Below are 226,565 nucleotides of genomic sequence, written 5' to 3' on the forward strand. Positions count from 1 at the left end.
TCCTGGTCATCCTCGCTAGCCCGGCACCGGGAGAGGCAGGGTGGATCCGGTGTCTCCTTCGGCCCGGGCTCCGGGCCTCCTGGCTCCTCCAACCTGGACAATTTAGGGTCGACGCAAACTTAGAGCACCATAATTGCAGTAATGAGCAACCGCTCGCGCCCTGCAGACGCGCGCCGGCTCCAGCGAGGCGGTAGCTGCGGGCGAGGCGGGCGCACCCCTGCCCCCACCCAGCGCCTCGGCCGGTGGAGGGGCCTCCGCCCCGGGACGCCCCTCCTGCCCGGCCCTGCACCGGCCTCCGCCTCCCTTCGCCGCCCTGGGGCCCGCGTTTCTTCCCACTGCCGTGGCCCCTGGTTTTCCCATGTTCATGTTTGTTTCTTTTCATCCCGTCCTTTCGTTGCCCCCTTTTTGGTTTCTGACTCTCGCCCCCTTTCTGCGCGTGCACCCAGAAGGCGCCCGACGAGCGGGTGCTGGCTCGGAGCGGCGCGCGCGGTTGCGGGGTGAGACCCTGGGCCACCCGCCCTCGGCCGGGCGGCGGGAGTTCGCAGCCGGCTCCCGGCGCTGCTTCTCGGCCGCGCAGTCCTTCAGGCGGCTGCTCCGTTTATCAAGCGAGGGCAGAGGGAGCGCGGGCGTCCCCGGGCCTGGCCCTTTGCTCATCAGTTTCCACCGCGGGCTGGAAAGGCCGGATCCATGACCCGGGGTCACCACCTTCGGCGCCAGGAGGTTGCGCTGCAGGTGGGGCCCGCGCGAGCAGCCTACTGTGTGCTGCGGGGCCGCCCTCGCGCGCCTGCACGCCCCAGCCCGCAACCCCAGCCCTTCCTCCAAGGGCCAGCACTTCGGTCCAGGGAGGAGGCGCGGCTCCCCCGGCGCCGCACAGGCAGTGTGGGGCAGAGCGGGGATTCGAACCCCGACTGGGCTGGGCACCCGCGCGTGGCCCGCGCCGCCCGCTCCCCTCGCTGAGGGTCACGGGCTCCTGGAAAGACTGTTGAGGACTGGAAAGGCCGCGGAGGCGCCTGGGGTCGGAAAGCAGGTCCAGGGGACCGGCCCCAGCCTGCGCTGTGAGTTTAACTCCTTGGCGCCCTGACGCGAGCGCGCGTCCTCCCTGGTGGGACGAGGGGCCAGTCACCTGCCCTGCGGTCTCTGAAGACGTTTTCGTTTTGCTGGGGCGGGGACGGCCACCTCGAGCCTCTGGCCTGGAAGCGGCGCGCGGGGGGACCCGCAGGACCCGCTGACCCGACGGCAGGGCGCGGGGGCGCTCGGGGTCCGGCCGCAGGTCGGCGGGGCGGGGCGGGGCGCGCTGGCGCGGGGGGCTGGGCGGGGCTGGAGGCGCGCGGGAGAGCCCCAGTTTCAGGCTCTTCCCTACGTCCGCTGACCCGGGCTGCGGGGTCCCGGCCGTGCAGGGGCGCGGGAAGGGCGGGTACTCCCGGCCGGGGGCGCGGCGGGGCGGCGGGGGGCGGTGTGAGCGCGCATCCCCCGCTGCGAGCCCGGCCGCCTTCTCCTCCGCACGACCCCCCCCCCTTAGTGACCTGAGGCTCGGAGGTGACCCGGTGGGGCTCCCGGCCTGCACCCCGCGCGGAGCCCTCGGGGGCGCAATGGGAAGCGGAGAGGAGAGGCCGCGGCCGCCTTTCAACTTGGCGGCTGGCGCCGGCCTGGCCAGGCCCCCGGGGCCCTGCGGCCTCCCCGGCTCTGCCCCCGCCCTCCCAGCCGCTCGCGCCCGGCGGGGCCCGGACACTCCCCAGCCGGCTGCGCCGCCGCCCCTGGGAGCACCTCACCGGCCCCCTCCCGCAGGAGCCCCCGCGCCGGGCACCTCGGAGTCCGCGCTCCGAAAGTCGGGGTTTCCTCCGCCCCGCGCGACGCCTCCCGCCCCCTCCCGGGCCGCCTGGGACGACCCCCGGTCTCGGGGCGACTCCCCCGCAGCGCCCTCCGGCGGCGGCCCCCGGCCCTGGGCGCCCCGCTGGCCGCGGAGGCTCCTTGCGCGCCAGGGGACACGGCGCACGCTCGCCGCGCACACGCAGCCACCAACGTGCACAGCAGACACACAGCTCACACAACGCCACAGATGTGCAAGCAGCACATGCACAACCAGCGCACAGGCGACCCACACGCACCTCCCACGGAACAGCGCAACGCCCAGGGCGCAGTGCACACCCCGCGCTCGCACCCCCGGTGCACACGCCGAGCAATGCCTCCCAAACACGGACAGCCACGCGTGCACACACACCACACCAGTGCCCGGCCCCACACAACCAACACGTTGTGTGCTCTACACACAAAACCCACACACAGACCCAACCGAGCACAAACCAGCAGAGCCCAGCACCCACCATCAGCACACACACCCTGGCACACACACCCCAGCACACACACACCCCAGCACACACACACCACGGCACACACACCCCGGCACACACACCCCGGCACACCCCAGCCCACACACCCCAGCACACACACCCCAGCCCACACACCCTGGCACACACACCCCAGCACACACACTCCGTCTGTCAAGCAAGCACACCCAGGAGGCCACCCTCCACCATCCCCGCGGGGTCTGTCGCCTGGGAGTGGGCGACACTGATAGGCGCCGAGACCCTGCTGGGTGGAGAACCCGAGATGGTGTCCTGGAGACCCACAGCCTAGGACCGGCTTAGGGACGCCCAGGGAGCCCCGGGGAGCGCCTCCCCCTTAGGGACCGGTGTGGGTGTGGAGGGAGCTGCACAGAGGGGAGCACACAAAGGGGGAAGTGGTTTGTGCGAACCCCCACTGGTGTCCACGTGTGCAGCCTGGGGTCCATTCCTAGACGCGGATCTTTCAAGCGAGGCAGCGTGACTCTCCAGAGCGAACCAGGCAAAGTCCCTTCCAGAAGCCCACGGAGACTCCAGGTTCTTCTTTCCTGGGGTCCTCCTGTGGAAGCCCCCGCCCCCACTTCAGCCTCGAGGCTCGCCAAGCACAGATGGATGTCAGCCTCGGAAGAAACGCCTCCCCTGGAAGCAGACAGAGCTCCGTGCACGTGCTCCGCCCAGGTCAGGCCCAAGGTCTGGGGTGTCCGAGCAGCCACCGCGCCCTGGCACGGGGGATCAAAATGCCACCGCCGGCCCAGGGTGGCGTGGGGTGAGTGGGGTGAGTGGGGTGGGGCCATGTCAGGTCTGCTGCCTACCTGCAGTCAGACCATCAGTCCTTAGCAGTCCTGGTTTGAGCACTGATTACTTGAGCGACCTTGGGCACGTTATGAACCTCGGGAGGCTCGCGCCCCCCATATTCGAAGTGTGGAAATGTGGTAACACTCTTCAGACCGTTATGGCAGTGCTGGAGACCCTGGCACTGCCAGCGATAAGCATGGATCTGAGCACTTAACAGAGGAGTTTCGAAGGGCAGGGTGTGTGTGTGTGTGTGTGTGTGTGTGTGTGTGTGTGTGTGTTTCTGTACCTCCCTTGAGACAACGGAAGAGTCGGGCTGAGGACTCAGACACAGGGGCTGGGGTCCAGGGTCCCCCCTCTGGGTGATGATCTTATCAGGCTGCGCCCCCTCCCTTCAGCTTTGGAATCAGCCTGGCTTGAAGGGTCCAGCTTTGGGGGGAGTTAGAAGCGAATTCGATGGATTGCCCTGAATTCTGGGCATGCGGGGGCAGTAACTGCACCGGCCTTCGCTGCCCATTTTGCAGGCGAGGAGGCTCCATCACAGCGAGCCTGAGCCTGGGGACCCTGGAGCTGTCTCCTTCCCATTGGGGAGCAGTTTTGAGGGACTACAGGGGCTTTGCCTGCAGCACTAGCGGTGCATTGCGGGATGTGTTTCCAGTGACTGTGGGGAGCGTGGGGTAGGGGGTTTAGCACAACCTCAAAGCCTCCCAAGTGGGGCCAGTTCCCAGCCCCCGCCTGCCCGAAGAGCCTGTCCCTTTGTCTCCACATAGATGAGTTGACCCCGGAGGGGGTGGACTCTGACGCATTGTCAGACCCTATTTTCTGTCTGGTAACAGGACTCCAACCCTCAGTGACCGAGGGGGGCCCTCCATCAGAGGAGCAGCTGGCTTCAGAGGCGCAGCCACTGGAGGTGAATAATTGAGGCAGGCAGAACCATCACTTCTGGGGTCTCCGTGACTCAAACTCCATTTCTGCTAAATGGGCACAAGGACTTGGAGGGGGGTGCTCTCTGGATGGGACAACAGCTGACGCATATTGAGACCCTGCCGGTCAGGCACCCCAGGGCTCCCAGCGGCATCCCAGCTGGAGCAGGGGCAGCAGCCTTCCCCGTGCTGTCTCCTCATTCATCACGCTGGGCTGCTGCAGGACTTGACCGCGCCTGGAGAACGCAGGAGCAGCCAAGGAGCTGGATGACCCCAGCTCTTTTCTGGCCTTGCTGGAAGCCCAGGGGTGTGGCTGGGGGAGGGGGCGCTGAGGCTGCTCTTGTCCGAGGACAGGATGAAAGGAAGCTGGGGGTGGTGGTGGTGCTGTGAACCTACAATGAAAAGAGGACTCTCCCTTCACCTCTCCCGATGACACTCTGGCATCCACAGTAGCCCATGTGGCTGGTGGGAGACTGGCCGTGGTCCAGGCGGGCGTCTAAGGCCGGGTCCGTGTTCCCCACCAATGCCACCTGGGCATGAATGCAGAAACACCCCAAAATGCTGAACAGGAGGCCCAGAAACTTTGACTCCAAGGGGGGACATTTGGCAGAATGGCCCCACCCCTCCCCACTCCCGTTGGGACTGACCAGGTTGCCTCTTCCAGGTGCTGAGATGGCCCCTAAACCCGCCCACCTGGGGCATCTACACCTGGCACCTTCTCCAGGCACCAGTGGGGGCAGCGTCCTCACTTACAGGTGAGAACACTGAGGCTTCCCTGGGTCTTGGGATTTGGCCAAGGTCACACAGAAAGTCTGAGCAGAGCTGGGATCTGCGATTTTAACACCGTGTTCCTTCACTAATCCATTCACTGACATTGCACAAGGGACCTGGACAAATAAATACAGATTTCAGGTCAAGATGAAAGCTTTGCAGGAAAATAACAGGGCCCTGAGAGGAAGCACGGGGAGCAGTAAGGGTGGCTCTTATACCTGAGACCTACAGGGTGAGGAGGAGCCTGGAGCACTAAGAGACTCAGGGGAGGACTTTCCTGACAAGCACAGCAAGTGCAAATGCCCTGGGGCAGGAAGGAAGCCAGCAAGGCTGGACATGGCCCCATGGAGACTTAAAAGCAGGGGCCTACACCTTTGTATTTCCTGAAGTTGCTTAGAGACCTAGTGGGCGAAGGGCCAGTGGATCAACTGACCACCTGGCTATATGGGGTACAGTAGGAGGGGCTGAGTGTGTCCAGTGGAAAGGGGGGTGGTGGGGGCAAGAGCCTACTGGCCACCAGAGGGCTGCTTTTTTCCCCCGGAAACTCCCTCCCACCGCTGCCCCCCCTTCAAAGTCACCAGAGGGTGGGGGGGTGAAGCTGCCTCCTGACTCCCCCCCTCCAGAGCTTATCAGGATTTGAGAGACCCCAAACCCTTCGGGTTCCTGTCCTGGAGACCCTAGAATTTGACTGCACCAGCCCTGATACCAGCTGGGGCTCAGCTGTGGGCTGGAGACCGCCTGGGACGCCCCCACTGCAACCGCAGCTCCCTCTGACACCAGCTCCTCAGGTCCAGCTGTGCAGCAGCTGTGCGTCTCTGCCCAGCCTGAGCTGGGAAGCGCGGTCATCCTGCAGGTCTGCCCCGTGTCCTTCTCCAAGCTTAAGAAACTGAGGTCCTGACACTGGTGGAGAGGGCGGACTGGCCCTCACTGAGCAGGCCCAGGCCCAGACCCTCGGCGCCCAGCCCCGTTTATTCCTCACAGGAGCCTGTCGGCATCAGGAGAGCTATTATGACCTCGTTGCACACGAGCGCACACTGCTGCTCAGAGAAGTGGAGGAAACTGCCCAAGGTCACGCAGCTTCCAACTCTGGGCATCAAATGAGGCACCGGGGAATGTCAGGGGCTGCTCGTAGACACAGAGCTCACTCATTCTCCGGGTTCTGCAGGTACAAGGTGGGGGGGGCAGTTTTCAGGGGGTGTTGGGGGGAAGGGGTGGCATATCCATTATCTTCCCTTCCCGTTACCTGAATAATGATCTCAACCCTGCTCCCTTGGCTGTCACTTTGTGCCCCTTTAACAAAGGGGGGGCAGAGGCCCCCATCCCAAGGGCTTCGTTCTTGCCTCACTCTCGCACCAGGTACATCTGCAAACTCCCCCCAGCGTTCTCTGGAGCAGGCGATGATGTGACAGACTTTTAGTCTACGTGCGGCAGGGAAGCCAGGGACTTGTTCTCTAAAGAAGCACCTGCTGCCCGCCAGGCCCCAACACGCCTCTCGAGTCATGGCCGCAGCCTTTAAAGGAAATGGTTCTTTATTTCCTTCCACACGGCAGGTGTGGTCCAGAGATGCTGCGCCCCGTGCCGTGCCGGGGTCACCAAACAGCTTCTGGGTGAGCCTCATAGTCAGCCTTCCGGATCTCCCGGCTCCCTCCTCACTCCTGTGGGCTGGGGGGGTGCAGGGGGGGTCGTGAGGTTCACCAAGGCCAAGGCCAGGCGCCAGAGGTGGGGGCAGGGCTGGAAACATCTAGGCGCAGTGACTCAGTCCAGGACGCAAGGCGGCGCCTGGGGAACCTCCTGCGCTCCGGCTTCTCTGCATGAGATCCTGCTCCCCCAGGTTGTGGGGGGGGGGGGGGGACACCCGTCTGTGCAGCCATCAGTCAGCGCTGCCAGCCCAGTGTGACCTGTGGGTTTCTGGGGGTGCGGGCTTGGGGGCAAGTGCACCCCTGAGCCAAGGCAGCGCAGTTGCATCTGCCATTTCCTGGATTCTAGCAGGGGCTGCCCCAGGAGGTAGGTGCGGCATGGGGTGGGGGCTGGGCAGGCAGGGCCAGGGCTGGGGAACTTGGGGGTGCTTCTCCCTGCTTTTTTCTGCGCCCTCCCGCCCTCACTGCCCCCTCTTTGCCTCTGACATGATTCATGTCATTATGCTACAAGGTGCGAGGTGGTCAGGGGGTCAGTGTAGCCCCTGGGACTTCCTGTCATTTAGCAAGTGTCTGCTGTGCCGGCGGGGCCGGGAGTGCTGGGGGCAGCGCTGCTGCTCTGCTGGGTTCCTGTCCCCCTCAGCGTGGGGTGGGAGCAGGACAGAGGGAGAGGAAGACCAGCTCCCTGGCCGCAGGGCATCTAAAGTGGAGGGTGTGGTTGGGTGAGGCTCCCTGGGACGAGCCAGAGGGGAGGTCTGCAGGGAGCCAAGGAGCTGAGTGCAAAGACCCTCGGTCCTTGGGCCACGGAGAGCCGGGCGTGCTGGGTCTCCAGGGGCGTCTCTGCTCGCAGACACACACCCAGGGCGCGTCTACTCTCCATCACCCGGCGGGCGAATGGGCAGGGGCTCATGGTGCCCATTTTGTAAATGAGGGGACTGAGGTCCAGTGGCCTGCACGGTCACTGAGGGGGTCAGGGGGTTGTCTGGGGGCTTGGAGCTGCCTCCCTCTGCCTCTCTGGGATGGTCTCTGCTCCCTGGTGGCTTTGGCCTCCCCCACCCCAACCCCTGTCTAGTAGCTGCCCTTCCCCTGCAGGGGCGGGGTGCCCCAGGGTACACTATGGGGAGGGTTGGGACTGGGCACATGGCCTGTGACATCTGCGTGGGGCTTGGCTGGGGCCCATGTTCAGCGGGCAGCTTGGTGGGTGAGCCTCCTGCCACCCCCCCTCCAGGAGTCTAGGGCTGCCCAGCACCGAGATGGCAAGACCCATGGGTCTGAGGGCACAGGTGGTCCCTGACTCAACTCCACCCCTGGTTAGACGTGGTGGCTGGTGCAGGGGCGCCCAGCAGCTGGGGGGTGCGTGCTTGTTCACCACCTTACACGTTGGGGCCCCAGGAACGTGTGGGGGTTTGTGCTTCACTCAGTGCTGCTGACCTGTCGAGAGACTGAGTGTCCAGGAGTCCGGGTGCGGTGACGAGCACCCTCTCAGCTAATAAAACAAATCTCTGAAAAAGGATGCCCCTTTTCTGTGGACCTCAGCTTGACAAGGAGGTCCTGTTGGCAGCCGGCGGTGGGGATGGCTGCCCAGCTTAGGGGCTCTGGGAGCCCCAGGCTTGGAATCTGAGAGCCAGCTGGGCAGGCGGGCAGCCTGGGGGTCCCCTGCTGGGCCACGGGTGAGCATGGCGGCCTCCCCAGGACAGCGCAGGCGGGGGCCTTCCGTGGATCTGCCTTCTGCATGGTCCCTGCCTGTTTTGCTGTTTTTGGATGAGCTGGAGCCTAAAGACCCCGCAACAGGGGTTGACCCTGGTCTATCACCGCTCAGCCAGGGCACAGCCAGGAAATTCTGAGCCTCTTGTGGGCGCTTCCCAGGGCCCTGTCCATGTCTGGTGTCAGTGAGAATTGGTCCCCAGGATTTCCCAGAAGTTCTCAAATGTAGGTGAAGGTCAGGAATTCAAGGAGGCTGAAATGATATGCTAAGTGAAACAAGCCAGAAAGTGAAAGACAGTTTCGCCCATTTGCAGAATATTAATAGTCAAACAAAAGCAACTGGCCAAACACAACAAGCATAATTCGCAGACTCGGTGAAAAATATACTGGGTACCGGAGGGGGTGGGGGAGGGAAGGCGGCAGCACTGGAGCTTTGACGGAGAGTGCGTGCGGCAGGCACACACTTGTGTGGAGGTGTGCCCGTGTCCCCCCAGAAGCACATCCTTAGGTAAACAATTGGCAAATTAGTATAATTTGGGAGAAAAAAATGACGCATCACCAAGGTCGATGCATCTGGGGCCTCCTGTGACGGAGTGTGGGGGGACAGTGGTTTCTGGTTTTGAGCAGCTCCTGGGCTTCTCCCTCGCGTCCCTTCAGTGAATGTCCACTCCCACGGCCCTGGGGTGGACGTCTGGCCCTTGTTGTTCGGGGAATGTGGCGCCTGGGGGGTAGGTCCGTTGCTCAAGATGGCACAGTCCATGAGTCAGTGTGTGGAAATGGAATTAGTGCCCCTGAGCTGACTTCAGTCCACCCACACTCACCTCGGTGCCTGTGAGCACTGTAATAAGTGCTGAAAGCGCTCTGGACACGATTACAAACACACAGATCAAGTGAAAACACTTACAAGAAGAAGAAAGAATGGTTTAAAAAAAAAAAAAAAAGGAAGCTGCAAACAAACCCAAACCCCATCCTGGTGCTGATGGTTTTCATTGCAGATTATAAAGAAACAGAAACTCCCCAAATCCATCTCTGGACTTGTTAATAATGGGCTGGTAAGAAATGCTAATGAAATGTTATTAGTTTTTTTTCTTGTTAAAATCCCATTTCAAATAATTCCGTTCGTCATCCATTTTTTATGAGGAATGAAAACAAATGTTTTCCAAAGCTTCAAACCCAAATCTCTGTGTGGGTTTCTTGTTTTGAGCCAAAGGCTCTGAGTCTTTTCCCAGCTGGGAATTCCCTCCCCCTCATCAAGTCTCTGTTGCTCCATCTTCTGCGGGGCCTGCCTGCCCTTTGTTGTCCTCAACTGCTAGCCCCGTCCTGACAGGCGTCGGCGTCCTGGGTTCAAATCCAGATCCTTCTTGGCCAGCCATTAAGGAATTCATTAAAACTGAAGCACACTCCCAAGGTGAAATACATGGGGTGCACTGGTACAGCGTGTACTCCCACCCTCTCCCCAGAGATGATAGGTTTTCAGAAGTTGTTTTCAGAGTTAATTTTGGTTTTCTATTAAAAAAGTTAGTTTATATGATTTTAAAGGTCAAGTGGTTTTAAAAGACTTATAATGAAAAAGATCAGCCTCCGTCCTGCCCCTGCCCGCCTCAAGTCTTCTGCCCAGGCGTAACCATTTTCCACTTTTGGTTATGTCTTCTGGCATTTTCTTTCCTCCTTCTAAATAACATCTCCATGCTGATAATCCCCAGCTCTTCCGCAGCAAGCTTCATGATGGGCTTTCTGCTTCCAAGAGGAGGTCTTGCTTTCACGCTGGTTCCCTCTTACCCTCTCACCATCCTCACTTTACTTCCTTTTGTTATTGTTGAATCAATATTCAGTGTTTATTAGTAAGACCATGTAAATAGTGTCACAGTCATGCCACACGGCATGCTGACTTTAATTATATTTCCTGACTGCTATGACTTTTTAAACATTTTTTTAAAGATTTATTTTATTTATGCATCCAAGAACTGGGGTATCGGCCACAGGTGTGTCGGGGGGTGGGGGTGAGAGGATTCATCAGAGACAGAGTGGGGAGCAGAACAGGTGGAGTGACTGAAACACACTGCTCAGGGGAGCAGCGGGGACACAGGAGAGGTCTGCTGTGCCATGTGGGTGCTCCCTGGCCGGGGAATTGAACTCGTGCTGCAGTGGTTGCTGAGTGCCTCATTGTGCTGAGACTTAACCCCTTGCGCCACCGGGGAGGCCCTGTTCTGACTTCTTTTTCCAGGAGTTGATCGTTGCCTTTGTGTTTTATGTAGATTCCTATACGCCTGTCATTAATTCAGCTCTTGAGTTCAACTTATTTTGAATGGGAGCTTCCTGCTGGCGTGGAGGTGGATGCGCAGGCAGGATTCCTCCTGTGTGCACAGTGCTCGGCACGGCTGCTTCATCAATATAGGATATGTGACTGTTGGATGTCCTCGGAAACAGGAGATGGCATGATGTAGAGTTAAAAATGAATAGAGGGGGCCTCCCTGGTGGCGCGGCGGTTGAGCGCTGGGTTGCGAGGCTGCCTGCAGCCTCTGCAGCACTGGTTCAGTCCCCAGCTGCTCCCCGGCCACTGGAGGAGGGTCCCGCATGGCGCGTACACCTCTCCTGCTGCCCGCTGCTCCCCTCAGCAGTGTACTTCGGTCCTTCTGCCTGTTCTGCTCCCTGCTCTGGCTCTGGTGAATTTTCTCGCCGTCCCGCGCTTCTGACTGTACCCAATGCTTGTATAAATAAATGGATAGATCTTAAACAAACAAACAAACAAACAAAAAAAACTTAATAGCAACTTAAATAAAAAACATTTAAAAAAATAAAAAAAAAATGAATAGAGGGCCTCCCTGGTGGCGCAGGTGGTTGAGCGCAGCCCTGTGAAGCTGTCCGCAGCCTCTGCAGTGCAGGTTCAATCCCAGCCGGCCGTGGAGCTACCCACATGGCGCAGCAGACCTCTCCTGCCTCGCCCACTGCTCCCCTCAGCAGTGTATTTTGTGAGTCTGCCTGTTCTGCTCCCTGCTCTGTCTCTGGTGAATCCTTTCACCCTCTGCACATCTGGCCTGTACCCCAGTTCTTGTATAAATAAATAAACCTTTAAAACATGAATAGAGCATTATATAGGTTAATATATAGTCCAGTGCATACTGTCTATAGGACTAGAATGTTGTATGCTAGATTTTTGTCTTTATGACCTGGGGACCTTTAGCTGGCTCTCTCTCCTTGCCCACCCTCTCTGAATCTCTACCTCTGTCCACACCCCTTCATCCTTCCTGGCCTGAGCTCCCTGGCAGGCCCATGACCACCACCATGTCCAAGTTCAGGCACAGCCTTTCTGGCCATGGTTTGACCCGAGTGGGCAGGGAACCCTTCTGGCGGCCCCTGTTCTCTCCCATGGAGACTTCCAGAACATGGCCGGGGGCCCTTCGGATCCCCAAATCCAGGTTCTGGTGCGACCCGGTGCTGGTCTCAGTGACAGGCTGGGGCTGGTACAAACCTCTTGATTGACATGAAAAGATGTCAAGAATCTGACAAAATACGTGTTTTGGCTGGAGGCCCGCCTTCACCCTCATGCGCTGTCTCAGTTGAAGGCTTTCATTTCTTTCTCGTGTGTGTGTGTGTGTGTGTGTGTGTGCAGATTATCTGAGAACTGCTTGGCACTTGGGAATTTTCCATTGGCGTGAGCTGAGCCTACTGGTGCCAAGAAAGGGGAGAAGAAATACCAGGCGAAACGGGTCCCGCTTCCCTGCCAGTCTCAGTCTCGGAGACTTTCCATCCTTGGGGCCTTTTGTGAGAAATCACGCTCCGAGGCCTTCTAGGGAAAATCTTTTGACTTTTTCTTCTCCAGGATGGAAATTCTCCATATTTGAATGTTAAGTGGTGACATGAGAAGGGCGTGGGGCCCCCAAACCAAGAGTTGTGTGCGCTTCTTGTCCCCTTACGCCAGGGGGGCTGCGTGGTCCCGGCTGTCTGAGAAGATGCGTCACACTGTGGCTCCCGCTCACAGCTGGGGGCTGGCAGAGCACCTCGTCTTCCAAGCCTCAGTTTCCTGACCAGTGAAAAGAGCTAGCGATACTTCCTTGAATTTTTTGCTCTTCCTTTTTCTTGTTTGTGCATGTGTATGTGCGTGTGTGTGTGTGAATGTGAGCTGGATCCTGGGCTGAGAAGCTAGAGGGGGGCCTTGGGCAGACAAGGGCAAGGCTGCAGATTGGCAGGTGTGTCTGGTGGGTGTGTCTGGTGGGGCTTCTGAGCTGTGGTACTGAGGTGCAGGTGGGTCAGAAGCCAGGGTGGCACAGCCTGCTTAGATCACATACTTCCCCATTACTCTCCTATTTATTCCTGTTTTGAAATTCTTTTGCCTTCAAGGGGAAGAATCTTGATAGAAATTTCCAGCCAGGTCTCACCTGGGCTACAGGATATTAAAGGCAAGACTCTCTGGTGGTGGTAGGGGAGGTGTGAAAGTGTGTGGGCACCCCGAGCAGGCTTATACTTTGCCGGACACTCACTTTCCAAGATTCCAACTCCCTTTGAGTTGCCTGCTCTGCCTCCCCCTTGACCTTGACCTGCCACCTCTGCTTTGTCCCCTGGAATTCTTTCCAGTTTCATACAAGACCCTGGAGAGTTCTGCTGCATGTAATTCCTTCCGCCTTACAGTCCCAACATGACGGACCCTTCTTAGAGGTGTGCTTCAGCTGTCAGCCCTTAACCTAGCTCAGTGAGGGTGTCTATGGGGGACCCCATCCCGCCCAACATCTCCCAAGCCATAGAAGTGGCTCGTGGCAGCAGCCAGTAAGAGGAGGTGCATGAAGAAAGGAGATGGAACTCAAGGCCCCGGCCCAGCCCTTGTTATATGGCGTGGCCTCTCAAGCTCAGCCTTAAGGGTCTCCCTGCATTAACATAGACGTCGCCTGTGGCTGCTGTCACGTGCGCCCACTGCGGGGCGACTCAGAGCAACAAGGACTGTTCTGGAGACTAAAAATTCAGGGTTGGCTTCTGGAGGTTCTGAGAAATGAAATCACCTCTTACCTTCTGTTTTAGGTTTCCGGCAATGCGCGGTGGACCTGCCTGTCTGCACGGGGACCCGGGCTCCCTTCCCAGTCCTCACACCAAGCCTCAGGTGAGTGTGATCGTGTCCGTCTCCAGCGGGAGTCAAGAGGACTAAGTAACTCACCCAGTTTACCCGCCTAGTACGCCGCAAGCTTAAGTTCCAAACTCAGGGTGTTCCGATCCCAAAGCTGAGGCCTTTCCTCTGATTCCACTCAGATTCTGCGCCTCCAGGTGAACGGGCGGGATAGGAGCCAACGGGTTTTCCAATCTTCAAGATGGCGGCCACCTCCATGCAGGCGCTGGGGCCTGCTTTCTCCTCCATCGTCCCCAGGAACCCACAGAACAGCCTGTTCCTTTGGCTGGAAGGAAACCAGGATGAATTTCAATAACTGGGTCTCACCCTCCTCACTTCTTGCCTTTGTTTGCAGACTCCCACTTTTCCAAACCCCCGCCCGGCTGACTGCAGGCAGCTGCCAAGCACAGCTGGGGTGAGGAGGTCCAGAGTCACAGGCATCCAGGTGTGGGGAGACTCCGCCAGTGGCTCACCCATGCTCATGGGCTGCCTCCCGGTTGGCCCAGCCCTGGCCTCCCCCCCCCCATCTTCGGGCCTTCCTCCTGAAGACAGGCAGGGAGGGGGCGGCTTGGCGCGAGGACGCAGCCAAACATTTGGAAACGCTTGCCTTGCAGAGACTCAGCCAAAGAGGAGATTTAAACATTTTTTTCTGCCCGAACAATTCAGGAAAGCTTAGCTTGGAATTTCCTAATTTTTATGCCTAATTAAGATAAAGTGTCGTAGAGAGTAAGCAGGACTCCGCCTGCAGACCAGGGAATCACGGTGGATGCTGGGCTCGGGAGCGGAGGGAGCCGGGGGCTCTTACATAGGTGTGGAAACAGCCGGAGGCCGGAAGGGTCTCGCCCACGCTCATGCAGAGAGCAGGTGGCCAGGTTGGCTTTGCACCCCGGCTCCGGAACCCAACCATCTTCTCGCAACCTCCCAAGCTGGCCCATCTAGCCACTGACCGCCGCAGGGAGGGCACAGGAGTGGAGGCGAGGCCTTGCCCGGAAGTCCAGGCTGGCCTGAAGCTTGCTGGGCTCCGGCCCCCAGAAGACGCCATTGTGTGGATGCTCCGTGGTTTCCACTGCAGCCCAGCGCAGGCCGTTGGCCAAGAGGCCTTGCCAGGGTGCCCGGGTGCTCGTGACATTAGGTCGGGAGTCACCCCGTTGGCCCTCTAGGGCTGCCGGGAGGAAACTGAGGCACAGAAAGATCATGAGACACCGCAGCTGGGGAAGCGCTGGGGCTCATGTCCAGATTGTTCTCCTTCCTCCAAGCTCCTCAAGGACGTTTTAACAACTAACGAACAGACCAGGGTTTTGTGGGAAGAAAATTCCACTGGTAAGGGCCTGCTGAGGAGAGCTTGGAGGGAGGCACTGTTGAGAGGGCTGTGGACAAGGTTAAGGTAGGAGGAAGGGGATCCTGTGGCTCGGGCCAGTACCTCCGCGGGTGATGACACAGGGACAGGGGAGAGCGGGGTGGGCAGGGGGACCCAGAAAGAGCTGCAGCAGCACCCCAGGGCAGACTTGGTGTCCGCCACGGCCATACCTGCCTGGGCCAGGGAGGTGTCTGAGCTTGCAACCTGGTCATCTGTGCCACAGCCGGCCTTCCTGCCCAGCACCGTCCCTGCCACTGGGCAGGTACTTGAAATATTTGTTAAACAAATGAGGAAACAATCAGGTATTGCTTCCTTCTTGCTGGGCAGGGCCTCCCCTCTGCCACCCATCGGCAGTGGCCACTGTCAGAGGTCATCCAGGCAGCCCCGTAGTCCCTGCCACCCTCTCCAGTCCCTCTCTCACCACACTTTCCCCAATGTTCTAGGCTGCACAGCATGCAAAAATCCAGAATCGGAACATTCTAGTTTCTGGCATTCTAGACATTCTAGATTCCCGAGCAGACTGTATCTGGCCTTTATTTACTCTTGGTGATGTGTGAATGTGGTTAAGATGGGGTTGAACAAGGTGGCCTGGAGGGTCTCTGACCTGCAGACTCCAGCAAAGACAGGGAGCTGGAGGGGACAAGCTGTAAAACTGACCCCAGGCCTTGGCCACATGGTAGGACAGGACTCAGGCCTGGGGACGAGGGTACCCAGGGGCTGGGAGGCCTCCCTAGGTCTACCATGGAGAAAAACCCCCTCTCCTGGGCTGCTTTAAATGGGCTGGCGTGGCGGGATGGGCCCTCCTGGTGACCTCGGATGTGGGCAATAAGGAACAGGAGCACAGGAGGATGGAATAGTTCGTGACGTGCTGATAGGTCTCCCCCCAGAGAACACTCCACGCCCCTGTGAGGGAAGCACGGCAGTCCCCTTGTTTACGCAGGTAACCCAGGATCACCTGTCTGGGGGAGGCGAGCAGCTGTCCTCGCTTGCCCAGAGTGGCTCTGATTTCAGCCTGAGATTTCCACGTCCCTGGGAAGCTCCCATTGGGGGAGCCAGGACAGCTGGTCACTCAGCGGAGCGGAGCCAAGTTGAAGACCAAGGGGGCCCGGTCCCCAAGCTGGCAGCTGTCAGTGGGCTAACTGCAGGCTGCCAACCTCACCCCGGGGGCCACATACAGGGAGCTCTGGGATAGGATCAGAACTCAGGACGGCCTTTCCCGAGTCTCCGAGTCTGAGTTTCCCTCCTACGGCCTCCCCCCAGCAGCATCTTACTGTTTATGCACAAGAGCGAGGGCTGCCAGGTGCTTCTAGCCAGGCCTGCTGCCGTGAGTGAGGGGCAGTGGTTCCATCATCCCGGGGGCAGCTGTCCTGGGGGAGTAGCCCCAGCCTCTGCCAGGTGTGCACCCTCACCTGGGCTGGAGCCGTGACCTGGGGGGAACAGGTGGCAACTTGGGGCCAGCGGAGAGGATTCATCGTGCACATGTGTGGCCATATTACAGCCACGCAAATGTCCGACGCAACAGTTGGCAGACACAAATTCAGGCATGAAATAAGGGCCAGGCACGTAAGCACAGCGTGGTGACTGCTCATTAGCATCAGCCGTGTCTGGAGATGATGTCAGAGTCCGGCCCTGCTGTTCTTCCAGGCCTCGCTGAGCTCAGGTCTCCTCTCTCTCTCTCTCTTTCTCTCTCTCTGCATACTTTCTGCAAATATATTTATACTCACAGAAGTTTTTCCAAGCTGTTTCTCCTTCCTTGAAGCTGTTTTGAATTTGAGAATGACTGTGGTGGCGAGCTCGCTCCTCCACTGTGGCTGGCACTGAACATCATTTAGCTGCTTGTCCTAATTATCTGAAGATTTGTTTCTGTGTTTTGCTACTCCCCGGCATTGCTGTCTCCAGCCCCCTGGTTCCAGGGCCCCGCATCGCCCTCTCTGTACCAGCTCAGTGCCCACATGGCAGGGCCTGGACTGGGTTACTGGAGTGGCTTCCAAGCCTTGGCTGTGGCTCCTGCCGCCAGCCTCCTCTCCGTGGGAACAGAAGCCTGACGTCTGGCTGCATGCACGGCCACCCCCACGTGACGACGCTGCTCAGCATCCTTGCAATTTGGCCAGGTTTTGTCAGGAAGGTGCAGTGACTTGTATCAGCTCTGCCCTGTCCCCCTCTTTAGAGGGAGGTCATGTCTTCTTCTTCCTCCCTGCCCCCTGGATGAAATACAGACGGGGTGCTGGTGGGTTCTGTGGAAGCATTTGCTTGTTTGTTTAGCCGAACAAGCAAGAAAACACAATAACCTGCAGAAATAACATAATAGGAAAGGACAAGGAAAGACACTGAACCATGTGGGGAGGCTCTCTTTTCTTCTCCCAGATTGTGGGTTCCACGAAGGCGGGGAGCGCTTTTGATTTGTTGGCCATGAGACCCACGGTGGCCTGCATGTGCCTGGGCTGCCATTTATGGAGTGAGAAGGAAGTTGCTAAGCAGAAACAGATGAGGCATGTGTCGGTGGCAGTGCAAAAGCATGTGCAAAGGCCCTGAGGTGGGAAGAGCGAGCAGGAGTGTTTAGAGAGCGAGGCCGCAGGGATAGAGCAGGGGCTTACACTTCTGGCGACCCTGAGCCAGCACCGGGCACATGCAGGTGCTCAGCCAGTGTTTGGGGAGCAAATTCACACAGGCCAGACCGACAAGACACATTAGTTGGGGGCACAGGGAGCGGAGAGGGGAGGGCAGGGCCGGGGCCTGGGAAATGGACAGCTCTGTGTCCATGGACGTGAAGCAGAATGGGCTTGGATTCCGTGCATTGGATGATGAGTCAGGCAACCCCACATTTGCCAACCCCCAGATCCCACCACCTGAGGGGGCATCCGTGCACACAGGCTTCAACCCAGCTCTGAGCTCGGAGAGACTGTACAATCTGAACTCAGGCTCCACTTCAGGCCGGTGCCTCCAATGCCCTGGCCCGTGCTGGCATTTCATACTTGCTGTTTCTCCGTCAGTGAGCCGCCTGCAGGGGCACAGAGCAGGTCCCAGCCCGTGCCAGCCCTCGGGACATACCTGCAGTCAGAAAGGCTCGGTGAAGGTGGGGTGCTAGCCCTGGCAATCTAATCCCGGAGCTGAGTTCTTTGTCGAATCCAAGATTAGAAATTATGCCAAAGACACGTAGGATTCTTCCGGGTTTGATGTCACCACTGTGCTCCAAACTCTTTGTTTTCCAGATGAGAAAACTGAGTCCCCAAAATTGTGAGTGACTTTTTAGGGTCACTCATCTCGTTAGTGGTGGGGATTGGGTTTACTGGAAAGGGCTGTTTCTCTCTCCCTGTCTCTGTCTCCCTCTCACACACCCCCTCAGCCAGGCTGGGGCAGAGGATGGGGCTGTGTGGAGGGGGGCCCAGAGGGTGCCGCCGGCTCCTAACACTGGGTGACCAGGCCACAGAACATGCCCGTCACCCCTGCCTGCTCTTCTGAGAACTTGGGTGCAGGCACAAGCCCCAGGGCCTGGAGACTGGGCGGCTGCGAACTCTCAACCTATTAAATGTCAGGCCTGGAAATGCCCCTGTCAGCTTCCATGAGACACCCCACCCCACCCGGTCCTCATCAACACCCAGAGCTCAGGACAACAGGCCGGCAGAGGGACACCTGTTTGAGAGTGGTGACATGGCAGCCAAACAGGAAGGGGCGCCGCACAGTTGGTGAGGCGGCTGAGCGTGGCTGAGCGTGGCTGAGCGTGGCTGAGCGTGGCTGAGCGTGGCTGGCTGGCGGCGACAGCACTGAGCTTTCACCGAGCTGCCGCAGTGGCCGGGCCTTCCAACGGCCTAGACAGCAGCCACTTCTGCCTCCCGGGGTGACGGCTGGGGCAGGGGCAGCCCTGGGGAGAACTTGCTTCCCTGCTCACCCAGAGGGTCTTGGGCCAAACTGTCAGCCTCCCCGAGCCTCAGTTTTCTCCTCTTTAAATCGGGAACCACGCGCCCCTCGACAGACTGGACCAAGGAGACGAGGTCCACGCACACGCGCCATGCTGCCCTGCCCCAGCGCGGAAGGAGCTGGGGGGGGGGGGTGCAGCGCAGCGAGCCAGACGGCAGACATCAGATGTTTACATGGTGGGCGAGTTGACAAAGTAAATCCTTAGAACAGCCAGCTCACACTCGGAAATGAAGTGAGGCGTCTGAGGTTAAGAGGGAGGAGGAGGAGGAAGGCCTCAGGGGTGCAAGGGCGACTCCCCCAAACCTTAGTCACAGCTTCCCTTGGTGTCCGCGGAAGGGCTGGCATTGGGGCCCCGTGGATACGTAGTGCTCCCATCCCCAGCGCCCAGGCCCCCTCCATGCATTCACCCTGAGCCCCGAGCTGCTGCGGATGGGAGCCCCTCTCAGCCACGGAAAAAATGCCTGTCTCGGTGGCCCCGGGCGGCTCCAGCCTCTGCATTTCTCTGGGATCGGTTTCCAGGAGGGACTGCCTGCCGCTCGCAAAGCCGGTGTCCCCGCCTCCGTGCCGCTTCTGAGATCGCCCAGGACATTATAATTCCTCAAAACCCCAACATCTGGATCAAATTTATGTGCAAAACAAAGCAACAAAGCAACGCGTTTAATTCTTGCCCTGCGTGGCTTGGATGCAAGTTACACTCCTCATGCTTTTAATGACTTGCGCCAGTGAGCTGGGGGGTTCCGTGTCCCGATCCAACCAGCCGGTTCCGCTCCCCTGGCTGCAGGTGGGTGCGGGTGTTGGGATCTCACCTTGGAAGGCAGTGCCTGGCACCGATCTGGGGTTGGGGGGGGTCTTGCCTCCACCCAGCCCTCGTGAGTGAGGAAACTGGCCCAGATGCTGCTCCTCCTAGGGCCCCCCGCGCCCCCAGCTGCTCTGCGTGGCTGTCGTTTGTCCCTGGGATTAAATGCCCCACTTTCTAGCTGCTGGGCGAGTAGGTCACTCCCAGGGGCTGGGCACAAAGGAAAATTGGATCCACCAAGGACACCTGCAGGGGAGGGAGGGGAGAGCGGCAGCCCCCACTTGGAATCCCCCGAGCCCCCAGCAAGGGGCCAGCGTGTCTCCCGAGGCTGGGGTGGGGGTGGGGGACCTACACAAGCACTGGCCGCCCGCACGGCCACCTCGAAAGCCCCAGCCCGGTTAGTGACAGGAAAGGACAGGGCAGGCTGGGAGAGGTCAGCGCCTAGAGCGAGTCCTCGGCCCTGACTTTCCCCGGACCGTCCAGGTCCTGACACGCACAGCCCTCGCCCCGGGAAGGCCCTCGGCGGCGGCCACCATGGCGGCGAGCGTCACAGACTGTGGCTCATTCAGATAAGCTAAATGTGAGCCGGGCAGCACTTCCTGAGCAGCGGCTGCGGGGTGTCTTCCTGGGACCCTGAGGGTGCAACTCCCGGGTTGGGGGAGCCTCAGACTCAGCCGGACTTCAGAGCCAGCTGCCCCAGGAACCCTCCACGGATCCATCGTCCCGGAGACCTCAGGACCACCAGACACTCTCTCCCCCTCTACCACCCCTTGGGCACGGGGGCTGGGGGGAGGTGGGGGGGACAGTGCAGGGGGCTGGGGGGCCTACATGCACGTGGACAAGACAGGTTTGCATCTTCTGAGTCATCCTCTGTCCAGCTCCCTTTCCATCGGTCCCGAGGGGATCACCAGCACATACCTCATTTTGCTTAAAGCCGGTGTCCCCAGGCTGAGAGGAATGTCTACTGATCCCTCAAGCTTGTCTTTCTAATTTGGTGGAGTAGGTAGATTTTTTTAAAGCCTGTTTCTCTTGCTCTCTGATTTCAGCCAATCAGATAGATGATTTGCCAGCTCCCCGATTTTTTCTGGTGAGCTGTGCTTCTACCTCCCACTGATTCTGAGCGTGAGCGAAGATTTTCATCTCCTTGTAGGAAATGTTCTGGTCCTGGTTCTCGGACCTGGTCCAAGGCCACTGGCATCAGCATCCCCGGGGGCCTTGGGAGAAATGCAGTGAGTCAGAAACCCCAAGGCCCCACACCCCTTTGCTCCCACAAAACTCTGGGGCCCACTGGTTCTCACTCAAATTCTGGCCCTCGGGCATGAGGAAGCCGGAGCGCTTAGGCCCCAGCTCTGTCTCTCGCTGGCTCGGGGACTGCTCTCCAAGAGTGCTTGCTTCTGTGGTAGTTGGGGGGGCCAAGGGTTCTGGGGTCCCACCCCACTCTGCTTGGTGGCAGGTCCCTGCCCAGCAGCATGCTGGGGGGTCCCTGGGCACCATGCCACCCACTAAGTGGAGACCCCTGAAGCTCTCATCGGGGCCCCCCACTGCCTGCTCCCTGCCACCCAGCCCGCGGGTCCCCAGCCAAGAACAAAGTGACGCGTGCAGCCCGTTGGCCTTGCCAGGCAGGTGGCCCCGCGCCAGCGCTGCTAATTGCTAATTTGCACTGAAACAGCAGACAAAACTCCTCATGCCAACGCCCCGCTTATTTTGCAAGTTCGCCCCCACTCTTATGTCATCACTGCCCAGGGGGCCAGCCCCCAAACCTGGAGTCATCCACCCCAGGGTTCCAGGAGGCCAGAGGGGTTCACCCAGCCCCAGGAAAGCCAGCCCGGGCAGGGCAGCTAATTGGGGCAGGGGCGGGCTTTCTAGTATTCTGTTCTTTTTCTCCTCCCTGTTTGTGCTTCCCATGAAGAAGACAATGTAACGATCTCTCTGGTGGGCACACAGTTTTCCAGAGAAGGCAGGAAAGAGGTGGGAAGACCGAGTCTCAGCTCGAGTATGACCTGAGGCGTTGACAAGGTTTTCACGCCACTGAGCTTCCTCCCAAGCTGTCACTCCCCGCCCAGCGGCCCCTGCACTTGAGACCCAGGTGGGACGCCCTGGAACTGCTGCCAGGGTTGCACTTGAGCAAATGTAAAAGTATGCGGCACCCAGAGGCACACGCGGTGCCACGGGCCTAGCTGTAACCTGAGCTGTCACTCCTGGGCTCTTTCTGAGGGAAAACTTTGATGCTGCTCTCCAAGTGTCAGCCCCAGGCCATGCTTTATTGCCTCAGGGGAGCCTGACCCCAAACTTGCCAGGGAGCCTCTTCTGGGTGAGTCAGGAGCGCACATCGCAGCCCATGGCTTCTGGCCCCCAACCGAACTGACCCGGGGTGGGGTTTCCAGGAAAGCGTGTTTGGAGCGAGATTCGCAAGTCCCTCAAGCCGAGTGAGCAACGAGGGTTGACAGGAGCTGGGCCGGAGCTCCGGCAGGGCAGGCTGGGAGGCTTGCTGCCTCTGCTTTCCATCTTCCTCTGTGTGGCCTTTGGCGAGTCACTCTCTGAGCCTCAATTTAAAAATCTGCAGCGTGACAAGTATTAGTCACTGCTTATTCTCTCTAAGTCATGGCTTATTTTTAAGAAGTCCTGGAGTTTGACATGAAGCTTTAGAGAAAGGTTCTGAATAGAGAGACGTTGACTCCACTTGATTCTCTTTTCAGAGCTGGTGGATACCTGGAGTGAGCGCATCGTGCAAACAAGGAGGTGTTTACCGAGCGAGCGGCTGTGATGTGCCCGGACCTGCAGAGCTGGGGCCATTTCATCCTCGCTGTTAGTCCGTGGCACAAAGGCTTATGCTGACCCGCACTGCGCATGTGGAAAGCGAGGCATGCGGAGCAAAGAAAATGGCTGTTGCTGCTCAGCAGTGGACTCACGGCCCCATGTGCTTAGAGGCCAGTAGACCAAGCCACCGGCTTTTGCGAAAGAAAGCAGCTTTGTTGCAAATCTCTTGCTAAGGAGGCAGGAGCTAGATTCAAATCTGCCTCCCTGATTAAGAGAGGGAATCAGGTTTTATAGGTTTGGGGGACGAGGGTTGAGAATAATTTTATATTTTATTGGTTTAGGGTGAGGAATATGGGCTTGGCTAGCGCCAGGGGCTGGCTACGGGGAAACTCATGCATGGAGACACATGATGAGGCTTTTCTCTAGATAAGCCGAGGCTTGAGTTTCTGCCAGTGAGCCCCTCCACCGTGCCCGCACTTCGCAGAGAGATGCCTCTTATTCTTTTTTTTTTTTTTAAAGATTTATTTATGCATACAAGAACTGGAGTGCAGGCCAGCATTGCGGGAGTGAGAGGCTCCACCAGAGACAGAGTGGGGAGCAGAACAGGCGGATCCATTGAAATCCACTGCTGAGGGGAGCAGCGGGGAGACAGGAGAGGTCTGCTGCACCTTGTGGGTCAGCTCCCTGGCCAGGGGTCGAATTCGTGCTGCAGTGGCTGCAGATAGCTTCACAGTGTTGACACTTAACCCTTTGTACCACCAGGGAGACCCTGTTTGCTTTTCTTGTGGGTGACTTTGGGCTTCAGGTTGCATCTGCAGGTGACTGCAGCCCAGCCCTTCGATGGCCTGGTGGGCTCTGAAGAGTTCGGTATATTTTCTTGGTATAGATCCTTTGTCAGTTGTGTGCAGTACAACGATCGTCTCTAAATTGTGTGCATTTCAGTTTTGCTAACCTTTGCTAAATCGCTTTGCGTGGGTCCTGCAGTTACCCTCCTTCACGCGTGGTGGAAGTGCCCGCCTGCCCGCATCCGTCCTGCAGCAACGGCGGGGCTTGGCTGGCGATGGGCTGCTGGAACAGTGGTGTGGCCCCGTGACCGATGCCGAGACGGCTCCGGTGGGGAACGGGCAGTTTCTTAGGTGCCTCTCGACCGCTCGGATCTGGTCTAGGTATCGTCTCCCATGTAGCCTGCCCGTTTACCTCCCATGGCATGATTTGTCTTTCTCTGACTGGTTAAAACACTTAAATTTGCTGACTCAGATTTACACGCTCTCTTGAAGTGTGTCTGTTTGTCATTTCTTTAGCCGAATCCCTGACCACCCTGCGCAGTCTCTCAACCCCGAGACGGCCTCATCGTTCACTGCTGTGCTGGTCCGCGGCAGTCCATACCAAAGGCTCTTCATATCCTCCCTCGGGCTGGGTTTTGTCTTAACTTGTCATCATTTTGGTCTTGTAAACGTTACATTTTCATGTCACTTTTCCCCGTATGTTTGTGTGTTTTTATTAGGGTACATTTGGCCATTTTTAAGCATTTTTGAGTCCAGTCAGGGGCATGAGTCTGTTCACATGGCTGCGCAGCCTCCCACCACCCGCTCTAGAACATTCCACTTTCCCCAACCGAGACTCTGTCCCCATTCAACGGTAACCCCAGTTTTTGGCAACCACCACTCTACATCCTGTCTCTACGGAGATGACCGCTCTTGGGTCCCATCGGAAGTGGAATCACACAGTGCCTTAGATGATCTCGGAGCCCCTCCTCAGCTCTGCAGGCTGCAGCTCTGGGGCTCGAGGTGCTAACACCGTCCCACAAGCCCAGTGGGTTTGTTCTGCTGGGGTAGCTCAGCCTTCAGATTACCTTCACCTTGGCTGCCCCCATAAAGGCCAGAGCCAGAGCCTGGAAATCACAATCCAAGCAGAAAGATGGGGTGAAACTTGGAGGAGCTTGCCCGTGTCCTTGGTGAGGCAGCAGTACCGGGGGCCTCTAAAGGTTCCAGCTCCCACTTTGGGCGTCTGTGCTGCTTCTCTGCAGAGGGCAGACTCTCGATGTGCATAAATAAAATGCAGTTCAGCATTTACTGCCATGCAAAGGCTTGGGAACGTTGTTTTATATGTCTCTGTTTGCACGGCTTTCGCCTCCTATAGGTTAAAATTATTCCACAAGACGGCTGCCCACAGGCAGAGCCAAGAATTTCCTGGGAAGGCTCTGGTCTGACTTTGGCAGCTGCTGTGCGCCTCGATAAAGGCTTGTCAGACCGTCTCCCACAGCCTGGGGCATCCAAAGGTATTGTATTTTTTGGCCCCTGAGGGCTATTTCCCCCTCATTCCCGAAAGCTGGGTGTGGAGTGCTGCTAGGAGTCGGGCCAGCCCCAGACAGGAAACGGAGCCTGGCACCTCCTCCAGCTGACCCTCTGGTGGATGGGATGGGTGGCCTGGCGGGTCAGCGATGGCGGGCGCAGAGCACAGGCCCTTGGGCCGGCCCTGCCTGTTCCCCTGTGCAGACACCAGACTAGTTACTGCCAACGCTGTCATTTGATTCGCCAAGAACTTTCTCATGCGTCGTCGCGTCTGAGCCTCCCCGCGCCCCTGGAAGCAGGTTTATCGTGGCTCCTGTGCACAAACCAGGGTGATGGCGCGGCGTGGCCGAGCCGCTGCGGCTCCCGGGAGCGCTGCCAGGAACCCGCTTTGCGGGAGGCCTGGGAGAGCGAAGGAGGCTTTATGTCTCCGGGTAAAGTCTTCCCAGTTATGGGGTTTGGGAGTCTGGGCCCCGCCTGGTATGTGACCCCGCCCCTGCTGTCCGCCTCCCCATCACCCCGAGAGATGTGGCGGTACCAGGGCTGCCCCTCAGCACCTGGCCCGGCCCATCCCCTGCCCGGCTCCCAGGCTGTCACCACTGTTAACTCAGCAACAGCAGCGCACGATGCTACTTGCAGGCCGCACCGTACGTGTTCTGTAAACGTGCTGGGTCACGTGTCTCTTTTCACCTCCCGTGCTTTCTTCCTCTTCCCTTCCTCCTCATTTCTGCCCCCCACCCTGCCAGGTGTTTTAAGACCCGTCTCGTGAGCCTGTGGCGGTGGAACCTGCACTTCTAATTGCTGCTGATACCCACCCTTCCCCCTGCGCCCCGGTGCTGGACCCCAGGGCGTCCTCATCTGGGGTGGTGATGTGTCAGTGTCTGATGAGGGAGGGAGGGAGGAAGACCAGGAGGCCCATGGGTGGCGGGCGGGGAGGTCTGCCTCGGGATAAGGGAGGAGGAATAGCAGATGAGGAGCTTCTGGGTCTGCGTGACGGAGCATGAGTGGGTGGGTCTGCTCGGGCTGAAAGTGGCCAAGACCCATGGGGGAGAAGCGGGCAGGAGCTGGCGCCCCCCAGAGCACCCTCAGAGGGTCCTCAGCCAGGAGGGGCAGAGCGAAGAATGGCCAGTTGCTCACTCCAGGTGGGTGACCAGATGACATCCCTTCCACGGTCATGCTTTAAATATTTGCTGAACGATTATTTGATTATCTGGGAGGAAGGCAACGAGGAACTTATTTTCTATGAATAAAAATTGCATGCCTTTCTATGTGCAAAAATGAGAGATTCATTAAATGCATTTATTGCAGGTGATTTTCTAAGCCAGACAGTATCTTGGGAAGTATATGAAAAAATTTAAAATGGAGATAGTAAAATAAAGCCCTCCTTTGGGGTAAGAGCCCCACATCATACCTCATTCTGTTTGGGAATGTCAGCTGGCTGGGTTTGCAATTTCTCGCAGCCTCTCCCTGGCTGGAGTGAGTTGATGGGGCTGGCAGGGCTGATGGGGAAGCGCGTGGCGAGGTGGGCTTCCTCGCCTGAGCAGGACCAGGGGGTCAGCTCCCCTCTTGCCAGCTCTCAGGCTTGTGTGCAGAGACCTGCTTCATTACCTGGCTCTGGATCTCTGACTTCTGCCGGTGACACTTTTGTGTCTGTTTTGATTGGTGCCTGAGACAAACGCCTGTGGCTCTCACTCTGCCGCTGTAGGTAACTCGTGCAAGCATTATGCAGTGGGGGATGCTAAGTAATGGGCTAAAAATCACACCACTAGGGCAAGATGGAGCCGGGGCTTGAACTTGACTGAGTCCTATTTTGCACTGAGCCTCCTGGTGTGTTAACACTCTGCAGGTAAGTGAACTAATCAGGCTCTTTACGCCTGCAGCCTTGGTCCTGTTGATGCAAAGGCGCTTGGGGGCGTGCGTGCCTGATGGTGCACACCTGGAGTGTGGGTGTGGGCGTAGGTAAGTGTGCACACCTGAACCTGGAGGCCAGGGCTATAAGGGATGGCTATGGGAGGAGGAGCCCTGCAGAAGAGGCAAGACCACAAGACGAGGAGAGAAGCAGAACGTCAGAGAGAGCCCAGAGAAAGAAAGCAATAAGATTCATTGAGGGCTGGGGGCTTGGTTGCTGCCAGCCTCACTCCCGGGGTCCCCTGGGCCTGGTCGCCCACTACACACGCCTTTTATTCTCTTTAGTCTGAAGCTTTGACCTCTGGGGCCTCACTGACCTTGGAGGGAGCTTCTTCCAGGGTGGTTGATTCCTAGAGAGGTTGGACGGCTGCATCACCTGCACCAGCTGAGGCAGAGCCCGCGCGCAGCCTCTGCAGCTCTCACACAGGCCACGGCCCAACCTGACCCCAGGCCCTGGGCCTAGACAGCTGGGACAGCCCCTGGGCCCACGACTGCTGAGTTGCTCAAGCCCCTGGGACCTCCTGAGAGCCCCATCGCACCCCGGGATGTAGACGCCATCCTGCCCATTTCACAGACAAGGAAGCTGAGGCCCGGCACCACAAGCTGTCCATTGGGGTTTGTTTTGGGGATCTGTCAGCACCGAGGGGCAGGCCAGGTGTCCCCCCCACACCAAGCAGAGCCCAGTGGGGTGCATGGGGCTGGCCCTGGGGAGGCTTCTGATCCACGTGAAGTCAGAAGTGGAGCCAGAGGAGGGGAGTCTGCGCGGTGTTGGGAGGCAGAGGAGCCGGAGACCTCAGCCCCAGGGCCCCCGCCCAGGTCCAGCCAGGAGCCTCCGGAGGAGGCACTGTCTCCACGCCTACTTTTTTCCTCTCTAAACTGGGGGAGCAGTAGCCCCAGGCCCCACAGACTGCAGGGATAGGAGGAAAACTGCGTCCCAGGGGAGCCAACACGGGGTTCAGGGGGGACCGGCAGCTCGGCAGGGTGGGGGGCGCTCTGCACCGGGAGACAGGGACCCCGGTGGGGAGGCGGGAGCCCATGCCTCTGGGCAGGACTGTCTCCTGGGAGCCACGCCCCAGCCTTTCCAGTTCTGGGCTCCACGGGGGGAGGGAGGCCCTGGTCCCCCATCATCTTTCTTACCAGGACCCATGAAAATCCAGTCACATTTTTCCTTTGCTCTTGATGAACCAATAACCTTGAAAATTTGAAAATAAAATGTCTACGGCCACACAGCCAACTAAGGCTGCGTGGCCTCGCAGACATTATAAAACATCAAATTAGGTGGAAAATCGCCCGGGGTCTCTGTAAATGAAAATTACTCTTTTTATAGGGGAAAAAGTGACCCTTGTAACAGCAACCCCAATTCTCGGGCTCCCCCTCTGACCCACCGGCTCATACGCGAGCGGGTTGCTCATGCCCGCGCCCAGGCCCGGGCCAGGCTGTGCCCGCGCCTGCGGCTCCCGGCGGGAGAGGTTCCCTGGCCCTCGCAGGGCCGAGCCGTGCCCGCCGGCTGCTGCACCCCGGCTCGGCGCGGGCGGGCAGGACGCCAGGAAGGGAAGGGGCTTCCAGCTGCTGCCCCACCTCTCCGGCCACACGGCCTTCCTCCGAGGAGGGAGAGGCTTGCTCGGGCCTCCAGGCGATGCGGAGGTGTGGGGGCCGTCGGGAAGGCCTCCCTCGGGGTCACGCCAGGGCCTGCGCCCTGTGCAAGTTCCAACGTGACAGTAATGTCCTTTCTCTGCCCCGGGGTCTCGGGAGAATACTTGGGGAGCAGGGGCAGTGCTGTGCTAGCTCAGCGGCCCTCAGGGGAACGACCATCTCCTCCCCTCCCCAGGGGCATGTGGCAATGTCTGGAGATAGTTTGATTGTCCTGACTGGGTGGTCAGCTGGTGACGCATGCAGTGGGCGGAGGCCAGGGTTGCCGCTGAACATTCTAGAACGCCCGGGATGGCCACCCATCACCAAGGGTGAACCTGCCCAGACGGCCACATGCTGAGGCGGAGACGCCCAGCACAGTGAAGCCCAGGGGCCCACGCTGGACGGCCATGCCTGATTCCCGCCCTTGGCCTGACTCCCGGTGATGCAGAGTGGAGCCCGGGGGACCCACACACTGAGTGTCAGCCCCTTGAGTCACCACACCCAGCAGCCAGAATGCAGCCTCCACCCCGTGGCCGGCTTGTGGCCTGACCCTGGGGCAGGGCGAGGGAACTTCAGAGCCTGCTGCCAAGCCTGCCTGGGGTCCTGCAGGGCCTTGGAGCCATGGTTGGGACTTTGTCTCAGACTTGGGGTGGCATGAGAGGTCGTCGGGAGCAAAGGAAAGGGTGCTCAGACTTCCTTCTCAGCAGACCCTTTGGCTGGTGGGAGAAGGGACAGGTGTGGGGTGAGGTTGGGAGCGGGAAGCCAGGGGAGAGATGCCTGTGGCTTGGTCCAGGGTGGGAGCTGTGGGTACTGAGAAGGGTGGAGTTCAGGGTACAGGGGGTTGTGTGACCAACTGTGCCATCTGACTGACAAAAGAGTGGAGACCCCCAAATTTGCCAAGGTCACACAGCTGTCGGCTCTATGTGGTACCCAGTGAGCCCACATGCCCGTGCCCCTCAGGTCTCAGTTTCTTGGGGTGGGGCATGTCTGACCCAGTGGGGTGCCCCTCTCAGCGTGTTAGGGCCTGGCGCACAGTAGGGACGCAGTGCCATCAAAGGTGAATTTCCCGGCATTCTGGGTCACTCTGGCCAGTGGCCACTAGAGGGCAGTGCTGCCTTTTCTTCTGCACAAACTTTCCGGACAGGCGTCTGCAGTCAGCCCTGTGCTGTCAGGTCACCCCGGGCGGGGCAACTTAGGGAGCAGAGGGAGCCCCCCCATGACCAGCTCTCCCCCAGCCCCAGTGACCTTCCCAAGCCAGAGGAACACGCCTGGGGACCCTGGAGAGAGACTGGATCATGAAGACCCGTACTGCTCTTCTCTCACGCCCATCTTAAACCCAGAGTGGGGAGGGACTTGCCCGGGTCACACCAGGACTTGGCCACGGCGTGGCTATTCCTTCCAGAATCCTGTCCTGCTCCCCTCCCAGGCGACCCCCAGGCTCCCAGCCACTGAGGGGCCGTGGGCTGTGCACCGTCAGGTCGGGCCCCGTGGCTGCCCAGTGCCGAGCGTGGCTGGAGGGACCGGTCAGGGTGGGGACTGATGAGGCTGGCTGCCGGCCAGCCCCTCACCCGTTCGTTAATCTGCAGCCTGGAGAGTAAGGGTTTGGAAGGCGATGTTAAGTTTCTCCACTTCTGTCATGAGTCACATTAACTGAGCGTGGACGGATATTTAAGCATCCACACACCACTGCACCCTGACCTTTGAGAACCTCACTCACTTTGGAAATGCACATTGAAAGGTCACATTGAAGCTGCTTCCAGCGTCCCTACGTAAATATTTGCGTGTCTAGCTGCAGCCTCGTTTGCATGCGTGAATCTGTTTATAATTAATCACACTTGGCTGTGCTGCCCCCCCGGCCAGCCTCCAAGGCTCTCACTTTCCCCCTGGATGGTCAGCGTGTCCAGGCAAAGTGCTTGGTGACCCTGGGCAGCGCCCCACTGTCCCTGACTCACCCCATGCCTGCGGAGGCCAGGCTCTCTCTCCGCACTGGCCGCTGCCCTGCTCTGGCCGCCCTGGCCGGAGTGGTGGTGTTGAACCAGTTCACTCCCAGGATGTGAGCCTGGAGGGACTTTGTAAGACGATACTTCAAAGCACTCGGCCACTAGGGGGGATTATTCCCCAGCTGAGAGTGGGTGTGCACTGGCGGGAGGGGCGTTGTGGGGCGTTGTGGGGCTCAGGATGGAGGAGTCGGCCAGGGCTGTCCTGCCAGGACCCAGCCCTTCAGGCGAGGGGCCTCCCTTTCTCCAGGCTGTGGCATCGCCATGTTCAGAGTGCAAAGCAGGGTCGTGTCGAAGCATAAAGTGTGACCTGTCCAAGAGGAGAGTCCTGGAAACGCTGTGGGGTGAGGATGGGGTGACTGGAGGTCAGAGGCAGGGCCCGGTTGGGCTGCCCCTGACCTGACTGTGTCCTCGCTCTCACAGGGACCCTGCCTTCTGGGGCTGGTGTTTTGGAGGCACACAACCTGTGGCCAGAGATAAAGGCCATCAATCCATTTACTGAGTCACAGTCCCGGGGGCCCCTGATTTTATGGTGTCTGGGCTCCACCTCCCCAGCGTCAGGCTGCCGCCGTGAGGCCGGGCCAGGAGTGAGGGAGGCTTATCAGCCACTTCAGGAGGCCTGAGACAGCGATAAAGGGCTCGTTGGGGCTGATGACATCAGAGGGTACGTGGGTGGGCGCCAAGGAGGCCGGGGCTGGGGGTACCCAGCCAGGAGCTCAGAGCCCAGAGCCTCCTGCCGCCTTCTGCTCCCAGGAGAGTCTCCCCAGCATGTGGCTCAGCCACGGCCAGGTCCTCTGGTTCCTGATCCATTTTCCAGCCTCAAAACTGTGCATCCAAATTCATTTTCTTTGTAAATATGTGTTGTAACCATGTGGCTTCCAGAAAATGAGCCTCAGCATTTGACTAATTTTTGCAGTAAGGATTCCTTAATTGTCTCCTTATTTTTAACCAAAACATTTCTTTCTTTTTTTTTAAAGTAAATTATATCACTCCAGGGTGTGAACTTGATGAAACGGTCCAGAACTTTCCATTTGAAGCTGAAGAGAGGCAGAGGGCTGGCAGCGATGATGAATAATTGGGGACACCTTGGAGACCCCGGCATGGGGGGCGCGGCTGGAGAAGTCAGTGAATAGGGCCTAACACCCACGGCTCAGAGCCTATCACCCCAGGCAGGCCGACAAACTGTAAGTGGGGTGCACAGAGCCGAGAGCGCGTCCCTGCCGGGGAAGTCATTGTCTGCCATGTTTTGTTCCTCAGAGAGCAGGCGGGACACCAGGTGGGGGGCCTGCGGCGGTCGGAGGGTTCAGACCATGCTCTTCTACCGCCGGCTGGAGAGGGGGTTCCCTTGGAGCAGAGCAGCGTAGGGCTCCTGAGTGGGGGTGCGGGCAGGGGACACCCCTAGGCTGCCCTGGCCAGAGATGGGGAGGGGAGAACACGGTCTCTGGGGGGTCCGCAGCCAAGCCGCCCCGTGAACCCCCGCCTCGATCTCTCCAAGCCCCATGAGCAGCTCTTGAAGTTCCCGCAGCCTCCGCACAACCCACACCCTGACCAGGCCCCCAAAGGGGGTTCCTCCACAGACGAAGAGGAGGGGCCGCGGGGACTGGCCCTGGGTGAGTACCAGTGCCCCAGGGCTGGGTCCCCGCATGTTTGGAAGGGCGTTCCCTGGACGGGTCACCTGGCATGTGCGTTAGTTTGCTTTGAGGTGAACTGAGATCCTGCAGGCTCAGGAGATACTTACCACTCCCTTAACTGCCCAGTAGACGGAAAACTGGGGTTACCGTAAAGAATTAGGGTTTTTACCAGAAATAAGCTCTCTAGCAAAGAAAACTCTATACATAGACACGGCATGCGCGGTGCAGATTCTAATTACAGGGCATCTGCTCCTCGTCCCATGAGCCTCCCTCCCCCAGAGTCAGGTGAGCCCCCCTCCCTCCTTGAAGGCCCAGGCCCCTATCACGATCCTCAGCTCAGGGCCCCCACCTTCTCCTTTGGTAGAATCCACATCCACATAAATTTCCCATGTGCACATAATAACATTTGCTATTTCCTTCTTCTTCTTCTTCTTTTTTTTTTAAATAGAGGCATGTTTTATTTATTTATTTGTTTGTTTGTTTGTTTATACAAGCACTGGGTACAGTCAGAAGCGCGGGAGGGCGAGAGAATTCACCAGAGCCAGAGCGGGGAGCAGAGCAGGCAGAAGGACCTAGGTACACTGCTGAGGGGAGCAGCGGGCGGCAGGAAAGGTCTGGGCGCCATGGGGGACCCTCCTCCGGTGGCCGGGGAGCAGCCGGGGATCGAACCGGCGCTGCAGAGGCCGCGGGCAGCTTCACAACCCAGCGCTCAACCGCTGCGCCACCGGGGAGGCCCTATTTCCTTCTTCTAATCTGTCGGGCGTTGATGGGCTGGCTCCACCAGCTGGAGAAGAGCCACGGGGTAGAGGCGCTTCCCTTTGCTGCTGTAGTCACCTTCGGCAAGCTACTGGCCTTGGGGGTCCCCCTTTCTCCCAGAGCAATGCTGGCTTTTCGCAGAAAGACATGTGCGCAAAGTGGAGGAAGAGCAGTCATCATGCACCACGTGTGTCACTTATTGGAAGATGGTTTCAGTTATTTCATGAATAGAATGATTCACATTGAAAATCCTGGCGTTATTTAAACATGCTGAAAAAGGACAAGAGTGATAAATGAGTGCCACGCACCCAACACCCAGAGAGAAAATTGTTGACATTTTGTTGCACACATTTTAGTCTTTGAAATAAATCAGATGTTGCTGATGAAGCCGAAGCCCCGCCCGCTCCCCCATGCACCTCCGTGCCCCCCACCCACAGGCAGCCTCTAGCCGGGCCGATGCCGCAGCGCCAGGATCTAGGTGACGTGAGTGAAAAAGCAATAACTCTGGAGCACATTTCCTTGAGCTCGTGTGGCAGCTGGAAAATTCTTGAGTTGCATTTCAGGAACTTGACTGTAAACGTTTCTGAAATGTATATCCATGTCCAAATAATTCCTGGGTACTCGCTCCGTGAAGGAGCACCAGCCTGAGCTATGGTGCTGGCTTGGCGATTTTCCGCCTCATCGTGCTCCACTTTTCTATTTTCTCCTTCTTCTCCTGTGACCCTGAATGCATTTCAGCACCGTCCTTGACTCCACCCTGTGGGTTCTTGATCGAGTCATCTGCAGAATGTTCTGCCAATGTAGAAGCAGCTTTACATGATTAGCAACTTTGCAAATCAGCTAGGCTGGGATTTTTGCCTTATAAATCTCAGTTGGTATCAATCGCCCCTGGGTGTGAAGGCGCGATGCTGAGGTCAGCAGTCCAGAGCACGAAGATGCTCCAACTGATGCGTGAGCGCTTAGGCGGGAAGGGAAGGGAAGGGAAGGGAAGGGAAGGGAAGGGAAGGGAAGGGAAGGGAAGGGAAGGGAAGGGGGAAGGGGGAAGGGGGAAGGGGGAAGGGGGAAGGGGGAAGGGGGAAGGGGGAAGGGGGAAGGGGGAAGGGGGAAGGGGGAAGGGGGAAGGGGGAAGGGGGAAGGGGGAAGGGGGAAGGGGGAAGGGGAAGGGGGAAGGGGAAGGGGAAGGGGAAGGGTCTCGCTACACTCTCTGCCCCTGGCTATGTGCACAGTCACGCTTTGTGGAGAGGCTTGGTCAGCCACAGCATGAGTGCAGAATGTGGGTCTGCACGTGCTTGTGTGTGCACGCCTGTGTGTGCATGTGCTTGTGTGTGTGGGTCTGTGCATGCCGTGTGTGTGTGTGTGTGTGTGTGTGTGTATGTGTATGAGTTACTGAGGTGTGAAGCTGATGGAACTAGCAGCTTACCGGGACACAGGAGCCAGCCACTGTGGCCACGAGCATCCGGGTGTGTGCAAGCAGCATGTATTTTATTAAGAAAGAACAGGGCAGGCCACCCAGAGACGACAAAATCTTAACTGTTGGCTTTTCTTGGTCTTCCCAGTAAGAGGTACTCAGGACTCCTGAAAATATATTTATTGAGCATCTACTAAGTGTCCAGCAGGGTGCTAGGTGCAAGGGAAAAGTGGTGAAACAGAAAGACGTGGCCCCCTCTTCCTGAAGTTGGCGGTCTAGTGGGGGATACAAGCAGCCAGCGGGAGAGCAAGCAAGCGGTGGGAGACCGTGAGTCCTGGCGTGGCGGGGCCTGGAGGACAGCAGTCCTGGGAGGCCAAGGTGAGACGTTTAAATTCCACGTAGAGAGGGAAACCACACGAAGCTTTCAGCAGGCGAAGGGCCTGATCTAAGTGTTGTTTGAAGAGAGGCTGCTCTGGCTGTTGGTGGAAACTGGATGGGAAGGCACCAGAGTGAGAGCCGGGAGCTAAGAGTCGCAACTATGCCATGATCTGGGGAGTGGCTTGGTAGCGGTGATGGGGGTGCTGGCAATGGTGGGGAGACAGGGTGCAGGCTCACTGTGCTGGGCAGGGCTCCCTGCCACCGACAGGAGACAGAAATCCTACATAGATGACAGACAGATAGCTGCTAGCTGCTAGATAGGTAGCTAATAATAGACAGATAGATGATGATAGATAACAGGTAAGTAGATGTTAGGTAACACATGGTAGGTACATGGACAGATGGGTCTCTCTCTCTTTCTCTCTGAGTGATCTTTTTTTTTTTAAATTTATTCATTTATCTATGCACACAAGAGCTGGAGTACAGGCCAGAAAAGCGGGGAAGTGAGAAGATTCACCAGAGACAGAGCAGGGAACAGAACAGGCAGACTGACTGTAGTACACTGCTGAGAGGAGCAGCGGGTGAGACAGGAGAGGTCTGCCTCGCCATACTCCCTAGCCAGCTGGGGATCGAACTCGTGCTGCAGAGGCTGCGGATTGCTTCATAGTGCAGTGCTTAACCCCTGCGCCCCCAGGGAGGCTCCCTGAGTGATCTATCTTAAGAAATTGGCTCATGCAGTCATGGAGACTGAGTACCCCCACGGGTCACCCTCTGAGAGCTAGAGACCCAGGGAAGCCAGTGGCGTAGCTCCAATTGGGTCCATAGGCCTGAGAACTGGAGAGCTGTGGTATGAGTTCTGCCTGCCTGCAGGGCCAGCAGTGCTGACGATGCCAGTATATCTCTACCCCTAGACTCTCCCCACCCCAATATTTGAGGACGATGGTGATCTGGGTGAAGGTGAGAATAATAGCCACAAAGCTAGCACACTGTTTGCCACATGTCAGGGCGGTGTCGCTCATCTTACTGACTCCCCACCATGTACCGGGGGCAGGGACTGTTCATATTATTATTCTGTTGGGACCAGGGACGTGGTGAGGGAAGATGGAAGGACACCCAGTAATTTGCTCAGGATCACACAGGCAGAGGTGGAGGAGGTGAAAGCACTCTTTGAATAAATGCCCAGGAGTAAGGGTGTTGGGTCAAATGGTACCCCCACTTTTAGCTTTAAGGAATCTCTGTACCATTTTCCAGAATCTGCACCAACTTACTTAGCTGGGATTTCATCAGTGAGTTTGTGAATTAATTACACAAACGCATTTATGCAGAGAACCACCCTGGGGACAGGAGGAGCCTGGGCTTTTGAACCACATGGGCCTCAGTTCAGCCTCGGCTCCCCCGATTCCCAGCAAGTGACCTTGGACAGCGACCTTGTTACAGGGCAACCCTGGTATAAAATGGGTTTCCTGACTGTGGGCCCTTACCTGCGTGCTTAAAAGGGACTTACACTACAGGCACACACAAAAGGTTAACAAAAGGTTTATTTACAAGGAAAGGGGAAATGAGGAAATGTACAACTCAGGGAGAAAAGAGGGAGATAAATTCTTAGCGTGTCCTACCCGTTCCGCCGACCTGGAATCCCAAATGACCCGCCGAGAGCAAACCCGCCTGGCCAAGAGCACGCACCAAGAGAGCAAGAGACCCCACTAACATGGCTGGGTAGAGTCACAAAGAGAGAAAATGGCTGCTTAACTCCACCCTTAGGTCCTCGCAACCTCCCTTTTGGGGATCCTGGGATTTGTAGTTCCCAGTGTCTTGATGGCGTGGGGGTGGAGCCCACAAAACCTGTATGGAGTTAGCGCAGGACAGCCTATCCCCCTAACAGCCCGACCTGAGCCGCAGCCTGGTGTGTCATGAGGACTTGTGATGAGTGCCAGGCACTGCCCATGCGGAAGGTGAAAGCTATAACCTGAGCCCAAACGAGGATAGACTTTGAGGACAGACGCTCAGGTCCTGGACTGCGGCTGGCCCAGAAACCCCCACTCTTGATGCAACTAGGGAGAAAGCTGCGTCTTGCTAAAAGCGGCGAGAGCATGGAAGTAAGGCTCTGGAGCCCCCCACAGACAGACACAAGAAGGCGCACATTTCCCGCTGCAGATGGTCTTTATTCGATTTTTATCACCTTTCCGTGAAAGAGCGATTCCTGTTGGCTCTCTGAAGCGGTGAAGCTTACAAACGCATTATAGGTAAAAGTTCTTTAAAAATAAAGGTAACTAAGGAAGTGTGTGGTGGGAGGGGTGAATAATAGAAGCTCCGCAAAGTGCAGGAGGGTTCCTATTAAGAAAGAAAAAGCACTAAAGCGGCGCTACTAAACCACCGTTTGGCTGGTTCTCTAGCTAGTTGCAAAAACAAGGGAAGCAGACTTGCTGATTTCTTCCTGGTGAGTAAATAGTTGAGCTGGTATCTGCATCTCGGCAAGATAAAGCCCACTGGAGGGACGACAAAGTGAGGTTTCTGTCTCCCACGTTCCTAACATGGGTTCCAGGCGGGAGCTTGTGCTCTGCTTTCTAGAAGGTGGACATGTGACTGGTCCAGACACTGCGGAACCAACACCTGGAGCCAGGCCTGGAGCCCACAGGGGCTGCGCCACGGCCACAACCTCTGTCCCTTAGGGCTGGCCCGGGTACCGCTTAGCTCTGGTGACCTGGCAGGACGGTGGTCCCAGGGCTCGGGTATTCCAAGGCATCGCAGTCATCCGAGACGAACACCAGGTCCTGAAAAAGACGTGGGACAAGGAGGAGCATCACTGAAGCTGGCTGCGGAGCCCACGCTCAGCCCCTGACCTCAGAGACTGCCCATGCGTGTGCCCCTGTGTGACTCTCCCAGAGACCTCTCCCTTGCTCTCCCAGAGACCTGGCCACGTCTTTCTTCACGTTCCCATAGAATCTTCTGTATTCGATGAAATCATGCACAGGTGGGTCGACCAGATGGACAGATTCTGAGCACAGCTCAGGGAGAGGCAACAGACCTGTGCTTCGGCGCCAGTCACCCCACTTACCAGAATGTGTTATATATATATATATATATATATATTCCACCTTCTTCCTCCCGCCCACCCCGGGAGGAGGGGCTGAGGAGGGACCTGGGGCAGGAGGAAATGCAGGCCAGACCTGGGATGCGCCGACATATAGGCTCTAACTCAGCAGCTGATTATAACGTCTCCGGAGGCGCCCTCTGACCAGGCGGCCCCCGGGACTTCTGCTTTGGCTCTGCTGAGGGCTCAGGGGCGGCTGCGGGGCCAGCACACAGGTCAGGATGGAGCGCCCATCGCTGCCCAGCGGCCCCGGGAGAGGACACTGTCTCGTCCTTGCCCACGGAGAGGGGAAGCGTGGCTTGGGGTGGAGGGACTCCCACGCGGGGCGCAGGCAGACACCAGCGCGGGGCCGTCTGGTTCTGCGCCCTGCTTTCTGCACCGGCGCCAGCGTGGATTGTCCGCTTTTTCCTTCTCCTTCCCCGCGTCTCCCAGACACGGCAGGCGCTCCTCCAGACATCCTCTCCCTGGAGAGTCTCCTCTAGAGACCTGGGGTGTGGGCTTGGGGCTGGGTCCTCACCCTGTAGCAGGGCGACAGAGCTGGACAAGGACTGTGAACTGGATGTGCCCAGAGAACTTTCTCTTCCTCGGGCCCCGACCCCGGCCCTCCCACCCCCCCTCACAGCCCCGAGCCTCTTGGAGGCTGACACCGGGAGAGGCACCTCAGGGACTGCTCACCCTCCTGCAGAAGGACGTCATGATGGTGTACAGCTTCCGCACTTTGTCCTTCAAGGCGTCCACCGGGGCCACTCTCCAGCACTGGGGTGATGCCACGAAGTCCCGCAGCTTGGCCAGCACGCAGTAATTCTGGAGGCGCAACAGGGAGGGGGCTTATGGGAGGCCCCACAGCCAGAGGGAAGGAACGGGGGGGCCCTGCATGCTCTGCGGGCGGGGGGGCCTCCCCCACGCCTCCCCCTGCCCCTCTTACGTGGATATCCAGGTAGAGCCTCGGCAGGTACCTCACGCACGGCTCCTGCAGAAAGGGATTCGGGGCACCCCCTCAGCCTGGCACAGAGCGCCCCACCAGCAGAGCAACCCCTCCCGCTCCCTGCCCCGTTCCTCCAAAACCACAAAAATGCTCTTCCGCAATCTGATTGTTTGGTTTTTGCATTGTTTGTGTTATGTTTGTTGAGGTAGCATGGTTTGACAGCACTGTGCATGTCTTACACCCCCACCCTGCCAAAGTTCAGAACGCAAGCTTATGGGATTTGCTGAGTGGGGGCGCCGCTGCAGACGGACGCCGACATCCTGTGTGCACATTAAACAGCCGCCTGGCCAGACGGGGCGAGCTATGAGCGCCGGCCACGGGCTTGTCTGTGCAACGGCTGGATTGTTCTGTCTCCCAGGGAGTCGCCTCTGACCCCAGGCCCAGAATTCAGAGTCCTCTCCCTGCACTCTGGCCTGTTTGGCTCCTGGCCAAGAAGGCCTTCCCTGCTCCGCAGGTGGCCTGGGTGCGGCCCCACATCTGTGTGGTGTTTTTGGAGGCTGGATGTGGTCCTTAGGCCATGCCCGTTAGCGGGGTCACAGGACTGAAGACCTGGAGACTCGGATGCTGGTCCTGCCCTATGCGCGTGGCCGGGGGCTCCTGCTGCTGTGTGCCTCAGTTTCCCAATGGTGACATGAGAGTTAAAGCACAATCTGCTACTTCCTCCCAGCTCTGCAGTTCTGAGCTGACGGATTTTTTTTTTCATCTTTTGAAGTCAGATTTCTTTAAAAGCTTTGTTAGGAGGAGCCCGGGAGAAGGGCGCCTGGCCTTCCAGATCGCAGGCAGTAATGTGAGCCGACATTCCCTCCACTTAAAACAACAAAAGTTCTCGTACATACTCAGCAACAAAGAATTTGTGGCTAAGGGCGAGTGGACAACTGAGCGCTGAGATGTCCAGAGAGCACGTTAGCGTGTTTGGCGGCGCCACTGAGAAGTCCGAGCGGCTCCCTTTTTTGTGGCCCGCTTTGTCTGAGTCCACCCTCGCGGGCGTCCGCGCCTCCCTTGTATCCTGGCTAGTTAAAAGCAAGAATTGGGATGTCTTTGCTGGCTTTTCCTTGTTTTTTGTTTTTTTTTTTTTTTAGTGTACAAGCCACTTGGTATGTGAGAGAACGGGAATAAGACACAAATGCCCTTGAGATGGATTGTAACCCAGAAGGAGAAACGGCTTTCTGTCCCCCAGGCCAAAGGCAAGTTTTGGAGGTGCCGATCCGGGCTGGACGCCTGGCCCGCGGGGGGCGGGAGGGGACTCACCCCGGGGGCGGTGGCCTGCAGGCTCTCCGAGTGGCCGCTGATCTCCCGGCCCAGCGTCAGCACCCTGGAGTAGCAGGTCGGGGGCGCGGGCTGCATGGCGGGCGCCCCGGCCAGGAGCAGCAGCAGGGCCAGCAGCAGGGCCGCCATGGTGCCTTGGCCGCCTCCTGCAGCCCCGCGCCCCCTTTAAGCAGCGGCTCTGGGGTGGCCCCCCCACCCTCTGCTTCCTGTGGTCCCGGCCAGGACCGCGAGCACGCCCACCTGGCCCGGGAACACTGGCTGCATTCAGACCTGAGGCTCCTCGTGGAGAGGGGACTTCCTGGGGTGTGCAGGCACTTGGGGGAGGCAGCCCCTTCCCCACCCTTTCACAGGGGCCTGTGGCCAGGCAGGCAGCCGGGAGGACCAGCGGGGAGGGAGGGTGGGCGGGAGGTGCTTCAGAGGCGCCGGCGGCCGTCGGAATGAGGACAGCTTTGTACAACAGAACTGGGGGCAGGAAAGGGATCGGAAGTGACCAACCGGGGGCTGCACCATGATCGGGGCCTGAGGCCAGGCAGGCTGGGTGTGGTGCCCACTGACCGCTGACAAGCCAGGGCAGCAGCGGCCGTGGCCTTCCCTCTGGGCATCCGTGAGGTGGATGCGCCAGCTGGACGGGCCTCTTTCCAGCTCCCAGCACCGCCTGGTGCAGACAGACCCTCAGAGCACCGGTCTGTGAGCCATACCACTCCATCGGGGTGTCGCAGCTCCCAGGGGATGAGAACCAGCTCCCCTCAGACCTCTCGTAACATGGCTGTGCCATGGCCGTGCCCTCGAGCAGTTTCTTAACTCCTTCCTCTCCTTGCCTGTGACCAAGTGCAGGGGCTCCTCAAGGGGTAGGAGCCAGGGTCGTGGTCTCCATCCAACCCTGCCTGGGACCCCGTGAGGCAGGTGCTGCAGGAAACAACCCCACCTTTCCAGTGGGGACGTCGAGGCTCAGAGTTCAGCAACTGCCCAAGGTCACCAGGCCAGAGACAAATGGGCCCAACAGATTCCATGCCCTGCCCGCCCACCCTCCTCCCACTGCCCGGAGTGGGACTGAGGGGAGCAGGGAGTGCAGTCACAGCAAGCTCGGGTCCTTGGGCTCCCCAGACTGAGGGAGGAGGAAGCTGTGAAAAGAGGGAGGGCGTTTCCTCAAAGCTCTGCCCCTTCTTGGCCTTGTGGCAGTCGGGGAGGCGGAGAGATTCCGAGAGAAAAGGCTTCACCTAGACTGTGGTGTGAAGGGGACAGCTCTGGGGGCGGCCAGGGAGGCCACGGGAGCCAAGACTGGCGGCCCCAGCTGGGAGCCCAGGCCTGGGACTCAAGGCAGGGCATGAGCCGACCCACGCAGAGGGCAGGCCTCGAGCTGTGAGCTAGAGATGGGTGTCGGGCCTCCCCGTGGTGCTCATTTTGAACCTCCTTACTGTTTTGGGTTTGTTCTTTGAGATGGTAATGTTCCTGGCCTGCCTTATCAGTTTTTAAACGAGTGTCTTTATCACTATCTTTTAATCACTATCTTTAAAGCGGAGTCTTATTCAAAAAAGTCAGTGTCTATATCAGGATTTCCTGACTGGGGAGCTGGGTTGATTGCCTGTCGATCCCCCTGGCCCAGCACCCAGGGGCAGGAGGCCCCAAGAGATAAGGCTGACCTCTGAGGGATGGTGGAGCCGATGCAGCTTCCTCCGCAGCTGCCACGGCAGGGGCCGTCCCGGGAAGGAAGAAGAGCTAACGTGAGCTCCGCGCTTGCTGGGCCAGGCCCGTTCCTCGGTGTCGCACAGCTTAGCCACGGCAACCCCATAAAAACACTATGTGGGAGGTGCTGGTATTGTTACCACATACCAACTTCACAAGGTCAAGGCCCAGAGAGGCAAGACATTAAGAAGTTAAGTAACTCGCTCAGCGGAGCCCAGACTCAGGCCAGACTGGCTGGCTCACACCTGCGTGCTCACCACCGCCCCACCCGGCCCCCTGAGACCAGGGCAGAGCAGGTGAGGAGGAGGAAAAGCCTTTAATGCTAACAAGCTGCCTGCTATTGGGCAGGTCCTGACCGTATTTTCGAACCTTAATTTCCTCAGAAAATGGGGTGCCTTGATAAACGGTATTTGGGGTTTTTCTCATTCTACATGTGCCGACTCTGTGCTCTGGGGAGTCACGGGACACCGAGTCCTTGCTGCCCTAGACAGGCCGAGTCCGCGGCCGCAGCGGCCAGAGCAGGGGCCCCGGGCCAGGTCAGGTGCCGGTGTCCCACCGCAAGGCGCTTGGCGCTGGCCCTCGGGTCTTCAGGCCCCTTGCAGAGCTGTGGATGGACGTGAGGGGCCGTTGCAGCTGGACGGATGCTCACTCTGGGGCCTCTGCCCAGGCGGTCTGGGAGTGCCAGGCAGAGCCCCGAGACCACAGCATGTCCCTTGTGTTTGCTTGTGCTCAGGGGCCGCCGCTGCCCTCCTCTGTTTGCAGGACACTCACTAATTCACTTAAGAGTCCTGTCAACAAATAGCAGAATTGACTTAGTGGAACCAGTAGCGGTCGTGGCTTCTGGTCTACGGGAAATCCATACTCAGTTTCTGTCTCTGTGGATCCCTTTATAGTGGAAGCCACTGCATCTCGTGGCCCACGGCTGTGTCCCGAGCTGTGCTATCGTCACCTGTATCAATGCAAACCTTTTATTGTGGTAAATACATGTAAGATGGTTTTTTACATCATTTTAACCATTTTCAGCATCCAATTCCATGGCATGAAGCAGGTTCTCCTTGTGCGATCATCACCACCATCATCTCCAGGACTTTTGCCCCAAGTGAAGCTCCTGACAGGCCCCCCAGCGCTGGTGGGGGTTCAGTGCCCGCCCACCGCGAGTCAGGAATGTCACAATAAAGCAAGTCTCTGGACCAGCGGGCTCCGTGCGTGGGGAGTTGTGGCTACACTCTCCTGTCGTCTATTAGGTGTGCATTAGTGTTGTGTCTAGAAACCCCGGGACACCTTGCCGACATCCCACACAGAAGGCGCGGAGGGACGCGCTGGGTGGGGTCGCCACCAACCTCCTGCCTGCGGAACCGCTATCCACAAGGTGCAATAACGTGGGGCGCAATAAGACAACGCCCAGCTCCTGGCGACCCCCATTCTGCTGCTTCTAGAGACCAGGCTGCATCCCGAGGTTTGAAGTCACCCCGGGAGTCAAACGCCCTGGACGCACCCACCTGCACGGCCGCTCCCAGCTGCTCGCCGGCGTCTGTCTGCGTCCTCACCTGTGAAATGGACCCGTGCGGCCATCGCCCCTGGCCTGCGCTGAAAGAGGGTCAGCGGTCTACGCACTCACAGCCCCGAGGCAGCGCGAGCAAGGGTTTGCAACTAGTATTTCTGGTGAGATTGCCAGCCCAGCAGCCCCCATGCCAAGCCCCCAACGCACACTGCGCTCTGGCCTAGGAGGGCTCTGGCCTGGGGCTCCTGGGTGGCGCGGCCCCACCATTCCCTTCCCCCGCCCCGGGACGAGCCTCGCAGGACACAGCGTGGCGGTGGTGGACGGTGGCCGCTGGCCTGTGCTGTCCCCATGGGAGGGGTCCCTGGGAGCTGTGGCCAGCTCCCCAGCCGGGCCCCTAGCTCACCCTCCATCCCCAGGCGCCCAGCACTCAGCTCCTGCGGGCTGAGGCTTCCTCCCCGGGGAAGCATCCCCGGGGTTCTGGCCTGGGTCCTCTCAGGAAGCCGGGCAGATGCCCCCCCGCAGGAAGTGGGCCAGAGTAACCCCCGCCCAGGACAGAAAGTGTTTCAGGCTCTTCAGAAACCATTTCAGAAACTGGCTCAGCACCCGCGTTGCCGGCACGCCCGCGGTGCTCCCCGGGCCACCTGGGGTTTCTCTCTTGTGTGAATGGCTCCTTGTTTCCCTCATGAGGAGCTCTGAGTCCTGAGAGTGGGCTTGGGGGGGCCAGCCGGAGGGCGAGGAGGCGAGGGCTTTCCGGGCTTCTACTCAACGTGATTTCTCTCCTGACGGCCGCTGTGCGTGGGGGGCCGTGATTTCTCTCCTCAGGGCCGCCGCGCTGACGGGTCACGTGTCCCCAAGACGAGCCCCCAGTTATCACTGATCCACGGCTGTGAGAAAGGAAAGAAAACCTGGTGACAGGTTCCCCAACATCAGTGATAAACATGTTCTCCGAGGCTCGGCCTCTGTGCCAAGGGACATAAAGGTAAAAATAAAGAGTTGGGATGTCTGTAAATTAAAAGCTTTTATACTAAAAAGAAAATATAAGTAGAATAAAAAGACATCCATGGAGTGGGAGAAAGTAGTCACACAATATACAACCTACAACCAAGGAGCTGCTCTCCAAGCTGCATAAAATACTTACACAAGTCAGCAATTAAAAAACCAAACAATTAATAAATGGGCAGATCTGAGCTGGCAGTTCACCAAGGGGGAGATCCTGAAGGCTGAAAGATACATAGAAAAAAATGTTCATCGTTGCTTTTAATGAGGGAGACGCCGGGCAAAACCGCCTGCATTTGGACCAAGCCACAGTGGTAGCCGCCCCTTATCTTTTGAATGACCTTTTTATTCTGGGGGAGGAAATCTCCACTTACAAATCCCGCTTACCTCGCCAGTAGAGAATCAGAACTCAATTTCCCAGCTCCGCTTGCAGCAAGGCCAGATTCCCTCAGTGACCTGGATTCCCTGGATTCCCTCAGTCCTGTGCAACCGAGTGGGGTTCAGGAAAGAAATGGGTGGCAGTATCGTACCTCATACGCAGCATCTCCCAGGGGGGTGCCTAGAAGCAATGGGATTTGCCTGCAGCCTGCTCACGGGGGTGTTCTGATGATGGTTATGGCTGCATCATGCCTTGCCCAATTCTCCAGGGACTGTGAGTTACTGAATATCCTTTACTAGTTTTATATTCACTTTACATAGGGTTCATTCTGTTCTTTGCAACAAAGAACCCTGATTGTGCACTTGCCTGTAACTTTCACATCTGTAATAACACAATTCTTGCCTATCTCAAAGGTGTGTGTAAACAAATGTGCATACGCTGGAAAGGGGCTGGGTGCAATGAGCGCGGTGAGAGATGGTGTCATTTTATTCTCCACTGAATACCCAGCACTTGGCATAGCACCTGGAGTATAGTAGGTGCACAATAAACTATTGACAGTGGAGGAGAGGGCTGGGGAGGTGGGGAGAGACATGCTGCAATCACCGCAGCCTGCACTGGTAATCATCCTCCTCAACATTGCTTCTTTCTACCCAGCAGGCTCCTTATGGTTCTGATTATGCGAATTGGGTCCAGGTGTCTTTGAAGTCAGACATAAACTCCACAATTGCAGGCCAGACTAGAAGATGGTGATGTTTCCTGACGAGCAATCAAGTGGACCCGAGTGAGTGGGATCAGGTTCTGGCAGCAGCAACTCGCAGACATGGATGGAAGGAGCTAAAGAGCCTGTGCTGCTGACATTTTGAGGCAAAACCTCCCAAATTCCAGGTGACAGTCACAGAAATGCTGCTTTATAATGACCTATTTAATATCGAGGCGAGGAGGGCATCTCAAGCTGCACACAACAGCTCTCTGGCCGGAGTTTGAAGGTACTTGGTTAAAACTGGAGTTTTGATGGACCAAACACTGCTTCCCACCTCGGTCATTTTGGGGGGATATTACTTTGCTGTTGGGGGTTGTCCTGAGCATTGTAGGGTATTTAGCAGCCTTCCCGGCCTCTGCCCAATAAATGCCAGGGCACTACCTCCCAACACCCAGGCCACGATCCCAAGAATGTCTCTCACACTGCCAAAGGCCCCTTGGGCAGGGGCGCCACCCCGCCCGCCCCAACTGAACCACCAGGCGAGAGCAGTATTTCTTATTTGACCAGATCCAGCATCTATTTATATTTACTGAGCTGCTGGTGGGCAGCAGGCACTCTGTTGGGTACTTTGACTCAAAGTTCCAGTAATTAGGATGAGAAAATGCATCCGAATTACATTTCACTAGAAATAAGGACAGAAAGGAAGTGGCGCGCTCAGGCTGAATCATGAATGAATGGTCCAGCCACCAGGGGGCTGTTCAGAACCCAACCGGCCCTTCTCATGTCTAGGCTGGGACTCTCATCCCCGCAGAACCCCGGCTGGCTGCGCAGCGTCAGTGACTCTGAAGACAGACCCTGCCTGAGGACTCTGGGAACCAGCTCTGACAGATGAACTCCCCAAAGCAAACCAGATAAAGATGGTTCTCTTCCAGGGTGCAGCTCTCAGATTACAGTGTCACCAGGTTTCAGCTCCCACTCAGCCGCACGGCTTTTATTTCCACTGAAGCTGTTTTCTGCACTGGGTATGAGGATTGCATGGGGACTTGCTCATTTCTGTACTCAGCGGCGCCTGCTTCACGTAAACATGTGTGTGTTGAATGAGTGAATGAATGGAGGGGGAAGGAGAGAGGAGAGGGAAGTGAGCGTGCATGTTGATGTCTCCCCGCGCCCTCTTGGAGCCTGCCCTCTATGTCCTTTATTTGGAAGACACTTGGATAAGAGGATGCCCTCATCTCTGTGTTCCCAAATGACCTTCAGTTCTGAGAAACAGCACAAGGGGTTTCAGTACTGGAAGAATACTTAGACATGATCTCATCCATATCCTCGCGGGTTCGTGAATCATCCCTGCATATTCTTGATATGCCCATTAAGCCCACTCGTTGTTCAGTGGTTCTGGATGTCTGCTTTGCGCCTGTGCTGTTCTGGGAGGATGATAGTGAGGACACTGGCGTCCGTCCAGACTACATCAGTTAAGTAACAGGCTAAGCTGCTGAGCCAAAGGAACCCCGTGTTAACAACAAAGTAGTTTACGGGACTGTGTTTCAACAGGGCGAAGGCAGCAGGTGGTTCAAATCCAGTGTGACGTTCTCCTGCATGAAGTTACCCAGGAACCCAGGCTCCTTCCACCTGGCTGCTCCCTGAGCCGTGTTCCCCCCCAGCAGGGCTGAGGCTGGCTCACCCTACCATGTGGCCAGCACAGCCTCCAGGAAGCTGGAGACAGCATGCCTGGAGGTCGGCCCACCATTTCTCACAGCCTATTGGCTGGCGCTTAGTCACATGGCCACTCATACCTGCAAAGGAAGCTGGGAAATGTAGTCTCTAGCCTCGCACATGCTCAGCTGAAACAGACTGTTGTGTTTTCAGAAGGGTTTGTCTCCTACCTTCCAGGCGACCCTTTTTCCAACTCACTCATGGTGTCTTTTAGCAAATCATTGTTACATGTGGCTTCTGCTTCCTAAGAAAAATTTATTCTCCCCAACACAGACTACTCTATAGCTCAGAGGCCCCCAGCCCTTCTCTTTGGGATGGGTGGATTCATGGAGCCTTTTGAGATTCATGAAAGACTTTAACTGTTGCTCAGAAGTGCACATCTGACTAAGTTCAAGCACAGCCTCAGCGTGTGTTGGTGACTCCCTTGAGCCCTCGGAACCCCAACAACCGGGCACGCTGGTGTGACGTGGTGGCTGGCAGGAGTCCCTCTGACCCAGGCTGGTTCGCATTACAGCTAGAATTCTCCACACACACTTAATCCAAGGTCACCATGGAGCTACTATGCAAATTGCTTTAATGTAAGACCAAGGGGCCCAGAATTGCTGGGCTACCAGATTCCAAACTATGAAAATGCCTCGAGGGAAATTTTATAACGCCATGAAATGCAGACACACCACATTAGTAGCACTTTATGGACCTTTATGTTGAGAGCGTGTGTGAGCACGTGCATACGCACACAGTCTCTTAATAAAAAGGTCACTTTTGAAATGACGATTTTTTAATCATTAAGAATAGTTTGCTAGCAGAGCGAGATGATTCTCAACAACAGAGCTGGATGAGCAGAGCACCTCTTATCTTGGCGTGCACAGAACAGCCTTTTGGTATTTTTTCCTTTATAATGTACAATACTGCCAAACAGAACATATTGAAATTGAGTGCAAGCAGACGGTATTTACTCTCAGTGAACCAGAATCAAGTTTTAAATAAAATAGGCTTAACAGAAACGATAACAAAATCTGATCTAGTAGACTTGAAAAAATGGTTTGGCACGGAAGCCGCCTGCCCGGGGGAGTCACATTAGCCTCCGCAGCATGACCGTGTTACATGAAATTAAAGGTTATAGTCACGCGAGTTAGAGCTCCAGGACACTCGGGGTGATGTTCAGTGTCCTCAACCCTGGTCGCATCGGCCCGTGAATCTACATGAGGAAATTTAGTCAGATCAAGAATCCCACTTATTTCTGAGCCCGTACTTAGGGTTTGAGAAGTCCGGAAGAAGGGGTGCTCCATCCCTGGTCAGATTCACAGACGGGGCCATCACCCCATGGCACTTGCACCATCAACCTTCCGGAGAAGCCAGATAAGAAGTCAGTGACTTTATTTAATTGATTTCCCTTTTTGCAGTTAGAAGACCATACACAGCCTTATCAGTACGTGAGGCGGGTAAAAGAGCAAGACCTGGAGCTGACTTCATCCAGAGCACAGTGGAAATCAAGTTCAGTCCTTCTGTCTCGAGGGGACTGGACAGCGTTCAAGGCTGTGGCGGGGACAGGAGAGGAATGTACTTACTTCCGAGTAACCCAGCCAGATGTGCCAGTATTACACACCCAGCCAGATGTGCCAGTATTACACACCCAGCCAGATGTGCCAGTATTACACACCCAGCTCCTGTGAGGAGTGTGGCCGGGTTTCAGGCGCCGTCTGTTGGGGAGACCAGCACGGGAGAGTCGGGGTAGGGAGCCGTGTCCTCCAGTCCCTGCTTTCCATAACTGGAGATGACCGTGGGCAAGGGTGAGATGGCCAGATGACATGGGTGCCCCTGGGCCCCTGGGGGAAGGAGAAAGTCTCCCCCAGGCTCCTGAGAGTGGGGATCTCGCCTGCGGTCTAGGCTGCTGACTGGCGCCGTCCAGAGTTCCCCGTCTCAGTCCTTGGCACCGACAGCTGGGTGTTTATAAAACTATAGGTGAGACGAGGTGAGAACTAACCCTCCTACTTGGAATAAAAGCACAGACCTTTCCTCAGCTTTGAAGGACGTGCTTCCCGCCATTATTCCTGACCGCGCAGTGTCTCTCTCCTGCCTGGAGCCGCGCAGCTCACATCACCCTCGCAGGAAACGGTTTCTACATGAGATACAGAGAACCATCGTAGAGCTTCCCTGCGCTTCCCCGAGACCTCTCAGGGCCTGTGCCCTTGACCCGGCTCCCTGGCGCGCCTGGCCCGCGCCTGCCTGACCCTGCGAGCTGGGGGCCTGCGAGCGAGGACAGAGGGTGAGCTGGGGGCCTGCGAGCGAGGACAGAGGGTGAGCGGGAAGCTGCTGCCAGGGGTGGTTTACCCGGAGCGCCCCAGGTTCTCATCGGCTTCCCTTCTGGGCTGTCCTGGGCACGATGCACACGCAGAGCTGCTGACGACAGACGAGGCTGTTCCACGCGCGTGCTCCGCATGAACGTGCTGGGCCCACACACTCGCCCTCCCGCGCAGGAGTCGTGCTGCTGCCTGGATGACACCGCGTGTCAGTCCTTGCGCCGCCAGGCGCCCAGGACTTCTCAGACCTCAGGCTGCTCTTCTGTGCTGGCTGCTCCTTCTCCGCGTGCCTCACCCCTGCCGTGGCGGGCCCAGGGGCTTGATCCTAGCATCGCCTCCCTTCATCCAGACAATCGCCTCCAGTCGCGGCGTCTTCTTAAATGGCAACTAGAGGCTCAGAGTCTCAAATTTCCATTTCTAGTTTCCACTTTTCTCCTCAACCGCAGACACATCTGTCCAGGGTCAAGTAAACACCCACACTGTCCCCAAACAGAACTCTGGGACGTCTCCCTCGTCCTCTCAGGCCACGGCCAGTCCCTGCCCCCCACAGGAAGGGATCGTGCCCACCCGCAGTTTCCCCATCGTGGTGACCATCACTTTACCCCTGTGGGAGTTCAAACCCTTCGGCTCACCTTTATCCCTCCCTTCAGGGGCCGACCGACCCGGCCGCCAGGGAATCCCGGCCCCCCGCCTCACCAGTTCTCACCCCCACCTGCCCCTGAAGCGCCCACCCTCATCTCTCACCAGGATGATGACAACCGCCTCAAAACCAGGGGCCCTGCTCCTCCTCTGCCGCCTCTGACTGCTCTCAGCAGGGCGACAGGGACCCCGGCAAACTGTCAGTCACGTCGCTCCTTCATCCGGCCCCTCCAGTGTGTCCCTGTTTCGTCCTGATGAAAGCCCGGTCCTCGCAGGGGCTCCTGAGCAGGCTCTCCGCAGCCTGCCCGTCCCCGCCCTCTCTGCCCCGCGGCCCCGGGCTGTCGGCACCTGAGGGTGAGCTGATGCTGCGGGTCAGCAGGGTGGGCAACTGGTGCCACCCTTTAAAAGAAGGCACCACAGACATGCAAAGACGGGGTGCCCCTCACTCCATCTCCCTTCCTGGCTCCTTTTTCATCGTGAGGGCGAGAAAGGAGAAGTTGAGAAAGATTTAAACAATGGGGACCCAGCTTTGCACCTCCACGGGCACGCTTTGGGGGGCCAGGGGGGTGAGAGAACCCAGTATTGCCCCCCCAGTGCATGGGTGGTACCCACATTTCTTTAGGGCAAAGTAAGTTAGAACCAGAAGCTCCCCCCCATCAAGAATGATTATATATATTTTTTTTTTATAGAGGCATTTTATTTATTTATTTATTTGTTTGTTTGTTTGTTTGTTTGTTTGTTTTGTTTATACAAGCACTGGGTACAGTCAGAAGCGCGGGAGGGTGAGAGAATTCACCAGAGCCAGAGCGGGGAGCAGAGCAGGCAGAAGGACCGAAGGACACTGCTGAGGGGAGCAGCGGGCGGCAGGAGAGGTCTGCGTGCCATGCGGGACCTTCCTCCGGTGGCCGGGGAGCAGCCGGGGAACGAACTGGCACCACAGAGGCCGCGGGCGGCTTCGCAACCCAGCGCTCAGCCGTTGCGCCACCGGGGAGGCCCAAGAATGATTATGTTTTTATGTGACTGCATCAGCTTTCCTACTTATAGTCACTAAACTGAGACCTGAGATTGTTGGCACAGTTCTCACAGTGAAATCTGTCCTGTTGCGTCCTGGGCTCAAACCCTCACTTGGATGGTCCGATACACTGTCTATCGCCGAGACTTCATTCCAGTGAGCAGCAAAGATCACCGTCACCGTGTCGGTAAGCACGGCCGCTGGCATGTGCCAAGTGTGAGCATTTACATGCAAGGCCGGCATCTGACACCCGGGCAGTCAGCTCCTGCTGTGTCAATGCTGGGAAACAAACACCCCCGCCCCTCTTTCACCGGGTTCGGGATCTCGAGAGGCTACTTCCCAGGGTGGGAAGATTTCACTTTGGACTGAAACCAAATGCACAGACCCACAGATGGACCTACGAGAGGAATCCGTGTTACAAAGACACAGGCATACACTCAAACTGGCAGCAGGAAAGGGGGCAGATGATGGGTCTCTTGGCAAAGTTCAGGAGATGGGGGGGCTGCTCCAGAGAGCTCCTAGAATTGCCTCTGCAAGCAGGAGGGGGTGCCATGCCTCAGGGGGAGCCCCTGGCACCAGTTGCCAAATGCTGGCGCAGGATCAGGGCCACAGGCTTGGAGTCCGTGGCATCTCAAATCGCCTTGACTTTGTGCCTGTAATCACAGCGCTATTCGGGAGCGTCTTATCAGGACCACCTGCTAATTCCGATTTAGGTGGGGCTCTGTGGCTGCTTTTTACTGATAACTTACGTTGCTCTATGGAAACTGCCCCTTCTGCCATCAGTCAGGGTCACGGCGGTGTCCATGCAGACAGTACCGCAACCAGCCAGGAAATTACAGTATCAAGACAGGACACTGCCCTCCCTCCATCTCTGACGTGCAAGAACTCATCTGTTTCTTGCTCCTGAGCCTGCGGCTTTGCCATCAGGAGGCTTCAAAAACATCATCTGACACAGCCTCTCGCAGGGGCCCGGGCCCCCCGCCACCCTCCGCACCTCACAAGGCAGGATGCACAGGCCCAGCTCCGAGCGAGGCTGGCCTGCCTTCCAGGTCTAGCGGTTTGGCTCCATCCAGAGACTTTAGGGGTGTCGCTGGAGCGGGGCTGGCGCCATCCTGCCAGCCTTTTATGGTTGCCTCCGCAAGGCTGGGTTAGACCAGAGCCCCCCGCCCTCGCCCCTTCTTGCAGGAGAGACCCAGGGAGGGGTGGGGTCGCAGAGACAGCTTGGAGAGAGAGCCCCGCGCTCCACCAGGGCACAGGCCACGGCTGAAGCGCCCAGCAGATGGCAGGATGTGGCCGGAGATTCCCCGAGCCAGAGGCTGGGGCTCGGGATGAGCCTCGTGGGGACCTGCGCGTGCCCCAGGGCGCGCCACTCTCGCCCCACGCGCCGCACTCCCGGGTCCCTGGCGACCCCCCAAGCCCCTGCCCCGGGCCCTGAGCGTTTTCTTCGGGTCTGGGCGCCCCGGGGGCCACCGTCTGTGGCGAAGCTGTTTTCTTAGATCAGACTCCGAGGCCGAGGCGTGGAGCGAGCGCCGAGGCCGCGTGTCCCCGCGTACGTGGGCCGGGACCGGGTTCTCCTCGGGGGTCTGATTCCCGCCCCACCCGCGGGGCGCGGAGAGCAGCGCCCAGAGGAGCGCGCACGCGCCCGGCGCACCCCGGGGACAAGGGGGGCCCGAAGGGGCGTCCGGGGCACCCCTCACGCCGGCCCGCCCGCGGCCGCCCAAGGGCGCCTCTCCCTGGCAGCTCGGGCTCCGGCCCGGGAGTGGGCGGCGGGGCTCGCGCGCGCGGGGGGCCGCGGGGGGCCGGGGGAGCCGGGGGCGCCGGGGGGGCGTGCACCGGCGGGCGTCGGCGCGGAGTCGCGGCTCCAGCGGGGCTGCCGGGCGCGCGCGTCCCCGGCCGGCTCCGGCTCCCCGCGGCCCCGCCCGGGCCCCGCGCCTCCCGCCCGCGCCGGCCGCGCGCCCCCTCCTCCAGGCCGCCCGCCGGGCCGCCGCGGCCACCACGCCCCCCGCGCCCGGCGCCCCTCCCCGCCGCGCGCCCCGCCCCGCCCCGCCCGCGCCCCGCGAGGACCGGCGCTCGGAGCCCGCGCAGGGCGCTCGGCCGCGGCTCTCCCGGCGCGCAGCGGGCACGGCGGGCGCGGCCGGGGCGCAGCGGGGAGGGGGCGCCGCCGGGGGGGCGCCGCCGGGGGGCGCAGCCGGGGGGGGGGCGCGGCGCGGTCCCGCCTGCGCGGCGCGGCTGCAGCGGGCTGGGCGCTCCCGGATCCCGCCCGCGGCCGGGCCGGGCATGAGCAGCGGCGGCGGCGGAATATGGGCGGGAGCCACTCCCACGGGCCCCCCGCGTTTGACGAGAATGAGGAAGGTAAGAGGGGGCCGCCCGCGCGGTCGGGGCCCGCGGCGCCCCTCCTTCCCCGGCCTCGCCGCGCCCGGGTGGGGCCCCGGGGCGCGGGGCGCCGGCCACTCCCCCGGGGTCGCGGGCCCGGGGCGGGCTCTCCGCGGGAGAGTTGAGCCCGCAGCCTTCATGTGGGGACGGGGGGGGGGGGGCGCGGAGCCGCCTTCGGAGGGAGCCCCATTGTCGTGGGGCCGCGGGGTCGCCGGGCGCGGGCTGGGAGGCGGCCGGGGGGCCTCTCGCCCCGGGCGCGTGTGCGCGCGCGCGCCCCAGATCGCCGGGCTCCTGCGCCCCGGGCGCCCCGACAGGCTCGGGAAACTTTCTTGGTTGAACTCGGAGGCTCGAGGATGGCGCCCCGCGGCGGCAGCTCCCTGCTGGCGGCCCGGGGCGGGGGCCGCAGGAGCCCCCTGTGCGCTGTGCGTCTGGGCAGCTCCCGCCCCCCTGAAGCCGCGGTCCCCGCACCGCGGGTGGGAACAAGCCGGCCTGTCAGGCTCAGCGCTGCTGCTCCCGGTGCAGGGGGGCTTGCCAGTAACTCCCGCGAAGCCCCGCGGGGTGCGGGAGCGCCGGGAAGGACCCTGCCTCCCAGAGCTGGCTCCTGGCCGGCCTCTCCAGCCAGCAGCACGGGGGGGGGGGGGGGGGGGGACCTCAGACCCCTGGGGCCGCACGTAGGAGCTGAGACTACAGACCCGGTGCGGGCGCTGCTGTTCTGGGGCGCCGCTGGCTCCCCCGGCCCTCGCGCCACCCTGCGAGGAAAGCACTTCTTGTCCCCTCCGCAGGGGAGAGGGACTCGCCGGGGCCCCAGCCGCGGGGCAGAGCTGGCTCTGAGGCCGGACAGTCCTCCCCGGAGCCTGGCTGCTTTGCCCCAGCACAGGCCTGGGGCCCTCAGACGCGGGTGCCTCGGCCCCCTCAGGAGGAGCACAGCTGAGGTAAAGTGGGGTGGGCTGGGGCCCATTCCTTGCCCAGGGGCGCCAAGTAATCAGTGACCATCCCTGGTGACAGGCAGTGCGTGGGGCGGCCCCTCCTGCTCCTGTCGTCCGGGCTGGGGCAGGGGAGCAGGAGTGGGTGGAAGAGAGGACAGCAGCGGGCCGCGGGGACGTCAGGGCACCACGTAGCCGAGCCCTTGTCCAGACAAGTTCCGCTTGACTCTGGACGTCTCCATGGGAGCCCAAGTGGTCTGGACACCAAGGCAGCCCCGGAGGCGTGCTCCGGGGCAGCCCTGGGTGCGTGCTCGGCTTGTGTCTCCAAGGGCAGCACTTTGCTGCACGAACACTCAAAGCTGCACAGGCCCCCCGAGACCCCGAGACCTCGCGCTCTGGGCGACGGAGAGCCAGGAGCCTTCTACTCTCAGCAGGTCAAGGTCCCCCAGCTCTCCTGGGGCCGCATCTCTAGTGGTCCACTCGGGCTCCCTGACCAGACGCCACAGGTGCTTGAAGGCCAGGCTCCTTGTTGGCCACGGCTTGAACGACACACGAGTATTTTCTCACTGTGCTGGAGGCTGTCGTCCAGGGGCAGGGTGTGGCCAGGGCTGGCTTAGGGGAGGCCTGGCTGGCTGGCGGTGGCCGCCCTCCCCCGTGACCGCGCGGCCTTCCCCTGTGCACCGTGGCGGAGAGTGATTGCTGTCCCGGGTCTCTTCCTCTTCTGCAAGAACCCCATCCCGCTGGCGCCCACTCTTGGTGCCTGGCTCCCAAACGTCCTGACTCCGTGTAAGTCGCAGTGGGGGCTGGAGCTTGCGCCTGTGAAGTTTGGGGGGTGCACAGCTCAGCCCGTGACAGGATCCGATTGATGTATCACCCTTGGTGTTTGCTGTGAGGGGGTCATACTTCTAGTCTGGGTCAGAGGTCATGCTTTAGGTAATTTTCTGCACATCTTTCTCTGTCGTTTGCAGAGGGAATTTGCCTCCTACTCGATTGACAACTGTCTCTGTCTTCCGTCCCAGAAAATTCTTCTGTCCCAATAAATTCAAAGACTTATTGGCAAACTAGTCGTATCTGGTATAGCTGACCTTTTGGTTTTCCGGCTGCTGTTCCTTGTTCCAAAAGCGTGTGGGCCGGAGGGTAACTGCGGGTTTCGGGGTCACTGCGGGTTTCAGGCTTACTGAGATCACGGTCAGGGGCTCCGCGTTCCGCCGGCGTCCAGCCCAGTGAAACATTAACTTGCTTCGTTTTGCCAGCGTGGTTGTCAGTTACTTCCCTGTGCCAGTAAAACGCTGGTATTTGCCATCAGTTGGTTCATTTATTTCATTGGCATTTACTGATCATTTTTTCTGAATCGTGGAGAAGATGACCAAGTCCTGCTCCCCTGGGGAGCTCCCGGAGCAAATGAACAGTTAGGACGATGAGGCGAGCTCAGGGGCTGTGGTCCCCTTGAGGGGCGTCCCTGGAGCAGGGAGGATTGGTCAGAGAAGACTGGAGTCTTGCAGAGTTGGTAGGAGTTACCCTGGAAAATGGGGTGGGTAGAGGAGGAAAGGGTGCTTCAGGGGAAGGGACCAGAATGTGCAAAGGCGGATGGTGAAGAGTGGTGGCATTATGGCATTGAGTCCTGCACTGTGAGTGCTCCTGCACTGTGAGTGCTCCTGCACTGTGAGTGCTCCTGCACTGTGAGTGCTCCTGCACTGTGGATCCTCTTGCACTGTGGAGTCCTCCTGCATTGTGGAGTGCAAGGGGGAGCCACGGAGCTGAATCCGAGTGCCCGGCCGTCCTGCAAGGCCCAGTGGCCAGGGATCTGGAGTGCTCTCTCAGGCATTCTGGAGTCACTGGAGGCAGAGAGCAGGGGAGTGGTGCTGTCCAGAAAAGCACGTGCTCTCCAGCCCAGAGCCCTCAGGTGGCTGGAGACGCAGGCGCATGCTTGACGGGAACCCATCTGGCCCGTCAACAGTGTCATGCTAAGCCGTGGCTGAAGTGTCCCTTCCACGCCTGCGCCGTAAGTGGGAAGCGTCGCCACAGCTCCACCCGGCTCTGGGTCCGCCTTTCCCAGCAGTAACTGAAGACCCGCAGGGACATCGCCTGGACCCCGCCTGTGTGCGGACGAGCTGGGCTCACACCCGGCTCTGCTAGCCCCAGGATCTGGCTCCTCGCTGCTCCTTGGGCCCCCTCTGGACGCCTGCGGGGTGGCCCACCCCTCACAGATGAGAGAGCCATGCCAGGGGCAGGATGCAGGGCAGGCTGAGGACCAGCAGGGACAGGGCGTCCATAACGAGCTGCCCGACAGGGCTGGGCTCACGGTCCTCGTCCCAGATGTCATCCTCCAGCCAGTGCTGAGCAGGCCTCTCCTAGCAGGCGCTCTGGGGGTGAAAACAGAATCATCGTCTCTTCCAAATTCTTTTTTTTTTTTTTAAAGATTTATTTATTTATTTATTTATACATACAAGCACTGGGTACAGTCAGAAGCGCAGGAGGGTGAGAGAATCCACCAGAGCCAGAGTGGGGAGCAGAGCAGGCAGAAGGACCGAAGGACACTGCTGAGGGGAGCAGCGGGCGGCAGGAGAGGTCTGCGCGCCATGTGGGACCCTCCTCTGGTGGCCGGGGAGCAGCCGGGGATCGAACTGGCGCTGCAGAGGCTGTGGGCAGCTTCGCAACCCAGCGCTCAACCACTGCGCCACCGGGGAGGCCCCTCTTCCAAATTCTTGTCAAAATTGCTTTTAGGTCTTTTTTCCCTCCCTCTGTCCTGAGCCGCGTCTGGACATCTCTCTGTGCGCGTCACCCGCCCCAGCAGCATCCGTCCTGCTTTCCGCCCAGCCTGCTCCTGCGGGTGGCTTGCGTTGCTACCATCCCTTCAAAATGAATACTGTAATGGGTTGGCAGATTCCATCCAGTGCAACAATCATCATTTTCTTCTTATTAGGCCTTTAGGCTTTTTCCGCGTTCCAGCTTTAGAAATAAGTTACTTGAAAACGTTGTGCATTTTCTTCTTCTTTTAAAGCACTTGCGTCGAAGGAGGGCCAAAGAGTAAGACGACTGGAGCAGAGGGATTGACAGGTTTGGAGACACTGCGAGGCCGCCAGGGGCTAGCCCATGGGTGCGTCAGCGCCCACCTCTGGGGGTATGGAGGTAGCAACCTCCTTGCCTGCCCGGGGCTCCTCGTTTCTGATGGTCACGAGGTAAAGGGGCGTTTCCAGAGGAGTGTGCCTTCTGCGCGGTGCTTGCGCCGGGTGGCTTCACTCGCAGGTTAGACCATAAACTATCTTCTTGGTCTGGATAAATACGCAACAAAACTTGTGCCCTTCTGGAAATATCCCGGTACCTGGTGCCATGAAGTAATCACTCCAGGTGTAGCCTCCAGCGTCGCTTCTCGAGCCCGGGCTTCCCCAGCGGGCTGACGTCTCCCTGCTGACGGACGGGCTGCCTGCCGGCTTTGTCTTGTCCTGGAACTTTAGGCAAAGCTCGTTCAAGTCACACCTTGGTTTCCAGACTTGTGCCAGCTGCGGCTTGTTCATAAGAAGGGAACCGGAAACACCCCCTGAAGCTCAGGCTTGCTCCCAGTGCCCTGTGCGCTCCCCCGTAGAGCAGGTCCCCAGGGGCCAGAGGCCTCGCGAGGGGTGAGGGTAGAAGGTCGCTGTATCAGGCCACGCTGCCCAGTGCGGGCGCGGGGTGGAGATCTGGGCTTTTAACCTGCACCGTCTTGTGTCTGGGGGATGAAGAGGTCGCCCGTCATTGAGAGGTGGCTCCGTTGAGTGACGTGGGGGGCATTTCTGTCTTCAGAGCTTACGGAGAATAGCAGTGGATTTTATGACCCCTTTTCCTTTGACGTGCGTGCATACTTACCTTATAAAAACATGCTTGAACTACCTCCCGAATACACAGGGATCCACACCGTTGTGTTTTGTTGAGTTGAAGGCACCTGCTCGTCTGCGGTTCCCTGTCTCTGGAATCGGGGCGCGCTTGCGGTCACTGCTGGCCGGGTTGGCGTTTGTGAGGCAGCCTCGCTGCCGCGTGCAGCACACCTGTTCATCCCAGCGTGGCCTGTCGTGGCTCCCAAAGTCCCCGGAGGCCATGGCAAGACGCAGAGGCCGCTTTCCTTCCCTCCTGGAGGATCGGGCGTCTAATGTGGGTGCTTCTGAGGTCAGGAGGGGTGGCAGGTTAGACGCACTTCCTGCAGTTTGAAGGGAATTAGGGGCCCTGGCCCTTCTCCCCACCTCCTCCACCACCATTCTGGCCCGAGCTGGGGTCACTGCTTTTCTGGGGGACGTGGGGGTGACATGGGCCTCCTTAGCTGGGTTCCTTACCTTTCCCTGACCCACTGGGAGTCCCCTGGCGCAGCAGCCAGAGTTGTTACGTGAGTGTCGGGAATGTCAGCACGGTGCTGAGACATCCCGCCCCATGCCACCCCGCCACCCTGCCCCAGCGCAGGCCAGGGGCCTTGGAAGCAGGGCAAGCCCTCTGCGCGCACATCAGCTCCCCCTTCCATGGCTCTCACCTTCCTCTCCTTCGCTTTCTCTCCACTCAGCCACAGCACCTTAGGGCAGGGATTTTGTGTCTCTCTCCTCCGAAGGACTTACATCTCCCGAAGGGAGGGGTGTGGCGCGGCTTATTTCCGGCTGTGTCCCCAAGTCCTCAGCAAACACCTGGAGTGCAGGAGACCTCCAGTAAGTTTTTGATGAGTGGAGAAGTGAGTAGTGGAGCTGCAGAGCTGCGGCCAGGCTGGAGTATCAGGAATCTTCCGTCTGGGGTCCTCTGCTCACCTCTGTGCAGCTTCATGCAGGTCCTCTCCTCCCGGGGCCACTGTCACCTCCAACTCAGCCCCGTTGCTCTGGACAGAAAAGGGGTGTGTCTTTTTCAGAGCTGAAGGAGACATCTCCGGGTTTGTTCTGGTGAAGTCTCTGGCCGTCCTTGAACTGGTCGCCGTGACCCTGGAGGCAGAGCCGTAATTGATGGACTGCGTCAGGGCCACCCTTGGATTCAGGGGGTGGCGTTGGCTCCCCTGAGGCATTTGGATGAAGAGTGCATCTGAAGAATTTTCCAGGGCTGCTGAGCCTCAGCAGAAGACAGGCAAGGGAACGCTGGGCAGGCGGGAGAGCCAAAGGCGCCCTCTGCAGCGTTGTTTGGGTCGTGGGCTGTGAGAGGTGAGAGGTGCCAGCTCTCCTGTCGTCCTTCCGTCCGCATCCATCTTGTGCCCTGGACCGAGGCCTCCTGAAGAGCCCCTGGGGTTTCCTTTTAGCCTTGGCAGCCACGAGGCCTACAGGGGGGCTGCTGAAGGCCTGGGCAGCTCTGTGTTGAACAGGAGGACAGTCATACTTGCTGGGGCTAGTTTCTTGCATTCGTTTGGGGTGCAGAAGCTGTTGAAAACAGACCCAAGAATTTCAGCTGCTCCTCACACCTCCCCCACACACCCCCAGCTGCTTGGGACCACACACTTCGGATTTGAGTCCAGAAAGGCCTCTCCACTCCTGTCCCTTCCTCTGGACCTTGCGACCTGCTTGGGCAGAGAACTGAGCTTGCTGCTGCTGTGCTGCCTGCAGCCCGGTGGCTCCCAGCACTGGTGCACTGACAATCCTCAGGGAACTTCTAGAAAACAGTGGCCTGTCCTGATGAGTAGGTATCAGACTCCTGCATGTCCAGCTCAGAGTGTCATCACTTCTCTTCCCACTGAGGGAGAAGGCAGGACTGATACCTGCCGCTTCCTGGGCGAGACAAAATTCCTGCATTGTGGAGGTCACTACTGTCACCCACATCCTGAGATATGGGTTGCTCGTTATTGCAGCAAGACACAGCCTTTTCTGGTTCTGGAACTTACCTAAAGCAGTAGAAAGCACTCCCTCCCACAGAAAGCACTTGCTGCTGTACAACTAATTATGATGTTAGTGTATTGTTCTTGCAGATACACTTTATCACATTGAAGATGTTTCCTTCTATCCTGATTTGTCCAGAGGTTTTATCATCAGTGACACTTGACTTTAAGTAAGTGCTTTTTCTGTATGTTGAGATAAGTGGTTTTTCTCCTTTATCTTTTTAGGTACAGAATTATATTTTTAAAAGATTTTAAGCTATTAAATGAAGTTTCATTCTTGGAATGAAATCTGTTTGGTCATGATGTGATATATTATTCTGTTGGATTTGCTGATGTTTTGTTTATAACTCTTTCGTAAAAGGGTTTTATGTATATTCTGCCCATACATTTATAACTTGGATGAAACAAGCATTTTGAAAAATAGGAGTTTACTGAAAATTACTCAAGAAAAATTTAAATACTAGAATAATTCTGTGTGTATTAAGGAGTGGATCTATAACAAGAACATCTCTGTGCAGACAAGCCTAGGTCCAGATGTCTTCATAGATGAATTGGTCCAGACCTTAGCAAAAAAAAATAAACAGGTTTTAATTACTTCCACATGTCCCCAGAATGAGTACACATTCATGTCTTTATTAAGCTTTTGTGTCAAGGTTATATTGGTCTCATTAAAAGAACCTGGAAGTAGACCATTTGCTGCAGACCTCTGGGAGAGAGTGTGTGGGGTTACCGCTTACCTTCAGATGGGGCAGCGTGCTGTCTGTAGGGTCTATAGTGGTGATGCCTTTTTCAATTCTGATTTTGGAAATTTGTGTTTTCTTTTTAACTTTTCTTGATTTTTTTGGCTTGGGTTTATCAGTTTGTTTTTTTTTTTTTAATTTCAACATAACTTTTGACTGTTAATTTTTGTTTGCTTACTGAGTCATTGACCTATGTTCTATTTTTAATTATTCTATATGCTTTTTTGGTTTAACTTTATATTCTTTTCCTAGTTCTTTGGTGATGGGTTATTTATTATATTTATTCATATGTTCTGCCCTTTATTTATTTTTCTCTTATGAGTTTCCACTGGAATTATTTTCATTCTACCTGAAGTATTTTCTTTAGCTTTTCCTTTAGTGTCTGTCTCCTGGTGACAGTTTTTCTTTTCTGTTTGTCTAAAGGTGTCTTTATTTAGATTTTATTTATGAATTATTAATTTGCTGGACATCAAATTATATGTCAGCTGCATTTTTGAAGATAAAGATTCTATTGTCTCTTGACTTCCATTATTACTGATTGAAAGACAGCTGTTAGCATTATTTATTCCTTTAGAGCTTGTGTATTTTTATTGTCTAGCAGCTTGTAAGAGTTTATATTTGGCTTTCAGAAATGTCACCACCATGCATACAGGTGTGGCGCTCTGGCCATTTTATGCTTGTGGCTCATGCTTCTGGGCTCTGCCCCTTATGGCTTTGATGGTGTTGGAGGATTCTTATTTTGGTTTATGATATCACTCTGGCATTTTCTCTTTCTCCTCACTTTATCAAACTCGAATTGCACAGATCTATATCTTATTACTACTCCCCATATGGATCTGACAATATTTCTGTGTTAAAAAAATTCCCTTGTCTGTCTTTGTGAATATTTTCTTCTAGCCTGTTTTCAAATATCATTTCAGATCTGTCTATCTGCTATTAAATACATTAAATTCTTTAAACTAATTACTGCCTTTTTCAGTTCTGGAATCACCATTTAGCTTTTATGGCTTTCCACGTTCTGTTGAAATTCTCAATTCTTGGCTTTCAGTTACTTAAATATATTCATGAAGTTTGTTTAGAAGACATAGCAGATAACGCCATTATTTGATAGCCCTCTGTTTCTATTACCTATCACTTCCTTTTGGGCATATCCTATTTTCTCATTGGCCTGGGTGTTTGTTTTTTAATCACATGATGGGCATTTTCATATGATGGGAAATAGTGCAGGAATCATTTACGGCTTTCGATGCTGTTATTTTCCTTTAAGAAGGTCCCTTTTGGTTTTTGTAGGCAGTTAAGCTAGCAGTGGCAGGAATTGCATTTCATCTCAATTCTGGCAGAGGCAGAGGATTCATCACCCTGTGAGCGCTGGTCTCATCCCTTTAAACTCACGCCTGGAATGGGGCCCTTTGGCATCCTTCCAGGAAGCCCAGGGTGTTTACCAAGGCTCTCCCTCTTTGCTAGGCGCTGGCCACATCCCTAAGCCTCCAGGGGCCTCCATGGCCTCCTGTCTTCTCAGCCCTGGGAGCTTTCAGACCTGGCAGATGCCTCTTAAGGAAGTGTGAGCCCAAAGCTGACTCACCTCTCAAGGCTCTCCCTTTGCATGGGTGTTCACCCTGCACTTCCTCACTCTGTGAGTCCTTTACACAGATTTTTAAAGAAGTGATATACTTTGTACAGTTGCTTAGTTTTCTTAGCAGGAAGGTTGATCTAAACACTAGGTCTTCCTTCCTCCATATTTATCTGTACCACCTCGAATCTGCTGCTCAGCTGTCCTCATGCTCACATCCACGCTTCCTAGAAAACCGTCCTCATTGGTGTCCTCACTTTCTCATGCGGTCATTTCTCAGATGTTCTTTCTAATCACTGTCTCCGACTTCTCGTAACCATTTCAGTGAAACAGCTTGGACTAGGGTTGCCTTGATCTTTCTGTTCTTAGAACTAGCAGAGGATTGTCAGTCTTCTCTTTCTGAACCTAAGAAGACTGAAGCCCCCATGAACTCACCACCCAGCTGAAGACACGGAGCCTGTCCTGCTCCTGGGCATGACTTCCCACCACCCTTCTCCATGCTATCTCATTTCGCAGCAAGCATTTCATTTTTATTGACTTTGCAATTATAAAAATGGTACTGTGTTTCATGCATTTTTTTTTCTGCATTTGCTGTTTTGGCTCAAGATTCAGTTTCTAAAATTCATCCAGGCTACTGTAGATAGCTATATTCTATTTATTCTCAGTACTGGATGATGCTCCATTATGTGCCGCTAGCATTATTCATTCATCTTTTTTTCTCCCGCCATTTGTACTCTTTCTAGTTTTTGACTACTCTTATGAGCAATGCTACCGTGAACACATTTGTATATGCAAGAGTTTCTCTAAGATCTGTGTCCACGGGAGAACGGCTGGGTCACAGAGCAGGTGCATGTGCAACTTTATCATTGTTTTCCAAGGTGGTTGAGTCCAGGAACCCGGTGACAAGCCATTTTCAGACACTCCCGCTGTTCTACCTCAGCACTGTTCTAAAGAAGTGTGAGTAAACCCATGCGTGTGAGTTGCTTGCGTAATTTAAAATTTTATACTGGCAACATTAGAAAGGTAGCGTGAAATAGATGATCTTCATAATATGGTTTATTTAACTCAATGTGCTTAAAATATTGTGAGTTCAGTGTGTAAGCCATGTTATTTCTACTAAGCCTTTGAAACTGGCTGCGTATTTCGCTCTTACAAGCACATCCTGGTTTGGATGAGCTGCATGTACGTGCTCGAGGCTGCACACGTGGGGCGCACACCCCCATGTCCTCACCATTACTTCACACTTAGTGGTTTGTGTTGTGAAGTGATACTTCACTGTTGCTTGAAATGGCTGTGGCTGAGGCTTCCTTGTAGATTTAGTTCCTGCTTTCCTGAAACGCCTCTCCGCAGTTTGTTCATTTTTCCACTACGAGTTTTGATTGATTTGTAGAAGTTCTTACATCATCGGTGGCTCTGTCAGTTCTGTGTGTTGTGAATATTTTCTCCTTCATGGTTATGTTTTGGAGGCTCCTGTTGACATGTGTCTGCCCTTCAGTGTCCATCATATTTACCAACTTCCTTGCCTTTCATAGACAGTCTCCTCGAAGGACATGGAGATGTTTGCCTATTTTTCTGTTAAAGGTTGGAAGCTCCGGCACCCGTCTGTGCTTCTCGCTCTTGAAGCCATCTTACCCCTCGCACCTCCTGCTGCTCTGCCGCTCCCCGTTCCTCCTCTGCAACCCTGGCCGCCCCTTCGCGGCTCTTTCGCAAGATCAGCCTCCTGTCCGGTCAGTCTTAGAGTTGCTTAAGACTGAGCCCTGGGCCGCTTCCTTTGCGCCCTGCACTGTCTCTGTAGGCGATCCCGTGCAGCCACGCGTCAGCGGCTGCAGTCGGCAGACACAGGTCACACTGGCTTCCAAATAGGGAGCAGTAATACAAATGGTCACCTAGTGAAAAGGTTAGTTACTGCCAAAAGGAGCCAGGGGGCCCTCGGGGGTGCAGAGGAAACACAGCGTCCCCCACTGCGACTGAGGGTGAGTGAACAGGGAAGGACTCTGCAACTTAGAAGGAAGCCCTTCTCCACCGTGGCTGTGTCCTTTGGAGAGGACGCGGCTGTCCCAGGAGCAGGCCCCTGGGTGCGGGGGCAGAGGAACTTGCAGGAGGGGAGGTGCAGGCCCCTGCACAGGGATCTGCTGGCACCAGGTCAGCTGCCCACTGGCAGGAGGAAGGACCCTCTTCCCACTCCACTTGGCAGCGTCTCTCTTGTGCCCCCTGTTGGCACCGCCCAAGGCGCGGCGGCTGGAGGAGGAGCAAGGACCAGACTCACAAGGCAGCGGGTTTGGAGCAAGAGCCCAGGCACTAATAAGGGGCACACTTTCCTGTGGCACAGAGCCTCGATCACTTGTTTCCTCAATTCCTGTTTCTCTCCTGGGCTCCAAATCTGTGTTCCTAGTGTCGTGCCACATGGCCGTCCAAGGGAATTAACACTGCGGATTCCAAGTGGCCTCGGCCAGTCTGCGGCTCTCCCAGCTCCCCGGCTTCATGAGTGGCGCCGTGATCTAGCGCGGTGCCGCAGCCAACATTCCCCGGGTGTTTCTTGACACGTCTGTGTCCCTCCCCTCCACAAATGCAGGCGGGCACCTGCTGTGTGGACATCGGTCATCTCCAGGCCTCTCCCAGACCTGCCCCTGTCTTCCCAGCCACACCGCCACCTCCGTGCAGGCAGAGTCCCTCACGGGGGCCCTGCGCTGCCTCCTGACTGGCCTCCGTTCCCCCTCTTGCCCCTCCAGGTACCCTCCACCCAGCCGCCAACTAAACGCTTTCAATCACCCAGGTGGCCATGTTGGGCTCTGCTTAGCGCTCCTGAGTGTTTCCATTGCTCTCAGGGGAGAGCTTAGGAGCTGGAACAGGGTCTCCAAGGCCCTGAGCAGCACAGTCCCGCCCACTGGTCCCATCTCACCCCACCGGGCTTCCCCTTCACTGCAGGTCCCCTGGCTCAGGCCATCGTCCCATAAAACTGGCTGCCTGTCTTCTCAGAATCAGCGTCGCCGCTTCTACGGGCATCCCCTCTGCTTCCTGTGAGCTCCTTAGCCCCCCTGGGCTTGTCGTGGGTTGTTTCTGCCCCACTCGGCCTAGTTACCCTCCTTCAGGGACTTAGCTAACTCCCTTCCCTGACACCTGTCCTGTTTGTCCCTAAGCCTTTGTCCAGAAGACAAAGAAAACTACTGTGTCACCTCTGAGAGGTAACAGCCTCCCTCGTGCACCTGAGGAGGAGGATGATGCATCCACGGTTTTACCTCGTCCTCTGATAGCGCCTGAGAGAGGTACCGTGGCCTCCGCCTTATGAAGGGGCTGGGGTTCCCAGGGGTTAACTGAGCCGCCCCAGGTAGTGAAGCTGCTTTCCGTATAACTGAGCACTCTTTCCTCAGGCCCGCCTCTCCCAAGCCTGCTCACTGGCCCGCACCTGCAGGGTCCCTGCGGGGGGTGAGAAGAGTCACCAGAGACAGAGTGGGGAGCAGAACAGGCAGACTGACTGAAACACACTGCTGAGGGGAGCAGCGGGGAGACAGGAGAGGTCTGCTGTGCCACGTGGGTAGCTCCCTGGCCGGGGATCGCACTCAGGCCACAGCGGTGATAGTGCTGAGACTGACCCCTAGGCCACCAGGGAGGCGCTGGAACTTTGTATTTCTAACTTCAGCTGAAGCAGCGTTGACATCTATAAATGGGAGGTGATGTTTAGACACAGTGAGGCGGAGGCAGAGCGGTGCTGCCTGCAGCGAGCCCCCACGCGGCTGTTTCCAGGCCTCCTTTGACGCGGGGGCTGTTCTGGGCGCGGGTTGATGAGTGAGTGGTCCAGGCACGAGACAGGACGGACATGGTTGTAGGGCTGCAGGGTTGGGCCTGGGGAAGGCAGGGGGGCACGCCCAGCCCTAGTGGCCACACGCCAGCTGGGGGAGAAAGGCAGGCCGGGGAGTCGGGGGGTGTGACTACCCCACTTTCTCCCCGATGTTGGGGGGCAGCAGATGCGCTGCCACCACACTCCAGCCTCCAGCCTGGCCTGGAGGTCGCATGCAGACCCAGGGCTCACGTGTGTCTGGGGTACACCAGGCCCCTGCCCAGCGCCATCACAGACCCTTCCAGCAGGGAGGCCCCTTCCCCAGCACAGCGGCGCCAAGGGAGAAACCGAAAGCTGGAGCTACCATGAAAGCGCAAACATCATTTCTTTGGGGTTTTAAGGATTAAAACCTGGGGAGCATGTTCGGGTAGCCCTGAAATCGTGTTCCGGTGGCCTGGGGCAACAGGCAGGGCTCACAAAGGCTCGAGCGGTCAGGGGCTCTCAGTTATGTAAGTTGCTGTCAGAACTTCTCCGGACGCCGGCAGGTCGAGTTTATATTTGTTCCTACACGATCGGTTACTAAGCTAGTTTCTAAGCGGAAAAGTCCGTCGGCACCTCCCTGCGGGCTCTTTCAGGGTGCTGCTGGATGTTCTCGGGAACTGTGCTTTCAAACACTTTTTTGTCCTCTCTGGGGGTGGGGCATGGAAAGCTGCACCCCGTTAGGGCTCCGACTCAGTGTCACACAGACCTGTCACCGAGGCGCCCTTGGGAACCTCCCTTCCGCCGTGGAGGGCGCGGGCCGGGGGCTGGCCCACCTGGAGCCCCCCCGAGCAGGTCTCTCCACCTCCCTGACCCCTGTCTCCTCATCTGTACAGGGGACAGAAGGTTCTCGCATCTCAGTGGTTCTGAGGAGTGAATGGGCTCTGCAGGCACAGGGCTTGCCGCAGTCTGGCACCTGATAAAGTTTATCAGATAAAATTAAAATTCGTGGCTGAAAAGACCACTACCTAGAGGTTGGAAGCCCGGGTTTGGGGTGAGCCAGGTTTAAATCCTGATTTTCTGCCTGCTGTTGGTGTCACCGTGCCGAGGACCGTGCCTCCCGGGCCTCGGTTTCTTCCCCCGGAGATGGGGTGCAGCCTGAGAGGTTGCAGTGGGGTGGGGTGGGTGATGTAGGCTGAGCACTGGCCCAGGGGCACCTGGCTGCACCCGGGCAGCATTGACTGAGTGGGTGGAGAAGTTGGGTGAGGGGAGGGGTGGCCCTGATGTCCTCTTGGTAACGCGCGGCCCCTGTTATCAGGAGCTCCTTTCTCGTTTCCCTTCTGCGCCCACGCGCTCGGCCCTCAGAGCACTCTTGTCCGAGGTCTTGTTACAGGAGGGCTGGGATCTGGCGTGTCCTGTGCAAGCAGGGAGAGGCGAGCAGTGTCGTCTGGCTGGGGTCTCTGCCACTGACCCGGCCCACTTCCCAGTCTTGCTTTGGCTCCATTCCTTGCAGGGGACTTGGGGGCTGACGGGGGTTTTAGGAAAGATGAGACATTGGACTCCTCCCTTTTAGAAACTAGCCACCTCAGGTGCTTAAGGGGCAGGAAATAAAGACATTTGGTGCCTGGTGTAGTGGGCCGAAATGAGTTTTTCAAAATAAGTCCCAATCCCCTAGAATGGGACTTTATTTGGAGATGACAGATGTAATCAGTTAAAATGAGGTCATCAGGGTGTGCCCCAATCCAGGGGAATTGGTGTTCTGACAAAAAGGGGGAACTTGGAGCCCGAGGCGGTCACGCACACAGGGAGGACACACATAGACAAGCAGGTAGAGTGTAGGTTCAGCTGCGAGCCAAGGATCACCCAGAATGGCAGACATTCCTCCAGAAACCAGGCGAGGGGCCTGGAACTGATTCTCCTTCACCGCGTGAGAAAGAACCAACCTTGACCTTGGACTCCAGGCCCCAGAACCAAGAGAGAAGATTTCTGTTCTTTTTTGCCTCCTAGTTTGTAGTACTTCGTTATGGCCACCCCAGGAGATGAATACACCTAGTTTTACCACTACAGAGTAACTTCAGTGCAGCGTTCCAGTGGAGCCCCACACTGGGCTTGGAAAGTGTTTCTAAATATACAATTTCTGAGACTAACCCTGAGGGAGGGCGGCAAAGGGGATCCCTGTGGCCCCCAGAGGTCACAGGGTAAGATGACATTTTGGGGGCCAAGGCATGCTGGCCTCCCTCCTTTCCGCACCCCTGTACCCCTGCTCCCACCCCCCTCCCCTCACACTGTGGCCAGCCTCGGCTGTGACTCCCTGGAGCAAACAGGCCCATGATCTTGCCCTACCTGAGTGCTGGCTGGGCTGGGCTTTCTCTGCTTTTATATCTGGTGCTGGGATTCTAAAATGGACCAATCAGGTGCAAGCAAAATGGACCAATGAGGTACAAGCTAAATGGATCAATCAGGCGTTAGCTAAATGGACCAATCAGGTGTTAGCTAAATGGGCCAATCAGGTTCAAGCCCACTTGAGTAGTTAATTACTTGGATTGAAAAATGGAAAACAAGCTAATTGGTGCTAACCAGTCCAATCAGACACTTAGTTTTGAAAATGGTCTTCAGGTGGGTGACCCTGAAGGGGGTGTAAGGCAGAGCATGAGCCAGCTTGAGTCATTCTGCTCCCGGCCTCTGATGAGAAGAGGAGGATTTGTTGGACCACTTTCGAAGAAGTTGGCAGCCAGCCTTTGCAGAGGAAGCATTTATCAGACTACCTTCAAAGGAGGAGGACCTGGCAGATGGCCTCTGAAGAGGGAGAAGCATCGACACCCCAGTGGGATTCGCCAGACCTTTGTAGACTTTGTCGACTTGTAGCCCTCCACACTTCTAAAGACCGTCCCAGAGACTCGGCCGCTGCCCCTACCTTGGGCCCTTGCTGCTTAGACCGCCACCACCTTTGGAGCCACTTAGTGCTGGCTGGAAGAGGATGTATGGTCTCTTAGGGCTGTCAGCGCCCTACTTCCCCAGGGGTAGGCAAAAACCACTTTCCGGGGTCTTGCTGAGCCTCCACACCTGGTGCTTCACCAACATCCTGTGTTTTGGGCGCGTGGCAGACACTACAAGTGAGTGAGGGACTCGCACCGAGGGCCTGGCCTCTGCTCATGCTCCACTGTGATCCCGTCCAGAGCTACATCTCAGAGAGAGCAGCGACCCCCAGGGCGGGCACCAAGCTCACGGCTGCACTGCGGAGCTCTTGTTTGACGGGGCTGACTGGAGCCCTCTTGGGAGAAGAGGAGGCGCCACCAGTGCTTTTTGCCTGGGGCGTGCTGGGTGCTAGATGATGACACTAGCTGTGGACTGAAGGATGGGTGGGCACAGGGAGCAGTTGGTGGGCAGGAGACATTGTAAAATTCCACAAGAAATGGAGAAGGGTCCCGAGTGTCCAGAATTGGGTACGTTTGCCTGTGTGTAGACAGCACAGGGTCCAGCATGTATGGTGTCCCTCCGTGTTTGGCTACACGGAAGCGCCGTGACAGCCAGCCATACTTCGCAAACCCAGCCTCTGAGCCAGTGAAAATTGCCAGTGACTTCCCACTTCAGGCACTAGAGCTTATTAAATTCAACAAGACCGTGGTGTGGCAGCATTTTCTGTGGTTCACTCAAGTGGTATAAGATATTTATAAATTCCATTTGAAATGTAATTATTTTTAAGCACACTTTAAAAACAAAATCGAAAAGTCACTGCATGTCATATTTAGTAAGTTTCAACATAGTTTCTTAACCTCTCTCCAGAGTATAATTACTCCATCAATCTTCCGGAGAATCAGCAGCTTAGTAAAACCTACCTTTTATGCTTTCACCAGAATTATGCTTGCTTTGCATTTGCATTGGAAAGTAATTTGCATTGGCATTTTATTTCCTCTAGAAAATAACAAATGTTTCTGGTCTTTCTGTGGTATCATGACCTTATAGCAAGATTATAAATGTTTTATGATTTCTGTTCACCAATCCCTTTAATTTCTGTAGTATAGTGGGTAGGGAGAGAAACAAAAGTATAATTTATGATATTTTTTCCTTAGCAAATTAGATACAGGCTCTAGAGTGCAGTTGGCAATTTGTTTATTCTTGGCCTCTGTCTCTGGCTTGCCCTTGTGGGAGATATACCCACTCCCCGACTTCCCAGAAGTCTTTATCTATGGGTTTTTAAGTAGTGGGAAAATTGTGTTGGATTTTGATATGGATTTCCTGCTGAGGCCTGTAGAGGGTTCTCAATTGTGGTGTTCATTTGAGATGTGTTGAAAGCTGACATCGTCTTCATCACCCCTCTCCCCAAAAGCTCAATCTGTACCCTGAAGACTCAAACTTTTTAATTACCCTCTTAATTTTTAAAATTTGGATATCTAGTAGGAACCGCCCATTTAGTCCCACCCTGGACTTGAACTCTTGCTTCTCTGCTCCATCCCCAATTCTGTTCCTGCCCATCTTTCCTACCAGTAAGTAGCAGTTCTTTTCTTCCAGTTGCTCAGGTGAAAACCCTAGAGTCACCCTTGATTTTTGTCTTCTTAGCACATCACACTTTTCCCCTTACCTGTAGTTCCTGTACCTCCGTTTCCACACCAAGACTGAGAAATCAGAAGTTCAAAAGGACTTATCTCTTTCATTTGCCTTAGCAACCATTCCCAATTCTGTTTATTGTCAGTCCTTGAAATTGTTTGAGACTTACATTAGTATTTGAGGTACTTGTAAACATATTATGTAGTCTTGAAAATATGCATCCATCGTGATTGGTATTGTGTTCTATAAAGGTCACATTGAAAAATTGATTGCTGAGAGGGGAATGGTGATATCTCTGTGTGATTGAAAATTTTTTTAAATTCCCTTTAGTTTTGTCAAAGTTTATGTATTTTGAGATTATGTTATTAGTTATATACACATTTAGGAAAATTTTGTCTCATTAACTCTTTCATCACTATGATCTCCTTTATCTATTGAAATTCTACTTGTTTTGAATTTGGCATCACTGCTATTAATATAGTCACACCCACTCTTTAATACTTAGTTTATGGAAAATCTTTTTACATTCTTTTACTTTCAACTGGTCTGTATATTTCATTTTAAGCACTTTAAATAGCATATATTGGACCTTCCTTTTATTGGTTTGTCTGGAAAACTCTGCCCCTTAATTGGAATAGTTAGTTCATTTATATTTAGTGTGGTTTTGATGTGGTTGGGTTTAATTCTGCCATCTATTGTTTGTTTGTTTTTTGTTCCCTCTGTTCTTTACTTCTCTTTTCTTTTTTTGCATTTTTTATAATTGTGTTTTACAGAAATACTCCATTCTATTTAGAGAGAATTTTTAAATTCTTTATATATTTCAAGCAGTTGCTGTAGGGATTTCCATATACATTTTTAACTTATCACAGTCTAATTTGAATTAATATTATACTACTACATGTGTAATGTTAGATTCTTACAGCAGTATAATTCTATTTCCCCATTTTGTCCTACTTGGTCATATGTTTTTATTCTGTGTATGCTATAAAAGTCACAGTATATGGTTATTATTTTTTCTTTTCAGTTATCTTTAAGAAAAGAAAAAATATATTTATATTACCTACCTGTATATATACTATTACTAAACGTTTAAATTTTTACCATAGATTCCTAGTTTTATGTTATTGCCTTTCATTTTCATTTCCTGAAAAATCGCCTGTATCCATCTGGTAATGCAGTGCTAATAACGAATCAGTTCAGCTTTTATTTAACTAAAATGTCTTTCTCCTTCATTTTTGCAAGGTGTATTCACTGGACACAGAATTCTAAGTTGGCAACTTCTTTTTAACACTTTATAAAGATATCATCCATCATCATCTCCTTGACTTTGCTGTTTTTGATGAGAATTCAGCCATCATGTGGGTCCTGTTTGCAATGTCTCTTTTTATCTCTGGTGCTTTGAGAATTTTCCTTTATTTTTCACTTTCATCAGTTTGCCTCTGATGTACTGAGATGTAATTTTCTTTGTATGTTTTCTGCTTAGGGTTCACAGAGCTTTGTGGATTGATGTTTTAAATCAAATTTGGAAAACTTTTGAGAATTATTTCTTTCCCTCCTCCTCTCTTTGCATGCACACAAGTGCACACGTGCGCATGCGCGCACACACACATACACACACACCCATACACACACACACCCTAGTATTCTAGTATATTCCAGTGATGTCAGACCACTTGATATGATTTCTCAGATTACTAGGGACTCTGTTAATTTCTTTTTTCTATGCATGTTAAATGTGTTTCTTTGTTCTACTTCTGTTTGGCTCTATATAAAAATATAAATGCTACAAAACTAAACATACGTATATAGTTACATAACAAACACATGCATAGAAGTGAGTATTAAAAACACTTGGGATACTATCAGAGTTGTGTTTTTAAACTTAAATATCAATAATTGTTTCCAGATTTCCCAGAATAAGTACATTTCAATTTTAATATAGAAAAAGCTAATTTATTTTAACAGGGGATTTATTGAGCAGCTTAAATATTAAGTAAACTTGATAAAAAGTATGCCTTTTGATTGTCCTAAAAGAAGCCCAGGAATACCAGTGATAGGTCAATATACACTTGTCCTCTCTGTGCAGACATATTTGTACCTTTTACCTGGTGTTGCTTTTTTAATTTAAAACTATATCTTACTATTCTCATTCATTTCAGCTATTAATCTTTATGTGCAATTGTATTTTCTCCTGCTTTTATGATTAATTTGTCATTGAAGAAAAGGAAGGTTAACCAAATTTAGTTCTGGTGCATTATTTTAATTCTTTTAACAGTTCACACATACTCATTGCAACAAAATTTTAAAAAATTTGAAGTCTTGAAAAAAATTGTCAGTGATCTGCATTTTGATGGATTTCCTGGTGTCCTGTTTCCAAGGGCAGGGATCCTCCCCCACTCCCCACCCTAATTGCAAATGCCATTTTATCCCATTTCTCACTTAATAATGTCACATAAGCACTGCCTGCTCTTTGAATATTTATTAGAGCATCTCTACCTTGCATGTACTACCAGTTCACTTAGTTGCATCAGTCAGTTATTGCTGTGTAACACGTCAACCTGATGCACAACAGTGTTTCTTTCCTGCTCATGTTGGCCTGAGCCTGTAGCCCAGGCCGAGCTGCAGACGTCCTGTGGGCCAGTCCCCACAGCAGTGGCACATGTGCCTGGGGACATGCCCAGAGGCAGAAACACACCTCAGGCTTATGCTGTGTCACCTGTTACTGCCCCGGCTGAGGAACATCACATGACCACGTGCACTCAACACTGGTGGGGGCGGCATCCTCTCTGCTGACCGAGCAGACTCTCTTTGGTCGTGGGGAGTGAACAATCGAGGCCAACAGTTCAATCCCCAGCAGTGAAGCATCAGTGCTGTATCTTCAGCATAGCATCTGTCATATGGGTATACTGTGATTCTCTTCACTGTTTCCTATGTTTTGTCCTTTTAGCTTATTCTGATTTCTCTCTCATTATAAATGATGTCAAGCTGACCTTCTTTGTTTATAATTGTCTCCCTTGCATTCATGGCTCTTTTCTTATAGTTGTCATTTCCTGGGGTGGTATTCCTGGCTCAAAGCATTGTATTGTCTTCTGAGACTGTTTGTTACTCTGTGTTGCTGACAGGTATTTTCTTTATTGTCTCGTCAATACTGCCTGTTTGCAGGGTGGATCTATAGCAACATGATCTGCGTTTTCCATCTTATCAGCTAATGCTCTGGAAAAATGTGCTAAAAAGATGTTCAGTTTTAAGCTGGTCTACTGTGTACATGGTAATTACAGGTTGCAAAATGGTAATGATGATAAACTCTGCATGTATAAATCTTTGCCATGGTTACAGAGGCCACAAATATGAGGGGGAATATTGATATTATAAGGTACTTGATTCTGTTTTATAACTAAGTCTAGGCCAGAAGGGAAGTCTTTGTTCCTTCATTACAACATTTCGCTGGGCAGTGACTCTCTACTCTCTTGGTTGCTCTGGGAGAAGTGGGTCACTGGGGCAAGCAGGGCAGGGAGAGAGAGGGAAAGAGGCTCACCCTTGGCAGTGACACCCTCAGGTGGGTGGCTCTGCCGTGCTGAGGGCTCCTGAAGTCTAGCTGCAGCCTGGACTGTCAACCCCGAGAGTAGGCACCTTGTCCACTGTGCTGTCTGCACCCTCAGAGCTGGAACACTGCACACTCCACAGGGGGACCAGTGATGTTTGTTGACTGACCAAATGACCCTCATGGTGCTTGTTACATTTAGCATGGCCTGCCCCAAGGCTCTTGGCCTGCCAGTGACACATGATGTCATGGCTGCGAGAACATACAGAATCCTCGCAAAAATATTGATGTCTCTCCACCCTGCTGGGATGGCACTTCCTTTTAAATCCCAAGCCTCTTGTTAGTCTTGCCTTATCTCCCCTCTCTCCCAGCCACTAATATGTCTTTGGGGTTACCCCTTTTCTCACTGCAGGGTAAGTGATTTTCAGGCTTTTCTGCCCTCGGCCATTAGGATTGCCCTGCCTGATGGGGCACCTGCCTTTGTTACATTATTATAAGTTACGTTACTCACTTCTGTGGGCCATGGCAGCAGTATTGAGATATGTATGGGGAGAGGCAGGAGGGAGAGGCAGGAGAGAGAAGGAGAGAAAGTCGAGAGAGAGAAGCCCAGGGTAAAGACTTGCGAGAGGCCTTGGACGCCTGCCGGCCGCCTGGCCCCCTGGTACCCCAGCCCGCCGTGTACCTGGTTGCTGCACTACATGTAGAAGTCCAGTAAAAGCCCGAGAAAGCCACCGAGGGCTCCAGGACGCTCCTCCTTTAGCCTGTCTGCTCCAGTTACAAAAAACCTGCTCAGCGGCCCGTCCTGCCAACACTCACGCTGCTAATTACCCGTGGCACCTCCTAGTGAGCCCAGATTACCTTCAGAGCCCTCCACAGGCTGCTGCTCTCCAGTGACCAGGTGAGGCTGACAAACAGTAACTCAAGTTGTAGAAAATGTCCCTTGTGTACTTGGCAACGCGTGCAGAAGGATGTGGCTCGTGCACAGCCCGGGATGCAGCCGTGGTGGCCTGGCTCCACCCTCGGCCCCTGCTGGGGACGGATGACTGTTCCTCAGTCGTCCTCCAGGGCCCGGGAGGGGCTGCAGCAGCTGCTGCGCGGCTTCTGTGCGGCGTGTCCGAGGCTGGAGGGAAGTGAAGGAGGGAAGGAGCTGTGTGTTCTCTTGCCTCTTCCAGGAGGATAACACATCCCAGAGTGGCCTTCAGACTCGCCCTTGCAGCCCGTTGGTCATCACTAGTGGTCACCTGTCCACAGTCCCAGCCAGTCATTGGCCAGATTCACTGGCTTGTGATTTTTGTCCTGGTCAGCAAGGATTCACTCTCCAGGACCGGCCGGAGAAAACTGGGCCTCCCAGCCAGGAAGGAGATAAAGTGGCAGGCTTTGGGGTGCACAGACTTGTGTCTGCCACAGCCTAAAATTTACAGCAGCTGTGATTCTGTGACTGTGATGCCACGTGTGGGGTGCACCTTCCCACCAGCTGCCTGGAGGAAAGTCTGGGGATCTGGACTTCTGGGGGTTCATTTCCTAGGCCTGAGTCTACACAAGGTCCAGTTTCCACCCGGCACTTCTAGTGGCTTAAATATCACCCAGGTGTCCCTTGCGGTCACTGGGGACTTGGGGAGCCTCTGTGCTGTACCTCTGCTTTGCCGGGAAAATTTCGCCGTGTGCCCTCAGCCTCCCCTCCAGATCTCCCTCCTCCCACATCAAACTCTTCTTTGGAGATGGGCGGCTCGCACGAGGGCGGAAGGGAAGTGGTGGTATCACGGGTTTTACCGTATTTCATTTTATGCCATGGCAACCTGCGCGAGTCGAAGAACCATCTTCATAAAAAATGAAATTGTTTTTCTTCTCCATATTAAAATAAAAATGTCGCAGAGGCTGCAATTAAAAGGAAAAAATATTCTCATCACCCAGCGACAAGGACCATGCTTTAGTCATTCCTTGCCAAACTTTTTTTAGTCTTCATTGTTGTTTTCAAGCTTGAAGCCATACTGTATTACATTTTGCATTGCCATGTTGTGTTAAAATTATATTTCAAACCTTTCATAAAAAATTTTAATGGCTGCACAATACCCCATTGTGTGGGTGGGCGCCAGATAATATATTTAACTCTACCCCTGTTGTTGGATGTTTGGGCTTTTTCCAGTTTTTCATTTTTAGAAATAAGAATGTTGAACAGTGTACATAAATCTTTGTCTGCACTTTTTGCTACTTCCTTAAAATAGATTGCTTGAAGGGAAAGTAACAAGGTGAAATGTATGAACATTGCTGAGAGTCTTGATTTTTACCCCTAAATTATTTTTCAGAAAATGTATTCCAGTGCCCAGCTAGCAAAGAAAGTTATATTCTAGGTTAAATCTTTGCTAATTAAAAAGGCAAACATTTAATCTCATTGTTTTCATTGGGATTGTTTTTACAGACTGATCTCTTTTTACACATGGTGGTGGGCCATAGGTCTAAAATTGAGCTCCTGCTCCTCACCCCTGCCCTTCTCTTGCGCTTCCCCCACGCTGTGTATTTCATGATGCTCACGTCAAGGTTTTTTTTTTGTTTGTTTGTTTGTTTGTTTTTTAAGAAAACAGAGAAAGGAAAGGACACAGGAAAACAGACAAAACAAATCAAAACATCCACCGCCATCCATTATTTACCTTCCACCCTGTGCCCACCCCAGTGTCCCTCTGGTCATCTCGTCCCCTCCCCGGTGCCCAGTGTTTACTTTTGTTTTGTCAATTCATATTGCATGTATTGGTTAATCACCTGTATTTGTCATTATCTCTCTAACAATGGTCAAAACTTGGGTATCCTCCTTCTGTCGGGTGCTTCTGTTTCTTGCCACGCCTTCTGCCTCGTCCAGGCTGCAGCACCCCACTGTGCCCAGCTAGCCCAGACCTGCCCTTTCTTCTCTGACTGTTCGCCCCAGCCAGACCTGAGCACAGCAGCCCAGGTATACCTTACACTGTGACCCAGGTAACGTTACGCCAGCCCGAGGAGCCCCTGGTGGCTCCCCACTGCGGTCAGCGAGAGTCAGAGCTTCAGATTCCACCAGCGCCTTCCGATCAGACCCTGTCCGCTTGCAGATGCCGCCCTCTCCTCTCCCATGGCCTCCCAAGGGCCTTTGAATAGGCCACCATACCTCCCCCAGGACCTTTATCCTTAGTGCCCATCCTGCCACATTCACTTTCTTGCTATTTGAACATTCCAGGACGGCCGCAGGGCCTTTGCACTTGCTGGTCTGTCTGCTGGCGTGGTTGGCCTCCTTTCTTCCTTTTAGGTCTTTTCTGAAATGTCATTTTCTCAGCGAGGAGTTCTCTGGCCTTCTTACTTAAACCTCCTGGCATTTCATCTTGTCTGGACAGCGCCCAGGACACTGTCGTCCTTTTACTTTGCTTCCTTGGGATCCTTATTAACATTTTTTGTGCCTCCAACATAATACATGTTCATGATAAAAATTTTGAGAACAGTTCAGAAGTCACCACTGTGGGGCCAATCCTCTTTATTCCCCATGTGAGTGTTCATCTCTGTGCTTCGGGTTTTTTTTTTTTTTAATCATTAATTTATCATCGTGCAGCACAACTTTCCTGCTTTCTGTTATGACGGATGTTCTTTTGACTGATATCATTTTCCATATATATTTTTTAGTGATTGCAAGATCTTACATTGAATGAACTTACTCTGTTTTATGTAGTTTCTATCACTGGCGCTCAGAATTATTTCCACTTTATTTGCTATGGTAAATAATACTGTGATGAACATCCTAGTGCATAGCCCTTTCTCTTTAATTTTCGTTCACTCGGTTTTCCAAAATAAAAAAAATTGTGAATAGTTTGAGGGTCTAAGAATCTTAAATAACTTTAAGATTTTCCTTGGAGAGGGCCTGGGAGCTGGCTAAAATTTAGCTTCCGTTAATTGTTCAAAATACACTTAGGAATCTGTATTGTTTGCTTCAAATGTTTTTTTTTTTTTTTTAATAATTTTTAGGGTAAAGAAACACTGACTTTTTTTTTTTTTGTTTGTTTGTTTGTTTATACATGCACCGGGTACAGTCAGAAGCGCGGGAGGGTGAGAGGATTCACCAGAGCCAGAGCGGGGAGCAGAGCAGGCAGAAGGACCGAAGTACACTGCTGAGGGGAGCAGCGGGCGGCAGGAGAGGTCTGCGCGCCATGTGGGACCCTCCTCTGGTGGCCGGGGAGCAGCCGGGGATCGAACCGGCGCTGCAGAGGCTGCGGGTAGCTTCGCAACCCAGCGCTCAACCGCTGAGCCACCGGGGAGGCCCTGCTTCAAATGTTTTTGAGGTGTTTTCATACCTTTCTGTGGGGTTTGTTGAAGAAAAGTCACTTGGTTTTTGGAGAGTCACAGGCTCCAGCTGAGATGTGTTTTCAGCTTTGTCTTATCACATCTGCGGGAAAACCCTGGGCCTCTACTAAACTCCTGAGCCTTCTTTCCAGCATTAGTCAGCCTCACGTCATCCTAGCTGCATTGTGACATCACATCTGCTGTTTTACGCAGAGTCCCTCGCGTGGAGACTGAGCACACTCAGTAAATGGGCCCCACACGACTGTATTGAGTAATACAGTCCTAGTCCTTAGAAATAGATTTCCAAATATACTTTGATCAGTTCACTGAAGCTGGATTTTCACATCTCCAGGACCTGCCAAGGGAAATCTTAAGTTTGACAAATTGTAGATCCTTATACTTTTAGAGTGTAGTATAGAGCTTGAAGTGTGGTGATTGTGCAGGTAGGCATAGACTAACAGCTTATTAGTAGATACTAATAATTTTAAAATCAAATCCTACTGATTTACCGTTCACTTATGAAACTACATGATTCAACCTCTCTTTTTAAAACCTTCTGGTTTTATTGGGTGTTTTATATTTTAGATGTGATTGTCTTTGGTGGATTTGTGGGTTCTTTCCTCGAGTCTCTCCTTGGGTCACGTATTTCCCATTTGCCCATCACTGAGGCTGGAGGGGGCTTGCCCGAGCCTCGACAGCGGGCGTCCCGGCGAGCCTGCTGCCTGGACCACCTCCCGGAGTAAGGCAGACACGGGTGTCCTGTCTGTCATCTTGAGATGTTTATCACGATTATTTCCAGCAGTGAGAGAAGGTCAGCAACCCCAGCGGTCAACATGAGTGGAAGGATTCGGTAAACTGTAACACTTCCAGGGCAGAATGTTTGAAAGCATGCAAAAATGATGTTTATGGAGAATTTTAATGGAATGAAAAATAGTTATGATAATAAAAATTATATTCATGGCAAGATTCCAAGGATGAAAAGAAAATAAGATACTCAAAATGCTAAAAAGGAGCTGTGCTGACAGAAATTAGCTCTGAGTAGAAGGAATTAAGGTTTTTTTTCCCTGTTCCTTTACATAGTTTTGCTTTCTTTTCAAATTTTCCTATGTTGAGAACAAATTACTTTCCTCGTTAGAAAAAAATAACTTGTGAGGAAAACACATCTTTGAGATGGGATCAGCTCATTTAGTTCTTTACAGTTTCATAAATTAAAATCGTGTTGGTAAGCCCTGCCTGAGGTCAGAATCTTCTGGGCTTTCTGTCCATTTGGTCTCTGGGTTTAGGTAACTGTTAATGCCTACCGTTGAGAGATAGATAGTGAGATGCTCCTGCGTATTGATAATCTATAGGCTGAAGGGCTCCATGTTCCCTTCTACAATCAATATTTAATGTTGCAACAAGGGTCTGAGGTGTGATTTATAACCACAAAAGTGTCGAGAAAAGCACAAATCGTTTCTCACTTATTGTGTTTCAGCTCAGCATTTTACGGAATGTAGTTTGAGCTAGATTAGTTCTCCAAGATGCTCTGTGAACAAATGTGTCTGTGGTCAAATTAGTTGGGGAAATCCTGCAGTAATGTGTGTCGGCTTAGGAGGCAGGCTTAAACTGATTAAATTCCCAACTCTGCAATAATTTATTTAGACTTCTTATACCTTAGTTTCCTGGCCTATAAAATGATAGTAATACTAGGTGGTGGTATAAGTCAAATGGGATAGTAAATAGAAGAATCTGGCCCACAAAATACCTTCTGTTTTTATGTCTACAGTAAATCCTCCCCTTGAAGACGTGTGGCGTCTTTGGAATGGCATATTGTGGACTCAGAAATCTTGCACGAAGGAAACCTGTTTAGTTTTACGTAAGCAGCGTGTCCTAAACTAGTTTCACCAGAGAATACAGGATCAGATGTTTGCTCTTGGGACCAGTGTTTTAGAGAAGCGCCTCAGAAACAGCTCTGATAATTCTGAGGCACACACTGAAATGCAAGCACATCTTCACTCAAATCAAATGTCAGCAGGACATTAGTGAAAATGGCCAAGTAAGGAATTCTGAGATTCTGAAAAGCTGGCAAAGACTCAGAACCAGCCCTTTTCAAAATCTGGAAATCAGCCAAAGGCACGGAAGCCTAAGGAGCACTTTTTCTAGAAAAATAACTGAATCTTGATAAGACAGCACTTCTAGGGGGTTTTAACTTTACCCATTTCCTGTCTCAGAAACAGCCTTGGGGGCCTCCCTGGTGGCGCAGCGGTTGAGCGCTGGGTTGCGAAGCTGCCCGCAGCCTCTGCAGCGCCTGTTCGATCCCCGGCTGCTCCCCGGCCACCGGAGGAGGGTCCCGCATGGCGCGCAGGCCTCTCCTGCCGCCCGCTGCTCCCCTCAGCAGTGTCCTTCGGTCCTTCTGCCTGCTCTGCTCCCCGCTCCGGCTCTAGTGAATTCTCTGACCCTCCCACGCTTCTGACTGTACCCAGTGCTTGTAAATCTTAAAAAAAGAAAAGAAAAGAAAAGAAAAAAACAGCCTTGGAAGCAATAGCTCGCTGCTGGGCGGCACCCGAGCAGCCCCGACTTCATGCAAAGAACGCCCGATGGGGAAGGGGTGTTGGGAGTGACTGCTGACAGGCCCAGGGCTACTTGCTAAGGCGATGAAAATTTCTGGAATAACATAGAATTATGGCTGCACAACATTGCATGTAAATTTTATAATTGTAAACTCCTGCATTTTACACCTTAAAATAGTGATTTCCTTATGCGGATTATATCTCAACTAAAATATTATTAAAAAAGCAAGTAGTCCACTTGACTGGGGCATGGGATCGCTGCTTAAACGTTTATTCCCGGATGTGTCCGTGAGGGCATTTCCATAAAAGATCAGCACCTGAGTGAGTCCTCGCCTGGGTTAAGCACCCGCCCTCCCCACTGAGGGCTTGGATAGGACCGAAGGGTGGAGGAAGGGCCGACTCACCTTCTCTGCCTGACTCCTTCAGCAGAGGCCTCCATCTTCTCTTGCCCTCGGGGCTCCAGTTCTGGAGGGACGAGAATCTTTGTTATTCGGTGGCTCTCAGGTCCTCCCGCGACACCCTGGCCTCCCTGGGTCTCCGACTCTCAGATGGCAGATGCGACGTCTCAGCCTCCACCACTACAGGAGCCGGAACCTAGAGCCAGTTACGTAGATAAATCCAGGTAGATGCAGGCACCGGTGTGGACACAGGTGGGGATACGGGCCTGTCCTTCCTAGAGGACCCTCAGTAATAGTCAGGACAAAAAACAAAAGTAAAAAGATCAGCAAAAACCATACATTTATTTCCCCCCAATTATTTCCCAGTCACCTTGGCCAGCGTCGCAGGGCAAGTCCTGCCGTTACCTTGTTCATCCAGCCTGCGCTGCCTCCACTCCCACCCACTCGCTGTCAGTCCCTGCCGGGGCAGCAGGAGCCGAGAGCCGGTGCCCAGGGCTGGGCAGGTGAGGCTGACCTCCAGTGGGACTTGAGGGCGGGTTCTCCGTGGGCGGTGACAAGCTTCGCGGGGGACAGGAGGGCTTGGCCAGAGGGTAAGGGGCGTTTCCTAGGAGAGGACACTTGCGGGCATGTGGCCAGAGGACCTGAGGACGCCTTCCCGGGTGAGGTGAGGGTGGTGTGGCTGGGTCCAGACAGGTGGGCGACCCTGGAAGCAAGCCATGCTGACCCCAGAGGCCAAGCTGGGGGTTTGGGTGTGACTGAATGCTGCGCTTCAGGTGAAGCGGCTTTAGGATGTTGGGAGAATTTACATTCTCAGCATAGAGGAGGGTTTGTCATTAAAATGCTGCAGTTGTTCCAGGCCTGTACTTGGTTTGGGGTACATGTTGGTGAGGCACCCCTCGATTGTGTGACGGCAGCCGGGTCCAGTCTGCACAGGGTGGCTGCGTCTTTAGGGGACATGATGTGACAGTGCTGGCGATCATTCCAAGGTGTGTTTGTTGGTGATTCTGATGAGAGACGTTGGAGATTTCCGTGAACAGGCAGATTGCAGATCTGAGCTGGAAGAAACGGTGCCTGAGACTGGAAACAGCCGTTCGACGGGGGTGTCTTCTTCCTACTCGATGGGGGTGTCTTCTTCCTACTCGTTTGTATTTTCTACGAGGGTAATATTTTTCACGTGGGCTGTAACATAGTAAAAAAAAAATATTTAATTCGCCTTAGGAATATGCCTAAGGAAACGCAACCCTGGGATCTGTGCTTACACCCAGATCTTTCTAGCATTTCCAGGCCGCTGGGATGAGGGCTCAAGGGGACTGCCTTGCTTTTGTCGGGAACAATGGTCAGCACCGTCCTCCCGCCGTGTGCGGAGCGAGGAGCCAGCGGGCGGCCAGCAACTCTGCAGACCCGCCGTCGGGAGCGGCCACGTCATCCTGGGGAATTGGTCTCCAGGTCCCCTCCACGCCAGATGGCATTCTGACAACAAAGATAAAATGGTCCCACCGGGCAGCACGCATCCTGCTCAATTAGCCGGCAGGGCTGACCCGCCTGGCCCGGAGGGCGGCTGTGTTTTCAGATCTTCACTTTGAATTTGAGGAGCCCTTTAATCCGCTGTCAGCCCCAGGGCGGTCACCCCGAGATTTCCCTGAGATGCGGGCGTGTGAGCCCAGGTGCTTGCTGCGCTGGCACAGAAGGACCTGGGCAGCCGGTGGGCGGAGAAGTAGGAGCCAGTCTTTGCTCTGCTGGCAGCTGAGACTGACCTCCGGGATGCCTGTCGTTTGTGCAGAGGGAGAGAGCTGACATTTGTGGAGCGAGGAGCCAGGCACGTTGCGCGGGGAGCTCCTGGGAGGGCAGCAGTGATCCCGGAGCTAAGTGTGTCTTTTCCCACTTTAGAGAAGGTGAAATCGAAGCTGAGGAAATCAGGAACTTGCCGGCTCCTAAGTGGCAGAGCTGAGATTTCAACTCGCAGGGTTTCGGTTCAAAGACTCCCCCTTCTTCGCCTTACTCTGTTCCTGTTCGTCTATGAAACCTCACTTGTTGAGGATTTTTGCTCCATATTCGTGTTTATAAATTGACCGGTGAAGTATTTGGTTCTGGACTTTTCTTTGTTCAGAGGTTTTCGATGAACGAATCAATTCATGCTGGTTATAGACCTGTTGAGACTTTGTTTCCTTAAATTTAGTCTTGGCTGGTTGTATGTTTCCAGGAAATTATCCATTTCTTCTACACTATCCACTTGTTAGTTCGTGGCAGTCTCATATATATGTGTATCCACAAGTATAATTTCTAGGTCATCGTTGTAGTGTTTCTTTTCTAATTTATGATTTCATTTGCGTCTGCTCTCTCTTTTGCTTAGTTTAGCTAATGAATTGTTCATTTTGTTTGTCTTTTAAAAGGACTAACTCTAGTTTCATTTATCTTTTTTCCTATTTTTTTTTTTATTTCACAACTTTGGGTTTAGTTTATTCTTTTTCTAGCTCCTTGCCGTGTAAAATTAGCTTTTTATTTGAAGTGTTTTTTCCTTTTTAATGTAGACATTTATCACTTTGACTTCACTTTCAATAACACTTTTGCTGTATTCCATACATTTCGGAATAAATTGTGTTGTCATTCTTATTTGTCTCAAGGTACTTTTTAGTTTCCTTTTTCATTCCTTCTTCGACCTAAGGATTGCTCAATAATGTGTTGTTCGATTTCCACATATTTGTGAAATTTCCAGTTTTCCTTCTGCTGTTTCTAGTGTTCCATTGTTGGCAGGAAAGATGCTTAGTGTGATTGTTATTTCTTAAATTTGTTAGGGCTAGTTTCCTGACCTAACATGTGTTCTATCCTGGAGAAAGACCAGTGTGCACTTGAGAATAATGTTTGGTAAAGAATGTTTAGTATATGTCTGTTAGGTCCATTTAAGTTCTTTTTTCTCATTGCTCTTCTGTTTGAATGTTCTATTCATTATTGAAATTGAAGTATTGACGCCTCCTACTAATATAGTATTGATGTCAATTTTTCCCTTTAATTTTGTCGATGTTTGCTTTATATATTTAGGTGCTCTGATGTTGGGCACACATATTTATAACTATTACTTCTTCCTACTAGATTGATTGTTTTGTCATTATTTGATGTCTGTTTTTAATCTCTTTTGACAGCTTTTGACTCAAATTTTATTTTGTCTGATGTAAGTACAGCCATTCCTGGTTTTTTTGGCGGTGGTTGTTTGTTTTTTGATCACCATCTGTGTGAATTATATTTTCCAATCCTTTCACTTTTTGTGTATTATTAAACATTGAGTTTGTTGCAAAGAGCATAAATTGGACCTTCTAAAAAATACATTCAGTCACTTTTTTGTTTTGATTGGGAGTTTAATCCATTTTTAGTTAAGTAATTATTGATATGGAAACACTATTGCTGTTTTATTAGCCCTTCAGATTCTTTTTTTTGTTTCTTGTTATCTTTCTTTGTGTTTTGTTGATTTTGCAAATTGATATGTCCTAATTCCTATCCCTTTACTTTACCTACGTCTATAGGTTTTTTGTGTGTGGTTACCCTGGAATCTTCATAAAAGCTTATATCATTATAGTATTCTATTTAAAACTGAAAACAACTCAAGTTCAATTGCATATAAATACACTACACTTTAGCTTTCTTGTGTCCATGCTTTTTATTATCATTGTTAGAATTTTTATTCATGTTTTCCTTTTGGCATATTTTTTAGTTATGGTTATTTTTAATACATTTGCCTTTACCTTTTATATCAGCATTTAAAATGACTTACCACTGTTACAGTAGTGCACTATTCTGTGTTTGTCTTCACCAACAAGTTTCATCCTTCTTATACCATTGCGAACACTTTAGTTTCCCTTTGTTTCAACTTGTAGAATTCCCTTTTGTATTTCTTGTAGGCAGTTCTCGTGGTGATAAACTACCTTAACTTTTGTTTGCCTGGGAAAGTGTTACGTCATTGTTTCTTGAAGGACAGGTTGCTGAGTGTAGTATTGTTGGTTGGCGATCTTGTTCTTGTGGTACTCTGAATATTTTATCCCACTTTATCTGACCTGCATGGTTTCTGCTGAAATAGCTGTTGATAGGACACTCTTGTGGAGTGTCCTTTGTATGTGAAAAGGTCTAGCTTCTGACATCAAAGCCCGCGCACTCTTCCTATTTCTTGCTGCTGTCTCCATTACAAGCTGGTTTCTCTTTGGGAGTCTATTTGTGTACCTGGGTGACTCAGGGCGGTGGAGGGACAGTGCGTTTTTTCCCTTGTGTGATTCTAGAACCCAGGGAAAGGGAAAGAAGATGTGGGGTTCAGCATCTTTAGACTTATCTTGACTACCTATTGTATGAAAAGAAGGTGTGCTGGGGTCCTCTTTCTTTCCAGTGACTCAAAACAATACAAATTATTTTTCTTAGAGTTCTGGAAGATAGAAGGCCAAAATGGGTTTCCCTGGGCTAATATTGTTTTGGTAGAAGTGCTAATTCTTTTTTTCTTTTAAAGAGATAGAACAGTATATATATATATATATATATATATATATATATATATATATATATTTAGATTTATTTATTTATTTATTTATACAAGCACTGGGCACAGTCAGAAGCGCGGGAGGGTGAGAGAATTCACCAGAGCCAGAGCAGGGAGCAGAGCAGGCAGAAGGACCAAAGGACACTGCTGAGGGGAGCAGCGGGTGGCAGGAGAGGTCTGCGCGCCATGCGGGACCCTCCTCCAGTGGCCGGGGAGCAGCCGGGGATCGAACCGGCGCTGCAGAGGCCGCGGGAAGCTTCGCAACCCAGCGCTCAACCGCTGTGCCTCCGGGGAGGCCCAGAAGTGCTAATTCTTTTTCGAGCCTCCAGAGAGAAGCTAGTCTTTGCCTTCTTTTGCTCCTAGGAATTGCTCATATTCCTTGGCTCGTGGCCCCCTTCTCTTTTTAAGCCAGTGATTGTCAGTAGGGTTATTTGCACATTACATGCCTCTAACTTGTCTGCTTTCCTTTTTCACATTAAGAACCTCACTTATTACACTGAAAATTTCAGAAAAGGTGAACTGATAAGCAAACTGAATTCCACCTGCTACCTAGGTTGTTTTTTGCCATGTAATATTACTTTCACAGGGCCTAGGAATTAGAACTTGGACATCTTTGGGAGACCATTATTTTGCTCACCATGGAGAGATGGTATGAAACTAGAAAAAGAGATGAGTTAGAAGTTCTCAGACTATGGTGTGTGTGTTTGCAGCTAAGCAGAGTAAAAGACAGAATATGAAAAGTATTGTGCAGGGTTGAGACTAGGAGTCAGAGGAAGAGAAAGGAGGAAGATTGCTTCAGAGTGGGAGTTAGGGACACAGAGAGACTTTTAGAGGAGCTGCTGTGCGAACTTGGTCTGGAAGGATGAGAGAACATCCTGGATTAAGGCCTCACACCAATTAGAGTATCATGCTGGAAGTGTGACACGGCCCCCAGCTCAGCTGCCTTCAGGGGACAGCAGTTACAGGAATGAGGGCCCCTCCCTTCAATCATTGGCTCCTGTGTCTCAGTAGGACCCTGTCCCAGCCAGCGTGGGCCGCCACCATCCAGCTCCAGATGCCTGCAGGAACCTGTTCCAGGGATGATTACTGAATAAGTCAGAAATCTGGGTGTCTGTGAAATGTTGAGATTTAAAAAATTAGTTCTAATTCAGTTCTTTTAGACCCTAACTAGGACAAACACCAATCAGAGGATTTCTATCGATATGCTCTGATAGGAGGCCCAGAGAGATTGTGTTACTTGCCCGAGGCCACACAGCTGTGAAGTGACAAGGCCAGTGCAGTCAACCATCTCTAGGTTCTCGGTGCACAGTGCAGACCCCCAGCTGCAGCACGCACCTTCTGCAGAGCTGGATGGACACCTGTCCTGGGCCACAGGTGATGTTCAAACCAAGGGTGGAGGACCTCTGGTCAGAGAGGTAGCATTGTCAGAGTACTGGTGCAAGCAGCAGGGTTTCTTCCAACCCTTAGATGCCACCATTCCAGAAAGATCTGGGACATACCATGCAGCTTCCCAGGAGGGTCTGCACTGCTCTGCAGCATGAGATCTGGTACATTGACTCAGGAATTTCTGTCTGCAGTGCTGTCTCCAAAAGGGAGGGGGAGAGAGGGAAAGGGAGGAGGAGCAGCAGAAGAAAGAGGAAAGAAAAACTAAAATTACCTCTTTTGTTTATGCCAAAGAAAAGGCACTGAGCTTACAGAGAGGCGATAGATAATTAGGACCGTTATTGATATGAAAGTTCGTTGGAAACACCATTACTTTTTTCAAGAATAAAAGGAAAGAAATGATTCCTTCATCAGCATCTCCAATAGAATAGAAAATTTATCCCATCTTGTACCCCGATTATAGACTAACGACTTGCGCTTCTGAAAGGGTTTTTTTGTTGTTGTTTTTTCCCCCCAAACACAAAGCATTTCTTTCATTTGCATTTCGCCCTCTGGGGCTGGAACACAGGCGGTGCCCTGGTAAAACTGCAGCTGCCAGTCCTGAGTGATGTGGACTGCGGAGCTGCACATCGGGCTGGCGCTCCTGGTGGTGCCCGCGAGGGCGGCTCGGCTGTGCAGAGTCCTGCTCAGGGAGGGCCGCGCGGTGGCTGAATCCGGGAACTGTCGAGGCGAGCGAGCCTGAGCGCCTTCCTTCAGCAGCCTTTCCTGGCAGAGCCCCCGGTCCTCTCTCGGCCCGCACTGGACCGTCTCCCAGCGTCCCCTCGAGCCAGCACCCCTGTTACTCTGAGAGGTCTCAGATGCTGCCTCTGGAGTGTGTGCCTGTGAGTCGGGTGCCGGGAGGGGTGGACAGCGCCCCCCGCCCCCCGCCTTCTGGCCGTGTGACTCTGTGGAGCTGCTGACACCATCGTGCCTCAGTTTCCATGTCTGTAAACCTTTGAATTTTGCCGGGAATGGTAATAGGTGCTGTGGAATATGCCCCCAAGAAGCAGCCTCCGTTGGCATTTGTGACACGCCATCCTCTGGACTGCGGCAGGCCCAAATGTAAGAAGCTTGGGTTTTCCCGTCTGCGGGGACCTCAAGCTGTTTCCTTTCTTATAATGGTAACTCTTTCGGGCCCGCCGGCCCATCTGTTGCACAATTATCCCCGCTCCGCACGCCTTAGCCGCAGGTGATGGAACTGCTCCTTCCGCTGGGCCCTCCAGAAGCGGTGAGCAGCGAGTCCACGTCGTCTTGACACGGGAGGTCGCTTCTGTCCCGGGCTTCATCGTTCGTGTCCGCGGCTGTGCCCCCAGCTTTGCTGTGTCTATCTGTGCCCGACCGACCTGCCATCCCTGTGCTCCCATCCCGGGCAGGGTCTTATTACTGGCGGCACGTCTGCTCCCTGCAGGCTAATCCATTTTGTACCTTGTCCGAGGACATTGCAGAGTCCGAGATTTTGCTTCCATGGAAGATCTTTATTCCTGACGGTGGAATGGATTTGAGTCCACTGAGTCTTCAGTGCCCACGGGTGCTTATAACGCAGACCCCACACGCTGCCCTCTCCTCCATGCCCACCCGCGCCAATCTCTCTAAATATTGAGCCATTAAGTATAATGTTTGCTGTAGTTTTGCCGTAGATACTTCTATTATTCAACAATTAAAATGATTTCACATGCTCCTGTTCCCCTTTCGTCTGTTAATGTTACCAGTTTTCTGTTTCTGATGAGCCGAACCTGTTGCTGTGTGAGCTCATCTTAGCGTTGCGTAGTGTTGATGTTACCTCAGTAATCGTCGTCTTGCTGGATTCAGACTGATGCTATTTCATTGAGGATTTTTGTATCTATATTCATGAGTCAGATTGATCTGCGGTTTTCCTTTCTTAAAATGTCCTCACGTTTTGATGATCTCATAGAACATATTGGAAAATGTTCCCCCTTTTTCTGTTTCCTGAGTTTACATAGTCTCGGGGCTCTTTTGTGCTACAGTGAGAGAATTCACCACTGAGATCATCTGGACCCAAGATTTGCTTGCGGCAAAGCTACTTGTAGAGTCAACACCTGGAGAGACAGGGGATATCCCATTTTTTTCTATTTATTGTCTGTCACTTGGTCTCACGACTTGCAGAGTGAGGGATTCTGGTTCACGCCCCATTCCAGTTCACAGGCAGCTCATGTCTCCCCACGTCCTGAGCTTCCGGGTCGCCTGCAAACCGTCCACCTGCCCTCGCTGTGGTCCCTGGCTCCGGGAAGTAGGCCCTTTAGATGAGTAGAGCCACATGTAGCATCCCCAGGAAAAGCAGAAGAGTGACTGAAACAGTCATTAGGAGGGAATGGTTATGTTTAAGTCTGAATCACTCATTAGTCTTGAAGAATGGAGACCTGCAGAGGCAGTTTACACGCGCGCACCCGCAGTGTTCAGCGCCAGGCCCCTTCTGAGGAGGGCCTGGGTGCCTGTACAGATGCCTCGTTTTCCTGGCGAGGGAGCTGTGCTGGGAGGAGCTGCATAGCCCTGGTGGAGAACCATGTGCGTGGGCCTTGCCGCCTGCCCCCGAGATCGGGCCCCATGAGTATGGTTTGTCTGGGGTGGGGCGTGAGCTGGCAAGGAAAGGCAGCCAGAGAGGGTGTGCTGTCAGCCCAGCCTCCACTGGCACCTGTGGATTTGGGGAGGCAGTGGGGAGACTTGGGATTGATCCACCCATGCCCACTGTTGTTGGGCGGGGCTGCTCCCAAGGGACTTTTAATTCCAGGCATTTCCCGCTTGCTGTGCAGGGCAGACAGACAGACTCCCGCCACCAGAGAAAACAGAGAGAGGCAGCGCTTGCTGTGTGCGCACTGAGGTGGGAGAGAGGCAGGATCCAGCGGTGCCTGTGCCTGGGCTGTCATAGTCAGGATTGTCCGGGGAAACAGAACAGTAGGATAGACACGCGGACAGGTAGATAGGTGGACAGGTGGATCGGTGTGGAGGTGGACAAGTGGATAGATGGACAGGTGGCAGGTAGATAGGTGGACAGGTGGATGGGAGGACAGATGGACAGGTGGATGGGGTGGAGAGACAGACAGATCCAAAGGAGTAAGATATCCGGCAGGTCTGACAGAGACTCCACTGCTGGGCCCCTACGTGAGAGCAGCAGCTGAGCTGTGCACACAGAGAGTGAATGAAAAAGCAAACATTGTTATGACAAGATTTAGGGCTTGTTTGTTACACAGCAACACCCAGCTCCTCCCGATGGATGGGTCCCCCCACACCCACTCCCCCCCTCTGCCACGCGAAACCCCTTTCTCAGGACAGGAAGAACATCTCTGTCCCCGCCTGGGAGGCAGCGAGGTCTGCCTGGGCCGCCTGTCCAGCGTCACCGTGCACCACGGCCCCTCAGCGTCTGTGAACTTGCTATTCTTGTGCTTGGAATAATCTCTTGTGCTCCTTAGTCCTCCCCTCCTGCACTCCTGCCCTCCCTCTGACCCTGCCTCCTCTGGGCTCCGTTTAAGGTTCACAGCTAAGGAGCCGTCCCTGCACCCAGGTGCATCCATCCCTGCGGTTCTCTCCGTACCCAGGCCCGGCCCGTCTCCAAGGCGCAGGCGAGACTGTCGTGGCCGTTTCCTGTTCTGGTTTTGGGCTCCAGGAGGGCAGGGGTGACGCCCGGTGCCTCCTCCCGTCTGCAGCACATCCCACGGCCAGCACCCCAGGATAAGCTCCCATTAAACACGCAGACGCAGGGCGGTGCCTCATGACACTTTCCCCCAGGGGCGCCTGTATCCAGGGCCGGACTTTCTTGCAAAAGGAGCCTTGGGCAGAGAGGTAGCACTCACCTTTGTTCAGTTCAGATCTTTTCTAAGAACTCCCTCCGTCTTCCGAGAAAGAGAGAGACATCGGTGCCCAGGAGTGTCCCCTCCGGAACCCGCTGCAGCCCCAGCTCCTCCACATTAATGAACCAAGTCAGGGAGCGAGCGGCTCTTCGGCCAGCTCCACCACATCACGGCTAGTAAGAAACCCACTCGCACGCGGGAGAGGGACTGGCCACGTGCCCGGAGACCTGGCGTCTGTCTTGGAAGCTAACAGTGAAGCTGCAGTTCTGTCTGGCTGGGAGCACAGGGCTCGCAAGGGTCCCCAGGGTGCCTCTGCACGTGTCGCGTCACCAGCCGCCCGGCATGGGTGCTCAGATCCTCCTCTGGCTCCATGGCCCACGCGCGAGACCCAGGTCTTGCTCTCAGGACCCTGCAGAGGCCCTTGGTCCCGCGTGTTGATGGGCACACAGCTGGCCAGCGGGGCCCAGTCCCTGGACCACCACAGCCCCCACAGCTCCCCAGGGCCCCATCAGTGGAGGAGACGTGTGGGAGCCTGCACGATTGCTTCTGACGGGTCCAGGGAGACGACCGGGGCCCCGCGGGCCCTCCAAGCACCAGAGGAGGGCGCCGGTGCAAACAGGAGGGAAGACAGAGGAGGCGAGAGATGGACGAGGGAGGTGGCCGCAGGGGAAGCTGCACACGAGCCCTTGGAGCCCCCACCCTGCAGGCTTGTGCTCCCCACGGCCCTCCAGGGAGGCACAGGGTGGAGGCCCCAGCCAGAAGCGCTCCCCTATCCCCCGAGGGTGACCCCCACCCAGCTGGGCGGCCGGTGACTGCAGCGCGGCTGCACCTGGCCAGGCTGCTCACCCTTCATGGGGCCCAGGACACGCACCTGCGCTGCGCCCCGTGCCCCCAGGCTGGTGGGGGTCAGATGAGGATGGAGATGCTGCTGAAGCACAGAGAACTGTGCCCGCGGGAGGCCCAACCATTGTAGGAAGCTCCGCCATCGCTCACTGTCCCTAGCGTCTGTCCCGAGCTGCAAAGCGGGCGTAGCGGCCACTGGGGGTTTCGGGAGGATGAGAATGGACTGATGCACTCAGGGTGTTGCACATGGTGGTGGGGGGGAGTCTGCTCCTGTTAGCCGCGCCTCCTGGGCATCTGGCATGAGGCAGGAAGGTCGGGCCCTCAGGTGAGAGAAGGATTATTTTATGATGCGCCCTTTCAAGCACTTGCTGCAGAGGCTGACAGGTGACAGTCCTTGGCTGCGTGACCAGGGACTTCCAGACTGACATTGCTGCCGCCGCCTCTGCGGGCGCTGCTGTCTCCAGAGGCTTTAAAGCAAGTTCCAGACCTCTTCTCGGCTCAGCCCGGCTCCTTCCAAACATTCTCGGGAAAACGTGGCGTGGCGTGGCCCAGCGCGGAGCCTCACCTGTGTGTGCCACCCGGGGCGAGGTCGGCTCGTGGCGCGTGGCACGTGACGTGGACCCTCTCTCGCAGCCGCGCACCCCGAGGCCCCTGGCTGACTGAATGCCCGGCGGGCTCTTGACAGCTTGACTCCTTTCTGAGCAGGGCCGTGCCTTGTCATTTCACACTGAGTCCTGCAGGCTCAATAGCTGGTCCTGCTGGCATGAGGGCGTGTGGGCATGAGGGAGTGGAGAAGAGAGACTTTCTGAGTTGGAAGCTCACTTTTCTCATGAGGCTTCCATCTCTGGCTTGTGCTGGCTTTCGTCAGAACCCACGTTCTGACAGGTGTGCTCCCTTCGTTTTTACTGCTGTCACCTGGTCTGGGCCAAGTCACGTGAGCCTGGTGGTTTTAAGTTCAGGCTCCGGAGCTGGCCTGGCCTGGGGACAAGTCCTGGCCCTGTCCCTTGACCTCTGTCCCCCGGGCCAGGTTCTTGGCACGTCTGGGGCTCAGCTTCCTGAGGGAGCAGGTGTGAGCTCATTGCTATGGCAGGCTAAGAGCCACACCTGGCCCAGGGGCATCTTGAAGGTCGTGAGGGTGGGATTCATGGAGCCGCAGCAGTCTGAACCCACAACCTTCCCGTTTGCCAGCCCACCCACTTCCCCGGCCACAGAAGGGATTGTCCGGAAACCTATTAGGTCACTCCCCACCCCGTTCCCCCCACCCCCCGCGTGGGGCTCTTGTAGCTTTTGCTGCCTTTGAATTCTCTCCCAGCTCAGTCAGCATGGCCAGCCGGGCACACACCGCTCCTGCCCTTCCCGCGGCTCCCTGCCCCAGACACACGAGCCTTTGGCCTGGTCCTAAAACACCAAACGCTGTCCTGCCCTGGGACCTTTTCGTGTGCTGCACCCGCGGCTGAGCATGTTTGCCGTGCTTCTAGAACCTGGATGCTGGGGACCGCTCTCCCTCTGGGTTCTGTTTCACAAGCCCCCTGCTCAGCTCATCTGCGCGGGCCTCCTGTGGAGAGTCGCCGCCCCAGGACGGGCTGACTCCACCCTGCCGCTGGACTGCCGCTGCAGATGTCCTTATTTACTGACTTTCTCGTCAGCTTGCAGGTTGGAATGAAGTTCCCCTGACGTGGGGACCAGCCTGTCCTGGCCAGCGCTGCCCCCCAGCACCTGGCCAGCATCCACAGGTGGATCCCTCACAGATGCCACTCGTGTCTGAATACCATGTGACCCCCACCAGCACCGGGGGGAGGGGCAGGAGGTTCTGCCTCCTGGTTCTGCCTCCCTGGGGTCACCATAGCCACGTCTGTCCTGACACCTCGTTCATGGTCACCTCCCGCCCGCACCCCAGGAGCCTGTGGGACATTTGTTTTCCTAATCTCCCCTATTCCCACCCGCCCTGAAGTTTTCATACCTCGGTTGTGTTTCCTGTGTGTGGTGTCTGCGTGTGCCTGCTCGGCACGTAACAGAGGAAGGTTAGTTTGCTGCCCAGAACCAGCTTCGCCGTCTTTGCAGGCCTGATGCTGTGGTTGAGCCTGGTCATGGGGCTCGCCCATGACCCCTAAAGGCCCCCGCCTGCAGTCGCCCCACCATTTAGCAGCATTTTCTGTGCCTTGTCCTGGGCGTGAGGCCCTGGACATCAGAACGGCAGGCGAGCGTCCCGGGAGCGGTCAGGCCGGGTGAGCTGGGGCCGAGGATGGTTTCAGGCCAGGCCACAGCTGCCCCTTCCCATGGGGCCACGAGGGACTGGCTTGGCCTTGCTCTCAGCGACTTTCTGGAAACGTGTGCTGGGCAGCCTGCTCCCCGCAGCGGGGAGCACAGGCCTCCCAGAAAGCTCCTCTTCCCTTCCCTCACGCCGGCTCTCTGACTCCTGCTGCGGGTTGTTCTAGGAAGCGGACAGAGCTGAGCACCCGCCGGCCGAGGGGTGCTGTGGCCGCGGATTCTGCTGTGAAGTGTCCATTTATAAAATCAATCAGGCGAGAAGATCTCCGTTGTGAGGGGCTCAGAGGGGGTCTCCGCCTGTGACTGGGGGGCACGTGTGGCGAGCAGAGCCGCGTGTCCTTGTGCTCTCAACCGCGTGGTCCCTGGAGCCGCAGAAGTCGCTTCTTTGCCCGTTTGCGGAGACTCCATTACCCCCTTAAAGTGTTCCCAGTTCCCAGTCTCTCCCTCCTCCCCCCGCTGCCGAGACGACGCAAACGACATGACTGTGTCGCCCAAATGTCTTCTTGCTTCTGCAGCTCAGATGCAGGCATGCGCCCTGGGGCTCCTTTTCTGCTCACCCCTCACTTCCGAACTGCTCCTCCGGACCGGCTGCTGGGCCGGGCGCACAGGGTTCAACAGCGCCCTGCAACATGATGGCCCCTGAGACTCAGGAGGTCCCCGCCTTGGGGAGCCTGGTCTTTGTGGCATCGCCATGGAAGATGAGGCTGTGCTGGGTGGGCGGATCCACTGGTGTCTTTGTAAGAGGAGGAAGAACACAGACGGGGGGACGGCGGGACCGCGGAGACGAGGTTGGCGCCCGTGGCCACAGGCCGGGGTAGGGACGGCCGGCACTCCGGAGCCTGGAAGAGGCGGCGAGGACCCTCCCTCGTGCACCCAAAGAGAGCACAACCCGCCAACACCCTGATTTGCACCCCTGGGCCCCACGATCGCGAGAGAAAACATTCCAGTGGGGTCATCCCCACCATCTGTGAGTCTTTGCTGTGGAAGGAGGAAATGAACACACCGGTGCAGAGCAGAGGGGGCTGAGTTCTGCTTTCCAGGAATCGCCGGCTCCCGCTCGCCTCCGCCCGGGCAGGTGCTCGACGCCTCCTTATCAGACACGCCACATTCGCGTCGGCCCCCACGTCGGCGCCTGCCCCGCGACTGTGGCGTGTAAGTCTTTCCTTCATCAGTCGGGCACGTGGCGTCCTGAATGCTTATGGAGTCAGTGTTTTTACTGATAAGAATGTGGAGTGACAAAAAAAGGCTTTGGGGATTTATGAAACACATTTATCAACCAGAAAACAAAACGCTTTTTAATGAGACGGAAGGAAGCGGCCGCAGCTCAGATTAACCAGTGCGGGTCTCCTCTGTGCTGAGCACCGGCGGGCGCGGACGGGGCGCCACAGAGACAGCTGCTCCCGCGCTGGCCCCGCAGCCAGAGTGGACGCTGCCAGGAGTCCTGTCGGCGCCACCAGCTGCTCTCAGTCTGTGTCACCTGGAGGCGACTGCACCTGTGCGCAGGGGACCAGGATGAGGCTGGCCCAGTCGGGCCACGTGCTAGGACAGGCAGGGACGGATGCAGGGAGGTGCGGCGGAGTCACCTGCACGTTCCATGAGCAGGATGCACACGTGGCCCTGTGTGCTCCCACTCTTCGGGCGGCCGCCCCGGTGTGGCCTCTGAGCCGTGGTCTCTGTCTAAGTAGGTGACCTGTCGCACCCTGCACGGTGCTCTCACGTGCCGGGGAAGGAGGGGCGGGTGTTTGCTGGATGCCTTTCTTTTCCGGCACTGAGCTTAATGCTCCTGACTATTGCTTCATTTATCTTGGAAATTTATTCTGAGAGGTGGTGAAAAGGGAGCTACTGAATTGACTATATTGTTGTCCACAGAGCTAACTAGTCCCTCCAGCTCTGCTTCCCATGAAACTCTTCTCTGCTAGAGTCCACCCCGGTCCTGTTCACTTGTGAGGATTTGTCCTCCACTCCAGCCTGCCACCGTGTTTATACCCCAAATTACTGTTCATTGGCCTTCAGTAAGTCACAACTGGAAATCCAACAGTAAAATGGCTAGCATGTGCTAAGCCTCTATTGTGCGGCTGGGTTTGCATGCCAGAAAGGAATGCTCTGGCGTCTGGCAACAGCAAACCTGACCCTTAGAGGCTTGAGCAAAAAGATTGTTTTGTTCTTTTGCTTTTTTATAAGAATCCAGAGGTGGGTGGTTACTGGCATCACCTCTAAGGTCTAGCAACAGGACTGACTTCTCTGTACCTGTCTTGACCTTTTGCTTGTGTTGTTGTCTCATAGTGACAAGGTGGCTGCTGCAGCACCAGACATCACATCCATATTCACAGCAGGAAGAAGTGGGAGAGTTGAAGTGAAGAGTCACTCCAGCTGTGGCTGTCCCTTTTCATAAGGGAAAAATGCTTTCCTGGAAACATCCCCACGAATCCTCTACATAGATCTCATAGATTAGACCCCGTCACAAGACCATTGCCAATTATACAAGTGTCTGAGAAAGTGGGGAACAGAATTGTTCAAATTAATTAGACGGCTCCCTGGACCATCAGCATCCCCTGGGACTTGTTAGAAATGCAAATCCCACCACCTTCCCCAGAGACTCAGGGGGTGGCCTTTGCAGGGCTGGGGCCAGCTTCCAAGCCAGACCCAAGGCTCCCCAACAGGTGAAAAGGGAGAGGTGAACTTGGTGGGGTGGCCACACAGCAATTTGGTGAGCAACCAGCAGCCGCAGAGTGACATTTCATTGTTCAGGGATGTCCCTGAAGGCAGGTGTCAAGTTCTCGTGGCTTTAGACAAGGTCACGATGCCCCGGGCTCTGCCTTGGGCCAGCGCCACGTCACCTGTCTCTGCCTGAATGTGCGCTGATCACATGTTCCCTGGCCACTTGCTCCAAGCGTCTGGTGGTCTGAAAAGACACTGTTTTGTACACATGCACCCCTCTGTGCCCCACCTGCCTGTGTGGGGGCAGCTCCACAGAGCTCTGGCTTCTTCAAGGGGTGCAGGTAATGAGCTAAAAGCCAGGGATGACCAACTGTCCTGGTCTCCCCAGGGCTGTGGGGTTCTCACGGACGCAGGAAACCAGGGATGCTAAAACCGGGGTGGCCCCGCTAGAAACCCACTCTGTCTCCCCACAGCTCCAGCGACTCCTCTTGCTGGGGGCCAGCAGCCCTCTGGCTTCTGGGACCAGCCTTAGGCTTGACCTCACACAGAAGGTGAGGACGCCATTTCTGTTCATGGACCAAGTGTGGGCGCGTCCATATTCAGGGTGCCCTCCTGCAGGCCCACTGGGGAGGTGGCCCAATGCCGGGTCTCGGGGAGGCCACCTCACTGGACACGTGGCCCTTGTGCTCAGTCGCTCAAATCAGTCGAGTGCAGTTAACCGGCCAGTGTCCAGCAGGACCCTTGCTCCCTACGTGACCGAGATGCCCCCAGGGAGCGCACGTTTTTGTAGGGGATCAAGATGAGTGAGTCTGTTCACATTGTAATGCTGCTTTTTAAAAGGAGAACAGCCTTTGGCATTTGCCAGTTTGCTTTGTGGTTAATACCCCTTCCCAGTTACAAGCCAAAAAAAAAGGGGGGGCTTTCAATAAGGAGGGTGGGGAGGCGGGCCTTCCCTCTAAGCACGTAAACCTGGGCCCTTGCAGATAGAGCCGGGTGTAGCCTCCAGAAGGAATAAAGCCGGGCCCCTGCCTCTAAAAGGGATGAAGCCTGGGTTGAGGAGTGGGGCCCAGGAGTGGGTACCCTGAATTGGTGGCAGGGCTGGGTGAGACCTAGCAGTCTGCTCCTGGCTGGGCTCTCCTGTCCCGGGCAGATGCCTGCAGACGGTTCCGAGACAGCACCAAGGAGAAAGCAGCCGCTGGGGGTGGGAGAGCCTCACGGGAGCACGCGCCGAGCTGAGGGTCCACGGCCAAGGGCAGTGGTCCTCATGTAACCCCGACAGCAGGTCCTTGGAAAGTGGCGTTCAGCGAGATGACAAGTGACGAAGCCAGGTCTTCCACTATGTTGCCTTGTTCAGTGTCTGCCCGGATTTCTCCTTTTCTTACAACCTTGTAAGAAAACCATGCTGAACGAAGAGGTGCTATTTGAGGACCTGCTGTAGTAGTTCCCCAGAATAAGGGGTGTTGGAGGAATGTCTCTGGCGGCCTGAGAGGTGGTCGTGGAGCAGCCTGCAGCCTGCCAGGACCCAGCTGCGTTGCTGGGCCCAGGGATCATTGCTCACACGCAGGTGCCGGCCTGGCCTGTCTTCTCTCTTCCTTGATCTTTGTCAAATGGGAAAGAGGTTAAAAAATAGGGCGTTTCAGGACCTCCCTGGTGGTGCAAGGGGTTAAAGTCTCAGCACTATGAAGCTATCACCAGCCACTGCATCATGAGTTCGATCCCCGGCTAGGGAGCTACCCACATGGCGCAGCAGACCTCTCCTGTCTCCCCGCTGCTCCCCTCAGCAGTGCATTTCAGTGGATTTGCCTGTTCTGCTCCCCACTTTGTCTCTGGTGAATCCTCTCACCCCCCCGCACCTCTGGCCTGCACCCCAGTTAGTCTATGCATAAATAAATAAAAATAAATCTTTAAAAAAATAGGGCATTTCTTCTTCTTGGAAAGTTATTCTCAAAGGAAACCAGCTGTCTAGGCCCAAGCCCAGAGTTTGGAGTTCACTGCAAGCCCCGCCTCTGCTCGCAGCGGGCGCTCGGCCTGCTCGGCAGGAGCACAATGCAAGAAAATTGCTCTCCAGTGCCTAAGTTTCATACACAGGGAACTAATTGCATTTATTCATTTCCCCACATCCTCGCCCCCATAATGCAATGAACTAATCAATTTACTTTATCTTTTGTAAATAACGTGTCTTCCCAAGTTATTGGGAAGTGCTGTAATTCAATCTAATTCAAAAATATTTACCGACCATTCATTATGTACTAGGAGTCGTGCTCGGCACCATGAATATGGAGATTTGCTTTCAATAATGCCTTTGTCTGATGACTGTTTGGCAAAATCGGACGGTGTTCGTGCTGCAGACGGCGGAGAGAACAGACTTGGCCTCTGACCTCAGGGGGCTTCGAGTCCAGGGGGGAAGTGACCTTGATCAGTTCACAAGAGCCTGGCAACTGATGCCGTGTGGCGTCTGCTGGAGCCGGGCCAGGGGGGCACGTGGGCGCAGTCTGGGCTGGAGGGTGAGGGCAGCTTCTCTGGATGCAGGATGGAGAGCAAACCGCACTCACAAATGCTGGGCCAAGTCAAGAGCACTGAAGGCACAGGGGTGGCTGATGGCGTCGCAGAAACAAGCACGTGTATCCGGAGCTCAGTGGCGTGGGGAGCGTGGGCGGGGGAGGCAGGAGAGGTGACAGGGCCTGATGGTGTCAGGCTCGGGGGAGGAGTTTGCTCTCTAACCAGGAAGCGCTGGAGGGGACTTGGAGGGGGGTGCACATGGACTCCCCCCGCCACCTGCGTGGGGCATACACCCAAGGGTGGGGACGGGGGTCAGGGGAGAGGTAGGGAGGACACTGTCCCAGGAAGCGGTGATGGAGGGCTAGACCCGACGGTGACCGCAGGTGGGCAGACGCGAGACAGAGAGGGAAGAAGGGCCGAGGAAGGGCTTTGAGTGTTGGGGGTCAGGGGTGTCCGGGGTGAGCTCCAGGCTGCCCGCTTGTGCGGTCAGATGGCTGCTGGACGTGCTGAGTCCAGGGTGGTGTCGAAGTGTAGCGGCAGGGGGACTCGGAGCAGGATCTCTGTGACCCGAGCAGATGGGGTGAAGGAGGAGCCCTGGAGCCCTCGGGGGCTTTTCAGGCTTTTGTTGGGATTTACCAGGTACACGGCAGGCAGGGGGGCTGGCAGGCCTCCCAGCCCCCCACCAAGTCTTCACTTTTTTTTTTTAAGATTTATTTATTTATACAAGAGCTGGGGTACAGGTCAGAAGCGCGGGAGGGTGAGAGGATTCACCAGAGCCAGAGCGGGGAGCAGAGCAGGCAGAAGGACCGAAGCACACTGCTGAGGGGAGCAGCGGCCGAGGCAGGAGAGGTCTGCGCGCCATGTGGGAATCTCCCTGGCCGGCCGGGAATCGAACCGGCGCTGCAGAGGCTGCGGACAGCTTCACAGCGGGGCGCTCAACCACTGAGCCACCGGGGAGACCCCCAGGTCTTCACTCTTTCTGGGCTCCCCGGCCTTCTCTCGTGGGCTGTGCTCCCTTCCCCCCTTTGCTCTGCTCTTCCTCCAGCGTCCCGTGACGCCGCCCGTATAAGCCCCGTCTCAAGCCAGGCGCACCCGCCTACACGTGCCCACACCCTCCTCCAGGTGCCGCCATCAGGCATCAGGCGTGCGCTCAGGACCACAGGGTTCCCGCATCAGTCCTAATGGCGGGAGGGCAGAAAAGCCTGATGCTTTACTTACCCTGGACGAAGTTCCAGAGGAGCCGTGGGTGGGCCGCAGGACGAGTCGCCTGGAGGCCCGGGAAGCGGTGCCTTGGAGAGCCTCTGGTGTGAGGGAGTGAGGGCGCCTTGCAGCCGGTGAGAAGAGGAAGCTCATCGGGGCCGCTAGGTGGACTCCCGCATTTAATGGCTGGGAAGATGACGCTGGTGGACACGGGAAGTGCCACCGTGGCGTGGGCTGTGGCGAGGGTGCCGAGCAGGTGTTTCAGAAAGGGGCGTGTGGTCAAGTAGCAGGAAGACGGGGCGTCCGCTGGAGTCAGCTGCGTGTCTGCACCTTGTGGGCCTTTGTGCCGAGCAGGCGAGGCTGTGGAAGGCAAGAATGGGGAGCCTCCTCTGGCGACAGGACATGAACGGGAGGCGCGAGGCAGGGCGGCGGCGGGAAGGGTGTGGGTCTTCCGCTTCATCCTCCAGATGCGCCAAGGGTTCCACAGAGTCACCAGCAGGGAGGCACCGTCCATAAAGAGGGCGGGACTAACTCCTGGTCACTCAGCCAGGTGTGTCAGAGTCCCAGGTGCACAAGATGAGGACTAGAGGTGGGAGAGGCCTGCTGGGAGGAGGCAGTAACAGCGCGTGCGAGGATTTGGCGGTCCAAGTAACGTGATTTTCCTGACATCCTTTCTCCTTGGTCTGAGATTTGTCCCTCATGCGAATATGGGTGTCATGAGTGGGGTGTGAGCTGCCCAGTATGCGTGTTGGGGCAGGGTGGGCCCGTCCTTTCGCGTGCACTAGGCTGTGGGTTTGCCATGAGAGCGTCCCGCGATGACGTGGAATGGGTGGGGGGAATGTCAGGAAGGGTTTTTAGGAAGCAGGACAAGACTTGGCACATCTGATTTGTCTCTTTCTCCCCTTTTTTCCTCTGCAGTCAACTTTGACCATTTTCAGATTCTGCGGGCCATCGGCAAAGGGAGTTTTGGGAAGGTAAGACTACGAATCAGTAAGCATTTTGTCGCTAAAACATGAGACCTGACCCCCCCCCTCCTGCTGGCGGGCGTGTTGGTGTGTCTGTTTTGTGTTGTTGCTGGGCATGGCGGTTTCCTGTTTGACAGAAAGATTGGGACCTGCCAGATTGGAAATGTGAAAGGAAGTTCGAAGAGTTTGCTCGCGATCTGCTGTAATTTCATTCCAAAAATTAAATTACCACAGCAGCCCTGGTTTAGGTGAATTACAGTGGTAATTATCTCAAGAGTGCAAGTGTAGTTTCTTCCTTGAGGATCTAAATGAGCAAAGTGGAACAAATCCACAGACTATGAGCTGGGCAGTAGCTGCTCTTCCCTGCCACGTGCACATTTTATTTGAACATTTTACCCGGGAAAGAACAGCCTCTCAAATTTGCAAGCATACACTATACTGTTGTTGCCCACTGCTGTATAGCAGATCTTTTTAGCTTATTGATTTGCCTGACTGAAAATCAAGTCCATTAATTAGGAATCATGCAGTATCTTATTTTTCTGTGCCTGGATTATTTCACTTGGTGTAATTCCCTTAAGATCCATCCATGTTGGCGCTGGAAGGGATCATGCTCAGCGAAATAAGCCAAAAAGAAAAAGAAAAATACTGGATGGTCTCACTCATAGCAGGAATCTAGAAAACTTAAATAAGGGACCAGGAAAATGAATATAAGAAAGTGAAAATCAAAATCAACAAAAAACTATGAACCAGAGACACTTTTTGGGGGGTGGGGGGCGGGAGGGGAAGGATTGGGGTCAGAATGGGACGTTTGCAATTGTATGGGGGAATATAAAAATAAAATTTAATATTAAAAAAAATAAAAAATAAAAAATGATGTAAGAATTATATAAAATAAAATATTAATTAAGAAAAAAGATCCATCCATGTTGTCATACTTTGCAGACTCCCTTTTTAATGACTGGGTAATATTCCATGGCACATATATGTATCATTTTCTTTATCTAGTCATCTACCAATGGGCATTTAATTTGTTAGCACATCTAAGCTATGGTGAATAGCACTGCAAGGAAATAGGGATGCTAATATCTTTTTGAGATATTGATTTCAGTTCTTTTGGATGAAAGCCCAGAAGTGAGATGGCTGGATCATATGCTGGTTCTAATTTTAATTTTTGAGGAACCTCCATGCTGTTTTTTGGAGCAGCTGCACCACTTTGCCTTTCCACCAACAGTGCACAAAAGCTGCCATTTCTCCCTGCCTGCATTCCTCGTCTTTGTTTCTCGGTCACAGCTATCCTGATAGGTGTGGGATGGCATCTTCTTGTGGTCTGATCGGCATTTCCCTCATGATTAATAAATTGGGATTTTTTCATTGATCTATCAGCCATTTGTACATCATCTTTGAGAAATCTATTCAAGTCTTTGCCTCATTTTTTTAATGGCATTCATATTTTGTCTAAATACCACTGAGTTGTAGGAACGCCTTGTGTATTTTGGAGATGAACCCTTTATTAGACATGTGTTTTTCAGGTATTTTCTCCTATCCCATAGGTTGCCTTTCCACTCCAGGATCGTTTCTTTGCTGTGCAGATGCTTTTTAGTTTGATTTCATCTCTTTTGTGTGTTGTTACTTTTGTTTCCTGTGGTTTTAGTCTCATATCCATGAAATCATTGCTAAGACCAGTATCGCAAAGCTTTCCCTTATCTTTTCTTTTAGGAGGTCTACAGTTTAGGTCCTAATGGTTAAGTTTTTAATCTGTTTTGAATTCATTTTTGTGTATGATGTGACATAAAGGTCCAGTCTCATTCTTTTGCATAGGGGTGTTCAGTTGCCCCAGCTCCATTTGTGCAGGGACTATCCTTTTCCTGTTGTGTATTCTTGGCACTTCTGTTAAAGATCAGTTGATCATATATGCGTGTGTTTATTTCTGGACTCTGTCCTGTTGGTCTGTCTGTCTGGGTTCATGCCAGTGCCATGCTGTTTTGATGACCATAACACTGTAATAAATTTTGAGGCAAGATGTATGATGCCACTGGCTTTGTTGTCCTTGCTCAAGATTGATTTGACTATTCAGTTTTTGTGATTCTATGTGAATAAAACAATTTTTTCTATTTCTTTAAAAATATGCCATTGGGATTTCTATTTTCTAAAAAGTGCCAATCCAAAAATGCATTGAATCTGTGACTCATTAGGGACAGTCTGATGATATTGAATTTTCCAGTTTAATGTTGGAAACTGATGCCTTTCCATTGTGTCTTATTTAATTTCTTTTATCAATGTTTTATACCTTATAATTTATGTCTTTCACTTTATTGGCTAAATCCATTCTTAAGTTGCCACTGCCAGCAGCAAAGTCAAGTGAAGCAAGACACACCCCCCACCAGGAGCATCACTGGTAGGGAGATGGTGGGTGCACCCGTCCCCAGTGGCCAACTCTGTCCCTGGGAAAAATCCCTTCTTGTGTGGGCACTAGTTTCTCATGGTTTCCACTTAATTTTTTGTTTCCACGTGTGTTTGCAACGGACCTTCTCCCAGAAGCCTTTCTAGATGCCGTAGTTAGGGGTTACCTCCCAGCAGCATGGGGCTGAGTCCATGCTGAGTGAGTTTTTCTTTCCCCCACGAAAGGCTTTGCTGGAATTTGTCATCCAAGCATAAGCATCTAAACTACGGCCACAGGAAATCTTTTGAAAAATGCAAGTTTTCTAGAGGTTGTATTTTAAGGCCACTCTTGGGATGTGGTGCTTTCTTGACCCCCAAATCCATGTAGCGCATGTTCCAACTCCCAGTATTCCAGAGGAGGCCGCTAACCTCAGCGCCATGCGACACTTTGTTCTGGTTGAAATACCAAGTAGTTGTGGCCTCTCACCATGGAGGCAGATGAAGTGGGAGCCACTGCCGTTGGGTGCAGGATGGATGTGGGCTGCGCGGGGTGCAGGGAGACACCCAACAGCGGGTGAGAGTCTGGGCTTTGCTTTCGGCCTTTGGCAGACCCCGCGTCTGGCGTTTGTTAAGAGTCTTGGAGAAAGACGTTTTGCTGTTAGACTGTGACAATGGCCTTGGTTATCGGGAAGGAGCGATGTGACCTTCCAGCAATCTCATTTGACTTTAATGCTGGGAGAAGTCATGCTTCCCCAAGGCCCAACACCAGAATCAAGAGCCTCAGGCGATTCTTTGATTCTAGCAAGAATTTACAAAAATCTTCCGCAACCCTTTCATGACTGAGTTGTTGGACAGACAAGGCCAGCAGACTCATTTCTCCATATCCAGTGGAAACACTTATGACTTGGGAGCCAGGGTGACTGATACGTGGCAGTTGTGGGAACTGGGGAAAGTGCGTCCGCTACTCTGAGGCTCACCCTGTTCCTCTGTAGATGGAAAGCCAAGGAGAACCGTGGTGGGCAGTAGTGGCTGCCGCTTTTGACTGTTGGCCTGCATGTCAGCCCCCTTTGCCACTGTGATGACATCCCCTTCCCGTGGAGAACGCCTCCCCCAAACGGGACCCCCCAAGATGGGCATGTGACGTGCCTGTGCCAGCTGTGTGGACCTTGTGCTTGGGCCAAGGAGGGACCCGTGTGAAAAAGCCCAGCAGTGCACACACATGCGCACTTGTAATTCCATACGCATATACAAATGCATGTAGGTGGAGCATTGCACATGTGTCCTATAGAATACAACTGAATTACTATTATGACTTAAATGAATAAATGAAGACTCCGATGGCCAAGCAGCTGGTGAGCCTCCGTTGGCCAGTTTGCAAACTGCCTAGAGCTTCCGAGTAGCAGAACTCACTTTCCCCAGGTCCCACAACTGACACGTATCGGTCACCCTGGTTCCCAAATCATGTGTTTCCACTGAATATGGAGAAATGAATCTGCTGGGCCTCAACTGGGAGAATTTCTCTTTTCCCAGTTGCCTCTCTTATTACCTCCCTCCTCCCTCCAGCCCTCGCTGGAGGAGGCTCCTCTTGACCCTTGGATGCTGGAGCCAGCAGGAGCTTTGCTTCTGAGCCAGCAGAGAGAGTTCAGGGTAAAGTGTTCCACGCTGTGTTAACTTTGAAGTCAACAGGGCTTAATTATTTCCAAAGAAAGGAGAACTTTCTGAGAAGTTTGCTCAAAAGTGTTTTTCTTGGATTGGCAAGTGGTCTCTCTGCTTAAAGAGCTGTGGCATTGAAACAAAATAAACAGGGAGTTAATTAAAATTCACAGAATAGCCAGAGGCGGTCTGCACATAAAATAGCAGAAAGTGGCACAAAGTTATATGATAATAGCTCTTTATGTCCCTCAAAGGAAGATTCTGGATAAAAATTGAGCAAGAGTTGCACAAATGATAATTCCAGACTCCACACTGGCTTATTATGCAACGATGATGATTTCCATACCAAGCGTATTATTAGTCGTCTCATTCACATTCCAGACTTTCACATCTGCATGTGAATCCATAGTGTGAAAAAAGTATTTGATTAATAGCAGACTCACTAATTTAGCACCCAGACTGCAACAAATCCATTTTGGAATTAAGTGGGGGATTAGCTTTTAAGAGAGAGTGTGTGTGTGTGTGTGTGTGTGTGTGTTTATAAGCTTGAGTGTTCAGAAACATTTGACTCACCAGGGTTTATTTTTCCCTTAAGAATTTGGACTTGTCTGGAATCTGTTTGATCTTTTAAGTTGCGGGGCCTCGGGAGCGCGGGAGCCGCGCGGAAGGACAGCAGCACTTGAAGGCGGACAGTCAATGTTGTGGCGTCTTCTCTGTCTGGCATGACTGTGGGCATCTGTGATGGTGTGGTCGGGAAGCTGGACAAGGCCCCCGACGCCACAGAACCGACAAGAGAGACAAGCAGACAAACAGCAAACAAACACGATGATCTTAATGCTGATCGTGGCTCTGTGGGAAACGTGCGGTGTCACGACCTGGGAGAGCCACGCTGCTTTCCTCGGAGGGAAGGGTCACAGGGAGACTCTTTCAGGGAGAGACCATTAAGCTAAGACCTGACAGCTAAGAGGGAAGCAGACCACGGGAAGATGTGGGGGGACAAGCATCTTAGACCAGAGAGGCGGCAGATGCAGAGGCCCTGGGGCAGGGACAGTGAGTGGGGAGCTGCAGCAGGTGTGTAAGACGCCCCCCCAGGGCCGCACCTGCCGCAGGCGTGGACTCGGGGTACTTATGTGCCTGCTCTCCAGGGGGTTGCTGGGCTTCACTCATCCATAGAGCAGGAGCATCAGTTCCAGCACCTCGTGGCCAGAGCTGGAGTTCTGTATCCACTGAGATGACTCCAGGCAAGGTGCCCGACTCCCTCAGTCCGAAACGTCCGCTGTTACTCTTCTGTAAGAGTCATTTCCAAAATCCTTGAATATGATACTTGGACAGGAAGCCGATACCCTTCCAAGTATGGACTCCATTTCTTTCTTTTTTTTTTGCATTTGTATGACATTTTATGCAATAAAGTTATTTCTGATTCGAGAGAGTTGCTGCATGTTCTAGCAGCTCCCTCTCACTTCCGAGCAGTCTTCCATTGTCTGGAGTCACCATAACTTGTTGCCCATCCATCTTGCGGTGGATATTTGTGTTGTTTCTAGTTCAGGGCTGCTACGGAAAGATGCTGTACACATTCACGCCCTTTGCATAGACATGAATTTCCTGTCCCTTAGGCTGATACCTGTGAGCTTTACTCATAGGTCGGACGATCTGGCAAATGTTTGATTCGCTTTCCAAGTAACTGCTGAACTGCCCTACACAATGGCTGGACATTTTCGTCTTGCCCAGCAATAGAAGTGGACTCCATTTGTTTTTAATGAAATATTTATTCATTTCCTATCAATCAGGTGTGTTTGTTTGGGGACATACATCGGGGGGTTTGCCGGCTCCCAGGGTTCGCTGTGTTTAGAGCTGACCGCCACAGGAACGCTGGCTCCCAGCAAAGGGCTTTCAGGCGTCGACCAGAGCAGGCGATGCATCACTGGCCAACTTGACAGCCTTCCTTGCCCGCTTCACACCCCAACTTACTCCCTTCATAAGTTTCCTGGGGGGGGGGGTGCGCGCCCCTGGGCCGTTTCACATCCGTAGCTGGGCCAACCTAGCCTCACCCTAGGGATCCACCTCAGCCCTAAGTCAGGAGCACAGGGCTGGACCTGGGCTGCTTCCCCCGACCCCCCTTTGCCATCTCCCCTGTGACCGCAGAGGGGATCAGTGTGGCTCGGCGCCGCATGAATGTGTTCAGAAAGGACACCATCACCCCTTAACCTTCCTCCAAGCTCCCCTCGACCCCGCTGTCGGAGAACACCCTTCTCCCCAGCCTGAGTTTGTTTATTCTTCATTCTGGGAGAAGCCTCCCCCCGGAGGAGCAGGGCCCGAGGGACGGATGCCTGGCACACGCCCAGCGTGGCTCCTGCCTTCACTGTCTGGCCTTGAGCCTGCGCTCTCAGGCGGGCGTGCAGCGGGGCGCGGGGGACTGCGGCGTGCACACACACCCGGGTGGCCAGGCTGTGGATGTCCGTGTGAAGGGCGCTTTTCCTCCGTGCTGGGGTCTCCTGAGGGCAGGGCTGCTGCTTCTGTCTCCCCCCCCTGCCGTGTCTTTGCCAGTGGTCAGTATGTGGCCAGTCCTCAGGGCGAACCTATGTGAGCAGATGAGCCTGGCCCGACGCTTCCCCCAGCATGGGCAGCCCGAGGCTCAGCCCCACCTGTGCACTAGCGCGCCTCAGAGCCGGACGCTGGCTAGAGGTGCAGCAGGTGCTGCCTTTTCTTTGAACGCCGGCCTGACGCGCTCCTTTCCTTCGTCCAGGTGTGCATTGTGCAGAAGCGAGACACGAAGACCATGTACGCCATGAAGTACATGAACAAGCAGAAGTGCATCGAGAGAGATGAGGTGCGGAATGTCTTCCGGGAGCTGCAGATCATGCAGGGGCTGGAGCACCCCTTCCTGGTCAATCTGTGGTGAGTGTGGCCCAAGGGGCGTGAGGGGCTTGGGGTTGGCTCCCCTAAATGTGCAGAGGGAGCCAAACGTAAATACAGGAGAGAAAGAGAAAGGAGGGGGCGTCGTCTGGGTTCAGAGACTCTGCACTGTTCTGCCGAGAATGGTTTCTGATGAAATCTTGAAGGGGGTGCAGAGGAAGAAGCAGCAAACTAGGGGCCTTATGCAGCGGGAGGGCATAACCCTTGTGTCTTGATGGCTGCCTAGGGAGACGATTTCAAGGTTGATTTCGGGCCCCGTCCATGACCTCCGCACTCAGTCTCCAGCAAAGACTGGGAGAGAAAACACTGTCTCTGAGGTTTGAGCCCCAGCCGTGGTGTTTGCGGCGAGCTGCAGGCTGGCGGTGGCCTAAAGGGCGAGCTGACGCCTCACCGTCTGTTTCTTTATTTGCAAAATGGAATAAAAGGCAGGTGCTTTAAGCAGTAAGAGGGGGAGCACCTAACAGGCACCCCATGGTCTCAGAGGTGATGGCCCCTGGTCATGGACCTCGCTGGTGTTGAGAGGCCCTCGCCCGTCCTGGCCTTGGCCTCTGGCTGCGGCGCAGGCTGACTCTCGGGCCTCCAGCAGCGGCCAGCGCACGTGCTGACCTCGGGGAGGGGAGTCGTGAGCTTTCTGTACTGGATTTTTCCCTGACGAAGTGGCAGAGGCTAGGTTGTTCTTGCTGTCTTCAGACTGTTTCAAATCCCTTCCTATCCACCTGCTTGATTGTTTACTAGGCCGGCTGTTAACATGTTTTGTTTGAAATTTGCTGGGGAAGTAACTGTGGAAATGAATATGCGGAGGGGTAGGATGAGAGCAGATACTTGCAATCAGTTTTAAACAGTTCTCAGAGCACAATATGTTTCCAGAACCTTCCCTGAGAGGCGATGGACAGAACAGAGACAGAGATCTCTGTGTGCCGTGCTACGTCAGCACAGAACCTCTTACTAGGGCCTGGTTTGTCTTGAGACTTTCTACCTTTGATGCAAGGAAACTGCATGCTGTGTTTCAGGCGGCGCTGCTCTCACTGCAGCCGTGGGGCAGCGGCAGGAAGGGGGTGGGGGCAGGCCAGCCTGGAAGACCCCCCACTCCTCCATCAACCTTGGAGAAAGACAGAGGCCCTTCACAAGTAATCAGCAGTTACTCAACAGCCTCATTTCCATAAAAATAATCATCTTTGGTGCTGCTGCTCCAGCCTCCCCAGCAGCACACGTATGCACACAGTTCCAGTCTGCTGCGGCTTCCTGCACAAACTGTCCTCCATTGGGCGGGTCAACAGGAGGCCTTCATGTCTCACAGGAAGTCCGAGGTCAGGGTGCCTGCAAGGTGGGGGGTCAGGTGAGGACCTTCTTTCTGGTGGAGGGAGGGCATCTTGTTGCTTTGCCTTCACGTGGGGGAGCAGAGAGAATGTTCTCTGGTCTCTTCTCAAGGGGGCACTAAACCTATCTCGACGCCAGCACCCTCACAACCTGAAATCACCCAAATGCCCGGTCTCCAATTAGGGTTTTGACCTATGACCTGGGGAGGGGGCTCAAACCGCCTGCATTGGGCCGATCTTACCAAAGTGCCAGTCAGGGCCCACCACTGTGATGGAGTAAATGTCTCTCCAATGCCCGCCCCCTCCAGGCCCCTACCCGCCTCCCCCTGCCCTTGGTGCAGTCTGCTCCAGCCATGCTAAGTGCTCAGTGGCACCTGCGATTCGTCTTGCCTCCGTTTCCTCATCTGTAAAATGGGGCCACACTCCCCTCCTCCGTCACTGCTCTCCGAGGGCCTAATCAGATGAGGCCCGGTGGACGCGCACCCTCTAGAAATGATCATTTGTGAGCAAGATGCCCGTCATTGTACTTAGCTCTGCGGGAAGCTGGCGTATGGGTGATCGTCCGTCCACCGTGAGCAGCTGGTGGGCGTGAGGTTGCGGCGACAGCTGGGAGGCCAGTGGACCAGGCCAGTGGGTGCACAGCGGTCAAGCAGTTCTAGCACAGGTCCATATCCCAGAGCCGCAGGAACTGCCTCCGAGTGTCATATGTTTCAATGGGAAGTATTTCCCTGCACAGAGCTTCAGTCCTCTGGAAACTGCACCCTTGTTCCTCAAGATTTTGAGTCGGTGGCTGCCCCCGACTTCTCTCATCCCTGTTCTTCCGATCCCTGACACAGCACACTGTACCCCCTTGTTTTTACCCTCCATGTTTTCTCTGGATGACTCCCCCGGGCAGCTGCGAGACTTGCACCCGCTTCACTCCCACGACCCGCAGCAAGTGTCCCCTCCCACTGAGGCGTCCCTCTGAGGTGAAATGACCGCTCCCCTGCAGCCCTGACCTGCTAGCCACGGCCTTGCCTTACTTGATAGGCCCTTTTACCCCTTAACACACGGCACGCAGTCCTTACCTTATTTATTTCCTACGCTTCCTTCACACACACCACGTGTGCACCCTCACACAGGTGCACGTCCACGCACATGGAGGAAGGAGGCGTCCATGAGGATGGGAGGCTGGTCTGCGTTTTCACTGTCCCATTCCAGCCCTCAGAGGCCTGTGTTGGCGTCCAGTGGACGCTCACTCAGTGCTGCTGAATGAATGAATTGATTGAATGAGTGCCGGCGTGCAGGGCCCTCGGCGGTGTCGGCGGCTGGTCCGTGCCTGGGCCTCTGGGAGGAGGCCTGCAGCCTGCCCGCTCACGAGAGGTGGCCCGGACCATACACTCGTCCAGCTCCCGGCCTTCTCGGGACACGTCGCCCTGTGCTGGTCACGGGGGCCAGCCTGTCCAGGCCGGGAGGTGCGCCTCGGCTGCTCACCTGCCCCACCCGCCCTCGCGCCCCCTCCCCTCAGAACCCTCGCCCGCTGCAAGCCTTGAGCGCCGGCCTCTGTTGTAAACCCCAGCATTTCCTCTCCTGGCCGCGGAGCCGCTTCCACGGCTCCCGCCTTCTCTCCTTGGTCTCCTCAGTCCCACCTTCTCTCGGTGGCCACTGGGCTGTTTCCGAGCTCCTGAAATGAGCGCTGTGGCGAACACTGCGGGGCGTAGACTCTTCCGAAGTGATGGTCTCACCGTCTCGGACAGATGCCCGGCGTGGGCGGCGAGGCCCCACTTTAGTGCCATAGTTAGTGTTTTTAAGGTTCCTCCAGAGCGCTCGCCAGAAGGCTGCACCAGTTTGCTCCCCTGCGCTCACTTCTTCATGGGATGTCCCGGCCCCGGAAGGAAGGCAGCCCCTGAGGCCGGGGGCTGCGCGCCAGGCTCTCTGCTGTGGGCCCGGGACCACTGCGGTGTCCGGCCGCCTGGGCCCTTGCGTGTGGACGGGCGTGTGATTTGCCCCCATCCGCCGCCTGGGACTCGCGGGTTCTCCACGGGTGGAGGAGGGAAAGGCACAGGGCAGTTGGGAGCGGTGGGGGCAGCGCCTGTCTTCGCCAGAGGGTCGTCGGGGCAGGGACTGTGCCTTTTCCTGCCTGTCCCCAGCCCCGGGCAAGACTCGCACTCTCTGCCCGGATGGCCCGACCCCCGCCGGGCACCGAGTTTAAAATGCAGACACGTGTGCCCGCGCCCTGGCCCCGTGCACGCCACTGCTTCTGGAGCTCAGAAATCCTCTTCAGCTTTCATTTTTATTTCTTTTCTCCATAATTCACAACAGAAGGGCATTTCTCTGTGCTTGGCAGGACACGCGCCATTGAGCGTGAACGTATCCTGCACAGAAGGTCCGCGGCCGCGGCCGCGCTCACGCCGGGTACAGAAACTGCGTTTATACAATTCATTGTGAGCCAGTCCGACCTTCTGGACACCTCTTCTTCCACGTAGTCCTCAGACTAGTAACCTGACCCCTTCCAGGCCCGTTTTAACCAATGGGAAAAAAGGTTGAGATGACCTTGCCGCGTGATTATCCACTTTCCAGATGCTAACCTGACTCTGTGCCGTCGTGGGGAAGGGAGAGGGACAGCCCTTCCGTGGGCCTGCTGGGCACATGCGCACCACGCGGGTGTCCAGAAACTGCCTCTGCTGCAGACTGAGCCTTAGTACATCAGCTCACCTTCTCATTTAACTGGCCTAGATGTTCGAAGCTTGGCAGCGTCCCCGTAGGTGAAAGACCACCTTCCACTGTCTTGGGTCGTTACCAGGAAGCTTACCAGCGTCATTGAATTTTGGCTACACTGTACTCCCGCCTGCCAAGCGTGTGAACTGAGATCACTCTTCCAATGCTGAAAGGAGACTGACGGGTAGAGGAGGGTGCTGAGGACAGGCTAGCATCTGACCAGACTTCCTCGTCCATCAGGACAGGAATGTGGCTGGAACTGAAGGGAGTGGCCTCCGGCGCTGCGCTCAGTGGCATTCAGTGCCATGCCAAGGACACCTGGGCGCATCCCGTTGGCAGCCCCTGTGAGAGACACGCAGCCCAGCTCCTCAGTGGCGCTGGGTGCTGAGGGCCTGCTGGAAGTCAGGTGCCAGCCTCAAGGTCCTTTGCTCCCCCCTCTCTTCTTCCTTCTGTTCCTTTTCAACCCTGTCATTTTGTTCCAAAAAGCACCTAGAGCCACTACATAATTTTTAAACATTCAAGATAAGATATGCTCTTACTAATTGAGAAAACAAAATGAAGAACTAATGTGGGAAATGTGGGAAGGAAATGCAACTAGGAATCCACCGAGATAAGCCCACCCCACCCACTCGGAGGAGGCTGCAGCATTGCTGGGGCTGTGACTGGGGTGGATGCCACAGCCAACGAGATCCTCCTGCCCCTATTCAAATCTCTAGAATCAGCAAGTCCTCAGCCTGCCAGGACCTTAGCTGGTTTCCTCCCATAGCAGGTGGACCTGAGAGATGGCTCTTCCCCTCAGGTCCTTTAGCTCAAGAACTGTGCCATGTCAGGATGCACAAGCTCAGATGCCTGTGGGGACCGGCAGGTCAATGAATGAAAGAGTTGTGTGTGAGAGACATTAGGGAGTGGTGGGGATTGTGGCAAGCAGAGAGTTTATGTAGGTGAAGGGCCTCAGCACATCACTGTCCTATGGGAATGACAAAGGTGAGCTTTGGTTCTGGCGGGGGACACCCAGCTCTGTAGATCACCCACTATTTGGGACTGGCCCTCTGGTACCTCTTGTCACACTCTCGGTCTCATTTTGCTGCATGTCATGATGGTAGGTTGATCTGTGGTTCAAGCAGAACTCGATGCTGAAGGGAGGAGTGAGGGAGAATGTGCAGTGGGCAGGTTTTCTGGCTGCCCAGCCTTCCAATCCTTTTCTTACCCCTGTATCATTTTCTTCAGAGCACATGTCATTCAGCAGCAGCAGTTACTGTGTTCAATATGTCCTCGGTTGTTTATTTACCTCCTATTCCAGGATGAGTGCACTGTGGTTTCTGGACACTGGAACTTGACCACAAAGAATTCACACCAGGAATGGTGGTAGGAGGAGTGAATGCATGGAGAGTGAACATGTTCTGCTTCGTGACCATGACTGCTCTGAGCTCATCCCTTGTCTGGGTGCAGTGACACCCTTAGCCACGTTCTTCCACTCTTGTTTTCCTTTGGAATTTATCTTGAATTTTATTTGTTGCCTTTCAAAGACTCCTCAAGATGCACCGATTTTAATTTCCTTGATTGTGAACTATGGTTAATTACATCATCAAATTAGTCAACAGTTCCCCATCCTGCTTGGCATGAGTCCCACTGTCATGTTTCACAGTAGAACAGGTGTTGCTGTTTCTCCAGCAAATAAGATCTGAAATTCACCGTGTTATTTCTGTATGGCAGTGTCTTTTCAAAATGCTTGACATGCTGCCTTGTGCCATCCCAACCCCTCCCTCTTCCTACTTCAGAGTGCAGATGGCACAAAATCCACGTAAGATTTGGGTGGGGCGCCCAGCAATGGATTTAGTCTCAAAGTTTTGCTGTTACCATGATCATAAAACTTTTCTGCATTCCTGATTATTTGGTAAAATATAAATTCCTAGACGTCAACACACCGATCGGGGTTTGCAGAATCGTGCTGAGCACTTGCCTTTCAGTAGATCACCCCAGAAAAGCAGCGTCCCCGACCTTCACCGCCAGCTAGTGGACGGCAGGAATAGATGGCGCCTCACAGTCAGCTCGACACGTGTCCCCGAGTCCCGAACGAGCAGATACATTTTTTCAGATTATTGCCTCCTAGTTCAAGAAATGTTTTCTGGGTGATGTTGGGTCTGGAAGATCAAGCTGGAGAAAGCTCTGAAGCTTCACTCAGGCGGCTCACCAGCCTGGCCAATGTGAGGGGCAGAATGGATGCCCCCACACCCCCATCTCATCCAGTCAGCACCAGGCCCACCTTCCCCGACAAACCAGGAGGTGATAATGCTGCACTCTCTCCTGGAGACGAGGAAGCAGAAAGGAAAGAGGAAACCCGGGTGGAAGGAGGAGGCGAGCAGTGGTGTAGGCGCTTGTCTGCATGTCCAGGCACCACCACGGCCTCACGACACATTTAAGTGGCGGGAATTGTACCGGAGCAGAGCGGGTGTCAGGCGGGCTGAGTCCCCTGCTATGCACAGCATTTACACGGAAGTGGCTAATCCTGTCTCTCCCTCCTCATTATGCACTTTTCTATGAGGCGCAGTGAGAGGGAAAATCAGCCTAAACTACTCTGACAATTTCCATTTCGTCCACACCCTGGAGGTGGCACGGGGACTAATGAGATTTCCGATGAGCCATGGGCCAGTCACAGGTTTTGCATCTGGATGTTAATCTCGTGGGCGTCTTGGGCCTTATGGAGATACTTTATGGGGTGTTTTAAATCAGGTGGATGGCTTAGGCTGCCCTTCTTAACCAAAAATTCCAGCCAAATGCAGGGGCATGCAATGCAGGTGATTTTAATTAAGGATGCGCGGAGGCTACTTGCACGGAAGCCTGAGTGAGGTGGGTCTAAGTACGACATTGTGCAGAAAGAAGAAAGCCTAATCAGGTGTAGACGGGAGCCGTGCCGTGGGGACCTGTTTTAATGAATATATTAAGTGTTTGCCGTTAGCACCGCTGTTGCTATGTGACCATGGGCTCCTGAATATTTGAACGTCTTTAAGTATCCTACGTGCTCTGGAACTGGCGCCTCCAATCTTGCCTACATTATAAATCAACTTTGCAAACACTTCCTTTTACCTCTCTGAATTACTGCATGTTCCAAATTAGTGGAGCCCAGCGTAATGCGATTTTGTGCTACTTCTTCAAATTAAATTTTCTCTTCACTTCTCTTCAGTTCTCCAATTCCACTGAGCTTCACAGCATCGTTGAATTAGTTCACCTCACACTGCGCTCCACGAACACTCGACTTTGTGGAGGCTCCAATTCGGGTGTTTTCTTGTCCAGGTCTTTGCAATGTGCTGCTCCATTCCTCTGAATTCCCTCCCAGCCTGCCTCACCTGGTCACCTCCTGTTGGTCCCACAAAACCCTGCCTACTGCTTCTCTGTGGAGCCTTACACAATTTTCCCTTTACTGAATTTCTTAAAATTTAGTGCTGGGGTAGGGGTGGGGGTGGGAAATTTGCTTCTTTGCAGCCTCAGGCTGATCATGAAAATGGGTGTCTGGCTGAGTCGTCATCTCCCCCCTGTGCGCTCGGGTCAATAGGGGACTCGGAGCAGCAACGCTTTAGAGCAGCACAGAACTCTCAGACCCCCACCAGCTCGGCTTGGAGTCTCCAGTCACCGGCTTCAGCTATTGGGACAATCTGTCCAGCCTCAGTTTTGACATCTGTGAAGTGGGACTTATGTCTCCGCTTTGGTTTAAAGTGGACATCCTTAATCCACATAGTGAAACTGAGCTTTGACCCTGGGGGATGATCCTCCTTTGTTTCGATCTGCATTTCTCTGCTCTTCTTTATCTGTTGCCTCACTTTCTGCTTGACATTAAAACTCCCTGGTCCAGAATCTCTATTTCTATATTTATCATCGTTTGGCTTTTGTATGTTTATGTTGAAAACCACCTGAAGTCACTTATGGACGTGGCCAAGATACACAGAAATAAGTTCTATTTTTAAAACGGCCAGAGCCTCCCTCGGTCCGCGCAGGCCGGCCCACGCCGCTCTGCTGCAGGTTGGGGGTGTGGAGCGGGGAGGGGAGCAGGCGTCGTCGACACGGTCAGAGCAGCGTGCATCATCGCATGTTTGCCAGTGAGAAGCTTTGGGAGGAACGGCTGAGACCCGAGCCACGGCGGCACGTCGTCCTCCACGGCGTTCCTGGAGCCGGGCCCTGTGATCAGCCGTGGCTGCAGGAACGGAAGTCATGCAGAGAAGACCCTGGATGCGCTTCCTGGACATGCCCAGGGGCCTTCTGACTGCAGGAGAATCACGTCTCTGGGAGGATTTGACAGCCTGTGGGTGCTGGGGACCCATTCAGTGGGGTTTCAGGTGAGCTGTTAAGGGCTGAGGGGCCAGCCATGAACGTTCCCGCAATCGCGGGACCTTGGGCCACTCAGTACCTGCTGATGCTTGCCCCAGGGTGCAGGAGCAGGTGCAGATGCATCCCAGGCCCAGGCTTGCTTCTTGAAGCTCGGCAGGTGAATTCCAGGCTCTGATTGATGAGGTGGCCGCTCCCCCCTCTTAGGGGCACATGAGTAAGTGGGGAGGCGACACCAACCGTGCTCTCATGGTATTCTGGAGTGGGAGGGGCAGGAGCCAGGAAGACAAAAGGCAACATTGCTCACGGGAGACATTTGCATTCTTGTTGGCACCTGGGGGCAGGGGAGCAGCCCTGCCCCACACAGAGCCTCGGCAGACTCCGGCCCGTCAGCCCAGCACTATTCAGTGCTGCTCGGTGACTGGGGTGCCAATTGTACTTCCCTCCCGGTAGTTGTACCCACCCTTCTAAAAGTTTGTGGAAGGGCAAGAAAAGGAAGCACCATTCTGCATAGGGCACTTTGGGGGGATATCCCGGTGACTGTCACCTTGCACTGCTCAAGCTGATCAACAGGAGGCATGGAGCTGGCCCTGGGAAGGGAGCTTGCCGTTCCCCAAACAGGGAGATCTACAGGTCGGGGCCCACACTTAAGCTCAGTGTCCTCTGGTGACATGGGAGAGCTGGCGTGGATCCTGGCTGCAGGCCTTGGTCATTATGCCCAGCAAAACCCCAGTGGCCAGCTGATCAAACAGCCTCTGACGTTCCGATAACAGCTAGGCCTTCCTTCTGTGCTCACTCTGGGAACCTCCCTTTTGACCCCTGACTTTCCTTCAGCAGGGTTGGCAGGGGCTGCCCATGTAGATCCGGGGGGTGGGTTCCTCGGTACTCACTTCCAGTGGCCCCCGCTCTGTAGGCTCCTCCACGGAGCTGCTTGCTTCTTGGAAACGGCCCTGCGGTCACTGGTGTGTGGTGGTGACTGCTTGGAGCCGTCACAGCACCGCTGCAGTCCTGAGCTAATGCCAGGGCGTGTCTTTCCCGACACAGTAAGCGCCTCTCGGTGGCGGGGGCTGGCGGCCTGGTGAGGAGGTGCGGGCAGATGGAGGGGCTGAGAGGGAGGCCTTGGTAATTGGAGTGACTGGCGGTGAGTCACGCGCGGAGCAGAGTGGGAGCAGCTGTGAGGGGCTCTGAAAGGCCCATCTGTGGAGCATTTTCATAAAGCAGAGCTGTTTCTGCGGGAACGAGACAGCATCCGCCAGGATGTCCTGCACCCACGCGGACAGAGCCACCGAGGAGGCGCCTGAGCCGGGGTATGGAGAGGACAAGCTTGGCTGGGCCTGGAGCTCCCCACCCTGGGGTTCTCATCGGGCTGGCTTCTTTCCTTCTCTTCTGCTTCTACCGGTTCTACTTTTCTCCTCTTAGTTCTCTGTGTGTCATGCTTTCCACCCTGGCCAGCTATGACTTGGCCAGAGAACCATGACAGACCTGTATGCACCTGTCCGTTGAGCTGGCCATCCATCCCCATCCATCCATCTCCATCCCTCCCGATCCATCCCCCCATCCCTCCGCCTGTCTCACAGTCATCCATTTTTTATTGACATAATGCGGTCTCTGACATTATACAGGCTTCAGACGTCTCACCTTTTAATTCAGCATCTGTCCACCTGCCTTACGTTCACCACCAAAATTCTGGTTTGCATCGCTCACCATGCAGTTGGCTCCTTCCCCAGATTTACCCACCAGCTCTTCCCTTTTCTTTTCTGGATACTGCTATTTTGTCCTTATAATCTAAAAGCTTGTTTTTGCTTTGTTTTGTTCATTTGTTTCTCTGTGACCTGGTCTGAGTGAGCTCAGATGGTGTTTCTCTTTCCCTGTCTGACTTACTTCCCTGAGCAAAATGCCCTCCGGGTCCAGCCAAGTGGAGCAAGTGGAAGGTTCCCCCTCGCTTGTGGCTGAGTCGTACTGCCCTGTGACTCTCGCTCACCCTGCTTCTCCGTCACCCGTTGATGGGCACTTCAGTCATCAACAACTCTTGCCCGCTGTGAATAACGTTGTGAACACCGTCAGCCTGCTTTTGACCTGGTTGATCCTGCTGCTGTTGATGTTTCTGATCTTCCGCCGTGGTGGAGTCAGCACTCCACCAAGCGATGGCTCATGGGCCGTTTTGGCCTGCCCCGTCTTTGTATACAGGGGTTTATTGGAGCACACGCCCAGTTATTTATAGACATGTGTGGCTGCTCCCCTGTGACAGAGGCCTGTGGTCCACTGGACCACACCTACTCTGGATCCATCTTCTCCAACTTCCTGAAGAACTATAGCCCTTTCAATATGCCCCAGCCCCAGGGCCCACCTAGCCTGCCCCTTACCCCAGCCCAGCCTGGCAGCACTAGACCTTTGACCTTTTGCTAGCCAGTGAAAAGGGTGGCAGTGGCTGCCTGGAACACTGTTTTGAGAAAGGGTTTGATTCTGCGTCTGATGTCATCAGGCAGTTTGTGCTGCCTGCTCAGGCGTGTTTTTGTCATCCCTTATCTGGACGCTTCCTTTCACTCCTCTCCTTTCCCCCTCTTTTTTTGCTTTCGTTAAAAAAAGATTTATTTATTTATACAAGAACTGGGGAGAGGATTCACCAGGCAGACTGACGAAAACACTGCTGCGAGCAGCAGCGGGCGAGACAGGAGAGGTCTGCCGCACCATGTGGGTATCTCCCTGGCTGGCCGGGAATCGAACCCGCGCTGCAGAGGCTGCGGACAGCTTCACAGTGCTGTGCTCAACCTGCTGCACCACCAGGGAGGCCCTCCCCCTCTTATTTTATACCAAACTCCTTCGATACACATTTATTAAAAAAGAAAACGTGTTCTCAGCTGCTGTTATGTTAGAGCATAACGTTCTGTATCAGTCAGGATGGGCTAAGCTACACATCACTAACAAACATCCCCCAACTCTCAATGACTTAAAACTGAAAGCCTTCTTGGTTTTCATGCCGAGGCACACCCAGCCTGCTTGTCATGGGGGTCCAGGCCTGGAAGTTGAAGGTGCATTTTAAGCACTGTCCATGGCAGGGTCGAGGGAGTGAAAGCTCAACTAAGAAGTGACAAACTCCATTTCTGAATTAATTACGGGGCTCCCTCCATCCACAAGGAGTTCAGGAAAGGTATTTATACCATGTGCCTAGAAAGAACGGAGAACCAGGTATTGCTGAGTAGAATGACTCAATCACTGGCCAAATTGTGATGACTAAGGACACATCCCGGCCTGTGCCCTGGAGGAGAACCAAGACTTGCATCTGATTTATTGAACCCTTATTGCAAACACAGCACTTTGCAGTTGTTAGGATGGTTGATCTTCACACAAGCCATGAAAAATTTTTCCATTCACAGGTAGAGAAACTGAGTGCTAGCAGTACTCAACGACTTCATTAACATCACTCACCAGGACTGACAGGTGCAATTCTGGCTTCAAGATCCTGGTCACGACACCCCAAGGGCTCCTGGACTTTTTGCTGTGGCTCTGGCGTCAGATTCCTGCCCACGCACAATGTCCAGGATGGTCGTTGAAGGGCAGAGGGGAGAGGCACTGAACACATCGATCCCCCTGTAGTAGACAGGAAAAAGATGAGGCCTGATCTTGGCTTGATTTACTCAAATCAAACCCATCTGGTAAAACCGATTGTTTTGTCCTGTGTTGGATAAATTATTATAATGCCTCACAAGCAATCTTCATTAAATTCCATTTATAGAAACCACTTCCTTCCTCCATGAGGTCTGTTCACGACTCCCCATTGCCTTCAGGAGAAAGTCCAAATTTCTTTGTTTCATTTTCAAAGCCATGCCCCGTTGGGCACGCGGCCTCATCCGGCCCCTCCTCCTCGGCCAGTGCGCCCCATCTGGCCTCTCCATCCCGGCCCCCACCCACACGTCTGTAGATGCAGAGGTTGGGAAAGGAAAGATGCAAGTCTGGACTGAGATGTTAACATCTGGAGGGAGAGAGACTGGGGACCATGCAGGGAAGAGGCATTTCCATGTCTTGGCTTTGAAAAGCCAAGCAGGTCAAATTTCTAAGGACAGTGAAGGGCATTGTGGGCTATAAGAGGGCAACCTCACGAAATTTTCTTGTGCTCATCCATTTTGTGTCCAAGAAAGCGACCAGCCCTTTCATCTCCTTGTCTCTTGTATGTGTCACTTTTTAAGCTGAACCGAGTTGATAATGACAGTACAGGAATCGTAGCCAGAACACCTACTGTGTGCTAGTTGCCATGCTAGGTTCTCATCTACCCTATCTTGCCTAATGATACAACCCCCGAGAGCATTTGCAACATTCCCACTCACTCCACATGTGAGAAAGTCTGGAGATGCTGAAGACCTTGTCCAGAGCTGCAAGGCTGGAAAGAATCAGAATCTGGATGGGGCCCCACAGCCGTCTGCTTCCAAGCCCCGACCGTTCCTCTGTGCCCTGCTTCCCAAGGACAGTAGTGTCATGTTGCTGACACAGGGATTCAGGTCAGAGGTGCGATGTGTTAGAGGCCAGCTGCCTGTTTGGCTGTAACAGTGCAGTTCCTAGAAGGCTGAAACCGCATCTCTGAAGCACATTCTTCAGGAGTTAAAATGTCAAACACACACCCACAGCTCAGCACATACGCAATCTAGAGCCATTTCCTTGAAAATAGCATTGTGTTACAAAAGCATAATGTCGCAGCCCGAGCCCCAGCCTACGTGTGTGAATGTGGGTTCGCTGCCTGCCTTCAAGGGGGAATGGAAGGACCGGAGGCACCAGGGCTGGGCACCTTCTTCCATAGCTCCAGGCAAGTGGCCCCAAGGAAAGGAGCCCAAGACAGCAGGGCAGTTAAGTGGAGGTGGATGTGGGTGCCCCGGGATTACGCTGCAATGAGCCAATTTCTTTTCGGGATGGGGAGCACCTCTGACTTGGCTGATGTTCACGTCATGTACCATCTTGAGCCTCCGTCTCCTGACCTCCTGAGCAGATAGTACCGTTGCGCCTGCTTTGCTGATTGGTGAGGAGGTTAAATGACCGCCCGTCGAGTGCTCCGTGGACCGCGTCACCACTGGGCGGTGAGTCCACCCTGGCCTGAGCGCTGGCTGTGGGGTCTGCAGGCTGCAGATCAAGTGCCGGGGCCGAGTGGCCTTGGGCAAGTCCTCAGGGTCCCTGATGAGTCGCCCCAGGTTCATGTGTTGAAAGCTCACCCTCAAAGGGACGGTGGGGTGATTAGTGGGGTGAGGGTGAAGCCTCGTGGAGGGTTGAGCACCCTTGGAGGAGTCCCTCCAGACAGCTCCCATCCCCCTCCCCCCGGAGCTGAGCCGGCGTCTACCCTGGGCCGGGGCGCCGGCGCCCTCCACACCCGACTCCCTGGCAGCCTGGCGCGGACGTCCGGCTCCTGGACGGGGCAATGAAAGTTTGTTGTTTAAGTGACATGTGATGTTCAGTTGCAGCGGCCGAACTACGACGTGGTGTTTCAGGCAGTTCACCCTTTTCAGTCCTCACAGTGAGGCAAGTCGTTGGGATTGGTGTTGACATGTAGCAGATGGACATGCTGAGGAAGAGATTCAGGAAGACCCGTCTGCGGGGGCGCGGCCGCTGGGCGGGGTGCGGTGCAGACCAGCCGTCGGGAGGTGAGCCCAGGTGCCACCCAGGGGTGAGCCTGTGGCCTGGCTGTCCGCCCCACAGCTCTCCGGACACAACCCGTGACTGCTCCACAGAGTGTGTGACCCACACAGGGGACAGGGGACATGGGGGTGGCCCAGCCGCCAGGGCCCTCTGCAGCAGCCACCGTTTGACTGCTTCACTGAGGTCACCCAGAGTCAAAATATCCTCAACATCTGGTGATTTTATCCAGACTTTCCAATTTTGTTATCTCTGCAAAGGCCACGAGGCGATTTCTCCTGCATTTGTCATCATCCCTTAAAACATGATGTAATTGGAAGTTGCTGTGCCCGGCTGAGGGTAGGATGACATTTATGCACATTCAGTTTGGCGGAAATGTCGTGCTTGCGCCGGGCTCGGCCGCTGGCTGGAAGGATACAAGCCCGAGCGTGCCGAGGAGACCCGCAGAGACTCGGGGAGCCAAGGGCAGGCGGTTCCCGGTGCCCCGGGCGGCGAGAAGCCAGTCGCCGCAGGCACAAGGGCATCACTGTTCTCTCCAGCCAGGGCGTGTGCTCCCCCCGCTTCCTCACTGTCTCTGCAGGGTCCACGCTGTCCGTCAGGCCCCGTCACGACCAGGTACCCCCGTCCGGCATTCCCTCATAGAGTGATAAGCGTAGACAGCTGAGCCTTCCACAGAAAGGGGTCGCGGTGCCAGCCCCTGTGCAGGGCAAATCTGAGTTTGACTTTGACTCTGTCAGAACTTGGGCTCCTCACAGCCTGCTGCTGCCCGGGGGCCGTGGTGAGGGCGAGACAGTCGGTGCACACATACCCGTGTTACACGTGCTAGGCACTAGTTACATGTACTACGTAAGACTATATCATACTCTCACCATAACGTGAGCCAGAACGATAGTGGCATTTAGAAAATCATGAGAGAAAGTGCACTTACTTATTTATAGAAGAAAGGTCTGTGTGTAAGTGGACGAGGTTCAAGGGCGTGATGGTGCTTAGCTAGGAACATTGTCCGTACACTTGACTTACGAGAAGAGCGCTTATGAACTGGCACCTTCTCTTCAAGACACTGCATGTTAGAGCCCTCTTTTCCTTTTGATATAAACCCAGGGCTCGGCCGTGGTCCCTCCTCCTCCCGTACCTGCCTCCTCTGTACAGTACAGGAGCCAGGCCCGGTGGCTCTGGCGGCCTGTTACCCCCCCATCCTGCCCGCCAGACCCTGGCCTGCCTGGCTGGGTTAGGGAACAGCGGGCTAATGAGCTTTCCTCTCTCATCCTTGCCGCCCTCCCTCCCGCCCGTCTGTTCTCTGTTGAGCCACTGGGATGCACTTCAGGAAAGCTGAAGTCAAATCATGTCATTCTTGTTCAGAAGAATAAAATCCAAATTCCTTTGCCTGATGTGAGTCTAATGACTAATACCCCAGCCCCCTTCGCTGCCCCGGCTCAGCGTGAATGAAGCAAAGGATCCAGGTGAAGCTGAGAGTGGCCCAGAGAATAAGAATCCCTCAGTGCAAAAACGCCCTCTGTGCGCCACGGCGTGGTGGCAGCCTTGGCCACAGCGGCCAGGGCACGGACGCCCACAGCAGATGACTAGGCCCAGGGGATGTGGCTGTCTACACCGCGGAGTAGAGTTCAGCCATGAGGAAGATGAAATGTTATCATTTCCAGCAAGATGGAGGCGCTCGAGGGAATTATGTGCGGACATTTTTACATAATGGGCAATTAGACAAAGAAAAATAGAAAAGCGAGTAGACATTAATGAATGCACGGAGGCCTGAGGTGAAGAGGGAGAGCGGGGGTTGTGAGGGATGATGGGGCGCTGTCTCCGTCTCGGTCTCTGCTGTCTCCGTTCAGTCCTCGGCTTGCACTTGTGCTCATACGGTCAGCAGAGAGACCCCTGTGTGTAGACGGGAGTTTTCACGTCTCCTTCACACAATAGTCATTTCCTTTTAACGTCACACAGATTTGAATTCTCCTTCTCCCTTAACTTTTGAATTTTAATTTTTTCTTATATTTTGATGCATATTGGCAGATGCTTCAAATCACGTCTTTTATGATGAGAAAGATATGAACAAAGGATTAATGTTCTAGGAGAAAGCAAGATAATATTCTCATCTAAGGAAAAATTTTGTGTCTCTAAATAAGTGACACAGCTCTTGTCTTATTGACAAATGACCTGAACAACACAGGGTCGATCTGGATCATCCATTCTGAGCGGTGACACAGAGCCATCTGGGCATGATGGATGGATTCACAGTCCAAATGTCATTTCTCAGATCCTTTAGATGAAAGCCAGCCGTTTGCTGCAGGGACTCATGAGTGAGCGCTTCATCTCAGGAACGAGCGGTGACATAAACCTACATGGACGCCGCTGCTGCAGCGGTTGGGAGCTCTGGAGAAGACAGTGTTTAACCAGGTCCTCAGCCCACGGGGCCGTTCCCCGTGACCTGGATGGGCACTGGTGCCAACTGCGACTTCTGAGTAGGGGGCTGATGTGTTGATTGGTGCCGGGAGGTGGTTTCGAGATGTTCGTCACTTCAGTTGGCTTCTACGGCTTCCACCAGCGTGACCGCAGGACTTCTGGCATCACCCCAGCTCCAGTCCAGCCAGCTCCAATTAGGAGAGTGTAGAGGAGCAGACCCTCCGCTCGGGGACACTTTCCCTTTTGATTCCCAGCGAGGCCGTGTCTCCTGCAGGCCTCCTGGAGACGAAGACTTTGTGCATTCAGCGGCCTCCAACTTAGATGTAATTGGGTTGTTTGTAGCCATTTATAAAATCCTCGTTGCTGGGCTTCTTGGGGGGGGGGAATGGGGGCTGATTTTGGTTTTGTCATATTTGTACCACATGAAATGTTGTTTTAACTAAGCAACCCCAAGCTTCATTTAAACCGTCAGAGCAGGCACAATTGTGTGGCTCCCAGAGACTTCGAGAGGAATGGGGACTCGGGGAGCAGCTGGTCTTGCCCGAGCCAGAAATCTCTTCTCCAGCATGTAAGTCAGCAAGCGTGGGGTGCCAGCTCTAGCCAGAAGACATGCACCACCAGGGCCTGCTGTGCCCTGGCCTCTTGCCCAAGTGCATTCTCTTAGGGACCTTTCTGAGTGGTGAGGAATTAAGTCCCCCCTCTCCCTCATCCAAAGTCAGCCTGCAAAGAATACCCACCATACTGTACCCCATAAAAGGCTCTTGTCTTGCCTTTAACGAAGTAGAAGTCCTGCCCATCTGGTGGTGAGTGCTTGAAGGCTCCACACCAGCAGAGCTTGGGCTTCAGTGTGCAGAGTCATTGGAGGGCGTGCGAGGCACAGACTGCTGCCCCCACTTCAGAGCTTCTAAGTCAGTAGGCCTGAAATGGAACCAGATTTGCATTTCTCAGTCTCCAGGGGGTGCTGATGCAGATGTTTGGGGAGCACACTTTGAGAACTGCTGTGGAAGACAAAGAGCGTAGCTTTGTGACCATGCTAGGTATTTGTGAGCTGCTGTGGATTCAGCAATGAACAAGACAGGCCTAACCCTCGCCCTCCAGGAGCTTGCGGTACAGTGGGCCTTGGTGGAAATATAAACACTCAAGTGGTGCACTTCTTAGGACCAAGGCTGAGAAACTCTGAGACTGGGAGGTAGGGGACCCCAACCGGGCTCAGGGTCAGAGTCAGAAAGGGCTCCCTGCACAAGTGATTTTTGAGCTGGGACTTGCACAACTGGAATTTATGAGACTAAAGAGAGGAGGAAGGGGCAGGGGGAGAAAGTTCTAGTGAGAGGGCACAGCATGGTGAAGGTGGACAGCCTGACCCACGCAGGACGCACAGAGGCAGCCAGCGTGGTGGACGTGCAGAGTGGAGGCCGAGGCTGAGAGGCTGGACGTGCCTTCTGAACCAGCTTAAGAAGTTTAGATTGAATCCAAGGAAAACTAGAATTTTATCTGGAATTAAATGGAACCCCATTCTTTAAAAACCCACTGGAGGTTTTTAAACCATGTGGTGTGGGTGTGATGTTTGTTTTGCTTATTTATATTGATTTGTTTGTTTATAAAATCAAGTTTTACTTGATCCTGTTTCCAGTACCAAGCATGGTCTGTTCATAGAGAAGTTTACTCTTTGTTTCATGCACAGGGAGAGGTCCAGAAATATTAGTGTGGGTGTGTGCACATGTGTACACGTATGTAGAACACAGCAGCTTTCTAGGGCATCCCTGTGTTTGTGCCAGTGACATGATAAATGAATAACTTTGGCAGACCCAGCCAGCTCATGTCAATGCAAGGACTGCCTTGAGGCTGACCGTATTGTCCTTTTGATAACATTGGGGTGCTAGCCTCTTTAAGGGGTCCATGATTTAAACTATACTTCAAATGGATTTGGAGGAGGCATCTTTTGAATTCTTTCCGACTTAAAGGCAAGATTATGATTGACTGGTATAATTTAAGCTTCCTAATAATATCACTGACCTACAGAACTGAAATGTTGCCCATTCTCTCTTCCAGAGGTCGTCTTGCACTTGGGAGAATGAGGGGGCAGGACCACCGAGGGTGACGGGGCAGTGGGGAAAGAAGCCTTTGGAGCAGGCTCGCTGACCGTAGACTTATGGGTATTGAAGCAGTGCTGGAATGTCCTCCCCTTTGCACCTCGTGTGTATGTGTGCGTGTGTGTGTGTATGTGTGTGTGTGTGTGTGTGTGTGTGTGTGTGTGTGTTGAGGAGTAATGAAACTTGGAAGGAGGGAATATGCAAATGTGTTTAGGATATGAGTTAACATATGGCTTCAATTACGGGATTTGGCCTGTGTGCCGGTGGGGAGTTTCTTAGGGCAGGCAAATATCACACTCACACAATGTGGCATCCACAGGCCATGTGACTTATTGTTTTAATAATTTGGAGAAAATAAGATCTCATCACCAAAGAGCTCATCTCTTAATTTTAGTGTCTAAACTTGAGGAAGAATGTGTGTTATAGTCCCCAAGTAGAGGAGAAAGGTGACATGAGTATTAGGCCTGGACTGGAATGCTGGCTCTTGTTTTATTCAGAGAATCACTCTGCTGAGCTACCGTCTTCTCATCTGCTAGATGGGGGTAGTGCTCTCCGGCTCAAAGGGCTTTAAGGCATAGAAAAATTTACATGTAAGGTCTCAAGCCTGCCAAGAATTCTTTTTAGGTGACTGTTACTACTGCTATTATTTTTGTTGGCTTTTGGTCCCACATGATGCATCAGTGGAATAACTGGCTTGTCATCAACCTTTCAGGGCTTTGTAAACTGCTCAGGTCTATGACTGATCTAAGAGGCAGTGCTGGGAGCTACACAGAAACACTTCCGCCATGCAGTTAGTTAACACATCCCACTAGATCAGCCCAAACTCCAAGGGAGAAGAAACTGCTTGCAACCCTTGGTGTGGGCACTGCATGTATGTGATGTCTATTTTTAATCCACCAGCTGATTTGTACTTTCAAAAGATCAATCTGACTGCTGTGTAGAAGGAATATTAGAGTGTGAAGCTGAGCAGTCTACTTTGGAGACTCTTGTGGTGAACCTGGAAAGACAGAAGTGTGTCTTGGATAAGCTTGTAATAAACACATGGAAAGTAGGTGCATTTGAGATACATTTTGAAGATAAGTCCAGATAATGGATTGGAACTAGAATTCATAAGTTATTGAAAATAGGAATTACAAAGACCAGTCTGTAGGACGTGAGGGGTCCATAGTGGTTGACAGATCCAAAGAGAAGGCGAGGGTTGACCTCAGAAACCACCACACAAAGGCCGGTCCTGGGAACTGTCCAGGGTGCTGAAGCATTACTCTGCTGTCCGTCCATCCTATAGTCTCTGACTTGGTCCAGGCACTGTGGTCAGTGCTCGGAGTGTAATGCCAGTGGAATAAGGTCCCACCTCCCAATGTGCTTATAGTTCTTTTGTGAAGCTTGCAAAGGGCAAGAATTCCTATGACAGAGTCATGAGTGTCAAGACTGAAAGTACAGCAAGGGCACACCCGGGTGAACCTCCGGAGCTCAGTAAGAGTTTCTGGTGAAAATGACATATGCACTCAATACTGAAGGGTGAAGACAGATTCCTAGCTTAGTGTGAGGCAGGGAAAAGACATGTCATTTATAAATAATATGAAATAACAGACATATAAAATGAGACTGGTCAGATGACTGAAGTTGAGGCTGGAAAGGGAGGGACAAAATCACCCAGAAGCTTGTATGTGAGGCACAGCTGGTGTGGGAAGCACACCACCAGCCCTGGGAGCACAGCATGCAGATTCCACACAGGCACAGGCAGGTCCTCACCGCTCATTGCCGGGGCAATCAGGAGAGGCCTCTCGGAGGAGCAAGAGCTCCCTAGGCTACCATGTTTGAAAGGGCCTCTGGGCAGGAGAGCAGTGTGAGTAAGGGCAGGGGCCTGGGACAGTGAACAGTTGCTTGGAAGGAAAAGCATTTGGCACGTGTCATGCTGGAGAGACAGGGCTGGTTCTGGAGAGGCTACCTGTGGGACAGGTGGACTTTGGGGACGTTGAACTGCAGTGGGAATTAGCCAGCAAGGGGTCATTAGGGACACTCTAGGGAGTTTCGGGAGGACCAGCAGAGGGAGGGATGCAGGGCTGAGCAGAGGAGTGATTGGCCTCTGTGTGCTGGCAGCAGAGCCTCAGATGGCCCATGGGCGTTGTGACACTGGCCAGCTACTTAGAGATATCCTAGGTTGGGATGACAGGGCCAAGCTTTTACAGCCCTTCATTAGCCAGCCGAGACCAAGACCTTGGCCAAGCTGCTCTCTTCAGCAAGAGTAATTCTAAAAGCAGCTGAGGGTAGACTGCCATCGCTCCCCCCAGCAGCAGGGGGATGAGTCTGCAGTCCTCGTGGGATCCCAGGAGACTCAGCCTCCACGTCTGTGAATCTGGAAAAGTCATGCATCTAGGTCTGTATGTTAGGAAGATGCACCTGTCAGCTGGAGAGAATGGTAGGAGACAGCGAGACCAGTTGGGAAATGATTGTATCTGTCCAGGTATGGTGAGGAGGCCTTGAGCAGAGGGAGCAGCAGTGGGGTCGTCGAGGGTTTCTGGGTTTCCGGGTAAATGAGAATAATCACGGGCCTCTCTCAAGTCCCTGCTTAATAAATCAGTCAGGTTTTTTAACCTGCTGTTGTCAACCTTCACAGTCATGCAAAGTGTGCATTTTTCACAGGAAGAAATTGAGATCAGAGAGTATAAGAAACATGGCTAAGCTGACACAGTAGTAAAGTACTGACCCAGGCATGAAGCCCATTTTTTTTTTCAGATTTACAATTCCGCACTGTTTCTTAGGAACCAGTGCTTTGGACGCTCCTGCAACACAGTGGCCACCCAGAAAGATGGTCCTCCCGGTGACTGTTACCTGGATGAAGTGAAGGCCCCGGTAGCCGATCTGCATTTCATGAGCAGAGAAAGCACTGAGCGCTGCTGACAAATAATGATGATCTTGACGATATTAGCAGCAGACATATTCAAATGCAATTAAAAACTGCAAATATAATAATCAAATGTAAATGAGCAGCAGCCAACAATTACTGGTGCATATACAATTAGCACATATGGTAATTTAGCAGGAGGCATAACTGCTCCGATTCATTGCCTCTGACAAATTGCTGATTCCCCGCCCTCCCCCGCCCGCCTTACCCTCCTCTTTGCTGGTAACAATCTCCTCCCCGTGTTTGTCCACTCTCTCTGTTGGCAGACACCAGCCTAATTAACTGGACTCTCTCAGAGCCAGCATCATCCAGCTGTAGCTCAGAGGAGGCGCTGGCCCCATGACCTGCCGGGGCCGGCGAGCAGGAGCGGTGGGAGAACCTGGTGTCCTCTTGCTGAAAAATGAGGCGGCTTGAGGCGCGAACACTGAGCAAGAGAGGCGAGAAGTGCTGCCTCACCCCTTGACTGTCAGCTTCTGGACTAGGTGGTGGGAACGCGAGAGGAGAAAGACAAGGCTGATGTCCTTTGGGAACCTACAATCCTTTTTGGCAAAATGGAGAAGTGAGTTGGTGATTTCCACACCACATGCTGTATGTGCAGCAGAGATCAGGGCTGGTGCTTGGTGCTGCATCAGGGCAGGTATATTGTGTGCATAGTGCACCTGCCAAGGACTTGGCCTGCCTGCGCTAGGATCCCAGGTCTTCCTCCTGTGAGCTGGGTGACAGGCTCCATCACTTACTGCTCTGTGTGTGTTTGCAGTGATGATGCTAACAGAACTGACTCAAAGGCGGTGTCCTCACAAAGCCTATGGCAGGTGCGGGCACATCGGGTCGCTCCTACTTTTAGAACTCAGGGGTAGGGGGACTGAAGCTGTGCATGGGAGTAAATGAGAGCTCAGGAAGAACATGAGATATTCTGGGCAGGTGGGGGATTGAGCTTGAGTGGTGGGAGGAACACATTCTCCCACTTAGTGGGCAATGACATAACTTCTTTGGTTGAATCTGTTTCCACATAAATGTAAATTGTAAAATGTGGATAAAATTAGTCAAACCCCAGTAAATCCTGATGATGTGACATACAGCACTGTGGGCAACTGTCGTCAACAGTGCTGTTTCATATGTTTGAAAGTTGCTAAGAGAGTATATCTGAAAGGTCTCATCATAAAAATAAGCATGTGGCAATGGACATTAGTTGGGTTTACTGCCGTGATCACTTTGCATAAATACACAAACATCAAAGCACCTGAAGCTGATGCCATCTTACATGTCAGTTACACCTCAGTGAAAAACATCAGTCCTCACTATTGATGATCTTATTTCTGCACATTCACCTACACACTGAATTTATTTGAAACCCCTAAAGCGATACCCATCAGTCTTGGGCACATGCAGAGCAGCAGGAAATTGTCACCTGATGTGTGTGTCCAGCTCAGGGTGAGCAGTGCTATCCTGTGTCAGCTCGCACACTGTAACTAAGTCTCCTTTTCACATTTTTATGCTTTTGTTGTTCTGCTTTAAGTGCCCTCCACATTCCAGGCTAGAAGGGCTGGTTATTTTCCTGATCACGAGAAGGCCATGATGCACCTTCTGGAAAAAAATATGTGCATTAGATAAGTCTCATTATCTAATATGACTCTCAAGAGTCATAGGCCAAGAACCACAATTAAGCCTATGAACAAGGTGACTTCCAGAAGAAAAGCTTTAATGGGACCCGGAGTCTAAAATAATAGAAATAATATTTAAAAAATTTTAAAATGATAGAAAACATGTCCAGGATATAGTAGAAAATCACCCAGAAGAGCCAGGTGGATTACATCTTAAGGAAGACAGCCCAGTGTCACCAGCAGCGATGTGAATCAAAGGCTGGCATCATCTGGTAAGATTCCAACATAGCTTTCACAATAAATGCTTCAACAGTCAATTACAGATTCTCCTAAACAAGTGAAAGATGAACTGTAAAACCTGAGCTAAAAAAAGAAGTTTTAAAAGAGCTAAAAAAATTTAAAGAAGTGCAGAATACAGTAACACAAATTACAAAGTCACTGGATGGACTGGATCATGAAGTAGATTAAAGAGAATAGAGACAGTGGTCTTGAGGGCAAATCAATACAATTCACCTGAAGTGAACAGCAGAGAGATAATACACTAAAAAATAAAATCAACAGTGCCTTGGGGACATATGTGTTACCAGAGTTACAGAAGGAAGAGAGTAAGTGAGTCAGTCTGAAAGACTAATTGAAGAAATAATGACTAAATTTTCCCAAAATTTGGCAAGAAACCTAAACATATGCCCCAGAAGCTAAGAGAACTCCCAAATGAATTCAACTCAGGGAAATTCACGCCAAGACACATCACTATTAAACTTCTGAAAGCTAGAGACAAACCATCTCAAAAAAGATGAGAGAAGACAATGCATTATCGTGGGGAGCAGCAACTAGAATGTCAGCGTATTTCTCCTTTGTAACCTTGGAAATTGGAAGGAAGTGGCTCATGATTTTTCAAAGGCTGAAAGAACTATCAACCGTGAATTTTATATCCATTGAAGCTATCCTCCCGGAACATAAGTGAAATAAGGACATTCTCAGATGAAGGAAAGCAAAAGAATTGCTAAGTTAACAGTTACATTCTTAAGGATGAACTTATAAAATCCTCCAATTATAAAGGAAATGATAAATGAATCTTTGAAGACCAGCAAAGAAGTAGTAATGGAAAGAGTGGAAATAAAGGCAGGCCTATGTAGTATATTATCCTTTTCCTTGGGGGTTTTAGAAGTCCAACTTGGTGACTGAAGTCGAAGTTACAACACCATCTGATGTTCAAGACAGTAGAACAGTTAAAATGGGGAAGGTAAAAGGATCTAAATGAAAGAATGAGGACCCCACCCTTCCCCGGAGTGATAAAGTTATGATATACACTGTGAAAAGTTACATACATATATTGTAATGCCCAGAGCACCCTAAGAATCCATACAAATAAATGCATTTACAGAATCCATAAATCAAGATGGAATCTTTATCAGTCCAGATAAAATTTTTAAAAACATTTAAATAATCCATAAGTAAGCAAGAGAATAGAAACAAAAATAAAAAAAACAGGAAACAAACAAAAAAAAACAATAAAAATAATAAAAATGCAATTCCCCTAATTATAGTCAAAATGCACCATTCCAGAAGGAGAGAGTGATGGTGTGGATAAGAAAAACCAATTATACTTAAATAAGGGACCAGGAAAAAGAATAACTGTAAGAAAGAAAATATCAAAATCAGCAAATAACTATGAACAAGAGATACTCTATGGGGGATGGGGGGCGGGGAAAGGAGGGGTTGGGGTTAAAATAAGGGGGTTGTAATTGTATGGGGAATAGAAAAATAAAATTTAAATTAAAAAAAAGAAAAACCAATTATATTCTCTTTGCGTGAAATTCACTTCAAATACAGCACAGATTGGTTAAAAGTAAAGCAGTGGGAAAAGTTATACCACACAAACATTAATTTTTTTTAAAAAAGCTGGAATGGCTACATTAACATTTGACAGACTTCAGAGCTAGGAAAATTGTTCATGTCAAGGGTAAACCCAGTAGGAATACACAATAAGCTTAAATGTATATGCACCAAACAGCAGAGCTTTAAAATACATGAAACAAAAACTGGTGGGAAAAGTGGAAACAGACAAATCCATAATTGTAGTTGGAGATTTCAACATATCCTTCTTGATATAGTTCCTCAGTTAGAAAACCAAGACAGTCATATGGTCAGAATAATGCAATTAACCAAAATAATCTAATTGGCACCACCATCCTAAAATAGCAGAATATACTTTTTTCCTCAAGCACTCAAGAAAATTCATCAAGATAAGCCACATCCAGGGTGACAAAACAAATCTCAACAAACATAAAAAATTATAATCATTCAAAGTACAATCTAACTGTACTGAGTCCCAATCATAAATCAGTAACAAAGACAAAAGGAAAATCTCAACCACTTGGAAATAAACAACAGTATTCTAGCTAATTAAATCTGTGGATCAATTAGATCTCAATGGAAAAAAAATTGAGCACATTTAAATAAGTGGAAATAAAAATGCAGCATATCAAAATATGTGAAGAGCAATTAAAGCAGTGTTAGAGGTAAATATATAGTGTTAACTAATTGCATTGGAAGCGGGCAAAATCTTGAATTAATAAGCTGTGTTTCTCCCTCAAAAGACTAAGCTTTAAACATAAGAAGGAAATAATAGAGTTAACAATAGAAAGACTAGAGAATTGAAATAGGAAATGATATTGAAAATAGGAAAGAGTAGAAAAAAATCAATAAAGCAAAGTTTCAAAATAATCAATGACATTGGAAAACCTCTAGCAAGCCTCATAAAGATCGGAAGAGAGAAGACAGATCAAGAACATTGGGAATGAAACAAAGGCTGTTCCCACAGACCTCGCAGTTCATAAGAGCACAAGGAGCAATTTAATCAGCTTTACACTCATAAATTTTAGAAGAAATGGAAGTGTTTCTTGAAAACCACAAACTATCAAAACTCAACTGATTTGAAATAGGTAACTAAGTTCTACAACCATTAAAGAAGTTGAATTTGTAATTTAAAAGCTATTGCAAAAGAAATCCCCATGCTCAGAGTTTGACTAGAGAAATCGTCCAAACACTAAAGAAGAATTAACACCAACTTTATAAATCTCTTCCTGGACATGATGCAGATAGAAAACTCACCAACTCATCTGTGAAGCCAGTGTTATCAGCCTGATACCCAAACCATACAAAAACAGTGGCAAAAGCCAGTATCTCTCGAATATAGACTCAAAAGTCTTCAGCAAAATTTTAGCGAATTGAATCCAACAATGTATAAAAAGAATCACATACCATTGCCAACTGGAATGCATCTCAGGTAGGAGAGGTAGCAATGTAGCTGCCGCATCAGTGATCTCAAAACTAGCGATGCTATCTACCGATGCAGAAAGGCATCTGATGAAATCTCACACTCTTCCTAACAAACGCTGCCAAGTTAGGAATAGTGGGGAACGGCTCAATTTGACAAAGATCATCTGTGAAAACCAATAACTAACATCAAATTTTGGGCAAAAGATGGGCTGCTTTTCCTCTGTGTTTGGGAGCAAAATAAGACTATCTACTCTTATCATTTTTGTTCTATATAGTACTGGACTATAAGGCAAGAGAGGAGAAAAATGTATAGGTGTTAGAAAGGGAGAAATAAAACTGTTCTGTTTGCAGGTCCCACAATGACTGTCATGTAGAAGCCTTGATGAATTGGCCAGAAGAGCTCCTAGAACTAATAAGGAAGCTCAGTGAGGTCTCAGGACCCACAGCCAACACACAAAAGCCAATTTCATGTCTATATTCCAGCAACGAGAGCGCAGAAACCAAACTTCTGGAGGCGGCGTCCTTTATAGTCACTCCAGAGACAGTGATACACTGTGCACACACACACCGCGGTCCGGGCTCAGCGTGTTGAAAATCACAAATGCTGATGAGAGAAATCAAGAGCACCGAAATAGCTGGAGAGAAATGCCACCTCCCAGCCCTGGCAAACGCCACGTAACAAGTCAGTCAGTTCTCCCCAAACTGATCCGTGGGTTTAAAGCAATCCCTGACATCATCCCAGCAAGTTTATCTGTTGGCATCCTCAAGCCTACTCTGAAAGTTGCCTGGAAAGGCGCAAGACTCACATTAGCTAAAACAATTCTGACAAAGAAGGGAGCTCTTCTCACCCTAGCTGAGAGGAAGGCTACTCTGTGGCTACATCGAGAAAGAGCGGTACTCACGGAGGCAGAAATAGACATCAAGGCAACAGAATGAAATCTCCAGAAATGGAACCACAAATATCCTCAGCTGGTTTTTGATAAAGGTCACAGCCATCTCCGTGGACGGAAGAGCCTTTTCGACCAACCGTGCTGGGGCCATCGGTCCACGGGCAAGACGGAACCTCCACGGAGACCGCACGCCTCACGGGACATTCACTCCAAGGGACCACGGAGTTGAATGGGGAATGGAGGGCTGTGGGGTGTGTGGTGAAACAGACAATCTCAGGGAGCTTATCATGTCAGGACCCTCTGCGGGGCTGGGAGGCCTTTCAGGAGGTGAAAGTCGTGCACATCGCCCCAGGCTGAGCCGACGTGCCACCGCAGTGGCCACGGCCTTCCCGAAGGGCACACTTTCTTGCCAGGCAGTGAACCCCGGGACTCTCCTGACAGTGTAACTTAGCAACCCACCCTCTGTGGGCAAGAATAGTTTTGTTTTGTTTTGTTTTGTTTTTTGCTTGCAAACACCAATCATAGTTCTTATGTAAGCTTCTCTCTCTTTAAAAAAAAAATCCTGCTTGCCAGACATTTCAAAACACAGTTCAGTTACTCTTTCTTCATTGAGGGAACATTGATTCTCAATACCACGTGTGATTTAGGGGAGTAGGTTCAAACCTCCTCAGACGCATGTTACCACCCCATCCCCAACATCGAAGCCCTCCCTCCCTCCCCCAGACTTCTGGGTCCCCTCCCCCTTTGTTGTCAGACCCCCTCCTGCCTCTCCTTGTAGAAACCTTAATTCTGCAGCCGTATTTCTTGAGTTTGCTTTGCTTTCCTTCTGCGTGTTCCTTGGTATTATGTTGTTTTGTTTCCTCTGGAGCCCACATGAGTGAAATCATCCAGTCTTTGTCTTTCTCCTTCTGACTTATTTCGCTTAGCACAGTCCCCTCCATTCTCATTCCTGTTCTTGCAAATGACAAGCGTTCATCTTTTTTCAGTAACTGACTGGTGTCCCCTTGTGTGTATATATCTCACCTCCTTTAGCCTCCGTGGGGTAGCCGATTAGCTTGTTTCCTTATCTGGGCTGTTGTAACTAGTGCTGCACGCAACAGAGGATGCAGCTATCTCTTCGAATTAGTGTCTCTGTGTTCTTTGGGTAGATACCTAGGAGTGGAATTGCTGGATCATACGTGGTGGGTCTATCTTTACTACGTAGAGGGAGCACCATCTATTTTCCATAGGCCAGTCTACATGCCACCTACAGTGGGCAGGTGTTCCTTTTTCTTTATTTTTTTTAAAGATTTATTTATTTATGCACACAAGAACTGGGGTACAAGCCAGAGGTGCGGGAGGGTGAAAGGATTCACCAGAGACAGAGTGGGGAACAGAACAGGCAGACTGACTGAAATGCACTGCTGAGGGGAGCAGCGGGGAGACAGGAGAGGTCTGCCGTGCCATGTGGGTAGCTCCCTGGCCGGGGATTGAACTCATGCTGCAGTGGCTGGCAATAGCTTCCTAGGTTGTGTCTTAACCCCTTGCACCACCAGGGAGGCCCCGTTTTTCTTTATATCCTCACCAAGACTTGTCCCAGCTTTTCCTATCTGGGCCATTCTCACAGGACTGAGGTGCTATCTCTTTGTGGTTTTCATTTGCATCTCCCTGATAATAAGCCCAATTACTCCCTGAGTGCTTGTCTTCTGAGTTCCAGTTCCTCACACCCCAAATAATCTTGCATCCTCCTTTATAATTTCTGCCTCAGCTTGTTAACATTAGAGGAAAAAAAATGAAGGACAAAATCTCCAAGATCTAAGGCTTGGTGAAGAGTTTCTTGGCATCAAAAGCTTCATCAAAAAATTTATAAAATGGACTTCATTGAAATTAAAACTTTCGTTACGTGAAAGTTTTTATGAAGAGGATGAAAAGACCAACTACAAAGTAGGAGGAAATATTTGCAAATCACACATTTAAGAAAGAACAAGGATCTAGAATAGATGTTTTTACTGTTTAAAAAACAAACAGAAAATAGAAATCAAGCGTGAGACACGAGAAGTTGTATCAGTGAAGAGAATGTACAGGCAAGAAACAAGCACAGGAAGGCCATGCAGCATCGCTGGCCATGAGGGAAATGCAAATTTAAATCAGTGAGCTCTCCCTCTACATCTGTCAGAACAGCGAGAATTTAAAAAGGTGACAATGCCCTTGGTGGGAATGTGAGAAACTGGGTCATTTATTCCGTGCTGGTGGCATGTGAAACGATCTGTCGGGTGCTCTGTTAGACACTTGCGTGCTGCTTTAATTCCTTATAAAGCTAAGCAAGCAAGAACCACGACTCAACACGTGTTCTCCCCAGCATTTCTCCTGGAGAAACAAAAGCTTCTGTATGCACAAGATCTGTTCAAAAACAGCTTTGTTGCTAACAGTCAAGGGGCAGAAACAGCCCATCGTGCTTCAACAAATAAATAGTAAAATCCAGTGCCATGCATTTGTGTTGTGGAATACTACTCAGCAAGGAAAAGGAACAGACTGTTATCTTTGCCAGAGAATTGAGCCCATTTGTGGTTCTGTTTCTGGGGGGTTCATTGTTTCCTTGATCTACGGTTTTACCCTTATTTTTCCAAGTTGTGACAGTGTGGGTAAATCTCTGGTGAATGAAAAATGCCAATCTCAAATGGCTGCATTCTCTATGACCCTATTTATAGAATATCCTGGAAGCATGAATGTTTAGAAATGGAGAGTAGATTAATGGTTACCAAGGTTGGGGGTCTGGGGATGGTGGTAAGAGGGAGGCATGAGCGTAGCCAGAAAAAGGTAGTGCCAGGGACGGTGGAACTCTCCGGTAACTTCACTGTCATGGTGGATGCAGGAGCCTCGCCTGTTAAAACTGCACAGGGCTAAACACACACACATGTGAGTACAGGGAAAGCAGGGTGGGGGGGGTCTGAATAAAATGGGTGGCTTATGTCCACAGCACTATCAAGTTGTCGTCTTGTTTCTACAGTTTTGCAAAATGTTACCATTAGGGGAACACTGAGGGAGGGCGAGCAGGGATCGCTCCACATTGTTCCTTAGAACTGCACAGGCATCTGCCATGACTGCGATAAAGCCTTCAACTGGAAATTGCCAAAGCCACCAAGCCACAGAAATGGAATTCTCTGGAGAAGCCTGGGTTTGCGTTGTGTTGCAAAGGCGCTCTGCACTCAGGCAGGGCAGGGGGTGGGTCACCGGCTCTGAGGTTTGCTTGGGCACATCTGATGGTGTCTCTGTTCCTCTGAATCCTAAGGAAGCGAAGGTGAGTGAGCATCGTGCCTGCAGGTCCCCGGGGTGCCACCCCCTGCCGCCAGGCTCCCCTGTGTCCAGTGTCCAGGCGAGGCGTCCCAGCCCCTCCCACACCTCCTCTGTGCTGGAGGCACCTTCGCCTTGTTGCGCTGGGTTCTCAGAGCTTCCGCTTGTTAAAGACACAGAGTTTTTATGTTGGATTCCTCCGAGCTGGGCCGTGTGCGCTCAGCTTTCCTGCTGCGCCTGCTGCAGACTTGTAGTTTTTATTTCTTATAGTGACTTTCCCACCATCTTCCAGAGCTGGCGGCAAGGTGCTCCCAGGAGGTGTGTGGGTGAGAGCGCCTCAGATCTTGCACCCCTTGAGGCTCCCTGTGTCATAAAACTCTCACTTCGCCTTTCTTCCACTTATCTGGAACCAACACCCTGCTCCTCCCCCCACCCATTTGGGCTAAATCTGCTTTATGAGGCTTTTGGCTCCATCCCCCCTCGCCTCTTGCCTCCAAATCCCACCGGGTTCCCGGCTCTCACCTTCGTGAATGCGCTTGCTCGCGACCTCGAGTGGAGCTGGGCTCACGCTAGCTTTAGAATTGGGGTGCCTGTCATTGGAGTGGGGGTGCTCACCCGCAGCAACTCTGCCCCCGACTCGCTTCCTGTTGCTCAATTGACTTCTCGCCGGAGACTGCTGACCCAGCCGGCGAAACCACATGTGCCCACACCTGCCAGGTGTGTCAAGCCAAGCACTCCTTCCGGAAACCAGGTGGCAGGCCAGGCACGCATCGGAAAGCCGAGCCGGCCCGGGGGGCAGCTGTCTGCAGGTCAGCGTGGCCGCAGGGAGCAGGGCTGGGAGAGGGTCTCCTGGCTGCCTCTGGCTGGTGAGCAGCCCCATGGCCCGCGTGGGAGGTGTCTCCTGGCTGATGGGAACAAATACCCGAGGTTTCTGTGCCTTTGGCCACAAACGCTCAGGAGCCAGGAGAGACCTTCCTCAGACACGCCTGCCGGCGCCGCTCCCCAGAGGCCCGTTTTGATTGGCTCCTCGTGGCCCTCGTAGCCTAACCCTGCTGCCTCGGGGCCTGGTCCCCTCTCCCGCCTTGTCTCTTTAACTCATCTCACGCCCGGTGCTCCAGCCTCATATTTGAGTTCCCCAAATGCCCGAGACCCTCCGTCTCCTTGGCTTCCTGTCTGCGGTCCCCTTTCCGCCCCAGCCGGGCGCAGTCACCTTCTGCGCAGACATCCTGAACCATGTCACGACACGAGATGCGTCTAGACTGCTTCGGGTTAGGGTGGTCTGATTATTTGTTGCATCCATATGAACTTAAAATTAGACATTCTCGTAAACCTTTGCACAGTTGGCTGTTTGCATTGTTTTGCTCATACAGAGCCTTTCTTATAGAAGGTAATTATTGTAGATTTTGTATTTTTGTTCTATTGTCCACTTGATGTTATATCCCTTGCTGTTATATCCTCTCTGTAATTGCATGAAGTTAAGGTTAATGTCAGCGTTACGTACTACTAGCTCGTTCTCCTACTGTTAACTAATAAGATTGAGTTCCGTATTTGGTAACATATAAAATGATGAAACATCTTCATACATAAACACTTTCCCCTACTGTGACTTAGTTCTTCAGGGTTACTTTATAGATTGTGGATTCCTGAATGAAAGGGACAGGTGGATTTTATTTTATTATATTTTTAAAGATTTATTTATTTATTTATACAAGCACTGGGTACAGTCAGAAGCACAGGAGGGTGAGAGAATTCACCAGAGCCAGAGCGGGGAGCAGAGCAGGCAGAAGGACCAAAGTACACTGCTGAGGGGAGCAGCGGGCGGCAGGAGAGGTCTGCACACCATGTGGGACCCTCGCCGGCGGCCGGGGATCTAACTGGCACTGCAGAGGCTGCGGGAAGCTTCGCAGCCCAGCGCTCAACCGCTGCGCCACCAGGGGAGGCCTGGAGCAGGTGGATTTTAAGCCTGCTGATTCATGCATCGTCTCCTCATAATACAGATGCAGTAAGTGGGTTTAGGATTTAAACCAAGGATGCTACAGTGAATTTTACTAATACCTTCTCTACTAATACTAATTACTTAAGAAAAGCATCAACAACATTTGGAGTTTATTTCTTGCATTTGGATTTTGACAATCGTATCCAGAGTTGTTACCATCTGCCCCTGAGAAATTAACTTTTGGAGATAGTACAGTCATAAAACTCTTTGCAAACTGAGCATATAATGTGGAGTTAAAAGAAACAGCTGTCATCAGAAGTGCACGCACTTCTTCAGGGGATGACAGAGTGAAAGGGTGAGAGGTCTGGTTTCAAAGAAGATCTTAATTAATGGTCTGGAAGACAAGGACAGCAGCTGGTTAATTAAATTCGCAGATGGGACTCAATGGAGAGGTGGTGTGAACTCTCAGAAAAGGTGAAGAAATTAGATAAGGAACTCTGTTGCAATTGCCAAGGATCGCAAAGTGAAAGTGAGAACTGGCAGGGGCCTGAGTCTACACGATTTGGTCTCTTATGAATTCGGTGTCTTACCTCTATAACAGCCTCTCCTGGCGTGGCTCTAGGAATGGCGATCTGGAGGTGAGTCTCTTTTCTCCGTCTTTGTGATCTTCAGCGACCTCTCTCCCTCGACCTCTCTGAGGTCAAGGTTCTGTTCATGCACTGGGATTATAGTTACTGACTTTGCAAAGAGAAAAGAGAGGAAGAACCTAAGAATGCTTGGTCAGCTCCACAGCAGCTCTGCTGGGGATTCCCTCCCGACCTCCAGCGTCTTTGGCCTGATCTTGGTTATATACTTTTAAATATATTTTTTTAGTGCAGAGCAGGCCAAGCAGGGGGTTCCCCATCACAAACACCCAAACTCCTTGGGGCCCGTGGGGCTCAATGGGACCCAGGAGATGGTTCCTGAAGCATGAAAGCAGGTGGCGTGGAGAGCTCCACTCTGAAACGTGTGTTGCTTGCCTGGTTGGCACAGTGAGTGAGGAAGGTCTGAAAGATTCCCGGCCAGCAGTGCATAGAGAATGGGAAGAGTTTTCCAGGATCTGTCATGGCCGCCTTGGGATGAGCCATGCCGCCGATAGATGCTTGAATTTCAGTCAGTCTTTACATTTTAAAAATAGAAAAAAGGAGGCTTTAATATAGTCCACAGCCTTGATTTCTTCCCAAGCTCCATTTTCCCTGCCTTTCTCAGGTAGGGCATAAAATTCACCTGTCCCGGGCCTCCCCGGTGGCGCAGCGGTTGAGCGCTGGGCTGCGAAGCTGCCCGCAGCCTCTGCAGCATCGGTTCGATCCCCGGCCACCGGAGACCTCGTCCTCCCCCACGGGAGGCTGTGTGTGCCCAGCTCAGGCCAGGGCAGGGCAGGGCAGGGCTCCTGTATCACAGGCAGCGACTCGCCGCACCCCGGGAGAGTGCGGGAGAGGCAAGCGCCCTCCGATGGCAGGAAGGGAAGCAAAGGATTTGTCCAAGGTCACCCGGAGAGGACCTCGCCACGAGGGGAATCATCGGTGTTTTCACGTGCTCTGGCCACGCGTTCCCTCGACGCCTCACCAGGCCCCGGCGCGTGCAGGGCGAGCCCGTGACACGCGAGTGTGGGGCCGGAAACCACAGCCAGCTCTGCCGTGGACTGTGAACGGCCTCCCGCGCTGAGGAGACTGTTCGCCCTGCTCCTGCTGGTGGGGAGAGAACCTTTGGACTCTCGCTCCTCCCCGAGCCCCACCCTCCCGGAGCAGCCGTGGCCGCGCCTGCTGCTGCCCTGGACGGGGAGGGAGTAGGATGCCGTGGGCTCTGTGACCCCGCTTGTACCTGGGGCGTGCTGCGGGGAGGCGGTGGCCTCGGTCAGAGGCTGGACAGCGGTTGGCCGGGGTGCTTGACCGCCAGTGCCCGGGGGCTGGACGGCAGCCAGCTGCAGGGAAGGGTGGGCCAGCTCTGCCGCTGGCCGGTCTTCTAGAGAGAAAGACGTAAAGAGGGTTTCAGCTTGGTGTTGCTCTGGGCCGTTGGCCATGCTGCTCCCACCTGGCGCCCTGGCTATAAAGCAGCTCACCTGGCCCGCCTCCCCCTCCATGCCCGCCTGCCACAGCCCCTCGGCCTGCAGGCCTGCACCGCTGCATGCTCGCTCATTTCCCTCTGAGCACGCGCTGGCGACCTGCCTGCCTGTGACGCTCTCCCCTGGCCCCGCGATACTCAGCCCAAGGCCTTCCTCCGCAGAGACACATCCCCTGATCAGTAGCTTCGGGAGGGGCCTTTCTGTCCCATTCATTCTGCGCTCCTGGCAGCTAGAACATTCCACGGTTATTAATTCCGTAAACATTACTTTTGGAAAGTTTATTCTTTCCCCCTATAGTTGGTCTACCGTACAGAGCGCTGCAGTGAACGCGGGAGAGCATGGATTCCTGCCAATGAGTGGTTTTGAATTTTTCAGAGAGACCCCCCCACCCCAGGAGTGGTCAATGCTGGGTCTACTTTTAATGTTTTGAGAAACTCCATGGCGTTTCCCTCGGGAACTGATCTTTGACAAGGCTGCTGTTCGCATGGAACTGACCCTCGCTCAGGGGGCGGCTGTGTCTAGACAATATTCAAATGAAACATATAAACACGAGCAACTAACTTACAACGCTGACGGTGACGTCGTTCAGCTTGCTCATCTCCTGTCTTGCCTTCATGTTCTTTCATTATCATAAAAAGAGTAAATTGATTCTGTTCCAATTTGTCATTTCATATTTTATGGTAAATAGTTTTCCAGTCATCACATCAAGAGTCTGCTGTTTCCATTTTATTTAAAACAGCTACTGCTCCGTTCTCGCGCAGCTGTCTCCTTACTGCAGTCCGTGGCCGGGCATTCTCTGACCCAGCCTGGGGGAGAGAATGAGAAGGCTCCTCAGAGGAGGTGCACTCTCCTCCAGGATTGCTCACCCCTTCAGTGTCCTTCTAACCCCCACAAATCCTTGCTCGCTGCTCATGTTGGACCATCAAGTCTTAGTTCAGCTGCTGCCTCTGTGACTGCGTCGTGACGCCCCGTCAGCGTCTGCAGTGGCTGGTGTGGAGCAGGTGCTTTCCAAGCACTGGAGGAATGATGACTGGGGGTGGACGGGGGCTTGAAGGCTGAGTTGGAGAAGTTCTGGGAGGTCCCCTGGAGAAGGCCCACTCTGTGAGTAGTTCACATTGATAGGTTTGAGGCCCAGGTCAGGAGTGGGGTGAGGCTGAGGATGGCTGCTAGAGGAGGCAGGCGGCATTCAAGAAGTAAAGGAGTGCTTCTGGAAGGATTTATAGCTTTTTAAACAGGACAGATGCTTCACCCCTGCCTCAGCGCCCCCACACCCCTGGCGCCCAACACACAGAGTCTGTCAGCTGCTGTGGAAGCCCCAAGCATCTCTTTTCACTTGAGAACAACATGAGAACACAGCGCAATTTTAAACAACATTTTATCTTTTTTTCCTTGAGTTCCCATGCCTTTAACAGTATGGTATTGGAGTAAAAATAGACACACAAATCGATGAATAGGATTGAAAGCCCAGAAATAAACCCACTCTTAACATGTGCAGTTAATTTATGACAAAGAAGTCAAGAACACATAATGGAAAAAGGAAAGTCTGTTCAATAAATGGTGTTGGGGAAATTGGACATTCACATACAAAAGAATGAAACCAGACCACTCTCTCGCACCGTGCACAAAAATTACTTCAAATGAATTAAAGCCTTGGCTGTAAGACCAGAAACCATAAAATATATAGTTGACAACATGGACAAGACACTCCATATTACCTGCACTGGTATCTTTGGGGACTGAATCCAACTGCAGGAGAAACAACAGCAAAAAAAAAATTAACAATTGGGACGACATCAAGTTAAAATAAGTCCTGCACAGCTCAAGAAACTAGTGTGAAAACAAACAGATGTTCCTGAATTAGAGAAACTTTTTATGCATCATATACCCAACAGGGCCTAATACCCAAAATCAACAAAGAATTCATACAGATCAGCAAAAAGAAAACAAATAACCCAATTAAAAATGTGCAGGAGAATTAAATAAACACTTCTCCACAGAGGACATACAGATGGCCAGCAGGTACACTGTGCATCTGAAAACATAAGCTAATATTTAGAGAACCATTTCTCTCTGAAATTGTGTGCAGTTATAGTGATACTAGCTTTTAGACTAATCATTGCTTTTTAAAAAAAAAACACATTAAACTCTTAAATCATGTAGGAAAACAAAACGTGGAGTCACAACTGCTGTTACAATGCTCGCTCTTCTGATTGCCCTTGCACTTGCCTTTATTGATGTCTTTACTTCACGTCACTGCGAGTCGGGTGTTCAGTGTCTTTCATCTCCCTATGTGGGGTTTCCTTGAGCATTTCTTGCAGGCTAGGTCCAGTGGTAATAAGTTCCCTCAGCTTTTATTTACCTGTAATTTCTCCCTCACCCTTGGAGGGCTGTTTCATCTCATCTAGGGTTCTTGGTTGACTTGTTTTTCCTCTGAGCCTCTTGTACCTACCAGCAGTTGACTTCTGGCCTCCACAGTTTCTGGTGGGAGATCTCCTGGCCTTATCCAGGGACCCTTGCTGGGGACCAGTAATTTCTCTTGCTTTGTAGTGTCTCTCAGTGTGAGGCTTTTTGAGCTCATCCGAGTGGAGTTCATTGAGCTTCTTGGATGCTTATATGCATGTGTCTCCCCAAAACTGGGAGATTTTCAGCTATTACAGCTTCAGATACTCTCTCCACTTCTCTCTCTTCTCTGCGACCCCCGATACGTGTGTTGGTCCACTTGATGGTTTCCCGGGGGACCCTTATGCTTTGCTTTCCAAACTCAGTCCTTTTTCTTTCTGTTCTTCAGACAGGATAACCTCATTGTCCTGTCATCGAGTTTGCTGGCTCTTTCTTCTGTTTGTTCAAATTGGCTTTTAAGTCCCTCTAGTGAATTTTTCATTTCAATTAAGGTAACTTTTAGCTCCAGAATTTCTCTCAGGCTTCTTTTTAGGTTTTCTATCACTTTGTTGCTATTTCTGTTTTGCTCATAAATGCTTTTCTTGATTTTCACATCTTTCTTTAGTTCTTTGAGTATCGTTAAGGCCATTACTTTAAAGTCTTTAAAAAAAAAAACAGATCTGTTATTTACAAGGACAGTTTCTGTTGGTTTATATTTTCCCCTTTGATTGGAACATACTTTCCTACTTATTTAACCTTGTAGTTTTTTTTTTTTTAAACTGGACATTTGAATCTAATGTGGTAATTCTGGAATTAGATTTTTTTCCCTTTCTAAGAATTTGCTGTTTTTTAAAAATTGTGTAGGCTGTTGCTGTACCACAGAGCAACCTCAAGTGTGAGCTCCAGTTCTTCCTCGATTTCTTTCTGAGTCTGTGCCTTTCCCTGTGAATTCATGATGACTTTCTAATTTCCCCCATACATGTGGTTTCAGATGTTATGGTCTCTAATGTCTGGTTCCCAAAATAGGAAAAGAAAAAATTAAGAAGGGGAATAGGTTCTGACCCTTTAATTCCCTGGAAGTCACTGGCAAAAGGGGTTGTACCAGTGGGGGCGGGGGGTATAACAGCACTGGTCACCTGACTCTTGGCCTGCACCCTTGATACCAGAGGCAGCAATTAGAGCACAGATCAACATTATTTGGAGGACAGGGTTATTTCCCTAATCCACCCTGACTCCTGCAAGTGGTGTGCAAGCTGCTCCTGGAACCCTCTTGCAGCTGCCTGCCTGGAGAGGGCTGGGGGAGGGAAGCTGCTGCTGAACAATGAGCTGAAATTGACCTACAAGAGCTATAGTTTGCCTCCAGGTCCTCCCAGGAATTCCAGAGCTCCAAAATAATTACATCAGACTGATTTTACCAATGCAATCACTGACTAGGTGAGGACTGATATTCTTGGTGCTGTTTACTCTCTCATCTTCTCAGAATCAAGCCCTGGTTTTTAAGTTGGAAGATGCCTACATGGTTTATTTAATTATTCTTTACAAATCCCATGTACATATTTTATAAACTTATATTTTTGTTCTCTGAAATATTTTTGTGACAAAAATGAGCAAGGTTATGATAGAGATAAAATGGAATTCTGAAAACAATGTTTAGAAGAAGATTAGGTAGCAATGTAAAGGATAGAGAGGAAAGGGTAATCATAGTAAAACTACTCAAAAGTACTGTATTTTTTTTTTAATTCAGTGTCTTGTTAAGTAAGGTATGGAGGTTGAAATTTAAATATAAGCACTAAAAGTTTATAAATAGGATATATAGCCAATGAGGGAAATAAAAAAAAAAAAAAACCCTCAGTCAAATTAAAGGCAAATGTTAAAAAAAAAAGATAGAAAACACTATACAAAAGAGAATCGTTCAAAATTCAAAGTAGATATAGGCATGTGAGCTCACTAAAGAATACACAAACTCTCAGTCTGGCTGTTTAAAAATTCTTATTAGCCTATTTATAATCACAGCAAAAAATACATGGAGATAGTGAAAAACTGAACATAATGGGATATAAGAAACCAAGAAATGACCCAAGAAACGAATACAGGGCAAAACTGATGTCAGAGCAAAAAGCATTTTTCAGGGTAATGAGAATAACTACAAAATGATAAGAAGAAAAATTCACATCTCTGAGCTTGTGCTTCTGATATAAAACTGAAAAAAATGACAAAGCAAAATTGCTGAAATGACAAGGAAAAATAACTAGTGAGATATTTGGTGAGAGGTTTTTAGCTTACCTCTCTTGTTAGCAGAGAGATCAGAGGAACTGTGCATTAGACAAGTTAACAAGTTCAAATTAGCACATGGAAATTCACCCTACAGGACAGTGTTCAGAGTCAGAGCATATACACATAGAGGCTTTCTCCACTATAGAAGAGATTCTGCAAATAATGAAGAAAAGGTCAGTTAGCCCTTTGACTAAATGGGTAATGAATAAGGACAAGCAGAGCACAGAGGACAAGGCCCATGGCCCATGGCCAAAAAGTCAGCTTCACTCAAGGTTATGGACTGAGTTATGTGCATTCAGAATTCGTGTACTGAAGCCCTCACCCCGACAGTTCAGAATTGATTCTATTTTGAGACACGGTCTTCAAAGAAGTAATTGAATCAATTAGGTCATTGGGGCCTAATCCCATCTGATCGTCTCCTCATGAGAAGAGGAAAATTGGCCATAGACATGCCCCTTGGGAGGCCCATATGGGGACAGAGGAAGAAGATATCCATGTCCATGCTTCAAAGCGATATCTCAGAAGAACTAGCCCTGCTCACACCTTGGTCTAAGACCTCTGGCCTCCAGAATTTTGAGAAGATTAACTTCTGTTGTTTAATTTGGTCTCTGGAATTTTGCTATGGTAGCCCTAGCAAACTAACACTCCTATTCAAAGAAATGCAAATTAAAATATATTGAGAACCATTTCATACCCAAACAATGGGCAACAAAACTAGACCGTATAATAACCTTAAGTAACGTATGAGGGGAAGCAGATATTTTAATGTGTCACTGAAGTATAAGCTGTGAAGAAGTGCACAGATGGTGTCCACCTTGGTTTTCACATCTGAATGCACGGTTTGCTCTCTACCTGGGCTACCAGCACTCCAGAGTCTGTTTGCTTCTTCCAGTGGTTCCCCCTCTTCAAAGGCAACTGCTTTGGGGATGTTTAATGTCAAAGGTTAATTTTTCTTATTTCTGAATTCCCTATTTTTAAAAAAATATTTATTTATTGTGTAGAAGGACCAGGATGTAAGCCAGAGGTGTGTGGGGGTGAGAGAATTCACTTGAGACAGAGTTGGGAGCAGAACAGGCAGACTGACTGAAAGACACTGCTGAGGGGAGCAGCAGGTGAGACAGGAGAGGTCTGCTGTGCCATATGTGGGTCAGCTCCCTGGTCGGGGATTGAACTCAGGCTGTAGCAGTAATAGGGTGATAGCAATGAGAATTAACCCCTAGGTCACCAGGGAGGCCCTCCTCTCTGAGTTTTCTGTTAATGAAGTGTGAAGTTATTCTTTCAGTTACTGTACTGTCTGTGAGACCTCCCCATTTGGTTTGTGTAGCAATCATGCCATTGTATAGATAAACCATGTATTTGCTCATTTTTCTGTTAAGGAATTTTTAATCTTTTGGAATATAAAGTGGGATTGTCACTGTTGACATTTACAAATAATCTTTCTATGAACTTTTTGTGAATGTATTTTGATAAACAAAAATGAACGTTTTTTGTTGGGTAAAAACCAAGGAGTGAAAGTGCTGGGTCTTGGAAATACACATGTCCAGCTTGAGTAGTTTCTACCAAATCGTTTCCTGATTTGACCAGTTCACACTCCAGTAAAAAGTGTGTAAGAGTCAGGGTGCTCTACCTGCTGATATGTTCAACAACTCTTACAAGTTGTCGGTTCTTATTTTAGCCATCCTCTATGGTGTGATGCGATACCACGTTTTCATTTTAAGTTGTTCTTCTCTGCTGTCTAGTGACCAATTGTAGATGCCCCTGTTCTCTCCACCCTGTTTGTGGAAGCACCACTTAAAGTCTCTTGATTGTTTTTTTCTGTATAAATGGATGAACTTAACTCAGAAAATGCGCAGAGACTGCAGAGTCCCCCTGTGGAACCCGAGAGAGGAGGGCTGTCTGCAGCCCCTCCCCACCCCCTGATTCAGCAGCTGCAAGATCAGGTCTCCGCCTGTGGAAGCCAGGAAAGGCCAAACATCCCAAATCAAATGTAAACCACAGCGCCGCCTGCTGGACAGGGAAAGCAGCGCAGCTCTCAAGAAAGTGGCCAGACAACATCACAACACAACACAGCTTGAGACCTCAAGGGAGCCTGACACCATGAGGAGGGAACACCTCTCCGAACCCAACCACAAAGAAGCAGAAGACTTTATCTTCCTGTCAGAGAGTTCAAAACTTGCCATGATAGAAATTCAAAGAAATGGAAGATGTGGAAAAGCGAGACAAAGTGATACAAGAGCTGTCTGAAAAGCTAATGAAGGAGATTTTCTAAATTCCTGCTATGAGTGAGACCATCCCGTATTTTTCTTTTTCTTTCTTATTTCACTGAGCATGATCCCTTCCAGCTCCATCCATGTTGCTGCAAACTGCATGTGTTTACCTTTGTTGATTGCTGAGTAATATTCCATGGTGTACATGTGTCACATCTTCTTGATCCAGTCATCTATTTTTGGGCATTTGGGTTGTTTCCATAGCTTAGCTACTGTAAATAGTGCTGCTGGCGGGGAGAGGAAGGATTAGGGTCAAAATAAGGGGGGGGTGCAATTGTATGGGGAATATAACCAAAATGAAAATGCATACATTGTGCAAAAATGAAAAATGATGCAAGAATTATATAAAATATTAAAAGAAAGCTAATCAAGGAGAAACAACCAAATTCAGGAAAATGAGTGACTGTTGTGAGAAATATAATTAATGAACAGAAAATATAAATTGAAGATGTAAGTAAGAAAATAGGGGAATTGCAGGATGGGAAAAGATCAGTTAGGGGCGGGGGGCAGAGACGTCTGTAGGAAGCTGTGGGAGCAGAATGGAGCAAATGGAGGATGGAGCCAGTGACCTGGAAGATCCAGGTGGAAGGAAAAGAGAAATACGAAAGGAAAGTGAGGGAACACTCCCGGTTTTGCTTCCTTCTGAATAGGTGCCTTCCTGTGGTTCATAACTTAAAAGATGTAAAAGAGGATACAGGCCAAGTCCCTCTTCTGCTCCTGACAGCCCATGACAGTGATTCTGCCCAGCTCTCCACCGTCATTCTTGGGACTGTGACTCCAGGGGTGTTTTATGTGTGTATGAATGAAACATGTCATTCCCCCCTTTTTATAAATATTCTCCCACTTTCTGCACAAAGGGTAGTATACTAAATATTTGGTTTTGTAGACTCAGGTATTGCTGAGCATTCTGCTTTTTTGGCGATGGTGTTTTTGGTTATATATGTGCTTGGCTGGGGGCGCAGGTGGTGTTCGGGCGTCTCCCCTTGCTGTCGCTTAGCCTGAGGAGGCAGAGGGAAACTAACAGCGACATTTGCCTTTCTGGAAACGGACTAGGGACAGAATTAGCTGGTGTGGAGAACAATGAAGACCATCATGATTGAATGGCTGAGACTCTGTGACTCAAGTCAAATTAAAAAAAAAAAAAGTTATTATTGTGAATGTTATTAGGGACGTGCATGCATTGAGCACAATTCAGGTTTGATAAGCTCCTTTTTATTTGCACAAAATGAGCTGACGCAAGGCCCAGCATCCCATTATTGGATTTCTGCAGCCTAAGAGGGTGTCTTTAGCTCCTCTCTTGCTGCATGTTGAATGTCTGATCGCGGCTGGTGGCGGGCATGGGGGCGAGCCTCCGCTCGTTCAGCTCCCTGGGAGACGGGATTGGAGACATGTGGTCCTGGGCCCCGCAGGTGCCATGCAGTAAGGACGGGAGATGGACTCGGCTTGTCCTGCCTGCTGAGGCTTCCAGAATGACTGTCCCATGGAGCCGTCTCCAGGCACTGGCTCCTATTGACTCGGGGCACTGACTTCTATTGACCAGTGGAGAAAGGTTTCAAGTGATAGAGCTCCCACCCTGAATTTATCTTTTTTTTTTAATATGTATTTATTTATGCATAGAAGAACTGGGGTGTAAGACAGAGGCACGGGGTGAGAGGATTCACCAGAGACGGAGTATGGAGCAGAACAAGCGGATCTGCTGAAATACACGGCTGAGGGGAGCAGCGGGGAGACAGGAGAGGCCTGCTGTGCCATGTGGGTCAGCGGCCTGGCCGGGGATCTAACTCGGGCCACAGTGGTGATAGCGCTAGATTTAACCCTTGGTCACCAGGGAGGGCTTGAATTTATTTTTCCGTGAAGAAAGCTTGTCTGTGATGTGGCAGCCCAGACTCCAGACTGCCTCCCTTCTGCCCGCCCAGCCCAGCTTTCCTAGAACTGCACTTTGAGTGCTGTGGTTCAAGCTTGAGGGACAGACAGGCAGTCCCTGCTAAACTCATTCCTCTGTGTATAGCTCGTCCATGTCAGTCATTCTCCACAGCATTGCAAATGCCACCTTTGTGCAAGTGGAGTCAGTTTCCTTCTGGTGTCAGCCCTGGGGTTAGCGTGTTTTTCCTAAACACTTGATTTCTGTTCCCTCTGGCCCCGCACCACGAAGCTGGTTGCTTCTTGCTTCTCTCTGGTGGTTGGGGAGGCTGGAGGCACAGGTGACAGCCCGTTCCAGGCAAGCAAGAAAGACGGGGTGTACAAATTGGGGCACTTTCACCTGCACCTGCTTTTTTTAATTCCCTTTTCATTCTTTCCCCCGACCCATGGGTTACTTATTTTTCATTTTATTATGTCACAGTGCAGGTACTTCACAGATCCCTTTAATCCTTTTAGCACACAGTAGGAAATTAATACATTTCTTTTAAAGATTTATTTATTTATTTATTTATTTATTTATTTATTTATTTATTTATTCATACAAGCACTGGGTACAGTCAGAAGCGCGGGAGGGTGAGAGAATTCACCAGAGCCAGAGCGGGGAGCAGAGCAGGCAGAAGGACCGAAGGACACTGCTGAGGGGAGCAGCGGGCGGCAGGAGAGGTCTGCGCGCCACGTGGGACCCTCCTCCGGTGGCCGGGGAGCAGCCGGGGATCGAACCGGCGCCTCAGAGGCTGCGGGCAGCTTCACAACCCAGCGCTCAACCGCTGCGCCACCGGGAGGCCCATTTCTTAAAGCACAGGCAGACATTTGCTTTCTCGCGCTGGTCTGTTTCCGTGTCTGGACTGCAGTCCACACCTTCCCAGCTCGCGACCTTCGCTGACCTTGCCAGGAGAGCAGGCAGCTACAGGCACCTCTCCACAGGTCAGCCTGACAGGGACAGGGCAGGGTGGTGATGGTGGGTGCCGTCATTTCCATGACAATGTGCAGCGTTACCATAAGAACATAATGATAATTTCAGTCCAAGGAGAAGCTGGAGGCACAGCAGCACGCAGCTGCAGAGCACACTGTGCGCGCCCACCAGAAGGTCGTCCTCTGTGCCATGGCCACAGCCCTGAGTCTCTTCAGGAATGCGGAGTCCATTCCCCAGGGCAAGAAACGTATCCATAGGCAGAAGAAGCCCCCACTTGAGTTATTGCTGAATTTATTGTTCTCTTTGTGTTTTGGCTTCCGCTTGAGAATGCATTCTGGTCTGCAAATGTTTCTCCTGAAAATTCATGTTGTTCCTCCAGAGTTGATGGAATATTGAATGAGATCCCTTCGACAGTCGAGCTGTGGATTGAGGGTGAAGAACTCACTGGGTATTAATGTAATGCTTCAGTGTCCGACAGCTATTAGAATACAAATCAAGGGCTGAGGGTGCGAGCGCTGGCTGAGAGCCGGGTTCTTACGGCGCGTCTGAGCCGTCCTTCGAGTAACAGATGTCTGAGTGATGTGTCGGGTGACTCTCCCAGGCCAGGTGACAGGGACACAGGAGCTGAAGTCGAAAGCACAGTCTTGCCCCACGTCAGTGTGGCATCCAGGGAAGGGCCTCTGCTGCCCAAACTGGAGCCAGTGCCTCCCTTAGGCCTCTCAGCCCTGCCCAGTGCCTGCAGCTTCACCCTGCAATGCCTCTCTTCCTCATCTGGGGCAGGAGGATCTGTGGTTCTGTGGCCCAGAAGAGCCAGTGGGTCACAGCGTCCAGCCCAGACTACCTGGAGGAAGATGTTCTTTCAGGGGCCGCACAGCGGCCCCTGCAAGCACACGGGGTCCTGACCAGCCAGCACAGCCGGAGGCGGCGAGGATGCATGCTGGCAGCTGACAGCATCTGTTTGTGGAGGTGGGGAGCAGGAGCCCTTGGGAAGACCTTGAGCGAGGAGGGAGAATCCCTAGTGCTTCAGGACGGGGGCGGAGGGTGCTGTGAGGCCAGACTTTCTCCAGCGACTTGCTGCCTCTCTTAAGCTCTTCCTGCACATAGACAAAAGGGGAGCAGGTGCCAGAGCCAAGGCTGTCTTGGTTCCAAAACCAGGTCAGGACAACGGGGGCAGCGAAGTGTGGGCTCTCGCACCACCTGAGGCAGTAGATGCAAAAACCTTTAATGAAATATTAGCAACCAGAGTCCAGTTTAAATATATATACACATATATAAAATATGGACATGTTACATATATGTACACACATACACAGCCTATGCATGTTTTCTATCAGGCAGGATTTAGCTTAGAAATGTGAAGATAACTTAACATTAAAAAAAAACCCCAGCACCTCTATAGCTGCTCTTGGTCAAGCTTCTCAGCAGTGTAGAAAACAGCTTTTTTTAAGGGACGGATGATACCCATCAAACATCTATGCCAACTCTTTCTTTAATGATGAAACATGACAAGATAAAAACGCCCGCTGCCCCCCTTCACAGTCAGCTTCCCACTAGAGACAGCGCACACCGGAATAAGACAAGAAAAGAAGTAAGAGTCAGAAGATTGAAGGACGAAATGCCCGAGGTTTCTGTGGAGTGTGTAGGTTCAAGATAAACGTACAGAGCCCTGCTGCTCTCTCCCCCAGTAGTCCCCCAGCAGTCTTTATTTTCAAAGATTCACACATTTTCAAAGATTGTTTTTCAAAGATATTCACAATGGCAATAAAAATTGTGAAAAACATCAGTGTCAGGAGCTGCTGGGCGAGGGACACCCCTTCGGGGGCAGCCCCGCCTGTCCTGCAGACATCTGTCAGCTGGGGGCACGAACGCCTCCTCCCAGACCGAGGCGGCTGTCTGAGTCCGAGGAGCATCGCCAGCCGCCGCCCATTCAACACAGAGTAGCAAGTCCTGGCCCAGGTCCCGGCCCCTCGGGTGGAGCAGCTCATACTGTCCACCCCTACAGGGGTCCCCCCCTTGCTGAGTGTGCTCTGGGCCGAGTCACTGTGTCTGTTCTGATCATGAGAGACGTGGGGGGTGGGGGGGCAGTTACCCGCCCCATGCCGGGGTCATGTCCTTGCAAGATGCAGTCACCTTGGTCTTCCTGCTCCATCTAAGGGAAGCATCCATTAAGAACAGGGAACATGTTGGGGTCTTGCTTTGGTTGAAATGTCTTTCTGGGGACCTCTGACCGGCACCCCATCTCCTGGGAGGTGGTGACGTCTGTGTGGCCCGGAGCCTGTTTGCTCCTGTGTGGATGGGCTCACTGGCCCAGAGGAGGTGGGAGTGCCCCGACCCTGACGCCTCTGCCCTCTGTGCCCCAGGTACTCCTTCCAGGACGAGGAGGACATGTTCATGGTGGTCGACCTGCTGCTGGGCGGGGACCTGCGCTACCACCTGCAGCAGAGCGTGCGCTTCTCCGAGGGCGCCGTGAAGCTCTACATCTGCGAGCTGGCCCTGGCCCTGGACTACCTGCGGCGGCACCACATCATCCACAGGTAGGAGGCGGGGGCCGGGGGGGAGCTGGGGACAGGGCAGGGGTGACAGTGCTCTCAGCAAGAGGCGGCGTTTCTCACCTGCATCGCTGTGCATGGATAATGGAGAGCTGAGGGGCTTGGCTGTTGCTCTGCATTCTCTGCAGCCAGCCCACTCCTGTGTCTCCTGCATCGGTGGGGAATGTACCCCCTGAGCACCCGACCCCTCTGGGTGCCCCTCTGGTAGAGACCTGGTGGGGGGCTGGCCTTGGTGTCTCTGGAGAGGCTGGGACACCTGACCCTCTTGGCTTAGAAAGCTCACAGGGGCCTTGGCTGAAAGTAGGAGGATTCTGTGATCTTCCCTTTCACGCTTAGAAGTCCCAGCTGTGCCTGGGGGGCTTCCCTCCTCTTGAGAAGCCCCTCGTTGGCTGTGGGCTTGGATATGAGCGCTGGGTTTCTGCTGCCTCCTGGGGCCATAGCCTCTGCTCGTCTCTCCCAGCACCGCGCCCTCATGCCCCGCGCCCTCCCTCGGTCCCCCTCGGTGAGCAAAGCACTTTAGTCTGCAGAGGGGGGGTCAGCAGGAAGCTTCAGGAGCCATGGTGTTATTGAGGATCCCGGGGTTCCAGGGAGGCGTTGAGGTGGGAACTCCACCTCTGTTCAGCCCAGATCTTGTCCTGGACCCAACTGATCTTGACTTAATTTTGGACGAGCCGGGGAAGACCAGCTCTTGAACTTCTGACTAAAGATGGTGGCTTAAACCCTCACATGCACATACCTATGGTCTCTCCCTTCGTACACCCCCATAAAATGACCATGAGGAAGGAATGCTTCAAAAATGACAAGTTCACCATCTTGGGGAGACTACAGGAGACTGATGGAGTGGGGGGCTCGGGGAGATGGAGCTGCAGATGACCTAGGCCCCCAGAGACGGAATTTCAAATGGTCATTGAGGAGAAACAAGAACTGATGGGCACTAAAGAACCCCGAGAGGGCTCGGCAAGTGCTGGAATTGCTGTTTATGGAAGGAGAGGGCTTAAAAGAGGCTAAAATAAAGTGAGGTGTCTGAAAACCTCCCAAGAGTCCTGGTGCTCCCGATCTGCGGGCCCACCCTGAACATCCAGGAGGCCACCCGCCCCCCTCGTCCACCCATGCAGAAGGATGAAGCCTTGGTCCCTAAAGAGGGCAAAACGGAGTGTCTGTGCGCGCCACACCTACTGCAGTGGGGTGCTGTGCTGACAACAGCAAGTCTACCTAGATCTGCACAATGCAGAGGCTGAAGCGACCCCTCCCCACCGCAGCTGGCTCAGAGTGGTACCCAGGCCTCCCTCCTCCAGGCTGGACAGTCTAATATTTCAGGGGCAACAAGAGCTTACAGGAAAGAGACCGTGACAGCAGCCGTTCCTCATCCCCCCAGAAAGTAGCTCACAGTCAGCGCGCCCCACTCAACATGCTGTCACCTCCTGAGGAGGGTCGTGACGACCAAGGATGATCAGACATTCAGGGAGATCTTCCAACGTGGATGTTGAAATCCAAACAACCGAATGGGAAAAGGAAATAAATAACTTGGAGAGAAACGGGTTCTGCCAGGAGAAGGAAATATCAAATGGCTGTGATCAGTGCTTCAAAGAGATAAGAAAATGAGTTTTTTACCCATAAACAAGAAATAGTGTATTTATTTGAAATTCTGAGAACATCAGAGCCCTCATAAATTAAACATATGGAAGCAGAAACGAAAAACTCGAAGGATGTGTTGCAAGATAAAGTGAGTGCATCGCTCTCTAGTGGGGTAGAGGCCCAGGCAGAGAACGTGAGGGATGCTGTGGGATCACGGCGATTTCAGCATCGCAAAGAAAGAGGTGCAGGGGCATGTGCTGGTCAGAGCACGGTCCAGGCCATGGAACTGCAGGAGCCAGGGTAAAATTTGTCTTCTAGGACCCTCTGGGCTCCTGGGAGACAGTGACTTAGTTGAGCTTTGCGTTTGGGGGAGGGGTGCTTCCTACGACCACCCTTCTAGGAAGATACTCTCTGGGCGTCCTGAATACGTATTTGCTGGTGACAGTAAAAATTATTAAATTCTTTTAGAAAGATATTGGGCAATAAGAATCAGGTGCTTTTTAAATATTCATCCCCTTGTACCCACTCATTTCACTTTCTGGAATGTACCATCAGGTCCTATCTGACCTTCATAGAAAGCTCTAGCATGAGGGTATTTGTTACTGCATTGCTGCTTCGGAAATAACCTAAAAGAAAGGCCTTGGGTTGCTCCAGTGTGTACCTCCTTTTGAGAGACGTGCAGCTAGGCTGAGCCCTCTACACAAGGCTCACTGTGAAAACCACGTACTGTTGAGAGGGTATTTGTATGATCATGAATGGAAATTATAGCTTATGAAACTGCGTGACTATGTGGAGAAATGTCTGCTTATTAAATAAACAAGACGTGAAAGAAGTTCCCAGCCAGCCGGGGCTGAAGACAGATTCTGTGTGATTTCGCCTTTCTTCTTTTCTCTACTTCCACATTTTCTCTAATGAGTGTGTTATCCATTTAATGAAGAAAATCAGCACGTAACTAATTTTCTCTCTAAAGGTAAGGTGTTTATCAAACATGAACTTTATTTTTTGTTCTTTTTTTGTAATGGTAATGTTTCATCGATGTATATAGTAATAATCGTGTATATATTCAACTGAACAGTTTAGCATTTTGCAATAAAAATAAGTCCATTTTTAATACTGATTAAAATTATCTCATGTTTCCCTTATATATATGTATGTTTTTTCTAGATCCTGTGAAAACTACATAAGGGAGGTATCTTTGAGTCAAATATATTTGATCAGAAATCAGCGTTTGATCAGTATTCAGAGTAAATACGATAACCTCACCCTTGGGGTTAGCCCGGTCTGTGTCACATCCGTCAAACACGAGCTTCAGGTCGGGCCCCTGCGCTGGAACCCCGTGCCCCCCTTAAGCCGGCTGTGAGCGCTGTCTCCATCGTGCCTTCTCTAGAATGAGCTCGTGTGAGGGTGGATGGCATGACGGCACAGCTGAACCTACCAGCACACACCCGGCCCTCAGGGAGAGCCCTCGTAGAACAGCAATGGCTGGGAAAACACCGGCTACAGCTGCTATCACTTATTTTTTTAGATCCTTCCATCCCAATAACTTTATCTTTGTCTGTGAGTGACCCCAGGCTTTGCTCCCCACCACCACCTCTTATGTCAACTAGCACCTTCCTCTCCCCTCCCTCTTAACCCCAGACCCTCAGGGTGTTGACCGGCACCTGTCGGGTTACCAGTTTGTCTGCTGTGTAAATATCCAGTATTTGCCTTCGGCATTTCCAGTATTTGCCTTCATCGTTCTAACTTACTTTGCTACCGTTCTGACCATTTTGGTGAGGATGGCTGTGTGTCATCCTTCCTTGTGGCGATATAATAGTTCATGTGTGGACAGGCCACGTCCTTGCTCTAACCATTTAGCCATTTAGGCTGGGCCATGTCCGAGTGATTGTAAACATGCTGCTGTGAACTTTGGGGAACATACGGGTTTCTGTGACTGTGGTTTCTTAGTCTTTGCTGATCAGACCTATTTTTATATCCCAAATGTCCTCCACCTTCCACCACGGTGCTAAAAATAAATTGCTAACCCTAATCAGATTACAGCGGAAATCCTTCCCTGTCCTTCCTTACCCTGTGTGCCTGGAGTTATGGTCACTGAATAGAAAGTTCCAGGTAGAAGAACATGGAAGATGTGCAGAAGGATCATTTAGGACGGAAGTTCAGCTCAGTTTCAGGAGCAGCATCTTTAGTTGAGCCTCAGGACATGGCTCCCATGCATGACAGGCTGGCACTTTGAGGATTTATGACTTCCAGCCGGCTGGTAGGAAAGTGAGGTTGCAAGGGACTCCAGTTTATCCCTTAAAGGACTGCTCTGTCTCCTAAGCATAAATTACTCCTGCAGTTGGGTGGAGTGTGGATCTGTTAGATAATAAATTCTAGAAAAAGGGGATCTGGGTCTCCACTTCACGTCAGAGAACCAGAATGAAATCTGGGAACAAGATGTGAAAGCAGAGCAAACATCTCCGACAAGATCCAATAAATTAGGGGCTGGTCATACACACACGAGCATGTGTACACATAGACACATGTGCATATAAACACATGTGGCACACGTGTCTTATTACAGTTCAGTACAGTGTCCCCACCCCTCTTTCTACCAGGGAGGGAAACAGAGTCAGGAAGGATATGAATCATGAGGAGGTGGGGGGACGTGGTGCCGAGAGAGTTCGAAGAAGTAAGAGGTCACATGTGGTTATGTCTTCCCCGGCTAGTGGGGAGCTGGCCTGGGAAGTCGGGTTAGCATTTGAATAGCTATAGGTGGTGGAGGGCATTTTTCCAGGGAAAAGAAGTGACACAAGAAGAGGGTGGGCAGATGCCTGAACCAACAAGCTTCTGTCTGGGCTCCTGTCAACGGCTTCTTCTTCTTCTTCATTTTTTTTAAGATTTATTTATTTATTTATACAAGCACTGGGTACAGTCAGAAGCACGGGAGGGTGAGAGAATTCACCAGAGCCAGAGCAGGGAGCAGAGCAGGCAGACTGACTATAGACAGCTGAGGGAAGCAGTGGGTGGCAGGCGAGGTCTGTCGCGCCATATGGGACCCTCACTGGCGGCCGGGGATCAAACCGGCCCTGCAGAGGCTGCGGGCAGCTTCGCAACCCAGTGCTCAACCGCTGCGCCACCGGGGAGGCCCCCTGTCACGGCTTCTTGACAGACCTTTAGTGCACGCCAGCAGGTGTGGGCTGGTCTTGTGACAGTTGCCACAAGGATTGTTGAATTAATTTCTTGAAGTGGGATAGAGGGTGACATAAGGAAAGAAGAGAAGATGGTGTAGATTTTCCATATGTACAGGTTGGTGACACCTGCCATGTTCCTCTGAACATGTGCCTTGTGATGGGCCTCGGCCTGTGCAGCCTTCTCAGGTATTCATCCGTCCATCCATATGCGCGTTCACTTGTTCACCCATGCATCCCCCCACCCACCCATGTGTTCACCCACTCGTGTGGCCACCCACCCACACATCTTCCATTTATACAAAATGATGTACTAAGCCCCCACATCATGTCAGGCTAAGGAGACAGCAGCAACGACTGACCAAGTTTCTGCCTCCTTGGTGCATTACCCACTTGATCCTGGTGGAGGGAGACACTCGTCCATGTGTGTATTCCCATAATGCCCAAGGCAGTGATCAGTGCCATCAGGCACTGTGGCAAATAGGGGGGACAACAGGCAGGGCCTTGCTTGCTGTGCTTTACAGAGGGTAGTCAAAGAAAAGCCTCGGAGCCAGGCATGTGCGAGTCGGGAGCTAGAGGCAGTGAGGGCCAGTGTGGCTGTCTGGGGGCGACGCTTCCAGCCTAGATATGGAGGCCCAGAGGTGGGAGTGTGTCTCAGGGGCAGCGAGGAGAGCAGTGAGCAGCAGGGAGAGGTAGAGGTGAGGCCAGGGAGGAAGGTGAGACAGAGGGTAATGGGGATTTATTGGCTTCAATTTTTACTCCGAGAAAGTGGAAAGCTCTCGCCAGGTTTGCAGCAAACGAGCGGCGTGATTTGATCTATGCTTTCAGTAGCGGCGCGCTGGCTGCTTTCCACTGCACAGTGCTGGCTGCTCCGTGCAAGATGGACTTCAGGCACGGGGAAGACACCTCCCCAAACTCCCCCACCCCACCCCGGATGCGGATGAACAGAGGCGAGGCCTGTGCTGAAAGTCAGAGCAATAGTTTGGACAACCTGGCCCACTGCTCTCTTGGCCAAACCCACCACAGTTCAGGTACCGGGAAAGGGAGCCTCCGAGAACACCTGTCGTCCATCTGCCAGATTCCCACTGTGAGGTGCCAGGGCCAGTGCTGCCTCCTGGGTGGCAGGACCGGGCAGAGCCATGCCAGCCTTACCAGATTTCACACCCAGTCGGGGGAGACTGGACATGCTCAGGAACTGCAGTCAGTCAAGGCCAGGGGCCCCAAGTCCTCTGAGAGGGCAGACTCTGAGTCGGGGCAGCTTCATTGTGGGGGCCCCTGCAGCAGGGGTGCCGGCTGAGTTCAGAGGACCCCTAGTGCAAGCAGAGGGGCTGATGCTGGGGCTGCTGGGCCTGGAGGCAGAGGCAGCATGACCAGATGTGCGGGAGGGAGGTTGAGGGTAGCTTTGGTGGCATCGACTAGACGCGCTGTAGCTGAGTGGAGGGCAAAGCGAGAGCCCAGCCAGAGCTAGCAGAGCTTTCATTGTGGTCAAATGCACGACACTTACCACTTTAACTTTTTGTAAGTAAGTGTACAGGTCAGTAATAGGCAGTCCTGTCACTTCGTTGCACAGCCATGTCCAGCATCTGCCTAGCTGAGACTCCAAGAAACATTACGGTCCAGGCACGCGGAGTCACAGCGTGTCTTTCAGCGGCACTGGCTTAGCGGGATGCCCACGAGGCCCCTGCCCGTTGCAGCCTGTGTCAGAATGTGCTCCCTCTGGAAGGCCGGGTGACATCTGAGAGTCTGCCACGTGTTGTGTGCCCATGCATGTGTTTCTGGACAGCCGGTTTACTTCCTCTTTGGGGCCACGGAGAACACGCTGTTGGGACAATTCTTTTGGAGACATACCCAGCGCCGGGACCGCTGGATCACAGGGCAATTCTATTTTTAATTTTCGAGCCATTACCTGGACTCGATGGGAACTCGAATCCAGGTAAGAGCCGCAACCGCTGGCCTGAAGGATGCAGACTTGGCTGGTGGGCCTTGGGGAGAGAATCGTGTTCTCCAGGAAGGTCACCAGCAGCCGAGACACGGAGGACACGGTAGCCCATCAGGAGATGGCTGCGAATTCGAATGTCACATGACACCTCTGTAAGAGGGGAAGCTGAAACCCGTGATGGCGCGTGGAGGACGCTGACCGCTAAAGTCACCTCGCGCCCGCCTCATTAGAGAGAGCGCTTCCGTGGAAGCTTCCATCACCCTGGAAGGCGCTTGCAAATTCTCCGTGTTTGGGATGGCCCACAGATCTCTTTCCTTGATAGTAAATAAGCCTTCTTTAATATGGGTGATTCCATCACTGTCAAGATACAGAGAAAACTGTTAATTTTGTGTGAAAAGCAATAAAGATTGTGTAATGGGGCGCTCTCCTCCGCGCGCAAAGTACACATTTTACATCTTCCTTGATGTCGGGACGGATGTCAGATGTGAAGGCTCAGTCGCAGAGAGTCGGCTGAGCTCCGGGAATCAAACGAATACATCAACCTCGTGAACTCGTGGGCTGTTTTCAAGCTGGCAGATACTGTCATCCTGGGAGCCTTCTTGAAACTCTCCTGCTCTGTATTCCCACATCCACTCAGGTTCACGATCTTCCCGGCTTGGCGCTCTGCCGCTGCCCCTCCTGTCTCTCACTTGGAGTAATCATCGGCCTCGGTGCAGTCAGGATACAAGCAGAAGACAGAAGCCGCCCTCGTGTTTCAGACAGCGGACTCGGTGCCGGGCAGCGGTCATGTGGCTGTTCTTGTCTTGAAGAACAAACAGGATGATGCAGCAAGGCAGAGATTAGTCACAGCAGGAAGCGGCTACGTTCCTTAGAAATGTCAGAGCGCAGGAGCAGGAGAATGGGCCAGACACATCCCTGGAGTCCTGGACCCAGGTCCCTGCAGGGCAGGCGGAGCCCTCGGAAGACATGAACCCTAAGAGCCAGAGCCGGGCAGTGCCACAGAGGCAGGGGCTGCGAGATCCGGGTGGAATGACAGTATAAGCCCTGCAGGGGCACTGCCCAGGAAATGCCCGGCTTCTCCCCAGCTGCCCTCTCCAGTCTTCCGCCATAGGACCAACCCCCCAGGAGACCAGAACGCAAGGACTCCTGGGACATGCGGTCTCTGTGCTGGCAGAGAACAGGCGTGGCTGACCACCGCCAGGCCAAGGACCAACACAGCCTCTGGGTCTTGCTGGCCTGGCCTCCCGTCAACCCAGCCTCCACACTGCCTGTTACAGCACCTCTTCCAACTCGAGGGGTGTCCCTCCCAGGTAGCCCGACTGGGGGGGCCCCTGGGGCTCCACACTGTGCCCTGCTCTCACACAGCTCCCCACCATCACAGGGCCCCCCCCTGTTGCCTTCGAAGTGTGTTTTTCTCCTACTTGGTTTCTTCTCTGCCAGTTTGTTGGGACCACTGCCGTGGCCCCACAGTGCCTGGCTCCAAGGGTGTTTGGTGAAGGGCGCGCGGCCCGCCTGTGGCAAGTGCACACCTTTTCTAGAAATACATCTCGTGCATGGATATTGTGCTAGTTTGGATTTTAACCTTGGCGGGCCTGTACTATTTTATATAGTTGGAAGCAGTTCTTTAACATGGGCTGGAATTTATGAGGCCTTGTATTTTCAGGGGAGAGAATCGAAACTGAGAGGCTGTGGTTTGTCAAGGCTCTGGGGTTGCCACAGATAAAAGCGGGGTAGCCGCTGGGGCCAAGGACTTGGGGATGTGTCTCCTGGGCTCAGGGGTCTGGGCAGACCATGCACTGAGGGTGGAGCCAAACTCGGGCGAGTCTGTGGCCTTGACTCAGGTTAAGCCCAGCGCTGGGATGTGAACCTGTTCCTCCTAATCACAGCGTGGTATAGACCGGTGTCATCAACTAGCATATTCTAAGACTTGTCAAAGGTTGCAGCTTGAAAGGTCAAAACGGAATGACTTCTGTTTCTGCACTATGAAGAGCGCCTAGAACAGAGCTGCTGTAACCAGCCAAGGGGTCCAGCGATGTGGGGAAATGCTGCAGCCGCCCCCGCGCCATCACCTCTTTATTTCCCCTAAGATGTGCCTGCTCTTGTCACCCGGGCCCTGTGACCTGCAGGGTTTCCCCTGTCTGCGAGGTGGGCCTTGAAATGTTGACTCTGTTGTTTAACACAGAAAAAGTCAATATTCATTGCTAATTAAGTAATCGCAGTCACCAAAGAAGTCTGCCTCCGGGCATGTGCAGTGAGATCGTCCCTTCCAAACTGTGCGTCCACCTCCTCCATCCTGCTCAGGAAGTGGCTGGCGCGTTCACAAAATGAGCAAAATGCGCAGACGCAAGGGCTGATGGGAGAGGTCTGGGCCACCCTCTGCGGGACGCGTCTTTCGGCAGCGAAATCCAACCCAGTCACTTTCCTTCTGAAAACGTTCCTCGCTCCCACGGTCAAGGCCGATGGCCGTCGCCTGGCGCTCAAGATGCGGCCCTCAGTTCTCATTTTCCTGGTGGTCCCTTCGAGCTACCGGGGCGAGGCAACGCGTGTCATCGTTTTCATGGATTCAGGGTGATCGAAGCCCAAGTCAAATAAAGAAAAAAGGCAATTTTATTTAAAAAAAAATAGAGTTTCAGCATATTAGCACTTGAGTCAGTTTGAGGAAGAGAGAAGTGGGGTGAGCTCTGGCTCTGGGGGTCTCTCCTGACTCCACCCATCACCCCGGCTCAGCCCAGGGCCAGAGGCCCCACGAGCCACCACATCATGTGTCGGCCCCGGGGGCCTCTGATTGGGTCCTCCTGATCCCCAGCTCAGGGTCACCTCTGGGAGCGCCTCTTAAGTCACATGGTTATCTCAGAGAAACCCCTGGTTGGTCTTGTTTAAGACACTTGACGCCATCCTGGTGCTCTTCCTACCGCTTCTGCTTCATCTCAGAGCTGTCCTGATCACGGCGAGCACGGCATGTCCCTGGCTGCAGCAGTGGAATCTTCTCACTCAGTCTGCCTGGGCCAGCACTCACACCTCTGAACCCCATGGACCAGCCTCTGGGACATTGAGGGGTGAAGGAGGACCCCAAAGGAACCAGAAGAAGCAAGTAGAAAATGAGCTAAACAAAAAAAGCACACTGCCCTGGGCCGCAGCCACAGACTCTGTTACGCGTCCTCGTGGTGGATGGGCCCCTCCTCTGTCAGCTCCTCCTCCTCCAGGAAGCCTTCCCAGATTCTTCGGAGCAGCGTATTTATCCCTGCTTCTGTGCTTCACTGCTCCCACGCCTACTTCTCACACAGGAGGGGCTGTGCACAGCTATTCCTCATTGTGCACCAGACTGAGTGTGCTCGTTTGAACTCGTTCGAACTCGGTGTGCTTATTTGACGCATCCTGTGCCTTCCCTCTCTACCGTGGAGCTGAACTCACTTGACAGGGCCTGGGTGACCTGGGAGTGAGTGCAGCCAACAGGGTTCCTAAGATTTGTCTGAATTAAACCCTACGTTGAATCTATACTCATTCTTATTTTAAATTCCCCGCATGCCTCCCTATTCATGCTGCTCACCTGCACCCTTACAGAGCGGCACATCAAGCAGCGCCCTGCTTCATCCAGGGCAGTCAGCTGCTGGGGTTTGAGGTGAGTCCAGACTTGAAAACCTTCAGCCCCATCGAGGACTGAGAATAGCGACTTCCTGGGCGGGCAGCTGCGGTGGTGGTCTCAGTGTCCACGCACACGCTGTCCTCTGGAGTCTTAAAGTTACCTTTGGAGGTGGACGCTATCGTGTGTGTGTGTGTTGCAAAGGTGTGTTGTTGTGAATCTGATTGCTGAGCATGTGGGATTTGCAAGGGCAGCATTACAAGTCTTGACTTAGAAATTGTGACTCAGCCCTGCCGAGCTCCTCCACTTGTAGATGATCTTCCAGATACAGAGTCTGGATAACGTGAGGTTGTGCAGATGCTGGGCCAGTCTCCCTGCCACGTGTTTCTTCCTCTCAGATGTACACCCCCATGCTATTTCTAGAAGGCCCTGGGTGACTCACACAGGGATGGAGGATGTGAACGTGATGGCCATCGGGCCGGGAGAGCGGGGAGATGGGCCTGAGGTTGCACCCCCAGCTCTCTGTAGGAGGCCACTTCAGTCCCCTGCCCCTGGGCCCTATTCTCTTCCCCCACGGTGATAACGTCAGGGCTGCAGGAGAGATTGCAGAGTTGCGCCCAAGCCCACGCCTGGGACGTGTCCTGCCAGTCGCTTGCTCCAGGGGTGACATCCCTCCACTTCCTAACCTTCGAGAAGGGTCAAACAGAACGAACTTTATTAAATAAACCTGAGTTTGCAACTGGCTCTGCCACGTGCTCCCTGAGTCATAGGAACAAGTTTATTAATCTCTTCAGACCTCACTTTCATTTTTAAAGTGGGGTGAGCATGTCAGCCCCCAGCTGACGGCAGAGACAGGTGAACTAACCTGTAAGAAGAAGCCTCCTGTCCGGGCAGAGTCTGTCTCTTGTTGCAGAGGCAGTGGGGGGGAGGGGAGGCCAGGCCCCAGCGGGGGCTGCGCCCAGCACCCGGGCAGAGGTTTTGCCTGGCTAGTGAGTGGGTGTGTTAGACGCGTGGGCTGTGGGCCTTTGTGCATTTCTCAGCTCTGTAGCAAGAACGCACTCATGAGTGGGGGCTCCTTCCTGGAACCTTCGTTTGCAAACACAGAGTTGGGGCCCTGAGGCGTCTTAGCTGGCCTCTGCTTGGAGGTTTTTGTAGGATTTGTTTTCTCCTTCCCCATCATCATTATTATTACGGTGGCCTTGCTTGAGTAATATAAGCCACTTGACACTTTTAAGATAAAGAACATACAAGTATTTCAAATGTAGTCTCTGTGTGACCCTCCCAATCCTTCTCTGTGGAAGCGGGGCCGGGCGAGCCGGGAGGGCCAGTGTGCCAGGGGTGGCAGTCCCCCACTGGGGCCAGAGGGCCTCCGAGGATGTCCTGCCAGGGATTCGAGTCATTGCTCTCCACACCTGGAAACCGGCCAGGATTTGGGGTGCATCAACCCCACACACCCCTGCAGGCAGGCAGGCAGGGCCAGCAGGTGACCCCGAATGGGAAAGCAACAGGAGGAGCCAAAGTTGACCGACCCCGTGGGAGAGCTGAGGCCGACAGGCAGAACGACGTGCATTTGAGAAGAGACAAGGACCAGGAGCAGGAGGCAGCAGCCGGCAGGATGCGGAAGCAGAGGGTGGCACACGGACCCCAGTGGTTTCTGCCCAGTGAGCACAGCAGCAGCAGCAGCAGCTGGTTCCGGGCCCTGCCTCCTCCACCAGCGGGGCTGTGTGTGGACTTGGTTAAACACGACAGTTCTTCATTCTTTTTGCCAAAGCCTGGAAGCTTCCAGCAGGCCAGGACTCGTGCTCTGTCACTCCCCTCAGCCCTCGCTCTGCACTGGAGACGTTGCCACTGCTATTGGTGTCCTACCAAGGAAATTGTCACTAATCTAATGTTTCACCCGATGCTGCATCAAAAATTCAGATCGTTTTAAAAGGAGATGATGACAGCTCTGCTCTAATCTTTTCTGGGTCAATGGGCTATTTAATAAGATTTCAGCTTCATCCCTTTCATTACAGTAATAACTGCATCCCCACACTTTGAGCTCAAGCCTCCGTGGCAGGAGGAAAGTGGAGTCTATCAGATCAATGGTCTTTCTCTCCACCACACATCTGTATTTCCTGAATTCAGAGTGATTTTGGCAGGGCCTTTCATGCTTTGGAGCTTGAAAGCTGAGTTTTCTGCCACAAGCCAAATAAAGTGGAAGATTGGGCTCAGCACGGTCACGCCCTTTCCGGGCAGAAGACTATGGCCCTCGTGGTGAATCCTTATTTCCCTCGTCTGAGGTCATCAAAGATGAACGAATGCTGACTCTAGCTGAAGCGGTTCATTCCGCTGGCTGGGAGGTGTGATTGGAACTGAAGTGGGGTCAGCCCTTGGGGTCAAGAAAATATATCTAGGGGGAAAGCTTGAGAGAAGTCATTTGAAGCAAGAGTGGGAGTCATCCAGAGACAGAGGAACAAGACGAAGCCCCGGTCTGAGCACTCGTGTGTGAGGCTTACCTAGATGTCAGGCTTCTCCAGAGAAGCAGAACCACTCTGAGATGATTGACAGGGAGTCAGGTAGCTAGGTAGGGTGGGCAGATGATGGATGCATGGATGGTAGACAGGCACCGACAGACAGACAGGGAATTGGCTCGTGTGATTACAGAAGTGAGGAACTTTCAACATCTGCAGGATGCATCCTCAGATGGGACCAGCGAGAGCTGATGGTGTGGTTCCATCAGGAAGAGCTGATTTGTCAGATGAAGTTCAGAAATGGAACATAGCTGAGGGCCCGGTTTGAAGGCAGGCAACAATTGTCTGAAGAAAGGGAAGACCAGCCTTTGTGTCCTATTCAGACCTTCAGCTGACTGGAGGAGACTCCCCCACGTTCTGGAGGGCAGTCTGCTTTACTCAGTGTTAAGTTTCAGTCCCATGCCCTCTCAGACACACCCAGAAAGATGTTTGATCAAGTATTGGGCTGCCGGGGCTCAGCGAAGCTGACGTGTTAAGATCACCCAGCACACCCCTGCTCAACTCCCACCGGGGTGGCTCTCTGTGGATTCCGCGGGAGCCCTGGCAGCGACAGCTGAGATTTTGGAGACATCAGATTGGACGGGGAGGGCAGCTGTGTGGGCCTGGACAGATGGCTGGCTCCGAGGCACTGGCGGACACTGCCTCCCCACTGTTCATGCTTCTTCCTCTGAAGAAGCCTCCATGAGCGTGACTCGAGGCCGCTGGGGGCCTTGCACTCCCGTGAGTGACTCGCTGATTCGTAGCTAGTGTTCCGTCGTGGTCGTTGTGCCCACAGAGCGCCTGCTGTGCTCTGCTCTGGGTTGTGCGGGTAACCAAGCAACTCCCCACACGAGGCCCTTCTGGCCCAGAGTTGCTGTGTGTGGTGGACACATGTCCTATGCCCAGGTCCTCGCCACAGGCCCCTCGGGGTGTTTCAGGCTCATCTTCCAACTTAACCTCTACCAGTAACGTGGCTGATGTGTTGGCGTCTAGCTTTGCTCTTTTATTCTGTTCCTCCGATGTTCACAGTCCAGGTGTGAGGGCAGGTGCTTACCAGAGTTTCACTTAAGAGGCTCGTGCGTTGCACTGAATGAGCGAGAAACTCTGGAGATTAAAAGTTCAAGATAGTCAGAGAAAAGAAAATTCAGAGTGGTGGAGGAAATGTTTAAGAAGAAAATCAGAGGGTGGGGGGGGCCAAGCCTTGACCTGGAGAGCAGCAGCAAGGAGAGCAGAGGAACGAGGCTGGACGGAAGCCCAGAGCCAGCCGGCACTGCCCGCACCGGGGCGGGAGCTTCGCAAGCATGATGGGCAGTGAAGGCACCCAAGCCAGGCACTGAGGCTGCTCCGCTCACCAGTGCTCCAGAGTCCCAAAGTCCAGGGACAGCCCAGATCCAGCCCTTCCCCGTGCCAGGCAGGGTGCTTCAGATGAACGCAATCAGTGAAACACGGTTACCGGCGTGTCTGTATCGCCAACAGGCCCAGCCAGGACCCACAGCCGCGTGCTGCTCCGGCGTACGTGGGTCAGCGGTGACCCACGTCAGGACATGGCTCCCTGGCCAGACCCTACGTCCGGGTGGGGCAGGCTGACCCCGTTGAACTGGTGTAACCGCACCCCGTAGCTTTCGCCGAGGGCACATTTTTCATGATGCATCTCAGGCGTCAGGGTGCACGTGACTGTATCTGCATAAAGGGGTTTGCAGAGTTGGCTCATGCAGTTATGGCAGCTGGCAAGTCCAGGACCTGCAGGATGGACTGGCCTGCTGGAGGCCTGGGAAGAGCCCCCGCACAGCCCAGTCTGAAGGCCGGCTCTGCGGAGTTCCCTCTTGCTCAGACAAGGTCAGCCTTGGTTCATTTCAGGCCTTCGCCTGATGGGACGAGGCCCACCCTCCGCGGGAGTCTGCCCGTGTGAACATTGCTGTCATCCAGGAACACCCTCAGACACACCCAGAAGGAACGTTTACCCAGATATTAGTCATGCCATGGCCCCGTCAAATCGACCGTCACAGGCCCTAAATCCAATTATGTGTGACCTTCTGAAAGACAGAGAAGGACACAGAGCAGGCAAGGCAGCAGTTGGGTGGTCTGGCGATAAGCGGGGAACACCGGAGCCTCCCGACTGCACAGGAGAGGTAGGGAAGACCCCACTGCGGTGGGGCTGCAGCCGCGTTGGCACCTTGATCGCAGCCTCTCACCTCTGGATCCCTGGAAGGAAGGATTGTGTGGTTGTAAGCCCCCACACTTATGACAATTCGTTACAATCACCCTAGGAAATGAATACTCTTCGGATTTTTTTTTTTTTGCCACATCTGCATACTGCCAGCACTGATGTTTAACTAGAACAGACTCAGTGCTTATTGTAAGATGAATTGACTTCACAAGATAGCTTCCATTAGTTCTTTAAAGAGGAAAACAAAGTTTTTTTTAAATTTTATTTTTATATCCCCCATACAATTACAACCCCCTTATTTTGACCCCAATCCCTCTTTTCCCCGCCCCCCACCCCCCATAGAGTGTCTCTGGTTCATAGTTGTTTGTTGATTTTGATATTTTCTTTCTTATAGTTATTCTTTTCCCTGGTCCCTTATGTAGGTTTTCTAGATTCCTGCTATGAGTGAGACCATCTGGTATTTTTCTTTTTCTTTCTGGCTTATTTCGCTGAGCATGATCCCTTCTAGCTCCATCCATGTTGCTGCAAATGGCATGAGTTTATCTTTTTTGATGGCTGAGTAATATTCCATGGTGTATATGGACCACATCTTCTTGATCCAGTCATCTATTTTTGGGCATTTGGGTTGTTTCCAAAGCTTAGCTATTGTAAACAGTGCTGCTATAAACATAGGGGTGCAGGTGTTCTTTGGAATTGATGTTTCTGTGTCCTTTGGGTAAATACCTAGGAGTGGAATTGCTGGATCATATGGAAGCTCTATGTTTAGTAGGTCCAGAAGTCTCCACACAGCTCTCCATAGTGGTTGGACCAGTTTGCACTCCCACCAGCAGTGCAGGAGAGTTCCTTTTTCTCCACACCCTCGCCAACATTTGTTGTTGCTAGTTTTTTTAATATGTGCCATTCTCACTGGTGTGAGATGGTATCTCATGGTAGTTTTGATTTGCATTTCCCTGATTGCAAGTGATGTTGAACATTTTTTCATATGCCTGTTGGCCATTTGCATTTCCTCTTTGGAGAAGTTTCTTTTTAGCTCTTCTGCCCATTTTTTGACTGGATTATTTTCTTTGTTTTTGTTGAGTCTCATCAGCTCTTTGCAGATTTTTGTGATCAGTCCTTTATCATTAGTGTTGGGTGCAAAAATGTTCTCCCAGTTGGTGGGGTTTCTCTTTGTTTTTGTTATTGTCTCTTTTGCTGTGCAGAAGCTCTTTAATTTGATGTAGTCCCAGCTGTTGATCTTTGCCTTCACTATCACTGCTTTGGGTGATGTGTCTGTAAAGATGTCTTTGATGTGCAGATCACGTAGTGTTTCGCCTATATTTCCTTCTATATATTTTATGGTTTCAGGTCTTATGTCTAGTTCTTTAATCCATTTTGAGTTGATTTTTGTGTATGGTGTGAGGTAGTGGTCAAACTTCATTCTTTTGCATGTAGCGACCCAGTTTTCCCAGCACCGTTTATTGAACAAACTTTCTTTGCTCCAATGCATATTCTTTGCTCCTTTGTCAAAGATTAGTTGACCATAAATCTGTGGGTTTATTTCTGGATTTTCTATTCGATTCCATTGGTCTGTGTGTCTGTTCTTGTTTCAATACCATGCAGTTTTGATGATTATGGCTTTGTAGTATAGTTTGAAGTCTAAGCGTGTGATGCCTCCATTCCCTTCTTTTTTTTTTCAGGAGAGCTTTGGCTATTCGGGGTTTTGGTGATTCCATGTGAATTTCATCAATAATTGTTCTATTTCTTTGAAGAATGACATTGAAATTTTTATTGGAATAGCATTGAATCTATATATTGCTTTTGGTAGGATGGCCATTTTAATAATGGGAAAACAAATTTTTTTGTGGTTAAGGTGACCCTGAAAATAAACCCAGTGACCCATACTATGATGTCACCAGGTGTGACTGGATCCTGATGCCTGCAGAAGGAGGGGTCACTCTCTTCCCACTCGCTTTGCTCAAAGGGAGGTGGAAAGCAGGTGCTGGCGTGAATTGGGAGTTGAACCAGCATTTCTGGAGTCGCTGTGCCACCCCAGGAGGGTGTGACGGAGAGGGTCGTGTGTGCCTCCTGTGGTCACCCCAGCGGCCTGTGGGCCTCGGGAGTCTCAGTTGGTGAAACTCGGGGCGCTCACCCAGCCCACCCTTCCCTCCCTCCATGCCCTTCCACTGCCTCTCCATGCTTGTCCAGGCTCATCGCCTGCACTCCTGCTCACGCGGGCCTCGTGCTTCCCAGCCCTGCAGCTTCCCGGGGACTCCTGGCCGTGCCTCACACGCTCTGTCCCAGCAAGTCCCCAGCGCTTCCTCCGCCCTCTCCCCGGAGCTCCTGTTATTTGGGTAATTATCTCTGTTACTTTGGACTTCCGTGACTTCTGTTGTTTCCTTCTTTTTTACCTGTGTTTGCTTCTTTCCCCTCTCCAGGACTTTATATTCTGCTTTCTGGGAAACTGGCTTGACGGCATCTTCCAGACGTTGCTGTTGAATTTTTGTCCTCGGGTGTTTGATTTCCGAGAGCTCCTTTTCATTCTCATTGCTCGTTTTTTTATGGCCTCTGTGCTCTGTGCACACGGTGTCTCCTGCCCCTGAGGGTGTTTGTCATCTCCAAGTTTCCTCTTCCCCGTGTCTGTGTCTGCTGAGATCCCTGTTTTTCATTTTGAAGGTTTTCTCCAAATGGCTACTGGTGGATGAAAACCCGCCGTTGCTAGTTAAGAATGAGATGGTTCTGGGGGCTGGTCGGTAGCTTCCCCTCTGGAGCTCTGACACCAAACCCCCATCCCCACCATCTGTTCCTGTGTCTGCTTTGCCTTATAAACACGTGATAAGGAGCACACTCTTGGGTGTCGCACCTCCTGGCCTCTGTCCCTGCGGGGACGGCAGTGCCCGGCGCGTAGCGGACTCAACACGGGAAATGAGTGGAAGGATGGGCGCCCTGCGACGCCACTGCCAGGAGCTCTGCTGTCCCTCTAGGCCCTGGTCGCTCTTCATCTTTAGAGCCACTGCTCAGGCAAGATGACTGTCCCGTGGGACGAGACTAAAGCTCAGGGACTGGAAGTCCCCAGCCACGGTGCTCATGAAGGGCACAGCCAGGCTTTGAGCTGCGGCCTCTGGGCCGATGGAGGGGGCAGCTGCCCCTGGTTCTCCAGTCCGCTGAGGGCCAGAGGGAACCGCAGCCTTGTCATCTGCGGCAAGACCCCAGGGGCCGTCCTGTGGCCTGGGGATTTAGGGTAAGCGAGAGTGGGTCCAGTGCCCGGTCAGGTGGTGGACATGTGTGAGGCCTCCTCAGCCCCCACGTCCTGCCTGCCCCGCCCCGGGGTCCATGTTAGGGAGTAGCACGGGGGTGTTTGTGATGGACTCCCTCCGGACGCTGCAGCCCCCTGCTGGCCACACTTGGGCCCGTTCTCGGCCCTGTGGCTGCCCGGGCTGCGCCCGCCTTCCCCTGGGGTGGAGAGTGCGAGGGAGTGTGGAAGACCCCCGTGCTCAGAAGCCAAACTCAACAGCGAGCCGCGTGAAGGCCCAGCTTCTGTCCCCCGGCCTCAGTCCCGCCGCTTCCTGTCGGACCCGGCCCTGGCTCCCCCTCCCAACCCGGCTTTTCTTATTTCTGCATTAAGTATCTTTAGATGCTGGGCGTGTTCGTTAAGCTCGTGCCCGTGCTGCGCCTCGGCTAATGCTCAGCTAATCATCGTGGTTTCAACGCCCTGGGAGGCGGCTTGAGCAGGCGTTTTACAGACACGGACACTGCGGCTCCAAGGGCTGGAAGCGCCCAGGCTGCTTCATTTCAGACCCCGTCAGCCTCCTCCCAGCGCCGTAGTCTGGGACGAGGGGCGCTTACACATGTTGGCAGCGTGCCCCTTGGACAAAACAGTCACAGAGAGATTGGGCCTAAAAATAGCAATTCTTGAAATATTAATTCACGGTGGTGCTCTGCAGAGCCTCTGCTTCCTAACCAGCACCCCCACATCCCCAGCGAAATCGGGGCGGGGGGGAATCCCTCCCTCTCTGGTTCCTCCTGGGTCCTGCCCGTTGGGGGTTTGGGGGGGTTGGGTGCTTGCTTGTTTCCTTTGCCTTGAGCAGCCCCTGCCGTGGCTGGGACTCAGGCTGCAGCGACTGACAGTCTGTCTCCGGGAGCCACGTCCACCCTGGGAGCCAGGAGACCATTCTCCCTCCTGCCTGTGCCAGTCAAACTGAGCCTGCCTGCTCGGGGGCCCGCGGGGCTGGGGCTGGGCAGCCGGAGCACCGTCACCTTAAGCACTTCCCAAGGGAATCAGAGCCCGTGGGGCCCTGTGTTTTAATGACGCTGTGCCTGCGTGCCAGAGCTGGAGACAAAGAATTCCTGGAAAATCCTCCCTGGGCCGCAGCCTTCCAAGGTGGGTCCACCCAGAAGCCTGTCTTCCCCGGGGGTGGGGGGGGGGCGGTTCTCAAACCCCAGGAGGCATCAGAAATCCACTGGGGCTCGTTGAACATGCAGGCTCTGGGGCTCCCTGTGGGTGGATCCCGCGGGACCAAGAAGCCCGGGCAAGGCAGCTGTGCTGGGGCTGATGTGTGCCGCCCACCCCACAACAGCTTCCAGCAAGGCTGGCTCTGACCTCGTCGCCGTGGCGCTGTGTGGTTGGACTCACCTGTCCACGAAGGGACCCCTGTGCTCCTCAGCCATTTGGTGACTCCCGAAAGCTTTGAAACCTCCATGAGATGGACTTGGGGGTGACTAGCCGGATGCAGCTGCCGTAGGAACCAAGGCTACCCCCAGGCCCAACGGAGCAGCGTCGCTTTGACGTGCAATTAACTGGAGTCACCCTCATTGGAGTTTGTTCTTGGGTCTAAAGAAAAGCCGCCCCCGGTGCGGCTGCATGGGGCGCACACCCTCCCTGAAGGGTGGAGCCAGAGAAGAGCAAGTCCAGGGCGGCGTGCTTAGGCTGGATGCGAGACAGAGCTGCCTTAGGGGGTGTGCGTGGAAACAGCTGCTCCGCGCCTGCTCTTCGGGCTCTGGGGTCCAGCCGGAGGGTCTGCTGCAGACCGACCGACCTTGGAAGGGTGTCCCTTCCCATCAGCCTGGCTTGGGTCTCCTGGTGGAGCAGGGGCACCAGGCTGTCCCTGTCCTGGGGTGCGCAGGTGGCCGTGACCACAGCCCGGGCAGCGTAAGCAACAGACATGTATCCCGTCCCGCCCTGGAGGCCAAAAGTCCGGCGTCGGCGTCGGCCAGGTGGGCCCCTTGGAGGCCTCCCTCCGGCCTGTGGACGGCCTCCCTCCGGCCTGTCTCCTGTGTCCTCTCTGTGACACGTGGCCTGTGCCCCCATCGCTTCAGGGCCTACTTCAGTGACCCCATCTTAGCTCAGTCCCCTCTTTAAAGACTGAGCCTCCAAAGGCAGGCGCCTTCTGAGGCCCTGAGCCACTGGGACTCCACCCGTGAATCCGAGGGGACACCCTTCAGTCCGTGACGCCACCTGAAACGCTTGCATGGAGGGCTGAGTAATGTCCCCGTCCCCAGAGCTGCCACATCCGCACCCCCAAAGCTGTGAATGTCGGCAAAAAGGACTTTGCAGATGTGACTAAGTGAAGGATCGTGCAGGGGGGAAAGTTGCCCTGGGTTACCCGGAAAGCCTCAGCAGAGGGGCAGGAGGGTGAGAGGCTGAAGAGGTGCTGCTGGGGCCAGAGGTGGTCACGCTGCGGGGAGGCAGGGAGGGGGCCAGGAGCCAAAGAGCAGGGGCACCCCTGGAAGCTGGAAAGGCAAGAAGGGGTTCTCCATGGAACCAGCCCCTGACACTTGGTTATAGCCCCGAAGACTCATCTTGGACTTGCGGGCCCCAGAACTACGGAAGCGCTTCCTGCACACGTGTCCGTGACAGCCTGAGCCACGGCCGCCGCGCCCGGGTCTGCGGTCCCCACCCCGAGCCTCGGGGCGAGGACGGCTCCTCTTTGCTCCTGTCGGCAAGTGGGCGGCGGGCTGGGCAGTGTCCTCGGGTGTCCCCTGACAGGTTGAAGAGCTGACAAGCAGTCTCGGTGTTTACTTTTTTTCTTTCTTTTTTAAATATTTATTTATTTATTTATTATTTATACAAGCACTGGGTACAGTCAGAAGCGCAGCAGGGAGAGAAATTCACCAGAGCCAGAGCAGGGAGCAGAGCAGGCAGAAGGACCGAAGTACACTGCTGAGGGGAGCAGCGGGCGGCAGGAGAGGTCTGCGCGCCATGTGGGCCCCTCCTCTGGTGGCCGGGGAGCAGCCGGGGATCGAACCGGCGCCGCAGAGGCCGCGGGCAGCTTCGCAACCCAGCGCTCAACCTCTGCGCCACCGGGGAGGCCCTCGGTGTTCACTTTTATTTCTGGGTTTCTTAGAAGATAGACTCCAGAGTCTGGCCAGCAGTGCTGGTGGCCCAGGAGGCCATGAGGAGAACTGACATGGGAAGAGGCCCTGTGGGGCTTACGCCTTGTAAAGCCTTTTGGTCACGTTAAGAAAGAAACAGGGGCCTCCCCGGTGGCGCAGCGGTTGAGCGCTGGGTTGCGAAGCTGCTCGCAGCCTCTGCGGTGCCGGTTCGATCCCCAGCTGCTCCCCGGCCACCGAAGGAGGGTCCCGCATGGCGTGCAGACCTCTCCTGCCGCCCGCTGCTCCCCTCAGCAGTGTACTTCGGTCCTTCTGCCTGCTCTGCTCCCCGCTCTGGCTCTGGCTCTGGCGAATTCTCTCACGCTTCTGACTGTACCCAGTGCTTGTATAAATAAATAAATAAAAATCTTTAAAAAAAAAAAAAAAAGAAAAAAGAAACACGACCTTGCTTGCGGGGTCATCATACAGAGCAGACCCTGAAATGCAAGCATCGTCCCTTTGTTGCCCGAGTCCGGCATCTGTAAGCGGCTCCCTGGGTTGTTGCTGCGAAGGCCTCCCTCTGGGAGCTCTGTTTCCTTTCTTGAGTTTTTCTCCCCGTGGACAGAAGACGTGGATGTAGAGAGCAAGGCAGCCTGAGAATCGGTCTTGTTGCTGTCACTTTGTGATCTTTGACCCCCGTAAATAGATCTTTCTCCTTCATCAATAACCTGCAAGCAGTGGTACCTCCCCTTAAAGGTTGTGTCGGAATTAAGCGAGGAGGCGGCCAGAGCACAGCACGACCTCACTCCGTGTTAACCCGCGGCACACGCTTAGCCTTGCGCCCCGCAGGCAAGGAGCTCCCCACCCGCGCTGGCCATTAGCGTGGTCATCTCTGCCGTATGTGTGACGGGATGTTATCCTGCTGGAATTGGAATTTGCGCAGGTCCCCGCCCGCCTCAGGAAGCAGGAGAGAGAAGCAGTATTTAGCCAGAGAGATAATGTCTAGTCTCTTCATCTTGACCCAGTTTCTAGAACAGTCCACGCCAGCCTGGTGAGAGGCTCCAGTAGCGAGCCAGCTCCATCGCCTCATGCTGCATCAGCCGGCTGGAGAGCGAGCACAGCATCCATCCCGGCTGCCCAGGCGGAGACCAGCAGCCCCGTGAGCCACCATTCACCCCGAGCCCCGCAGACGCCTCCTGCCTGCACCCATTCCCTCGGCCCAATGTCAAGCACACCCCCCTGGCCCCCGTGGACTGGCCGCTCATGAGACCTCGCCTCGGTGAGCGAGGTTGTCTAGCACGCGCCCGTCTGCGTGAAAGTCCCCAGAATGACCGTCTGCATCTAACCACCTAAGTCGGCACCACAAGCAAGCGAAGCCCCTCAGGAGTGTCCACTGGCCTCTCTCGCCTTGATCCGCAGCCTCTGCCGCCCCGGAAGGCCGGCCTCACGGTGCCTCGGAGCAGCCTGCTCACCGTCAGGCCGGGGCAGCCTGCGGGCGGCGAGCGGCGGTGCCACGGGTTTTCCGAGTCATCGGATGCGCGCTCTAGAACATCGAGGACGAGTTCCTGTGATGGTGGGGCTGTGGGAGGGTGGGGGTGGAGGGTAGTGGGGGTGTGTGTGATTTAGCAGTGAGCAAAATAAAAATAGAGGAGGAGAGGAGCGGAGCTGGGAACGGGGCGCGCGCACTGTCCACTCACAGCTGAGGAGACTGAGGCTTCATGGGCCAGAGGCCGTGGGGAAGGGAACTTGGCCGCCCGCTCCCTGGGCAGCAGGGAGCAGCAGCCCGTGCCGGTCTAGCGGTGAAACACCCACGAGGCTCCGCCCCGCCGTGTCCCGGGAGCCCCTGGGCAGGTTGCACGGCCCTGCAGCCTGGCCAGAGCCGTCTCTGTGCCCGGGGGTGGCTTGTCTCCGAATAGCCCCGCTGACATTCCCCTCTGGTTTATTTGGGGCCTGGGAGCGATTCCAGGGCCGGGCCGGGTTTATAGCCTGGCACGCAGACTCTCCATCAAAGTGCCACTTTGCCCAGCTCTGAGATGATGGCTTGTCCTCCGGAAACGGCCCAGCTTCCCTCCACGCGATGCCTCCCTGCCCTTTCTGCACGGCCGAGGCTATTTTCAACAGGATGACGCGCGGCCTGAGATAGGATCACGGCGGAAAATAGGACTGTGCGCAAGTGCCTGACGCCGCCACCCTAAAGGCTCCGATAAGAAGCTTTGCCCATAAAATGTGATTCTCATTAAATCCCAAGTGACTCAGGCGCTGCAGCTCCTCCTCGGGGCTCGGCCGGCGGCGGCCTGTCGCTGCCCGTGATGGAGACGGAGACCCAGCTCGCTTTGCTAAAAGCCAAGGACCGTCCCGAGGCCCCCTGGTCCTTGGGAGAGCTGGGTGGAAGCTGCCTGGCGCGGGGCCGCTGATGTCAGCCCTGAGCGCGTGCAGGTGGACTCTCACCGCCCTCCCAGCCACAGCAAATCACCCCAGAATTGGTGGCTCAAAGCAGGGGACTCCTGCTCGCCCGGCCTTGGCCAGGTGTCTGAAGTTAGAGTGTCCGCAGGCCGCCCGCCTGCAGACACCCAGGCGGAGCGCGTCCCTGCCCCTCCGGCCCCCGCCGGCGCAGGCCGGTCACTGGGATCTGTCGTCACTCGGCCTTACTCGCGCCGGCCCCGGGGCCCCCGTGAAGTCCCTGGGTTCGGGACCCTCCCTAAATCCAGTATGATTTTATCTTGAGATCCTTCACTGCATCCATCTGCAAAGTCTCCGTTTCCAAATAAGATCACATTCTGAGGTTCCGGGTAGACATGAACTTGGGGGGGGATGCTGTTCACCCCATGCCACTGGGTCACGGCTCCTTAGCCCAGCTCACCTTTTGTTAGCTCTGACCTGGTCCCTGCTGTCCCTGCGCTTCCGTCACGGTCCTCTCATCCCAGTGGTGTGGCATCTGCCCACCCACTCGGGGGTGCCCCGACATGAGTCCTTCTCTCTGGGGAGTCTGAGCTTCAGAAGGGGAGGGAGGGACTCCCCAGCTCTCTGCCCAGACTTGCCCAGGGGTGGTGTTTGAGAAGCATTCTTGAAAGAGGAGGGAAGCAGCAGTCGCAGAGGGCGGAGGGCGAGACGGGAGGACCAGCAGAGGGCGGAGAGGCAGCAGGAGGGAGAAAATTAGGGAGGGAGACGGGGGAGAGGCAGAAAATCCCACCAGAAGGTGCTCTCAGATCCTTGGGGTGCCACCTGTGCATTTGGGGGGTTGTGCTCCCTGAGCCACAGCCACCGCCTCCCAGACCCTCCTCCCCAAACAGGGTGACCCCAGCCCTCGGGACGCCTTCGAGGGAGCGCTTCGGCCTTGGCTGCTGTGCTCGCGTTCTCCAGTTCTCCACTCCCGCGAGTGCTTGTTTTCCCTTTTCTCACCTTTTCTATTGAAACCCTGCGGGAGATGCCCTGAATGGGGACCCAGAGTGTTTGCTGATTTAATCCACAAATATTTGATTCTGGGTCTTCTGCTTTTTTGTTTTAATTTTGTGATTCCCAGTTCCTCCTCCCGTGGGGCGCCACAGATGATCTCTGCTCATGTGGCTGTTTCGTGAGCTTGGCGGTGGGGGCTCGTGTGCTTGGCGTCGCCAGAGTCCCAGGTGTGAAAAGTCACAATGAGACTAAAAATGTAAATATGTAGGTTGAGTGTTTCTTCACCCCCAGAGCCGCGGGCGTCACGTGACGTGACTGCAGCTAGCCACAGCGTTTCCAGGTAGAGCCCCTCTTTGATAAACACAGGAGCGATCGGTTTTTATTTTCAGGCACGTTGTCATCCGTCTCCGGAGATGAGATGCTTATTGCAAGCGAGTGCATGGGGCTTGCGTTCCACAGAATCTATGGCTTTAATATAGAGCTGTGGAAAGTGTTTGTGCGTTAATGATTAAGAAATCGGGGCTGAAGATGCCCTTGGAGGTTCTCCATGGTTCCAATGCGGTTCCCATCGCCCGTCCCCCCATCTCATCCCTCACCCCTGATTGCATGCATTGAGAATCTTCTTGACCAGACTCTACGGAGGCTCCACCCCCCACCCCAACTCTTTTGCCTCCAAGGCCCCGCTTCTAGGCTTCTGTGTCAGTCTCTGATGGTCCAATTTTGGTGAATTGAGCAAGTCATTTAGCATGTTAACTGGAAATAAAACCTCAGTGGTAATTAGACAAAGAGGCTAATCAAAGTGAGGGTTCAAGCCCAGGAAGCAGCCTGGCAGATACTGCGCTGCGGGAGCTGTTCCAATAAGCCCGTGTTGGGTTTAGTCGATACAGGTGGGAGCAGTGAGTCACTGACATGAAGACCGCCGTTATTCTTGGGGAGCTGCTGGCTCCGAGTTTTCCTCAAGATATGCTGATGCTGGAGGAAGGTGGTGCAGGATTTAATCTCTTCCTTCCTAAGGCATGCCCTGCAGAGATGCGAAGGCTGGGTCCCCACAGTTAAATCTTTATTCCGGGCTGACAGGCGGGCTTGCATTCAGGCAGAGACTCCTGCACAGGCCGCAGGGAGAGCCTGTTCTGGCTGCAGTTTATACAGAGGACTCTGCTCGCCTGCCTGCTGTGCCGGACCATGTGGTTCAGGCGTGCAGCAGCAAATTTTATGTGTTCACAAGCAGAATCCCCAACCCTGAATATCTCAGCAGGTGTTGTGCCCCCGACCCCGTGACTGCCAATGCCCGGGCTGCCTTAGGGCCGTGTAGCCAGGACACCTTAGCCTGGAGTAATTTTCCATCCACCACCCCCCGCCTGCTCCTTGGCTGTACGTCCCCACTTGTCCCTGTTGGGTTCAATATCTAAGTCTCTTTCCCTATTGCAACAGTCCCGAGTCCACTCTGTTCTCACCACCGTAAATGCCGTCTGGGTCTGGTTTCTCCTTGAAGCGTCCATCTGTGACAGTGCATGCAAGGCCCAGGGTGCAGAGGTGAGGAGTAAGGCCCTGCCTTTAAGATGCACAACTTGGAGTTGGGAACCCTCTGCTGCAGTGGTGCCATGGGGCAGAACTTTCTAGAAACTCCTCAGCTCAAGTTTTGCTGCACATATTCATTGTTAACCTAAAAAGGGAGCAGCAAACTTTCCCCACAAAGGGCTGGATAATGACTATGTTGGTCATGAAGCCCACCTTGGAACATGCTTTGCAGTTTTTGCTTTTTGTACCTATGCATCTTGTTTGGTTTTCCTAACCCAAAGTCAGAAAGTCTGTTTTAGCTCACAGACACACAACCTGGCTCCGGGCGGCCCAGGAGTGGCACTTTCAGCTCTTTGTCTTCTTTTACAGAGACATCAAGCCGGACAACATCCTGCTGGACGAGCATGGTGAGTCTCCCCATGCTCACAGAGGCGGCGGAAGGTTGGGGTGCTGGAGACCGGGAAGTCCTGGGGCGGTGCTGGGTTTTAGGGTTGACTGGGAAGCCTTTTTGTTTCAATCCTAACGGATGGGCATCCGTGGATGTTTCTGGTCTGTGTCCTGTGTGGTTGTGCCCTGCGATTTGTTAAAGGTGCTCGGTGTGATCATTTAAGATACGGGTGCTTTGTGGGATGCGGAGCGGCTAACCCCTCCCCCACCACCCGCCCCTATGACCTTCCCCCACTGACCTCTTGGTGAGGGCTGCCTACTTTCTTACCAGACTTCAGGAATGGAACAGTCTCATTAACCGTTATCTCCACACTGTACTTTACACCTGCAGCACTTGTTCGTCATATGACTCAAAGCTTGGCGCAAACCCTCCCCCACTTCCCACACACCCCAGCCTTGGCAACCCTGTTCTCTCCTCCCTGCTGCTCTCACTGCTCACCCCATGTCAGTGAGCTCTCACCGTGCTGCCAGGTGAGGGCTCAATTGCACAGAAAGGCCCAGCCTGCCAAGTTCATGGGCCCTGCAGTCCTGAACTGCTCCTGAATCCGGCCTGTCCTCGGCAATGCATCGGGAGCGACTACTGACACGAGGCCTGTGGCACAGCCATGTGGCCTGAAGTGGCACCCAGTCATGCCGCGCATCACCCAGGAACAGGAGAAGCACCTGCACCCGGGCCCCACCACACGTTTCAACCCTACTCATTAACAGACTCATTTCACAGAACTGCTTCTCCATCTGTCGCTAACAGATTTGTTGATAAATGTGATGAATGCTCCCCAAAATGGTGGGGGTGAGCCGCATCGACACCCCCTTCTCCCTTGTCAAAACATTCTCTATCCTCTCGCCATCCTGCCAGGGGGAGGAGGTGCCAGAAAATCTACACATTGACACTTGTTACTGATGCCTCGGATCCAGGGGTGGAGCAGCTGGGAAGCAAGTGGGGGAGCTCCCAAACAACTTGGGGGGCCGTGGTGTTTCTGTTAGGTCTGAGGAGCCAACAGAGGGTGTTATTATTCTAGATGGTTCCAAAGGTTTAAGGACAAGGCACAGGAATGTGGCTGAAAGCTGTTCTGGACATGCTTGGGAGGTTGGTGATGAGATGGTTTTCAGAAGCTTGCTGGGAAGGGAAGGCTCCACTATAGCATCTATTGCCTGTGATGCTCTGTGCTGGGAGGGTCTCGAGGTCCGAAAGATTGGGAGAAGGAGCCTCTGAGAAGCCGCTTGGTGCCCCTGTGTTAGTCTCCTGAGGCTGCTGCCATGCAGAGTCCCACAGATTGAGAGACCATAAGCCACTGAGGTTTGTCTCACAGCTCTGGAGCCTAGAGTCAGACGTCATGGTGTTCGCACATTCATTCTCTCTGAAGCAGGCACCATGAGGAAGTCTTTTTCTGGCCTGACCTCTGGCTTGAGACAACACAGTTCCAGTGTTTAAATGGTGCTCTCCCTCTGCTGCTTTCCACCTGCCAAACCTCAGCTGTGTGCCTCCCCTAGGCAGGACCTGACTCTTGTCCAGAACTGTAGCGACAAGAGTCAGGAAATGTACTTCCATCCCCCCACCCGATTTTAGCCCCTGTGACACAGGAGGCAGTAGAGGCAGAGCAAGGATGCCTCGTGTCCAAAGATGGTCATTCTCCAGCATGGCACCTCACAGCCGTTGGAAAGAGCAGGTCTTGGTGGAAAAATTGTCACAAAAATCTGTACAAATGGCACTTGTCGCGCTTGATGTGATAAAAGTGCAAGCCCAAAGAGAGACGACGTGAAGTAAATGAGTCAGGCAGCCGTGGCTGTGCTGCAGCAACTGACCAACCCAGAAATCTCGTGCCTCAACATTAAGAGCCAAGGACAAACTGAAAGGGGAAAGAAACTAGAACTTCCAAGCTCTCTCCAAAGCCTGGGCGAGGTGGTTTCTGTGTGCATCAGATCAAGTGGGAGGCAGATGCCGGCAGGTCGTATGGAGCCGCAGTACATCCAGGGGCAGGCCCTGTGGCAGGCAGGAGCTGAGCGCTCCCCTAACTCAGCCAATGCTCTTGGGAAGCCCAGGGGCAGTGCGGTTCTCACGCCAGCTGTTGCACCAGTTCAGCCTGTGTCCCCTGACCCAGAGTGCGCCTGACCCAGGCTGTGAGGCGGTCACACCCAGTGGAACAAAGAAAATCAAGGGGTCACTTCGTCTCTATCAGGCAAAGGCATGCCGCAAGACGAGCCGGTCTTCTGCCGCCAGCAGCCGCATGACGCCTGGATAAGCCGGGGCCTGGATTTGATTTGGTTTCTTTCCCTGTGATAAGCTCGTTAAGATCTCCATGAAGATAAGTGGCAAGACCGTGTGACCCCAAGCCCTGGACCGATGACAAGGTCTGAGAAATGTAGCTGTTATTAGCATAGAGCGGGGGCGCGTGGGGTTGGCCCAGCCTGGCCTTGGGCGTGAGGCGAGGTCGGGCAGATGAGCCTTTGCTCTGGCTCCGTCATGCTGACAGGGAAGCAGGCAGTCTCGGGAAGCACACCCAAACCCCCGGCATAGCGCCCCCTCGTGGGCACCGCCTCAGCACCCAGCCCAGGCATTCACCGCCCGGCATCTGGAGGACAGACCTAGAGTTCACCCTGCACCTTGCGAGACCGGCTTCCAGGGCTGCCTGCGCCTTCCAAGCAGACCCCTCGTCATCCCTGCTCCGGAGCTTCTGGCTCTACAGAGTGGTGACTCCCCAGCCTTCACTCATTTGGCCAAGACCCAGGGTGTTGTTTCATCACAGGGGCTGAGAGGGGCGAGGGGGTGGTCATGCGGGGCAGGGGCAGGGCTTCTTCATGAGATGCAGTTGCAGAAGAAGCAGCAGAAATGCAGCCAGATTCGGGGGGCTTGGGGTGCTTGTTCCTGGGATGTGGAGGAAAGGTTCAGGTCCACTCTGGGAATCAGCATCTCTGGTGCTTGTGGGAGGTGATTCTGGGCATCAGCACTGACCGCTAGCCCCGCAGGCGGCCAGGGGACTTCAGCCTATCAAGCCCACCCCCAGACCTATGATATGGGGCTCACACGTCCTCAGTGTCCGCCGCTTTGAGACTCCCTCACGGGCGTGGAGGGAGGTGCCCTGCGGACAACGTGGAAGGAATGAAAAGACCAACAAATCCCTCAAAGGCGCTTCAGTGGCAAGTACTCTAATACCCAGAAAACACACCAACCTGTAGTGCCAACCAAGCCGGTACCGGGGGTTACAAAACCCTAGAGAGGGGGCTTGGGTGCCGCCCTCGGACGTCAGGTGGAGAAAGCGATGTTGCTGCAGCGTTGACATGGTGTTGGGAACCCCTGGGGCAGCACGCCCTCTCTGCCAGCGGGGGAGGGCTTGCTCGCCAGGTGTTTTTGTTTGGTCAGTAAGTCAGTCAACAAACATTCAGTGAGTATCTTTTCCAGGCTCGGGCCAGGGTTAGGGCACTAGGGGCACAGAAATGAGTCAGGCAGACCTGGGCGAGGTGGGCATGGTGACAGAGACCGGGTGGTAGATGCTAGGATGACCCGAGGGGGAGCAGGGGGCTCATGGAGACCCATCTGCTATGGACTGAATATGTGTCCTCCCTCTCCCCAAACCATATGTTGAAGGCTTAACCCCAGTGTGATGGTACCTGCAGCTGGGCCCTTTGGGAGGTGTTTGGGTTTGGAGGGCCCCCTGGTGGCGCCCTGTGTTGGGCGGGGTGCCCTTACATAGGGATGAGGGACCAGAGCTCTCTCTCCTGACCACCTGAGGATTCAGCGCAAAGACACGGTGTAAATCAGGAAGTGGGTCTCCGCCTAGAACCCTGAAATGCTGGCCCTGACCCCCCAGCTCCAGAGCGTGACAGACAGACGCGGGTCAGGCCTCCCCACTCGGCTGTAGCACCCTGAGCCCCATCCCCGTTAGAAACGCCACCCTCCGTGCCGGGCACTTCCCGTCGGCCAGGGCCTGCTAGCCAAGCCAGACGGCGTCTGCCGGTGCCGGCCCGCCGGGCTGGTGTTGGAGGGTGGCTGCACGGGCCGAGACAAGGCCCAGGCTTCCGAGTGGCATCAGGCCCGGCGACGAGCGCCGGGCAAAGCGGAGGACGCCTGCCAGGGCTGATCACGTGCCCTCCGCGCCCCTGGAACACGTGCTGGTGGCCCTGCCCGGGCGCTGCTGCTCTCCGGGCGCCGGTGTTTTCAGCGTAGGACAGCAGACACCTGCAAGTCGGCTCACGCTGCACCCAATTTCCCTTCTCCGAGAAGGAAGCCACAGGGACCCTCGCTGGGCACTAATTTCACTTCCCACGTCTCCGCGCGTGGTGAAAGGCAGCTCACTGGGAGCCGCGCCTGTCACACAGGGTGGCCCCGCTGGGCTGGAGCCCCTGGCTTCGGAGGCCCCAGCGTCCTGCCCCCCCGCCCGAGGACGGCCAGGGCTGTCCTGCTCATCTGTGAAGACTGTGGAGGGACGTTCGGGCCACACAGGGACGAGCAACCAAAGAGAAGGCGGCTGTTCAGCAGGAGCAGGGGAGGCAGGAGGGTGTCGGGAATTCTCTTGCCCTTGTAGGAAAGGCTGGGCCTCGAGCTTCCCGTGCTCCCCTCCACGGTCAGAGCCGGGTCCTGTGCCCACAGCTAGCTGCAGGGGAGGCCGGGACTGTGGCCTTTAGACCCAGTTAAAACTTCTCTTTCTGTGAGAAGGGCAGATGGGATGTTGGTAGACAACTGGCAGCTTTGCTATGGAAAATGAACAGAGTCTCCAAACACAAGAGAGAGAAGCAAAACTCAGAAGTTTTTGTAATGATGTTAAAAATAGGCAGAAAAAAAAATGAAAAAAAAATTTCCACCCCAAAGAGTGACCGAAAGTTTCTAACATCTTTAAGGAATAAACAAGTGAGCATTACCAAGAAAACATCGAGAATAAACAATAATGAGAGTGAACCAGTCCATCTACTACTTTAATTGCCTGCAAGTCTACATTAATTGAGCTAATGGGGCACCAGCCCGGAGCAAACAATGGCAGGTCCAAGTCGGTGTAGAACTTGATACAGAATAAAGGCCCAAATGAATGGGAAGAGATGAATTTTTTTTTTTTAATGTAGTGGTTGAGACAACTGGCTGTCCATCTGGAAGAAAGGAAGTCAGAATGCTATTTCATACCATATGCAAAAATAATATTCCATAGGGTCCGAAGATTTAAATATCAAAGATAACTTCTAGAAGTATTGTAAGAAAAGGTTAAAAAAAAGACTGTCACCTGTCTTGTCTCCATCCCTCATCTCTGTTCCTCTTCTCTACCTTGTGGTTCTAGATCATCTGCTTGGTAGGTGCTGCTGGCCTCTCCATGACCCACCTGGACCCTTCCCCAGGCTGGATGGAAGGAGGTCTTGGCCCCCAGATGCCTTCTCACTAAATTAATCAGGGACCCCAGTGGCCATAATCAGCGGGAACAGACTAAGTGACCGCAGCTCAAGACTGTTGTCTGGGCATGAGAATCCCCATACCTGCCCCTGACCCCACCGCACCCAGAGAGCGGGTCTGACTGACCTCCCCTGGCAGCTCTGGATCAGGGCCTCTAAACTTGGATGCATACTTTTTTTTTTAATCAAGTCCCCAATGTAAGTAGTTTTGCTTATAAATAATATACATGCAACACTCAAAAAATCCACATTGTAAAACCTGAGTATAAGCAAGGCATTTTTCATTATATGTGCATTTAAGCTCTACTCAGTCCATTTCGATTACACAACGATAATACCATAGTGACATTCGGTCACTGCAGCCACATTTGGTCCTCAGACCTTTTTCTTATGATGAAAGTTTGTCCCTTTACCAATCCCTCCCAGCCCCTGGGATTTCTACTGTTTGTGCAAGTTTGACTTGTTTTTGGATTCTGTGTGTAAGCGGACTCTGGCTTAGCGTCAAGTCCCCAGGCCCCATCCATGTTGTCACAAACTGTCATTTCCTCCCTTCTCACGGCCGAGTGATACCCACAGTGTATACATATGGACCCTTCCTTAGCCGCTCACCTGCTGACAGACACGTTGTTGTTTCCACAGCTTATTTTGTGTAAGTAATGCTGCCAAAATAGATTTTTTCCGAAGAATCAGATAAAGTACTATTAGATGTGCTACTATTTTCTCCCCGCACCCCACCTTGCAGACCACAATGTTAATGAGACATGGCGGCCCCAGCCACCTGCAGCCCCTGCTGACTGGAGTTTCTGTTTCTCTGCCTCTAGGACACGTTCACATCACGGACTTCAACATCGCGACGGTCGTGAAAGGAGCAGAAAAGGCTTCCTCCATGGCTGGGACCAAGCCCTACATGGGTGAGAGTTTCGGGTCCCCTTTGGGGTGTGATCAGGCCTCAGGTTCTGCTCCTGACTCATTGTCACTCCACACCCACCAGCCACCCCTCTTCCCGCCTCCCAGGGGTGCCATCCTCTGTCCCACATTTGCCCTTTACCAAAGCTGTCTCCTGCTAAGTAGACCTGCCCCCCATTTTCTAGAGAACTACCCAGACAAAAAGCCTTGGCTCTGACTTAAAAGAAAACAAACAAAACCTTTTTTTCTCTTCTATTAAAGTCCAGTAGTGCTGCCAGAATATAACTGTGGTGTTGCTTCTTTGGGGTCTGTGTTCTTCCTTACCAGGCCTTGTCCAAAGAGTAGTTCCAAATGGTTTTCTTTAGGACTTTTGAGGGCGATGTCATTGGTAGTGTGCATTCTGTTCCCTTACTTTGTCAAGGATGCCTATTATCTGAGTGTTGGGTCTTCTCTGCCAATCTTCAATATTTGTCATATTTGAATTTCTCTTAGTTCTCCCTTCATTTCTTTAAAATTTTCTCTATTTCTTTTCTTGATATCCTATAAGGCAAAGCAAGTCCCACTACCCAGAGCAGAGACCCCGTGGGAGTGGACTGCACAGAGCAGGGGCCAGAGGCCTGACTCATGGGGGAACACTGATAAGAGCAACCCCCCACAGCCGTCCAGACAGCTGGCAGTGTTGATCTGGGGGGTGTGTGTGCGCGCGTTCTCACTGGAAAGTGTTGTTCTGCTCTCTAATCTCCTTTTTCTTTTAATAGCCTTGCATGGGATTTGGCTTTAATATTTTTCATTGCTCATTTTTATGTGAAATTAGTTTTCCTCAACTTTTAAGGTGGCGTGGTTCAGGGTGATTTTCCACTCTGTAGACTGACCACTCTGTCAAGTGTCAGAGTCCAAGGCAGCTTGCATGCTGAGGCTCCCCAGCTCCCTTCCACACCCCCACTTCCATCTGCACCTTCTCTTCCCTCTGTCTATAGGGTCCCTGCCCCGTCCCTTTCAAGAAAAAATAGGAAGAGGGAGGGAAACAGGGAGGGAGGGAGGAGTTTGGATGCCGCTGCCGGCAGCTTCTCCTGGGGTCTCTCTAGAAGCGAGCTGTGGCTGGGGTGCTTGGCTCTTTGTGTTCAGGGGGCTCCCACAGATGTGGCAGCCTGTCCCCCCCCCCCCCCGGGGCGGCCTGGCCACCCTCCGCTCAGCTGCTGTTCTCAAACCGCTGGCGCTTGCCCGTGACTTCCTGCTGGCTCCGGAGCCTCTTCCCCTGCGTTGCCAGAGGCTGCCTTCTTTGCCCCTTTGTCTCCCTCGGGAGTCACTCGTGGATGTCTTGTCCCTGTTGCTGGTCTGTTCCCACCTGCTCATGTTTTGGGGCTTGTGGGACAGCTTTGTGTTGTTGGGTGCTGACCGGGGGGTTGGCCTCGCTGTTTACCTGCTCTGTCAGGCTCGCCTGTGGGTGCGAGGAGAATCAAGCATTATGTCATCATTTCCTCAGAATCTACTCCTTGTGTCATTAATATTTCACAGTGGGGGCTGACAGTGCCAGGCAGTGGGGCGCAGGGGCTTTTGAAGAAAGAGGGGGAGCTCTCTCCATGAAGAGGAAGCCTGCAGCTCCGGCCCTGGATCCCTGGTGGTGGGGGGCTGGCTGTTGATCTTGTCCGTCTAAGCTGAGCAGTTCCGGGGCCCACAGCACATCCCCAGAATGTTCCAGACGTGGATCCAGGGCACAGGCTGATGAGTTAGCTCCCAAAGGTCGCTCGTGAAGGATGATCCCAGAAGAAACATTTGCCTGGAACTGAATTTTCCTTAATTAAAGAGCAGATGGAATTCGCAATCAGAGAAATGAAAATCTCCCTGCAAAGCTCCACATCAGGCGTCAGAAATGCTCGGCAGCAGCCGCCAGCTTCCGAGTCTACTCATGTGGGGCGAGGTGCAGAGCTCAGCGTCATGCAGCAGACACTCCTGGAGGCCCGGGAGGAGCAGCCTTCCGGCAGGCACCGGGGCTCACAGATGAGCCAGTGACCTGGACCTCGGGGTCGCCGGCCAGCTGGATGCCCGGATGCGTGGTCACTGTCGGGACGTGTCTCGGAGATGGCGACCGTCTGAGCCAGCCTTGCAGTGTGCTCGTTAGCCAGCCCGGCACGGGGGAGGGGCGCCGTGTTAAGCAGAGGGAACAGCCAGGGTGAAGGTACAGAGGTAAGCAAGTGGAAGACACCCCAACAGTCTGGTGGAATCTGCTCCTCTGGGCTGAGACAGCGGGAGGCACGGGGGAAGGAACAGCTGCACCCCTGCAGCTTATCCAAGAGGCGGTGGGAAGGAGAGGCAGGGAGTGTGGGGGCTTTGGTGCCGGGCCAAGGGCCTGGGAACCAGGGAGAGTTCAAGGCTGGGGTTCATGATCAAACTCACAGATCAGCCTCATGTGTGACCTTGGAGAAGCACAGGGGTCACCCAAGTAGGAAGGGCCAGCTCCCCAGGTGCCGGGGCGAGAGGGTGGGCCCCTCGCGGGCCGTGGACTGGGTGGGGCTCGCAGGCTGGCAGGGTGGACGCGGGCGCTCAGCTTGGTGAGTGCACAAGAGGGGCTGCGCCCAGGCCCCAGGTCGCTCAAGCCTCCCATCTGAGAAAGGGGCCTGCAGAGTTGGGGCCCAGCATCGCGAGGATTTAGCGACAGAAGATGGGAGCTGCAGGACGTGACGCCTGACGTGCTGGACACTTGCGCCGGCTGCTGGCTTGGCTGTTGCCGTGGTCATCTGTGGTTGCGTCTGTGGCCCATGCTGAGCGCCAGGAACCCAGAGCAGATCGGACAGTCCCCTGCCTGAGGGTCGCTCATCAGTTCCATCCCTCCTGGGGTGAGAGCCATTGCCTGTCAGAACTCAGCACAGCTTGCCCTCCCGTGGCAGACGGAGACTCGGTGTTCTGCGCCTGACCTGCCCTCCGGGAGTGCATGGTGCCCTGGTGGCGGCAGGCCTGCGCCTTCCTCTGTGGGCTCGCTCCAGGGGCTGTGCAGGGCTCCCGGCCGGCCGGCTCCACTCCGGAGCAGTATGCTCTGCTCCCAGGTCCTGCACCCCAAGGGAACCCCGACCCTGGCCCCCAGTCGCAGGGGGACTGTAGGGCAGGGCCTGTGAAGGGGCACAGACTCTGGTGTCTGGACAGGCGAGGTCTGTTCTGTCCCTGAAGCCTGCGCACGCCGCCAGCCAGCCCTTGAGAGCTGCCAGCAGCCTCCTCGTCCTCTCTCTAGGGAGGCCCTGCCTACTTCCCGCAGTGCCCAGGGGCGCCAGCTCCTCTTCCTTGCTCAGGCTAGTGGGGTTCAAGAAAAGTGATGGTTTGGTCAGAGATCTAGCTCTTTCTCATGTCTAAGCCGGCAGTCAGACTGTCCAGCGCCCACAGTCGAACAAAGCGTAACTGTCTGAGGTCTGTGCGGGATGTGATGGCCTCCGATGTGGCAGCAGTGGGTGCACGATTACCCATCGCTGGGGGTGTCAGAGCTACTTTGCTGTGCATGTACCTTCAGCTGGGTTCTCGGGGCGAGCAGCTGCTGTTTATTAGCAGGTGGAGAAGCAGCGCAGGGGCTGGAGCTGCGCAGGCCCCGGCCCCAAGCAGGGAGGCGCGTGGCCCCTGGAAGTGCTAAGAGGAAGCCAGCGGGACCGAGGGAAGGAGACCCAGAGAGGAGCCGGGGCCTTGGTGGGCGAGCGTGGGGGGCTGCACCAGGTCGAAGCTCGCAGCTGCCTGTTTCTGGGGCTGGCCCAGTGGGACGCCGGGAGGAACAGCCATTGTCGCGGAGAAACAGAGACTCTGGGATGTCTCAGGAGCGCGGCTCCCTCTCACAAGCCTCCTCTCAGCGTGACGTGCGGGTCCGATGCTCGCCCCCGCCCCGCGTATTGGCTGCTTCGAACCCTTGGCTCTGAGAGCACGTTCTTCCATGGCAACTGGGAAAACTCCCAGAGGTCTTCTCTACTAAATCAAATTTTACTGATTTACGATTTATTTACGAAACTCAGCTTCCCACCCCCCACATCCTCTCTGGCGGCCACCCTGGTTCTCTGAGCTCAGAGTTACTTTTCTGTGTCTTTCTGGTTCGCGCTCTCGAGTTTCTTACATCCACGAGCGCGTGAGACCATCATGATCATCACGATCGTCTGTTACTTTCGGACGCCCCTGAGCGCCATCGCCAAAGGCAGCCCTTCCTTTTTCACACGGCTGCCCGCTGCTCCCCCCGCGTGGCGCGCCCCGTCCCCGCGTGGGGCTGCTGGGTCGAGTCCTCTCTCGGCGGCTGTGACGAGCCGAGTGGACATGGTGGCGCCGGTGTCTTCTCAGCCAGCGTTTTATACTCTGCAGACAAATCCCTGGCAGCGGCATCGCTGGCTCTGAGGATATTTCTGCTCCTGAAGTCTTTTATTTTTAATCTACGCGCTGCAGCCTCCATGCTTAAGGTGACTTGGTTTCCAGGCGCTGCTGCCTCGGCCACTTCAGGCCTCTGTCTGCTTGTTCACGGCCTCAGCCCCCCGCCCCTCCCCGGCAGAGGCGCGAAGGCCTAATGTTCGCCAGCCGGCGGTGTCTAATGAAATCAGTTTTCTGTTGCTATTAATGCTTCTAGCATTACCATCAGCCTGATGGAGCAATTTCATCTCAAATTAATGTGAGTGTGACACCTGAGCTCATCTGCCCGCCCGCGAGCCAAGGAACAGGAATGACAGCACCCAGCCGGGACCCCGGCCAAGCCAGGCTGCTGCTTATCTCTGCTCTCCACCTCGCTGTAATGCAGCCATGACACGCACTGGTAGCGTTCGGGGACCTGTCCCCCATGTTCCTCGTGAACTGGCTTCCACTTAGGCGTGCATTTTGTTTCTGATTCAGTAATGAATTGACATCACAGGAACCAGCTTGCGATGCCGGGACCTTGCTCGGTGTCAGCGCCTGTGCTGAAAGCATCTCACTGCGGGGGTGGGCGATGGTGACCCTGGACCCTGCGACTTCACAGAGGTCAAGTGCAGCCTCTGCCAGCCAGGGTCGCCCTGAGGGGGGATACCCGGGCCCTGGGACTTAAGCTTCTTATGACCCCCAAGCACTGTGCATCTGGTTCCAGACCAGCTCCTGCTCGTCCCTGGTGACCTGGGCTGACTTCATTGTATCTCTGCTCTTAAAGCGCTACAGCCCGGTGAGGCGATGGACACGTCTACGGTTAATTAAAATCCAGCATGGTGAGCGCTGCAAGCTAAGACACGGGTTTGGTGAGAATCCAGGACACGGACTGATGTGCTCGCCCAGAAGGGGCAGGGGACGGGCCTGCAGAGGAGTAAGGGGTTGAAGAGCCCCCATGGGCAAAATAAGATCTGGTCTGGGTCCTGAAGCCTGGACCCACGCCCTCCCACGCCCTCCGGATGCCAGCCCGAGATCTGCGCGGAGCCGTCTCTCACCACCCGGGTCGGCTGTGGCCACTCTGACAACTGTAAAATGGAATTATGGCTGCAAATTAATTTGCAGGAAATGATCCGCATTTTGCACCACTTCCCTGGAAGCTGTATGGGCCACTACATGCCAGGAAGCTCCCTGGGCCCAGTGAGCAGGGGTGAGGCAACGAGATGATGTCATACTGTGTACCCTGTTACAGAGCAGCAGAGGTCCCCAGGCCCTGCAGCCCCTGAAGAGCAAGATCCCCACCCCTGGATCCATCCTCCCTGCCTTTTTTTTTTTAATCAAGATGAAATTTGCATAGCATCGACTTTGTCTTTTCAAAGCTGCGTTCACATTGCCGCGTGCCCACCTGCCTGCCTCGGCCAGGACGCCGGATGCTGCTGCCTTCTGTCCCGAGCCCTCGGAAGCCCCTCCTGCCTTCCGTCTCTGCTCCCCTCTCCTGGGGATGGCATATCGGATCCCGTCTAGGCCAAAATAAAATGCTTCCCGAGATCGGCTCCCCGCTGGCAGGATGCCTGGCCAGGGTCTGCTGCTGGAAACATGTTTTTCGAGGCTCTCAGCCCCTTGGGGACAGCATGTCAGCATATTAGCTCTGACTTTGCCCCATCTGCTCCCCATGCGGGCCACAGTTCATGCTCCCCCAAACTCACAGCCTGCACTCCCTGCACCCACCCCCAGCACCCTGGGGTGCTCCTGTGTCTGTGCTGGGTGTCACTGTCCCCCGGGGTGCTGCAGGCTGCTCCCCACGGCTCCTGGAGGCAGGGCCCGCTGACGGCAGAAGCTGTGGCCGTGGGGCGGGGGGTGGGGGGGCGGTGTGGTGACCGCTGTGTCCTGTCCTGTCCTCGGCAGCCCCAGAAGTGTTCCAGGTGTATGCGGACGGCGGCCCCGGCTACTCGTACCCCGTCGACTGGTGGTCCCTGGGCGTCACGGCCTATGAGCTGCTGCGGGGCTGGGTAAGACGTGGGACGGGGGAGTGGGGGAGGGCGCGGGCCAGGCCACTTCTGTCCCTTCCACCTCTTACTCCTGGGGTGGCTCCTCTCCCCGCAGCCCCATAAGGGCGGGCCAGTCTGTTCTCATTTAATTTCATTGAAGGTCAGTGGCTGACCGCGCCAGGGGCTGCCATGCGAGGCCTCCAGACTCAGGTTTTCACTTCCGCAGCAGGGACGACGCGCACCCCTGGGCACGCTCGCCCCGCACGAGGGCTGTTGGGCTGATGTCACCCCTCGGGACCGCGGCGGGAAGCCCCGTCCTTGCTCCTGCTCCTGGGCTGAGGTCACCCGGGCCGTGGGCTCTGCGCCAGGCACCGGTTTTGTGCGCCTTGTACCTCTCGGCTCCAGTGCCCGCTGGCAGCTAGCAGAGCCCAGCCCGGCCCTCGCGGCTTCTCTGACATGGCCCCACGGGCCTCTGTACAGCTGCTGCCACCACAGACCCGCCCTCAAGGCGTCCAGCGATGGTGAGGGAGTGAGGGAGTGAGCGGGGATAGCAGTTTGTAAACCGGTAGTGTCCGGTCAGCACAAATAAGCATCATCATACCCCGTAGTACAAGCAACGGCAGTGATCCCACTTACTCCTGGGGGCACCTCCCAGCCCCCCAGTGGACTGATCTAGCCAAAAAGAGCCACAGGAAAGCACTCCCACACCCACGGGCCATGCGGACCTGGAAGCTGTCCTTCCCCTGGGTGTTCCCCGGGGTGCGGTGATGAGGCCTGACCCACATAGCAGAGGGTGGGCGTCGAGTGAACCAGGGTCTCAGCATGGAGGTGCCGTGAAGCGGGCGGGGTCTTGCAGCCTGGACGAGGCCTTGACCCCACCTCTCTCTGTACCCAGACCCTGGCTGCTGGAGGGCATGAGAAGCTCTCAACCCTCGCCCCAGAGAAGGGACTTACAGATCTTATCAAGTCTTTTGTCCCCGCCTCCTGGCCTCCCCCCCAACCCCTGACAGATCCCCCCACCTTCAGCACCCACGGGGCCCTTGGGTCAAGCCCTGGCTTCTCACCCCCTGGTGCAACAAGCAAAGAGACCACTAGCCAGAGGTCAAAAATGGCAGGAAAGGGGCTCGGTGACCCCCTCCTATACATTTGCATCTCCACAGGGGAAGGCCAGAGGCCTTCTTGGGCTGTGTTAAGCTATTTCCTGGAACTCTGGGACCCTGAAGGGGTGATGCCACAGGTCTACGGGAAGAAAACTCTGTCCAAGCTTCGGAAGTTTAAATAGCCCCAGAACGGATTTTCACGTTCATCTATTCTGTATTTGGGGTTTGAGTAAAAAGGTTTTGGAAAAGAAACATTAGATTAGATGGTCCCCAAGGCCCAGCGCAGCTCTACCAGCCAGAGTAACAAGTTTATGGAGGTTCTTTTCCTCTTTCTTCTGTTTCTTGGTAAATTTTTTTTGTAAACTGAGTTTCTTGGAGACACACCTGCGCTCCATAATGAGTCTCTCTGGTGCCTGCTGCTAGAATCACTTCTACCTGCAGTTCGTGTAGTTTCTTTCCCTTATAAATACCACTTGGTTTTCTGAGTCAACACAGCCTAAGCCAATGAGTGAGAGCAAAGCCTAAGTAGAATTCTTTACCACCAGCAGATGCAATATTGATCTCAGTGTTTGCCAATCCAGTTGGCCTTAAGCAGCATGGGGGTTGGGAGTACAGCACACCTTTCCATAAAAAATCTGAGTATAACTGTGGATCCCCCCAAACTTAACTACAGTCGCGCCTTGGTATCAGCAAGGGAATGGTTTCAGGATCCCCCCTCAGGTACCAAAATCCATGGACGCTCAAGGCCCTTGTAGTTGGTCCTCTGCGTCCTCGCGCTGTGAGAGTTGTCGTGAGGAAACCTCAGGAGAGAAACATAATCTGCATATAAATGGACCCTGTTGCCAAGGGTCAGCTATGTCCTCTTCAAAGGACCTGGGTTTCTCTACAACCACCCAACAGAGGGAACCTGAGCCTGGAGTCCCAGAAGCTGTAGTTTGTTATTTTGCTCACCGTATTCCAAGTGTTTCTGAATGCATGCAGCTGCCGTCTTGTCATGGTTTAGGGACATTTCATGATTATCTTGGTCTGGTCCAACCTAGACGTGGGGAGAATTAGGGAGAGTGGCTCATTTGGCTACCTGTACACACCCACTCTCCCAGCAAGGTCACGTGGGGTACTAAGGGTTAGGAGCTCAAGATATGAATCTAGGGGACACTACTGAGCGGTGGGTGTAAGGGCAGGAATGACCACAGTGCAGGTTCTCTGATCCCATGCAGACCGGGTAAAGGAGGAGTCAGAGTCCTCAGTGGTTTTTTGCAGGTCTTTTATTGGGGTTCAGCAGGTACGTGGCAGGCAGGGGTGCTGGGGGGCTGGGAGGCTGGCAGTCTCAGCTTCTGCTTTGGGCTTCTTCTCTTTCGGCTTCTCTTCGGCTTCTGCTGCTGCTGGCATCCCTGCGACGCCGCCATTAAAAGCCCAGTCTCAGCCCAGGTGAATCCCATCTACCTAGGCCCACGCCCTACTCCAGGTGGCGCCATCAGGCATGCGTTCAGGACCGCAAGGATCCATCATCCATCCTGATGGCGGAAGGGCAGAAAAGCCTGACATTTTCCCCATCCTACAGTGGGCTTGCTGCCCAGTGTACGCAGACCAGTATTGTGACACTGGATCTTGAGCAAAGAGGGGAAAAAAGCCTTATTGTAAATTAGTTGCCAAGGAGGCAGCAAGAACACTCAAGTCTGCTTCACTGTTTAGAAACAAATGAGGTTATAGAGGTTTTGGGGACTGCGGTTGGGGACAAAGTAGTTCAATTTCATCGTCTAAGGGTTAAAAATGTGTCTTGGCTGAAGTTTATTAGTTACAAAATCTGTCCATATATGGAAAGGTTTCCTCAAATAACTAGATTTTCTATATTGCCAGGCCCCTCCCCTCCATGCAGCTTGGCAGCCCCCTCTTCCCCACCCCTGCCTGCCCACCCCTGGCCATCTGATTCTGGCCTCCCAACTCCAGCACAAGGTTAGTTGCTTCTGCACATGCTCAAATTGTATCATTTGCAGCTACGCATTCCGGCCTCTGCTGTGCCTGGGAATAGGAGCCTGGCGTCTGAGAGCAAATAGGCCATTTAACCTGTTTCAACCATTCAACCCACTTGGCAGTGGTCAGAGAGGAGCCCGCCTGGGCTTTAAGTCCAGTGCCACCACTTCCCAGCTCTGAGGTGTGGCACCTCCGGTCTGTCTTCTGTGAAACAGTCATTTCTAGCACAGTAGCTCGAACAGATTCTGTGAGCTTCGTGTACCTAACAGGTGCGCTCGATAAATGTTTGCCTTTATTTCTGATTATGGTAGTTGTTATAACTGATGACGTGCAAGGGAGTCGTGCAAATGCAAAGCAGATAGCAACCTGTAGGGTAAGGTAAAAGTGTCAGGCTTTTCTGCCCTCCCACCATCAGGATGGATGAGGGAACCCTGTGGTCCTGAGTGCACACCTGATGCCGGCACCTGGAATAGGGTGTGGGCCTAGATAGATGGGATTCACCTGGGCTAAGACTGGGCTTTTAAGGGCGGCGTCATGGAGACACCAGCAGAAGCAGAAGCAGAAGGAATGGAAGAGCAAAGAGAATGTGAGAGAAGGCTGGAGAGCCCAGAAAGAGTGAAGACTTGCTGGGGGCTGGGAAACCTGCCAGCCTCCCGGCCCCCTGGCACCCCTGCCTGCCGTGTGCCTGGTAAATCCCAATAAAAGCCTGCAAAAGCCACTGAGGGCTCCAGGACTCTCTCCTGCTTTACTCGGGTCTGCTGGATGAGGCAACCTGCTCAGTGTCCTTCCTGCCCTATTTACAGGCCCATTCCTGCCGTTACACAACTTCAGGTGGAGATTTAGAATTGCTCGTTTTAAAACTGTATTCTACTTCCCATTAATTTTTTTTTTTTACATTAGAAGGCATACTTGAAGAATGTTCAACATGTCGGACAGTTAGCCTCTCTAGGGAGCCCACGGGTTTTGGGTTTGCTCTGTGTGTCCCTGGCAGAAGTGGAAGTTCCCGGTTCAATCACCAGACAAGGGAGGAGGTGGAGAGTCAGGGAGAGACCTCTCCTTGGGGGACACAGCTGAAGGCATGGGCGCTCCCCTGTGGGCAGGCTTTTCCTCCAGCGGAATGTGCCTTCACTCCAGGGCACTGAGCCCACCCCAGCCCCCTACCCCACCCTGCCCTCCTCAGGCTGCCACCCCCGGTTGGCAACAGTGCGTGGGAACTGAAGGCCGTGAGATTGGAGGCCACACCTCAGGTGCCTCTTAGCGCCCAGTGTGGGTTCTGGCCAGCGGAAGGACTGGTCTCTTGGCCTTGCCTTTGTGCCCTGGGACCTTTGTGGGATGGCAGCCTCTGCGCAGGACGCTGAGAATACAGACAGGCATGATAGAGGAGCCCCCAGCTGGAAGCCATTCCAGACAATCAGGTTCATGTGGATTAATCATGAACTCGGGCCTCCAGGCTCCTGCAGGATCAGCTCACGCCACTGCTGCTTGGGAAATGATTGCTTGTTCTAGCCCAAGGGGATGTGACTGGGATGCGAACCAGGAAGCAGCTCCGACCACAGAGCAAGTGGAGGGTGGATGGATGGAGAGAGAGAGAGAGAGAGAGAGAGAGAGAGAGAGAGAGAGAGAGAGAGAGTGTGTGTGTAAGAGAGACAGAGGAAGAATTTTTCTCTGGGTGGAAGGGGGTGTCAGTGGACCTAAGCTGGTGCTCAGATACTCTTCAAGCGGCCTCCATGAGGTCATGGTTAAGATAGACTTCCGCAAGTTTGGTTCTTAGGAGCAAGAAGCTGCGTGGCACTGCTGAGAACACTCCATCAGAAGGGTTAGTTCACCGGCCAGGAACCCGGGCACTAGGTTTATGGTGCACCCTCACTGTGGGGCAGAGGGTGGGGAGTGGGCTTCTCCCCACCCCTGCCCCCAGCCAGACCAGCCGTTGGTGACGTGGTCCTGCCACTGCCCCTCGCGGCCCTCAAGCAGGCTGCAGCTGGAGCCCGGTGGCGGCGAGCCCTCTCCCCTTGCCCAGCCCAGAGCAGGGACTCTGGCTGGGCATCCCACCCCTGCCACCAGCTGTGTGGCCTTGCTGAGTCCCTCGAGCAGCTCCCGTGGCCCCCACAGATGACACAGCTGCCAGGTGCCCACCCTGCCCTAAGGGGTGGTCACTGCTGGCCACCACCACTCTGCTGTGAGGAGGAACACCCGCCACTGCCCCCTGAGTTCGGGAGCATAAACGTACCCCCTCATGGCACAGAGGTCACCCCGCTCTGATTCAGCCGTTGTCCCTTGTTGCAGAGGCCGTACGAGATCCACTCGGCCACGCCCATCGACGAGATCCTCGGCATGTTCCAGGTGGAGCGCGTGCACTACTCCTCCGCGTGGGGCTCGGGCATGGTGACCTTGCTCAGGAAGGTGAGGGGCGGCCACAGCCCGCTGGCCTGGGGGCTGGCCTGGTTGGCGTGGGAGCAGCCCCACAGACCCCAGAATCACCACTGGAGAAACAGTGGTGGGAAAAGCTAAGCGAGCTGAACCCTCCCCTGCGTGGGGCGGGTCTGGCCCGGGAGCAGCGCCTCTGGGCACCAGGGCTTCTGCAGAGCCACTGACAGCGCAGCCTCGGGCACTTTTCAGCCCACTGAGAGCACCTGGAAGAGGGAGCTCCTTACTGCGAGCTGCTCTTTACCATTCTTTGCTGCAAATGGTCTTTCCCCCGGCTGAGCTCAAGAGCTCAGGCGCCCTGGCTTCCCCAGGAGAGGCTGATGACAATCGAGGGAGGTTTCCCCAAATGCAGATTCTCGGGCTTCACCCCAGACCGACCCTCCGGGGCGGGGTCCTGCCTGCTTGGAGCAAGATCATTTCCACGACAGCCTTTTCCATGGCCTTGCCCCTAATTCGCAGAAATCCTTCCTGAGGGGAAGCAAAGAATTGTCCCCTTGGCTACAAGTGAGACATTTCATCAGGCCCTAAGGTTGCCTCCTGACTTTCAGATGCCTGTTACCAGGCCAAAAGGCCAACGATGAGGAGACTCATCCTTTTTATTTCTAATTGGGGGCCTTTGCAGATGTTGGGGCGGTGGCCTATCTCAGAGCACTGGGCCCAGAGAGAAACAGGGAACCTGAAAACCGGGCCCCTTCCTAGAGGCCCCTGTAACTGACCTTGCTGAGTGGCCTGGCCACCCTGTTCCTTTCTGGCTGTGAAGACGTGAACACGGATGACACCCCCAGGGCAGCCATCACACGGGGCCAGGCGCAAACAGGGTGTGAAAGGCAGAGCCCTCAGCCAGATGCCGCCTGCTGGAGCCCCAACACCTCCTGCAGGGCACAGCCCGAGCCAGCCCTGTACGCTTTCCCACAGCTCCTGACCAAGGACCCCGAGAGCCGCCTGTCCAGCCTGGGCGATGTCCAGAGTGCGCCCTACCTGGCCGACGTGAACTGGGACGCGGTGTTGGAGAAGGCGCTGGCGCCCGGCTTTGTGCCCAACGTGAGTGTGGCCCTGACCGGGAGCCCTGGCCTGAGCTCCTCCCCAGACACCGTGCACGCCCACTCCTACGCACCCCGCAGGCAGGCACTCCTGCACGCCCCCCCCCCCCCCCCCGCACACTCACTCCTGCACACACTCGCGCGTACCCAGCCGACCCATGCCTGCTGCCGTCCTGGGAGCTCCTGCGTCCTGGGCTCCGCACCTCTGCACCCTCTTCGTCTCTGTGTCCCCCGCCTCACCCCACCCCTCCCATTTGAGGGTCTGCCCTCTGGGTGAGAGGAAAACTCAACATCCCCACCCCGGGGCCCTTCCCCAGCAGCCCCACCACCTCTGCGTGGCTGGACGGCCGCCCTCTGGTCGCTGGACAGGCGCCCAGGTCTGTGGAAGCAGCTGGGTGTGTTGTGACGTATGCCACACCCACCCTCACCCCCAGCTTCAGAGGGCGAGGCCAAGTAGGGTGGCCTCTGCCTGAGAGGCCCCAGAACGTAGGGGGCCCTCGAAGGCACTAGAGGCCCTCAGTGTGTGTCACGTCAATACGAGCGGGTGAGTGGCAGCAGCCGGCAGGACTGAGCACGACGTCCCAAACTCCACGTGCATTATCTGACAGAAGCTTCTTCATGATGGGCCGCGGGCCCTGCTAGTTTCTCTGTACAAGTTGGTGTCCTCAGGGTGCTCGCCCGTGGTTCCCCAGCAAGGAATTGTCGGGTCTAGGGCTGGGCCCCAGGCATTGTAGTTCCAGAGCCCGCCTCGGAGTGGATGGGTGGGGAGAGGGGCAGGTGGGCCGATGAAGGGTGGGTGGGGAATGGATGGCTGGGGCGTGGGTGGGGCGGGGTGGCGGGCGCAGGGATGTGGGGGTGGATGGCAGATTCTTCTCTGGGCCTGAAGGCTGCCCTGCTCCTGGGGAGGGCGAGCGGTGGAGGCCAGGGAAGGGGCGTCTCGGTGGAGCTCCAGAAGCTGGAGGTGGGAAGAGCATGATGCAGGCGGGTGAAAAACAAGCTGTCGGGGCTGAAACCCCCAGGAAGGATTCAGAGCAGGTCCAGTGGAAACGTGGGGCCCCCTGGGACTGGGAAAGGAAAGGGGCGCTCTATTCCCACCCCGTCAGCTGGTAGCACAGCAGCAGGGACCGTGGTTCTCGCGCGCGGGCCCCGGCTGTGTGGCAGGGGCCGGGTCAGCAGTGTCTCTGCATCTCCCACCCCCCGCCTCACGCACCAGAAGGTCTGCCTCGTTGCAGGTCACGGGGCTGAGGCCAGAGAGGCCTTGCCGGGCAGTTGAAATGTCAGGGCTTGCCCTGGTTCCGTGTGCAGAGCCGTGGCTCTGGCTCCGGCCCCTGGGGTGCAGGCGCCAGCCAGTCCTGAGCAGTCGGCCCAGGCAGGTTGGACCGCCGGAGGCTGCTTCCTTCCCCCGGCTGGCGCGCAGCGGGCCCCCCTTGCGGGAGCCGCCGCCAGGAAAGTCTCCTCTCACTTGATCCGAATGAAGCGCTTTGCAGAGATGGATTTACTTAATCTCCTTCGAGGGAGGGATTCTTATCCAGACTCTGCTGCTGATGAGCTGAGTCTGAAGGAAATTAAGAACTTGTCCAGAGTCAGAGGGAGCAGAACTGGGGCTTCCCGGGGCATCTTCAAAACGGCTGCTGCTGTAAGCACTAGGCTGTCCTGCCGGAAGAGACTGGCCCCCGAGCTAGGCCTCGGGTGCAGGCCCGCCGGCCACCAGAGTCCGCACCCCTCCTGACCACAGTGGGTGGGCCCTGCCCTCGGCAGCCAGGCCAGCACCCCCTGCCGTCGGCGAGCAGGAGCAGGAGCAGGGCGGGGACTGCGCAAGTTTGACCCGCCGTGGCATTTCACGTGGACGCGTTCAGCGTGAAATTTACAGAAACATGGCGTGTGGCATGAGAATGTGCATGTGAGAAAATGTGCCTGTGTGCAGCCCCATGACGTGAACGTGCGTGGAAGGAAACTAAGGAACCCCATGGATGTTAACCTGGTGCGGCTGGGGGCAGCAATGAATGACGTATGAAAGGCTGTGACTGCTGTATCCCGCAGTCACGTTAGCCTCACTTGTTGAATGGATGAATGAATGAGTGAATGAGAAATTCTATGACAGGCAGAACAAAGACAAACCAGGTTCCATTTGTCTTCAGAAAGGGAGGTTGAATTGTGATCCCACATTTGAACTGGAAGAAATGATTCTCGAGTCGAAGCCGCTTCACAAAAAGAAGAAAAGGTTGGCCAAGAGCCGCTCCAAGGACGGCACGAAGGCCAGCTGTCCCCTGGTGAGTACGGCCAGGAGACCCCGGGGCAGGGACGGGGCGGGGGCACCCTGGCTGGAGCTGCCTCCGTCCGCCCCTCCGTGTTCTCAGGCCCGTCTGCCGCCTGGGTCTCCACACGGCCTCCTCACAGGGACCCCCGTCCTGGGGCTGAGGGCCCAGCTCTCCGCCGTCACCTCCTCTTGACTGGTGACATCTGCAAAGACCCCGTTTCCAGATAAGCCCCTTCTCACCGTGCCAGACCTTAGAGGAGGGGCACGCTTGGCGCCACAGGAGCCCCCTTCTACCTTACAAACGATTGAAGGTTACACTTCCTGGCTCCATCTGCGTGAAGAGGAACGTAAACGTCACTGCTGAAAGTTCACGTTCCCCCCTTGCTTATTTTAAGACATGAAAACATCTCTGTAGCCCCCAGAAGCTTGGTGCTCGGCCCAGGACTGCTGCGCTGGGTGCAGAAGGTGCTGGCCACACTGGGTGCATTATTGGGGGTGCAAGGAGTGGGGGTATCGCGTGGCCGGCAGCCCCATCCGACCAGCAGGCAGCCTCTGAGGGGTGAGCCTCCGGGGTGGCCTGGGAGGTTCCCCCACTTAAAATGCCTTTTAAGTCCGAGGTAACAGCTTCAGACAGAGCGAGGGCCTGGGGTTGGCAGCACTTGCCTCGGGGCCCACCCACGCAGGGCTGCCCCAGCCAGGGCCCAGCCCCCATCAGCCGCCAGTCCGGTTTGGACCCGGCTGTTCATGCTGGCCTTGCCGCTGCCGCTCGAGTTCACGGTGCTCTCTGCTCTCCCACAGAACGGACACCTCCAGCAGTGCTTGGAGGCCGTGCGCAAGGACTTCATCATTTTCAACAGAGAAAAGTAAGTCCCCCCCACCTTCTCAGGCAGGGCGCCCCCAGCACAGTCTCCCAGGAGGAGCAGCCAGCCCTGCGCACGCCCCTGCTCCAGCCCCGCCTCTGCCTCCTGACTGAGGAGGCCCCAGCACCCCATCCCGGGGACGGGGCCCAGGGGCTGGGGGCAGCCTCAGCAGGAAGCTGCTGCAGTAGTCAGGCCCCCAGCTCTGAGGAACAGCGTCTGCCCCAGCCTGGGTGAGGGAGCTGGGCTCACTGCCCCTCAGCATGGGCGAAGTGGACGTCATGTCCCTACAGCCGTCGTTGGAGGACGGGAAGGGGCTGTCACTGTGTGGCCGGCAGGGATGGCAGCAGGGCAAGTTACGGTGGTGATGCTGAAGGGGTGTGGTGACGTGACTGCGCCGAGACCTCCACCACATGCCTGGCAGAAGGGGGGCAGCGCTGGCGTGGGGGGTGGCCAGGCCGATCCTGGCCATGTCAGTAACTGGGGGTTCATATGGCTGTGACAGATTTGTTAGCAGACTCAGACAGGAGGCTCAGGAGTGGGTGCTGGCGGCTCATTCCCACTTGACCAGCCCTGCTCTGGGCCTTGGGCTTGCAGTGTTGGCCTCCGGGGGGCAGAGGGATGAATGCCAGCGGGTGACAGAGGCTCTTCCCCCATGGGAAAGAGAATTGATTAGGGAGCTGGGGTCTCACCAGCCGGCTGAGGGCCCCTTAGAGACTTGTGGTCGTGGATTTGAAGTGAGGCTGGCACCCGTTACCACGAGGCAGCAGAGCAACAGCGTGGTTTCCAGTGGGGGAGGGTCTCGGCACAGAGAGCCTGGTGGGCAGGCGAGCTGGGGACGTGGACCCTGAGCCACAGGCCGCCTCTGCACCCCGGCCTCTGCTCCCTGAGGAGCTCCCCTGAGGACAGGTATGTTTGGGCCATGCCACTCCCATATCCTTTCCCCACCTGCCATGTAAAAGCCCCTCCAGGTGGCAGCAGGAAATCCCCCTCCAGCCCCCCATGGGATGAAGAAGCTGCCCTTAGCAGATGTGCCTGGCAGGGGCAGCACCAGCTCCCGAGATGTCCTTCCACAGATGTGCCCCAGGGGCCCCAGGGACACTGGTGGAGCTGGGAGAACAGGTAGTGTCCTCTTGCGCTCACTGCCCATGGGGGGAGCTGGGAAGCAGGTGTTCAGGGCCCACCTGGGGGTGCACAGGCAATGCCGTGGCTCCAGCCTCTCTGGACCTCAGTTTCTAAACAGCAAAATTTAAATTAGCCTAATTTCCTGGAAATGCAGCTTCTTCTCGGCGAATGGTCTCAGCTGGCAAAAGGCCACTGAGCCAGGTAGCGCGTGGCTCCAGGGACTGGCCTGGCCTTGACGGCTCTGCAGCTGCAGCCCCGTTAGCTTGAGAAATGTGCTGTGGACTTGTACTGTTCTGGGGCAAAGCTCTGAGCAGCGATGATGCTTCCAAAAGGTCTTGTCAAGAGCAGAGGCCAGGGTTTTGTAGAATAAGAAGCCCCTGGTGCAAAAGAAGTTTGAGGAGCTGCATTTTCCATCTGTGTCATTTCTCAAAGAAAGAAACCACTTACCATGTTTGGAGCCCTTGAAAATATTACGTTTCAAAAACCCAGCACAGCACTGGCAGCCTCCAGAACTGGCGAGGCCGGGGAGTTTTCCCCAGAGCCCAGCAGACGCCTGGGTGCAGACTCCAGGCCCCCAAGCCGAGAGGACCCCTGCGTGCTGCTGAAGCCCCAGTGATGGCTCCTGGTCGGGGGGGCCCCCGGGAGATGGCTGCGCCCTCCAGCACCGGAGGTTGGCAGTGCCCTGGGCTTCTCCCAAGTTGCCAACAAAATCCTAAGCGTGCCTGTTATTATCAGAGAAGGTGTTTTACCAGCAAATTATGTAAAGTAAATAAATATAAGAGTAATTGAAAGCAATTGATTTTGGCAGAAGTAAAATAGTGGTTTTAGTGAATGCAGTCACCGCACGTTGACTGTTTTGTACGTGACGTGCCTGCGGTCACGGGCAGCCTCGGGGCAGTGGCCGAAGCTCTTGTACGTGGTTTTCCATATTCCATTCCAAGTAGTTTGCACTAATGGCAAGCTCGAGCCGTCATCCCTTCTCTAGGGACATAGCCCGTCCTGGACCACTCCACTCGGGGCGCGTGAGTCACAGCCCACCTGAAAATCCCAGCAACACCCCTGTGCTCCATTCATCCCCCCAGAACAGATGGGGGCAGGGGTGCACTCCCGAGTTCAGAGATGTCGCCTCTCGTTCAAACATTTGCAGAGCACATTTGGGGAAAAGATGTTTGAACTTTGATTTGAAAGACCTACATGGAAAGATCTGTACTTTGAGCCCCAAAGCCCAGCGAAGCTCCTACTGACCAGGAAGACCTCCTCCGGGGCAACTGGACACAGCACAGGCACCTCCCCTTTGGGGCTGTTGCTCTTTTTAACAGTGTTCATTGAAATTGTGTGCAAAGCTTTAGCTTTGTGACACCCTGCTTTAGCCTCCAGAGTTTGGAAAAGTGGAGCTAGAAAGACACCCCCTCACCCCGCTCTCAGTTTGGCTCTGCTGCTGGTTGGCATGTGGCCTTGGCCACAAAACCCCAGGTCTCTGAATCTAAAACTTCTGTGCCCAAAACTGGGATAAAAGCAAACGGGCAGCTCTGCCTCCCTGTGGGTTATTCTGAGCGACCAAGGAGGCATGGAGGGGGGTTCGGAAGCCTGATGCAAAGCTCGCAGCGTTGTTCCTGGCGCAGCCAGCGTGTGCCCAGGGAGCGTGGGCACAGAGCTCTGCTGGGGGCAGCGATGCATCACAGCCCATTGCTGACCCAGGAACTTGGGGACGAGCAGTGCTGGAGCTGGGGCTCTGTTCCCTCTGAGGGCCCTGGTGACCTCCTACACTGCTCGTCCCCTGGGCCCTCTCTCAGCACCAGCACGGGGGTACCAGCTGCTCCTCAAAGGGTAGATGCAGGTGTGACTTGAGGTGCTGAACAAGGACTCACAACTGCCTCAACCCCTGTTACTCAGAACCAGGGCAGCTACGTGCTGGGCGCTCCCATCATGCAGGTGCGGCGGGCAGGGGCTGCCAGCAGCAGGCCCCCCAGGGAGGGACCCGCATCCCCAGAGCTGCTCCCTCTGCGAGCAGAGTCCAGGGGGAGAGTCCACACCTTTTGCTCCTGCACACCCAGGGCCCAGGACTGTACCCCAAGGTTTCCACAAGTACGTTTTTTGCCTCAGGCAACAGCAGACAAAAGTCAGAATGTTAATGCTGCCGCTGCTCCCGGGGGAGAGCCTGGGAGCTGAGCATTGCCTGGAGGCGGCTGCCCTCCCCAGGCCTCTGTGCTTCAGGAGATGGGAGCCCCAGGGGAGGCACTGCGGAGAATGGGATTTAGGGAGGTGAACCCCTGGGCATCATGCTAAGCACACTTCGTGCTGTGGGGTGCCAAAGCCTGCATCTCCCCTACCCCCCGGCCACCCCTGCGGGATGGTCAGGACAGCAAGCGAAGGCCCCGGGGCAGTTTAAAGTGCTCTGTGTGCTGAGGCACCGGATGCCCATGGAAGCCGGCCCTGGCGCCCGGGAGCTTGTCCCCGACCCCTCCCCACGCAGTAGCTGTGCTTCGTTACTTAAGCATTGCTGACCGTCCAGCTTTCCTCTGCGTGGTGCCTTTGAGATGTGTGCGCCCCCCAATCCCGCGCCCCCTGGGCCCTTCACGCTCTCGTGTTGGGTGCGGAGGTCCAGAGCGCTCGTGTCTGTCGGTGGCATGCGGGTCACAGAGCCGTCTCCTCATTTCATAGGTTGGCTGAGAAAATTCAGTGTCCCTGCTGGGGCAGAGATAAGTGGCCCATCCGCGCCAGTGGACGTGAACTAAGCTCTGCGCTCATTTCCTCCCGAGCAAGATCAGGGCGGCGGGGGGGGGGGGGGGGGCTCCGCGTCTCCCCGAGGCCTCCCACTCCGTTCTCGGCAGCGGAGTCTTCAGCGCCTTCCGAGCATGAAGAGCCACCCCTGCTCCCTGCCTCTCAGGCCCCGCGAACGGTGCAGGGTGGGCGCCAGGAGCAGGGGCCCCGACCCGCACGGCTGGCGTGAGCCCAGCCACAGCCCCGGCCCCAGCACACCCCCGGGATGCCCCCGCGCCAGGGCCCGGTGACGAGAGTCATCAGCCAGGGTCTGAGCCGGGGTCTGAGTCGGGGTCTTCGCTCCCCGCCTCCTGAAGCGTCTCCTCATGGTCTCGGCCCGCACCGTGCACCTGCAGGGGCAGCTGTGGGCAACGGCGTGCCCCTGAGCCCCACGACCCGGAGGCGGGAGGCTGAGCGCTCCCTCACGCAGGGGCGGCGGGCAGGGGCCGCCAGCAGCAGACCCCCCACGGCCCTCGCGGAGGACACAGTGTGGGTGCGGGTCTCTGAGCGCCTTCGTGGGGCAATCTGATGGGCAGCTGCCCCCCGCTCAGAGGCCCGGCTCCCGAGGACTGAGTGTCTCGACGGCGTCGCCGGCCCCTTGCCTCTGCCCGCCGGCCAGGGCGGGTACCCGGTGGTGTCTGGACGGACTGAATGACATGAGGAGTGAATGACATGATGAGTGCGTGACCGACTGCCTTCGCGGACGTGTGCCCTCGGCGGATCACACCGGTGATCTCCACACATCACACGGCTCCAGGAGGCAGAACCATCTCCACTGGATAGAGACTGAGACCGTGTCAAGTGAATGACCAGCATGTGGGGCTTTGTCTCCAGGCCCTCCTAGTGCCAGGCACAGCCCCCGAGCCCCTTGGCAGCCGGAGGTCCCATGTCCCCAGGCCAGAGGCGGGTGTGGGTGGGCCCCTCGGTCACTCTGCTGCCGGTGCCTCCTAGACCCCCCGCTGCACCCGCTCCCATCACTAACTCTGTGCTGTGTCCGCTCCAGGCTGAGGAGGCAGCAGGGGCCGAGCGGCCAGCTCTTGGACACCGAGGGCCGGGCCGGGAGCCAGGCCCAGGGCAAACTCCAAGACGGATGCAACAACAACCTTCTCACCCACGCCTGCTCGCACGGCTGCAGCAGCTAAGCCACTGCCGGCGCTGCCCAGAAGGACCACACCATTGCTGCCAGCCCGCCAGGCCCGTCTCGGCGCTGTGACGGCCCCAACTCTCCCCGACGACATGGACACAGAAAGAGCCCTGGGCCCGGAGCTGGGGAGCTGGGATTCTGGTTCCAGCTGCCTGACCCGTTCCCTGCTCGAATGTGGACAAGCCTGGCCCTTTCTGTGCCTCAGTTTCCCCTATCTGTCAAAGGGGTTAAATAGCTCTGTCCCACCTCTAGCTAAAGGTTATTTATTGGGAGCCTCCAATTGGGTAGCAGATGTGCAAAACCTTTGACACGTATCAGATGTTTACACACACGCAAAACCAACCTTAATCTCTGCCGTGCACTCCACCCCCAGCAGTTAGAACAGCGCCTCCCGCACCCCGTCCACCCACTCCACAGACCGCACTCTCCACCACGCAGCCCAAAGGCAGGACAGGCGTCTGGCATGTCTGCGCTTCCTTGGAAACCCACCCCAAATCCTGGAGCAAAACCGGAAGTGTCTTCATTTGCGTTCCCAACCGGCCAGTTCTTCTGACCTTCCAGGCCTGCGTGGCCTGCACAGCAGCCTGGCCCCATGGTCTCGGTGCTGCGCCCTTCTCTCCCCGCTTCATTTCAGCAGGTCCCCACCCCACCCACCCCTGGTGCTGGGAGGGGGTAGAGATGCCCTCAGGGTGCCAGTCACTCCCAACGCACCTCCTCTGAGCCGCCCAGTCCAGCAGCAGCAAACCTGAGTCTCCATCCCCATTCTAGGACTTCCTTCCAGGGAGGGGCGTCAGGCCGCTCACCCCCCCTGTCTGAACGAGGGTCCAGCTGCCCCAGACTAGGCCCCTCCCCGCTGCTGGGTAGGAAGCGTGTTCTGGGAGAAGAGCTGCCTCCCCCGAGACCAAACCACTTCCCGGTCTGCCGGCCTGCCCACGTCGGGGGGTGCTCGGCCTTCGAGGGCAGCCGGGGTTCAGGGGCGCAGGAGAGCATCAGCCCCACAGGCGGCTCCTCGGCCTGGGCTGGGGGCAGTGCTGGCCTGGCCTGGCCTTGCGGGCCGCACCCTCACGGGAGGGAGGCCGTTTCCGTCCTCTTGGTCCGAGCGCTGCTGGGGAAACCTCCCTCCCTCCCCCGCCACCCCCCAGTCACGGTCAGTGCGTTTCCGCGGGCCAGGCCCGCGCTCCCTTCTCGCCCTGGAGTCCGCCGTGTGTCTCTGCGAGGGTTCAATGGTGTTCTTGCCTTTTCATCCAACCCCCAATTTTCACTTTTTTACATGACCCCCCCCCCCCCCGCACTGTCAGGTCGTGTCTTAGGCTTCTCAAGGGGCAGTTTCGCCGCCGCGTGCTCTTCTGTTTCATTTAAAGACACAACGATCTCGTTTTCCTCCCCTGAGCCAAGGCCGTCGCCCGGTGGCGTCCATGTAAGTCTCCTTGTTCCTCGCACTTTCGTTCTTCGTTTCCCGGCGGCGCAGTCCACCCCCCCAGGAACCCGGGGGCTGCGCCTGTTCCGTGTGCCCCGAAGCGCCTGCCACGTGCCCTGGGCCGGGCAGGCGCCGGGCAGGACGGGGCGGCCCCAGGCTGGACTTCCTGGCCCCGTTCAAGTCGTCGTTGTTCCTTGTTCAGAATAAACTGTTTCTTGGACGTTGCTTCTTACAACTTTGTTCTTAACGGGGCTGGGTGGGGTGGGCCCCTCTCCCCGGGGTGGGGGGCACCAACTCAATGACGTGCTTGCTTTGCCCAGAGAATAAAACCATTCACTCTGCGCTCCGACATTCGCTCTGCACCCCACCATCACTGGGTCCCCACCATCACCCTGCACCCCCACCATTCACTGTGCCCCCACCATCACCCTGCACCCTGCCGTGTGACCCTCACAAGTCCCCGCATCTCTGAGCATCAGTTTCTGACCTGAGCAACCCTGGCCACTCCCACTCAGCCTTGTCCACGTAGCTGTCGTGAGGTCCACTCGGGCCTAAGTGTGGGTGCACCACATTAACTCCCAGAGCTCTGTGCACTGTGGCAAATCAAGATGTCACCACTCCCCAAGTCACCAGACCACTCACAAACTATTAATCCTCCGTTTCTGCCCCTTCCCACGAAGCTCTGCTCCAGGTGGCTTCCCAGAAGCCGCTGCAAAGACCAGGGAATCCAGTGGGCAGTGCGGGCGCCAGCCCCTTCCCCAGAGTCCCAAGAGGAGCCAGAGCTGGGAGGAGCAAGGAACGGGAACCCCTTCTTTCCATAGCACTCTGCCAGCAACTGGCCAGGGTTTTGATTCTATGCATGAATGTGTGCATCTTAGAGATGAGCAAAAGAATCTTCTAGAGGACCTGTAACCTGCCTGAGGTCACCCAGCCTCCTCCTGGCAGAATCCAACCCCCTTCGCACGACCCTTCGGCTTGTCTTGGGTCAACCTCTAGCATCATCACTACACCCCTCAGTCAGCACACCCACCCCGTAAGGTTCTATCAGCCAAGCAGAGGGCACTTGCTGAGCAAAGGCAAATCCCTGGCTCCTGCTGCCGCTCCCTTGAGGCCTTACCTCGACCCGGGTCCCTGCGCTGGACCACCTGTGGATGTCCCCAGGCCAGGACACCACCAGGAAGGGGACCCTCTCAGGTGGCGTGACCACTCCATGAGGTGCTCTGGAAGACTTAGTCCTGTGTCGTGTAGGTTTTGGGTATTGCAATAACCATCAGACACCCCGAAACTTGGTCAGTGGTGACAGCACCTTTGAGTGACTGTGATTCCAGGGGTGAGAGCCGCCTTCGTCACGTGACGGCCATTGATATTCCCCAAGGAATGAGTGAATCTCCCTAAACACTCGGCCCATCACCCACAAGACATAATCTTCATCAGAGTTATAGAGTCGAAGATGACCTGTAATGTAAGTCGTGTTGATGAGAAAAGGACATTTTTATTTTTAGGCCAGTGCTCTTAACATGCCTTATGCCTTGGTGCGTGACATTGAAGGAAAATTGATTACCGAGGTCTTGAATATTTAGTTTTTGAAAACTACCATGTTCAATATTAAGGTCTAATTTGAGGGAGTTAGAAAGTCTTAACATTAATCTCATTTTTTTAAGTAAAAGAAAGGAGTTAATTCGATGGATGGGAGGGAGAGACCATGTCCTATAGAGTCCCAAGGATGAAAAAGAAACTTGGGCATCTCCCAGGAGCAGCACATAATCCAATATGGTGGGGATCAGAGTGGGTGCAGGACTGGGAGAACGGTGGGCTTCCAGACCCCGGATCCTTGTGGTCACTAATGCCCATGGCGTCTCTCAGCCGGCCTGGGCTTTGGGGAGTTGGTTGTCCATTGGCAAGTGTCAGAATTTCTTGCAGCGACAGGTGAATTCTTCCTCCAACCACTCCTAACCCATTGGGTGGTTGTCATAGTGACCATCATGATGCACCTGTGGGTTCCCCGTGGGTCTGGGCCCCAGCGTGGAGGCCCCAGGCAGCAGAACCAGCAACCCCAGGCAAATGCACAGGAGAGGCAGCCAGAGGAAGACTGGACGAGAAGAAGATGGTCAGGTCATGACAAGACCTTTCCTTGGCCTGGACAAAGGTGTCATGGGTGTGTATGACACTGACCGTAGCAGGAGGTAAGTGACTGCTGCACGGAGCCCTTCTGTGTGTCATTGAAGCTCTTGCATGATTCTAGAATTACTATGAAATAAAAGGGGTTTTCAAAATCTGTCAGGGAAGACCGGGGAGTCTGTCCCCAGCATTGTACTTCCACCCCCACCCGCAGTGGCTTTGATTTTCCCCGAGACTAGAATTGGAGTTGCATTTTCCAAAGACAAGAAATACCCGCAAGGAGGGCAAACCTCCTCGGTGCAGGCCTAGAGCTCACCTGTGGAGGAAGGTGCCCCGACTCACCTGTCCACACAGACTACATCAGCTGAAAGTCCCGTCCACCTCCCCTCCCGGGGTTAGCTGGGAAGTCAACTGCGGTCACGCAAACCCCACAGAAACCACCAGCTCAGCCCTTTATGGTCAACCAAGGACGGGCCGGGATCGGCAGACCCGGGGGCGGGGGGCGGAGCAGCAGAAGCGAGAGCCGGGTAGACGCAGAACAGCCCCCCCAAGGAGCCATCCGACTCCAGAAGAGAAGCGAGGCGTCAGGGATGGAATGCGCGTCCTCAGAGAGAGCCGAGCAAATATTGCAGCCATAAAACAATAGTACAAGCTGTTCTGGAAGGAAAGGGGAATATGAAAGAGTTCCTGAAAATGAAAAATCATGGCCAAAATAAAAAATTCAATAAAAAGGCTGGAGGAGGAAGTGGAAGAATGTTCACGGAACTGGACAAAAATCTGGACAAGATCTGGCTGAGCAGCTGGCACCAGAGATGGCAATTGTGAGGGCAGCCGAGGGGCGGCGGGCGGGTGCCGTCTGGACCTAGTGGTCTGTGCCCGTCTGTGCCCTGGGCTTCGGTGGGGGAGCAGGGGCGGGGGGCAGGGGTGAGGTGCGAGAGCCCCCCGGCCAGCGGAGGAGGGACCCGGCCCTGAAGCCCGGCCAGCCGCAGCCCGAGGGGCCCGTCGCCGTGGTCTTCCCTCCACGGCCCCAGCAAACCACTCGGCTCCCTGGGAAATGACAGTCACATAAACACAACGTAATTTTGCAAAAGCTTTTGTTGGTTTAAAATTTTCAAAACCAAGCCCTGGACAAAGCTGACTCACTGTGAGTGGAAGATAAAACGGGGCTTGCGGGAGGGCGGCTGGGGGCGCTGGTGCCGGGAGAGGGCAAGCCTGCGCAGACGGAAGACGCTGGGGCTCTCACCCCGCTGGCCTCTGTGGCCATCGCCTGCGGCCTTGACTGTGCTGAAGCAGGAGGCCCGTGGGCCCGTGGGCGGGCATGCGTGCCCGATCGTGGACACCTGGGGCAGGGTGTGGGCCTGCGCGAGTGGGCACACCTGGGCCTGGAGGATGAGGCTATAAGGGCAGCGTTGCTGAGAGACAGAACAGCTACAGCGGGGCCTACGAGAGGACGACTGACTCAGAGAGGCAGGACCGAGAGAGGACGCTGGACAGAGCCCAAAGGGAAAAGTGGACAGGTTCGCGGGGTCTGGGAGACTTGCCAGCCTCCCGGCCTCTCTGCCTGCCAGCCTGCAGGCTTGCCCCACAGCAGCTGGCATAGAAAGAGCATTAAAGCCTGAAAAAGCCACTGAGAACTCCAGAATGCTCCTTTACCCGTAACTCTGCCTGGATCCACGGAGAGCCTGCCCGGTGCCTGCTGGCACGACAGCCTCCTGAGGAGATAATGTTTGAGCTGAACCCTAAATAGAGGCCAAGAAAAATCTGTAGGGTGTTCCGGAACAGGTGGTGCAAAGATCCCGAGGCAGGGCCCAGCTTGGGATCCTAGCAGAAGGAGGGGGAAATGGTGTCACAGAGGCTGAGCAGGGGAGGGGCAAGGCGAGGTCACAGAGGAGCAGGATCCGCCCGCCAAGGCCTGTGGGCCACGGGAAGGAATCTGGGTTTTACTCAGGTGTGATGAGGAGGGGCTGGAGGCTGGCAGGCAGGTGGCACTTGTCCGAGGCTTGGCCTGGCTGCTCTGTGGAGAAGGCTCCGGCGAGGCTGTCGAATTTGTTCAGAATGACTCTGCCCAAGGGTGGTGGCACTGGCCGCGGAGAACGAGAGCAGAGCAAGAGCTCCACGCAGGGAGTTGCAAGCCTGGTCACTGCCAGACGCTGGGCTCTGAAATAGGGTGTGGCGGGCAGGGGTGCTCCGGCCTCCAGGGTGGCGAATGAGAGAGTGACTGGACATGCTTTGAAAATCGTGAGGCACTATACAAAGCCAGAGCTTCGACCTTTGGCCTGACTGGTGACTTTAAGCCCTTCCAAGAGAGCCGAAGCAGAGCCACGGAGCGAAAGGGCCCATTTGCACTCCTGGGGACTTTTCTTCCAGAGCCATTCAGCGCTCCTGAACTCCTGCCATCTTGCTGGGGGAGGGGACGGCCTCCTGCTGATTTGCCAAGTGAGCACGTGGGAGCTTTGTGCTCAGTGACTCCAGGCATCTGGCGGCAGCCCACCCAGGATCCCAGGAATCCCTCTGGACGTGCCAGGGAGCCCTGGGGTTCACCGTGGCCCAGGAGTCCTTGCCCATCCCTCCAGCCTCCCAGGGCCACTGTCACTCAGCACAGCACCGGGCACAGAGCAGGCTGGGCCCCAGCGAATGCAGTGGACAGGGATCAGCTGGCGGCCTTCATCCAACTCTTCACGTATCGTTCTTTTCATCTTGCCAGGTATGGAGTGGCTACAAGTCTCAGGTGGGTCTCCTTAACAACGTGCCAGGAAGCGCAGGCATAGCCAGAGGCTCCCAACAGCCATTTACAGACCTCAGAGGCCTCCCAGCCCTACAGGGCCCGAGGGCCAGCTTTGGAGGCCACGTCGCCAGCATCCACGCCCCTGAGTCTTCTCCGTGAATGTGCCCATTGCCACTTGCACAGAGCAGACTCCACCTCCTGCCCCCTAAACGCACCCCTCTGTGAGCCTCCCGGGAAGCGGATCCCCTCCATGCTGGCGCATCTCCCAGATCAAAATTTCATGGGGTCCTCTGATAGGTGAAGCCGAGTCTCCCACCTGCCCTAAATGAGGACGGGTGCCGGGGAATGAGCTATTGACATTGGCTTGGGAGAGGCGGGCACCCCAGGAGGGGCAGTTTCCAACCAGGAAGGTGCCACAAGCAGGAGGATACCCACCGCTGCCCCCTCTATACAACCACCTTCTTGTACACTGTGCCAACCACACCAAGGGGGCCCAGTGGCTCTGCAGCCTCTTTCCCCTGCCTGTGCTCCCTGTTTAGAAGCTTGGCCCATCCCCAAATGTGAGTCATTCTGCTGGGGGGAGCAGACCCCATGCCGGAGATCCCAGGTGCCCAGGATTACAACTCCTATCATGCCATGGATCTGCCAGGACTCTGGCTTCGGGGGTGGGTGGGGGTGTTGGGAACCAAGGGTGCGGTTAAGCAGCCATGCTTGGTATAAGAGGGAACACGTGTGGCCTGCAGGGGGCTTGACCTTTCCTGCCTTCAATGTGCACCTGGCATCCCAGCTCAGGCAGCATTAGGGTGGGACATACTGACCAATTAATCTCTATATTTCCCTCTTTCTCTTCGCTCCTCTTCTCATTTCCTTTGTAAATAACTTTTCCCTGGGTGCCTGCCCCTGAGTCTTATCCTGAGCTTTGAAGTGTGCAGCTGAGGACTCACATCTAGACCATCTAGTTCCCTGCCGGGTAGCCCTGGAACAACTCTGCTTGGGTTCCTGGGCTTGGGATGGCTTCCCGGGGACCTTTTCACCACTATCAGAAATTTGAAGGAAATTTGCAGAGGTTTCCCTTGTCCAGTTTTAACTGATTTCTAACATAGCTCCATGCAAATATGCAATACAAAGATACGATTCTCAAAAAAATAACCTCGGGGCTGACAGACTAGCTGTCCTGTCAGAACCTTAGTGTCCTGCCTGGAAGGGGTGCTCAGAGTTGTTCTTTTTGCTTGGTTTCCCCCCAGTGTGCTTATTTATATTCTTTGTGTTTTAAAAATACATTTAATAATTTAGAAGCAACAAGGAAAACATTGTTACATAAGAACTGAAAATATTTGCATGTCAAAAAACAAAAATTAAAACGACTAACATTACATCTGGAAAATACTTAGAACTTAAATCACAGTAATAACAAAGAGCTATTATCCCTAATATGTAAATCTCTGTAGAGTTTTCCAAAATCACAGGAGGAAGAAAACCCTAGAGATAAATGAGCCAAGAAATGAATAGACAATTCACAGTAAAAGAAAAAGAATCTTAATTGTGTGAAAAGACGCATAACCTTGCTGATAGGAGGAAGGTAAATTAAAAGCTTCTTTAGTCTAAACCTTAGGACCAAGTTATAACAAGGAAGCTTTTTAAAATAAGCAACATGTGCAAAACAACAGCTTTCAAGACAGTGGACATCAGGCAATGAAGGACAGTGACCCGATGAAGGACAGTGACTGGAGAAATGCAAACCCTGGAGGTGAGCCCTCCTATGGGCCCACTGTCGGCCTCGAGAGGCTTTTCAGGTGGCTGCAGGAGGGAACCCAGGGGCTCGCCAGGTTTAGGGGACAGAGCTAAGAGCTCAGAGTGCCCAGGGATTGCTGGGCGGGTCCTAGAGAGAACCCAGGACTCCGGGTTCTCCCAGGTCACCCCTCGCCATTCATTGGAGTCGAGTCAGCAAATGCAGGTGAGGAAACTTGTTGAGGCCAGAGAAAGCGCTGCCCTGAGGATGACAGGGAACAGCATGCCTCGCGCAAGCAGGCTGGGAACACTCTGTTTCCTACCAGCGCCAAACCTCGTCATTCAGAAACTAACTGCAAAGAAATCGTACTGCAACAGGGAGGAATAATCAGCGTAAACATGGCCGTAGTCCACCTCGTAAACCTAAAACCAGAGTGAAAAAGATTGAAGCATTTTGAAGAACTTTACTGTGCCCAAGAGCGTGGCTCAAGGACGTTTGTAGGAACATGCCCTGATAAGCTAAAATGACCGGCACCAATCGAGCGATTCCGGGTGTGCAAGAAGCAGGAACGTGCTGCAAACAGAGAGGGGGAGACGTCAGCTGGGCTTAACCCAGAGCTGACTGTGCCATCTGCTTTCACGAACACATTCACTAGAAGGAAATTCATAATTTATACTTTATAGTGCAAACTGCCTAAATTAGAAAAGAAGAAAGATCTCGTCTATGACTTCAGATTCCCCCTTAAGAAACTAGAGAATAAAAAAGAGAAAATTAAGACTGAAATAAGTTGAATAAAGGAAATAAGGAAGATAAGAGATCAATGGGGATAAAAGATATAATCAAATGAAATAATGGCATATTTATTTATTTGTTTTTATTTATACAAGAGCCAGGGTTCAGTCCAGATGTGCGGGAGGGTGAGAGGATTCACCACAGACAGAGTGGGGAACAGAACAGGCAGAATGATGAAATACACTGCTGAGGGGAGCAGTGGGCAAGACAGGAGAAGTCTGTTTGCCATGTGGGTTGCTCCAAGGCCAGTGGGGATCGAACTGGCGCTGCAGAGGCTATGAACAGCTTCACAGTGCAGCGCTCAACCGCCTGCGTCACCAGGGAGGCCCTAATGGTATTTTTAAAAGATCAATAAAATTGATAAGCCCCTAGGCAGGCTGACAGGAAAAAATAATTAAAGGCACAGATGATCGAGTTCAGGGTGGAAGCAGTGATGTCACCACAGATTTGACATAAACTGAAAATATAATACGGGACTATCAGGAACTGCTTGTGTCCATAAATCGCACAACTTGATGAAAAGGAAAACTCCTTGAAGAGATAAACCAGGAGCGTTTAAGAGAAACAGGTAACCGTGTGTTTTATATAGTTAAAGAAATGAGAGGCTTAGTTAAATAATGAAAACTCCAGGAGCCAAAACTCCTGTTGAACTTGACCAAATATTTAAGAAAGAAAGAATTCTAATCACCCCCGCCTCCCCGGTGGCACAGTGGTTGAGCGCTGGGTTGCGAAGCTGCCCGCGGCCTCTGCGGCGCTGGTTCGATCCGCGGCTGCTCCCCGGCCACTGGAGGAGGGTCCCGCATGGCGCGCAGACCTCTCCTGCCGCCCGCTGCTCCCCCCAGCAGTGTCCTTCGGTCCTTCTGCCTGCTCTGCTCCCTGCTCTGGCTCTGGTGAATCCTCTCACCCTCCCGCGCTTCTGACTGTACCCAATGCTTGTATAAATAAACAAACAAACAATAAATAAATAAATACATGCCTCTTTAAAAAAAAAAAAAAAGAATTCTAATCACCCCCACACTTTTAGAAAAGTGAAGGAAGGACACGCTTTCCAACTCACTTTACAAGGCCAGCAATAGCTGATTCCCAAGCCAGAAAGCCATTGCGAGGACACCACAGATCCGTATTCCTCAAGAACTTGAATGCAAAAGATCTTAACAAGGTGTCAGCAAATAGAAACCAATTTTGTGTTTTAAAAAGATAGTATGTCCGTTTTAAAAAGGTAGTAAAACTGCCTTATTCAACAATGCCATGACTGTCTAGAGAGAAAATCTATGGAACCCACCAAAAGGCCACTGAACATTACAGAGGAAGTTTATCAAACTTGCAGGATGCAATTAAATATTGTATTTCTATATACTATTGTGAGAAAAAACAAAATTAATATTTTTGAATGTTATAATTCACAATAGTGTTAAGAAAGTTAATACTTATGGATAAATCTGACAAAAGTACACTGAAAACTAAAATGTTGCTGAGAGAAATGAATGAAGACTTAAATAAATGGGAGCAGTGCTGAATTTGGGGTCCAAGGATTCTGTATCATTTCGATGTAAATCCTCCCTCGATTGCCCTGGAGATGACACACAATCCGAGTCACACAGCTTTTTGATAGAAATTGATAAGTAATTCTGAAATGTGTATGGGAATTCAAAGGACCTTTGTGGTAAAAAAAAAAAATCTGGTAAAAGAGCAATAAATTCGTTTTGTAGGCCCTACCTGCCTTATGACAGAAAAGCTATTGTTATCGAGAAACTATTATTGGTGTCAAAATAAGTTGAAGGAACAGAATAGAAAGCCCAGAAGGGGCCTCACTTTGGAAAATGTGTATAACTGATTTTTGGCAAAGGTGTAGAGAAAGAATAGCCTTTTCAAAAAAATGAGGCTGTAACAATTGGACATGCATATGAGGGAGAAAAGAATTTTGATCCATAGCTTGCACTACATACAAAAAATCTTCACAAAGTATCAACATTGAAGCGTAAAACTGTTAACGTCATTTATGGGTCTATCTGGGTGTACATATCTCCATACACACACATACACCTGTTGCCTCTGAATATGCACACTATGTAGTGCATTTATAAAATGCTTTGAGCATAAAACAGGAAAAATCTTCTAGAAGAAAACAGGAAAAACCTTTCGTGACCTTGGGTTGAGCAAAGAGTACTTAGATACTAAAAGCACAAAAGCACAAATCAAAAGAAAAAGCTGACAAATTGGACTTTATCAAGATTAGTGAGTTCTACTCTTCCAAAGATGCTGTGAAGAAATGAGAGGGCAAGCTGCAAAATGAGAGAAAACATTTGCCAGGCATATATTTGAAAAGGGATTTGTAGCCAGAGAATATAATAAAGTCTCAAAACTCAAAAATAAAAAGCAACCCAACAAAAATGCATAGAAGATTTGCCAGATGCTTCACCAAATAAGATGCATGTTTGGCAAATGCGCCTTCGAACACTGACTATATCACAGTGAGAAATCGCTGTTCACCTAATCGAGTAACTAGAACTGGGAAGACTAGAGACGGCCCCTCCTGGTCTAGGTGTGAGTGTGGAGGCTGCTCATGGGGATGCGAGCTGGTGCAGCTGCTCTGGGAAGTAGCTCGACAGACTCTTAGGCTGAACCTAACTTGCGTGATCCAGACTTTCCCTCACAGACACCTACTCAGGAGCGACGAGAGCCCACGTCCTTGCCAAGCCCAGGAATGGATGTCCTCTGCTCCCTCTGTCGTAGCCAGCTCAGGCTTCTGTCAGCACGAGATGCATAAAAATGTGTGCAGCTGGGCCAGGTCTGCCCAGCGCGGAACAAGGACTCTGTAGACGCGCCCTGCGGCAAGGATGCAACGCAGGATGGCGTTTATTGTGAGACAGTAAAGAAAAAGAGAATCGATGCTGTTTGATGCTATTTATAGAGGATGCTTTAAATGCAAATGAATCTGCAAAGATAGAATAGGTGAGTGGGTACCAGCGGGTGGCTTCGAGGGGTACATCCCAGACACCAGAAAACCCCCCTAGGGTGGCTACGCGCACACTCTTGATTACGGGGATCGTTTAAGGCGGTGTCCATACTTCCAAATGCATGACAGTGGACATTTTAACTCTATGCAATTTATTAATGCTAATTATACCTCAATACAGTTTTTCGAAACTCCCTTCCTATGGAATTTGCACCCAGCAGATCGACAAAGTCCTGAGACTGGGGCTGACTGGCCGCTGGCGTGGCTGTGGGGCGGCTGGGACGCGCGCCCATTCCCCTCACTGCACGCTCCTCCTGCTAATGAATTTTTAAATTTTAATTTTAGCTACTCCAGCTGCTCTGCCATCTCCCGGCGGCGGGGCTAGACTCGTGGTAAGACTCTCTGGGACGAGACAGACTTAGGCGAGGAACCAGCCCGTGAGCACGTGACCCTCTTCATGCCGTCCTTGGTGCTTTTCCCATTGGCTCGACGACTTCAAACTGAGTGTCTGTAGCTGGCAGGGACCGGCCGGCGTGGGGGGCAGCTGTGGTGAAGCCCAGGTCCTCCTCCCAGAGCCGGCCCCAGCTCCTTGCACAGACAGTAAGCAGCCCGCCAGGCAAGCCAGGTAAAGGGGACCATGTCAGGTGATGAGGAGGGGCCTGGGGGAGGGGGGCTGTGATTTCAGAGCAGCCTGAGGCCTCCAGGAAGGTGCCCTGGGAGTGGACATCTGAAAGCAAGGGCCTTGGGAGGCCACGGAGGGGCCTCGGGAGACCCTGGCGGGCTGGCGTGACTCCGTCAGACTGTGTTGTCTCTGCCCTTTGGCCACGCCGGGAACAGCTCCGGCGTCCTCCTCAGCCCCCCGCAGGCCACAGATGCAGGCAAGTCACTCAGCACCTTTGTTCTTTAAAGATTCAATTTGTAATTTATTTGATAAACACATTTCACCTGTGGTGCAACAAGTGGCTGGAGGGACTATTTTTCATCCTTTTGGGGAGGTGGTAGCTTGGGGTTTTCTCCCCTTGCATAAAGCTGATTTTTTTCCACTCCAGTGATTTGTGACTTGTTTGCACAGCTGTATGAACTGGGGGGCCCATCTGCACCCCTCCATCCAAGCTCCACTGTCAATACCCTCTCACCTTCCATCCTCCTGCCTTCCCTCTGCCCTCCGGCAGCCATATGCTCTTGTCATAGAGACAAAGGATTCTTTTCTGCTGGGTCTTGTCAGATTGTTTTCTTCGGTTGTTCATGTTCCGCAAGTGAGCGAGGCCGTCCAGGAACCATCTTCCACCTCCTGGCTTACCTCACTGAGCATCACCCCCTCAGGTCATCCGCTTTATCCCAATGGCGCTGTCTCTTCAGAGAGCCGAGTGGTGCTCCACTGGCTGTGAACACGATTCCTCCCCGCTCATCCCGCACGGGCACGGAGCTTGGCTCCACGACGTGGCAGTGCTGGGTCGTGCTGCTGAGGACTCAGGTGGGCCTGAGTCTTTTCACACCAGCCTTTCCACGGTCTTCGGGAACACACCTGCGTGTGGTGCTGCTGGGTCACATGGCAACTCCATTTTTATTTTTTGAGGGTTCCTCTTGCTGTTTGTGCCAAGTAAGCTTGGAGCCCAGGGTTGGGGAGCTCAGGCAGGACAAGCTTCTGGCTAATCAAGATCTCGGCACCCCCATTCCTGGGACTAGATACTCTCTTGTCTTGTTGCCTCAGGACACATTTCCCAGAAGGTGTCCCTGGTGAGTGACACCGACTGTGCCGCAGTGAAAACATAGTGTGGCTTCTGGCCCATAGGGAAACCCCAGTCTGAGTTTATGCCACCCCTCTGCTGGCAGGCCCATGAGACCTGCACGCCCTGCTTGGTCCTCTGGGCTCAGGGGGGCACCATGCCCTCCAGGACATTTACCTGGGCTGCTCCCCAGATGGTGCTTCTTGTCAGTGGCACTGGTCAGGCCTGACCAGAGCCCACTCTCTGGGCAGAGAGTGCCTCCCTAAGGGCTTCCAGGCCGCCACTCACCACCCTTGTGCAATGGTCATTCATGCGCTCTCTCAGTCACCAGACAGATGTTCACTGAATATCCATGTGTCAGCAAACAACCGCGCTTATCAGTGGCTGAAGGGACAAACAAGCAGTGACTCCATTTGCAGAACAGGAGGCCAGGAGAGAGCTTGGGCCTCAGGGGCTGACTGCCCGGCGGGCGGGAGCCTGGCACTGGGATTTGGTCGGCAGGTGAGCGGAGGCTGCTATTTAGTTCCATGAGCCCTCGTGTCCTCGTGTGTAGTGAGAATAGAAACATCTACTTCTGGCTGCCAGGAGTTCTGAGCAGTAAGTGAGCGTCTGTGTGACAGCTGGGCTACTCTGCTCGTCTCCTTTCTCCTGCTCTCCGCCTCGAGTGGGCATGACAACTGGAGGGGCAGCGCCATCTTGGAGGCATTGGGCATCCTTGGGTTGGAAGCCCCAGGCCCGGTGGCTGGGCAGGAAGGGAATTGCTGGGTCAGGGAGCTCCGTCCCTGCCCGCGCCACCCACACATATGTTATGTGCGTGGGAGAAAGTTAGATTTCTGTGTTACTTCAATCACTAATATCTAGGTCTCTTCTTTGACAACAAAACTCAATCTCGGCAGAAACTCTTGACTACTCACCCCTCAGATCCACCTCCCCCCGCACAGTGTCGTGACTGACAAGAAGAGCTGATTTTATAATTTAATATTGTTATGTGGAGTGATTTTAGATGCTCTGAAACCAGGAATATGATGAGGAGGGAAATTATTGAAATGAGTGTCTTTATAGCAAATCTCTGATTTTAGATGTTATCCTTATTCTCTTATCTGATTACAAAGGCGATAGAGATTCAATTTAACAAAACTGGAAGCTACTGAAAAACATAAAGGCAAAATCAAAGAAAATCGCCTGTAATCAGTTCTCCAGGGACAAGCATTTTAACATTCTGCTGAACTTTCTTCGTTATTCTTTATTTCTATGTATTTGAAAACAAGGATTCTTCCTTCCTCCCTTTCTTTTCTCCTACCCTCTTCCCCTTCTTTCCTGCTTTCACTACTTCAGTTACCGAACAGATGTTTCCTGAATATGAAAGTCATCTCCTTTAGCTGCATTTTTTTACTTACCTATTTGCTAAAGCTCTCCCGTTTCATTAAACATCCATGTAACTAAATAACAGCAATAAAAGAGGATAGAACGTTTGATGTTATACTATCATGGTAGCATCAATAACACAAAATGACCAGCTTTATTTATTAAGCCCCTGATAGGTGCCAGGCCCTGGCAGCTGCCTGTTTCCCAAAGTCTGAGAATGCTGCTGTGCTGTTGTATTTTGGGCAATTCTCTAGTTGTTTAAGTGGAAGCTTAAATTCAGTCTCTGTTACTCTATCATGGCCAAAAGCCCTTTAATATTATCTTAAAGCAAATCCCAGACATCACATAATTTCGTCCATAAATATTTTAGTATGTTTTTCCAAAAGATAAGAAGTCTTTCTCTTTCTTTTTGCATAACTATGATACAAGCCAATTATTATCTCAAAAAAAGTTACATGAAGGAAATGTAATTAAAATGCACTATGTGGCGCAAATTCAAATACAATTTCGTGAGCAACAATACTGCAAATGCTGACTATTTGGCTTAAAGGTGGGCATCAGTTGTATTGCATAACTGGAAAGAGGTGTGCTGCACATGTCAGTCTGTAAGAGAACTGATTCTTCATCTCCTGCATAGACGGTCAGTCTATATTGTGTATAATAAAGCACTGAGAAGTTGCAGAGCAAATAACAAATCAAAGACTGAAAAACCAAATAGCAATTTGGTAAATTGAGGCACAAGTACAGCCATAGTGATAAATACATTAAATATAATGGTTTAAACACCCCAGTTAAAAGGCAGAGATTGTTAGCATCACCGCCACGGCCTATCAGGAAATTATGGGAACCGTGACAGCCAATCTCCTGAGGTCGGAGAGGAGCAAATGAAGTTGGGGTGCCCTAAAATAAGAAAGGAGGCGGGAATGCCACTGGTAGGTGAGAAGTGGTGATCGCCACATACACTGAGACTGGGAAACTCACTCTACATCTTACCATTGTCGGAAGAGAATAGTATCTCCTCTGCCCGGCCTTTTTGAGGGTTAGAAAAGTTGAGATAAAACTTCAAGTGGTTTGTCTGACCCAGAGAAGGCAAGCTCAGAAGTAATGGTCCTGGAGATGGTGGTGTGATGGTTGCTGTAGGCAAATGAAATGGAGGCCTGTGAAGCAAGGACACCCACAAAGAAGCAGCCGAACTGGAGCTGAGCCCTGGGGGACAGAAACCAACGAAAACCCAACACCGCTTCTCCTTCCAGTCCATCCTCTATGTGGCTTTCAAGAACCTTAAGCAACTTGCAAGAGCATCCCAGTTAACACTTACTGTGCGTCCCCCTGTGCCTGGCACATCCCAGCATCATTCATTCTATCACAGGCCAAGAAATGGGTCCACAGAAGGCAGCGGCCTCCCCGGGGCCACAGGGTAAGTGGCAGATGCTGGGGCAGTCCCAGACCTACTGTACTCTTTGGGTCTCAGTGCTACTCAGTGGCTACTCAGGAAGTAAAGCAAGAGCTTCCTCTGCAGAATAAGGTCTTGCAGGCAATGGGTCGTTGGAGGTCTTCCAGCAGACATGGCTTCCATTGAGACAGATTGACTGGGATCAGCCCGGAGGGAGAGACTGCCGAGTCCACCCAGCGGTGCTACCCAGGCCTGCAGGAATGGCAGGGAGGGGGACAGGCCGATGTGCAGGTGGACAGAGCTCGGCCAGCAGGATCTGTTATTACAGCTGGAGGCTGAGAAGCAAGAGCCTCGGTTTGTAGGTTTCAGATGTGGTGCCATCTGCTCAGAGGGGCACAGCCATGGGGGAATGGGTTTTACGGAAGCAGGTGAGTTCTGCATGTGAAGATGAGTCCCTGTGAGGTGTCCAGGAGATGTCTGACTATTGCAGATATGAAATCTGGAGCCCAAGAAACCCAGCCCCGTCTGGAGATGAAGATTTGGGAGTCAGGAGCATAAAGCTGTTCCCAAACATCCCCAGGCAGGTGGGACCTCACCCCCAAAGCCCACAGCTTGCTCTTTGTGCAAGTCTTATCCCTTGCATTCATTGTGTCTGTCCTCTGTCAACGCAATGAGACCAAACTCTCAGAAGACAGAATCCAATTTTCTCGACATCGCCCAGCTGGTCAGTCCTGCATGGGGTGAGTCATCATCTAAGCTTGAGCTCACGTCTCTCGGTCAGGCTCGGACCTCCGCCTCCGTGGCAAAGCAGGGGCCAGGTCTTGATGGCGCCATTATCCAGGGTAGGCCCGGCCCCTGCTTCGCCACGGAGGCTGGGGTTCTTAGCTTGCTCCGAAGCTGTAGCCCTGGGACTTGAATCCAATCTACCCATTTCCAGAAGCACAGGCTTCCTCGGCACATCGTCACCATGTTTCTGTGCAGTGAGTTGCAGAAGGCAAATCCATAGTGGGTCTTTCTCCGCCTGTTCCCACGGCGGGTCACTGTTATGCTCAGACGCTGTACAATGAGTAGCCTGGGGACGTCCTGGTGTTGCTAACAGCCTCTTCAATCAGCGCCAGCCCCTAATTTTCAGCTTTTTTTTTTTTTTTTGAAATCCTTATGTGCAATCTCCTTTCAACCACGCATTATTCTAGCAGAGTCCTTGAAGAAGCAGGCGGTCATCAGAGGGGCAGAGTGTCCCCTCCCTGGGGAGAGGGGGAGAGGTGGCCATCACACCTCCAAGTGCTGTCCAGGTCCCACTTCCCCGAATCCGCAGAACAAGGGCTTCTCCTCATCCTTCTGCTGGTGACGAAAAGGAAGTTGGGAAAGGTCAGGGGCTTCTCAAGACACACAGACACCTTCCCCTCCGCAATCACGGCTCTTTCTCCGGCTTCCCTCTGCTCACCAGACCCGCTGATGGGAAGCGGCCCCTCCCCCGAGAGCTCGTGCCTGGGGCTGCTGTGGGGAAGTGGCGGGGGCAATCTCAGGCGGCCCTTGAAGACGGCGACCCCCCGCAGAGGCCCAGCTCACCCCGCTGTGTGCACGAGGGCCCCTGCTGGCAAGACGAGGCCTCAGGTGACCCCTGACACGGGGTGTCTAAATCAGGGCAGAAAGGAGACACTGGGTTCAAAGCCAGAAATCCCCCCTCGTAGGGGCCATGACGGGGGCCGGACGTCACTTACAGTCTCAGAGTCTCAGCCTCCTCGGGGGTCAAGTGGGTCATGGCGCCCACTGCAACGGGTCTCGGTGAGGTTGGAGACAGGCGCTCAGGTAGCTGG

General features: G+C 53.8%; 2 protein-coding genes across 3 annotated transcripts; one reads left to right on the forward strand and one right to left on the reverse strand.

Annotated features, from left to right (window-relative positions):
- Positions 1–36,765: 36,765 nt before the first annotated feature.
- Positions 36,766–39,549, reverse strand: CYTL1 (cytokine like 1; the record flags this gene model as incomplete). The annotated part of the gene is made up of 4 exons (XM_084234256.1): positions 36,766–36,849; positions 37,845–37,973; positions 38,095–38,139; positions 39,403–39,549. The coding sequence occupies 4 exons, from the start codon at positions 39,547–39,549 to the stop codon at positions 36,766–36,768; spliced, it is 405 nt and encodes a 134-aa protein (XP_084090382.1).
- A 13,091-nt stretch (positions 39,550–52,640) lies between these two features.
- Positions 52,641–208,671, forward strand: STK32B (serine/threonine kinase 32B; the record flags this gene model as incomplete). 2 transcript variants are annotated; one of them, XM_084233442.1, is made up of 12 exons in its annotated part: positions 52,641–52,692; positions 100,954–101,009; positions 107,776–107,927; positions 154,489–154,662; positions 181,166–181,203; positions 187,435–187,524; positions 193,766–193,869; positions 199,203–199,319; positions 200,259–200,384; positions 202,522–202,653; positions 203,439–203,503; positions 208,386–208,671. In XM_084233442.1, the coding sequence occupies 12 exons, from the start codon at positions 52,641–52,643 to the stop codon at positions 208,522–208,524; spliced, it is 1,245 nt and encodes a 414-aa protein (XP_084089568.1). In that variant the 3' UTR covers positions 208,525–208,671. The 2 variants fall into 2 exon arrangements, with proteins under 2 accessions (XP_084089568.1, XP_084089569.1); XM_084233443.1 differs by lacking the exon at positions 187,435–187,524.
- Between the last annotated feature and the right edge of the window lie 17,894 nt (positions 208,672–226,565).

Source organism: Talpa europaea, assembly GCF_964194135.1.
Source record: "Talpa europaea genome assembly, chromosome: 5".
Taxonomy (NCBI): domain Eukaryota; kingdom Metazoa; phylum Chordata; class Mammalia; order Eulipotyphla; family Talpidae; genus Talpa; species Talpa europaea.